The sequence below is a fragment of the Schistocerca americana genome, chromosome 4, assembly GCF_021461395.2.
Source record: "Schistocerca americana isolate TAMUIC-IGC-003095 chromosome 4, iqSchAmer2.1, whole genome shotgun sequence".
Classification (NCBI taxonomy): Eukaryota; Metazoa; Arthropoda; class Insecta; order Orthoptera; family Acrididae; genus Schistocerca; species Schistocerca americana.
This window is the reverse complement of record NC_060122.1, coordinates 184595297-184883654: the sequence shown is the minus strand read 5'-3', so window position 1 is coordinate 184883654 and position 288358 is coordinate 184595297.

The following is a 288358-nucleotide window of genomic DNA, read 5'->3' as shown; positions in this document are numbered from 1 at the left end:
CTGCTCGAGCGTTTGTGATCCCCATCAGGTCGGATTGAGGGAGGACATAGAAGCAATTCAGAGGCGGGCTGCTAGATTTGTTACTGGTAGGTTTGATCATCACGCGAGTGTTACGGAAATGCTTCAGGAACTCAGGTAGGAGTATCTAAAGGAAAGGATGCGTTCTTTTCGTGAATCGCTACTGAGGAAATTTAGAGAACCAGCATTTGAGGCTGACTGCAGTACAATTTTACTGCCGCCAACTTACATTTCGCGGAAAGACCACAAAGATAAGATAAGAGAGATTAGGGCTCGTACAGAGGCATATAGGCGGTCATTTTTCCCTCGTTCTGTTTGGGAGTGGAACAGGGAGAGGGGATGCTAGTTGTGGTACGAGATACCCTCCGCCATGCGCCGAATGGTGGATTGCGGAGTATGTATGTAGATGTAGACAAAACAAACCAGCGAGAAACCAACGACACCGAGAGGAAACACAACAATATTGGAATAATAAAATTTCATAAATGTTCTTTTGCTTGAAGAACTATTGCAGGAAAAAGTTACAGCAAAGGGAACCCTCAGACGAAACAAAGAAATTCCACCAGAAATGGTGGCTTCCACATCCAGAGAAGTTTTATCATGGTCAAAAGGTTTTTGAGACAATTTGTTAACCGTAGTTACGTGCCAAAAAAGATCTAAAGTGTCAAACTGCTCAGTTCTGTGGACCACAGTGTCTTTGGTGCCCTCAGCCCATCGTAGAGGGAAGACGATCTGGACGCCACACGGTACGTCTCCAAAACAGCCTCCATTACTATTCGAACGCAGACTGCCGTTTCCGAAATACGAAAAGCGTGAAGAGACCAAATGGTTTGCTATAATTTTATACACTATTAGGCTAACTTGCTCCAGCCATGTATAAACATATGGCCATAGCGCGTCAGATATAAACGACTGAGATTGTGAGAGACACCGGGAAGGATGGATTCCGTTGATTTAACTTCAGGCAAATGCAGGTCTTATTCCTTAAACAAGTTTACGGATGACCACCTGTAGTGTCCTTGTTTAACATATTGTATACGCTCCAAACAAAAAAAAAACAGTAAAATAAAATAAAAGAGAAAGAAAGAAAGAAAGATAACCATCGCAACACGAAAGGAATTATCTGAATAGGACATAAATCGGTAGAGGTGATGTACATGTACAGACAAACAAACGATTGTAGTTTCAGAAAAACTGAGCGATTTATTCAACAGCTAGACCTACACAATTGCTGAAGTCTATTACGTTTTCATCCACCTCTGGCCATTATGCAAGCAATTATTCGGCTTGGCATTGATGACAGAGTTGTTGGGTGTCCTGACGAGTATCTTGCCAAATTCTGCTCAACTGGAGCGTTATTTCGTCAGAATCCCGAACTGGTTGAGACCCTGCCCATAATGATCCACACGTTCTCAATTCTGGAGAGATCCACCTTGGTGGCCAAGCAGCGGTTTGGAAAGCACGACGACGAGTTGCAGAGAGTCTCGCAGTAATAGGATGGACGTTATTTTGCTGAAATGTAAGTGTGGATGCTTCCCAATGAAGAGCAACAACGTGGGCCTTGAATATCGACAACGGACCGCTGTGCTGCAGCGCATGACAACTACAGGGATCCTTCTATGAAATGAAATGGCATCCCAGAGCACCACTCCTGGGTGTCGGGCCGTATGGTGGGCGACTGTCAGGCTGATGCGATTCCAGGCCGAATATGCCCGACATCATTGCATACAAATTTGTTGGTGTACAGAGATCAATAGCAGTCAGCGCCACAGGCATTGTAAACTCAGCCCTGTTTATATCGGCACCCTAGCAACCCTTGCTTGATAGGTATGGTCCCTTTACACCCCAATGCCCCGTTAAATTAAAAGAAACAGTTTCAACTTAGACGTAGGATTCTCGTCTTCCAGGTATGGATTATTATTTTTATTATAAACGGGCAAAATATTTAAGGTTTTACTACAGCGTTTACAACAATAATTTTGATTCTTTGCATTGGGGTCGGGCAACACCTCAAGTATAGAAAATGTGATTTTCAATGTTATGTTTCAACTTTATTACGATAGTGAAAAATCTGGGATAAACGCTTTCTCAACCAACTTTTTATGTATCCATTGTTGTAACAAGTTCGCAGAAAATACAAACACGTGCACTCCTGCAATAAATGCACAAACAGAATTTGTGTTTTGTTGAAGTACGAGGTGATATATTTGACTCATATTGGATGATGATTGAGAAGGGCTAAGAGCTCAAAGAGTCTTTAGTAGGTATATATAAGAGTAACAGTGATGATAAATCAGTTTTGGGAAATGCGGGTTTGAGTGATGCTGATGAAGATATGACAGACAACGATATACAGCTGGAAGTCTACGTGTATGTGAATTAATATGAAGAATATGATAATGGTACAATATTCAGGTAACTATTGCGCCTACTCTTGCATGTAGAAGTGGACTGGTAATATTATACAGTATCACCTGCTATGCCTAAACAAACTTCCAGGAATATAATATCTGAAAATTCAAATATTCCATGTCACCTCAGACCACAATTCAGAGTAGTGAAAATTGTCGCAGACCGTTTATTACCAATCACATGCAGAGTTTAGTAATAACACACCTAAATAATAATGCAGAAGACAGTGAAATTCGACAGCCATATCTCAAATGGGAGGGGGGGGGGGGGGTTGAATTTACATACGAACAGGAATCCTTTGATCTACTAATAACAGCTAGTTTACACAAGGCACGTGGAGAATCTTTGAGCCAATTTTGGTGCGATTATTGGGACTTACACTTTTTTCGAGCCACAATGAGCTTTGCAAGATGTGACCTCGGAGTCTTTCCCTGTAGCATGCTTCTACAAAATCTACTCGGTTTACTAGCCGCGTCATTTCGAATAAGAAACTCGAGTTTCCTAGGACATCGTCATCAGGAGTTGAAATCAATGACTGCCTGTGTAGGCACGTTGTTCTACTTATATAGATGTAACGGTAGCATGTGGAGCCTTCCAGAGAGGGCTGGAGTGGTCAATGCGCTGGAGGCAAACTGGACAGTTACTGGAGGTTATGTCCACCCACGGAGCCGAGTGACGTCACATGGAGCGAGCGGCCGGCGCTATGTTTGAAACTGCCACTCCCTGTCGACACATTCGTCAATCCTACGTCTTTCCTAATACCACCCTTACGTGCTCATTCCATTTCATATCGGTCTGCAATGTTATGCCCGGATAGTCTGTCGACGTTACTGTGCCAAGTAGGATACTACCAACACTGTATTCGAATATTATGGATTTCTTTTTCCTACTGATCTGCATTAACTGAGATTTTTCTTCATTGAAACCTACTAACCGTTCACCATGTCAACTAGAAATTTTATCTAACTCATATTGTATCCTCGCACAGTCACTCAACGACGCCACCTTTCCTTACATCACAGCATCATCAGAAACCAGTCGGAGACTGTGCTTACTCTCTCCACCAGATCACTTAGGTATATCGAAAACAAGAGCTGGGCTATCACAATTCCAGGAAACATCTGACGGAGCCCTTGGATCTGATGAATACTTGCCATCGAGGACAACGTGCTGGGTTCGGTTACTTTGTGATCTGGGAGACACTTACATACCTGGAAAAGTAAACTGTATGCTTGTACCGCCCTTAAAAATCTGCCGTGGGGCATTGTGTCAAATATTTTTCAGATATCTAGGAATATGGAATCTGAGTGTTGCTCATCATCCATGGTTAGAAAGGTGTCATATGAGAAAAGGTCAAGCTGAGTTTCGCACGAGCGATCATTTCTAAAACAATATGATTCGTTGACAGAAGCCCTTCGTTCTCAACGGAATTTCCTGTATTAGAAGTGAGAATAAGTTCAAGAATTCTGTAATTAGGATATTGGTCTGTAATTTTGTTGTTCGGTTCTTTTGCGTTTCAGAAACGACTTTTTTCTGTTCCTTGACCCTGCACTCGGCAGAGCTTCGCGATAAATGAAAGCTGACTGAGGGCAATCCCAAAGACCACTGTTTCTAATACCAAATCGGTATTCCATCCGGACAGGGCTAACTAAATACTTTCAGTTGTTTCACCTGCTTGTCTACGACAGGGATGCATATCACTATGTCCTCCATACGTGAGTCTGTGCTGTGGTCGAACTACGGGATGTTTGCACGATTCTTGCGCGTGAAGGGTGTCTTAAATGCGAAATGTAAAATTTGACTTTCCCTTTGCTATCTTTTGTTGTCACACTAGACTGGTGAACGAGAGACTGGATAGAAGCATAAGACACACATAGCGATTTTGGGTTTGTCGATAATTTTCTCGTCGTGTGGTAGCGTTCTCGCTTCCCACGCCCGGGTTCCCGGGTTCGATTCCCGGCGGGGTCAGGGATTTTCTCTGCCTCGTGATGGCTGGGTGTTGTGTGATGTCCTTAGGTTAGTTAGGTTTAAGTAGTTCTAAGTTCTAGGGGACTGATGACCATAGATGTTAAGTCCCATAGTGCTGAGAGCCCATAATTTTCTCGGGTTATTGTCAAGATCTTTCGCTAAGGTGTGATGATGATAGTTGTATGCTTCGGTGTGGACATTTTTAAGCCACTCGAACTTCTATTAACTTTCGTCTCTCTGTTCTGTACGAGTGTAAATTTATATATTTCCTGTAGCACGTTAGTTCAATAATTTCTTTGTTCACTTCCAAATCCTTTTAATCCATATACACATACCCTTTAATGACGCGAGGTCTTTCTATAGCACATTATTTAAAGACCAACGTCACAGCATCCATGTATAATTGTATTTAGGTTCTTACATGTTTTACCTTTCTAAACAACAGTGAATACAAAATGCCCGCATAACATCTCCGATAAAACACTGCGGAACGCTCTGTGTAATTCACGGCGTTTCTGTTTAGTGACGATCCCTGGGAACGTTCGCAACAATGCATGGTCGGTGGAGAAGGGCCTGAGTCGTTGCCTAGCATCATTGCGATTTCTGCCGAGGCTATCGTAGTGTCGTTACGAAATCGTGCGCTTACTTAAACCGAGAAAAGACTATTGATTTTCTTTTTTGAAGTGGTAGAGCTTTTCTTTCAGCACAACAGCCGCTGTTAAAAGCTCATTCCGAGCTTGTGAGCTTCGCAAGAAGTCTTAGCTCCAGCTTTGGGGGCACGGGACGCATCAGTGATTACAGGTATGATCCAGCGGCTTTCTGTCAATCCTTATTCCTCTTGTAGCAGGAGACATACGATTACAATCAGTGTAACGTAAATTATTTTGTCTCACTATCTGTATACAATATAGAACTGGCGTATTAAACTTTGTTTTCGGATTCTGAAGCGTGTTGCGGACACCTGATTTGGTACTGGATTCCCTATGATAGATAAGACTCTGATCAGGTGTTTACATTGAACCACTTCTTGGTAACTTCCACACAGCTGAAATCTTTGTTGCTTTAATTTTTGTGATAATCTCCCTGAATATGTGACGCTATACATGCAATGACCTTGAATATCCACAAAGTGAGTGAGGCGTTTAATAGTGTAAAGTGGGGATTGTAATTTTATAGACCAGCGCTGAAATGAGCAATTCGACTGTGTGTTACACTAGGTAATGAGCGCTAAATCACATTTCTGGCAATATTTTGAGCTATTAATAAAGAGGAAGTTTACGCGCATTACACACTCAGGTGACCAAAACCAAGGGATTCCTCCTAATATCGTATGTGACAATGTTTTGGCATGGGGTACAGCAACAACTCGATGTGGATGTTCCCTGCTTGCCTCTACAGGCGTCCATATTTGCGAAAGTGTTACTGAATTAGGATTTTGTGCGTGAACTGACCTCTCGATTATGCCCCATAAATGTTCGATGGAATACATGTTGGGTGATCTTGGTGGACAAATCGAGCACTCGAACTATCCAGAATTTTCTGCAAACCAATCGTTAACAATTGAAGCCCGGTGGCAAGGCGCAGTGTCATCCATAGAAATGAAATCTATGAATGGCTGCAGATGGTCTCCAGGTAGACGAGCACGACCATTTCCAGTAAATGATCAGTTGAGATTGGCCAGAAGACCAAGTCTATTCCATGCAAACACAGCCCACACCATTACGGAGGCAGAATAAACTTGCTCAGTGTCTTGTGGAAACTTAGGTCCATGGCTTCGTGGGTTCTCCGTCACACTCGAAGCCTACAGTAAGCTCTTACCCAGTGAAATCGCGACTCATGTGAACATGCTATGTATAGGGTTCAATAAATATGTCGCGAACCCAGGAAAGGCGCTGGTCGTGTGCTGCCATAGCCTATTAACGTCAAATTTCGGAGCAAGCTCGTGATGGATTCGTTCGTCGTAAGTCCCACAATGATATCTGCAATTACTTCACACAATGTTGCTGGTCTTTAAGCACTGCCAACCCAATGCAAACGCAGCTGCCTTCGGTCGTTAAGTGAAGGGCGTCGGCCAACGTAATGTCCGTGATAGGAAGTAATGCCCACAATTTGGTATTCTAGAGCCGCTCACGACCCTATGGGCCTTGAAATATTGAATTTCCTCTTGATTTCCGAAGTAGAATGGCCTATACTCCTAGCTCCATCTGACATTCCGCGTTCAGAGTTTGTTAATTCCTGTCATGGAACCATTATCACGCCCGTAACCACTTCACATGAATCACCTGATAATGAAGGACAGCTCTGTCAAACGACTGCGCTTTTTTATATTTTGTATGCGACAACACAGCCTGCTGAGTATGTTCGTATCGGTATCCAATGTCCTTTGACACCACTGTATATTATGTCGTGTAAGATAATACTAGTTAAGAATAAGATACTCAGTCGTAGATTATTTACATGACAGAGAGAGACACAAAAAACGAATCGGTATCTCAAAGAAAGCTTTACAGCAGTTCCATTTTTTATTTCTACTACAAAGTAGTATTGTTCCAGAGTCGCTTCAAAGGTTGAAATATAATTTATCCCGGAACCATCAAAAATATGAAATCGAACAATGGCGTAGAGCAAATAAGTTCGAAATGTACTACAGTAGGTGATGTCACACTAAGGCATTACCATTTCGTCACTGGTCACAGCTGCCTATATAGTAGTATCGCACATTCCTCTTCAGCTGTTTCGCTTCGCTACATTGCTACGAGACATTCTCCCGAGTTGATGGCGTGAAGATAATCTTCGTGACCACTCTTGGATCGTGATACTGCCAATTCCGCCATCTGTGAAGTGGTAGCTGTTTCAGCTGTTTAGAGCCGTGTGGAGTTCAACCGAAGTGTTCTCATCTTGTCGAATAGGTGGCCAGAATTTCTGCTGCACAGTTATCTGGTCTCCACTGAAGTGCTTGGCATGGAACTCAGTGGATCTTCTTCCCATTAATGGGCATGTTTCCATTGCGAAAAGTGATTATTGTGTTGCATGTGAAAATCTTCTGCCTACATGGTGGTGAGCAAATAACATTGAATGATGATCGAAATTATGTTCTTTTTGAATATTGTGACAGAAAGTAGTTTGGGGTGAAGCTAGTCGTTGGTGTGCTGACCGAGCCTCACGGATCGCCACATGCAGTGTTACGAGTGCTCGAGTCTTTAGAGGCTCCCTACATGTTTGTGACTCAACCCGTAGCAGCGTAATTTGCCAACCAGTGATTTCATGACCCACGAGCACACTGACACCTCCACTTAACAGGCGTCACAGCGATATGTGTTACCAGCGCTTTAATGTGGGGAAGCAAATTAACACACGTCACTAGAGACATTAGACGCCTGTGGTGTTGTGATAAAGGTTGCAGTACTTTCTCAAGCGCATACAACCAACGTTGTAGAACACCTCGCTTTCCAAATTAAGGAAATCGGCAGTCCTCAAATAGTACTGAGACTGTATACATTAAAAAGTGTTGACAAGGAATATGTGCAATTTGTTTATGATAAGGAAAGTATGATGAGTAGGTGACCGAGGGCATCCTTGTCTAAATCCCTGTATTATTTCAACTTTCATCAGTGCACAGTAATTTTAATACATGTTTTGCCATACACTCTATCGTTCTAACTGACTCTGTGGAAGTCCTTTGCTTAAAACGACTTGAAGTAATTTCTTTGCAGTTACCTAATCAAATCCTTTTTCGTTAGCGATATGAGCAGCGATAGCACCATTTTTCATTCCTATATGGACAATGGAGAAATTTAGAATTCATATCACCAAATTCTGATGCCTTCTTCCTTCTTTATAAGCTTTACTGAGTTCATCTGCTGTTATTGTATCTACAGTTTCTTTTAATTCTACTGTATTATCTATTCCTGAGGAGTTTCGTAGTCATTTAATCCATAAAGTAGGACAGATTACTACTACAATATGTGTATAAATGCTAAATACGACTCTTAGGAACACTCCTACAGAGTGATGAGGTACATGATGAACAAAATCCAACAACCATTCAGGCAAAATGAGATCTAACTAGCATGAAATACGTCTCAAATGTCCACCCAGTAATAATACAAGGTGGCAAGGCGTGTTTATGACCGTGTCAAGCGACACACAGTTGATAAAAGTGAGTCTACTACTAATTTCTTCATTGCAATTGAGCTCTGTATCTACAGTCAGATGTATGTTTCAGCTTTTCTCGGAGACTCAAATGATTAAGGCTGGGAGTAGGGACAGCGGAACATGTGAAATTTTCTAAATGACTTAACCGTAAATAAAATTGAGTACCTAATCGGAGGACCGACTCAGGAAGATAACATACTAGACATCCTGGTCAGCAACAGGCGAGAACTTTTCGACTCAGTAGTAAAGGGAACCTGTGGCGATAAAGCCGTTATAGAACAATTGACGAGGGTTCTAAATTTCAACAGCGAGAAACGTAGGAATATATCTGAGGTTAGCAAGAGTGACAAGAGGCAGATTTGGGATTAGCTAATCGTTCAACGACAAAATTACATATCCAGCACTGACAATGTTGTCATCAATGTACAAAGTTCAAGAGAATTGTACAATACGCTTTTACAGCAGATACACGTCGAACAAAGTTGTGAAGGATGGAAAAGTTGCTCGACAATCATTATAGAAAGCTGCAACGATAGCAAAGAGAGCCCCATTGCAAATTTAAACGTAGGCGGAGCCTCGGAGACAAACAAAACAGGAACGAAGCCAAAAGCAGCTTAAAGAGAGGCACTCTTGAAGCGCCCAACAAACTCGAAAAAAACATTCAATATACCGACTAGACACAAAACCTTAAAATGTTTTTGTCTTGCGTTATATAGATCGAAGTCAACAGTCCAGATACTCCCCGGTCATAGTGATATCGAAACGGAGGATGACACAGGGGAAACCATGTTACCAAAGGTCTTTTTGTCAGAACTGTTTCACTGAGGAAAACTGTACTGTAGTTCCTCCTTTGAGTCTCAAACGAGTGTCAAAACGACACATATTCACAATAAGTGACCGTGGGATAGAAAAGCATCTGAAATCACTCAACAGAGGAAAAAACACTAGTCATGGTGGGATACTGCAGACACCGCCTCCCAACTTGATGCCGTGTTCCATGACTTCCATAAAAGTGTTCAATAGAGTTCCACATGGCCAAGTAATGAATAAATAACGAGCCTATAGAATATCAGACTCATTGTGTGAGTAGACTGACGACTTTGTATCGAACATAAATATTTGTGTACCCCCTGGCTGTGTTACCAGGCCTGAATTTTCATAGAATGTAAACTGGTGTGTAAAACTTATGGACTTAATTTATGCACTACGACTCACTGCCCACTATCATTTCTCTCTGACACTTGGATCGCACGTAGAAAGAACAACTACACCTACAGTACATAAGTTAACAACAAGAAACTCTCAGTGAGAGGAATATAAATGCCACTTATAGTCAAGGCAATAACTACACTCAGGTGACCATGAATGTTGACTGTGCCATGGACGTTATAAAAGGCTGGATGTGGCTCTTAGCAGGGTGTGTGATCGCCACGGACGGTAACGCATTTTCAGCAACGTGTTGCCGTTCTAGAAATGTTGCGTTTATATCGATTGAGATACGGAGTCCTAAACATGAAGCGGCGGTCGAATTCTCTCCAAAAGTACTCACATGGGGAAGGAGTACAGTGTCACAATGACGTTGGCCGGAGGCTATACTATGTTCAAAGCTTTCCAGGTTATTTCGCCTCTGCGATATTATGCCTCACCACACAACAAAATCTGGACTTCCAAAACGTTCACGTCCGACAATGTGCTGGGTGGATTACGTATTCTCACCTCTCGCCAGATGAGGGAACGTCCAGAATCACTGGCTCTGCCCTCATCCGAGAAGAGTAAGCGAGCTTATTCGTCGCTGGTGCAATCCCCGCACACCTGGCGGCATCGCAGATCTTTGAACACAATTCATTCGAAGGTCAACCTCACTGTGACAGCGTACTCCTTCCCCATGTCCGTCTTTCCAATGACCATTTGGTCCTGACCCCATTTTTGTCGATGACAACGGCCGACCACTTCGAAGAGTGCACGTGGAGGAGTTCTTGGAACGAGAGAATATCCGGCGAATAGACCGGTTTAGTCAGCCATTCCCACTACTGTAATCTCATCGAGCACGTGTCAGATGCGTTGGGGTATGTGTTGCAGTACGGCCACATGAACCAGAGACCATGCAGCAGTTGTGATCGGCGCTGGTGGAGGAATGAAACACCCTGCCACAAAAACTCCTGACAAACTTTGTGCCCAACATGGGAGCACGTTGCAGAGCATGCACTGTCGTCCGACCTGATTAAACGCCCTGTTAGGTACCATGTCCCTCTTTTTGTAACGTCCAGGGGACCACCATACAGCACGGTGACTTCGCTGTATTTATAGTCTTTCAATATAGGTGTAATCTTTTTTCGTCTCATTTCGAATACTTTTAGTTATCTTTTGTAGTGAGCTGTACGTATTCCTTCATGGGCAGTTAAAGTTTCATTGAGACATGTCGGTTGGCAGTGCCTCATGTCGCGGAATCTACTTTCTTTCTTATGTCTGGCCCTTCTCCTTATAAATGACATAGCGGAAGGCGTCGGAAGATGCATGCGCCTTTTCGCTTACTGTGCTCGTAGAATAAAAGTGCGAAGGTGGAAAACTGTGTATAGATGCAGGAAGACAAGCAGAAAATCTACAATTGGTGCAGGGAGTTTTAAAGGACCTTCATCACAAACAGACGTAACTTTTTGTGCATAAACAGACAGAAAAATCCATTATTGTATCCTCTTGCATAACAAACGCTGGAAGGAGTGAGATCCATAAATGTCCAGAAGTGCGGGTACGGAGCGATTTTCGTGGAAAGACCTCGTTCTATCAATCGACAGAAGAGCCTCGTGTTTCCCCACGGGTTCACAAAATGAGTGCGAAAACCTTCCGGAGATACTCAGGCAAATCCCGTCGCACACGGTGCAAAGAAAGCATTCAGCAAAACGGTTGCTTTACTGTTAAAGTTAAAAGAGAGTACGTTCCTAAATTTATCAGCCAACAACATATAACGGTCGCCTACGTGACCTCGCGAAAAGGCCATGAAGGCATAATTAGGGCGACTCGAGTACACTCAGAGAGTATTACTACCTATCGTTCTTCCCACGAACCATTTGCGACTGGAACAGAACGAGGAAATAACAGTGGTACACAATATACGCTCGGCCACACGCCATATGGTGGATTGCGGGATATAGATGTAGATGTATCAGGAAGCTATAAGTAAAACATTAATAGTTTAGTTCCTGCCCGGCAAGCTGCTTAACGATGCGTGACAGAGGGTAGTACTTCCCTGTTCCACTTGCGAATGGCACGAGGGAAAATGGCTGTCGCTAAGCCTCTGCATTAATTTTAATTCATCGAATTTTCTAGTCGAGGTCATTTCATCATTTGTATAATAATCAGGAACTCATGATGTCCACCTCTTCTCAGAAAGTGCTCTCTCGAAAATTCAGTACTAAACCTCTCCTTATATACGAACATCCAGCATGCTGAAATAACCAGGATCAGCAACTTCTGTTACTCACTAGAAAGAGAAACCAGTCCAGGTTGCAAATATTTCATTTTTCATTCGATGACTAGTTTCGGGCTGAGACTCATTTTGAAATCTATATAACAAAGTTGGAAAATGACTTTTCCAAAGATGTAAAAAAACATCTAATGTATATTTACAGTTATCTGTATGCACAATAAATGTGCATTACAGATTTGATGACGTGTTCGGAAATGCTATTTTCGACTTTGTTATGTTGATATGAAAATGGGTTTCGGCCCCAAACTAGTCATCCAATGAAATATAAAACACTTGCAGCTTGGACTGGTTTTTCGTTCTATTGAATCCTCTCCATGACGCATAACGCCTGTCTTGCAAAAACGTCGTTTCTTGAGCATCTCTGTAACGTTCTTGCGTCGAGAAAACGAACCCGCGACAAAGCCTTCCGCTGTTCCTTGGATCTTGCCTATCTCTTCTATCAATCCTACCTGGTAAGGATCCCACATTGATGAATATTACTCATGACTCTGTCCAAGAAGTGTCTTGGAAGCCAGTTCCGTTCTGGATACGTTACATTTCGTGAAGGATTCTGCAGCGGATTTCTTTTCCTCCTTATGCGCAGTATGTTACATTTATTTACGTTTTCTCATTTCGAAAATCGATACGGTGTTCTGGCATTGTTACTTTAAAAGCTATCAGTCTTAAGTTTACTTTCTTACCGACAACCGCCTCATATGCGAGCAGTCTGAAGAACTTTCTATGTATTCTCTTAGATAATGTATTTATATCATCTTTTTCTGAGTAATCATTCTTCTGACTGGATTGATGCGGCCCGCCACGAAGTCCTCTCCTGTGCCATCTCAGAGAAGTACCACTTTCAACCAACGTCCTCAATTATTTGCTGGACATTTTCCAATCTCACTCTGTGCCCTAATTTTTTGGACTCTAAAGCTCAGTCTAGTTTCACGGAAGTTATTCCATGATGTCTTAAAAGATGTCCTGTCATCCTCTTCCTTCTCCTTGTCAGTGTTTTCCACATATTCCTTTCCTCCCCGATTCTGCGCAGAACCTCCTCTTCCCTTACCTCATCAGTCCACTTAATTTTCAACATTCATCTGCAGCACCACATCTCAAATGCTTCGGTTCCCTTCTGCTACAGTTTCCTACAGTCTGTGTTTCCCACTCACGCAATTCTCTGTTCCAAATGTCTGTCCTCAGAAATTTCGTCCTCAGACGAGGACTTATTTTGATACGAGTAGACTTCGTTTGACGGAAAATGCTCGTTTTGCCAGTACTAGTCTCCAGTTGATGTCCTCGTTGCTCCGTCCTTCATTAGTTGTTTAGCTGCCTAAATTAACTTCCACCTACTTTGTGACCATCGATCGTGACGGTAGTTTCTCGCTCTTCTCATTTCTGCTACTTCTCATTACTTTCATCTTTCTTCGATTTACTCTCATCCCATATTCTGTACTCAATCTTAGCACTGATTATTGATATTCTGTCACCTTGAATTTCTATTCTACTCTTCAACCTTTCTTTTATTTCCATCATTGCTTCTTCGATGTACAGACGAACAGAAGGGGCAAAAGACTACGCCCCTTTTTAATCGGAATACTTCGTTCATGGCCGTCAATTCTAACTATTCCTTCTTGGCTCTTGTATATATTGTATATTACCCGTCCCGTGTCTCCCTATAACTTACACCTATTTTTCTCAGAATTTAACCTAGTATGTCGTACCATTTTACATTGTGCAGTGCTCTTTCTAGGTGGACAAATCCTATGAATCTGCCTTGATTTTTCTTTAGTTTTGCATCGAGTATCAAAAAGGTCAGAACTGCCGTTTTATTTCCAGCTACTCCCATGACTTTAGAAATTCTGGGGAAATATTATCTATCCCTTCTGCCTTATTCGAGCTTGAGTCGTCCGAATCTTTAAAAAATTCTGATTCTATTAGAGGATAACCAATCTCTTTTAAACCGACTCTTGTTTCTTCTTTAACCACCTCAGACAAATCTTCGCCCCATACAGACTTTCAATGTATTCTTTCCACATATCCAATCTCTCCTCTGTATTTACCAGTGAAGTCCCGTTACACTCTTAACGTTACCATCCTTCCTTTTCAAATGGTTCAAATGGCTCTGAGCACTATGGGACTTAACATCTGAGGTCATCATTCTCCTAGAACGTAGAACTACTTAAACCGAACTAACCTAAGGACATCACACACATCCACGCCCGAGGCTGGATTCGAACCTGCGACCGTAGCGGTCGCGCGGTTGCAGACTGAAGCGCCTAGTACCGCTCGGCCGCAACGGCCGGCCCACCCTTGCTTTTAATTTCACCGAAGGTTAATTTGTCTTTCCATTATGCTGGGTCAGTCTTCCCAACAATCATTTCTTTTTCTGTTTATTCATATTTTTTAAGCAGCCATTCCTCAGCGACTTGTATTTCTGTGTTCTTGATATTCCCTGAACGTTTTTGTACTTCCTTCTTTCGTCGATAAACTAAAGTGCTTCTTCTGTTACCCGTGGCGCTGTTACTCGTGTCTTATTCGCAGTTACTTTCTTTATACCTTTGTTTTTGTTTCCAACATCTGTGAATGACCTTTTTAGAGATGTCCTTTTCTGTTCAACTGTACTACCCACTGAGATATAGCCTTAGAAAATTTCAAGCATGCATCGTCATTTCTTAGTGCTTTCGATCCCAATTCTTTCCTATTGATTTTTCCTGACTAATCTCTCAAATTTTAGCCCACTCTTCATCACTACTACACTGTGATCTGAGTGTATGTCTGTTGGATACGCCTTTGAATCCAGTATGGATTTAACAATCTCTGTCTGGGCTAGATGCAATCGAAGTGAAATCTTCCAGTATCACCCGGCATTTTCCATGTATACATCCCTCAGTTGTGATTCTTGAACGGAGTATTGGCTATTACAAGCTGAAATTTATTAGAAAAATGAATTTGTCTCTCTCCTCTGTCATTCCTTGTCCCTAGCCATATTCTCCTGTATCCTTTTCACCCTACTCCTTCTCCTACATCTGCATTCCAGTCCAACTTGACTATCAGGCTTTCATACCGGTTTACTTACTGTATTACCCTTTCAGTATCCCCATATACTTTCTCTATCTCTTCATCTTCAGCTTGCGACGTCGGCATGTATGCCTGAACCATCGTTACGGAATCTCTTGCCAATGGAGAGGTCACATGTCCTGTGGATGGACGTGAAGTGTCTTCAATGCACTGGTTCTCATTGCCTTCTGCATGTTTATGCTGATACGTCTTTAGAGGCAGTTTCCCACCCGAAGAACCAGAGAGTGCCCTGAACCTCTGTCGGCTTCTCCACCCTCTTTGATGACGCCGTTGGCTAAATGGGGGTGACTTCCTATGCCGGAAGTCTTAGGCATAAATTATATACACTGTAAACAATAACGGTCGGACCACTGTGCCATGGGATAACACGAAAACTACCTTTAAAGCAGTAGATATAGTTCCGTCAAGTGTGACGTGTTGGGTTCCGTCTGCAAGGAAGTCTTGAATTCAGTCGTTTTACCCAAGATCAGTAATAAGTTATTTTAAATAAAGGTGTATTTATTTCGGGTCAATCAAGCTTAAATTACCTACGGAAGCCTGCGGAATGGAACGTTTGCGCAGCAGAACTACAGTAACCCCAGTGAATCCGTTTCTAGGGCCACTGGAGATCCATTGTAGCTAACAGACTTAAATCTCGCTACCGAATTCTAGCTCAAAACCTTCTGCCAATTGTTCAAGAATGAGTACAAATTAAACGGTATATTTAATCGATCCATATACTTGTGAGATTTCTGCTGTTACCATGTTAAATTTCTGAACAGTGTCTTGCTATACGATCGCACAATAAAATTTAATTCTGATGACTGAAATGACATCCTTCATGAACTTAATGCTGGAGGCACGTTAAACAGATTTACACGAATGGTTCAAAATACCAAAGAAAAAAGGTTGCGTGTATGTACGTGCTGAAACGTTGCCGGCTGGGGTGTGCAACCTACTGTAGGTGTTCATATTAACAATGGGAGCGCAACTGGTTGCCACAATTGACGTTCTTAAAAGCACAGAACGGAAATGTGGAAGCATAATCTCTTCGTCGCCGAAATCGCGTCCCGCCTGGCCGCTTGCAGAAACTGATTCTAAGCAATGACAAAATCAACTTTCTCATGGTAACCAAGCTGGCAACAGCTGAATACGAATTGTATTTGTCTGAAAGAAAAACACCTATTACTTGGTGCACTTTAGATTGTTATTTAAGTTGTTTCCCCTTGTTTTTAGTGCATCTTCAGTTGGTGTCCTTGAAATGTTATACAAACGCCTTTGCCCGCATCTCGTGGTCGTGCGGTAGCGTTCTCGCTTCCCACGCCCGGGTTCCCGGGTTCGATTCCCGGCGGGGTCAGGGATTTTCTCTGCCTCGTGATGGCTGGGTGTTGTGTGCTGTCCTTAGGTTAGTTAGGTTTAATCAGTTCTAAGTTCTAGGTGACTGATGACCTCAGCAGTTGAGTCGCATAGTGCTCAGAGCCATTTGAACCATTTTGAACAAACGCCTTTTCTGTTTGCACATTTAGATTCTCGTTTGAACAAACTGGTTACGTATAGATTTTAAAAAGTTCATCAAATGTTTATACTAAAACGGAAAGGTACTCACAGAGGACTGTCGAATCCTTTGTTTGTAACCCAAACAACTTTCTCTCATGTGGCAAAGTGGTTGAAAGTCTTGCGGTTTTCCTAGTGGTTACTCCGTTTCGAAACGCTGCTCCATAACTGCCAGTTTAGGTGTCGGAGTGTCTCTGTTTTCTGTTAAGTGTTACCAAATTTCTCAATTTCCATACTTCCGTGTTCTAATACGATCTCGTTTCTGGTGGATATTTGCGTCGTTTGGTATTTGAAGAATGTATTGAACTGTATATTTTGAAAGTTATTCTTATTTCGTGTCTTTTGAAAGTGTTTGTTATTCTTGTGACAGTTTATATCAGTATGTCACTGTGTATCATCTTGGATCTTCTTCCTTGTTTTCATGTATGCTTTGTGTCGTTATTGTGTCTGCTTGTTTGTGTTTGTTTTGTTGTGCTGTTGTCTGTAGCTCTATACGTATCGCTTTTAATGGATGTCTTTGTTGTTCAATTTCGTGACTAGATTACTGTTGCTACCACTGTTTGTTGCTATTTGTGTGGTGATGTCTAGTTCTTCCTGATAGATGTCTCTGTTGAGCGGTACGAAACCTGTATATGAGTGCTGGTTACTTTTGAGAGTATGTATGATTTGAAGTCAGATTTATAATTTTGTGAGTCTTTTGTAGGTTCACAACAATCCTGAGATTTTTGTGTTATGAAGTAAAAAGTTTATTTCATTGTCATACTCTCTTCTAGTGTAAACTTTATCTTTTTGTATACTGTGCTTACATCTTCATTCAGCTGGTCAATTTCTGCTGGAGCCTCATCTATTAAACAGAGGATATCATTCATGTATCTGATCCAGAAAAATATGTTGTAATTCCTAATGACAAAATCATATCTTTACGTGCAATATTTTGAAAGTGGTGAAAGGTATAATGGATAATGTAAAAAGAATACCTAGGAACAGGTTAAAAGCGTATATTAATATTCCAGGCAGAAGTTACGGGACATGTTTCCATGGACTGCATTCCATTGTCGGAGTACTTGCCCACCATTTTATGTTCCACGTGAAGAAGGAGGTAGGGTAGGTATATTCACTCAGTTCGAAGCTGGAAAAATGTTACCGTCTGCAATGGAAAGGACTAAAAATTTCGTGTTACTCATATATAAGTGTCTTATTCATACCTTAAGTCTTCTTTCGTACGTATGCCTCTAGTGGAAAATACATCAAATCATGCTGAACCAAAGTATTTTACTCTGAAATTCACTACGAAACGCCTTGTCAGTGGTGACGCCTTTGTAATTTTACGGCGAGTCTGTCTTTGTCTACACAACCGTAGTAAAGATTCAATAATTCACGCAAACCACAAAAATGTATTTCTGGGAAACAGTCACAATTTGCCCCTAGATACTCGTTCGAAATCACTGACTTTCCTTCTTTTGCTACCCTTATATTCATATGCAATCCTAAACAACTAGTTCCGGTAGGATACAAAATTTTAGTATTGTGATTGTCAGTGTTCAGTCTAATTACGTATGTTTCAAGTAACGGACTTTACACATGGTCCACATGTTTGCCTGACTGTGGTGAGCTGCTACTACTACACAGTTCCTCGTTTCAGACTCACATGAAACACACGTTAATAATTAGAAAATAAAAGTGAATATAGTGGTATCGCAATTAATGTGTGTCAAATCAAGTCGCACTGCATTAGCCAACATTAGTATTCATGATCAAGAATGCTTGACAATAATAATTTATATGGATATAATAAATGCATTTGCTAACGATGATGTTCCATTTATTGTAATTACTACCCAATTTTCCTCTGAAGAATTATTTTAACTATGTCGTTACAAGATTTTCCAATTTTTTCTTGTCTGTCTCGTATTTTCTCTTCCCAAAGTCACTTCATTCTTTGATTGTGTTTCTGTTTCCTTTATGCTGTCCATATTTTCCCTTTTTCTTTCTTTATTTTCCTTAAAATTATCAGTTCATAATTCAGTTCTGAATTGGACAATTTCATTTATCCTTTCCTCCATTGATTTCTGATAGCTTTAGGTATTCTTTTCTTTGTTGAATGCAATTGCGTTTGGCGATTGAGGTGTCACAGCATAAAAAATTCTCTTTGTAAGGATGTTGCTACTGATTCTATGTATGTGTCCGTATAATGTCAGAAGCCGTTTTACGATAGTTTCTGTACGTCTGTCTACATGTTCTTATAATTTATTGGTCTGATTCTTCGTCAATACATAGTGTATTACTCCAAAAATATTTCTGGGAATTTTGTGTTCTGCCTCTCAGTCTCTCTGATCAGACAGTGAACGTTTCTAATGTTAGCGTGTCTCTGGCATCTATGTTATAGTTCCCGAGTTTGGCTTCTGTTAAAACCTTACTTTTAATTTTGTACGTGCATGTGAGTTTGTGCGCTTTCTGAAATGTTTGTGTTTCATCTACGTTGGATGGCTTGTTTGATCTTCTTATTTGTACATATTCCCCTAGATATCAGAATTTTTCCAGTCTGCTAACCTTAACGCGTTTTGTGTGCATTATTTGTGTGTTGCTTTTTCTTCCATGTATTGCGTTTACTCATACATTATGTGAAACCTGTTAAGGCGTATAGTTTCTGCAAGTATTTCAGAGTTCCTTGTGCTTCGTGCCTATTGTAGCTGTGTCTGTCGTGTAATCTCTAAATTCCAGTATTTTTTTTGTACGTGTTCTTCCTAACTTAACCCCTTCGACTTTTGTTTCCATTGTTTGATAATCTTATGCAAAACCAAGTAGAATAAAATATGGGCCATCTTTGCATGGGCTGTATTTCAGCATCGAAATATTTGCCTTTTATTTTACGTTCCGTATGAAGCAGTAGATCTGTCAGAATGGTCGATTATCTGGAAATTGGAGAAATCTTACTCTTTTCAATGCAAAGCACTACAAGTCTATAATTACACACGTATTTCATCAGGAACGGTACACTGTCCGTAGTTGTACCGGAAAACAATTAATAACGTTTACATTATAATTAGCTTGTACGCATAGGCATGTTTAATATAAAAAACTGCTCTTACGGGAAGGAAGAAGACAAGGTTTAAGTCAACGTTTTATTGCAAACGCAAGAAAACGCTCACTGGTCCTCTATTAAGAAAATTTGTTGACTTAGGGTGTATGCTACCTACAAGGTAAACGACATCATCGGCTATAAATAACTTAAACGTGTATCGAGAAGTATACAATTATTTGAATATAACTTGTTTCAATATATAATTAAAATAGTCGTTTTGAAGTGTCCTCTAAGTGAATGTACTAATGGAACTGCAATGGCGTAAATAATGGGTAGCTGCTTGGTGCGAATGCACCACTTCCTCCACTCTGAATCCACTGCAGCTTTTTCGCCAACCGACATTTAGTGGCAGAGCTGTTTCTGTTGCTGTGCACAATACAGATAAAAGGGTACATCTTCTTGTCCATCCACTGTAGTTATCTCTAATGGTCCTAAGGTGTCTTTCACAAATTATATTCTGCATGTGGTACCTTGAGAGTGTATTGTACAGGTGCCCTAATCTCGCTGTCTTTTATACAAGTCTGTCAAAGAAAGTCTGCTTCTCTATGGAGTCGTTGGCTTTTTTGAGGCCCACAAATGTGATCACAGTGTTACTCGTGTTCCCGACTTTTGGAAGTGTTCAGATAGTCAACATCTTTTTTAATACGTGGTCTTACTTTTATGATGTCTCCTTGGTAACCACCTAACTCTAGCATCAACTTGTGGTTCCAGTCGGTTGAGTAAGGTCATGATCAGAGTTTCGTATAGAAACGATTATAATTAGGTGCGTTTGTAACTATTGGAGTCTTTCTTGACGGACGCTTTGTGAATCAACACGCCTTTACATTCCAGTAGGATTTTATCTGTAATCCATATTCATGAGAGAATTTTAGGAACGTTCTTATCGATGATTTGCTCTTTGAGTTTCCACATTTCGTTGATAGTGCCATCTTCTCCTGGGGCTATGTTGCTTTCCAGATCTATTATAATATTCTCCTGTGCTCTCGCTCTGTGATGTTCGGAATCTAGATTTGGTACTGTTTTCGTGAAGTTTAATTTTTCTTTAGGCTTCTCGGCATTGAAGATTTTTTCAAAGAATACTTTTTTGAGAACTTTTCTTCAGTATTTATTCCCAGAGGTCTGTCTGTTCCCTTGAACTATATATTTGGAGGGTGATAACCCTTTAAATTTTCATAAATATTCAGTAGAAATTTACCACGTTCTTCATTTTTTTCTGAAATCACCTACGATTTCACTTAGTATACTCTACGTGTACCTTTTTTAATCTTCCAGTATCATTAAAAGATTATTTTTGGACTTTTTTGAAAATCATGGCTTTTTCTGTTGTTCTGTTAGAGCTAACGTTATTCCACGGCAGAATTCTTCGTTTAGTGGTCTCGTATGAAGTTGCGTTCCACCATTTATGCTTGTGTTTCCTGGGATGATGACCCCATCCTACTGATGGTGAACTTTCTTCCCGAGGTCTTTCGATTTTTCGGTTGTCTTTTGATTAAATTCTTCAATGTATTTATCTTTGTTTAACTACACGTATTTTGCATCCAGTATTATAATTATGTTCTGTATTATATTTCTGTTTTTGGGGATTAAAATTGTGTTCCGGACCGAGGGCCGAACTCGAGACCTTTGTCTTTCGTGGCACCTCAGTCACTATCCCTGACCCATTCTCACAGCTTCACATCTGCCGGTACCTCGTCTCCTACCATCCCAACTTTACAGAAGTTTTCGTTGCGAAACGTGCAGGACTAGCACTCCTGGAAGTAGGGATACTGCGGAGACATGGCTTATCTGCAGCCTGCGGGATGTTTACGGAATAAAATTTTCATTCCAAAGCGGTGTGGGCGTAGATTTTGCATTGACATAATTTTTATGTTAAAATTTTGATAATAATACATTAGATGACATTAATTTTCTTGTTTGTGTTCTACGTAAGGGTCAGTGTACTTTCCCCTTCACCTAGTTGTACCTTGAAGTCTCCAAATACAGCTTTAATATGCGTTTGTGATATTTTGTTATCCTTCCGCAGCCCCATAAAAGTCTTGGACTTATTGCTATTTCTTTATGTTGTGATCATTCACCGACGCATGTGCGTTAATGGTGGCATATCTTCCGTTTCCTGATTTGAAGGCGATGGTGAAGAAACGTTCTGATATTGAAATGAACTACAGGATGCTGTTTTTGACTGATTTGTTTACTGGAAATCCTGTGCCAAATATTGTTACTGTTTCCCGTCTGACATCATGTTTAGCTTCGTATTGTGCGTGCTGGACGTTCAGAGTGGAAGACCAATTTTATTCGCGGTTTAACTCTCGCAATACCAAGCGAGGAGGGGGGAGAGAAGGGAGTACTTGATACCTACCTCTGGAAATATTGCAGTTAACTCAGCTGCGTTACATTTTAATTCGAGAAACGACATTTATTGTTTTATTGCATTCTTCTGTCTGATTCCATGTATATTTTAAATTATTGTGTTAAACTTAATCAAAAATTTAGGTCACTGTAGGAGATCTCTCGTTAACCAGTGAATATTGTGTCCAATATTACAGAGTTTGTGGCCTTAGTTAAATATCACTCCTTTTTTGGAAAATATCTTGAGAGTGAAAGTCAACGACAATGAACTATATTTACAATTTTAGTTCAAATGGTTCAAATGGCTCTGAGCACTATGGGACTTAACATCTATGGTCATCAGTCCCCTAGAACTTAGAACTACGTATACCTAACTAACCTAAGGACAGCACACAACACCCAGCCATCACGAGGCAGAGAAAATCCCTGACCCCGCCGGGAATCGAACCCGGGAACCCGGACAATTTTAGTTGTCTTGTGTATTGGTCACGAATTCGGTAGTACACTTTACTGAAACAGAGATGAATTGCTAAGAGAGTGTCAGAAAAGTGTTTCCAGTTCTTGACCCTACTTACACATCAGTAGCTCTTTGTAAAGTATGCTGTTAACGAAAATCAAAAATAGTTAATGTATTTTGCGTTTTTTAAATTTTCGGTTGGGCGTAAAGTACCACCTTACCCCCATTTGTAAGCCGCGTTGTGGAACATGTCTGGTATTGCAAACGTGAAAAATTTTTAAATTTAATTTTTCAACTATTACTCATCGCACAATGTAGAAAGTTTTTCTGCAGAACTGTGGTTGAGCTTTGGCCGGCGGCATTGCACGCGGCGTATTGTGCCGTTTTCACTGCTGTGAGTTGCCTGTAAAAGATGGAACATGCACTGTGTTCACTGATGTGTTTCCCAAGCTAAAGCGCCATTTTATTGGATTTCGTATGTGTTGTTGTGTGTTACGAGAAGATGAAGTTTATTTGATGCACAACCATGAAAGACTACATGAAACCGCATTGCTTATGTACTATGTGAGGAGGAAACGTGACTGTAACTGTGACTTCGTTGCATTAAACTCTTAATTTTGTAATCCGTCTGCTAGGCGGCGCGTGAGTCTGGTTCTATAATGTGAATGGTAGGCCGAATGTAGGAAGCTAGGAAGAGCAGGCGAGGTAGAACTCTCGGTACTGCAGTGTGAATTTAAATCACCTTTACTTCAGCAAGAAGATGAATACATAACTTTGCACTGAGGAGCACGTAGGTGCGAAGCCGGATGTCTCACGCTCACAGAAGTTACACAGGCCAAATCTGTATTGGCTCGCCCACGATGAAATAGAAACGATGTTGCTTGATCGTCTACTCGGAATCAAAAGGGCTGAATCCGGAGCGGCGCTGCACAGCGCCGGCTAGAGGGCGCTGTCGTCGGTGTCGGTGTCATAGTGCCAACTTAGTAGAACGCACCTATGTTGTGGCGTCGAAGCTATCGATACCACACTCACCATTATTTTCAGTCAAAAATCCGTAATGATCATGATGTAATTGTGGTAAAAGGATTTCTTTACTGTGAAAGAAGCAAAGTAATAATAAAAGTAAAGAAAATTTGTAATAACCAGCAGCCTGAAATTAGCAGTGTAATTGTTCCTGAAAATGTAATGTCACCAGCTGTAATGTTTATCCGTGTGGAGTGCCTGGGCTACATCTCACCCGGTGTCTCCTCTGCACAGATGTTTTCTCGTGTGAGGGAGTGGTTCTGCTGTCGATCAGCAGCGCCAGGGGAGGCGGAGGAGACGCGCGTGGGGGACGACGTCTCTCCAGCAGAAGACGCCTTGCAGGTGAGTCTCGTCGTGCTACAGTGCTTCCGAGAGCAAAACTTGAATTGTAAGGGATGACGATTGATCATTCGTTTTTCTTTCGACTCAGTTAGACTCTGCCGGGATGCACACAGTTCAATGTTACTCAAAGAACTGACTTGTCCATAAGAGCTCAACAACAAGTTACTTATGGCTTTAGCTGCGACTAACAAGACCGACACGAAGGATGCTGATTACAGGGAACGTCAGGGTAGAGCAGCAGGTAGTGATGTCGCACCGTTTCGTGACAGGGGAGCCTTGTGTACAAGACCTGGAGATGGAAGGCGCCAGTGCACTTGCTCTGGTGATGTATAGAAAGAGACTTCCAGGCGTTGAGGATGCACTGAATGTCCTTGTATTGTGAAGCGCCTTTCTTATGAGGAGCGGAGGCAATGTGATGAGTCTTCGCACTAGTTTGATGCGACCACAAAGAATAAAAGAACACTGTGCCCACTTCTTCGTCTCAGAATATCTTTTACAATCATCGTCCTGAATTATTTGCTGAACGCGTTACAAAATGTGCTTTCTTCAGAAGATTTGACTCTACGGCGCTGTGTGGTTAAATGGAATTCATTCCTTGACATCGTGATAAATTTCAATTCATGAAGTTCGTGATTGTAGGCCGTGGTTTTTAATATGTATTTTTTTCTCAACGGAGGAACTTATTATTTCTTATCTTACCAGTCTTCCGAATTTTGAATTAAGTCTCTAACAGCACTTACCGAACGCTACTAATCTTTGTTTGACGTTAGCAGGCTGCTTTTTACGGAGGATCGCTGTGTTCATCTCTTCTAGTCTACTACTTGTAGCTTTCTTGTTTGACCATCCTGTGTTATTTAGCTTCCAAAGTAGAAGTATTCCTCCCCCCTCCACCTGATTGGTTACTTATTAATTGCATCCCTCAGAAAGACTATTGTCTGCTCATTACGCTGCTCAGTTCACTCTCTTTGTTTCGTAAACCTTTCTACCATTCACAGAGGATTGCACACTCAGAGAATTTTACCACTCATATTCTTTCGCTCCGCATTTTAATTGCACTGATGACCCTTCCTCTTATTTTCTTCAATGATTCTTTGATGTACAGCAATGACAGTAGGGAAAGAAGACTGCATCCCGGTTTTACTACGTTTTTAATCAGAACACTTTTCTCTTAGTTTTCCATTCTAAAACTTTCCTCTTGGTTGTTGTAAATACTGTGTATTGTCAGTCTTTTACTAGAGTTTCCATGTAATTCCACATGCAAACAAGACTCGACAGCGTCAACTTAAAACGTCGGACTGACCAACGATGACGCGATAACTCCAATTGGCGAATGTATCTATTTTAATCAGACAACATAGATGTAGACATTTATTGCGGCTCTAGAATATGTGATGACTGTTACAGCACCGAATAGTAAACGCACGTTGAATTTTACAGCGTCTCAATATCTGAACTAAATGTTCGCCGTCTACACTCGTACTTTCTTCTCCAACAGGTGCGAGCTTTGACACTGGACGAGTTCTTTGATGTGTTGATGGAAAGCCGCCTGCATGAAGAGGAAGAGCGTGGAGCTGGAGTGGTGAGTACCACAGATTCCGTACTCTTCTTTAATAGGAGTGGTCTGGAGCCAATTACTAGAAATTTCCTCCAGTCATTACATATTAGCAGTGCATACGAGGATATTTTTTTTCCTGGCCCATTTATTTTGCACAGATGACGCAATGCAACCCTTGTCACTTATGTTAAGTGTCTGAGAAAAATATGTATTCATATATAAACATATATATTCGTATAATTCGTAACACATAACTTTCAATGCGAAGGCAGCAACTTTAGCTTACCGCCAATGCTTATATCCTTACCAAACACATCAGTCCAGCACACTATTACTAGGTGGCGCTATTTCAAGCTTTTTAACTTTTTTCTCCAGGACAATGGTGGCTCCTGGTCTGCCTGCTGGACTAGTGTGGACACCGAGCCGTCCCGCTCTTCAGAGACACCACACCACGCGTCGCGCCTGTGGCGTTGGCGCCCTCAACCCACGGGAGGGGGAAGACGATCTGGACGTCACACGGTAGGTTCCCAAAACAGTCGCCATTAGTATTCGAACACAGAGTGCAGTTGCAGTAAAGATATAGATTGACAGGATGGCATGTTTTCAATTCTTAGTTGGTACGATGAAGTAAAAAACAGTAGCAATGGCATTGTAGGGCGGAAGATGTGTAGGGGTTCTTAAGTCTACCGAATCGATGACCTAGAATACTGGGTTTTCATTTCATAAGGTAACTGCTGTCTGCTAGTAACGTAGCTGCATTATCTGGAACTTCAACGTTTATTTGTAATACTGAAGTTCCACACACTTTGACACACAGTCTGGTGTTTTTCAGCAAAGATGACACAGCTCGTAATTCTTTCATGATCTGCACTGTATAGCATCAGCAGAATGTCTTGAATTGCATTGCATTTCGCTTGCTCTGGCCACTGTCTCACACGCTGTTGTGTTTATGCAGATCTTCCAACGCATCAGGAACCTATGCTGCCTGGGCGCCGGATACCAGGAGATGGAGGAGGACGTGGAAGAGGAGGAGCAGAGCCGAGCTGCGGTCCCAGACACTCTGCAGGTGAGGTCTCTCGTGTAATGTAGCTAACGACAGGGCAAACGGAACAGTGGGAACTACGGGCAACCTGGTTGCATTTTACACATCCACTAGTTACTAAACTCTATCGCGTTTCCCTGGATCTCCAATAAAACTTTGGTAAATTGATTTTTCCGCTCGGTTTCACAAATAATGAGACTGTAGTGAATCCTCTCCTCTAAAGTGTTCTTATCGCACCATTTTGTATTCACATATGTAATGTTGGGTGTAAGTATCGTTCAGCTAACTCAACTCTCCAATTTGCGTTTGTGTCCTGAGACACTTCATTCTTACTTTGTGTGTGACGGAGAGGTTTTCTCGTACCACTGTCGCTTCACCCACTTCTGCGCTGCTTTGCGAATGAATCAGCTATATGTTCTCTGACTTTTTCGCCGTTCTCATTTCGTCCGGCATGAGCAGCAGGAAATCAGGGAGGAAGTACTCAATATGTCAAACAGCCGGCAGCAAAATTATGTCGTACACTCCTATTCAGATACAGGACCCCTAAATTTAAGCAACAAAGCTTCAGGAGAAGTGCGTAGTCTTTCGTCCAAAGAGTCCCATTAAAGTTAGGCGTGCATCTCTGTTTCTTTTCATATGGGCTAAACCTACCTCTTCCCATCGTAGGAGTACGCTTCTGAATTCGTTCTGTGCGAACAGTCCTTCTTACTTAACTAAAACTCCTTTGACGCAAAAAGAATATCCCAGAATTGTTATATCGAATGCCTTTCATGAAATTTTCCTTATAAACGTAGTGTATTTTCCCAGTACCGTTCCAAGAAGGCTCTGACTTCCATTTTCGTCTGTTAATACTGATTTAAGTATTTGTCCCACTCTGTATTGGTTCTTATAATTACCTCTTAATTCTTATTTGAGGAGACTTGTCTAGTCGGACAGAATGAGGGGCACTTCTCTTGTTTATAGAAATTATCTATTTACGTTCATTTAGAGAGTTCTGCCATTAATACACCTAGTGGAAATTTCTTGTAATTCTCATCACATTTCTGTAATTTCGTCATATGGCGATAGTTTCTTGTAGACATCTGATACTGCTGATAGCAGTAGATAATTAGATGAAGTATACTGACAACATTACAGGTGCTATTACGTCTGCTTGTTGGATAACCGATGTCAGTTTCGTTTCCGCGCAACATTCTCCACTCAGTATAAAGTGCCAGATTATAGTAGTGAACTATTTAGCGAGTGAAAGACGTGTTTGTAAAACACTCCGTATGACCGTCTTGATAGTCGACCATGTAGAGCAGTGTCTTTAACAGCCACGAGCACCAGTGAACCGACCGCACAAATGTCTGTGAACTGCGAATCCGACCAACTTGTGCTTTCGATTATTTGAAAATCGGAACAGCATGGTTACGACACTCACGTTAACTGACAGCACTTGGAATTAACGCAATTTTCTTCCATTTACTTTGAAATAATGCATTGCTGTACGCAGACTAGTGTTTGGTGGCGAAATTCTCAAGCTTCTCTATTCCGCCTACAGGACGCTGGAGAGCCCCTACTATCCACCGCTGCGGTTCTCCCCATCGAAGCGTCCAGCACTTCTGAGCCGCCGACAGGCCCGACACATCTGCGAGGGCGTCGACGTTCTCGTCGTCAGCGGCGCTTCGTACGGAAGCGAACTGGACACGTGGCGGCTCGGCTGAGAAGTCGCCGCCATTACTGCCTGTTTTTGCGACTTCTGTTCTAAAAACTATTCAGACTGTTGTTGAAGGGGAAGAAGCATGAGGGGGTGAGGGGAATACTGCCTTACTATTTAATAAAGTGTGATGCAGATTTAATACCGTCTCCTACACATTATTTATTTACTCAGTTATTTATGCAAGCATCAAGTGTTTAACGCATCTGCTGGATGTTGGTATTGATGCGTGAGACCACCAATGGATATGGTTGGATGTTGTGCATGAAGAACGAAGTGCCACAACGGGCTCGTGTTCATTGTTGTAGAAAAGCTTCAAAAAATTCGATCCAGGAAATGCAGCTCGGTAAACATCCTCTTAAGAGCTAATGCTGCTTGATATATTATAATTGTTTAGCACGAACCATTGATTAAATCTGGAAAAACAACCGCCTATCTCTCAATAGTCATCATAACATAATGTCAGCTGCCACGCAGCACATCTAGGAAATCATTATGTGACACACAAATACATAGAACCTAATGTCTGACGACCACACCCATTTGCACGCACGATATTGCAATTTTACACAAACAAAACGAGATGCGGAACTGAAATACGATTCTAACACCAGAAACTGGCTTTGTAAGTACCAAATTGTATGTTCTATAGCTTGACAGCGTTAATTACGTGGTTTTAAAACAATTTTGTGACAATAGCTCTCAGTGTGTGCCTGTAATAAGTTTGCAGCAAAAATTGCAACAACCCACGCTACCGCAAAAACTGTTGGAACCTATGTTACAGCAAAAACTGCATCAACCTATGTCACAGCAAACGAACTGCCTGTTGATAATCCAAAATTTTAACACTAGATACATTTGACTCATGTACTCCTTAGCAGAAAGGTGTTATAATGAGTAACAATTTTCCTGCGTCTCTGCTTTAGAATGAAACTATTTTCCTGTGTAAAAGTTGTTAGGGTAATTATTTCGCAGCATAAACATCTTCCTGTGTAAATATTTTCCAGTGATAGGTTAATGGGCAATGGCGGCCGACGACCGACGCAAGTGCCTTCGCTAACAGCACGACATCCTCTGCAGCGCCACCTCTGAGCTCGTGACCATATCGGTTGGATCCTAGACGACTGGAAAACCGTGGCCTGGTCAGATGAGACTCAGTTTCCGTCGGTAAAGGCTCATGGTAGGGTTAGTGTAGCGCAGACCCCACGAATCCTTGGCCTCAAGTTGTCGACAAGGCACTGTGCAAGCCGGCGGTGGCTCCATAATGATGAGGGCTGTGTTTACATTGGGTTCTCTGGTCCAATTGAACCGATAGTTGATTGGAAATGGTTATGTTCAACTACTTGGAGACCATTTGCTGTCATTCGTCGACTTCATTCTCCAAAACAACGCTGAAATGGACAGCAATGCGCCATGACACTGGGCCACAGTTATTCGCAATTGGTTTAAAGAACAGTCTGGACAATCCGAGTGAATGATTTGACCACCAGATCGCCTGACTTGAATACCATTGAACATATATGAGACATAATCGAGAGGTCGATTCGTGCACAAAATCTTGCACCTTTAACACCTTCCGTAATCACGGACGGCTATAGAGGTAACATGGCTCAACATTTCTGTAGAGGACTTCCAACGACTTGTTAACTCAATGTCACTTCGTGCTTCTGAATTACGACGGGCAAAAGAAGGTCCGGCACCATTTTAGGAGGTATCCCACGACTTCTGTTGCATCAGTGTATGTATGTGTAAATTTAGTGTAGTGGTAGGCCGTGCACAATAAATCCTACTACTGCGGAAGACATCTTCGGAGAGAGAAGGGCATCTCTGTCGAGGGCTGGAAGGGTCCCCAAATGTATAGCCCTGAATAGAGGTCACCAACATTGGGTATGTGAAGCCGAATGCGTGACTGTCGGCACGAAAAATAGCAGCTGCATAAGAAATATAGTAGGTTGGTTCTTACAAAAGAGACTTTAGCGGAACATGTTTCCGAAACGGAAGTCACGAAATAAATTTCAGCGAGACGGGCGTTGTAACAAAGACAACGCATTAACATGCGATTGGATATGGCGAGGCCATAGAGGTTGAAGAACACTAGAAGACGTTTAGCAGAACTTCTAATCAAGAACAACAACAGTAGCCGAAGATGATCTCGCAAATGGCGTCATAAGACGAATGGTGGTGCCCTCTATAGCGATGTGTAAATTCGGTGGCACCTCACGACCGGGATGTAGTTCGGTAGACGGAGAATAGAGTATATATCGACCACGGCGACCACAACTTTTATTTATCCGTACGCAAAGCACATTTCCTGCTGAACCATTGCAGATACAGAGTTCAATTTTGCTATAGTATACTTACATGATACAACACAACTTTCGGTGGTTCAAATGGTTTAAAAGTGAGTTACTGTCAGACATAATTGAAGTTTAGTCGAATGAAAATTTCTATGTATTTAGGTATCATACACAAGAATTTTAAAAAACTGTGCGGGAGTTTTTAGTCGGATATTAAAAAACAGTTGCACGTGTTAGTTCGTCTAGTAACTAAGAATAATCCGCCCCATTTTTAAACTGGTGGGTATAGTAATTTTGACAAAATGTGTCTGGTCTTTTATCAAATGTTCTAAAGGTATGCAGCAACGTCCCGATCAAATTATTCGGCAAAACATTGAATAAATACAGATTATAGCAAATAACCTAATACCAACATGGGCAAAATTTGATTCAATTATCTCTCAGAGAGAAAAAAGGTGCATTATGCTTACATGTATACCTATATTTTGTCATACATCGCCGCTTCAGTCGCCTACTTCTTCAAGGAGGCATAGATGAGGAAAAAAAAAAGAGGACGATGAAGAAGAAATAAAAAGCACAACCCTCTGTAACACCGGAAAGCAGGGAAACGGGATGAAAGAATAAAAAATTTCAACCCTCTGTAACACTGGAACAGAGGAAAATGGGAAGAAAGAAGAGTTAATAGTCCATAGAAACAGAGGCAGGAAGATAAAGGGGACAGAAAACGTACAACCCTCTGTGAGACCGGTACACAGGAAAATGGGAATAAAGAAGAGTCAATAGTCCGTAGAAACAGTGATAGGAAGATGGAGGAGAAAGGAAATGTAAAACTCGCTGAACACTAGTACACAGGAAAACAGGAAAGAAGATGAGTTAATAGTCCGCACAAACAGAGACAGAGAACGTTATCAGACAGAACCAGGATGGGGAAGTGAACAGCCATATTCCCTATCGAAGTAATCCCAGCATTTATCACAGGCATTTCAGGGAAAACTCGGAAAATGTAAGCCTGAGTACTCGAAAACCCGGCAACTCGCGAAGGCGAGTTCAGTGTACTATCCACCAAAGCCCAACACCCGGTGCTGGGGACAGCAGTGCAGCATCCGCCGGCTTAGGTTTCTTGACTTTACTGTCCTTCTACATCTACATCTACATCCATACTCCGCAAGCCACCTGACGGTGTGTGGCGGAGGGTACCTTGAGTACCACTATCGGTTCTCCCTTCTATTCCAGTCTCGTATTGTTCGTGGAAAGAAGGATTGTCGGTATGCCTCTGTGTGGGCTCTAATCTCTCTCATTTTATCCTCGTGGTCTCTTCGCGAGATATACACAGGAGGGAGCAATATAATGCTTGACTCCTCGGTGAAGGTATGTTCTCGAAACTTCAACAAAAGCCCGTACCGAGCTACTGAGCGTCTCTCCTGCAGAGTCTTCCACTGGAGTTTATCTATCATCTCCGTAACGCTTTCGCGATTACTAAATGATCCTGTAATGAAACGCGCTGCGCTCTGTTTGATCTTCTATCAAACCTATCTGGTACGGATCCCACACTGCTGCGCAGTATTCTAGCGGTGGGCGAACAAGCGTGCTGTAACCTACTTCCTTTGTTTTCGGATTGCAATTCCTTTGGATTCTTCCAATGAATCTCAGTCTGGCATCTGCTTTAACGACGATCAGCTTTATATGATCATTCCATTTTAAATCACTCCTAATGCATACTCCCAGATAATTTATGGAATTAACTGTTTCCAGTTGCTGGCCTGCTATATTGCAGCTAAATGATAAGCAATCTTTCTTTCTATGTATTCGCAGCATATTACACTTGTCTACATCGAGATTCAATTGCCATTCCCTGCACCATGAGTCAATTCGCTGCAGATCCTCCTGAATTTCAGTACAATTTTCCATTGTTACAACCTCTCGATATACCACAGCATCATCCGCAAAAAGCCTCAGTGAACTTCCGATGTCATCCACAAGGTCATTTATGTATATTGTGAATAGCAACTGTCCTACGATACTCCACTGCGGCGCACCTGAAATCACTCTTACTTCGGAAGACTTCTCTCCATTGAGAATGGCATGCTGGGTTCAGTTATCTAGGAACTCTTCAATCCAATCACACAATTGGTCTGATAGTCCATATGCTCTTACTTTGTTCATTAAACGACTGTGGGGAACTGTATCGAACGCCTTGCGGATGTCAAGAAACACGACATCTACCTGGGAACCTGTGTCTAAGGCCCTCTGAGTCTCGTGGACGATCAGCGCGAGCTGGGTTTCACACGATCGTCTTTTTCGAAACCCATGCTGATTCCTACAGAGTAGATTTCTAGACTCCAGAAAAGTCATTATACTCGAACATAATACGTGTTCCAAAATTCTACAACCGATCGACGTTAGAGATATAGGCCTATAGTTCTGCACATCTTTTCGACGTCCCTTCTTGAAAACGAGGATGACCTGTGCCCTTTTCCAATCCTTTGGAACGCTACGCTCTTCTAGAGACCTACGGTACACCGCTGCAAGAAGGGGGGCAAGTTCCTTCGCGTACTCTGTGTAAAATCGAACTGGTATCCCATCACGTCCAGCGGGCTTTCCTCTTTTGAGAGATTTTAATTGTTTCTCTCTCACTCTGTCGTCTGTTTCGATATCTACCATTTTGTCATCAGTGCGACAATCTAGAGAAGGAGCTACAGTGCAATCTTCCTCTGTGAAACAGCTTTGGAAAAAGACATTTAGTATTTCGGCCTTTAGTCTGTCATCCTCTGTTTCAGTACCATTTTGGTCACAGAGTGCCTGGACATTTTGCTTTGATCCACCTACCGCTTTGACATAAGGCCAAAATTTTTTAGGATTTTCTGCCAAGTCAGTATATAGAACTTTACTTTCGAATTCATTGAACGCCTCTCGCATAGCCCTCCTCACACTACATTTCGCATCGCGTAATTTTTGTTTGTCAGCATGGCTTTGGCTATGTTTATGATTGCTGTGAAGTTGCCTTTGCTTCCGCAGCAGTTTTCTAACTCGGTTGTTGTACCACGGTGGCTCTTTCCACCTCTTACGATCTTGCTTGGCACATACTCATCTAACGCATATTGTACGATGGTTTTGAACTGACGTGGTTAATCGGAATATTAATAAACCATTATCCTACCTCACGGTATGATCTATGAATAGTTTAGTGTAATGATATTTATTTTTTATTTATAGTACTTATTTACATCGAAAGTAAAAGAGCTACAGTTACAATGCTTGTAGAAAGTGTCTTGCATCATCGTCCATTGTATTTTCCGTGATCATGCCGTTTGTTAATTGAACACTGTTACTTATTGAATAATGATATAAGACGTAGGCATGGGAAGTCATTGTTACAGTTTTAGTTCAGTTCACGAATGTTTAACTCACCGTTTTACAGAGATCGGAAATAAAATATAAAATGTTCTGTGATACACTCACCAAACATATGTTTAGCCTCTACACTTGCCTACACAGGACCCAGATTTCTTCAAATGGCTCCAGACATATAACACATTTTCCAGTCTCTTCTGTCGATACATTATTTTATGTAAATTCCAGTTTTCTTCACCGTTTGGGAAAAATAAGCTAATAAGCTTTCCACATGCTTTGCCTGTCTAATATTTTTTTTTCTTTGTTTTTTTTGTTGCAGCACCCTACTTTAGCTCAGCTTTCTTCATCTTCTTACAGACTTCTTGTTTTTTGATTTTAATCTCTTCTCTTCGGTGGCGATCATTTTATTTCTGCCTGTTGAAGACCATTCAGCTGCCTCCCTTCTGTCCTTTCAGTAGACTTTACCCAACTCAGACATTTCCATGCACTCTTCATTCCATTGCCCTCTTACATTTTTCTTTTTTCTCATTTTCCGCCATTTGAGTCAGAGAAGAAGTAAGAAGAAGAAACTGTAATTTAAAAACTTAAATTACCTCTGGCCGATACTGAAAGACAATCGGTGACAGGTTCTGCACAACAAACACGTCGTAGGGTCGAGTCATACTGTACCCTCTTGTATGGAAATTATCATGAAATGTTTGTTTGATGTTATTCCTTACATAACACAGATAACTTAAATACAGCAAAAAAATTAATCCCTTCATTATAAACGGGTACCACAAGCCTGAAGTTATTCTCCTGGCGATAAGAGCTACAGTAGTACCATCAAGCACCCACAATAGACAATACACTGAAGAGAGCAAGAAAATAAGCCGATTATAGAGCACATTGACATACAAGCTTGCAGCTGCTTGATGTACACTTCTGCCATTTGATGGCGGAAAGGGAAATCACCGTAATGGCTGATATTGTAAACCGGCCAATACTGCACGACTCTTCCCTACACAATGAGTCATCCCAACATTCTACGTCAATAGAGAAGTTAGGTTCGACGGACAACTGGGCCACCACTTAGATGAGCGCTCTGGTCGCTCTGGAGTGCTGCAGATGGTGCAGATCACAATGGACACAATGGTGCGGACTTACTTCATGGCGGTGAAATGGTGTGACTGTGTCAGCTCTGTCAATTGGTTGTATGGTATCAGTGCAGTGAAGTTGAACGGCGTGAAGAAGTAGCAGTTGTACAAAATGAAGCTATCTTATGGACGTGCCTATGAGCACAACGTGTACCGTACAGCTCGCCTACAGGGTGTAAAATACCACTGGAAATCAAGTAATGTGGCACGGTAACAGGTAACGATTTCTCGGAAATTTATGCGTGATCGCGAAGGAGCCTGTCTGCAACACCTGAAGTCGGGTACAGGCGCCCCTATTGGCTGCCCATCTTCAGTGGCCAATCTGCCAGGCAAAACAAGAAACGGACAGTATCTGAATACCAACATGTGCTAAAATCCGCGAACGATGATACTGATTCTTTTCAAATGGTTCAAATGGCTCTGAGCACTATGGGACTCAACTGCTGTGGTCATTAGTCCCCTAGAACTTAGAACTACTTAAACCTAACTAACCTAAGGACAGCACACAACACCCAGCCATCACGAGGCAGAGAAAATCCCTGACCCCCCCCCGGGGAATCGAACCCAGGAACCCGGGCGTGGGAAGCGAGAACGCTACCGCACGACCACGAGATGCGGGCTCTTTTCAAATGACACAATGCGGTTGCACCAGCACACTAATGACGCTGAACTGGAGTTTGTCGTGACTGTATTCCATGACAGAGGAGGTACTGTGATGGTTTGAGGATTTTTTTCATACCGAGACCAGGACGCAATCTGGTTACCGTGAACATGAACCTGGACGTTAATTTCAATGTTATCGACGACTACATTTGGCCTTTCTTCTACATCTTCATGACAGGTACACCTGAGAGACTTTCATACACCTCTACTTGGAAGGACAACAAGGAAAGCCTGGGAAAATTGGGAATGAGCATCATTAGTTAATGCGGACTTGAACTTTTTTTTTGAGTCATCAGTCTTCTGACTTATTTCACTCGGCCCGCCATAGATTCCTCGCCTGTGCCAAACTCTCCATCTTAGAGCATTACTTTAAACCTACGTCCTCAATTATATGATGCCTGTATTACAATCTCTGTCTTCCTCTACGGTTAATGCCCTCTACAGCTCCCTCTTTTACCGTGGAAGTCAATGCCTGATGTCTTAACAGATGTTTCATCATTCTGTCCCTTCTTCTTGTCAATGTTTTCCACATAATCTTTTCATCTCAGAATCTGCGCTGAAACTCTTCATTTACTACCTTATCAGTACTACTTCTTTATAACACTCTTTAGTAGTACCACATCTCAATTGCTTCGATCCTCTAATGTTACGGTTTTCCCTCAGTCCATGTTTCACAACCATACATTACCGTGCTCCAAAGTACATTCTCAGAAATTTCGGCCTCAAATTAAGGCCTATGTTTTATACCAGCAGGCTTCTCTTGGCCTGTGTTAGTTTGATTTTTACGTGCTCCCTGCTCCATCCGTCATAGTTTATTTTGCTAACTAGGTAGTGGAATTCCTTAACTTCATCTGTTTCATGACCAACGACCCTGAACAGAAACTTCCGTCGGTTCTTGGTAGAACAACATTATAATAAATGAAAAGCACCAGTTTGCTTTTGTTCTACAATGTTACTTTTATTGTTAACCCGTTTTAGGCTTACAAGGCCATCTTCAGACATTTAATGTAGAACAAAAGCGAACTGGTGCTTTTAATTTATTATAACAATCGTGAAATTTCTCACTGTTCTCATTTCTGATACGACTCATTCCTTTATTCGGTTTACTCTCAATCCATGAATGTACTTATTATACTGTTCATTCCATTGAACAGATGATGTAATTCTTCTTTACTTTCACTCAGGATAGCAACATTATCAGCGAATCGTACATTGAAAACCTTTCTCCTCCAATTTTAGTTCCACTCCTGAATATTTTTTCCATATCCCCTACTGCTTCTTCGATGTGTAGAATAAACAATACGGGGGGAAGACTACTTTTTAATCCAAGCACTTTGTTGTTGGTCTTCAACTCTTATTATTCCCTCTTGGCCCTTGCACATGTTGTATAGTTGATCGTATTTCTCTGAGAATTTCGAACATCTTGCATCATTTGACTATGTCCAACGATTTTCCCGGATCGACAAATTACACCGACGTTCTTAGCCTTGCTTCCATTACCAACCGGAACGCCAGAATTGTCTCTCTGGTGCCATTACATTTCCTAAAGCCAAACTGATTGTCATCTAACACACACACAACTTCTTTTTTCCCATTTTTCTGTATACCATTCCTGTCAACAACTTGGATGCACGAACTGTTAAGCTCACTGTGCGATAATTTTCAGACATGTCAGCTCTTATAGTCTTCGGAATTGTGTGTCTGACATTTTTTTCGAAAGTGAGATGAAATGTCGCCAGGCTCACAGATTCTACACACCAACGTGAATAGTCGTTTTGTTACCAATCCCCTCAATGATGTTAAAATTCTGATACAATGTTATCCATACCTTCTATCTTATTTGATCTTAAAGCTCTTTTAAATTCTGATTCTAATAGTGTATCATATCTCTTCCAGTCCCTTCTTCTGTCACATCAGAAAATTTTCACCCTCCTTGTGGTCTTCAGTGTACTCTTTCCACCAATCTCCTCTCTTCTCTGCATGTAACAGTGGAGTTCCCGTAACACTCTCAGTGTTACCACACATGTTACTAATTTCACCGGAGTTTGTTTTGACTTTCCTATATGCTGAGTCGTTTCTTCCGTAAGTCATTTCTTTTGCGATATCTTCACATTGTTCACGCAACATTTTGTCTTAACTTCCCTACACTTACTATTCTTTTCATTCCTCAGCGGCTTCTATTTCTGTATTCCTGAATCTCCCTCCTCATTTTTGTGCTTGCTTCTTTCATCAGTCAAGAAATATTTCTTCTATTAGCTATCGTTTCTACTCAGTTACCTTCTTTGTGCCTGTCTTTCTCTTTCCAGCTGTGATTTTCTTTTTTAGAGACGTCCATTCGTCTTCAACTGTACTGCCTATTCAGCTATTCCTTACTGCAATATCTATAACAGAAGAGAGCTTTAAGCGTATCTCTTCTTCCTTACTAATCTCGTAAACTTCAGTCTGATCTTCATCCCCACTACATTGCGATCTGCATCTGTATCTACTCAAGGGTACGTCATGCAATCCTGCGTCTGATTTGGGAATCTGCCTCTGAAGTCTTCCCATAACTCCATGCCTTTTCCTAGTATACCTCCTCCTGTTGTGATTCTCGAACAGAGTGTCCGCTATCACTAGCTGACATTTGTTACAGAACTCAATTAGTCTCCCTTCTCTCATTTAAACTACAATTTATTAAAATTAGAATATTCTACAGAATTCGCTAAATTATCGAATTTTAAAGGATGTCCCCCAGATGAAAGGGCGTAGTTACTAATTTCCAAGTTGGAAGCTCAGCAAACCAAAAACTTCGATACCGTGAAATCTGGGAGATATACTTTTCCCCATCCAGTAATTACATAATTATATCGGTGTAGACCTTTAAGGGGAGGTTTACTGTCTTTGGTCCGAAAAAAGCATCTCATTTGAGACCTTTTTTCTCGGGATGTGTTATAGATATAAATGTCAAATTTAGTCAAAATCTTTATTGATATTTTCTCTACAAACTGGAATTTTTTCGACCGGAAATGTCGAAGACAAAAGGTGGAAGTGCCGTCGGAACGAAACAAATTTTCGCTATAGACCTCCACGCGCGGTATGTCAAAGTTCAGGCGTCTTTTCTGAAATCAAAATTGAGTTGACGTTAGCGAATAGGAGTTTTACCTCGCTTGAGTTATTTGGTCTATAGGGTACAAAACGGCGGCCATTTCAAGAATATAGAGTTTTTTTCATCGATTTTCCGACTTCGTCGGCCAAGTAAAAATATTTATAGTTGATGGATAGGAATAAAAGTGGTAGGACTCCTAGACGATTTAGTTAGCTTCGTCGGAAACAAAGAAACATGCCAAACGGTTCAGTAGATTTGAATGACCCGCGATAAAAAGAAACGTCATTTCGAGAAAATCGCGTTTGAAGTTTTGACTACATATAAATGCGATATTCTACAACTTACGTTCAACCTGCTATTGCGGGTCCATAAATTAGTCCTTCCTCTTCCTCATAGAGGGCGTTCTCCTCGATCTGGGCGATCCTGCCCTGCTCCAGAGCCACTCGTATGGCCGGTGACGAGCGGTTTTTGGCCACTTGAATCCGGTGGCCGTCTGAATGCTTGGCGAACTGCGTCGAATAGAGTCCCAGGGTGACGTCCATCGTTGTCACGGTCTTCAGAATTGCTGAATACCCTTCGTTGAAGCAGCTCACTTCCATGAATGTCGCAATCTCCACGGTCTTCGCACCAGAATATAAATGCTGTGGGCTAACTTCCAAACACACGCTTCCAAGCCATCATTTGAGTTTTGCTAGTTTCCTCCCAAGCACCGTTACAATAGCCCGTCCTCCGAAAGAAAAAGACTGGTGCGTGAAAAAGACTGATTTCAGGCAGGTGCATTTTTTTGTTCAGCCGCGAATAACAAACATTTCCGTTCGATATTCGGAAAAACCGTTTAAGGAGTGGACTCCAAACACTTTCATGGATCCAAAATTGCAAAAAAAAAAAAAAAAAATACGATATTTGAACCAAGACAGTAACCCCCCCCCCTTAAATAAAATCATCTAAAACCTTTTAGCAGTACGTCTAATAATTTACATAAGCTTACAGAAACACTCAGCTGAACCTGAACTGCCAGAATCCAGTGACATTTAAATCAATTTAAAGAATGTTTTAGGAAAAGATATGTACAACAACTGTTATAATAAATTTAAAGGAGAGAAATTACAAAATAGTCGGAGCAGTCTCCTGGCGTGCAAGCGATTGGCAGCGGGCGTTAGAAGCCGCAACAATTCACAACAACACCGCCAAATAGCCCATATTAACTGGTTCTAAGACATACGTAAGGCTATTACTAAAAACGCAATAGCATTAACACACGCAGTACAGTGCAGCAACAAATATCTGGATCTTACACTGTGAGGATTAGGTTTAAAGTTTAGCTACTCGCCTGACTTCAATACCAGTCAGTTTTACACTGTGAAAAGGGACAAGTAAAAATCCCTTATACCATGTAATACAAAAGAAAACTACAATGAGTTAACATAGTTTTGCTGCATTTGCAACAAGTAGAACATTTTTGGTCGCAAAAACCGTAGTATGGGATTCAATAAAACTACCTCATTAATGGCTTATGAAACCCAGGCTGAGCCAGATCCATAAGGAGCACCCGCAAAGACCTTAGTGGAGCGTCAAAAGTCACACCGAAACTTTACGCTGTCCACAGTGGCAAAATTCACTGAATGGAAGGTCGTATGTCCTTATTCAGTTTCCTCAACCAAGGACCAACACATTAAACAGCAAGCATGTAATTAGAAGGAAGTTTTACCACGGGAGGCTGCACCTTTTTGAACATATCAAGTGATTGAATATTGTGATGGCAACAAGCGGATATCGGATTCTCACAGAGGCTTGTCCAGTTAACGAGCATTACCCACGTAACTGCACTGCAGCGCACTCGGCTGATATAACGCGTCGCAATGGCAAGTAACAACACTGCTTCACTGCTAAAAGTAAGCAAATTCAAATGCTTCTCACCGGGTGTTTACGGCGGGACTTTGAAACTTCCCCTTAGAAAAACTATATACGTGACTGGGCTTAAACCGACACACAATGTTTTTAGCGCAACGCAATCTGACTTTCAAAAATCCCTACAAAAAGTGGCCCTGACTAACATTAACCTATACCTTTCACAAATCACTTACCTCACCAAAAATCTTCGTTACTCGAACTACTGCAATACAGCGAGCGCCACTACTGCCAGCTAAATAAAAGATTCTAACTACCGAAGGCACTAACTTCTAATAGGCATACTTAGCAAATGAAAGATTTTGATAGAGAACAAATAATGCATTTACCTCAATAGTGTTCCAAAAGTCATAATGTATATAGCAGTTCATGACATCCAGTCTTACAAATTTCGAAACTCCGCCATCTCTCTCCCCAAATCCACCACTGCTGGCGGCTCACCTCCAACTGCCGAACACTATGCGCTGTTAACATCCAGCTGCCCAACACTGCAAAGACAGACAACAATGCAAACTAGCCACAGACTGCACACAGCACAGCCAGTGATTTTCATACAGAGCGCTACGTGGCGTTCCCAATAAGAAAACCTAAACAGCCTACTTACATAGCCCCCACGCTCCCCACAAAAAATTTTACAAATTTTTTTGGGCACTGGCCAATAGATATTTGTTAAAATTTTTTTTCAAAATTACAATAACAAAGAAATCAAATGCACACACTTATTGATACAATGTTGGTCAAAAGCTAAAATTTTCTCACCGTCCATAAAGACAGTCCTGATCGTCCATCACAGTAAAATTGCAGTGTTTTTCTTTCTCAAAGTCTGAGCAGTAAAAGAAAATGCACAAGGAAGTAGTGGGTTTCCATGCAATCTTGAAGAAGTAGTGTTGTCCTTCCAACGGAAAGACAGTGCTGACTCTTGACATGCAGACAGGTATTGGTCCACAATAGAGCAAACCCACACAGAGTCAGTCGAAATTTTGAAGAGTATTGGTAGGTAGGTCATCACAGAACAGATCCACTGTAGTCCTGGTAGAGATTATGGTATTGGTGGGCTACCAGAGGTGCAGACTCACTGCAGTCCTTGTAGAAATAATGGTATTGGTGGATGATCAAAGATGCAGACCCACTGTAGTCCTTGTAGAGACAGCCAGCAACCATCTGTTGCGACTGTGCAGGTGCACAATCACCATCGAAGGGTCTTGCAGACAATATAGCAAGTACATAAACTACCACTTGTGGACTCACAATTTTTTTTTAAAATGTCCTTAGAACCAGCTATGCTGTTATCCAGTCCCTAGCTGAATTATTAACACACGTGCAAACGCTATGAGTCCCTACTTCTCACATATTGTCCATATACTATGACCAACAGAAACGTGTGCAGTGAAATGAAACTTACAAGTTACTTAATTTGATGAACTGGTATCAATTACAATTTTATAACATAAGAATACAATGACAAAGGTACAAAATACATCATTAAAACATAATAATACAGATAACATTTGTAGTAATAGGGGCTTTACAAAAGAATAGAAATAAACATATACATCAGTGTTACAGGAATTATGACATAAGTAAATACATAAAAGATCAGAATAACTATTGAAACATCAACTTCACACATGAGCATTAAAACAGAACAGAATTAATAATGTCTAACATCTTTACAAAGTAAATAACGTATGATTACTGCAAATTATATTTGAGGATAACAGTATTCCTCATCATAGTTCATGTAGCTGAGTATTAGAAAAATTCTAGTTGGGAAGGTAGGAGACGAGGTACTGGCAGAAGTGAAGCTGTGAGGACGGGGCGTGAGTCGTGCTTGGGTAGCTCAGTTGGTAGAGCACTTGCTCGCGGAAGGCAAAGGGTCCCGAGTTCGAGTCTCGGTCCGGCACACAGTTTTAATAATCCTTCCTCTTCCACATAGAGGGCGTTCTGCTCGATCTGGGCCATCCTGCGCTGCTCCAAGGCCGGGCTGCGACAAGCGGTTTTCGGCCACCTGAACCCGGGGATCGTCCGAATGATTGGCGAACTGCGTCGAATAGAGTCCCAGGGTGACGGCCATCGTTGTCATGATCTTCAGAATAGCTGAATACCCTTCGTTGAAGCTGCCCACTGCCAGTAAAGTCAAAATCTCCACAGTCTTCGCACCAGAATGCAAATGCTTGGGGGCTAACTTCCAAACACATGCTTTCTAACTCTCATTTGAATATTATGTGTTTCCTACCAATCACCGGTACAATAACTCGCCCTGCGAAAGATAAAAACTGGTGCGTGAAAAAGGCCGATTTCAAGCAATCGCAGTTTTCTGTTCAACCACGAATAACAAACATTTTCGTTCCGTATTCGAGAAAACCGTTTCAGGGGTGTATTCTAAGCACTTTTATGGATCCAAAAATGAAATTTTTAAAAAAATCGATGTTTTGAACCAAAAGATAGTAAACCTCTCCTTTATTGACGTATCTTAAAGAGCTGTTGGCAGTTTGTTACCCATGGCGAACTCTAGTTTCAGAGCATCCCTTTTGTGGTAGATTTCGATTATTATTTATATGTTTCAAATTTGTGTGAATTCCTAATGGACCAAAATTCTAAGGTCATCGGTCCCTAGACTTATACACTCCTTAAACTGACTTACACTAAGGACAACACACACACCCATGCTCGAGGAAGGACTCGAACCTCCGGGCCGGCATGGGTGGCAAGCGGTTCTAGGCGCTACAGTCTGGAAACGCGCAACCGCTACGGTCACAGGTTCGAATCCTGCCTCGGGCATGGACGTTTGTGATGTCCTTAGGTTAGTTAGGTTTAAGTAGTTCCAGGGGACTGATGACCTTAGAAGTTAAGTGCCATAGTGTTCAGAGCCTTTTGAACCATTTTTCGAACCTCCGGTGGGAGGGACCGCGCGATTCGTTACATGGAGCCTCTAACCACGCGGCCACTCCACGTTGCTTTATGCGTTTCCACACATTTATGGGAGAGTAGAGGTTATCATTGTCCACGTAAGGAAGCTGCGTGATAGACACTACGAGAGATAGCGCAAATAGCACGTAATTTGTAAACACTGGCTGGCTACATCCCGCACAAGTCAACACGTTGTGACCAGTCGCTGTGACAGCCGAGGCAGAACTGTGGTACTTAGCAAGTAGTTGATTCCCCAGACTGTTTAGTTTTGACGCAGTCATAAATTTGTTCTGCGTCATGTATGCGTCTTTCATTATCGGGAACGTGTTCTGAGATGAGGGCGTGAGACAAATTGAAGAAAGTTTACTGTGATAATATAAACTGAAAACATTAATTAAAATTTGTTCCATAACTGGGGCTTGACTCCATGTCTACATCTTACTAGGCGGATGTGTTAGCCATTAGACCAGCGTACCTAACACAGCTGCACGGAATACCGTCGTCCATTGCCCTCCCTAATGCAAAGTTCATTTCATGAGTGGACTAGTTTACTCCGTGCAGCTGCGTTAGCAACGTCGCTACGGTGGTGTAATGCTTAGCACATCCACCTAGGTAGTAGGAGACTTATGTTCAAGTCATGGCCATAGCACAAATTACAATTCATTTCTTCAGCTTACGTCACTATTAAAGGTAAAGTTGAGACTCAAATGTCTCAAGGAAAATTTTATTCCATCATATCTCCGAAGAAAGTTTGGGGTGTGGTTGGGGAAACATCGAACATTTATGATCCGTGCTTTTAAACTTTAAAATTTCCTGTTCGTATCTGTGTCTACGTTATTCAAATCGTATTTTTTTGTGACCTGGTGGTGGTCAAGGGAAGGCAGGATTCGGTTACGATTGTGGACGGGGCTGTAATCAGTTACTATTGGTTGCCTTTTACAGTTACACACATTTATCTTTAAAACAGTAATTCCAGACTAAAAAATAAATAACGAAATACCACACGTTTTTAATGAAGGAATAAACGAATGTGTAAATAATAGTGTTTTCAGTGCGTTACAATTTAGTAAATCACCATAAATACAGATGCAGATAATGGAAAAAAAGCCACTGTGATCAAGGCTGAAGGCGTTACACACCAAGAACGGCAATAAACTAAGAATGTTTAAGAACTCGCTGCAATTACAACTAACAGATATTGAAATATTAAAAAGTAACTGGCCACAAACACATCAGAAGGTATCAGACTCCAGGAATGGCAGTAAATAAGGTTTAAAGGCTTACTGCTAAAATACAAATATCGAATTATTTTTTCAAAGCAAATGACCACAATCACGGCTGAAGGCCTTACACGCCAGGAACGGCAATTATATAAAGAATTTGGAAACCTGCTCTAAAACAGCAAATACACGCAAAAGGTTAATCAAAAGCAACAAGCAACTGACCACCAAACGGGAGAAATAAGTTGATGGTAACCTTGTAACACAACCCTTACACTGTTAGATTTATTCCAGAAAGCGACCGGAACTATCAACTAGACATACACAATCTTTAATGTAGGCATTAGAACGTACGGTAATAAATAATACAATAATAAAACACAAGGACCAGTCAGAGACAAATGGTTCAAATGGCTCTGAGCACCATGGGACTTAACATCTGGGGTCATCAGTCCCCTACAACTTCGAACTACTTAAACCTAACTAACCTAAGGACATCACACACATCCATGCACGAGACAGGATTCGAACCTGCGACCGTAGCGGTCACGCGGTTCCAGACTGAAGCGCCTAGAACCACACGGTCACACCGGCCGGCAGTCAGAGACAGTGCTCCAGGAATCGACCTCTGAGTAGGTCGTGCAACAAACACTTTCGCGAGCGATGAGACAGGCAGCCAAGAGTTGCATTCACTTCACAAGATGGTAACTCAGGCTACTGGCAGTCCAACGAATGACTAATGATAACTTGTTGAAGCTACCTACCGTCCGATAAAACCAAATACAACGATGGAACAATACGCCAAAGCCGGAAACGGTGGTCTGCACTACGCCCCAAGTATACAGTGCTTAGAGTGCCCGGAACGAGAAAGGAATCGCTACCACCATAGCAGAAGAATCACAAACTGCCTACAATCAAGAAAGCTGTCAAAACTACACGCCTTACCGGACAGCAGCGGCAAGGTGAGGAAACGTACACTGACGCTACAAACATTAACCGCCAGGGCAGGTAACTGGGGCGTTAGCGACCACCAGGCAGGAAAAATACGGCTGGTTGAACTTAACAAATTGGAACAAGCTGAACGCAGTAAATAGTAGTAAGAAGCCGAGGAAAGCTAATCAGATCCGCTTTCCCCAAGCACTCCACTCGCCGCCTTTCGCCTCGGCGGCACTGCGAGCAACAACACGAACCCAGGTCATTGGAGAATCGCGAGATGTCACAATAGTGGAGGTTTCTCTACTTGAGTTGAAATGCACTCGTCTTAAATCCTGCAGGATCTGGTTTACGACGAGGTCGTGCACCCTCGTGCCCACAGCCCTTCCATCCGGCAGTCCATGCGCGCCTCCACTGGTCTCGGCGTGTTCTCGCACTACACGGACCTGGCCCCATCTGAGTCCCCAACCGAACTGCCACACACACGACCCGGAAAAACAACGACGTCGCCCCAAAAATAGGGCAACAGTTACTACATATCGATAACCGCCGCTGCTGACACTAGCGGACAGGCAACGCTTGCGATGCCGAATGGCGCCAGTCAACACGAGAAGAAGGCAAACAACCGAAACCATGCCAACTAAACGATACCGTCTGGCCTGCAACAGAGGGCGGAAACCTACAAACAGCACCAATGCGAGTCACAGCAAGGCTCTTTTTTATTTCATGAAATAAACATTGTTTAGATCATTTCCACGTTTACGAGTAACCCTATAATGCTGTACAGTTGTGAAGGTTTGAAATTGGTAACTGTGACAGAAATGTTGCCTGTTTGGATTTACCTTGACTCAGTATTGGCTTAACGATGTTTTGCAATAGAAATTTTTTAAAAAAAATATTGGCAATTTAGAAAGAGTCGGCACCTCGTTAATAACATTTGTGTAATGGTAAACGAAGCTGACAATTTTCTTTTCTTTCGTTCAAACTCGTTATTAAAGAACATGGCTTTTTCATTGTAGGCGTATTGCGTATCCTTGGCGCAACTGAGACAGAAATGCATGGAGATAAAGTACTTCTACTGTTGACATCTTGGATATTCGGGAATCCGGCCGGATATTCGCGTCGATCTCACACGATATTTCAACAGCGTGCCTCGCTGTCTTCTTCAGGTGCTACCTGAGACAGGTCCTTGAGTCGATCGAGTCCAGTATTTATGCCTGGAAGGAGCTGGGCATTCCGTCATCGGTCCGCGCCGTGTCGTGTGTTCCGTCTGCGGACCGCGCCCGCCAAACGCGGCTACATTGTCCCTCTCTGGTCGCCGGTGTTCCGACCGCCGTCCGCGCCCGGCCTGGCCATTTTCTGAAGTCGAATTCATGATCTGGGGTGTGTCAAATCTGGTCTCTAATGTCCGACACCTTGTCTCACGGCTGTGCTCTCGGTCTCCGCTTCTATTTCTTGTAGAATCCCAGAGTGTCCTGCGTTGAGTTTTCACAAGTTCAGGTGATGGATTCCAGGCAGTGCTGATTTGGTATCCCGAGTCACGCTTGATTAGATTACCTGTGACCTTAATCTCAATGGCTTCTTTAATGACACTGTCCCAAAATCTTGAGGTCCGTGTCACAATCTTGGTGTCATTGTAATCCATTGAGTGACCAAGTTCCAGACAATGCTCTGCTATGACTGATTTAGTTGCCTGTCTGAGTCTGCTGTGCCTTTGGTGTTCTTTACACCTGATGTCCACAGTTACGGTGGTCTGGCCAATGTATGACATCCCACACTGGCATGGTGTGATGTAAATACCTGGCTTGCGTAGCCCCAGGTCAACTTTTACGTTCCCCAGCATAGCCCAAATTTTGGTGGGTGGGCAAAATTAGCTCTTGATGTCATATTTCTGGAGTATCCTGCTGATTTTGGCAGAGATAGGTCGGGCGTATGGCAGGTATGCCATCTTCTTTGCCTCCTCTGGTTCTTCTTCTGGATCCTTTGGCTGATTTGCAGGTTGAAGTACCTTCTGGATATCTCTAGAGGAGTACCCATTCCTGCTGAACACTGATCGTAAGTGTTCTATTTCTGTGGCCAAACGATCAGAATCTGACAGAGTTTGTGCTCTGTGGACCAGTGTTTTGAGCACTCCATTCTTCTGTGCCGGTTGGTGGCAACTGCTGGCTTATAGGTATAAGTCAGTGTGCGTAGGTTTGTGGTACACACTGTGTCCAAATGTGCCATCTACCTTTCTCTTCACTAGAAAATCCAAGAACGGAAGTAGTCCATCGTGCGAGAACGACGCTAATATCCGGCTGGATTCCCGAATATCCAAGATGTCAACAGATCGCCGGGAAAGCATGAAGAATTACTTCTACTGTATTTTGAGTATTGAGTCTGAAATGAAGACACCTAATCATGCTACTCCCATGACAATTCACGCTCCAAGCTGCTCTCACCAGAACTTCGCGTGATAACCTTTCACCCTGCATTGTAACAATAATACGAAATATTTTACGAAATAAATTATAAGAAATAAAATGTTACTGAACTGATAAAGGACCGAAAAGCGAGATGTAATATAGCCTTATTAATGTTTATGATGGGAAAGATAACTAGACAGCAGATATCACCAGGAGAATTGGCCCCAGCTGCTACCTGGAAGTCATTCGGGAAATTTGGTTACATTGTCCGCAGTATGGGTACCCCTAAAAATTCGGAGATGAAGGTTAATGGCACATGTATGCTGCCAGTAACAATCAACGGGCTCGAATCAATGACTCCGGCACTGACGCCGGATCTGTCAAAGGGCATTTGAGAGAGTAGTGCTTGGAGTGAGTGTGGGGGACAGGATGAACAAGAAAGAGATAAGTAGAGAAGATCGGGCGTCTGTGACGTTTTGGGTTGGTTAGCAGGACTGCATTGGTGGTGGGCAGGAACGCTGCCAGGGTCAATTTGAAATAGGCCATAACACGGATGCAATGGCGTCCGAGAGGCACAGAAAGAAGTGTAGAAGGTCGAAGGTCTTCTGACGATGTGGAGACACGATATCGAATGACATGCGGGAAAAAGCTGGATCCAGATCGTTCAGAGGCCTATGTCCTGGAGTGGATATCAGGCCGATGGGGAAGGCATCTTCCTTAAGTACCATGGAAGTTATTCCTCGATTTCTTAACAAGTGATGTCTTAACGAATCCTGTCCGTTCTTCGCTTTAGTATTTTCGGCGTGTTCCTCTCCTTGCGATTTTGCAGCGAACCTCTTCATTTCTTTTCGTATCAAGCCACCTAATTTTCTACACTCTTCTGTAGTTACCATTTTCTTCTTTTACGATTTTCCCACAGTCCGTGATTCACATCCATACAATGCTGTGCTCTGAACGAACATTCGGAGAAATTTTATCCTCAAATTTAGGTTGATGTTTGATACTGGAAAACTTCTTGTGGCCGTGAATGTTCTCTTTGTCTGCACTAGGCTGCTTGTGTTCTCTTCCGAATTTCGCCCGTCATGTGTTGTTTCGCTTCTAAGGTAGATGAATTCCTTAGCTTAGTACTCTTCGTGAGCAACAATTTATGTTAAGTTTCTCACTGATCTCGATTCTGTTACTTCGTCTACTGCCGGCCGAGGTGGCCCTGCGGTTAAAGGCGCTGCAGTCTGGAACCGCAAGACCGCTACGGTCGCTGGTTCGAATCCTGCCTCGGGCATGGATGTTTGTGATGTCGTTAGGTTAGTTAGGTTTAACTAGTTCTAAGTTCTAAGGGACTACTGACCTCAGCAGTTGAGTCCCATAGTGCTCAGAACCAGAATTCGGGTATACAGTACCATGAAAATTCCACCTGAACCAATAACAAGTAGTTCAACTGTCACTCAAAGAAAGTATGGAACAATTTCATCTCGCAAAGAACTCTAGAGGATGTTGCATATTGTACTAATATAGAAGGAAGGTGCATTGCTAGTAACAAGAACAAAGTGGTGGAGAATCGTGTCGGAGGAAACAATTGAATTTTTGGGAGCCTGTCTACTGAAGACGAAGTAGATCGTGATTGTGAAGTTATCTGGACACGTTTAACAGGGCTATGGGAAATAAAGCTAATTGTTGGGTGTTATTACTGGCGACCAGGTTCCACCGTGGCAGTTCTAGAACCATTCAAAGGGAGTCTACACTCTGTATCGCAGAAGTACCCGAATCATGCTATATTAGTTGGATGCGACTTCAACCTACCTAGTAGAGACTGGGATGTCTATGGATTCATTACAGGTGGTACAGACAAGCCGTCGTGTGAATTACTTTTGAACACATTATCCGGAAAATGTCTTGAGCAGCTAAATCGACAGCCAACGCGTAATGGAAATATTTTACATCTGGTAGCCACGAACAGACCAGACCTCATCGACGGTGTCAATGTTGAGACAGGGATTAGTGACCATGATGTTGTCATTACGACTATGGTTACGAAAGTAAAAAGTCGGTCAAGAAGGCTAGGAGAGTATTCTTACTGGAAAGAGCAGACAAGCTGTTGTTAGCATCCCACTTAGTAAATGAATCGACTTCATTTACTTCCGGTACGATGGACGTGGAAGAATTATGGGCAAATTTTAAACACATTGTAAATCACGCATTGGACAATCACGTGCCGAAAAAGTGGGTTACGGACGGAAAAGACCCACCGTGGTTTAACAGCGCAATTCGGAGAATGCTCAGGAAGCAAAAGCAGTTGCACTCGCGCTACAAGAAAGATCGGGAGAATGAGGACGGGCAAAAGTTAGTAGAGATTCGTGCTGCTGTAAAAAGAGCGATGCGCGAAGCATTCAACCACTACCGCCCGTCATACCTTAGCAAAAGATCTTGCTGAAAACCCAAGGAAATTCTGGTCTTACGTAAAATCGGTAAGCGGGTCGAAGGCTTCCATCCAGTCACTCACTGATCAGTCTGGCCTTGCAACGGAAGACAGCAAAACGAAAGCGGAAATTTTAAATTTAGCATTTGAGAAATCTTTCGCGCAGGAGGATCTTACAAACATACCGCCGTGTGAGTCTCGTACAGATTCCGTATGGAGGACATAGTGATAAGACATTCCTAGGGTTGTGAAGCAGCTGAATGGGTTGAAAATAAATAAATCGCGAGGTCTTGATGGGACTCCAATTCGGTTTTACAGAGAGTATTCTACTGCATTGGCTCCTTACTTAGCTTGGATTTATCGCGAATGTCTTGCTCAACGTAAAGTCCCGAACGAGTGGAAAAAAGCGCAGGTATTCCTGCATATATGAAGGGTAGAAGGACGGATCCTTAAAATTACAGACCAATATCCTTAACATCGGTTTGTTGCAGGATTCTCGAACATATTCTCAGGTCGAATATAATGAATTTCCTTGAAACAGAGAAGTTGCTGTCCATGCATCAGCACGGCTTTACAAAGCGTCGCTCCTGCGAAACGCAACTCGCCCTTTTTTCACATGATATATTGCGAACCATGGATGAAGGGTATCAGACGAATGCCATATTCCTTGACTTCCGGCAAGCGTTTGTCTCGGTGCCCCACTGCAGACTCCTAACTAAGGTACGAGCATATGGGATTGGTTCCCAAGTATGTGAGTGGCTCGAAGACTTCTTAAGTAATAGATCCCAGTACGGTGTCCTCCATGGTGAGTGTTCATCGGAGGCGAGGGTATCATCTGGAGTGCCCCAGGGAAGTGTGGTAGAACCGCTGTTGTTTTCCATCCACATAAATGATCTTTTGGATAGGGTGGATAGCAATGTGCGGCTGTTTGCTGATGATGCTGTGGTGTACGGAAAGGTGTCGTCGTTGAGTGACTATAAGAGGATACAAGATGACTTGGATAGGATTTGTCATTGGTGTAAAGAATGGCAGCTAACTATAAATATAGATGAATGTAAATCAATGCAGATGAATAGGAAAAAGAATCCTGTAATGTTTGAATACTACATTAGTAGTGTAGCGCTTGACACAGTCACGTCGATTAAATATTTGGGCGTAACATTGCAGAGCGATATGAAATGGGACAAGCATGTAATGGCTGTTGTGGGGAAGGCGGATAGTCGTCTCCCGTTCATTGGTAGAATTTTGGGAAGATGTGGTTCATCTGCAAAGGAGACCGCTTATAAAACATTAATACGACCTATTCTTGAGTACTGACCGAGCGTTAGGGATCCCTATCAGGTCGGATTGAGGGAGGACATAGAAGCAATTCAGAGGCGGGCTGCTAGATTTGTTACTGGTAGGTTTGATCATCACGCGAGTGTTACGGAAATGCTACAGGAACTCAGGTGGGAGTATGTAAAGGAAAGGATGCGTTCTTTTCGTGAATCGCTACTGAGGAAATTTAGAGAACCAGCATTTGAGGCTGACTGCAGTACAATTTTACTGCCGCCAACTTACATTTTGCGGAAAGACCACAGAGATAAGAGAGATTAGGGCTCGTACAGAGGCATATAAGCGGTCATTTTTCCCTCGTTCTGTTTGGGATTGGAACAGGGAGAGGAGATGCTAGTTGTGGTACGAGATACCCTCCGCCTTGCGCCGAATGGTTGATTGCGGAGTATGTATGTAGATGTAGACAAAACAAACCAGCGACAAACCAACGACACCGAGAGGAAACACAGCAATATTGGAATAATAATATTTCATAAATGTTCTTTTGCTTGAAGAACTATTGCAGGAAAATGTTACAGCAAAGGGAACTCTCAGACGAAACAAAGAAATTCCACCAGAAATGGTGGCTTCCACATCCAGAGAAATTTTATCATGGTCAAACGGTTTTTGAGACAATTTGTTAACCGTAGTTACGTGCCAAAAAAGATCTAACGTGTCAAACTGCTCAGTTTTGTGGACCACAGTGTCTCTGGCGCCCTCAGCCCATCGTAGAGGGAAGACGATCTGGACGCCACACGGTACGTCCCCAAAACAGCCTCCATTACTATTCGAACCCAGACTGCCGTTCCCGAAACACGAAAAGCGAGAAGAGACCAAATGGTTTGCTATAATTTTATACACTATTAGGCTAACTTGTTCCAGCTATGTATAAACATATGGCCATAGCTCGTCAGGTATAAACGACTGAGGTTTTGAGAGACACCGGGAAGGATGGATTCCGTTGATTTAACTTCAGGCAAATGCAGGTCTTATTCCTTAAACAAGTTTACGGATGACCACCTGTAGTGTCCTTGTTTAACATATTGTATACGCTCCAAAAAAAAAAAAAAAAAAAAAAAAACAAAAAAAAAACAGTAAAATAAAATAAAAGAGAAAGAAAGAAAACCATCGCATCACGAAAGGAATTATCTGAATAGGACGGAAATCGGTAGAGGTGATGTACATGTACAGAAAAACAAACGATTATAGTTTCAGAAAAACTGAGTGATTTATTCAACAGCTAGACCTACACAATTGCTGAAGTCTATTACGTTTTCATCCACCTCTGGCCATTATGCAAGCAGTTATTCGGCTTGGCATTGATGACAGAGTTGTTGGGTGTCCTGAGGAGTATCTTGCCAAATTCTGACCAACTGGAGCGTTATTTCGTCAGAATCCCGAACTGGTTGAGACCCTGCCCATAATGATCCACACGTTCTCAATTCTGGAGAGACCCACCTTGGTGGCCAAGCAGTGGTTTGGAAAGCACGACGACAAGTAGCAGAGAGTCTTGCAGTAATAGGATGGACGTTATTTTGCTGAAATGTAAGTCTGGATGCTTCCCAATGAAGAGCAACAGCGTGGGACTTGAATATCGACAACGGGCCGCTGTGCTGCCGCGCATGACAACTACAGGGATCCTTCTATGAAATGAAATGGCATCCCAGAGCACCACTCCTGGGTGTCGGGCCGTATGGTGGGCGACTGTCAGGTTGATGCGATTCCAGGCCGAATATGCCCGACATCATTGCACACAAATTTGTTGGTGTACAGAGATCAATGGCAGTCAGCGCCACAGGCATTGTAAACTCAACCCTGTTTATATCGGCACCCTAGCAACCCTTACTTCATAGGTATGGTCCCTTTACACCCCAATGCCCTGTTAAATTAATAGAAACAGTTTCAACTTAGACGTAGGATTCTCGTCTTTCAGGTATGGATTATTATTTTTATTATAAATGGGCAAAATATTTAAGGTTTTACTACGGCGTTTACAACACTAATTTTGATTCTTTGCATTGGGGTCGGGCAACACCTCAAGTATAGAAAATGTGATTTTCAATGTTATGTTTCAACTTTATTACGATAGTAAAAAATCTGGGATAAACGCTTTCTCAACCAACTTTTTATGTATCCATTGTTGTAACAAGTTCGCAGAAAATACAAACACGTGCATTCCTGCAATAAATGCACAAACAGAATTTGTGTTTTGTTGAAGTACGAGGTGATATATTTGACTCATATTGGATGGTGATTGAGAATGGCTAAGAGCTCAAAGAGTCTTTAGTAGGTATATATAAGAGTAATAGTGATGATAAATCAGTTTTGGGAAATGCGGGTTTGAGTGATGCTGATGAAGATATGACAGACAATGATATACAGCTGGAAGTCTAGGTGTATGTGAATTAATATGAAGAAGATGATAATGGTACAATATTCAGGTAACTATTGCGCCTACTCTTGCATGTAGAAGTGGACTGGTAATATTATACAGTATCACCTGCTATGCCTAAACAAACTTCCAGGAATATAATATCTGAAAATTCAAATATTCCATGACACCTCAGACCACAATTCAGAGTAGTGAAAATTGTCGCAGACCGTTTATTACCAATCACATGCAGAGTGTAATAGTAACACACATAAATAATAATGCAGAAGACAGTGAAATTGGACAGCCATATCTCAAATAGGGGGGGGGGGTTGAATTTACATATCAACAGGAATCCATTGATCTACTAATAACAGCTAGTTTACACAAGGCACGTGGAGAATCTTTGAGCCAATTTTGGTGCGATTATTGGGACTTACACTTTTTTCGAGCCACAATGAGCTTTGCAAGATGTGACCTCGGAGTCTTTCCCTGTAGCATGCTTCTACAAAATCTACTCGGTTTACTAGCCGCGTCATTTCGAATAAGACACTCGAGTTTCCTAGGACATCGTCATCAGGAGGTGAAATCAATGACTGCCTGTGTAGGCACGCTGTTCTACTTATATAGATGTAACGGTAGCATGTGGAGCCTTCCAGAGAGGGCTGGAGTGGTGCATGCGCTGGAGGCAAAATGGACAGTTACTGGAGGTTACGTCCACCCACGGAACCGAGTGACGTCACATGGAGCGGGCGGCCTGCGCTATGTTTGAAACTGCCACTCCCTGTCGACACATCCGTCAATCCTACGTCTTTCCTAATACCACCCTTACGTGCTTATTCCATTTCATATCGGTCTGCAATGTTATGCCCGGATAATCTGTCGACGTTACTATGCCAAGTAGTATACTACCAACACTGTATTCGAATATTATGGATTTGTTTTTGCTACTGATCTGCAATAACTGAAATTTTTCTTTATTGAAACCTACTAACCGTTCACCATGTCAACTAGAAATTTTATCTAACTCATATTGTATCCTCGCACAGTCACTCAACGACGCCACCTTTCCTTACATCACAGCATCATCAGAAACCAGTCGGAGACTGTGCTTACTCTCTCCACCAGATCACTTAGGTGTATCGAAAACAAGAGCTGGGCTATCACAATTCTAGGAAACATCTGACGGAGCCCTTGGATCTAATGAATACTTGCTATCGAGGACAACGTACTGGGTTCTGTTACTTTAGGATCTGCGAGACACTTACATACCTGGAAAAGTAAACTGTATGATTGTACTGCCCTTAAAAATCTGCCGTGGGGCATTGTGTCAAATATTTTTCAAATATCTAGGAATATGGAATCTCAGTGTTGCTCATCATCCATGGTTAGAAAGGTGTCATATGAGAAAAGGTCAAGCTGAGTTTCGCACGAGCGATCATTTCTGAAACAATATGATTCGTTGACAGAAGCCTTACGTTCTCAACGGAATTTCCTGTATTAGAAGTGAGAATAAGTTCAAGAATTCTGTAATTAGGATATTGGTCTGTAATTTTGTTGTTCGGTTCTTTTGCGTTTCAGAAACGACTTTTTTCCGTTCCTTGACCCTGCACTCGGCAGAGCTTCGCGATAAATGAAAGCTGACTGAGGGCAATCCCAAAGACCACTGTTTGTAATACCAAATCGGTATTCCATCAAGACATGGCGAACTAATTACATTCAGTTGTTTCACCTGCTTGTCATCGACAGGGATGCATATCACTATGTCCTCCATACGTGAGTCTGTGCTGTGGTCGAACTACGGGATGTTTGCACGATTCTCGCGCGTGAAGGGTATCTTAAATGCGAAATATAAAATTTGACTTTCCCTTTGCTATCTTTTGTTGTCACACTAGACTGGTAACGGGAGACTGGATAGAAGCATCAGACACACATAGCGATTTTGGGTTTGTCCATAACTTTCTCGTCGTGCGGTAGCGATCTCGCTTCCCACGGCCGGGTTCCCGGGTTCGATTCCGGCGGGGTCAGGGATTTTCTCTGCCTCGTGATGGCTGGGTGTTGTGTGATGTAATTAGGTTAGTTAGGTTTAAGTAGTTCTAAGTTCTTAGGCGCTGCAGTCATGGACTGTGCGGCTGATCCCGTCGGAGGTTCGAGTCCTCCCTCGGGCATGGGTGTGTGTGTTTGTCCTTAGTAGTGTATAAGCTTAGGGACTGATGACCTTAGCAGTTAAGTCCCATAAGGTTTCACATACACACAGTTCTAAGTTCTAGGGGACTGATGACCATAGATGTTAAGTCCGATAGTGCTGAGAGCCCATAATTTTCTCGGGTTATTGTCGAGATCTTTCGCTAAGGTGTGATGATGATAGTTGTATGCTTCGCTGTGGACATTTTTAAGCCACTCGAACTTCTATTAACTTTCGTCTCTCTGTTCTGTACGAGAGTAAATTTGTATATTTCCTGTAGCACGTTAGTTCAATAATTTCTTTATTCGCTTTCAACTCCTTTTAATCCATATACACATACCCTTTAATGACGCGAGGTCTTTCTATAGCACATTATTTAAGGACCAACGTCACAGCATCCGTGCATAATTGTATTTAGGTTCTTATATGTTTTACCTTTCTAAACAACAGTGAATACAAAATGCCCGCATAACATCTCCGATAAAACACTGCGGAATGCTCTGTGTAATTCACGGCGTTTCTGTTTAGTGACGATCCCTGAGAACGTTCGCAACAATGCATGGTCGGTGGGGAAGGGCCTGAGTCGTTGCCTAGCATCATTGCGATTTCTGCCGAGGCTATCGTAGTGTCGTTACGAAATCGTGCGCTTACTTAAACCGAGAAAAAACTATCGATATTCTTTTTTGAAGTGGTAGAGCTTTTCTTTCAGCACAACAGCCGCTGTTAAAAGCTCATTCCGAGCTTGTGAGCTTCGCAAGAAGTCTTAGCTCCAGCTTTGGGGGCACGGGACGCATCAGTGATTACAGGTATGATCCAGCGGCTTGCTGTCAATCCTTATTCCTCTTGTAGCAGGAGACATACGATTACAATCAGTGTAACGTAAATTATTTTGGCTCACTATCTGTATACAATATTAGTACTGGCGTATTAAACTTTGCTTTCGGATTCTGAAGCGTGTTGCGGACACCTGATTTGGTACTGGATTACCTATGATAGATAACACTCTGATCAGGTGTTTACATTGTACCACTTCTTGGTAACTTCCACACAGCTGAAAACTTTGTTGCTTTAATTTTTGTGATAATCTCACTGAATATGTGACGCTATAAATGCAATGACCTTGAATATCCACAAAGTGAGTAAGACGTTTAATAGTTTAAAGTGGGGATTGTAATTTTATAGACCAGCGCTGAAATGAGCAATTCGACTGTGTGTTACACTAGGTAATGAACGCTAAATCACATTTCTGGCAATATTTTGTGCTATCAATGAAGAGGAAGTTTTCATTACGCGCATTACACACTCAGGTGACTAAAACCAAGGGATTCCTCCTAATATCGTATCTGACAATGTTTTGGCACTGGGTACAGCAACAACTCGATGTGGACTCGGCTCATCAAGTGGTTGGATGTTCCCTGCTTGCCTCTACAGGCGTCCATATTTGCGAAACTGTTACTGAATTAGGATTTTGTGCGTGAACTGACCTCTCGATTATGCCCCATAAATGTTCGATGGAATACGTGTCGGGTGATCTAGGTGGCCAAATCGAGCACTCGAACTATTCAGAATTTTCTGCAAACCAATCGTTAATAACTGAAGCCCGGTGGCAAGGCGCAGTGTCATCCATAGAAATGAAATCTATGAATGGCTGCAGATGGTCTCCAGGTAGACGAGCACGACCATTTCCAGTCAATGATCAGTTGAGATTGACCAGAAGACCAAGTCTATTCTATGCAACCACCGCCCACACCATTACGGAGGCAGAATAAGCTTGCTCAGTGTCTTGTGGAAACTTAGGTCCATGGCTTCGGGGGTTCTCCGTCACACTCGAAGCCTACAGTAAGCTCTTACCCAGTGAAATCGCGACTCATGTGAACATGCTATGTATAGGGTTCAATAAATATGGTCGCGAACCCAGGAAAGGCGCTGGTCGTGTGCTGCCGTAGCCTATTAACGTTAAATTTCGGAGCAAGCTCGTGATGGATACTTTCGTCGTAAGTCCCACAATGATATCTGCAATTACTTCACACAATGTTGCTGGTCTTTAAGCACTACCAACCTAATGCAAACGCAGCTGCCTTCGGTCGTTAAGTGAAGGGCCTATACTCCTAGCTCCATCTGACATTCCGCGTTCAGAGTTTGTTAATTCCTGTCATGGAGCCATTATCACGCCCGTAACCACTTCACATGAATCACCTGATAATGAAGGACAGCTCTGTCAAACGACTGCGTTTTTTTATATTTTGTAGGCGACAACACAGCCTGCTGATTATGTTCGTATCGGTATCCAATGTACTTTGACACCACTGTATATTATGTCGTGTAAGATAATACCAGTTACGAATAACATACTCAGTCGTAGATTAATTATATGACAGAGAGAGACACAAAAAACGAATCGGTACCTCAAAGAAAGCTTTACAGTGGCTCCATTTTTTATTTCTACTACAAAATAGTATTGTTCCAGAGCCGCTTCAAAGGTTGAAATATAATTTATCCCGGAACCATCAAGAATATGAAATCGAACAATGGCGTAGAGCAAATAAGTTCGAAATGTACTACAATAGGTGATGTCACACTAAGGCATTACCATTTCGTCACTGGTCAAAGCTGCCTGTATAGTAGTATCGCACATTCCTCTTCAGCTGTTTCGCTTCGCTACATTGCTACGAGACATTCTCCCGAGTTGATGGCGTAAAGTTAATCTTCGTGACCACTCTTGGATCGTGATACTGCCAATTCCGCCATCTGAGAAGTGGTAGCTGTTTCAGCTGTTTAGAGCCGTGTGGAGTTCAACCGAAGTGTTCTCATCTTGTCGAATAGGTGGCCAGAATTTCTGCTGCACAGTTATCTGGTCTCCACTGAAGTGCTTAGCATGGAACTCAGTGTATCTTCTTCCCATTAATGGGCGTGATTTCATTGCGAAAAGTGATTATTGTGTTGCATGTGAAAATCTTCTGCGTACATGGTGGTGAGCGAATAACATTGAATGAAGATCGAAATTATGTTCTTTTTGAATATTGTGACAGAAAGTAGCTTGGGGTGAAGCTAGCCTCACGGATCGTCACATACAGTGCTACGAGTGCTCGAGTCTTTAGAGGCTCCCTACATGTTTGTGACTCAACCCGTAGCAGCGTAATTTGCCAACCAGTGATTTCATGACCCAAGAGCACACTGACACCTGCACTCAACAGGTGACACAGCGATATGTGTTACTAGCGCTTTAATGTGGGGAAGCAAATTAACACACGTCACTAGAGACATTAGACGCCTGTGGCGTTGTGATAAAGGTTGCAGTACTTTCTCAAGCGCATACAACCAACGTTGTAGAACCCCTCGCTTTCCAAATTAAGGAAATCGGCAGTCCTCAAATAGTACTGAGACTGTATACATTAAAAAGTGTTGACAAGGAATATGTGCAATTTGTTTATTATAAGGAAAGTATAATGAGTAGGTGACCGAGGGCATCCTTGTCTAAATCCCTGTGTTATTTCAACTTTCATCAGTGCACAGTAATTTTAATACATGTTTTGCCATACACTCTATCGTTCTAACTAACTCTGTGGAAGGCCTTTGCTTAAAACGACTTGAAGTAATTTCTTTGCAGTTACCTAATCAAATCCTTTTTCGTTAGCGATAAGAGCAGCGATAGCACAATTTTTCATTCTTATATGGACAATGGAAAAAATTTTGAATTCATATCAGCACATTCTGATGCCTCCTTCCTTCTTTATAAGCTTTACTGAGTTCATCTGCTGTTATTGTATCTACAGTTTCTTTTAATTCTACTGTATTATCTATTCCTGAGGAGTTTCGTAGTCATTTAATCCATAAAGTAGGACAGAATACTACTACAATCTGTGTATAAATGCTAAATACGACTCTTAGGAACACTCCTACGGAGTGATGAGGTACATAATGAACAAGATCCAACAACCATTCAGGCAAAATGAGATCTAACTAGCATGAAATAAATCTCAAATGTCCACCTAGTAATAATATAAGATGGCAAGGCGTGTTTATGACCGTGTCAAGCGATACACAATTGATAAAAGTGAGTCTACTACTAATTTCTTCATTGCAATTGAGCTCTGTATCTACAGTCAGATGTATGTTTCAGCTTTTTTCGGAGACTCAAATGATTAAGGCTGGGAGTAGGGACAGGGGAACATGTGAAATTTTCTAAATGACTTAACCGTAAATAAAATTGAGTACTTAATCGGAGGACCGACTCAGGAAGATAACATCTTAGACATCCTGGTCAGCAACAGGGGAGAACTTTCGACTCAGTAGCAAAGGGAACCTGTGGCGATAAGGCCGTTATTGCACAGTTGAATAGGGTTCTAAATTGCAATAGCGGGAAGCGTAGGAATATATCTCCGCTTAGCAAGAGCGACAAGAGACAGAGTTCGGATTAGCTAATCGTTCAACGACAAAATTACATGTCCAGCACTGACAATGTTGACATCAATGTACAAAGTTCAAGAGAATTGTACAATACGCTTTTACAGCAGATACACGTCGAACAAAGTTGTGAAGGATGGAAAAGACTCGTCGTTGCTCGACAATCATTATAGAAAGCTGCAACGATAGCAAAGAGAGCCCCATTTCAAATTTAAACGTAGGCGGAGCCTCGGAGACAAACAAAACATGAACGAAGCCAAAAGCAGCTTAAAGGGAGGCACTCTTGAAGCGCCCAGCAAACTCGAAAATAATATTCAATATACCGACTAGACACAGAACCTTAAAATGTTTTTGTCTTGCGTTATATAGACAAATGGATCGAAGTCACCAGTCCAGATACTCCCCGGTCATAGTGATATCGAAACGGAGGATGACACAGGGGAAACCATGTTACCAAAGGTCTTTTTGTCAGAACTGTTTCAGTGAGGAAGACTGCACTGTAGTTCCTCCTTCGAGTCTCACACGAGTGTCAAAATGACACATATTCACAATAAGCGACCGTGGGATAGAAAAGCATCTGAAATCACTCAACAGAGGAAAAGACACTAGTCATAGTGGGATAGTGCAGACACCGCCTCCCAACTTGATGTCGTGTTCCATGACTTCCAGAAAAGTGTTCAATAGAGTTCCACATGGCCGAGTAATGAATAAATAACGAGCCTATAGAATATCAGACTCATTGTGTGATTAGACTGACGACTTTGTATCGAACAGAAATATTTGTGTACCCCCTGGCTGTGTTACTGGGCCTGAATTTTCATAGAATGTAAATTGGTGTGTAAAACTTATGGACTTAACTTATGCACTACGAGTCACTGCCTACTATCATTTCTCTGTGACACTTGGATCGCACGTAGAGAGGACAGCTACACCTACAGTACATATGCTAACAACAAGAAACTCTCAGTGAGAGGAATATAAATGCCACTTATAGTCAAAGGCAATAACTACACTCAGGTGACCATGAATGTTGATTGTGCCATGGACGTTATATAAGGCTGGATGTGGCTCTTAGCAGGGTGTGTGATCGCCACGGACGGTAACGCATTTTCAGCAACGTGTTGCCGTTCTAGAAATGTTGCGTTTATATCGATTGAGATCGGAGTCCTAAACATGAAGCGACGGTCGATTTCTCTCCAAAAATACTCACATGAGGAAGGAGTACAGTGTCACAATGACGTTGGCCGGAGGCTGTACTATGTTCAAAGCTTTCCAGGTTATTTCGCCTTTGCGTTATTATGCCTCACCACACAACAAAATCTAAACTTCCATAACGTTCACGTCCGACAATGTGCTTGGGTGGATTACGTATTCTCGCCTCTCGCCAGATGAGGAAACGTCCAGAATCACTGGCTCTGCCCTCATCCGAGAAGAGTAAGCGAGCTTATTCGTCGCTGGTGCAATCCCCGCACACCTGGCGGCATCGCAGATCTTTGAACACAATTCATTCGAAGGTCAACCTTACTGTGACAGCGTACTCCTTCCCCATGTCCGTCTTTCCAATGACCATTTGGTCCTGACCCCATTTTTGTCAATGACAATGGCAGACCACGTCAAAGAGTGCACGTGGAGGAGTTCTTGGAACGAGAGGATATCCGGCGAATAGACCGGTTTAGTCAGCCATTCCCACTACTGAAATCTCATCGAGCACGTGTCAGGTGCGTTGGGGTATGTATTGCAGTACGGCCACATGAACCAGAGACCATGCAGCAGTTGTGATCCGCGCTGGTGGAGGAATGAAACACCCTGCCTCAAAAACTCCTGACAAACTTTGTGCCCAACATGGGAGCATGTCGCAGAGCATGCACTGTCGTCCGTCCTGATTAAACGCCCTGTTAGGTACCATGTCCCTCTTCTTGTAACGTCCAGGGGACCACCATACAGCACGGTGACTTCGCTGTATATATAGTCTTTCAATATAGGTGTAATCTTTTTTCGTCTCATTTCGAATACTTTTAGTTATCTTTTGTAGTGTGCTGTACGTATTCCTTTATGGGCAGTTAAAGTTTCATTGAGACATGTCGGTTGGCAGTGCCTCATGTCGCGGAAGCTACTTTCTTTCTTATGTCTGGCCCTTCTCCCTATAAATGACATAGCGGAAGGCGTCGGAAGATGCATGCGCCTTTTCGCTTACGGTGCTCGTACAAGAAAAGTGCGAAGGTAGAAAACTGTATAGATGCAGGAAGACATGCAGAAAATCTACAATTGTTGCAGGGAGTTTTAAAGGACCTTCATCACAAACAGATGTAACTTTTTGTGCATAAACAGGCAGAAAAATCCATTATGGTATCCTCTTGCAGAACAAACGCTGGAAGGAGTAAAATCCATAAATGCCCAGAAGTGCGGGTACGGAGCGATTTTCGTGGAAAGACCTCATAAAACTGACTGCATGTTAAACAGATGGCATACTGAAGTTAACTGCAAGAACAGTCAGGAAATTTAACTCATCAACAAAGGAAGTAGCCTACAAAACACTCGTTCGATCAATCGACAGAAGAGCCTCGTGTTTCCGCACGGGTTCACAAAATGAGCGCGAAAACCTTCCGGAGATACTCAGGCAAATCCCGTCGCACACGGTGCAAAGAAAGCATTCAGCAAAACGGTTGCTTTACTGTTAAAGTTAAAAGAGAGTACGTTCTTAAATTCATCAGCCAACAACATATAACGGTCGCTTACATGACCTCGCGAAAAGGCCATCAAGGCATAATTAGGGCGACTCGAGTACACTCAGAGAGTATTACTACCTATCGTTCTTCCCACGAACCATTTGCGACTGGAACAGAACGAGGAAATAACAGTGGTACACAATATACGCTCGGCCACACGCCATATGGTGGATTGCGGGATATAGATGTAGATGTATCAGGAAGCTATAAGTAAAACATTAATAGTTTAGTTCCTGCCCGGCAAGCTGCTTAACGATGCGTGACAGAGGGTAGTACTTCCCTGTTCCACTTGCGAATGGCACGAGGGAAAATGGCTGTCGCTAAGCCTCTGTATTAATTTTAATTCATCGAATTTTCTAGTCGAGGTCATTTCGTCATTTGTATAATAATCAGGAACTCATGTTGTCCACCTCTTCTCAGAAAGTGCTCCCTCGAAAATTCAGTACTAAACCTCTCCTTATATACGAACATCCAGCATGCTGAAGTAACCAGGATCAGCAACTTCTGTTACTCACTAGAAAGAGAAACCAGTCCAGGTTGCAAATATTTCATTTTTCATTCGATGACTAGTTTCGGGCTGAGACTCATTTTGAAATCTATATAACAAAGTTGGAAAATGACTTTTCCAAAGATGTAAAAAAACATCTAATGTATATTTACAGTTATCTGTATGCACAATAATTGTGCATTACACATTTGTTGACATGTTCGGAAATGCTATTTTCGACTTCGTTATGTTGATATGAAAATGGGTTTCGGTCGCAAACTAGTCATCCAATGAAAAATAAAACATTTGCAGCTTGGACTGGTTTTTCGTTCTATTGAATCCTCTCCATGACGCATAACGCCTGTCTTGCAAAAACGTCGTTTCTTGAGCATCTCTGTAACGTTCTTGCGTCGAGAAAACGAACCCGCGACAAAGCCTTCCGCTGTTCCTTGGATCTTGCCTATCACTTCTATCAATCCTACCTGGTAAGGATCCCACATTGATGAATAATACTCATGACTCTGTCCAAGAAGTGTCTTGGAAGCCCGTTCCGTTCTGGATGCGTTACATTTCGTGAAGGATTCTGCAGCGGATTTCTTTTCCTCCTTATGCGCAGTATGTTACATTTATTTACGTTTTCTCATTTCGAAAATCGATAAGGTGTTCTGGCATTGTTACTTTAAAACCTATCATTTGCGAACAGTCTTAAGTTTACTTTCTTACCGACAACCGCCTCATATGCGAGCAGTCTGAAGAACTTTCTATGTTTTCTATTAGATAATTTATTTATTTCATCTTTTTCTGAGTAATCATTCTACTGACTGGATTGATGCGGCCCGCCACGAAGTCCTCTCCTGTGCCATCTCAGAGAAGTACCACTTTCAACCTACGTCCTCAATTATTTGCTGGACATTTTCCAATCTTATTCTCTGCCCTAATTTTTTGGACTCTAAAGCTCAGTCTAGTTTCACGGAAATTATTCCATGATGTCTTAAAAGATGTCCTGTCATCCTCTTCCTTCTCCTTGTCAGTGTTTTCCACATATTCCTTTCCTTCCCGATTCTGCGCAGAACCTCCTCTTCCCTTACCTCATCAGTCCACTTAATTTTCAACATTCATCTGCAGCACCACATCTCAAATGCTTCGGTTCTCTTCTGCTATAGTTTCCTACAGCCTGTGTTTCCCAATCATGCAATTCTTTGTTCCAAACGTATGTCCTCAGAAATTTCGTCCTCAAACGGAGACTTATTTTGATACGACTAGACTTCGTTTGACGGGAAATGCTCGTTTTGCCAGTACTAGTCTCCAGTTGATGTCCTCGTTGCTCCGTCCTTCATTAGTTGTTTAGCTGCCTAAATTAACTTGCACCTACTTTGTGACCATCGATCGTGACGGTAGTTTCTCGCTCTTCTCATTTCTGCTACTTCTCATTACTTTCATCTTTCTTCGATTTACTCTCATCCCATATTCTGTACTCAATCTTAGCACTGGTATATTGATATTCTGTCACCTTGAATTTCTATTCCACTCTTCAACCTTTCTTTTATTTCCATCATTGCTTCATCGATGCACAGACGAACAGAAGGGGCAAAAGACTACGCCCCTTTTTAATCGGAATACTTCGTTCATGGCCGTCAATTCTAACTATTCCCTCTTGGCTCTTGTATATATTGTATATTACCCGTCCCGTGTCTCCCTATATCTTATACCTATTTTTCTCAGAATTTAACCTAGTATGTCGTACCATTTTACATTGTGCAGTGCTTTTTCTAGGTGGACAAATCCTATGAACGTGCCTTGATTTTTCTTTAGTTTTGCATCAATTATCAACAAGGTCAGAACTGCCTCCCTGGTGGCTTTGCCTTTCCTATAACCAGACTGATCGTCATGATACACATCCCCAGTTTTATTTTTCATTCTTCTGTGTTTTATTCCTGTCAGGAACTTGTACACATGAGCTGTTAAGTTGATGGTACGATAATTCTCACACTTGTCAGCTCTTGCAGCGTTCGGAATTGTGTGGATGACATTTTTCCGTATCTCTGGTAATATGTCGCCAAACTCATACATTCTACAGACGAACGTGAATAGCCGTTTTATTTCCCGTTACTCCCATGATTTTAGAAATTCTGGTGAAATAGTATCTATCCCTTCTGCCTTATTCGAGCTTGAGTCGTCCGAATCTCTCAAAAATTCTGATTCTAGTAGAGGATAACCAATCTCTTTTAAACCGACTCTTGTTTCTTCTTTAACCACCTCAGACAAATCTTCGCCCTATACAGACTTTCAATGTATTCTTTCCACATATCCAATCTCTCCTCTGTATTTACCAGTGAAGTCCCGTCACACGCTTAACGTTACCATCCTTCCTTTTCAAATGGTTTAAATGGCTCTGAGCACTATGGGGCTTAACATCTGAGGTCATCATTCCCCTAGAGCGTAGAACTACTTAAACCGAACTAACCTAAGGACATCACACACATCCATGCCCGAGGCAGGATTCGAACCTGCGACCGTAGCGGTCGCGCGGTTGCAGACTGAAGCGCCTAGTACCGCTCGGCCGCAACGGCCGGCCCACCCTTGCTTTTAATTTCACCGAAGGTTAATTTGACTTTCCAATATGCTGGGTCAGTCTTCCCAACAATCATTTCTTTTTCTGTTTATTCATATTTTTTAAGCAGCCATTCCTCAGCGACTTGTATTTCTGTGTTCTTGATATTCCCTGAACGTTTTTGTACTTCCTTCTTTCGTCGATAAACTAAAGTGCTTCTCCTGTTACCCGTGGCGCTGTTACTCGTGTCTTATTCGCAGTTACTTTCTTTATACTTTTGTTTTTGTTTCCAACATCTGTGAATGACCTTTTTAGAGATGTCCTTTTCTGTTGAACTGTACTACCCACTGAGATATAGCCTTAGAAAATTTCAAGCACGCATCGTCATTTCTTAGTGCTTTCGATCCCACTTCTTTCCTACTGATTTTTCCTGACTAATCTCTCAAATTTCAGCCTACTCTTCATCCATACTACACTGTGATCTGAGTGTATGTCTGTTGGATACGCCTTAGAATCCAGTATGGATTTAACAATCTCTGTCTGGGCTAGATGCAATCGAAGTGAAATCTTCCAGTATCACCCGGCATTTTCCATGTATAAATTCCCCAGTTGTGATTCTTGAACGGAGTATTCGCTATTACAAGCTGAAATTTATTGGAAAATGAATTTGTCCCTCTCGTCTGTCATTCCTTGTCCCTAGCCATATTCTCCTGTATCCTTTCCACCTACTCCTTCCCCTACATCTGCGTTCCAGTCCAACTTGACTATCAGGCTTTCATATCGGTTTACTTACTGTATTACCCTTTCAGTATCCCCATATACTTTCTCTATCTCTTCATCTTCAGCTTGCGACGTCGACATGTATGTCTGAACTATCGTTACGGAATCTCTTGCCAATGGAGAGGTCATCATGACACTTTTTCGATTACAAGCCACATGTCCTGTGGATAGACGTGAAGTGTCTTCAATGCACTGGTTCTCATTGCCTTCTGCATGTTTATGCTGATACGTCTTTAGAGGCAGTTTCCCACCCCTGCCCGCATCTCGTGGTCGTGCGGTAGCGTTCTCGCTTCCCACGCCCGGGTTCCCGGGTTCGATTCCCGGCGGGGTCAGGGATTTTCTCTGCCTCGTGATGGCTGGGTGTTGTGTGCTGTCCTTAGGTTAGTTAGGTTTAAGTAGTTCTAAGTTCTAGGGGACTGATGACCATAGATGTTAAGTCCCATAGTGCTCAGAGCCATTTGAACCGTTTTTTCCCACCCCAAGAACCAGAGAGTGCCCTGAACCTCTGTCGGCTTCTCCACCCTCTTTGATGACGCCGTTGGCTAAATGGGGGTGACTTCCTATGCCGGAAGTCTTAGGCATAAATTATATACACTGTAAACAACAACGGTCGGACCACTGTGCCATGGGATAACACGAAAACTACCTTTAAAGCAGTAGATATAGTTCCGTCAAGTGTGACGTGTTGGGTTCCGTCTGCAAGGAAGTCTTGAATTCAGTCGTTGTACCGAAGATCAGTAATAAGTTATTTTTAATAGAGGTGTATTTATTGCGGGTCAATCAAGCTTAAATTACCTACGGAAGCCTGCGGAATGGAACGTTTGCGCAGCAGAACTACAATAACCCCATTGAATCCGTTTCTAGGGCCACTGGAGATCCATTGTAGCTAACAGACTTAAAGCTCGCTACCGAATTCTAGCTCAAAACCTTCTGCCAATTGTTCAAGAATGAGTACATATTAAACGGTATATTTAATCGATCCATATACTTGTGAGATTTCTGCTGTTATCATGTTAAATTTCTGAACAGTGTCTTGCTATAGGATCGCACAATAAAATTGAATTCTGATGACTGAAATGACATCCTTCATGAACTTAATGCTGGAGGCACGTTAAATAGATTTACACGAATGGTTCAAAATACCGAAGAAAAAAGGTTGCGTGCATGTACGTGCTGAAACGTTGCCGGCTGGGGTGTACAACCTACTGCAGGTGTTCATATTAACAATGGGAGCGCAACTGGTTGCCACAATTAAAGTTCTTAAAAGCACGGAACGGAAATGTGGAACCATAATCTCTTCGTCGCCGAAATCGCGTACCGCCTGGCCGCTTGCAGAGACTGATTCTAAGCAATGACAAAATCAACTTTCTCATGGTAACCAAACTGGCAACAGCTAAATACGAATTGTAGGTGTCTGAAAGAAAAACACCTATTACTTGGTGCACTTTAGATTGTTATTTAAGTTGTTTCCCCTTGGTTTTAGTGCATCTTTAGTTGGTGTCCTTGAAATGTTATACAAACGCCTTTTCTGTTTGCACATTTAGATTCTCGTTTGAACAAACTGGTTACGTATAGATTTAAAAAAGTTCATCAAATGTTTATACTAAAACGGAAAGGTACTCACAGAGGACTGTCTAATCCTTTGTTTGTAACCCAAACAACTTTCTCTCATGTGGCAAAGTGGTTGAAAGTCATGCGGTTTTCCTAGTGGTTACTCCGTTTCGAAATGCGGCTCCATAACTGCCAGTTTAGGTGTCAGAGTGTCTCTGTTTTCTGTTAAGTGTTACCAAATTTCTTAATTTCCATACTTCCGTGTTCTAATACGATCTCGTTTCTGGTGGATATTTGCGTCGTTTGGTATTTGAAGAATGTATTGAACTGTATATTTTGAAAGTTATTCTTATTTCGTGTCTTTTGAAAGTGTTTGTTATTCTTGTGACAGTTTGTATCTGTACGTCACTGTGTATCATCTTGAATCTTCTTCCTTGTTTTCATGTATGCTTTGTGTCGTTATTGTGTCTGCTTGTTTGTGTTTGTTTTGTTGTGCTGTTGTCTGTAGCTCTATACGTATCGTTTTTAATGGCTGTCTTTGTTGTTCAATTTTGTGACTAGATTACTGTTGCTACAACTGTTTGTTGCTGTTTGTGTGGTGATGTCTAGTTCTTCCTGATAGATGTCTCTGTTGAGCGGTACGAAACCTGTGTATGAGTGCTGGTTACTTTTGAGAGTATGTATGATCTGAAGTCGGATTTATAATTTTGTGAGTCTTTTGTAGGTTCACAACAATCCTGAGATTTTTGTGTTATGAACTAAAAAGTTTATTTCATTATCATACGCTCTTCTAGTGTAAACTTTATCTTTTTGTGTACTGTGCTTACATCTTCATTCAGCTGGTCAATTTCTGCTGGAGCCTCATCTATTAAACAAAGGATATCATTCATGTATCTGATCCAGAAAAATATGTTGTAATTCCTAATGACAAAATCATATCATTACATGCAATATTTTGAAAGTGGTGAAAGGTATAATGGATAATGTAAAAAGAATACCTAGGAACAGGTTAAAAGCGTATATTAATATTCCAGGCAGAAGTTACGGGACATGTTTCCATGGACTGCATTCCATTGTCGGAGTACTTGCCCACCATTTTATGTTCCACGTGAAGAAGGAGGTAGGGTAGGTATTTTCACTCAGTTCGAAGCTGGAAAAATGTTACCGTCTGCAATGGAAAGGACTAAAAATTTCATGTTACTCATATATAAGTGTCTTATTCATACCTTAAGTCTCCTTTTGTACGTATGCCTCTAGTGGAAAATACATCAAATCATGCTGACCCAAAGTATTTTACTCTGAAATTCACTACGAAACGCCTTGTCAGTGGTGGCATCTTTGTAATTTTACAGCGAGTATGTCTTTGTCTACACAACCGTAGTAAAGATTCAATAATTCACGCAAACCACAGAAATATATTTCTGGGAAACAGTCACAATTTGCCCCTAGATACTCGTTCGAAATCACTGACTTTCTTTCTTTTGCTACCCTTATATTCATATGCAATCCTAAACAACTAGTTCCGGTAGGATACAAAATTTTAGTGTTGTTATTGTCAGTGTTCAGTCTAATTACGTATGTTTCAAGTAACGGACTTTACACATGGTCAACATGTTTGCCTGACTGTGATGAGCTGCTACTACTACACAGTTTCTCGTTTCAGACTCGCATGAAACACACGTTAATAATTAGAAAATAAAAGTGAATATAGTGGTATCGCAATTAATGTGTGTCAAATCAAGTCGCACTGCATTAGCCAACATTAGTATTCATGATCAAGAATGCTTCACAATAATAATTTATATGGATATAATAAATGCATTTGCTAACAATAATGTTGCATTTATTGTAATTACTACCAAATTTTCATTTGAAGAATGATTTTAACTATGTCGTTACAAGATTTTCCAATTTTTTCTTGTCTGTCTCGTATTTTCTCTTCCCAAAGTCTCTTCATTCTTTGATTGTGTTTCTGTTTCCTTTATGCTGTCCATATTTTCCCTTTTTCTTCCTTTATTTTCCTTAAAATTATGAGTTCATAATTCAGTTCTGAATTGGACAATTTCATTTATCCTTTCCTCCATTGGTTTCTGATAGCTTTAGGTATTCTTTTCTTTGTTGAATGCAATTGCGTTTGGCGATTGAGATGTCACAGCGTAAAAAATTCTCTTTGTAAGGATGTTGCTGCTGATTCTATGTATGTGTCCGTATAATGTCAGAAGCCGTTTTACGATAGTTTATGTACGTCTGTCTACATGTTCTTACAATTTATTAGTCGGATTCTTCGTCAATACATCGTGTATTACTCCAAAAATATTTCTGAGAATTTTGTGTTCTGTCTCTCAGTCTCTCTGATCAGACAGTGAACGTTTCTAATGTTAGCGTGCTTCTGGCAACTGCGTTATAGTTCCCGAGTTTGGCTTCTGTTGAAACGTTTCTTTTAATTTTGTACGTCCATGTGAGTTTGTGCGCTTTCTGAAATGTTTGTGTTTCATCTGCGTTGGATGGCTTGTTTCATCTTCTTATTTGTATATATTCCCCTAGATATCAGAATTTTTCCAGTCTGCTAACCTTAACGCGTTTTGTGTGCATTATTTGTGAGTTGCTTTTTCTTCCATGTATTGCGTTTACTCATACATTATGTGAAACCTGTTAGGGCGTATAGTTTCTGCAAGTATTTCAGAGTCCCTTGTGCTTCGTGCCTATTGTAGCTGTGTCTGCCGTGTAATCTGTAAATTCCAGTAATTTTTTTGTACGTGTTTTTCCTAACTTAACCCCTTCGACTTTTGTTTCCATTGTTTGATAATCTTGCGCAAAACCAAATAAAATTAAATATGGGCCATCTTTGCATTGGGCTGCATTTCAGCATCGAAATATTTTCCTTTTATTTTATGTTCCGTATGAAGCAGTAGATCCGTCAGGATGGTCGATTATCTGGAAATTGGAGAAATCTTACTCTTTTCAATGTAAAGCACTACAAGTCTATAATCACACACGTATTTCATCAGGAACGGTACACTGTCCGTAGTTGTTCCGGAAAAGAATTAATAACGCTTACATTATAATTAGCTTGTACGCATAGGCATGTTTAATATAAAAAACTGTTCTTAAGGGAAGGAAGAAGACAAGGTTTAAGTCAACGTTTTATTGCAAACGCAAGAAAACGCTCACTGGTCCTCTATTAAGAAAATTTGTTGACTTAGGCTGTATGCTACCTACAAGGTAAACGACATCATCGGCTATAAATAACTTAAACGTGTATCGAGAAGTATACAATTATTTGAATATAACTTGTATCAATATATAATTAAAGTAGTCGTTTTGAAGTGTCCTCTAAGTGAATGTAATAATGGAATTGCAATGGCGGAAATAATGGGTAGTTGTTTGGTGAGAATGCACCACTTCCTCCACTCTGAATCCACTGCAGCTTTTTCGCCAACCGACATTTAGTGGCAGAGCTGTTTCTGTTGCAGTGCACAATACAGATAAAAGGGTACGTCTTCTTGTCCATCCACTGTAGTGATCTCGAATGGTACTGAGGTGTCTTTCACAAATTATATTCTGCATGTGGCACCCTTGAGAGTGTATTGTACAGGTGCCCTAATCTCTCTGTCTTTTATACGGGTCTGTCAAAGAAAGTCTGCTTCTCTATGGAGTCGTTGGCTTTTTTAAGGCCCACAAATGTCATCACAGTGTTACAAGTGTTTCCGACTTTTGGAAGTGTTCAGATAGTCAACATCTTTTGTAATACGTAATCTTACTTTTCTGATGTCTGCTTGGTAATCACCTAACTGTAGCATCAACTTGTGGTTCCAGTCGGTTGAGTAAGGTCATGATCAGAGTTTCGTATAGAAACGATTATAATTAGGTGCGTTTGTAACTATTGGAGTCTTTCTTGACGGACGCTTTGTGAATCAACACGCCTCTGCATTCCAGTAGGATTTCATCTGTAATCTATATTCATGAGAGAATTTTACGAATGTTCTTATCGATGATTTGCTCTTTGAGTTTCCACATTTCGTTGATAGTGCCATCTACTCCTGGGGCTATGTTGCTTTTTAGATCTATTATAATATTCTCCTGTGCTCTCGCTCTGTGATGTTCGGAATCTAGATTTGGTACTGTTTTCGTGAAGTTTAATTTTTCTTTAGGCTTCTCGGCATTGAAGATTTTTTCAAAGAATAGTTTTTTGAGAACTTTTCTTCAGTATTTATTCCCAGAGGTCTGTCTGTTCCCTTGAACTATATATTTGGAGGGTGATAACCCTTTAAATTTTTGTAAATATTCAGTAGAAATTTACCACCTTCTTCATTTTTTTCTGAAATCGCCTACGATTTCACTTAGTATTCTCTACGTGTACCTTTTTTAATCTTCCAGTATCATTCGAAGATTATTTTTGGACTTTTTTGAAAATCATGGCTTTTTCTGTTGTTCTGTTAGAGCTAACGTTATTCCACGGCAGAATTCTTCGTTTAGTGGTCTAGTAAGAAGTTGCGTTCCACCATTTATGCTTGTGTTTCCTGGGATGATGACCCCATCCTACTGATAGTGAACTTTCTTCCCGAGGTCTTTCGATTTTTCGGTTGCCTTTTGATTAAATTCTTCAATGTATTTATCTTTGTTTAACTACACGTATTTTGCATCCAGTATCATAATTATGTTGTGTATTATATTTCTGTTTTTGGGACTGGCCCAATTTTTGCTTGTGGCAAGTGATGATCGGACTCGGAGAATGTTTAACTTGAAACTTCCTCGGGGATTAAAATTGTTTTCCGGACTGAGGGTCGAACTCGAGACCTTCGTCTTTCGTGGCACCTCACTCACTATCGCTGACCCATTGTCACAGCTTCACATCTGCCGGTACCTCGTCTCCTACCATCCCAACTTTACAGAAGTTTTCGTTGCGAAACGTGCAGGACTAGCACTCCTGGAAGTAGGGACACTGCGGAGACATGGCTTATCTGCAGCCTGCGGGATGTTTACGGAATAAAATTTTCATTCCACAGCGGTGTGGGCGTAGATTTTGCATTGACATAATTTTTATGTTAAAATTTTGATAATAATACATTAGATGACATTAATTTTCTTGTTTGTGTTCTACGGAAGAGTCATTGTACTTTTCCCTTCACCTAGTCGAGACTTGAAGTCTCCAAATACAGCATCAATATGTATTTGTGATATTTTGTTATCCTTCCGTAGCTCCATAAAAGTCTTGGACTTGTTGCTGTTTCTTTATGTTGTGATCATTCACCGACGCATGTGGGTTGATGGTGGCATATCTTCCGTTTCCTGATTTGAAGTCGATGGTGAAGAAACGTTCTGATATAGAAATGAACTACAGGATGTTGTTTTTGACTGATTTGTTTACTGGAAATCCTGTGCCAAATATTGTTACTGTTTCCCGTCTGACATCATGTTTAGCTTCGTATTGTGCGTGCTGGACGTTCAGAGTGGAAGACCAATTTTATTCGCGGTTTAACTCTCGCAATACCAAGCGAGGAGGGGGGAGAGAAGGGAGTACTTGATACCTACCTCTGGAAATATTGCAGTTCACTCAGCTGCGTTACATTTTAATTCGAGAAGCGACATTTATTGTTTTATTGCATTCTTCTATCTGATTCCATGTATATTTTAAATTATAGTGTTAAACTTAACCAATAATTTATGTCACTGTAGGAGATCGTTGACCAGTGAATATTGTGTCCAATATTAGAGGGTTTGTGGCCTTAGTTACATATCACTCCTTCTTTGGAAAATATTTTGAGAGTGAAAGTCAACGACAATGAAGTATATTTACAATTTTAGTTGTTTTGTGTACTGGTCACGAATTCGGTAGTACACTTTACTGAAACAGAGATGAATTGCTAAGAGAGTGCCAGAAAAGTGTTTCCAGTTCTTGACCCTACTTACACATCAGTAGCTCTTTGTAAAGTATGCTGTTAACGTAAATCAAAAATAGTTAATGTATTTTGCAGTTTTTAAAATTTTCGGTTGTGCATAAAGTACCACCTTACCCCCATTTGTAAGCCGCGTTGTGGAACATGTCTGGTATTGCAATCGTGAAAAATTTTTAAATTTAATTTTTCAACTATTACTCATCGCACAATGTAGAAAGCTTTTCCGCAGAACTGTGGTTGAGCTTTGGCCGGCGGGATCGCACGCGGCGTATTGTGCCGTTTTCACTGCTGTGAGTGGCCTGTAAAAGATGGAACATGCACTGTGTTCACTGATGTGTTTCCCAAGCTAAAGCGCCATTTTATTGGATTTCGTATTTGTTGTTGTGTGTTACGAGAAGATGAAGTTTCTTTGATGCGCAACCATGAAAGACTACATGAAACCTCAGTGTTTATGTACTATGTGAGGAGGAAACGTGACTTTAACTGTGACTTAGTTGCGTTAAACTCTTAATTTTGTATTCCGTCTGGTAGGCGGCGCGTGAGTCTGGTTCTATAATGTGAATGGTAGGCCGAATGTAGGAAGCTAGGAAGAGCAGGCGAGGTAGAACTCTCGGTACTGCAGTGTGAATTTAAATCACCTTTACTTCAGCAAGAAGATGAATACATAACTTTGCACTGAGGAGCACGTAGGTGCGAAGCCGGATGTCTCACGCTCACAGAAGTTACACAGGCCAAATCTGTATTGGCTCGCCCACGATGAAATAGAAGCGATGTTGCTTGATCGTCTACTCGGAATCAAAAGGGCTGAATCCGGAGCGGCGCTGCACAGCGCCGGCTAGAGGGCGCTGTCGTCGGTGTCGGTGTCATAGTGCCAACCTAGTAGAGCGCACCTATGTTGTGGCGTCGAAGCTATCGATACGACACTCACTTTTATTTTCAGTCAAAAAGCCTTAAAGATCATGACGGAATTGTGGTAAAAGGATTTCTTTACTGTGAAAGAAGCAAAGTAATAATAAAAGTAAAGAAAATTTGTAATAACTAGCAGCTTGAAATTAGCAGTGTAATTGTTCCTGTAAACGTAATATCACCAGCTGTGATGTTTATCCCTGTGGAGTGCCTGGACTACATCTCACGCGGTGTCTCCTCTGCACAGATGTTTTCTCGTGTGAGGGAGTGGTTCTGCTGGCGGTCAGCAGCACCAGGGGAGGCGGAGGAGACGCGCGTAGGGGACGACGTCTCTCCAGCAGAAGACGCCTTGCAGGTGAGTCTCGTCGTGCTACATTGCTTCCGAGAGCAAAACTTAAATTGTAAGGGATGACGATTGTTCATTCGTTTTTCTTTCGACTCAGACTCTGACGGGATCCAAACAGTTTAATGTTACTGAGAGAACTGAAGTGTCCAAAAGAGCTCAGCAACAAGTTGCTTATGCCTTTAGCTGCGAGTAACAAGACCGACACGAAGGATGCTGATTACAGGGAACGTCAGTGTAGACATGCAGGTAGTGATGTCGCACCGTTTCGCGAGAGTGGAGCCTTGTGCACAAGACCTGGCGATGGAAGGCGCCAGTGCAGCTCGTGTGCTCGATTAACGGCATATCACTTGCTCTGGTGATGTATAGAAAAAGTCTTCCAGGCGTTGAGGATGCACTGAATGTCCTTGTGTTGTGAAGGGCCTTTCTTATGAGGAGCGGAGGCAATGTGATGAGTCTTTGCACTAGTTTGATGCGACCACAAAGAATAAAAGAACACTGTGCCCACTTCTTCGTCTCAGAATATCTTTTACAATCATCGTCCTGAATTATTTGCTGAACGCGTTACAAAATGTGCTTTCTTCAGAAGATTTGACTCTCTACGGCGCGATGTGGCTAAGTGGAATTTATTCCTTGACATCGTGATAAATTTCAATTCATGAAGTTCGTGATTGTAGGCCGTGGTTTTTAATATATATTTTTTTCTGAACGGAGGAACTTATTATCTCTTATCTTATCAGTTTTCCGAATTTTGAATTAAGTCTCTAACAGCACTTACCGAACGCTACTAATCTTTGTTTGACGTAAGCAGGCTGTTTTTTACGGAGGATCGCTGTGTTCATCTCTTCTAGTCTACTACTTGTAGCTTTCTTGTTTGACCATCCTGTGTTATTTAGCTTCCAAAGTAGAAGTATTCCTCCCCCCTCCACCTGATTGGTTACTTATTAATTGCATCCCTCAGAAAGACTATTATCTGCTCATTACGCTGCTCAGTTCACTCTCTTTGTTTCGTAAACCTTTCTACCATTCACAGAGGATTGCACTCTCAGTGAGTTTTACCACTCATAATCTTTCGCTCCGCATTTTAATTGCACTGATGATCCTTCCTCTCATTTTCTTCAATGATTCTTTAATGTACAGCAATGATAGTAGGGAAAGAAGACTGCATCCCGGTTTTACTACGTTTTTAATCAGAACACGTTTCTCTTAGTTTTCCATTCTAAGTCTTTCCTCTTGGTTGTTGTAAATACTGTGTATTGTCAGTCTTTTACTAGAGTTTCCATGTAACTCCACATGTAAACAAGACTCGACAGCGTCAACTTAAAACGTCGGACTGATCTACGATGAGGCGATAACTCCAATTGGTGAATGTTTCTATTTTAATCAGACAACATAGATGTGGACATTTATCGCGGCTCTAGAATATCTGATGACTGTTACAGCACCGAATAGTAAACGCTCGTTGAATTCTACAGCGTCCCAATATCTGAACTAAATGTTCGCCGTCTACACTCGTACTTTCTTCTCCAACAGGTGCGAGCTTTGACACTGGACGAGTTCTTTGATGTGTTGATGGAAAGCCGCCTGCATGAAGAGGAAGAGCGTGGAGCTGGAGTGGTGAGTACCACAGGTTTCGTACTCTTCCTTAATAGGAGTGGTCTGGAGCCAATTACTAGAAACTTCCTCCAGTCATTACATGTTAGCAGTACATACGAGGATATTTTTTCCTGGCCCATTTATTTTGCACAGATGACGCAATGCAACCCTTGTCACTTATTTTAAGTGTCTGAGAAAAATATGTATTCATATATAAACATATATATTCGTATAATTCGTAACACATAACTTTTAATGCGAAGGCAGCAACTTTAGCTTACCGCTAATGCTTATATCCTTACCAAACACATCAGTCCAGCACACTATTACTAGGTGGCGCTATTTCAAGCTTTTTAACTTTTTTCTCCAGGACAATGGTGGCTCCTGGTCTGCCTGCTGGACTAGTGTGGACACCGAGCCGTCCCGCTCTTCAGAGACACCACACCACGCGTCGCGCCTGTGGCGTTGGCGCCCTCAACCCACGGAAGGGGGAAGACGATCTGGACGCCACACGGTACGTCCCCAAAACATTCTCCATTAGTATTCGAACACAGAGTGCAGTTTCAGTAAAGATATTGTCTGACAGGATGGCATGTTTTCAATTCTTAGTTGGTACGATGAAGTAAAAAACAGTCGCAATGGCATTCTAAGGCGGAAGATGTGTAGGGGTTCTTAAGTCTACCGAATCGATGACCTAGAATACTGGGTTTCCATTCCATAAGGTAACTGCTGTCTGCTAGTAACGTAGCTGCATTATCTGGAACTTCAACGTTTATTTGTAATACTTAAGATCCACACACTTTGACACACTAGTCAGGTGGTTTTCTGCAAAGAGGACATAGCTCGTAATTCTTTCATGATCTGCACTGTATAGCATCAGCAGAATGTCTTAAATTGCATTGCATTTCGCTTGCTCTGGCCACTGTCTCACACGTTGTTGTGTTTATGCAGATCTTCCAACGCATCAGGAACCTATGCTGCCTGGGCGCCGGATACCAGGAGATGGAGGAGGACGTGGAAGAGGAGGAGCAGAGCCGAGCTGCGGTCCCAGACACTCTGCAGGTGAGGCATCCCTTGTTACGGCACTAATGACAGGGCAAACGGAACAGTGGGAACTGGGGGCAACCTGATTGCATTTAACACATTCACTAGTTACTAAACTCTATCGCGTTTCCCTGGATCTCCGATAAAACTTTGCTAAATTAATTTTTCCGCTCGGTTTCACAAATAATAGGACTGTAGTGAATCCTCTCCTCTAAAGTGTTCTTATCGCACCATTTTGTATTCACATATGTAATGTTGGGTGTAAGTATCGTTCAGCTAACTCAACTCTCCAATTTGCGTTTGTGTCCTGAGACACTTCATTCTTACTTTGTGTGTGACGGAGAGGTTTTCTCGTACCACTGTCGCTTCACCCACTTCTGCGCTGCTTTGCGAATGAATCAGCTATATGTTCTCTGACTTTTTCGCCGTTCTCATTTCGTCCGGCATGAGCAGCAGGAAATCAGGGAGGAAGTACTCAATATGTCAAACAGCCGGCAGCAATATTATGTCGTACACTCCTATTCAGATACAGGACGCCTAAATTTAAGCAACAAAGTTTCAGGAGAAGTGCGTAGTCTTTCGTCCAAAGAGTCCCATTAAAGTTAGGCGTGCATCTCTGTTTCTTTTCATATGGGCTAAACCTACCTCTTCCCATCGTAGGAGTACGCTTCTGAATTCGTTCTGTGCGAACAGTCCTTCTTACTTAACTAAAACTCCTTTAACGCAAAAACGATATCCCAGAATTGTTATATCGAATGCCTTTCATGAAATTTTCCTTATAGACGCAGTGTATTTTCCCAGTACCGTTCCAAGAAGGCTCTGACTTCCGTTTTCGTTTGTTAATACTGATTTAAGTATTTGTCCGACTCTGTATTGGTTCTTATAATTACCTCTTAATTCTTATTTGAGGAGACTTGTCTAGTCGGACAGAATGAGGGGCACTTCTCTTGTTTATAGAAATTATCTATTTACGTTCATTTAGAGAGTTCTGCCATTAATACACCTAGTGGAAATTTCTTGTAATTCTCATCACATTTCTGTAATTTCGTCATATGGCGACAGTTTCTTGTAGACATCTGATACTGCTGATAGCAGGAGATAATTAGATTAAGTATACTGACAACATTACAGGTGCCATTACGTCTGCTTGTTGGATAACCGATGTCAGTTTCGTTTCCGCGCAACATTCTCCACTCAGTATAAAGTGCCAGATTATAGTAGTGAACTATTTAGCGAGTGAAAGACGTGTTTGTCAAACACTCCGTATGACCGCCTTGATAGTCGACCATGTAGAGCAGTGTCTTTAACAGCCACGAGCACCAGTGAACTGACCACACAAATGTCTGTGAACTGCGAATCCGACCAACCTGTGCTTTCGATTATTTGAAAATCGGAACAGCATGGTTACGACACTCACGTTAACTGACAGCACTTGGAATTAACGCAATTTTCTTCCATTTACTTTGAAATAATGCATTGTAGTACGCAGACTAGTGTTTGGTGGCGAAATTCTCAAGCTTCTCTATTCCGCCTACAGGACGCTGGAGAGCCCCTACTATCCACCGCTGCGGTTCTCCCCATCGAAGCGTCCGGCACTTCTGAGCCGCCGACAGGCCCGACACATCTGCGAGGGCGTCGACGTTCTCGTCGTCAGCGGCGCTTCGTACGGAAGCGAACTGGACACGTGGCGGCTCGGCTGAGAAGTCGCCGCCATTACTGCCTGTTTTTGCGACTTCTGTTCTAAAAACTATTCAGACTGTTGTTGAAGGGGAAGAAGCATGAGGGGGTGAGGGGAATACTGCCTTACTATTTAATAAAGTGTGATGCAGATTTAATACCATCTCCTACACATTATTTATTTACTCAGTTATTTATGCAAGCATCAAGTGTTTAACGCATCTGCTGGATGTTGGTATTGATGCGTGAGACCACCAATGGATATGGTTGGATGTTGTGCATGAAGAACGAAGTGCCACAACGGGCTCGTGTTCATTGTTGTAGAAAAGCTTCAAAAAATTCGATCCAGGAAATGCAGCTCGGTAAACATCCTCTTAAGAGCTAATGCTGCTTGATATATTATAATTGTTTAGCACGAACCATTGATTAAATCTGGAAAAACAACCGCCTATCTCTCATTAGTCATCATAACATAATGTCAGCTGCCGCGCAGCACATCTAGGAAATCATTATGTGACACACAAATACATAGAACCTAATGTCTGACGACCACACCCATTTGCACGCACGATATTGCAATTTTACACAAACAAAACGAGATGCGGAACTGAAATACGATTCTAACGCCATAAACTGGCATTGTAAGTACCAAAATGTATGTTCTATAGCTTGACAGCGTTAATTACGTGGTTTTAAAACAATTTTGTGACAATAGCTGTCAGTGTGTGCCTGTAATAAGTTTGCAGCAAAAATTGCAACAACCCACGCTACTGCAAAAACTGTTGGAACCTATGTTGCAGCAAAAACTGCATCAACCTATGTCACAGCAAACGAACTGCCTGTTGATAATCCAAAATTTTAACACTACATACATTTGACTCATATACTCCTTAGCAGAAAGGTGTTTAATGAGTAACAATTTTCCTGCGTCTCTGCTTTAGAATGAAACTATTTTCCTGTGTAAAAGTTGTTAGGGTAATTATTTCGCAGTATAAACATCTTCCTGTGTAAATGTTTTCCAGTGATAGGTTAATGGGCAATGGCGGCCGACGACCGGCGCAAGTGCCTTCGCTGACAGCACGACATCCTCTGCAGCGCCACCTCTGAGCTCGTGACCATATCGGTTGGATCCTAGACGACTGGAAAACCGTGGCCTGGTCAGATGAGACTCAGTTTCCGTCGGTAAAGGCTCATGGTAGGGTTAGTGTAGCGCAGACCCCACGAATCCTTGGCCTCAAGTTGTCGACAAGGCACTGTGCAAGCCGGCGGTGGCTCCATAATGATGAGGGCTGTGTTTACATTGGGTTCTCTGGTCCAATCGAACCGATAGTTGATTGGAAATGGTTATGTTCAGCTACTTGGAGACCATTTGCTGTCATTCATCGACTTCATTCTCCAAAACAACGATGAAATGGACAACAATGCGCCATGACAGTGGGCCACAGTTATTCGCAATTGGTTTAAAGAACAGTCTGGACAATCCGAGTGAATGATTTGACCACCAGATCGCCCGACGTGAATACCATGGAACATATATGAGACATAATCGAGAGGTCGATTCGTGCACAAAATCTTGCACCTTTAACACCTTCCGTAATCACGGACGGCTATAGAGGTAACATGGCTCAACATTTCTGTAGAGGACTTCCAACGACTTGTTAACTCAATGTCACTTCGAGCTTCTGAATTACGACGGGCAAAAGAAGGTCCGGCACCAGAAGGTCCGGCACCATTTTAGGAGGTATCCCACGACTTTTGTTGCATCAGTGTATGTATGTGTAAATTTAGTGTAGTGGTAGGCCGTGCACAATAAATCCTACTACTGCGGAAGACATCTTCAGAGAGAGAAGGGCATCTCTGTCGAGGGCCGGAAGGACCCCCAAATGTATAGCCCTGTATAGAGGTCACCAACATTGGGTATGTGAAGCCGAATGCGTGACTGTCGACACGAAAAATAGCTGCTGCATAAGAAATATAGTAGGCTGGTTCTTACAAAAGGGACTTTAGCGGAACATGTTTCCGAAACGGAAGTCACGAAATAAATTTCAGCGAGACGGGCGTTGTAACAAAGACAACGCATTAACATGTGACTGGATATGGCGAGGCCATAGAGGTTGAAGAACACTAGAAGACGTTTAGCAGAACTTCTAATCAAGAACGACAACAGTAGCCAAAGATGATCTCGCATAAGGCGTCGCAAGACGAATGGTGGTGCCCTCTATAGCGATGTGTAAATTCGGTGGCACCTCACGACCGGAATGTAGTTCGGTCGACGGAGAATAGAGTATATATCGACCACGGCGACCACAACCTTTATTTATCCGTACGCAAAGCACATTTCCTGCTGAACCATTGCAGATACAAAGTTGAATTTTGCTATAGTCTACTTACATGCTACAACACAACTTTCGGTGGTTCAAAAGGTTTAAAAGTGAGTTATTGTCAGACACAATTAAAGTTTAGTCGAATAAAAATTTCTATGTATTTAGGTATCATACACAAAAATTTTAAAAAACTGTGCGGGAGTTCTTAGTCGGATATTAAAAAACAGTTGCACGTACTAGTTCGTCTAGTAACTAAGAAAAATCCGCCCCATTTTTAAACTGGTGGGTATAGTAATTTTGACAAAATGCGTCTGGCCTTTTATCAAATGTTCTAAAGGTATGCAGCAATGTCCCGATCAAATTATTCGGCAAAAAATTGAATAAATACAGATTATAGCAAATAACCTAATACCAACATGGGCAAAATTTGATTCAATTATCTCTCAGAGAGAAAAAAGGTGCATTAGGCTTACATGTACACCTATATTTTGTCATACATCGCCGCTTCAGTCGCCTACTTCTTCAAGAAGGCATAGATGAGGGAAAAAAAAAAGAGGACGATGAAGAAGAAATAAAAAGCACAACCCTCTGTAACACCGGAAAACAGGGAAACGGGACAAAAGAATAAAAAATTTCAACCCTCTGTAACACTGGAACAGAGGAAAACGGAAAGAAAGAAGAGTTAATAGTCCATAGAAACAGAGACAGGAAGATGAAGGGGAAAGAAAAAGTACAACCCTCTGTGACACCGGTACACAGGATAATGGGAATAAAGAAGAGTCAATAGTCCGTACAAACAGTGATAGGAAGATGGAGGAGAAAGGAAATGTAAAACTCTCTGAACACTAGTACACAGAAAAACAGGAAGGGAGATGAGTTAATAGTTCACACAAACAGAGACAGAGAACGTTATCAGACAGAACCAGGATGGGGAAGTGAACAACCATATTCCCTATAGAAGTAATCCCAGCATTTATCACAGGCATTTCAGGGAAAACTCGGAAAATGTAAGCCTGAATACTCGAAAACCCGGCAACTCCCGAAGGCGAATTCAGCGTACTATCCACCAAAGCCTAACACCCGGTGCTGGGGACACCAGTGCAGTATCGGCCGGCTTAAGTTTTTTGACTTTACTGTCCTTCTACATCTACATCTACATCCATACTCAGCAAGCCACCTGACGGTGTGTGGCGGATGGTACCTTGAGTACCACTATCGGTTCTCCCTTCTATTCCAGTCTCGTATTGTTCGTGGAAAGAAGGACTGTCGGTATGCCTCTGTGTGGGCTTAATCTCTCTGATTTTATCCTCATGGTCTGTTCGCGAGATATACGCAGGAGGGAGCAATATAATGCTTGACTCCTCGGTGAAGGTATGTTCTCGAAACTTCAACAAAAGCCCGTACCGAGCTACTGAGCGTCTCTCCTGCAGAGTCTTCCACTGGAGTTTATCTATCATCTCCGTCACGCTTTCGCGATTACTAAATGATCCTGTAACGAAACGCGCTGCGCTCCGCTGGATCTTCTATCAACCCTATCTGGTACGCATCCCACACTGCTGCGCAGTAAAATGGTTCAAATGGTTCTGAGCACCATGGGACATAACTGCTGTGGTCATCAGTCCCCTAGAACTTAGAACTACTTAAACCTAACTAACCTAAGGATATCACACACATCCATGCCCGAGGCAGGATTCGAACCTGCGACAGTAGCCGGACACGCGGTTACAGACTGTAGCGCCTAGAACCGCACGGCCACTCCGGCCGGCTGCTGCGCAGTATTCTAGCAGTGGGCGAACAAGCGTACTGTAACCTACTTCCTTCGTTTCCGGATTGCAATTCCTTTGGATCCTTCCAATGAATCTCAGTCTGGCATCTGCTTTACCGACGATCAACTTTATATGATCATTCCATTTTAAATCACTCCTAATGCATACTCCCAGATAATTTATAGAATTAACTGTTTCCAGTTGCTGGCCTGCTATATTGCAGCTAAATGATAAGCGATCTTTCTTTCTACGTATTCGCAGCATATTACACTTGTCTACATCGAGATTCAATTGCCATTCCCTGCACCATGAGTCAATTCGCTGCAGATCCTCCTGCATTTCAGTACAATTTTCCATTGTTACAACCTCTTGATATACCACAGCATCATCCGCAAAAAGCCTCAGTGAACTTCCGATGTCATCCACAAGGTCATTTATGTATATTGTGAATAGCAACTGTTCTACAATACTCCACTGCGGCGCACCTGAAATCACTCTTACTTCGGAAGACTTCTCTCCATTGAGAATGACATGCTGGGTTCAGTTATCTAGGAACTCTTCAATCCAATCACACAATTGGTCTGATAGTCCATATGCTCTTACTTTGTTCAGTAAACGACTGTGGGGAACTGTATCGAACGCCTTGCGGAAGTCAAGAAACACGACATCTACCTGGGAATCCGTGTCTATGGCCCTCTGAGTCCCGTGGACGAATAGTACGAGCTGGGTTTCACACGATCGTCTTTTTCGAAACCCATGCTGATTCCTACAGAGTAGATTTCTAGTCTCCAGAAAAGTCATTATACTCGAACATAATACGTGTTCCAAAATTCTACAACTAATCGACGTTAGAGATACAGGTCTATAGTTCTGCACATCTGTTCGACGTCCCTTCTTAAAAACGGGGATGGCCTGTTCCCTTTTCCAATCCTTTGGAACGCTACGCTCTTCTAGAGACCTACGGTACGCCGCTGCAAGAAGGGGGGCAAGTTCCTTCCCGTACTCTGTGTAAAATCGAACTGGTATCCCATCAGGTCCAGCGGGCTTTCCTCTTTTGAGCGATTTTAATTGTTTCTCTCTCACTCTGTCGTCTATTTCGATATCTACCATTTTGTCATTAGTGCGACAATCTAGAGAAGGAACTACAGTGCAATCTTCCTCTGTGAAACAGCTTTGGAAAAAGACATTTAGTATTTCGGCCTTTTGTCTGTCATCCTCTGTTTCAGTACCATTTTGGTCACAGAGTGCCTGGACATTTTGTTTTGATCCACCTACCGCTTTGACACAAGGCCAAAATTTCTTAGGATTTTCTGCCAAGTCAGTACATAGAACTTTACTTTCGAATTCATTGAACGCCTCTCGCATAGCCCTCCTCACACTACATTTCGTTTCGCGTAATTTTTGTTTTTCAGCATGGCTTTGGCTATGTTTATGATTGCTGTGAAGTTGCCTTTGCTTCCGCAGCAGTTTTCTAACTCGGTTGTTCTACCACGGTGGCTCTTTCCACCTCTTACGATCTTGCTTGGAACATACTCATCTAACGTATATTGTACGATGGTTTTGAACTGACGTGGTTAATCGGAATATTAATAAACCATTATCCTACCTCACGGTATGATCTATGAATAGTAAAGTGTAATGGTATTTATTTTTTATTTATAGTACTTATTCACATCGAAAGTAAAAGAGCTACAATTACAATGCTTGTAGAAAGTGTCTTGCATCATCGTCCATTGTATTTTCCGTGATCATGCCGTTTGTTAATTGAACACTGCTACTTACTGAATAATGATATAAGACGTAGGCATGGGAAGTTAAAGTTACAGTTTCAGTTCAGTTCACGAATGTTTAACTCACCGTTTTACAGAGATCGGAAATAAAATATAAAATGTTCTGTGATACACTCACCATACATATGCTTATCCTCTACACTTGCCTACACGGGACCCAGATTTCTTCAAATGACTCCAGACATATAACACATTTTCCAGTCTCTTCTGTCGATACATTATTTTATGTAAATTCCAGTTTCCTTCACCGTTTGGGATAAATAAGCTTTCCACATGCTTTGCCTGCGTAATATTTTTTTTTTTTTTTTTTTTTTTTTTTTTTTTTTTTTTTTTTTTTTTTTTTTTTGTGACACCCTACTTTAGCTCAGCTTTCTTCATCTTCTTATAGACTTCATGTTTTCTGATTTTAATCTCTTCTCTTCGGTGGCGATCTTTTTATTTCTGCCTGTTGAAGACCATTCAGCTGCCTCCCTTCTGTCCTTTCATTAGACGTTACCCAGCTCACAGTCATTTCCATGCACTCTTCATTCCATTGCCCTCTTACTTTTTTCTTTTTTCTCATTTTCCGCCATTTGAGTCAGAGAAGAGGTAAGAAGAAGAAACTGTAATTTAAAACTTAAATTACCTCTGGCCGATACTGAAACACAATCGGTGAGAGGTTCTGCACAACAAAAACGTCGTAGGGTCGAGTCATACTGTACCCTCTTGTATGGAAATTATCATGAAATGTTTGTTTGATGTTATTCCTTACATAACACAGATAACTTAAATACAGCAAAAAAAATAATCCCTTTCTTATAAACGGGTACCACAGGCCTCAAGACATACTCCTGGCGATAAGAGCTACAGGAGTACCATCAAGCACCCACAATAGACAATACACTGAAGAGAGCAAGAGAATAAGCCGATTCTAGAGCAGATTGACATACAAGCTTGCAGCTGCTTGATGTACACTTCTGCCATTTGATGGCGGAAAGGGAAATCACCGTAATGGCTGATACTGTAAACCGGCCAATACCGCACGACTCTTCCCTACACAATGAGTCATCCCAACATTCTACGTCAATAGAGAAGTTAAGTTCGACGGACAACAGGGCCACCACTTAAATGAGCGCTCTGGTCGCTTTGGAGTGCTGCAGATGGTGCAGAGCACAGTGGACACAATGGTGCGAACTTGCTTCATGGCGGTGAGGTGGTGTGACTGTGTCAGCTCTGTCAGTTGGTTGTATGGTATCAGTGCAGTGAAGTTGAACGGCGTGAAGAAGTAGCAGTTGTACAAAATGGAGCTATCTTATGGACGTGTCTATGAACACAACGTGTACCGTACAGCTCGCCTACAGGGTGTAAAATATCACTCATTTGTTACATAGTTTAATTCTTAATTTCTTTGCGTGTTTTTGGTACTTGCATTGTTTAATTCATAAATTTCGAGCGTATTATAGTATTTGAGAGTTGTAGCATCGCGTTTTAGTACCTGAATAGTGTAAATTCGCGTAGTCGTTTGTCTACTGTTTTGTTTTGAACGGCCAGTGTCGGTTGGTCGCAGTCAGTGTGCCCCCTGCCGCCGTTGGATAAGCAGCTGAGCAGCAAGTCGTATACTCCTAGCTCACTCATTTGTTACATAGTTTAATTCTTAATTTCTTTGCGTGTTTTTGGTACTTGCATTGTTTAATTCATAAATTTCGAGCGTATTATAGTATTTGAGAGTTGTAGCATCGCGTTTTAGTACCTGAATAGTGTAAATTCGCGTAGTCGTTTGTCTACTGTTTTGTTTTGAACGGCCAGTGTCGGTTGGTCGCAGTCAGTGTGCCCCCTGCCGCCGTTGGATAAGCAGCTGAGCAGCAAGTCGTATACTCCTAGCTCACTCATTTGTTACATAGTTTAATTCTTAATTTCTTTGCGTGTTTTTGGTACTTGCATTGTTTAATTCATAAATTTCGAGCGTATTATAGTATTTGAGAGTTGTAGCATCGCGTTTTAGTACCTGAATAGTGTAATTTCGCTTAGTGTCCTTCCGCCGCCGAGCAGTGTCAGCAGTGCGCAAGTAGCAGCATTACTGCATTTACTAGGCAATCTTGTATTTTAATAACCGTTTAAATTTTGTCGATTTGTTTGCGCTCTCTGTAGATTAGTTCAGACGTTCTTTGGAAAACCGTTTTTAGCATGGATAGGGACTGCAACTGCTGTGTTCGGATGCAGGCTGAGTTGGCATCCCTTCGCTCCCAGCTTCAGGCAGTGTTGGCTTCGGTCACACAGCTTGAGGCTGTTGCCAATGGGCATCACTGTGGGGGTCGGGATGGGGGTTTGTCTGGGACGGCCAGCTCGTCCCACGCATCCCCTGATCGGACTACGACTGTGGTTGCCCGGGATACTGCCCGCATTGAGGCTGATCCCTCACCTGTGGTAGAGTGGGAGGTCGTTTCAAGGTGTGGCAGGGGGCGAAAGACATTCCGGAGGGCTGAACGGAAAGCCTCTCCAGTTTGTCTGACGAACCGGTTTCAGGCTCTGTCTCAGGCTGATACTGATCTTCGGCCTGACATGGCTGCTTGTCCTGTTCCAGAGGTTGCCCCTCAGTCTGCAATATCCGGGCAGTCGCAGAGGGTGGGCTTACTGGTAGTTGGGAGCTCCAACGTCAGGCGCGTAATGGGGCCCCTTAGGGAAATGGCAGCAAGAGAGGGGAAGAAAACCAATGTGCACTCCGTGTGCATACCGGGGGGAGTCATTCCAGATGTGGAAAGGGTCCTTCCGGATGCCATGAAGGGTACAGGGTGCACCCATCTGCAGGTGGTCGCTCATGTCGGCACCAATGATGTGTGTCGCTATGGATCGGAGGAAATCCTCTCTGGCTTCCGGCGGCTATCTGATTTGGTGAAGACTGCCAGTCTCGCTAGCGGGATGAAAGCAGAGCTCACCGTCTGCAGCATCGTCGACAGGACTGACTGCGGACCTTTGGTACAGAGCCGAGTGGAGGGTCTGAATCAGAGGCTGAGACGGTTCAGCGACCGTGTGGGCTGCAGATTCCTCGACTTGCGCCATACGGTGGTGGGGTTTCGGGTTCCGCTGGATAGGTCAGGAGTCCACTACACGCAACAAGCGGCTACACGGGTAGCAGGGGTTGTGTGGCGTGGGCTGGGCGGTTTTTTAGGTTAGATGGCCTTGGGCAGGTACAGAAAGGGCAACAGCCTCAACGGGTGCGGGGCAAAGTCAGGACATGCGGGGACCAAGCAGCAATCGGTATTGTAATTGTCAACTGTCGAAGCTGCGTTGGTAAAGTACCGGAACTTCAAGCGCTGATAGAAAGCACCGAAGCTGAAATCGTTATAGGTACAGAAAGCTGGCTTAAGCCAGAGATAAATTCTGCCGAAATTTTTACAAAGGTACAGACGGTGTTTAGAAAGGATAGATTGCATGCAACCGGTGGTGGAGTGTTCATCGCTGTTAGTAGTAGTTTATCCTGTAGTGAAGTAGAAGTGGATAGTTCCTGTGAATTATTATGGGTGGAGGTTACACTAAACAACCGAACTAGGTTAATAATTGGCTCCTTTTACCGACCTCCCGACTCAGCAGCATTAGTGGCAGAACAACTGAGAGAAAATTTGGAATACATTTCACATAAATTTTCTCAGCATGTTATAGTCTTAGGTGGAGATTTCAATTTACCAGATATAGACTGGGACACTCAGATGTTTAGGACGGGTGGTAGGGACAGAGCATCGAGTGACATTATACTGAGTGCACTATCCGAAAATTACCTCGAGCAATTAAACAGAGAACCGACTCGTGGAGATAACATATTGGACCTACTGATAACAAACAGACCCGAACTTTTCGAATCTGTATGTACAGAACAGGGAATCAGTGATCATAAGGCCGTTGCAGCATCCCTGAATATGGAAGTTAATAGGAATATAAAAAAAGGGAGGAAGGTTTATCTGTTTAGCAAGAGTAATAGAAGGCAGATTTCAGACTACCTAACAGATCAAAACGAAAATTTCTGTTCCGACACTGACAATGTTGAGTGTTTATGGAAAAAGTTCAAGGCAATCGTAAAATGCGTTTTAGACAGGTACGTGCCGAGTAAAACTGTGAGGGACGGGAAAAACCCACCGTGGTACAGCAACAAAGTTAGGAAACTACTGCGAAGGCAAAGAGAGCTCCACTCCAAGTTTAAACGCAGCCAAAACCTCTCAGACAAACAGAAGCTAAACGATGTCAAAGTTAGCGTAAGGAGGGCTATGCGTGAAGCGTTCATTGAATTCGAAAGTAAAATTCTATGTACCGACTTGACAGAAAATCCTAGGAAGTTCTGGTCTTACGTTAAATCAGTAAGTGGCTCGAAACAGCATATCCAGACACTACGGGATGATGATGGCATTGAAACAGAGGATGACACGCGTAAAGCTGAAATACTAAACACCTTTTTCCAAAGCTGTTTCACAGAGGAAGACCGCACTGCAGTTCCTTCTCTAAATCCTCGCACAAACGAAAAAATGGCTGACATCGAAATAAGTGTCCAAGGAATAGAAAAGCAACTGGAATCACTCAATAGAGGAAAGTCCACTGGACCTGACGGGATACCAATTCGATTCTACACAGAGTACGCGAAAGAACTTGCCCCCCTTCTAACAGCCGTGTACCGCAAGTCTCTAGAGGAACGGAGGGTTCCAAATGATTGGAAAAGAGCACAGATAGTCCCAGTCTTCAAGAAGGGTCGTCGAGCAGATGCGCAAAACTATAGACCTATATCTCTTACGTCGATCTCTTGTAGAATTTTAGAACATGTTTTTTGCTCGCGTATCATGTCATTTCTGGAAACCCAGAATCTACTATGTAGGAATCAACATGGATTCCGGAAACAGCGATCGTGTGAGACCCAACTCGCCTTATTTGTTCATGAGACCCAGAAAATATTAGATACAGGCTCCCAGGTAGATGCTATTTTTCTTGACTTCCGGAAGGCGTTCGATACAGTTCCGCACTGTCGCCTGATAAGCAAAGTAAGAGCCTACGGAATATCAGACCAGCTGTGTGGCTGGATTGAGGAGTTTTTGGCAAACAGAACACAGCATGTTGTTATCAATGGAGAGACGTCTACAGACGTTAAAGTAACCTCTGGCGTGCCACAGGGGAGTGTTATGGGACCATTGCTTTTCACAATATATATAAATGACTTAGTAGATAGTGTCGGAAGTTCCATGCGGCTTTTCGCGGATGATGCTGTAGTATACAGAGAAGTTGCTGCATTAGAAAATTGTAGCGAAATACAGGAAGATCTGCAGCGGATAGGCACTTGGTGCAGGGAGTGGCAACTGACCCTTAACATAGACAAATGTAATGTATTGCGAATACATAGAAAGAAGGATCCTTTATTGTATGATTATATGATAGCGGAACAAACACTGGTAGCAGTTACTTCTGTAAAATATCTGGGAGTATGCGTACGGAACGATTTGAAGTGGAATGATCATATAAAACTAATTGTTGGTAAGGCGGGTACCAGGTTGAGATTCATTGGGAGAGTGCTTAGAAAATGTAGTCCATCAACAAAGGAGGTGGCTTACAAAACACTCGTTCGACCTATACTTGAGTATTGCTCATCAGTGTGGGATCCGTACCAGATCGGTCTGACGGAGGAGATAGAGAAGATCCAAAGAAGAGCGGCGCGTTTCGTCACTGGGTTATTTGGTAACCGTGATAGCGTTACGGAGATGTTTAATAAACTCAAGTGGCAGACTCTACAAGAGAGGCGCTCTGCATCGCGGTGTAGCTTGCTCGCCAGGTTTCGAGAGGGTGCGTTTCTGGATGAGGTATCGAATATATTGCTTCCCCCTACTTATACTTCCCGAGGAGATCACGAATGTAAAATTAGAGAGATTAGAGCGCGCACGGAGGCTTTCAGACAGTCGTTCTTCCCGCGAACCATACGCGACTGGAACAGGAAAGGGAGGTAATGACAGTGGCACGTAAAGTGCCCTCCGCCACACACCGTTGGGTGGCTTGCGGAGTATCAATGTAGTAGATGTAGTAGTAGATGTAATGTGGCACGGTAACAGGTAACGGTTTCTCGGAAATTTATGCGTGATGTCAACTGGTTCCCGAGCGAATATCGCGAAGGAGCCTGTCTGCAACACCTGAAGTCGGGTACAGGCGCCCACATAGGCTGCCCATCTTCAGTGGCCAATCGGCCAGGCAACACAAGAAACGGACAGTATCTGAATACCAACATGTGGTGTAATCCGACGAACGGTGATACTGATTCTTTTCAAATGACACAAAGCGGTTGCACCAGCACACTAATGACGCTGAACTGGAGTTCGTCGTGACTGTATTCCATGACAGAGGAGGTGCTGTGATGTTTTGAGGATTTTTTTCATACCGAGACCAGGACGAAATCTGGTTACCGTGAACATGAACCTGGACGTTAATTTCAATGTTATCGACGACTACATTTGTCCTTTCTTCAACATCTTCATGACAGGTACACCTGAGAGACTTTCATACGCCTCTACTTGGAAGGACAGCAAGGAAAGCCTGGGAAAATTGGGAATGAGCATCATTAGTTAATGCGGACGTGAACTTTTTTTTGAGTCATCACTCTTCTGACTTATTTCACTCGGCCTGCCATAGATTCCTCACCTGTGCCACACTCTCCATCTCAGAGTATTACTTTAAACCTACGTATTCAATTATTTGATGCATGTATTCCAATCTCTGTCTTCCTCTACGATTAATGCCCTCTACAGCTCCCTCTTTTGCCGTGGAAGTCAATGCCTGATGTCTTAACAGATGTTTCATCATTCTGTCCCTTCTTCTTGTCAATGTTTTCCACATAATATTTTCATCTCAGAATCTGCGCTGAAACTCTTCGTTTACTACCTTATCAGTACTACTTCTTTATAACACTCGTTAGTAGTACCACATCTCAATTGCTTCGATCCTCTAATGTTAAGGTTTTCCCACAGTCCATGTTTCACAACCATACATTACCGTGCTCCAAAGTACATTCTCAGAAATTTCGGCCTCAAATTAAGGCCTATGTTTTATACCAGCAGGGTTCTCTTGGCCTGCGTTAGTTTGATTTTTACGTGCTCCCTGCTCCATCCGTCATAGTTTATTTTGCTACCTAGGTAGTGGAATTCCTTAACTTCATTTGTTTCATGACCAACGACCCTGAAGAGAAACTTCCGTCGGTTCTTGGTAGAACAACATTATAATAAATGAAAAGCACCAGTTTGCTTTTGTTCTACAATATTACTTTTATTTTTAACCCGTTTTCAGCTTACAAGGCCATCTTCAGACATTAAATGTAGAACAATAGCAAACTGGTGCTTTCCATTTATTATAACAATCCTGAAATTTCTCACTGTTCTCATTTCTGATACGACTCATTCCTTTATTCGATTTACTCTCAATCCATGAATGTACTTATGATACTGTTCATTCCATTGAACAGATGATGTAATTCTTCTTTACTTTCACTCAGGATAGCAACATTATCAGCGAATCGTACATTGAAATCCTTTCTCCTCCAACTTTAGTTCCACTCCTGAACCATTTTTTCATATCCCCTACTGCTTCTTCGATGTGTAAAATAAACAATACGGGGAGAAGACTACTTTTTAATCCAAGCGCTTTGTTGTTGGTCTTCAACTTTTATTATTCCCTCTTGGCTCTTGCACATGTTGTATAGTTGCTCGTATTTTTCTCAGAATTTCGAACATCTTGCATCATTTGACTATGTCCAACGATTTTCCCAGATCGACAAATGACACCGACGTTCTTAGCCTTGCTTCCATTACCAACCGGAACGCCAGAATTGTCTCTCTGGTGCCATTACATTTCCTAAAGCCAAACTGATTGTCATCTAACACACACACAACTTCTTTTTTCCCATTTTTCTGTATACCATTCCTGTCAACAACTTGGATGCATGAACTGTTAAGCTCACTGTGCGATAATTTTCAGACATGTCAGCTCTTATAGTCTTCGGAATTGTGTGTATGACATTTTTTTCGAAAGTGAGATGAATTGTCGCCACGCTCACAGGTTCTACACACCAACGTGAATAGTCGTTTTGTTACCAATCCCCTCAATGATGTTAAAATTCTGATACAATGTTATCCATACCTTCTGTCTTATTTGATCTTAAAGCTCGTTTAAATTCTGATTCTAATAGTGTATCTCATATCTCTTCCAGTCCTTTCTTCTGTCACATCAGAAAATTTTCACCCTCCTTGTGGTCTTCAGTGTACTCTTTCCACCAATCTCCTCTCTTCTCTGCATGTAACAGTGGAGTTCCCGTAACACTCTGTGTTACCACACATGTTACTAATTTCACCGGAGGTTGTTTTGACTTTCCTGTATGCTGAGTCGTTTCTTCCGTAAGTCATTTCTTTTGCGATTTCTTCACATTGTTCACGCAACATTCTGTCTTAACTTCCCTACACTTACTATTTATTTCATTCCTCAGCGGCTTCTATTTCTGTATTCCTGAATCTCCCTCCTCATTTTTGTGCTTGCTTCTTTCATCAGTCAAGAAGTATTTCTTCTGTTAGCTATGGTTTCTTCTCAATTACCTACCTTGTACCTGTCTTTCTCTTTCCAGCTGTGATTTTCTCTTTTAGAGACGTCCATTGGTCTTCTACTGTACTGCCTATTCAGCTATTCCTTACTGCAATATCTATAACAGAAGAGAGCTTTAAGCGTATCTCTTCTTCCTTACTAATCTCGTAAACTTCAGTCTGATCTTCATCCCCACTACATTGCGATCTGCATCTGTATCTACTCAAGGGTACGTCATGCAATCCTGCGTCTGATTTGGGAATCTGCCTCTGAAGTCTTCCCATATCTCTGTGCCTTTTCCTAGTATACCTCCTCCTGTTGTGATTCTCGAACAGAGTGTCCGCTATCACTAGCTGACATTTGTTACAGAACTCAATTAGTCTCCCTTCTCTCATTTAAACTACAATTTATTAAAATTAGTATATTCTACACAATTCGCTAAATTATCGAATTTTAAAGGATGTCCCCCAGATGAAAGGGCGTAGTTACTAATTTCCAAATTGAAAGCTCAGCAAACCAAAAACTTCGATACCGTGAATTCTGGGAGATATACTTTTCGCCATCCAGTAATTACATAATTATATCGGTGTAGACCTTTAAGGGGAGGTTTACTGTCTTCGGTCCGAAAAAAGCATCTCATTTGAGACCTTTTTTCTCGGGATGTGTTATAAATATCAATGTCAAATTTGGTCAAAATCTTTATTGATATTTTCTCTACAAACTGGAATTTTTTCGACCGGAAATGTCGAAGACAAAAGGCGGAAGTGCCGTCGGAACGAAACTAAATTTCGATCTAGACCTCCACGCGCGATACGTCAAAGGTCAGCCGTTTTTTCTGAAATCAAATTTGAGTTGACGTTCGAGAATTATGTAATATTCTCTAGGAGTTTTACCTCGCTTGAATTATTTGGTCAATAGGTTACAAAATGGCGGCCATTTCAAGAAAATAGAGTTTTTTACATCGATTTTCCGACTTCGTCGGCCAAGTAAAAACATTTTTAGTTGATGGATCGGAATAAAGGTGGTAGGACTCCTAAACAATTTAGTTAGCTTCGTCGGAAACAAAGAAACATGCCAAACGGTTCAGTAGATTTGAATAACCCGCGATAAAAAGAAACGTCATTTCGAGAAAATCGCGTTTGAAGTTTTGACTACATATAAATGCAATATTCTACAACTTACGTTCAATCTGCTATTGCGGGTCCATAAACTAGTCCTTCCTCTTCCTCAAAGAGGGCGTTCTCCTCGATCTGGGCCATCCTGCCCTGCTCCAGAGCCACAGAGCCACTCGTATGGCCGGTGACGAGCGGTTTTTATCCGCTTGAATCCGGTGGCCGTCTGAATGCTTGACGAACTGCGTCGAATAGCGTCCCAGGGTGACGTCCGTCGTTGTCACGGTCTTCAGAATTGCTGAATACCCTTCGTTGAAGCAGCTCACTTCCATGAAAGTCGCAATCTCCATGGTCATCGCACCAGAATATAAATGCTTGTGGGCTAACTTCCAAACACACGCTTCCAAGCCATCATTTGAGTTATGTTTGTTTCCTCCCAAGCACCGTTACAATAACCCGTCCTCCGAAAGAAAAAAACTGGTGCGTGAAACAGGCTGATTTCAGGCAGGTGCATTTTTTTGTTCAGCCGCGAATAACAAACATTTCCCTTCGATATTTGGGAAAACCGTTTTAGGGGTGGACTCTAAACATTTTCATGGATCCAAAAATGCAATTTAAAAAAGTACGATATTTGAACCAAAAGACAGTAACCCCCCCCCCCCCCCTTAAATAAAATCACCTAAAACCCTTTAGCAGTACGTCTAATAATTTACATAAGCTCACAGAAACACTCAGCTGAACCTGAACTGCCAGAATCCAGTGACATTTAAATCAATTTAAAGAATGTTTTAGGAAAAGTTATGTACAACAACTGTTATAATAAATTTGAAGGAGAGAATTTACAAAATAGTCGGAGCAGTCTCCTGGCGTGCAAGCGATTGGCAGCGGGCGTTAGAAGCCGCAACAATTCACAACACCGCCAAATAGCCCATATTAACTGGTTCTAAGACATACGTAAGGCTATTACTAAAAACGCAACAGAATTAACACACGCAGTACAGTGCAGCAACAAATATCTGAATCTTACACTGTGAGGATTAGGTTTAAAGTTTAGCTACTCGCCTGACTTCAATACCAGTCAGTTTTACACTGTGAAAAGGGACAAGTAAAAATTCCTTATACCATGTAATACAAAAGAAAACTACAATAAGTTAACATAGTTTTGCTGCATTTGCAACAAGTAGAACATTTTTGGTCGCAAAAACCGTAGTATGGGATTTAATAAAACTACCTCATTAATGGCTTATGAAACCCAGGCTGGGCCAGATCCATAAGGAGCACCCGCAAAGACCTTAGTGGAGCGTCAAAAGTCACACCGAAACTTTACGCTGTCCACAGTGGCAAAATTCACTGAATGGAAGGTCGTATGTCCTTATTCAGTTTCCTCAACCAAGGACCAACACATTAAACAGCAAGCATGTAATCAGAAGGAAGCTTTACCACGGGAGGCTGCACCTTTTTGAACATATCAAGTGATTGAATATTGTGATGACAACAAGCGGATATCGGATTCTCACAGAGGCTTGTCCAGTTAACGAGCATTACCCACGTAACTGCACTGCAGCGCACTCGGCTGATATAACGCGTCGCAATGGCAAGTAACAACACAGCTGCACTGCTAAAAGTAAGCAAATTCAAATGCTTCTCACCGGGTGTTTACGGCGGGACTTTGAAACGTCCCCTTAGAAAAACTATATACGTGACTGGGCTTAAACTGACACACAATGTTTTTAGCGCAACGCAATCTGACTTTCAAAAATCCCTACAAAAAGTGGCCCTGACTAACATTAACCTATACCTTTCACAAATCACTTACCTCACCAAAAATCTTCGTTACTCGAACTACTGCAATACAGCGAGCGCCACTACTGCCAGCTAAATAAAAGATTCTAACTACCGAAGGCACTAACTTCTAATAGGCATAATTAGCAAATGAAAGATTTTGATAGAGAACAAACAATGTATTTACCTCAATAGTATTCAAAAGTCATAATGTATATAGCAGTTCATGACATCCAGTCTTACAAATTTCAAAACTCCCCCATCTCTCTCCCCACATCCACCACTGCTGGCGGCTCACCTCCAACTGCCGAACACTATGCGCTGTTAACATCCAGCTGCCCAACACTGCAAAAACAGACAACAATGCAAACTAGCCACAGACTGCACACAGCACAGCCAGTGATTTTCATACAGAGCGCTACGTGGCGTTACCAATAAGAAAACCTAAACAGCCTACTTGCATAGCCCCCACGCTCCCCACAAAAAATTTTACAAATTTTTTTGGGCACTGGCCAATACATATTTGTTAAAATTTTTTTTCAAAATTACAATAACAATGAAATCAAATGCACACACTTATTGATACAATGTTGGTCAAAAGCTAAAATTTTCTCACCGTCCATAAAGACAGTCCTGATCGTCCATCACAGTAAAATTGCAGTGTTTTTTTTCTCAAAGTCTGAGCAGTAAAAGAAAATGCACACGGAAGTAGTGGGTTTCCTTGCAATCTTGAAGAAGTAGTGTTGTCCTTCCAACGGAAAGACAGTGCTGACTCTTGACATGCAGACAGGTATTGGTCCACAATAGAGCAAACCCACACAGAGTCAGTCGAAATTTTGAAGAGTATTAGTAGGTAGGTCATCACAGAGCAGACCCACTGTAGTCCTGGTAGAGATTATGGTATTGGTGGGCTACCAGAGGTGCAGACCCACTGCAATCCTTGTAGAAATAATGGTATTGGTGGATTATCAAAGATTCAGACCCACTGTAGTCCTTGTAGAGACAGCCAGCAACCATCTGTTGCGACTGTACAGGTGCACAATCACGATCGAAGAGTCTTGCAGACAGTATAGCAAGTACATAAACTACCACTTGTGTACTCACAATTTTTTTTTTAAAATTGTCCTTAGAACCAGCTATGCTGTTATCCAGTCCCTTGCTGAATTATTAACACACGTGCAAACGCTATGAGTCCCTACTTCTCACATATTGTCCATATACTATGACCAACAGAAACGTGTGCAGTGAAATGTAACTTACAAGTTACTTAATTTGATGAACTAGTATCAATTACAATTTTATAACATAAGAATACAATAACAAAGGCACAAAATACATCATTAAAACGTAACAATACAGATAACATTTGTAGTAATAGGGGCTTTACAAAAGAATAGAAATAAACATATACATCAGTGTTACAGGAATTGTGACATAAGTAAATACATAAAAGATCAGAATAATTATTGAAACATCAACTTCACACATGAGCATTAAAACAGAACAGAATTAATAATGTCTAACATCTTTACAAAGTAAATAACATATGATTACTGCAAATTATATTTGAGGATAACAGTATCCCTCATCGTAGTTCATGTAGCTGAGTATTAGAAAAATTCTTGTTGGGAAGGTAGGAGACGAGGTACTGGCAGAAGTGAAGCTGTGAGGACGGGGCGTGAGTCGTGCATGGGTAGCTCAGTTGGTAGAGCACTTGCCCGCGGAAGGCAAAGGGTCCCGAGTTCGAGTCTCGGTCCGGCACGCAGTTTTAATAATCCTTCCTCTTCCACATAGAGGGCGTTCTGCTCGATCTGGGCCATCCTGCGCTGCTCCAAGGCCGGGCTGCGACAAGCGGTTTTCGGCCACCTGAACCCGGGGGTCGTCCGAATGATTGGCGAACTGCGTCGAATAGAGTCCCAGGGTGACGTCCATCGTTGTCATGATCTTCAGAATTGTTGAATACCCTTCGTTGAAGCTGCTCACTGCCAGTAAAGTCAAAATCTCCACAGTCTTCGCACCAGAATGCAAATGCTTGGGGGCTAACTTCCAAACACATGCTTTCTAACTTTCATTTGAATATTATGTGTTTCCTACCAATCACCGGTACAATAACTCGTCCTCCGAAAGACAAAAACTGGTGCGTGAAAAAGGCCGATTTCAGGCAATCGCAGTTTTTTGTTCAACCACGAATAACAAACATTTTCGTTCCGTATTCGAGAAAACCGTTTCAGGGGTGTATTCTAAACACTTTTATGGATCCAAAAATGAAATTTTTTTAAAAATCGATGTTTTGAACCAAAAGATAGTAAACCTCTCCTTTATTGACGTATCTTAATTTCAAGAGCTGTTGGCAGTTTGTTACCCATGGCGAACTCTAGTTTCAGAGCATCCCTTTTGTGGTAGATTTCGATTATTATTTATACGTTTCAAATTTGTGTGAATTCCTAATGGACCAAAATTCTGAGGTCATCGGTCCCTAGACTTAAACACTGCTTAAACTGACTTACACTAAGGACAACACACACACCCATGCCCGAGGAAGGACTCGAACCTCCGGGCCGGCACGGGTGGCAAGCGGTTCTAGGCGCTACAGTCTGGAACCGCGCAACCGCTACGGTCACAGGTTCGAATCCTGCCTCGGGCATGGACGTTCGTGATGTCCTTAGGTTAGTTAGGTTTAAGTAGTTCCAGGGGACTGATGACCTTAGAAGTTAAGTGCCATAGTGTTCAGAGCCTTTTGAACCATTTTTCGAACCTCCGGTGGGAGGGACCGCGCGATTCGTTACATGGAGCCTCTAACCACGCGGCCACTCCACGTTGCTTTATGCGTTTCCACACATTTATGGGAGAGTAGAGGTTATCACTGTCCACGTAAGGAAGCTGCGTGACAGACACTACGAGAGATAGCGCAAATAGCACGTAATTTGTAAACACTGGCTGGCTACAGCCCGCACAAGTCAACACGTTGTGACCAGTCGCTATGACAGCCGAGGCAGAACTGTGGTACTTAGCAAGTAGTTGATTCCCCAGGCTGTTTAGTTTTGACGTAGTCATTAATTTGTTCTGCGTCATGTATGCGTCTTTCATTATCGGGAACGTGTTCTGAGATGACGTGAGACAAATTGAAGAAAGTTTACTGTGATAATATAAACTGAAAACATTAATTAAAATTGGTTCCATCACTAGGGCTTGACTCCATGTCTAGATCTTACTAGGCGCATGTGTTAGCCATTAGACCAGCGTACCGAACTCAGCTGCACGGATTACCGTCGTCCATTGCCCTCCCTAATGCAAAGTTCACTTCACGAGTGGACTAGTTTACTCCGTGCAGCTGCGTTAGCAACGTTGCTACGGTCGTGTAATGTTTCACCTAGGTAGCTGGAGACTTGTGTTCAAATCATGGCCATAGCACAAATTACAATTCATTTCTTCAGCTTACGTAACTATTAAAGGTAAAGTTGAGACTCAAATGTCTCAAGGAAAATTTTATTCCATCAGATCAACGAAGAAAGTTTGGGGTGTGGTTGGGGAAACATCGAACATTTATGATCCGTGCTTTTAAACTTTAAAATTTCCTGTTCGTATCTGTGTCTACGTTATTCAAATCGAATTTTTTTGTGACCTGGTGGTAGTCTAGGGAAGGCAGGACTCGGTTACGATTGTGGACGGGGCTGTAATCAGTTACTATTGGTTGCCTTTTACAGTTACACACATTTATTTTTAAAACAGTAATTCCAGACTTAAAAATAAATAACGAAATACCACACGTTTTTAATGAAGGAATAAACGACTGTGTAAATATTAGTTTTTTCTGTGCGTTACAATTTAGCAAATCACCATAAATACAGATGCAGATAATGGAAAACAAGCCACTGTGATCACGGCTGAAGGCCTTACACGCCAGGAACGGCAATTATATAAAGAATTTGGAAACCTGCTCTAAAACAGCAAATACACGCAAAAGGTTAATCAAAAGAAACAAGAAACTGACCACTAAACGGGTGAAAAAAGTTGATGGTAACCTTGTAACACAACCCTTACACTGTTAGATTTATTCCAGAAAGCGACCGGAACTATCAACTAGACATACACAATCTTTAATGTAGGCATTAGAACGTATGGTAATAAATAATACAATAATAAAACACAAGGACCAGTCAGAGACAAATGGTTCAAATGGCTCAGAGCACTATGGGACTTAACATCTGTGGTCATCAGTCCCCTACAACTTTGAACTACTTAAACCTAACTAACCTAAGGACATCACACACATCCATGCCCGAGACAGGATTCGAACCTGCGACCGTAGCGGTCACGCGGTTCCAGACTAAAGCGCCTAGAACCACACGGCCACACCGGCCGGCAGTCAGAGACAGTGCTCCAGGAATCGACCTCTGAGAAGGTCGTGCAACAAACACTTTCGCGTGCGATGAGACAGGCAGCCAAGAGTTGCATTCACTTCACAAGATGGTAACTCAGGCTACTGGCAGTCCAACGAATGACTAATGATAACTTGTTGAAGCTACCTACCGTCCGATAAAACCAAATACAACGATGGAACAATACGCCAAAGCCGGAAACGGTGGTCTGCACTACGCCCCCTGAATACAGTGCTTAGAGTGCCCGGAACGAGAAAGGAATCACTACCACCATAGCAGAAGAATCACAAAAGGCCTACAATCAAGAAAGCTGTCAAAACTACACGCCTAACCGGACAGCAGCGGCAAGGTGAGGAAACGTACACTGACGCTACAAACATTAACCGCCAGGGCAGGTAACTGGGGCGTTAGCGACCACCAGGCAGGAAAAATACGGCTGGTTGAACTTACCAAATTGGAACAAGCTGAACGCAGTAAATAGTAGTAAGAAGCCGAGGAAAGCTAATCAGATCCGCTTTCCCCAAGCACTCCACTTGCCGCTTTTCGCCTCGGCGGCACTACGAGCAGCAACACGAAGCCAGGTCATTGGAGAATCGCGAGATGTCACAATGGTGGACGTTTCTCTACTTGAGTTGAAATGCACTCGTCTTAAATCCTGCAGGATCTGGTTTACGACGAGGTTGTGCACCCTCGTGCCCACAGCCCTTCCATCCGGCAGTCCATGCGCGCCTCCACTGGTCTCGGCGTGTTCTCGCACTACACGGACCTGGCCCCATCTGAGTCCCCAACCGAACTGCCACACACACGACCCGGAAAAACAACGACGTCGCCCCAAAAATAGGGCAACAGTTACTACATATCGATAACCGCCGCTGCTGACACTAGCGGACAGGCAACGCTTGCGATGCCGAATGGCGCCAGTCAACACGAGAAGAAGGCAAACAACCGAAACCATGCCAACTAAACGATACCGTCTGGCCTGCAACAGAGGGCGGAAACCTACAAACAGCACCAATGCGAGTCACAGCAAGGCTCTTTTTTATTTCATGAAATAAACATTGTTTAGATCATTTCCACGTTTACGACTAACCCTATAATGCTGTACAGTTGTGAAGGTTTGAAATTGGTTACTGTGACAGAAATGTTGCCTGTTTGGATTTACCTTGACTCAGTATTGGCTTAACGATGTTTTGCAATAGAAATTTTTTAAAAAAAATATTGGCAATTTAGAAAGAGTCGGCACCTCGTTAATAACATTTGTGTAATGGTAAACGAAGCTGACAATTTTCTTTTCTTTCGTTCAAACTCGTTATTAAAGAACATGGCTTTTTCATTGTAGGTGTATTGCGTATCCTTGGCGCAACTGAGACAGAAATGCATGGAGATAAAGTACTTCTACTGTTGACATCTTGGATATTCGGGAATCCGGCCGGATATTCGCGTCGTTCTCACACGATATTTCAACAGCGTGCCTCGCTGTCTTCTTCAGGTGCTACCTGAGACAGGTCCTTGAGTCGATCGAGTCCAGTATTTATGCCTGGAAGGAGCTGGGCATTCCGTCATCGGTCCGCGCCGTGTCGTGTGTTCCGTCTGCGGACCGCGCCCGCCAAACGGGGCTACATTGTCCCTCTCTGGTCGCCGGTGTTCCGACCGCCGTCCGTGCCCGGCCTGGCCATTTTCTGAAGTCGAATTCATGATCTGGGGTGTGTCAAATCTGGTCTCTAATGTCCGACACCTTGTCTCACGGCTGTGCTCTCGGTCTCCGCTTCTATTTCTTGTAGAATCCCAGAGTGTCTTGCGTTGAGTTTTCACAAGTTCAGGTGATGGATTCCAGGCAGTGCTGATTTGGTATCCCGAGTCACGGTTGATTAGATTACCTGTGACCTTAATCTCAATGGCTTCTTTAATGACACTGTCCCAAAATCTTGAGGTCCGTGTCACAATCTTGGTGTCATTGTAATCCATTGAGTGACCAAGTTCCAGACAATGCTCTGCTATGACTGATTTAGTTGCCTGTCTGAGTCTGCTGTGCCTTTGGTGTTCTTTACACCCGATGTCCACAGTTACGGTGGTCTGGCCAATGTATGACATCCCACACTGGCATGGTGTGATGTAAATACCTGGCTTGCGTAGCTCCAGGTCAACTTTTACGTTCCCCAGCATAGCCCAAATTTTGGTGGGTGGGCAAAATAAGCTCTTGATGTCATATTTCTGGAGTATCCTGCTGATTTTGGCAGAGATAGGTCGGGCGTATGGCAGGTATGCCATCTTCTTTGCCTCCTCTGGTTCTTCTTCTGGATCCTTTGGCCGATTTGCAGGTTGAAGTACCTTCTGGATATCTCTAGAGGAGTACCCATTCCTGCTGAACACTGATCGTAAGTGTTCTATTTCTGTGGCCAGACGATCAGAATCTGACAGAGTTTGTGCTCTGTGGACCAGTGTTTTGAGCACTCCATTCTTCTGTGCCGGATGGTGGCAACTGCTGGCTTATAGGTATAAGTCAGTGTGCGTAGGTTTGTGGTACACACTGTGTCCAAATGTGCCATCTACCTTTCTCTTCACTAGAAAATCCAAGAACGGAAGTAGTCCATCGTGCGAGAACGACGCTAATATCCGGCTGGATTCCCGAATATCCAAGATGTCATCAGATCGCCGGGAAAGCATGAAGAATTACTTCTACTGTATTTTGAGTATTGAGTCTGAAATGAAGACACCTAATCATGCTACTCCCATGACAACCCACGCTCCAAGCTGCTCTGACCAGAACTTCGCGTGATAACGTTTCACCCTGCATTGTAACAATAATACGAAATATTTTACGAAATAAATTATAAGAAATAAAATGTTACTGAACTGATAAAGGACCGAAAAGCGATTTGTAATATAGCCTTATTAATGTTTATGATGGGAAAGATAACTAGACAGCAGATATCACCAGGAGAATTGGCCCCAGCTGCTACCTGGAAGTCATTCGGGAAATTTGGTTACATTGTCCGCAGTATGGTTACCCCTAAAAATTCGGAGATGAAGGTTAATGGCACATGTATGCTGCCAGTAACAAAGAACGGGCTCGAAACAATGACTCCGGCACTGACTCCGGATCTGTCAAAGGGCATTTGAGAGAGTAGTGCTTGGAGTGAGTGTGGGGGACAGGATGAACAAGAAAGAGATAAGTAGAGAAGATCGGGCGTCTGTGACGTTTTGGGTTGGTTAGCAGGACTGCAGTGGTGGTGGGCAGGAACGCTGCCAGGGTCAATTTGAAATAGACCATAACACGGATGCAATGGCGTCCGAGAGGCACAGAAAGAAGTGTCGAAGGTCGAAGGTCTTCTGACGATGTGGAGACACGATATCGAACGACATGCGGGAAAAAGCTGGATCCAGATCGTTCAGAGGCCTATGTCCTGGAGTGGATATCAGGCCGATGGGGAAGGCATCTTCCTTAAGTACCATGGAAGTTATTCCTCGATTTCTTAACAAGTGACGTCTTAACGAATCCTGTCCGTTCTTCGCTTTAGTATTTTCGGCGTGTTCCTCTCCTTGCGATTTTGCAGCGAACCTCTTCATTTCTTTTCGTATCAAGCCACCTAATTTTCTACACTCTTCTGTAGTTACCATTTTCTTCTGTTACGATTTTCCCACAGTCAGTGATTCACATCCATACAATGCTGTGCTCTGAACGAACATTCGGAGAAATTTTATCCTCAAATTTAGGTTGATGTTTGATACCGGAAGACTTCTTGTGGCCGTGAATGTTCTCTTTGTCTGCACTAGGCTGCTTGTGTTCTCTTCCGAATTTCGCATGTCATGTGTTGTTTCGCTTCTAAGGTAGAAGAATTCCTTAGCTTAGTACTCTTCGTGAGCAACAATTTATGTTAAGTTTCTCACTGATCTCGATTCTGTTACTTCGTCTACTGCCGGCTGAAGTGGCCGTGCGGTTAAAGGCGCTGCAGTCTGGAACCGCAAGACCGCTACGGTCGCTGGTTCTAATCCTGCCTCGGGCGTGGATGTTTGTGGTGTCGTTAGGTTAGTTAGGTTTGACTAGTTCTAAGTTCTAGGGGACTACTGACCTCAGCAGTTGAGTCCCATAGTGCTCAGAACCATTTCAACCACTTCGTCTACTTTACGACCATAAATTTCGATGTTGTGATCGATTATCTAATTTCTGCTATTCCTCGTTAGTTTCGTCGTTCTTCGTTTTACTCTGCATTCGTATTATGTGCTCACTAGAACGTTTCCTCAACTGAGTCGGTTCTAAGTTTTTCCTTCCCTTTACTGAGGATACCAAGGTCATTAGCGAATGTTATCACTGATATCCTTTCACCCTGAATTTTAAACCCACTCCAGAACCTTTTTTTTATTTCCGCCATTGCTTCTTCAATGTATAGATTGAATATTGGAGGCGGAAGACTGTATTCCTGTGTCTCACCCATCCCAGACAGAGTACTTCATACTTGGTCTTCAGTTCTTATTTTTCTCCCTTATACTGCTTAACAGGATTATTTTCTCACAAACATTGTGAACAACAGTGTAAGCATACGCTTGTGACTAGCTAGAAGTGCTTAATAACGCACTCGCTCAGACTGACAGCCTGGTGAATGCGACCTCGATCCTCAACCCTCGGATGTATAACAGGGTTCTTCTTGCTTCGGCAACCTTCCATGTTATAAATAAATTGTCTTAAACACTGTCTCAAATTTATTGTTTTAGTTTATTGCCTGTAATACAACATCTGTTAGAAAAAGAATGCCATACCGCTAACTTTCTTTAGGTATAACGTTATCTCAAGCAAGTCTAATAAATTATTTTCCTTTATTGACTCTGTAATTCTATATGTGTAATGCATGGCAGGAATCATTTAGACCCATTAGATGAACAAGCCAAGTTTCTAATAATTTATCTTTGATCTGAATGACACGTTATGTTTGTATGATTATTGGCACATTTCAAATGGTTTAAATGGCTCTGAGCACAATTGGACTTAACTTCTGAGGTCATCAGTCCCCTAGAATTTAGAACTACTTAAACCTAACATACCTAAGGACATCACACACATCCATGCCCGAGGCAGGATTCGAACCTGCGACCGTAGCGGTCGCGCGGCTCCAGACTGTAGCGCCTGGCGCAGTGCATCACACCTAAAATCATTGGTAAAATATCTTAAGTATTGCAAAAGCTACAACTGATTAGTGTTTTGGATGGTAATTGTATTTCTTTGTCAGAGTTGTTTCAGGTGACCGTAAGTCTAGTTTCATAAACAGAATAATTATGCAAGGCACTTTTATCCTTTATTTACAGGACAAATTCAATATTATGTGGCAGAAGTAAAATAACATCATCATAAATACATAAGATTAGAATCTGAATCATGAGCTCCTGAAAGGCTTGAACATAAAGTTCTTTTGGATCAGGAAGGTGACAGCGATTCTCACATGGACGGTCCCAAGAAAAATGAATCCACGTTTTCTAATGCTCCAAGTAAAGACAGGCTACAGAAATGCTGGTTTATTTAATGGTCCTGATGGAACTCAGTGGAGTAAAACACTGCCATCATCCGGCAGAATTCGGGTATACAGTACCATGAAAATTCCACCTGAACCAATAACAAGTAGTTCAACTGTCTCTCAAAGAAGGTATGGAACAATTTCATCTCGCAAAGAACTCTGGAGGATGTTGCATATTGTACTAATATAGAAGGAAGGTGCATTGCTAGTAACAAGAACAAAGTGGTGGAGAATCGGGTCGGAGGAAACAATTGAATTTTTGGAAGCCTGTCTACTGAAGTCGAAGTAGAGCGTGATTGTGAAGTTATCTGGACGCGTTTAACAGGGCTATGGGAAATAAAGCTAACTGTTGGGTGTTATTACTGGCGACCAGGTTCCACCGTGGCAGTTCTAGAATCATTCAAAGGGAGTCTACACTCTGTATCGCAGAAGTACCCGAATCATGCTATATTAGTTGGATGCGACTTCAACCTACCTAGTAGAGACTGGAATGTCTATGGATTCATTACAGGTGGTACAGACAAGCCGTCGTGTGAATTACTTTTGAACACATTATCCGAAAAATGTCTTGAGCAGCTAAATCGACAGCCAACGCGTAATGGAAATATTTTAGATCTGGTAGCCACGAACAGACCAGACCTCATCGACGGTGTCAGTGTTGAGACAGGGATTAGTGACCATGATGTTGTCATTACGACTATGGTTACGAAAGTAAAAAGTCGGTCAAGAAGGCAAGGAGAGTATTCTTACTGGAAAGAGCAGATAAGCTGTTGTTAGCATCCCACTTAGTAAATGAATCGACTTCATTTACTTCCGGTACGATGGACGTGGAAGAATTATGGCAAATTTTAAACACATTGTAAATCACGCATTGGACAATCATGTGCCGAAAAAGTGGGTTACGGACGGAAAAGACCCACCGTGGTTTAACAGCGAAATTCGGAGAATGCTCAGGAAGCAAAGGCAGTTACACTCGCGCTACAAGAAAGATCGGGAGAATGGGGACGGGCAAAAGTTAGTAGAGATTCGTGCTGCTGTAAAAAGAGTGATGCGCGAAGGATTCAACCACTACCACCGTCATACCTTAGCAAAAGATCTTGCTGAAAACCCAAGGAAATTCAGGTCTTACGTAAAATCGGTAAGCGGGTCGAAGGCTTCCATCCAGTCACTCACTGATCAGTCTGGCCTTGCAACGGAAGACAGCAAAACGAAAGCGGAAATTTTAAATTTAGCATTTGAGAAACCTTTCACGCAGGAGGATCTTACAAACATACCGCCGTGTGAGTCTCGTACAGATTCCCGCATGGAGGACGTAGTGATAGACATCCCTGGGGTTGTGAAGCAGCTGAATGGGTTGAAAATAAATAAATCGCGAGGTCTTGATGGGACTCCAATTCGGTTTTACAGAGAGTATTCTACTGCATTGGCTCCTTACTTAGCTTGCATTTATCGCGAATCTCTTGCCCAACGTAAAGCCCCGAACGACTGGAAAAAAGCGCAGGTATTCCTGTATATAAGAAGGGTAGAAGGACGGATCCTCAAAATTACAGACCAATATCCTTAATATCGGTTTGTTGCAGGATTCTCGAACATATTCTCAGGTCGAATATAATGAATTTCCTTGAGACAGAGAAGTTGCTGTCCGTGCATCAGCACGGCTTTAGAAAGCATCGCTCCTGCGAAACGCAACTCGCCCTTTTTTCACATGATATCTTGCGAACCATGGATTAAGGGTATCAGACGAATGCCATATTCCTTGACTTCCGGCAAGCGTTTGACTCGGTGCCCCACTGCAGACTCCTAACTAAGGTACGAGCATATGGGGTTGGTTCCCAAGTATGAGAGTGGCTCGAAGACTTCTTAAGTAATAGAACCCAGTACGGTGTCCTCCATGGTGAGTGTTCATCGGAGGCGAGGTTATCATCTGCAGTGCCCCAGGGAAGTGTGGTAGGAGCGCTGTTGTTTTCTATCTACATAAATGATCTTTTGAATAGGGTGGATAGCAATGTGCGGCTGTTTGCTGATGATGCTGTGGTGTACGGAAAGGTGTCGTCGTTGAGTGACTGTAGGAGGACACAAGATGACTTTGACAGGATTTGTGATTAGTGTAAAGAATGGCAGCTAACTCTAAATATAGATAAATGTAAATTAATGCAGATGAATAGGAAAAAGAATCCTGTAATGTTTGAATACTCCATTAGTAGTGTAGCGCTTGACACAGTCACGTCGATTAAATATTTGGGCGTAACACTGCAGAGCGATATGAAGTGGGACAAGCATGTAATGGCAGTTGTGGGGACGGCGGATAGTCGTCTCCCGTTCATTGGTAGAATTTTGGGAAGATGTGGTTCATCTGCAAACGACACCGCTTATAAAACACTAATACGACCTATTCTTGAGTACTGCTCGAGCGTTTGGGATCCCTATCAGGTCGGATTGAGGGAGGACATAGAAGCAATTCAGAGGCGGGCTGCTAGATTTGTTACTGATAGGTTTGATCATCACGCGTGTGTTACGGAAATGGTTCAGGAACTCAGGTAGGAGTATCTAAAGGAAAGGATGCGTTCTTTTCGTGAATCGCTACTGAGGAAATTTAGAGAACCAGCATTTGAGGCTGACTGCAGTACAATTTTTCTGCCGCCAACTTACATTTCGCGGAAAGACCACAAAGATGAGATATGAGAGATTAGGGCTCGTACAGAGGCATGTAGGCGGGCATTTTTCCCTCGTTCTGTTTGGGAGTGGAACAGGGAGAGGAGATGCTAGTTGTGGTACGAGATACCCTCTGCCATGCGCCGAATGGTTGATTGCGGAGTATGTATGTAGATGTAGACAAAACAAACCAGCGAGAAACCAACGACACCGAGAGGAAACACAACAATATTGGAATAATAAAATTTCATAAATGTTCTTTTGCTTGAAGAACTATTGCAGGAAAAAGTTACAGCAAAGGGAACTCTCAGACGAAACAAAGAAATTCCAGCAGAAATGGTGGCTTCCACATCCAGAGAAGTTTTATCATGGTCAAAAGGTTTTTGAGAAAATTTGTTAACCGTAGTTACGTGCCAAAAAAGATCTAAAATGTCAAACTGCTCAGTTCTGTTGACCACAGTGTCTTTGGTGCCCTCAGCCCATCGTAGAGGGAAGACGATCTGGACGCCAGACGGTACGTCTCCAAAACAGCCTCCATTACTATTCGAATGCAGACTGCCGTTTCCGAAATACGAAAAGCGTGAAGAGACCAAATGGTTTGCTATAATTTTATACACTATTAGGCTAACTTGCTCCAGCTATGTATAAACATATGGCCATAGCTCTTCTGGTATAAACGACTGAGATTGTGAGAGACACCGGGAAGGATGGATTCCGTTGATTTAACTTCAGGCAAATGCAGGTCTTATTCCTTAAACAAATTTACGGATGACCACCTGTAGTGTCCTTGTTTAACATATTGTATACGCTCCAAACAAAAAAAAAAACAAAAAAAACAGTAAAATAAAATAAAAGAGAAAGGAAGAAACAAAGATAACCATCGCAACACGAAAGGAATTAACTGAATAGGACGTAAATCGGTAGAGGTGATGTACATGTACAGACAAACAAACGATTATAGTTTCAGAAAAACTGAGCGATTTATTAAACAGCTAGACCTACACAATTGATGAAGTCTATTACGTTTTCATCCACCTCTGGCCATTATGCAAGCAATTATTCGGCTTGGCATTGATGACAGAGTTGTTGGGTGTCCTGACGAGTATCTTGTCAAATTCTGACCAACTGGAGCGTTATTTCGTCAGAATCCCGAACTGGTTGAGACCCTGCCCATAATGATCCACACGTTCTCAATTCTGGAGAGATCCACCTTGGTGGCCAAGCAGTGGTTTGGAAAGCACGACGACAAGTAGCAGAGAGTCTCGCAGTAATAGGATGGACGTTATTTTGCTGAAATGTAAGTCTGGATGCTTCCCAATGAAGAGCAACAACGTGGGCCTTGAATATCGACAACGGACCGCTGTGCTGCCGCGCATGACAACTACAGGGATCCTTCTATGAAATGAAATGGCATCCCAGAGCACCACTCCAGGGTGTCGGGCCGTATGGTGGGCGACTGTCAGGCTGATGCGATTCCAGGCCGAATATGCCCGACATCATTGCATACAAATTTGTTGGTGTACAGAGATCAATAGCAGTCAGCGCCACAGGCATTGTAAACTCAGCCCTGTTTATATCGGCACCCTAGCAACCCTTGCTTGATAGGTATGGTCCCTTTACACCCCAATGCCCCGTTAAATTAAAAGAAACAGTTTCAACTTAGACGTAGGATTCTCGTCTTCCAGGTATGGATTATTATTTTTATTATAAACGGGCAAAATATTTAAGGTTTTACTACGGCGTTTACAACAATAATTTTGATTCTTTGCATTGGGGTCGGGCAACACCTCAAGTATAGAAAATGTGATTTTCAATGTTATGTTTCAACTTTATTACGATAGTGAAAAATCTGGGATAAACGCTTTCTCAACCAACTTTTTATGTATCCATTGTTGTAACAAGTTCGCAGAAAATACAAACACGTGCACTCCTGCAATAAATGCACAAACAGAATTTGTGTTTTGTTGAAGTACGAGGTGATATATTTGACTCATATTGGATGATGGTTGAGAAGGGCTAAGAGCTCAAAGAGTCTTTAGTAGGTATATATAAGAGTAACAGTGATGATAAATCAGTTTTGGGAAATGCGGGTTTGAGTGATGCTGATGAAGATATGACAGACAACGATATACAGCTGGAAGTCTAGGTGTATGTGAATTAATATGAAGAATATGATAATGGTACAATATTCAGGTAACTATTGCGCCTACTCTTGCATGTAGAAGTGGACTGGTAATATTATACAGTATCACCTGCTATGCCTAAACAAACTTCCAGGAATATAATATCTGAAAATTCAAATATTCCATGTCACCTCAGACCACAATTCAGAGTAGTGAAAATTGTCGCAAACCGTTTATTACCAATCACATGCAGAGTGTAATAGTAACACACATAAATAATAATGCAGAAGACAGTGAAATTCGACAGCCATATCTCAAATAGGGGGGGGGGGTTGAATTTACATATCAACAGGAATCCTTTGATCTACTAATAACAGCTAGTTTACACAAGGCACGTGGAGAATCTTTGAGCCAATTTTGGTGCGATTATTGGGACTTACACTTTTTTCGAGCCACAATGAGCTTTGCAAGATGTGACCTCGGAGTCTTTCCCTGTAGCATGCTTCTACAAAATCTACTCGGTTTACTAGCCGCGTCATTTCGAATAAGACACTCGAGTTTCCTAGGACATCGTCATCAGGAGTTGAAATCAATGACTGCCTGTGTAGGCACGTTGTTCTACTTATATAGATGTAACGGTAGCATGTAGAGCCTTCCAGAGAGGGCTGGAGTGGTGAATGCGCTGGAGGCAAACTGGACAGTTACTGGAGGTTATGTCCACCCACGGAACCGAGTGACGTCACATGGGGCGAGCGGCCGGCGCTATGTTTGAAACTGCCACTCCCTGTCGACACATTCGTCAATCCTACGTCTTTCCTAATACCACCCTTACGTGCTCATTCCATTTCATATCGGTCTGCAATGTTATGCCCGGATAATCTGTCGACGTTACTATGCCAAGTAGTATACTACCAACACTGTATTCGAATATTATGGATTTGTTTTTGCTACTGATCTGCAATAACTGAAATTTTTCTTTATTGAAACCTACTAACCGTTCACTATGTCAACTAGAAATTTTATCTAACTCATATTGTATCCTCGCACAGTCACTCAACGACGCCACCTTTCCTTACATCACAGCATCATCAGAAACCAGTCGGAGACTTTGCTTACTCTCTCCACCAGATCACTTAGGTGTATCGAAAGCAAGAGCTGAGCTATCACAATTCCAGGAAACATCTGACGGAGCCCTTGGATCTGATGAATACTTGCCATCGAGGACAACGTACTGGGTTCTGTTACTTTAGGATCTGCGAGACACTTACATACCTGGAAAAGCAAACTGTATGCTTGTACCGCCCTTAAAAATCTGCCGTGGGGCATTGTGTCAAATATTTTTCAGATATCTAGGAATATGGAATCTGAGTGTTGCTCATCATCCATGGTTCGAAAGGTGTCATATGAGAAAAGGTCAAGCTGAGTTTCGCACGAGCGATCATTTCTAAAACGATATGATTCGTTGACAGAAGCCTTTCGTTCTCAACGGAATTTCCTGTATTAGAAGTGAGAATAAGTTCAAGAATTCTGTAATTAGGATATTGATCTGTAATTTTGTTGTTCGGTTCTTTTGCGTTTCAGAAACGACTTTTTTTCCGTTCCTTGACCCTGCACTCGGCAGAGCTTCGCGATAAATGAAAGCTGACTGAGGGCAATCCCAAAGACCACTGTTTCTAATACCAAATCGGTATTCCGTCCGGACATGGCGAACTAATTACTTTCAGTTGTTTCACCTGCTTGTCAACGACAGGGATGCATATTACTATGTCCTCCATACGTGAGTCTGTGCTGTGGTCGAACTACGGGATGTTTGCACGATTCTCGCGCGTGAAGGGTATCTTAAATGCGAAATATAAAATTTGACTTTCCCTTTGCTATCTTTTGTTGTCACACTAGAGTGGTGAACGAGAGACTGGACAGAAGCATAAGACACACATAGCGATTTTGGGTTTGTCCATAATTTTCTCGTCGTGCGGTAGCGTTCTCGCTTCCCACGCCCGGGTTCCCGGGTTCGATTCCCGGCGGGGTCACGGATTTTCTCTGCCCCGTGATGGCTTAGTGTTGTGTGATATTCTTAGGTTAGTTGCGTTTAAGTAGTTCTAAGTTCTAGGGGACTGATGACCATAGATATTAAGTCCCATAGTGCTGAGAGCCCACAATTTTCTCGGGTTATTGTCAAGATCTTTCGCTAAGGTGTGATGATGATAGTTGTATGCTTCGGTGTGGACATTTTTAAGCCACTCGAACTTCTATTAACTTTCGTCTCTCTGTTCTGTACGAGAGTAAATTTATATATTTCCTGTAGCACGTTAGTTCAATAATTTCTTTATTCACTTTCAACTCCTTTTAATACATATACACATACCCTTTAATGACGCGAGGTCTTTCTATAGCACATTATTTAAGGACCAAAGTCACAGCATCCATGCATAATTGTATTTAGGTTCTTATATGTTTTACCTTTCTAAACAACAGTGAATACAAAATGCCCACATAACATCTCCGATAAAACACTGCGGAATGCTCTGTGTAATTCACGGCGTTTCTGTTTAGTGACGATCCCTGGGAACGTTCGCAACAATGCATGGTCGGTGGAGAAGGGCCTGAGTCGTTGCCTAGCATCATTGCGATTTCTGCCGAGGCTATCGTAGTGTCGTTACGAAATCGTGCGCTTACTTAAACCGAGAAAAAAGTACCGATATTCTTTTTTGAAGTGGTAGAGCTTTTCTTTCAGCACAACAGCCCCTGTTAAAAGCTCATTCCGAGCTTGTGAGCTTCGCAAGAAGTCTTAGCTCCAGCTTTGGGGGCACGGGACGCATCAGTGATTACAGGTATGATCCAGTGGCTTGCTGTCAATCCTTATTCCTCTTGTAGCAGGAGACATACGATTACAATCAGTGTAACGTAAATTAATTTGTCTCACTATCTGTATACAATATTAGTACTGGCGTATTAAACTTTGTTTTCGGATTCTGAAGCGTGTTGCGGACACCTGATTGGGTTCTGGATTCCCTATGATAGATAACACTCTGATCAGGTGTTTACATTGAACCACTTCTTGGTAACTTCCACACAGCTGAAATCTTTGTTGCTTTAATTTTTGTGATAATCTCACTGAATATGTGACGCTATATATATGCAATGACCTTGAATATCCACAAAGTGAGTAAGACGTTTAATAGTTTAAAGTGGGGATTGTAATTTTATAGACCAGCGCTGAAATGAGCAATTCGACTGTGTGTTACACTAGGTACTGTACGCTAAATCACATTTCTGGCAATATTTTGAGCTATTAATGAAGAGGAAGTTTTCATTACTCGCATTACACACTCAAGTGACTAAAACCAAGGGTCTCCTCCTAATATCGTATGTGACAATGTTTTGGCATGGGGTACAGCAACAACTCGATGTGGACTCGGCTCTTCAATTCGTTGAATGTTCCCTGCTTGCCTCTACAGGAGTCCATATTTGCGAAAGTGTTACTAAAGTAGGATTTTGTGCATGTACTGACCTATCGATTATGCCCCATAAATGTTCCATGGAATACATGTCGGGTGATCTAGGTGGCAAATTCGAACACTCGAAGTATCCAGAATTTTCTGCAAACCAATCGTTAATAACTGAAGCCCTGTGGCAAGGCGCAGTGTCATCCATAGAAATGAAATCTATGAATGGCTGCAGATGGTCTCCAGGTAGACGAGCACGACCATTTCCAGTAAATGATCAGTTGAGATTGACCAGAAGACCAAGTCTATTCTATGCAACCACAGCCCACACCATTACGGAGGCAGAATAACCCTGCTCAGTGTCTTGTGGAAACTTAGGTCCATGGCTTCGTGGGTTCTCCGTCACACTCGAAGCCTACAGTAAGCTCTTACCCAGTGAAATCGCGACTCATGTGAACATGCTATGTATAGGGTTCAATAAATATGGTCGCGAACCCAGGAAAGGCGCTGGTCGTGTGCTGCCATAGCCTATTAACGTCAAATTTCGGAGCAACCTCGTGATGGATACGTTCGTCGTAAGTCCCACAATGATATCTGCAATTACTTCACACAATGTTGCAGGTCTTTAAGCACTGCCAACCTAATGCAAACGCAGCTGCCTTCGGTCGTTAAGTGAAGGGCGTCGGCCAACGTAATGACCGTGATAGGAAGTAATGCCCAAAATTTGGTATTCTAGACCCACTCACGACCCTATGGGCCTCGAAATATTGAATTTCCATTTGATTTCCGAAATAGAATGGCCTATACTCCTAGTTCCATCTGACATTACGCGTTTAGAGTTTGTTAATTCCTGTCATGGAGCCATTATCACGCCCGTGACCACTTCACATGAATCACCTGATAATGAAGGACAGCTCTGTCAAACGACTGCGCTTTTTTATATTTTGTACGCGATAACACAGCCTGCTGAGTATGTTCGTATCGGTATCCAATGTCCTTGGACACCACTGTGTTATATGTCGTGTAAGATAATACCAGTTACGAATAAGATACTCAGTCGTAGATTAATTATATGACAGAGAGAGAGAGAGAAAAAACGAATCGGTATCTCAAAGAAAGCTTTACAGCGGTTCCATTTTTTATTTCTACTACAAAATAGTATTGTTCCAGAGTCGCTTCAAAGGTTGAAATATAATTTATCCCGGAACCATCAAATATATGAAATCGAACAATGGCGTAGAGCAAGTAAGTTCGAAATGTACTACAATAGGTGATTTCACACTAAGGCATTACCATTTCGTCACTGGTCAAAGCTGCCTATTTAGTAGTATCGCAAATTCCTCTTCAGCTGTTTCGCTTCGCTTCATTGCTACGAGACTTTCTCCCGAGTTGATGGCGTAAAGATAATCTTCGTGGTCACTCTTGGATCGTGATACTGCCAATTCCGCCATCTGTGAAGTGGTAGCTGTTTCAGCTGTTTAGAGCCGTGTGGAGTTCAACCGAAGTGTTCTCATCTTGTCGAATAGGTGGCCACAATTTCTGTTGCACAGTTATCTGGTTCAAATGGCTCAAATGGCTCTGAGCACGATGGGATCTAACTGCTGAGGTCATCAGTCCCCTAGAACTTAGAACTACTTAAACCTAACTAACCTAAGGACATCACACGCATCCATGCCCGAGGCAGGATTCGAACCTGCGACCGTAGCAGTCGCGCGGTTCCGGACTGCGCGCCTAGAACCGCGAGACCACCGCGGCCGGCACAGTTATCTGGTCTCCACTGAAGTGCTTAGCATGGAACTCAGTGGATCTTCTTCCCATTAATGGGCATATTTTCATTGCGAAAAGTGATTGTTGTGTTGCATGTGAAAATCTTCTGCCTACATGGTGGTGAGCAATTAACATTAAATGAAGATCGAAATTACGTTCTTGTTGAATATTGTGACAGAAAGTAGCTTTGGGGTGAAGCTAGTCGTTGGTGTGCTGACCCAGGCTCACGGATCGCCACATGCAGTGCCACGAGTTCTCGAGTCTTTAGAATCTCCCTAGACGTTTGTGACTCAACCCGTAGCAACATAATTTCCCAACCAGTCATTTCATGACCCACGAGCACACTGACGCCTGCACTTAACAGGCGACACAGCGCTATGTGTTACCAGCGCTTTAATGTGGGGAAGCAAATTAACACACGTCTCTAGAGACATTAGACGCCTGTGGTGTTATGATAAAGGTTGCAGTACTTTCTCAAGCGCATACAACCATCGTTGTAGAACCCCTCGCTTTCCAAATTAAGGAAATCGGCAGTCCTCAAATAGTACTGAGACTGTATACATTAAAAAGTGTTGACAAGGAATATGTGCAATTTGTTTATGATATGGAAAGTATAATGAGTAGGTGACCGAGGGCATCCTTGTCTAAATCCCTGTATTATTTCAACTTTCATCAGTGCACAGTAATTTTAATACATGTTTTGCCATACACTCTATCGTTCTAACTAACTCTGTGGAAGGCCTTTGCTTAAAACGACTTGAAGTAATTTCTTTGCAGTTACCTAATCAAATCCTTTTTCGTTAGCGATAAGAGCAACGATAGCACAATATTTCATTCTTATATGGACAATGGGGAAAATTTAGAATTCATATCACCACATTCTGATGCCTTCCTCCTTCATTAAAAGCTTTTTTGAGTTCATCTGCTGTTATTTTATCTACAGTTTCTTTTGATTCAACTGTATTATCTATTCCTGAGGAGTTTCGTAGTCATTTAATCCATATCTGTATATAAATGCTAAATACGACTCTTAGGAACACTCCCACGGAGAGATGAGGTACATAATGAACAAGATCCAACAACCATTCAGGCAAAATGAGATCTAACTAGCATGAAATAAATCTCAAATGTCCACCTAATAATAATACAAGATGGCAAGGCGTTTTTATGACCGTGTCAAGCGATACACAATTGATAAAAGTGAGTCTGCTACTAATTTCTTCATTGCAATTGAGCTCTGTATCTACAGTCAGATGTATGTTTCAGCTTTTCTCGGAGACTCAAATGATTAAGGCTGGGAGTAGGGACAGGGGAACATGTGAAATTTTCTAAATGACTTAACCGTAAATAAAATTGAGTACTTAATCGGAGGACCGACTCAGGAAGATAACATACTAGACATCCTGGTCAGCAACAGGGGAGAACTTTCGACTCAGTAGCAAAGGGAACCTGTGGCGATAAAGCCGTTATTGCACAGTTGAATAGGGTTCTAAATTGCAATAGCGGGAAGCGTAGGAATATATCTCCGCTTAGCAATTGCGACAAGAGACAGAGTTCGGATTAGCTAATCGTTCAACGACAAAATTACACATCCCGCACTGACAATGTTGACATCAATGTACAAAGTTCAAGAGAATTGTACAATACGCTTTTACAGCAGATACACGTCGAACAAAGTTGTGAAGGATGGAAAAGTTGCTCGACAATCATCATAGAAAGCTGCAACGATAGCAAAGAGAGAACCATTGCAAATTTAAACGTAGGCGGAGCCTCGGAGACAAACAAAACATGAACGAAGCCAAAAGCAGCTTAAAGAGAGGCACTCTTGAAGCGCCCAACAAACTCGAAAATAATATTCAATATACCGTCTACACACAAAACCTTAAAATGTTTTTGTCTTGCGTTATATAGACAAATGGATCGAAGTCACCAGTCCAGATACTCCCCGGTCATAGTGATATCGAAACGGAGGATGACACAGAGGAAACCATGTTACCAAAGGTCTTTTTGTCAGAACTGTTTCACTGAGGAAGACTGTACTGTAGTTCCTCCTTTGAGTCTCAAACGAGTGACAAAATGACACATATTCACAATAGGTGACCGTGGGATAGAAAAGCATCTGAAATCACTCAACAGAGGAAAAGACACTAGTCGAAGTGGGATACTGCAGACACCACCTCCCAACTTGATGCCGTGTTCCATGACTTCCAGAAAAGTGTTCAATAGAGTTCCACATGGCCGAGTAATGAATAAATAACGAGCCTATAGAATATCAGACTCATTGTGTGATTAGACTGACGACTTTGTATCGAACAGAAATATTTGTGTACCCCCTGGCTGTGTTACTGGGCCTGAATTTTCATAGAATGTAAACTGGTGTGTAAATCTTATGGACTTAACTTACGCACTACGAGTCGCTGCCTACTATCATTTCTCTGTGACACTTGGATCGCACGTAGAAAGAACAGCTACACCTACAGTACATAAGCTAACAACAAGAAACTCTCAGTGAGAGGAATATAAATGCCACTTATACTCAAAGGCAATAACTACACTCAGGTGACCATGAATGTTGAATGTGCCATGGACGTTATAAAAGGCTGGATGTGGCTCTTAGCAGGGTGTGTGATCGCCACGGATGGTAACGCATTTTCAGCAACGGGTTGCCGTTCTAGAAATGTTGCGTTTATGTAGATTGAGATACGGAGTCATAAACATGAAGCGACGGTCGAATTCTCTCCAAAAATACTCACATGGGGAAGGAGTACAGTGTCACAATGACGTTGGCCGGAGGCTGTACTATGTTCAAAGCTTTCGAGGTTATTTCGCCTCTGCGATATTATGCCTCACCACACAACAAAATCTGGACTTCCAAAACGTTCACGTCCGACAATGTGCTTGGGTGGATTACGTATTCTCACCTCTCGCCAGATGAGGGAACGTCCAGAATCACTGGCTCTGCCCTCATCCGAGAAGAGTAAGCGAGCTTATTCGTCGCTGGTGCAATCCCCGACACCTGGCGGCATCGCAGATCTTTGAACACAATTCATTCGAAGGTCAACCTTGCTGTGACAGCGTACTCCTTCCCCATGTCCGTCTTTCCAATGACCATTTGGTCCTGACCCATGACAATGGCCGACCACGTCGAAGAGTGCACGTGGAGGAGTTCTTGGAACGAGAGGATATCCGGCGAATAGACCGGTTTAGTCAGCCATTCCCACTACTGTAATCTCATCGAGCACGTGTCAGATGCTTTGGGGTAGGTATTGCAGTACGGCCACATGAACCAGAGACCATGCAGCAGTTGTGATCCGCGCTGGTGGAGGAATGAAACACCCTGCCACAAAAACTCCTGACAAACTTTGTGCCCAACATGGGAGCATGTCGCAGAACATGCACTGTCGTCCGTCCTGATTACACTCCCTGTTAGGTACCATGTCCCTCTTTTTGTAACGTCCAGGGGACCACCATACAGCACGGTGACTTCGCTGTATTTATAGTCTTTCAATATAGGTGTAATCTTTTTTCGTCTCATTTCGAATACTTTTTAGTTATCTTTTGTAGTGTGCTGTACGTATTCCTTTATGGGCAGTTAAAGTTTCATTGAGACATGTCGGTAGGCAGTGCCTCATGCCGCGGAAGCTGCTTTCTTTCTTATGTCTGGCCCTTCTCCTTATAAATGACATAGCGGAAGGCGTCGGAAGATGCATGCGCCTTTTCGCTTACGGTGCTTGTACAAGAAAAGTGCGAAGGTATATATTGTATATTACCCGTCCCGTGTCTCCCTATATCTTATACTTATTTTTCTCAGAATTTAACCTAGTATGTCGTACCATTTTACATTGTGCAGTGCTTTTTGTAGGTGGACAAATCCTAAGAACGTGCCTTGATTTTTCTTTAGTTTTGCATCAATTATCAAAAAGGTCAGAACTGCCTCCCTGGTGGCTTTGCCTTTCCTAAAACCAGACTGATCGTTATGATACACATCCCCAGTTTTACTTTTCATTCTTCTGTGTTTTATTCCTGTCAGGAACTTGTACACATTAGCTGTTAAGTTGATGGTGCGATAATTCTCACACTTGTCAGCTCTTGCAGAGTTCGGAATTGTGTGGATGACATTTTTCCGTATCTCTGATAATATGTCGCCAAACTCATACATTCTACAGACGAACGTGAATAGCCGTTTTATTTCCAGTTACTCCCATGATTTTAGAAATTCTGGTGAAATATTATCTATCCCTTCTGTCTTCTTCGAGCATGAGTCGTTCGAATCTCTCAAAAATTCTGATTCTAGTAGAGGATAACCAATCTCTTTTAAACCGACTCTTGTTTCTTCTTTAACCACCTCAGACAAATCTTCGCCCCACACAGACTTTCGATGTATTCTTTCCGCATATCCAATCTCTCCTCTGTATTTACCAGTGAAGTCCCGTTACACTCTTAACGTTACCATCCTTCCTTTTCCAATGGTTTAAATGGCTCTGAGCACTATGGGACTTAACATCTGAGGTCATCGTTCCCCTAGAACGTAGAACTACTTAAACCGAACTAACCTAAGGACATCACACACATCCATGCCCGAGGCAGGATTCGAACCTGCGACCGTAGCGGTCGCGCGGTTGCAGACTGAAGCGCCTAGTACCGCTCGGCCGCAACGCCCGGCCCACCCTTGCTTTTAATTTCACCGAAGGTTAATTTGACTTTCCATTATGCTGGGTCAGTCTTCCCAACAATCATTTCTTTTTCTGTTTATTCATATTTTTTAAGCAGCCATTCCTCAGCGACTTGTATTTCTGTGTTCTTGATATTCCCTGAACGTTTTTGTACTTCCTTCTTTCGTCGATAAACTAAAGTGCTTCTTCTGTTACCCGTGGCGCTGTTACTCGTGTCTTATTAGCACTTGCTTTCTTTATACCTTTGTTTTTGTTTCCAACATCTGTGAATGACCTTTATAGAGATGTCCTTTTCTGTTCAACTGTACTACCCACTGAGATATAGCCTTAGAAAATTTCAAGCATGCATCGTCATTTCTTAGTGCTTTCGATCCCACTTCTTTCCTATTGATTTTTCCTGACTAATCTCTCAAATTTCAGCCTACTCTTCATCACTACTACACTGTGATCTGAGTGTATGTCTGTTGGATACGCCTTAGAATCCAGTATGGTTTCAACAATCTCTGTCTGGGCTAGATGCAATCGAAGTGAAATCTTCCAGTATCACCCGGCATTTTCCATGTATACATTCCCCAGTTGTGATTCTTGAACGGAGTATTCGCTATTACAAGCTGAAATTTATTAGAAAAATGAATTTGTCTCTCTCCTCTGTCATTCCTTGTCCCTAGCCATATTCTCCTGTATCCTTTCCACCTACTTCTTCCCCTACATCTGCATTCCAGTCCAACTTGACTATCAGTCTTTCATATCGGTTTCCTTACTGTATTACCCTTTCAGTATCCCCATATACTTTCTCTATCTCTTCATCTTCAGCTTGCGACGTCGGCATGTATGCCTGAACTATCGTTACGGAATCTCTTGCCAATGGAGAGGTCATCATGACACTTTTTCGATTACAAGCCGCATGTCCTGTGGATAGACGTGAAGTGTCTTCAATGCACTGGTTCTCATTGCCTTCTGCATGTTTATGCCGATACGTCTTTAGAGGCAGTTCCCACCCCTGCCCGCATCTCGTGGTTCAGTCGTGCTCAGGCACTCGGCCAGTGCACATCGCGCGGTGACGGGCGGTAGCGCGGGCCAGTGTTTACGTCGCGAGCAGTGCTGAGGTGGAGAGCTGAACAGCGTGTGCGAGCGCTGTTAACGTTTGTTTCTGTACCGCTGTTGTAAGTAAGATGTCGACAATTAACAGAGCGATCAGCGTTCATTGTGTTTTCGATCGTGCTACCTTGCGACCGACGGCTTTCGAAATCCATGAGTGGATTTTTGAGGATCTGAAATTGCCGAAAGATATAGTCGACACGTTCCAGTTGGACTTTGTGCAGTACTCGTTATTTATCAAATTTATTTCGAGTGACACTTATGAGAAATTCGTTGAGGAGCATGCTGGTGTGAGACCATTTCGTCATAATGATGGCAGTATTAGCAATGTCCAAATCGTGCCTTCGGGATACGGAGTGAGAACCGTCAGGGTATTTAATGTGCCACCTGGGTGCCCTAATGACCTGATAGCACGTTCTCTGTCACTGTACGGCGTTGTTTTTTCAGTTACCAATGAAAAATGGTCGAGTGCATATCGCTACCAAGTTAACAGCGGGGTGCGAAGTGTACGTGTGGACTTAAAAAAGCATATACCATCGTATGTTGCCATTGGCGGCTGTCGTGCACAGGTAACTTACATTGGACAACCCCCTACCTGTTCGATCTGCCATTCAATAGAACATCTGCGGATGAACTGTACACGTCGACGTCCATTTCAACTTCCACGGGAACGTCCTGCAGACGGTAGTGAAAAGCTTGTTCCGCTATTGAGTGAGGTAGTCGCGGGGACGGTACCACCACCTCGGCAGCCGGAACGTGTTAGCGAGGCGGAGATGCCAGTTCAGGTGGAATGCAGTGCCCAAGACATTTGCGGTAGGACGGACGTCGATCCGGCACCGTCATCCTCACCAGGGCAGTTACCGCTGGATAACAACGATGCGCCAGCCACCTCTGAAACTAAGCCGTGTGAGATACAGGAGCGGGTGCAGATCAGTTTACCTGAACCGCCCCTATCGGTAGAGACTGCAGCAGAAACGAAGAAAGGCTGCCGAAGGAGAAGCAAAGGGACTAGTAGCAAAGAGGAAAAGTTGGATGATTTGAGACCCGTACACATGTCAGAAAGTGGCAGCGAGACTTAACCTCAATCTTCTTGCTCCGTGCGCTGCGAGGACACCGCGAGGCAAGAACGCATTCGTGAACAGACCAAACACCTGAAGGCACTACTGAGCCCTGAGAGGGAACAGAGCACCGTAACGGCTAAGAGGAAGAGCGAGCAGAGCAGCGAGCAGCTGCAGCAGCGCTCCCGCAGGAACTCGCTGACGTCAGTCGCAGCCCCGCGTGGTGGTCAGGCGGATGCGACCACGTTGACAGACTCAGCCGGCGGTGGCGGGCAAGGCGGCGCGCGCACCGCGAAGCACCCCGACAGCAATGAGCCGTGGTGGCAGCAGGACGAGGAGATGCAGCAGTAGCTGCTCTCGCGCATGACCATCGCGCTGCAACATTTCCACTCTCTGAGTACTCCAGACGTTCCCAACGAGTTTGATTCAAAGATGTCGAGAAGGACGATCCAACACAGAGCTCATTGTCCTCTGAATCATCATGTGCGATAGCCAAACCTACAACGTTACCACACTTAACGTCAATAGAATTCAAAGTGCGGTGAAACTCTGTTCGCTAACTGATATCTTGTATGGTACCAGCGTTGACATTGCCCTCCTACAGGAGGTAGTCGCAGTCTTAGAAGTGCCCGGTTACGTTCTCATTGATAACATCAATCTCCAGGATGCTGTAGGCACTGCCATACTTCTGCGTGACGGTATACCATTTACGGATGTGCAGCGGCTGCCTAGTGGTCGTGGCATTTCTCTTAGAGTGAATGGTGTGCAGATTGTTAACGTGTACGCTCCCTCAGGTAGCACTCATAAGAGAGATCGCTCAACATTTTACAAAAACGAGGTTCCCATTCTTCTTAGCGCTTATCGTGCACATCTCATCCTCGGTGGTGACTTCTATTGTGTGCTTAACGACAGAGACCAAACTCCTAACACGAACAGATGTATCGAACTTGAACATTTAATTCATGGCATGCGTCTTCACGATACATGGCAACAACTGCACGGTGAACGGGTAGCGTACACCTTCGTAACCAGTCATTCTGCCAGTCGGCTGGATAGGATCTATGTGTCCGAGGCCCTCCAGCGACACGCTGTGAACTGTGACATAGCTCCTGTCAACATCTCCGACCATTGTGCGTATCAGTGTTACCTTAACCTACACCACCAGCAAATATACCGCGGGAAAGGCTACTGGCAATTGAATGTCAGCCTTCTGCAGGATGCCCAACTTGAAGAGGAGGTGAACATAACGTGGCAACAGCTCCAGCGGCAACGACGAGGTTACGATAGTGCTCTCCAGTGGTGGACTCAGTGTGCTAAGCCTAAATTACGCGTCACCCTCATGAGTTACACCCGACGAAAAAGATTTTGGCAGAAACAGACTATTGAGTTTTATTATCGCTGTTTGAGAGAACTGTACAGTCGCGCTAATAATCCTTCTCGCGATATCGACATAAAGATCAAACGATATAAAGCGAAAATCACGGCGATACAACGTCAACGAATGCAAGGCATCATCGTGCGAGCCCACCCCAAGGACATTGCTGCCGAAGAACGGGCCTCTCTGTACCACATCCTGAGAACGACGAAACGGTGTAAAGCCATGTTGATTGAAGCCGTCGTTGATGACGCTGAGAATGCCATCACGAAGCAACGTGACATCATCTCGCACGTCTACGACTATTATAGTCAACTTTACAAGAAGCAAGCCGTTGATGAACGCTCGTGCGACGATTTTCTTAGGACCTTGAGCTGTCGCTTGTCACAACAGGATACTGCAAATCTGGAATCTCTTTTCACAGAGGACGAAATCCGACTGGCGGTCCACAGTGCAAAGAAAGGGAAGTCACCAGGACCCGAAGGTCTCAGCGCTGAGTTTTACCATCGTTACTGGAACCTCCTCGGTCCGACACTCCTCGAGATAGCGAATGAACTCTGGCCCCTGGAAGTTATACTCAAGGCATTTACTGAAAGTATCATCCTGCCCTTACCGAAAAAAGGGAACAGCAGGAAGGTCGAAAACATGCGACCCATCACTCTCCTGAATGCCGATTTCAAAATCATCACCAGATCGATTAAGCTAAGGATGCAAACCGTTATGTACAAGGTTTTGGGCAGTTACCAGTACAGTGCAGTGCAAGGCCGAAGTGCAATCTCAGCAGCCTGCGATTTGAGGGACATCATCTGTTCGTATGCTGAAACCAAAGGACAGGGCGCTCTGATCTTTCTAGATTTTGAGAAGGCTTATGACCGTGTACGTCATGACTTCATCTTTAAAAGCATGAAGAAACTAGGTTTTGGACTTCCTCTCATAGAATTAATTCACAAACTTACTACAAACGCCTCCTCACGGATTCTCATTAATGGCCATTTTACAAAAGAAGTTTCCATTGAGCAATCCGTCCGCCAAGGATGTCCTCTGTCAATGATTTTGTACGCCATTGCAGTGGAGCCGCTACTGAACAACTTGGCGCATAGCGGGATCGGACTTAGCATCGAGTCTGTCACTATCCCATGCATTGCGTATGCTGACGATGTATGCGTAACTGTGTCATCATCGCAACAACTTCTGTCAGCGGAAACTCTTTTACAAACATTCACGTTTCTTTCAGGAGCAATACTCAATAGAACTAAAACCACAGCTTTGCAGATCGGTGGCGGTATCGGAGACATATCCCATGTTACCTGGTGCAAGGTCAAGGATTCTCACACAACCCTCGGTGTTACTTTTGAGGCCAAACCAGACAAATTCCTGACGAAGAACTGGTCACACATGCTTAATAAATTACGTGCTGCTTTGATACTTCACTCCGACCGTGACTTGAACATACTACAGAAAGTTAAGACCATCGAGATCGCCGTTACGAGCAAGATGACTTATTTGGCGCAAATTCTTCCAATCTCCGACCATCTAGCCAAGAGTATACAACAAGCGTTATGTTGGTTTCTTTTTAGGGGGCACATTTTCAAAGTTCAATTCGATACCTTAACATTACCTTCGTTCAAAGGTGGCCTTAACCTCATTAAAGTACACAAAAAATGTGTCACCCTGCTCCTAAATCGCATCAGGAAGGAGTTCCGTACCCGGAGGACCAGTATCATCACAAACCTCATTCAGCGGTGGAAGCCTCATAGCCTTGACCCACCCGTTAATATCGCCGGCATTCCCTTTCTTACCGACATGTGCGACTGTACTACATGGAAATGAGCTACATTCGACACAACATCGTCGATAACGGAAGCCTGACGAACAGGAAGCTTTATGGCCTTCTCACGACAACAAACCACAGGAATCGTCTCGAAGAAAAACATCCACATACACATTGGAGTATAGTATGGCGGAATGTGCACAGCGACGTGTTACCGTCACGCTTCATAGCCGACTGGTATCTAACAGTCAACGATAAAGTAGCAACGAATGAAAAGCTACATAAAATTGGCCTTCATCCAACTCCCAACTGTGACGCATGCGGAAGGGTCGATACGCTTCTTCATAGGTTCACGTGCGGACATGCAGAAGAAATTACTACATTTCTTCGCCAACGATTGTCGGTGATAGACCGTACGACGCCCTGTGGTGTAGATCTTTTAGAGATCATTCAGCCACAAAAACTGAGATATCCACGAGCAAAAAACAACGCTGCAACGTGGATCATGGGCCACACAGCATCGTTTATTATGCAGAATAGGCATGCTACTTTCCTCGACTATTATTCTTACATAGAAATTGAACACTTTAAAATGAGACAACACTGTGACTACAGGAGGATATTTGGAAACATGCTGAACGTCATAATCAACGGTTAAATGCTTCAAATAGAATATTTCGGATCGCAGAGGTTGCCAGTGACCTGTGTGTATGAATCCCATTTGCTTCCTGGGACATTAGTACTTGTCGGAATTTTTCGATACTGTTCAGATGCTCACCAATGCAGAAGGCATTTTTTCTTTCCCATTTTCGCTTTCACATTTCCCTTCTCTCGCAGAGCGGCGGAGCAACCTCCCTTCAATTATGAAGTGATAGTCCTTTGTGCACCATAAAAATTTCTGTTTACTACTTGGCCCAAAAAAAAACTAAAAAAAAAAAAAAACTCAAGAAGACATTTCATTTCTTATATTGTGCTACGGCAGCCTAGCAATGATATACACTTTGATCATTCTATTCTTATTACAAATTGGCGCAAATGTAAAAAACAAAAGAAAAAAAATCCTCAAGAAGACATTTCATTTCTTATATTGCGCTACGGCAGCCTAGCAATGATATACACTTTGTTCATTCTATTCTTATTAAAAATAAAAATAAAAATGGTAGCGTGAGCAGCTGCAGAACGGGAGGTCCTTGGTTCAAGTCTTCTCTCGACTGATAATTTTACTTTCTTTATTTTTGCATAGTTATTATCTGTCCAAAAAAAAAAAAAAAAAAAAAAAGTGGTCGTGCGGTAGCGTTCTCGCCTCCCACGCCCGGGTTCCCGGGTTCGATTCCCGGCGGGGTCAGGGATTTTGTCTGCCTCGTGATGGCTGGGTGTTGTGTGCTGTCCTTAGGTTAGTTAGGTTTAAGTAGTTCTAATTTCTAGGGGACTGATGACCATAGATGTTAAGTCCCATAGTGCTCAGAGCCATTTGAACCATTTTTTCCCACCCCAAGAACTACAGTGACCCCAGTGAATCCGTTTCTAGGGCCACTGGAGATCCATTGTAGCTAACAGACTTAAATCTCGCTACCGAATTGTAGCTCAAAACCTTCTGCCAATTGTTCAAGAATGAGTATAAATTAATCGGTATATTTAATCGATCCATATAATTGTGAGATTTCTGCTGTTACCATGTTAAATTTCTGAACAGTGTCTTGCTATAGGATCGCACAATTAAAATTGAATTCTGATGACTGAAATGACATCCTTCATGAACTTAATTCTGGAGGCACGTTCAATAGATTTACACGAATGGTTCAAAATACCAAAGAAAAAAGGTTGCGTGTATGTACGTGCTGAAACGTTGCCGGCTGGGGTGTACAACCTACTGTAGGTGTTCATATTAACAATGGGAGCGCAACTGGTTGCCACAATTAAAGTTCTTAAAAGCACGGAACGGAAATGTGGAAGCATAATCTCTTCGTCGCCGAAATCGCGTCCCGCCTGGCCGCTTGCAGAGACTGATTCTAAGCAATGACAAAATCAACTTTCTCATGGTAACCAAACTGGCAACAGCTGAATACGAATTGTAGGTGTCTGAAAGAAAAACAACAATTACTTGGTGCACTTTAGATTAAAATTTAAGTTGTTTCCCCTTGTTTTTAGTGCATCTTCAGTTGGTGTCCTTGATATGTTATACAAACCACCTTTTCTGTTTGCACATTTAGATTCTCGTTTGAACAAACTGGTTACGTATAGATTTAAAAAAGTTCATCAAATGTTTATACTAAAACGGAAAGGTACTCGCAGAGGACTGTCTAATCCTTTGTAACCCAAACGGCTTTCTCTCATGTGGCAAAGTGGTTGAAAGTCTTGCGGTTTTCCTAGTGGTTACTCCGTTTCGAAATGCAGCTCCATAACTGCCAGTTTAGGTGTCGGAGTGTCTCTGTTTTCTGTTAAGTGTTACCAAATTTCTCAATTTCCATACTTCCGTGTTCTAATACGATCTCGTTTCTGGTGGATATTTGCGTCGTTTGGTATTTGAAGAATGTATTGAACTGTATATTTTGAAAGTTATTCTTATTTCGTGTCTTTTGAAAGTGTTTGTTATTCTTGTGACAGTTTGTATCTGTATGTCACTGTGTATCATCTTGGATCTTCTTCCTTGTTTTCATGTATGCTTTGTGTCGTTATTGTGTCTGCTTGAATGTGTTTGTTTTGTTGTGCTGTTGTCTGTAGCTCTATACGTATCGTTTTTAATGGCTGTCTTTGTTGTTCAATTTTGTGACTAGATTACTGTTGCTACCACTGTTCGTTGCTATTTGTGTGGTGATGTCTAGTTCTTCCTGATAGGTGTCTCTGTTGAGCGGTACGATACCTGTGTATGAGTGCTGGTTACTTTTGAGAGTATGTATGATCTGAAGTCGGATTTATAATTTTGTGAGTCTTTTGTAGGTTCACAACAATCCTGAGATTTTTGTGTTATGAACTAAAAAGTTTATTTCATTATCATACGCTCTTCTAGTGTAAACTTTATCTTTTTGTGTACTGTGCTTACATCTTCATTCAGCTGGTCAATTTCTGCTGGAGCCTCATCTATTAAACAAAGGATATCATTCATGTATCTGATCCAGTAAAATATGTTGTAATTCCTAATGACAAAATCATATTATTACATGCAATATTTTGAAAGTGGTGAAAGGTATAATGGATAATGTAAAAAGAATACCTAGGAACAGGTTAAAAGCGTATATTAATATTCCAGGCAGAAGTTACGGGATATGTTTCCATGGACTGCAGCATTCCATTGTCGGAGTACTTGCCCACCATTTTATGTTCCACGTGAAGAAGGAGGTAGGGTAGGTATACTCACTCAGTTCGAAGCTGGAAAAATGTTACCGTCTGCAATGGAAAGGACTAAAAATTTCGTGTTACTCATATATAAGTGTCTTATTCATACCTTAAGTCTTCTTTTGTACGTATGCCTCTAGTGGAAAATACATCAAATCATGCTGACCCAAAGTATTTTACTCTGAAATTCACTACGAAGCGCCTTGTCAGTGGTGACGTCTTTGTAATTTTACGGCGAGTCTGTCTTTGTCTACACAACCGTAGTAAAGATTCAATAATTCACGCAAACCACGGAAATATATTTCTGGGAAACAGTCACAATTTGCCCCTAGATACTCATTCGAAATCACTGACTTTCTTTCTTTTGCTACCCTTATATTCATATGCAATCCTAAACAACTAGATCCGGTAGGATACAAAATTTTAGTGTTGTGATTGTCGGTGTTCAGTCTAATTACGTACGTTTCAAGTAACGGACTTTACACATGGTCCACATGTTTGCCTGACTGTGATGAGCTGCTACTACTACACAGTTTCTCGTTTCAGACTCACATGAAACACACGTTAATAATTAGAAAATAAAAGTGAATATAGTTGTATCGCAATTAATGTGTGTCAAATCAAGTCGCACTGCATTAGCCAACATTAGTATTCATGATCAAGAATGCTTCACAATAATAATTTATATGGATATAATAAATGCATTTGCTAACAATAATGTTGCATTTATTGTAATTACTACCAAATTTTCATCTGAAGAATGATTTTAACTATGTCGTTACAAGATTTTCCAATTTTTTCTTGTCTGTCTCGTATTTTCTCTTCCCAAAGTCTCTTCATTCTTTGATTGTGTTTCTGTTTCCTTTATGCTGTCCATATTTTCCCTTTTTCTTCCTTTATTTTCCTTAAAATTATGAGTTCATAATTCAGTTCTGAATTGGACAATTTCATTTATCCTTTCCTCCATTGATTTCTGATAGCTTTAGGTATTCTTTTCTTTGTTGAATGCAATTGCGTTTGGCGATTGAGATGTCACAGCGTAAAAATTCTCTTTGTAAGGATGTTGCTACTGATTCTATGTATGTGTCCGTATAATGTCAGAAGCCGTTTTACGATAGTTTCTGTACGTCCGTCTACACATTCTTACAATTTATTGGTCGGATTCTTCGTCAATACATCGTGTATAACTCCAAAAATATTTCTGAGAATTTTGTGTTCTGTCTCTCAGTCTCTCTGATCAGACAGTGAACGTTTCTAGTGTCAGCGTGCTTCTGGCAACAGCGTTATAGTTCCCGAGTTTGGCTTCTGTTGAAACGTTTCTTTTAATTTTGTGCGTCCATGTGAGTTTGTGCGCTTTCTGAAATGTTTGTGTTTCATCTGCGTTGGATGGCTTGTTTCATCTCCTTATTTGTATATATTCCCCTATATATCAGAATTTTTCCAGTCTGCTAACCTTAACGCGTTTTGTGTGCATTATTTGTGTGTTGCTTTTTCTTCCATGTATTGCGTTTACTCATACATTATGTGAAACCGGTTAAGGCGTATAGTTTCTGCAAGTATTTCAGAGTTCCTTGTGCTCCGTGCCTATTGTAGCTGTGTCTGCCGTGTAATCTGTAAATTCCAGTAATTTTTTTGTACGTGTTCTTCCCGACTTAACCCCTTCGACTTTTGTTTCCATTGTTTGATAATCTTGTGCAAAACCAAGTAGAATAAAATATGGGCCATCTTTGCATGGGCTTCAATTCAGCATCGAAATATTTGCCTTTTATTTTATGTTCCGTATGAAGCAGTAGATATGTCAGAATGGTCGATTATCTGGAAATTGGAGAAATCTTACTCTTTTCAATGTAAAGCACTACAAGTCTATAATCACACACGTATTTCATCAGGAACGGTACACTGTCCGTAGTTGTTCCGGAAAACAATTAATAACGCTTACATTATAATTAGCTTGTACGCATAGGCATGTTTAATATAAAAAACTGTTCTTACGGGAAGGAAGAAGACAAGGTTTAAGTCAACGTTTTATTGCAAACGCAAGAAAACGCTCACTGGTCCTCTATTAAGACAATTTGTTGACTTAGGCTGTATGCTACCTACAAGGTAAACGACATCATCGGCTATAAATAACTTAAACGTGTATCGAGAAGTATAAATTTATTTGAATATAACTTGTTTCAATATATAATTAAAATAGTCGTTTTGAAGTGTCCTCTAAGTGAATGTAATAATCGAACTGCAATGGCGTAAATAATGGGTAGCTGTTTGGTGCGAATGCACCACTTCCTCCACTGTGAATCCACTGCAGCTTTTTCGCCAACCGACATTTAGTGACAGAGCTGTTTCTGTTGCTGTGCACAATGCAGATAAAAGGGTACATCTTCTTGTCCATCCACTATAGTTATCTCTAATGGTCCTAAGGTGCCTTTCACAAATTATATTCTGCATGTGATACCCTTGAGAGTGTATTGTACAGGTGCCCCAATCTCTCTGTCTTTTATACAAGTCTGTCAAAGAAAGTCTGCTTCTCTATGGAGTCGTTGGCTTTTTTAAGGCCCACAAATGTGATCACAGTGTTACCCGTGCTCCCGACTTTTGGAAGTGTTCAGATAGTCAACATCTTTTTTAATACGTGATCTTACTTTTCTGATGTCTGCTTGGTAACCACCTAACTGTAACATCAACTTGTGGTTCAAGTCGGTTGAGTAAGGTCATGATCAGAGTTTCGTATAGAAACGATTATAATTAGGTGCGTTTGTAACTATTGAAGTCTTTCTTGACGGACGCTTTGTGAATCAACACGCCTTTGCATTCCAGTAGGATTTCATCTGTAATCCATATTCATGAGAGAATTTTACGAATGTTTTTATCAATGACTTGCTCTTTGAGTTTCCACATTTCGTTGATAGTGCCATCTTCTCCTGGGGCTATGTTGCTTTTTAGATCTATTATAATATTCTCCTGTGCTCTCGCTCTGTGATGTTCGGAATCCAGATTTGGTACTGTTTTCGTGAAGTTTAATTTTTCTTTAGGCTTCTCGGCATTGAAGATTTTTTCAAAGAATAGTTGTTAGAGAACTTTCCTTCAGTATTTATTCCCAGAGGTCTGTCTGTTCCCTTGAACTATATATTTGGAGGGTGATAACCCTTTAAATTTTCGTAAATATTCAGTAGAAATTTACCACCTTCTTCATTTTTTTCTGAAATCGCCTACGATTTCACTTAGTATACTCGACGTGTACATTTTTTAATCTTCCAGTATCATTCGAGGATTATTTTTGGACTTTTTTGAAAATCATGGCTTTTTCTGTTGTTCTGTTAGAGCTAACGTTATTCCACGGCAGAATTCTTCGTTTAGTGGTCTCGTAAGAAGTTGCGTTCCACCGTTTATGCTTTCCTGGGATGATGTCCCCATCCTCCTGATGGTGAACTTTCTTCCCGAGGTCTTTCGATTTTTCGGTTGTCTTTTGATTAAATTCTTCAATGTATTTATCTTTGTTTAACTACACGTATTTTGCATCCAGTATTATAATTATGTTGTGTATTATATTTCTGTTTTTGGGACTGGCCCAATTTTTGCTTGTGGCAAGTGATGATCGGACTCGAAGAATGTTTAACTTGAAACTTCCTCGGGGATTAAAAGTGTGTTCCGGACCGAGGGTCGAACTCGAGACCTTTGCCTTTCGTGGCACCTCAGTCACTGTCCCTGACCCATTCTCACAGCTTCACATCTGCCGGTACCTCGTCTCCTACCATTCCAAATTTACAGAAGTTTTCGTTGCGAAACGTGCAGGACTAGCACTCCTGGAAGTAGGGATACAGCGGAGACATGGCCTATCTGCAGCCTGCGGGATGTTTACTGAATAAAATTTTCATTCCACAGCGGTGTGGGCGTTGATTTTGCATTGACATAATTTTTATGTTAAAATTTTGATAATAATACATTAGAAGATATTAATTTTCTTGTTTGTGTTCTACGTAAGGGTCAGTGTACTTTTCCCTTCACCTAGTCGAGACTTGAAGTCTCCAAATACAGCATCAATATGTTTTTGTGATATTTTGTTATCCTTCCGTAGCTCCACAAAAGTCTTGGACTTGTTGCTGTCTCTTTATGTTGTGATCATTCACCGACGCATGTGCGTTGATGGTGGCATATCTTCCGTTTCCTAATTTGAAGGCGATGGTGAAGAAACGTTCTGATATTGAAATGAACTACAGGATGTTGTCTTTGACTGACTTGTTTACTGGAAATCCTGTGCCAAATATTGTTACTGTTTCCCGTCTGACATCATGTTTAGCTTCCTTTTGTGCGTGCTGGACGTTCAGTGTGGAAGACCAATTTTATTCGTGGTTTAACTCTCGCAATACCAAGCGAGGAGGGGGGAGAGAAGGGAGTACTTGATACCTACCTCTGGAAATATTGCAGTTTACTCAGCTGCGTTACATTTCAATTCGAGAAACGACATTTATTGCTTTATTGCATTCTTCTATCTGATTCCATGTATATTTTAAATTATTGTGTTAAACTTAACTAAAGATTTATGTCACTGTAGGAGATCTCTCGTTAACCAGTGAATATTGTGTCCAATATTACAGAGTTTGTGGCCTTAGTTAAATATCACTCCTTCTTTGGAAAATATCTTGAGAGTGAAAGTCAACGACAATGAACTATATTTACAATTTTAGTTCAAATGGTTCAAATGGCTCTGAGCACTATGGAACTTAACATCTATGGTCATCAGTCCCCTAGAACTTAGAACTACGTAAACCTAACTAACCTAAGGACAGCACACAACACCCAGCCATCACGAGGCAGAGAAAATCCCTGACCCCGCCGGGAATCGAACCCGGGAACCCGGACAATTTTAGTTGTCTTGTGTTTTCACTGCTGTGAGTTGCCTGTAAAAGATGGAACATGCACTGTGTTCACTGATGTGTTTCCCAAGCTAAAGCGCCATTTTATTGGATTTCGTATGTGTTGTTGTGTGTTACGAGAAGATGAAGTTTATTTGATGCACAACCATGAAAGACTACATGAAACCGCATTGTTTATGTACTATGTGAGGAGGAAACGTGACTGTAACTGTGACTTCGTTGCATTAAACTCTTAATTTTGTAATCCGTCTGCTAGGCGGCGCGTGAGTCTGGTTCTATAATGTGAATGGTAGGCCGAATGTAGGAAGCTAGGAAGAGCAGGCGAGGTAGAACTCTCGGTACTGCAGTGTGAATTTAAATCACCTTTACTTCAGCAAGAAGATGAATACATAACTTTGCACTGAGGAGCACGTAGGTGCGAAGCCGGATGTCTCACGCTCACAGAAGTTACACAGGCCAAATCTGTATTGGCTCGCCCACGATGAAATAGAAACGATGTTGCTTGATCGTCTACTCGGAATCAAAAGGGCTGAATCCGGATCGGCGCTGCACAGCGCCGGCTAGAGGGCGCTGTCGTCGGTGTCGGTGTCATAGTGCCAACCTAGTAGAGCGCACCTATGTTGTGGCGTCGAAGCTATCGATACCACACTCACCTTTATTTTCAGTCAAAAATCCTTAATGATCATGACGTAATTGTGGTAAAAGGATTTCTTTACTGTGAAAGAAGCAAAGTAATAATAAAAGTAAAGAAAATTTGTAATAACCAGCAGCCTGAAATTAGCAGTGTAATTGTTCCTGAAAACGTAATGTCACCAGCTGTAATGTTTATCCCTGTGGAGTGCCTGGACTACGTCTCACGCGGTATCTCCTCTGCACAGATGTTTTCTCGTGTGAGGGAGTGGTTCTGCTGTCGGTCAGCAGCGCCAGGGGAGGCGGAGGAGACGCGCGTGGGGGACGACGTCTCTCCAGCAGAAGACGCCTTGCAGGTGAGTCTCGTCGTGCTACAGTGCTTCCTAGAGCAAAACTTGAATTGTAAGGGATGACGATTGTTCATTCGTTTTTCTTTCGACTCAGTTAGACTCTGCCGGGATGCACACAGTTCAATGTTACTCAAAGAACTGACTTGTCCAAAAGAGCTCAACATTAAGCTACTTATGGCTTTAGCTGCGACTAACAAGACCGACACGAAGGATGCTGATTACAGGGAACGTCAGGGTAGAGCAGCAGGTAGTGATGTCGCAACGTTTCGTGACAGGGGAGCCTTGTGTACAAGACCTGGAGATGGAAGGCGCCAGTGCAGCTCGTCTGCTCGATTAACGGCATATCACTTGCTCTGGTGATGTATAGAAAGAGTCTTCCAGGCGTTGAGGATGCACTGAATGTCCTTGTGTTGTGAAGCGCCTTTCTTATGAGGAGCGGAGGCAATGTGATGTGTCTTCGCACTAGTTTGATGCGACCACAAAGAATAAAAGAACACTGTGCCCACTTCTTCGTCTCAGAATATCTTTTACAATCATCGTCCTGAATTATTTGCTGAACGCGTTACAAAATGTGCTTTCTTCAGAAAATTTGACTCTACGGCGCGGTGTGGTTAAATGGAATTTACTCCTTGACATCGTGATAAATTTGAATTCATGAAGTTCGTGATTGTAGGCCGTGGTTTTAAGTATGTAATATTTTCTCAACGGAGGAACTTATTATTTCTTATCTTACCAGTCTTCCGAAATTTGAATTCAGTTTCTAACAGCACTTACCGAAAGCTACTAATCTTTGTTTGACGTTAGCAGGCTGTTTTTTACGGAGGATCGCTGTGTTCATCTCTTCTAGTCTACTACTTGTAGCTTTCTTGTTTGACCATCCTGTGTTATTTAGCTTCCAAAGTAGAAGTATTCCTCCCCCCTCCACCTGATTGGTTACTTATTAATTGCATCCCTCAGAAAGACTATTATCTGCTCATTACGCTGCTCAGTTCACTCTCTTTGTTTCGTAAACCTTTCTACCATTCACAGAGGATTGCACTCTCAGTGAGTTTTACCACTCATATTCTTTCGCTCCGCATTTTAATTGCACTGATGATCCTTCCTCTTATTTTCTTCAATGATTCTTTGATGTACAGCAATGACAGTAGGGAAAGAGGACTGCATCCCGGTTTTTACTACGTTTTTAATCAGAACACGTTTCTCTTAGTTTTCCATTCTAAATCTTGCCTCTTGGTTGTTGTAAATACTGTGTATTGTTAGTCTTTTGCTAGTTTACATGTAATACCACATGCAAACAAGACTTGACAGCGTCAACTTAAAACGTCGGACTGACCAACGATGACGCGATAACTCCAGTTGGCGAATGTTCTATTTTAATCAGACAACATAGATGTAGACATTTATCGCGGCTCTAGAATAACTGATGACTGTTACAGCACCGAATAGTAAACGCACGTTGAATATTACAGCGTCCCAATATCTGAACTAAATGTTCGCCGTCTACACTCGTACTTTCTTCTCCAACAGGTGCGAGCTTTGACACTGGACGAGTTCTTTGATGTGTTGATGGAAAGCCGCCTGCATGAAGAGGAAGAGCGTAGAGCTGGAGTGGTGAGTACCACAGATTCCGTACTCTTCCTTAATAGGAGTGGTCTGGAGCCAATTACTAGAAACTTCCTCCAGTCATTACATGTTAGCAGTGCATACGAGGATATTTTTTCCTGGCCCATTTGTTTTGCACAGATGACACAATGCAACCCTTGTCACTTACGTTAAGTGTCTGAGAAAAATATGTATTCAAATATAAACATATATATTCGTATAATTCGTAACACATAACTTTCAATGCGAGGGCAGCAACTTTAGCTTACCGCTAATGCTTATATCCTTACCAAACACATCAGTCCAGCACACTATTACTAGGTGGCACTATTTCAAGCTTTTTAACTTTTTTCTCCAGGACAATGGTGGCTCCTGGTCTGCCTGCTGGAGTAGTGTGGACACCGAGCCATCCCGCTCTTCAGAGACACCACACCACGCGTCGCGCCTGTGGCGTTGGCGCCCTCAACCCGCCGGAGGGAGAAGACGATCTGGACGCCACACGGTACGTCCCCAAAACAGTCGCCATTAGTATTCGATCACAGAGTGCAGTTGCAGTAAAGATATAGACTGACAGGATGGCATGTTTTCAATTCTTAGATGGTACGATGAAGTAAAAAACAGTAGCAATGGCACTGTAGGGCGGAAGATGTGTAGGGGTTCTTAAGTCTGCCGAATCGATGACCTAGAATACTGGATTTTCATTCCATAAGGTAACTGCTGTCTGCTAGTAACGTAGCTGCATTATCTGGAACTTCAACGTGTATTTGTAATACTGAAGATCCACACACTTTGACACACAGTCAGTTGTTTTTCAGCAAAGAGGACATAGCTCGTAATTCTTTCATGATCGGCACTGTAAAGCATCAGCAGAATGTCTTAAATTGCATTGCATTTCGCTTGCTCTGGCCACTGTCTCACACCTTGTTTTGTGTATGCAGATCTTCCAACGCATCAGGAACCTATGCTGCCTGGGCGCCGGATACCAGGAGATGGAGGAGGACGTGGAAGAGGAGGAGCAGAGCCGAGCTGCGGTCCCAGACACTCTGCAGGTGAGGCATCCCTTGTTACCTGTGCTTTCGATTATTTGAAAATCGGAACAGCATGGTTACGACACTCACGCTAACTGACAGCACTTGGAATTAACCCAATTTTCTTCCATTTACTTTGAAATAATGCATTGCAGTACGCAGACTAGTGTTTGGTGGCGAAATTCTCAAGCTTCTCCATTCCGCCTACAGGACGCTGGAGAGCCCCTGCCACCCACCGCTGCGGTTCTTCCCATCGAAGCGTCCGGCACTTCTGAGCCGCCGACAGGCCCGACACATCTGCGAGGGCGTCGACGTTCTCGTCGTCAGCGGCGCTTCGTACGGAAGCGAACTGGACACGTGGCGGCTCGGCTGAGAAGTCGCCGCCATTACTGCCTATTTTTGCGACTTCTGTTCTAACAACTATTCAGACTGTTGTTGAAGGGGAAGAAGCATGAGGGGGTGAGGGGAATACTGCCTTACTATTTAATAAAGTGTGATGCAGATTTAATACCGTCTCCTACACATTATTTATTTACTCAGTTATTTATGCATGCATCAAGTGTTTAACGCATCTGCTGGATGTTGGTATTGATGCGTGAAACCACTATTGGATATGGTTGGATGTTTTGCATGAAGAACGAAGTGCCACAACGGGCTCGTGTTCATTGTTCTAGAAAAGCTTCAAAAAATTCGATCCAGGAAATGCAGCTCGGTAAACATCCTCTTAAGAGCTAATGGTGCTTGATATAATTGTTTAGCACGAACCGCTGATTAAATCTGGAAAAACAACCGCCTATCTCTCATTAGTCATCATTACATAATGTCAGCTGCCACGCAGCACATCTAGGAAATCATTATGTCACACACAAATACATAGAATCTAATGTCTGACGACCACACCCATTTGCACGCACGATATTGCAATTTTACACAAACAAAACGAGATGCGGAACTGAAATACGATTCTAACACCAGAAACTGGCATTGTAAGTACCAAAATGTATGTTCTATAGCTTGACAGCGTTAATTACGTGGTTTTAAAACAATTTTGTGACAATAGCTGTCAGTGTGTGCCTGTAATAAGTTTGCAGCAAAAATTGCAACAACCCATGCTACCGCAAAAACTGTTGGAACCTATGTTACAGCAAAAATTGCATCAACCTATGTCACAGCAAACGAACTGCCTGTTGATAATCCAAAATTTTAACACTACATACATTTGACTCATATACGCCTTAGCAGAAAGGTGTTATAATGAGTAACAATTTTCCTGCGTCTCTGCTTTAGAATGAAACTATTTTCCTGTGTAAAAGTTGTTAGGGTAATTATTTCGCAGTATAAACATCTTCCTGTGTAAATGTTTTCCAGTGATAGGTTAATGGGCAATGGCGGCCGACGACCGACGCAAGTGCCTTCGCTAACAGCACGACATCCTCTGCAGCGCCACCTCTGAGCTCGTGACCATATCGGTTGGATCCTAGACGACTGGAAAACCGTGGCCTGGTCAGATGAGACTCAGTTTCCGTCGGTAAAGGCTCATGGTAGGGTTAGTGTAGCGCAGACCCCACGAATCCTTGGCCTCAAGTTGTCGACAAGGCACTGTGCAAGCCGGCGGTGGCTCCATAATGATGAGGGCTGTGTTTACATTGGGTTCTCTGGTCCAATTGAACCGATGGTTGATTGGAAATGGTTATGTTCAGCTACTTGAAGACCATTTGCTGTCATTCGTCGACTTCATTCTCCAAAACAACGATGAAATTGACAGCAATGCGCCATGACACTGGGCCACAGTTATTCGCAATTGGTTTAAAGAACAGTCTGAACAATCCGAGTGAATGATTTGACCACCAGATCGCCCGACGTGAATACCATGGAACATATATGAGGCATAATCGAGAGGTCGATTCGTGCACAAAATCTTGCACCATTAACACCTTCCGTAATCACGGACGGCTATAGAGCTAACATGGCTCAACATTTCTGTAGAGGACTTCCAACGACTTGTTAACTCAATGTCACTTCGAGCTTCTGAATTACGACGGGCAAAAGAAGGTCCGGCACCATTTTAGGAGGTATCCCACGACTTTTGTTGCATCAGTGTATGTATGTGTAAATTTAGTGTAGTGGTAGTCCGTGCTAAATAAATCCTACTACTGCGGAAGACATCTTCGGAGAGAGAAGGGCATCTCTGTCGAGGGCTGGAAGGATCCCCAAATGTATAGCCCTGTATAGAGGTCACCAACATTGGGTATGTGAAGCCGAATGCGTGACTGTCGACACGAAAAATAGCTGCTGCATAAGAAATATAGGAGGTTGGTTCTTACAAAAGAGACTTTAGCGGAACATGTTTCCGAAACGGAAGTCACGAAATAAAAAATGGTTCAAGTGGCTCTGAGCACTATGGGACTTAACATCAATGGTCATCAATCCCCTAGAACTGAGAACTACTTAAACCTAACTAACCTAAGAACATCACACAACACCCAGCCATCACGAGGCAGAGAAAATTGCTGACCCCGCCGGGAATCGAACCCGGGAACCCGGGCGTGGGAAGCGAGAACGCTACCGCACGACCACGAGATGCGTCCACGAAATAAATTTCAGCGAGACGGGCGTTGTTCCAAAGACAACGCATTAAAATGCGAGTGGATATGGCGAGGCCATAGAGGTTGAAGAACACTAGAAGACGTTTAGCAGAACTTCTAATCAAGAATGACAACAGTAGCCAAAGATGATCTCGCATATGTCGTCACAAGACGAATGGTGGTGCCCTCTATAGCGATGTGTATATTCGGTGGCACCTCACGACCGGGATGTAGTTCGGTAGACGGAGAATAGAGTATATATCGACCACGGCGACCACAACTTTTATTTATCCGTACGCAAAGCATATTTCCTGCTGAACCATTGCAGATACAAAGTTCAATTTTGCTATAGTCTACTTACATGCTACAACACAACTTTCGGTGGTTCAAAAGGTTTAAAAGTGAGTTACTGTCAGACACAATTGAAGTTCAGTCGAACGAAAATTTCTATGTATTTAGGTATCATACACAAAAACTTTAAAAAACTGTGCGGGAGTTCTTAGTCGGATATTAAAAAACAGTTGCACGTATTAATTCGTCTAGTAACTAAGAATAATCCGCCCCATTTTTAAACTGGTGGGTATAGTAATTTTGACAAAATGTGTCTGGTCTTTTATCAAATGTTCTAAAGGTATGCAGCAACGTCCCGATCAAATTATTCGGCAAAAAATTGAATAAATACAGATTATAGCAAATAACCTAATACCAACATGGGCAAAATTTGATTCAATTATCTCTCAGAGAGAAAAAAGGTGCATTTGGCTTACATGTACACCTATATTTTGTCATACATCGCCACTTCAGTCGCCTACTTCTTCAAGAAGGCATAGATGAGGGGAAAAAAAAGAGGAAGATGAAGAAGAAATAAAAAGCACAACCCTCTGTAACACCGGAAAACAGGGAAACGGGATGAAAGAATAAAAAATTTCAACCCTCTGTAACACTGGAACAGAGGAAAACTGGAAGAAAGAAGAGTTACTAGTCCATAGAGAAGAAGACAGGAGGTTGAAGGGGAAAGAAAAAGTGCAACCCTCTGTGACACCGTTAAACAGGGAAATGGGAGTCAAGAAGAGTCAATAGTCCGTTCAAACGGTGATAGGAAGATGGAGGAGAAAGGAAATGTAAAACTCTCTGAACACTAGTACACAGGAAAACAGGAAGGAAGATGAGTTAATAGTCCACACAAACAGAGACAGAGAACGTTATCAGACAGAACCAGGATGGGGAAGTGAACAGCCATATTCCCTATCGAAGTAATCCCAGCATTTATCACAGGCATTTCAGGGAAAACTCGGAAAATGTAAGCCTGAATACTCGAAAACCCGGCAACTCCCGAAGGCGAGTTCAGTGTACTATCCACCAAAGCCCAACACCCGGTGCTGGGGACAGCAGTGCAGTATCGGCCGGCTTAAGTTTTTTAACTTTACTGTCCTTCTACATCTACATCTACATCCATACTCCGCAAGCCACCTGACGGTGTGTGGCGGAGGGTACCTTGAGTACCACTATCGGTTCTCCCTTCTATTCCAGTCTCGTATTATTCGTGGAAGGAAGGACTGTCGGTATGCCTCTGTGTGGGCTCCAATCTCTCTGATTTTATCCTCATGGTCTGTTCGTGAGATATACGCAGGAGGGAGCAATATAATGCTTGACTCCTCGGTGAAGGTATGTGCTCGAAACTTCAACAAAAGTCCGTACTGAGCTACTGAGCGTCTCTCTTGCAGAGTCTTCCACTGGAGTTTATCTATCATCGCCGTAACGCTTTCGCGATTACTACATGATCCTGTAACGAAACGCGCTGCGCTCCGTTGGATCTTCTATCAACCCTATCTGGTACGGATCCCACACTGCTGTGCAGTATTCTAGCAGTGGGCGAACAAGCGTACTGTAACCTACTTCCTTTGTTTTCGGATTGCAATTCCTTTGTGCATTAAACGACTGTGGTGAACTGTATCGAACGCCTTGTGGATGTCAAGAAACACGCCATCTACCTGGGAACCTGTGTCTATGGCCCTCTGAGTCTCGTGGACGATCAGCGCGAGCTGGGTTTCACACGATCGTCTTTTTCGAAACCCATGCTGATTCCTACAGAGTAGATTTCTAGTCTCCAGAAAAGTCATTATACTCGAACATAACACGTGTTCCAAAATTCTACAACTGATCGACGTTAGAGATATAGGTCTATAGTTCTGCACATCTGTTCAACGTCCTTTCTTGAAAACGAGGATGACCTGTGCCCTTTTCCAATCCTTTGGAACGCTACGCTCTTCTAGAGACCTACGGTACACCGCTGCAAGAATGGGGGCAAGTTCCTTCGCGTACTCTGTGTAAAATCGAACTGGTATCCCATCAGGTCCAGCGGGCTTTCCTCTTTTGAGCGATTTTAATTGTTTCTCTCTGACTCTGTCATCTGCTTCGATGTCTACCATTTTGTCGGCAGTGCGACAATCTAGAGAAGGAACTACAGTGCAATCTTCCTCTGTGAAACAGCTTTGGAAAAAGAGATTTAGTATTTCGGCCTTTAGTCTGTCATCCTCTGTTTCAGCACCATCTTGGTCACAGAGTGCCTGGACATTTTGTTTTGATCCACCTACCGCCTTGACATAAGGCCAAAATTTCTTAGGATTTTCTGCCACGTCAGTACATAGAACTTTACTTTCGAATTACTTGAACGCCTCTCGCATAGCCCCCCTCACACTACATTTCGCTTCGCGTAATTTTTGTTTGCCATCAAGGCTTTGGCTATGTTTATGATTGCTGTGAAGCTGCCTTTGCTTCCGCAGCAGTTTTCTAACTCGGTTGTAGTACCACGGTGGCTCTTTCCACCTCTTACGATCTTGCTTGGCACATACTCATCGAACGCATATTGTACGGTGGTTTTGAACTGACGTGGTTAATCGAAATATTAATAAACCATTATCCTACCTCACGGTATGATCTATGAATAGTACAGTGTAATGGTATTTATTTTTTATTTATAGTACTTAATTACATCGAAAGTAAAAGAGCTACAATTACAATGCTCGTAGAAAGTGTCTTGCATCATCGTCCATTGTATTTTCCGTGATCATGCCGTTTGTTAATTGAACACTGCTACTTACTGAATAATGATATAAGACGTAGGCACGGGAAGTTATTGTTACAGTTTCAGTTCAGTTCACGAATGTTTAACTCACCGTTTTACAGAGATCGGAAATAAAATATAAAATGTTCTGTGATACACTCACCAAACATATGCTTAGCCTCTACACTTGCCTACACAGGACTCAGATTTCTTCAAATGACTCCAGACATATAACACATTTTCCAGCCTCTTCTGTCGATACAATATTTTATGTAAATTCCAGATTTCTTCACCGTTTGGGAAAAATAAGCTTTCCACATGCTTTGCGTGTTTTTTTTTTTTTTTTTTTTTTTTTTTTTTTTTTTTTTTTTTTTTGCAGTACCCTACCCTACCTTAGCTCAGCTTTCTTCATCTTCTTACAGACTTCATGTTTTCTGCTTTTAATCTCTTCTCCTCGGTGGCGATCTTTTTATTTCTGCCTGTTGAAGACCATTCAGCTGCCTCCCTTCTGTCCTTTCATTAGACGTTACCCTGCTCACAGTCATTTCCATGCACTCTTCATTCCATTGCCCTCTTACTTTTTTCTTTTTTCTCATTTTCTGCCATTTGAGTCAGAGAAGAAGTAAGAAGAAGAAACTGTAATTTAAAAACTTAAATTACCTCTGGCCGATACTGAAAGACAATCGGTGACAGGTTCTGCACAACAAACACGTCGTAAGGTCGAGTAATACTGTACCCTCTCGTATGGAAATTATCATGAAATGTTTGTTTGATGTTATTCCTTACATAACACAGATAACTTAAATACAGCAAAAAAAATTAATCCCTTCCTTATAAACGGGTACCACAGGTCTCAAGACATACTCCTGGCGATAAGAGCTACAGGAGTACCATCAAGCACCCACAATAGACAATACACTGAAGAGAGCAAGAAAATAAGCCAATTCTAGAGCACATTGGCATACAAGCTTGCAGCTGCTTGATGTACACTTCTGCCATTTGATGGCGGAAAGGGAAATCACCGTAATGGCTGATATTGTAAACCGGCCAATACTACACGACTCTTCCCTACACAATGAGTCATCCCAACATTCAACGTCAATAGAGAAGTTAAGTTCGACGGACAACAGGGCCACCACTTAAATGAGCGCTCTGGTCGCTTTGGAGTGCTGCAGATGGTGCAGAGCACAATGGACACAATGGTGCGGACTTACTTCATGGCGGTGAAGTGGTGTGACTGTGTCAGCTCTGTCAATTGGTTGTATGGTATCAGTGCAGTGAAGTTGAACGGCGTGAAGAAGTAGCAGTTGTACAAAATGGAGCTACTGTATCTTATGGACGTGCCTATGAACACAACGTGTACCGTACAGCTCGCCTACAGGGTGTAAAATACCACTGGAAATCAAGTAATGTGGCACGGTAACAGGTAACGGTTTCTTGGAAATTTATGCGTGATGTCAACTGGTTACCGAGCGAATATCGCGAAGGAGCCTGTCTGCAACACCTGAAGTCGGGTACAGGCGCCCATATAGGCTGCCCATCTTCAGTGGCCAATCGGCCAGGCAAATCAAGAAACGGACAGTATCTGAATACCAACATGTGGTGAAATCCAACGAACGGTGATACTGATTCTTTTGAAATGACACAATGCGGTTGCACCAGCACACTAATGACGCTGAACTGGAGTTTGTCGTGACTGTATTCCATGACAGAGGAGGTACTGTGATGTTTTGAGGATTTTTTTCATACCGAGACCAGGACGCAATCTGGTTACCGTGAACATGAACCTGGACGTTAATTTCAATGTTATCGACGACTACATTTGTCCTTTCTTCTACATCTTCATGACAGGTACAACTGAGAGACTTTCATACGCCTCTACTTGGAAGGACAACAAGGAAAGCCTGGGATAATTGGGAATGAGCATCATTAGTTAATGCGGACTTGAACTTTTTTTTTGAGTCATCACTCTTCTGACTTATTTCACTCGGCCCGCCATAGATTCCTCACCTGTGCCAAACTCTCCATCTCAGAGCATTACTTTAAACCTACGTCCTCAATTATTTGATGCGTGTATTCCAATCTCTGTCTTCCTCTACGGTTAATGCCCTCTACAGCTCCCTCTTTTACCGTGGAAGTCAATGCCTGATGTCTTAACAGATGTTTCATCATTGTGTCCCTTCTTCTTGTCAATGTTTTCCACATAATCTTTTCATATCAGAATCTCCGCTGAAACTCTTCGTTTACTACCTTATCAGTACTACTTCTTTATAAGACTCGTTAGTAGTACCACATCTCAATTGCTTCGATCCTCTAATGTTAAGGTTTTCCCACAGTCCATGTTTCACAAATTACCGTGCTCCAAAGTACATTCTCAGAAATTTCGGGTTGAAATTAAGGCCTATGTTTTATACCAGCAGGCTTCTCTTGGCCTGTGTTAGTTTGATTTTTACGTGCTCCCTGCTCCATCCGTCATAGTTTATTTTGCTACTTAGGTAGTGGACTTCCTTAACTTCATCTGTTTCATGACCAACGACCCTGAACAGAAACTTCCGTCGGTTCTTGGTAGAACAACATTATAATAAATGAAAAGCACCAGTTTGCTTTTGTTCTACAATATTACTTTTATTGTTAACCCGTTTTAGGCTTACAAGGCCATCTTCAGACATGTAATGTAGAACAAAAGCAAACTGGTGCTTTTCATTTATTATAACAATCCTGAAATTTCTCACTGTTCTCATTTCTGATACGACTCATTCCTTTATTCGATTTACTCTCAATCCATGAACGTACTTATTATACTGTTCATTCCATTGAACAGATGATGTAATTCTTCTTTACTTTCACTCAGGATAGCAACATTATTAGCGAATCGTACATTTAAATCCTTTCTCCTCCAATTTTAGTTCCACTCCTGAACCATTTTTTCATATCCCTTACTGCTTCTTCGATGTGTAGAATAAACAATACGGGGGGAAGACTACTTTTTAATCCAAGCACTTTGTTGTTGTTCTTCAACTCTTATTATTCCCTCTTGGCTCTTGCACATGTTGTATAGTTGCTCGTATTTTTCTCAGAATTTCGAACATCTTGCATCATTTGACTATGTCCAACGATTTTCCCAGATCGACAAATGACACCGACGTTCTCAGTCTTGCTTCCATTACCAACCAGAACGCCAGAATTGTCTCTCTGGTGCCATTACATTTACTAAAGCCAAACTGATTGTCATCTAACACACACACAACTTCTTTTTTCCCATTTTTCTGTATACCATTCCTGTCAACAACTTGGATGCATGAACTGTTAAGCTCACTGTGCGATAATTTTCAGACATGTCACAATTCTTCGGAATTGTGTGTATGACATTTTTTTCGAAAGTGAGATGAAATGTCGCCAGGCTCACAGATTCTACACACCAACGTGAATAGTCGTTTTGTTACCAATCCCCTCAATGATGTTAAAATTCTGATACAATGTTATCCATACCTTCTGTCTTATTTGATCTTAAAGCTCTTTTAAATTCTGATTCTAATAGTGTATCTCATAACTCTTCCAGTCCCTTCTTCTGTCACATCAGAAAATTTTCACACTCCTTGTGGTCTTCAGTGTACTCTTTCCACCAATCTCCTCTCTTCTCTGCATGTAACAGTGGAGTTCCCGTAACACTCTGTGTTACCACACATGTTACTAATTTCACCGGAGGTTGTTTTGGCTTTCCTGTATGCTGAGTCGTTTCTTCCGTAAGTCATTTCTTTTGCAATTTCTTCACATTGTTCACGCAACATTTTGTCTTAACTTCCCTACATTTACTATTTATTTCATTCCTCAGCGGCTTCTATTTCTGTATTCTCGAATCTCCCTCCTCATTTTCGTGCTTGCTTCTTTCATCAGTCAAGAAGGATTTCTTCTGTTAGCTATGGTTTCTTCTCAGTTACTTTCTTTGTACCTGTCTTTCTCTTTCCAGCTGTGATTTTCTTTTTTAGAGACGTCCATTCGACTCCAACCGTACTGCCTATTCAGCTATTCCTTACTGCAATATCTATAACAGAAGAGAGCTTTAAGCGTATCTCTTCTTTCTTACTAATCTCATAAACTTCAGTCTGATCTTCATCCCCACTACATTGCGATCTGCATCTGTATCTACTCAAGGGTACGTCATGCAATCCTGCGTCTGATTTGGGAATCTGCCTCTGAAGTCTTCCCATAACTCCATGCCTTTTCCTAGTATACCTCCTCCTGTTGCGATTCTCGAACAGTGTGTCCGCTATCACTAGCTGACATTTGTTACAGAACTCAATTAGTCTCCCTTCTCTCATTTAAACTACAATTTATTAAAATTAGAATATTCTACATAATTCGCTAAATTATCGAATTTTAAAGGATGTCCCCCAGATGAAAGGGCGTAGTTACTAATTTCCAAATTGAAAGCTCAGCAAACCAAAAACTTCGATACCGTGAATTCTGGGAGATATACTTTTCCCCATCCAGTAATTACATAATTATATCGGTGTAGACCTTTAAGGGGAGGTTTACTGTCTTTGGTCCGAAAAAAGCATCTCATTTGAGACCTTTTTTCTCGGGATGTGTTATAAATATCAATGTTAAATTTGGTCAAAATCTTTATTGATATTTTCTCTACAAACTGGAATTTTTTCGACCGGAAATGTCGAAGACAAAAGGCGGAAGTGCCGTCGGAACGAAACTAAATTTCGATCTAGACCTCCACGCGCGGTATGTCAAAGGTCAGCCGTTTTTTCTGAAATCAAAATTGAGTTGACGTTAGCGAATTATATAATATTCTCTAGGAGTTTTACCTCGCTTGAGTTATTTGGTCAATAGGTTACAAAATGGCGGCCATTTAAAGAAAATAGAGTTTTTTTCATCGATTTTCCGACTTCGTCGCCCAAGTAAAAATATTTATAGTTGATGGATCGGAATAAAAGTGGTGAGAATCCTAGACAATTTAGTTAGCTTCGTCGGAAACAAAGAAGCATGCCAAACGGTTCAGTAGATTTGAATAACCCGCGATAAAATGATACGTCATTTCGAGAAAATCGCGTTTGATGTTTTGACTACATATAAATGCAATATTCTACAACTTACGTTCAATCTGCTATTGCGGATCCATAAATTAGTCCTTCCTCTTCCTCATAGAGGGCGTTCTCCTCGATCTGAGCCATCCTGTCCTGCTCCAGAGCCACTCGTATGGCCGGTGACGAGCGGTTTTTGGCCGCTTGAATCCGGTGGCCGTCTGAATGCTTGGCGAAATGCGTCGAATAGAGTCCCAGGGTGACGTCCATCGTTGTCACGGTCTTCAGAATTGCTGAATACCCTTCGTTGAAGCAGCTCACTTCCATGAAAGTCGCAATCTCCGTGGTCATCGCACCAGAATATAAATGCTTGTGGGCTAACTTCCAAACACACGCTTCCAAGCCATCATTTGAGTTTTGTTTGTTTCCTCCCAAGCACCGTTACAATAACCCGTCCTCCGAAAGAAAAAAACTGGTGCGTGAAACAGGCTGATTTCAGGCAGGTGCATTTTTTTGTTCAGCCGCGAATAACAAACATTTCCCTTCGATATTCGGGAAAACCGTTTCAGGGGTGGACTCTAAACACTTTCATGGATCCAAAAATGCAATTTAAAAAAATACGATATTTGAACCAAAAGACAGTAACCCCCCCCCCCCCTTAAATAAAATCACCTAAAACCCTTTAGCAGTACGTCTAATAATTTACATAAGCTCACAGAAACACTCAGCTGAACCTGAACTGCCAGAATCCAGTGACATTTAAATCAATTTAAAGAATGTTTTAGGAAAACATATGTACAACCACTGTTATAATAAATTTGAAGGAGAGAATTTACAAAATAGTCGGAGCAGTCTCCTGGCGTGCAAGCGATTGGCAGCGGGCGTTAGAAGCCGCAACAATTCACAACAACACCGCCAAATAGCCCATATTAACTGGTTCTAAGACATACGTAAGGCTATTACTAAAAACGCAATAGCATTAACACACGCAGTACAGTGCAGCAACAAATATCTGGATCTTACACTGTGAGGATTAGGTTTAAAGTTTAGCTACTCGCCTGCCTTCAATACCAGTCAGTTTTACACTGTGAAAAGGGACAAGTAAAAATTCCTTATACCATGTAATACAAAAGAAAACTACAATAAGTTAACATAGTTTTGCTGCATTTGCAACAAGTAGAACATTTTTGGTCGCAAAAACCGTAATATGGGATTTAATAAAACTACCTCATTAATGGCTTATGAAACCCAGGCTGGGCCAGATCCATAAGGAGCACCCGCAAAGACCTTAGTGGAGCGTCAAAAGTCACACCGAAACTTTACGCTGTCCACAGTGGCAAAATTCACTGAATGGAAGGTCGTATGTCCTTATTCAGTTTCCTAAACCAAGGACCAACACATTAAACAGCAAGCATGTAATCAGAAGGAAGCTTTACCACGGGAGGCTGCACCTTTTTGAACATATCAAGTGATTGAATATTGTGATGACAACAAGCGGATATCGGATTCTCACAGAGGCTTGTCCAGTTAACGAGCATTACCCACGTAACTGCACTGCAGCGCACTCGGCTGATACAACGCGTCGCAATGGCAAGTAACAACACAGCTGCACTGCTAAAAGTAAGCAAATTCAAATGCTTCTCACCGGGTGTTTACGGCGGGACTTTGAAACGTCCCCTTAGAAAAACTATATACGTGACTGGGCGTAAACTGACACACAATTAGCGCAACGCAATCTGACTTTCAAAAATCCCTACAAAAAATGGCCCTGACTAGCATTAACCTATACCTTTCACAAATCACTTACCTCACCAAAAATCTTCGTTACTCGAACTACTGCAATACAGCGAGCGCCACTACTGCCAGCTAAATAAAAGATTCTAACTACCGAAGGCACTAACTTCTAATAGGCATAATTAGCAAATGAAAGATTTTGATAGAGAACAAACAATGTATTTACCTCAATAGTATTCAAAAGTCATAATGTATATAGCAGTTCATGACATCCAGTTTACAAATTTCAAAACTCCCCCAACTCTCTCCCCACATCCACCACTGCTGGCGGCTCACCTCCAACTGCCGAACACTATGCGCTGTTAACATCCAGCTGCCCAACACTGCAAAAACAGACAACAATGCAAACTAGCCACAGATTGCACACAGCACAGCCAGTGATTTTCATACAGAGCGCTACGTGGCGTTACCAATAAGAAAACCTAAACAGCCTACTTGCATAGCCCCCACGCTCCCCACAAAAAATTTTACAAATTTTTTTGGGCACTGGCTAATACATATTTGTTAAAATTTTTTTTCAAAATTACTATAACAAAGAAATCAAATGCACACACTTATTGATACAATGTTGGTCAAAAGCTAAAATTTTCTCACCGTCCATAAAGACAGTCCTGATCGTCCATCACAGTAAAATTGCAGTGTTTTTTTTTTTCTCAAAGTCTGAGCAGTAAAAGAAAATGCACACGGAAGTAGTGGGTTTCCTTGCAATCTTGAAGAAGTAGTGTTGTCCTTCCAACGGAAAGACAGTGCTGACTCTTGACATGCAGACAGGTATTGCTCCACAGTAGAGCAAACCCACACAGAGTCAGTCGAAATTTTGAAGAGTATTGGTAGGTAGGTCATCACAGAGCAGACCCACTGTAGTCCTGGTAGAGATTATGGTATTGGTGGGCTACCAGAGGTGCAGACCCACTGCAATCCTTGTAGAAATAATGGTATTGGTGGATCATCAAAGATGCAGGCCCACTGTAGTCCTTGTAGAGACAGCCAGCAACCATCTGTTGCGACTGTACAGGTGCACAATCACCACCGAAGAGTCTTGCAGACAGTATAGCAAGTACATAAACTACCACTTGTGCACTAACAATTTTTTTTTAATTGTCCTTAGAACCAGCTATGCTGTTATCCAGTCCCTTGCTGAATTATTAACACACGTGCAAACGCTATGAGTCCCTACTTCTCACATATTGTCCATATACTATGACCAACAGAAACGTGTTCAGTGAAATGTAACTTACAAGTTACTTAATTTGATGAACTGGTATCAATTACAATTTTACACTCCCGGAAATGGAAAAAAGAACACATTGACACCGGTGTGTCAGACCCACCATACTTGCTCCGGACACTGCGAGAGGGCTGTACAAGCAATGATCACACGCACGGCACAGCGGACACACCAGGAACCGCGGTGTTGGCCGTCGAATGGCGCTAGCTGCGCAGCATTTGTGCACCGCCGCCGTCAGTGTCAGCCAGTTTGCCGTGGCATACGGAGCTCCATCGCAGTCTTTAACACTGGTAGCATGCCGCGACAGCGTGGACGTGAACCGTATGTGCAGTTGACGGACTTTGAGCTAGGGCGTATAGTGGGCATGCGGGAGGCCGGGTGGACGTACCGCCGAATTGCTCAACACGTGGGGCGTGAGGTCTCCACAGTACATCGATGTTGTCGCCAGTGGTCGGCGGAAGGTGCACGTGCCCGTCGACCTGGGACCGGACCGCAGCGACGCACGGATGCACGCCAAGACCGTAGGATCCTACGCAGTGCCGTAGGGGACCGCACCGCCACTTCCCAGCAAATTAGGGACACTGTTGCTCCTGGGGTATCGGCGAGGACCATTCGCAACCGTCTCCATGAAGCTGGGCTACGGTCCCGCACACCGTTAGGCCGTCTTCCGCTCACGCCCCAACATCGTGCAGCCCGCCTCCAGTGGTGTCGCGACAGGCGTGAATGGAGGGACGAATGGAGACGTGTCGTCTTCAGCGATGAGAGTCGCTTCTGCCTTGGTGCCAATGATGGTCGTATGCGTGTTTAGCGCCGTGCAGGTGAGCGCCACAATCAGGACTGCATACGACCGAGGCACACAGGGCCAACACCCGGCATCATGGTGTGGGGAGCGATCTCCTACACTGGCCGTACACCACTGGTGATCGTCGAGGGACACTGAATAGTGCACGGTACATCCAAACCGTCATCGAACCCATCGTTCTACCATTCCTAGACCGGCAAGGGAACTTGCTGTTCCAACAGGACAATGCACGTCCGCATGTATCCCGTGCCACCCAACGTGCTCTAGAAGGCGTAAGTCAACTACCCTGGCCAGCAAGATCTCCGGATCTGTCCCCCATTGAGCATGTTTGGGACTGGATGAAGCGTCGTCTCACGCGGTCTGCACGTCCAGCACGAACGCTGGTCCAACTGAGGCGCCAGGTGGAAATGGCATGGCAAGCCGTTCCACAGGACTACATCCAGCATGTCTACGATCGTCTCCATGGGAGAATAGCAGCCTGCATTGCTGCGAAAGGTGGATATACACTGTACTAGTGCCGACATTGTGCATGCTCTGTTGCCTGTGTCTATGTGCCTGTGGTTCTGTCAGTGTGATCATGTGATGTATCTGACCCCAGGAATGTGTCAATAAAGTTTCCCCTTCCTGGGACAATGAATTCACGGTGTTCTTATTTCAATTTCCAGGAGTGTATAACATAAGAATACAATAACAAAGGCACAAAATACATCATTAAAACATAATAATACAGATAACATTTGTAGTAATAGGGGCTTTACAAAAGAATAGAAATAAACATATACATCAGTGTTACAGGAATTATGACATAAGTAAATACATAAAAGATCAGAATAATTATTGAAACATCAACTTCACACATGAGCATTGAAACAGAACAGAATTAATAATGTCTAACATCTTTACAAAGTAAATAACACATGATTACTACAAATTATATTTGAGGATAACAGTATTCCTCATCATAGTTCAAGTAGCTGAGTATTAGAAAAATTCTAGTTGGGAAGGTAGGAGACGAGGTACTGGCAGAAGTGAAGCTGTGAGGACGGGGCGTGAGTCGTGCTTGGGTAGCTCAGTTGGTAGAGCACTTGCCCGCGGAAGGCAAAGGGTCCCGAGTTCGAGTCTCGGTCCGGCACACAGTTTTAATAATCCTTCCTCTTCCACATAGAGGGCGTTCTGCTCGATCTGGGCCATCCTGCGCTGCTCCAAGGCCGGGCTGCGACAAGCGGTTTTCGGCCACCTGAACCCGGGGGTCGTCCGAATGATTGGCAAACTGCGTCGAATAGAGTCCCAGGGTGACGTCCATCGTTGTCATGATCTTCAGAATTGCTGAATACCCTTCGTTGAAGCTGCTCACTGCCAGTAAAGTCAAAATCTCCACAGTCTTCGCACCAGAATGCAAATGCTTGGGGGCTAACTTCCAAACACATGCTTTCTAACTTTCATTTGAATATTATGTGTTTCCTACCAATCACCGGTACAATAACTCGTCCTCCGAAAGACAAAAACTGGTGCGTGAAAAAGGCCGATTTCAGGCAATCGCAGTTTTTTGTTCAACCACGAATAACAAACATTTTCGTTCCGTATTCGAGAAAACCGTTTCAGGGGTGTATTCTAATCACTTTTATGGATCCAAAAATGACATTTTTAAAAAAATCGATGTTTTGAACCAAAAGATAGTAAACCTCTCCTTTATTGACGTATCTTAATTTCAAGAGCTGTTCGCAGTTTGTTACCCATGGCGAACTCTAGTTTCAGAGCATCCCTTTTGTGGTAGATTTCGATTATTATTTATACTTTTCAAATTTGTGTGAATTCCTAATGGACCAAAATTCTGAGGTCATTGGTCCCTAGACTTAAACACTGCTTAAACTGACTTACACTAAGGACAACACACACACCCATGCCCGAGGAAGGACTCGAACCTCCGGGCCGGCATGGGTGGCAAGAGGTTCTAGGCGCTACAGTCTGGAACCGCGCAACCGCTACGGTCACAGGTTCGAATCCTGCCTCGGGCATGGACGTTTGTGATGTCCTTAGGTTAGTTAGGTTTAAGTAGTTCCAGGGGACTGATGACCTTAGAAGTTATGTGCCATAGTGTTCAGAGCCTTTTGAACCATTTTTCGAACCTCCGGTGGGAGGGACCGCGCGATTCGTTACATGGAGCCTCTAACCACGCGGCCACTCCACGTTGCTTTATGCGTTTCCACACATTTATGGGAGAGTAGAAGTTATCACTGTCCACGTAAGGAAGCTGCGTGATAGACACTACGAGAGATAGCGCAAATAGCACGTAACTTGTAAAAACTGGCTGGCTACATCCCGCACAAGTCAACACGTTGTGACCAGTCGCTATGACAGCCGAGGCAGAACTGTGGTACTTAGCAAGTAGTTGATTCCCCAGGCTGTTTAGTTTTGACGCAGTCATTAATTTGTTCTGCGTCATGTATGCGTCTTTCATTATCGGGAACGTGTTCTGAGATGAGGGCGTGAGACAAATTGAAGAAAGTTTACTGTGATAATATAAACTGAAAACATTAATTAAAATTGGTTTCATAACTGGGGCTTGACTCCATGTCTAGATCTTACTAGGCGCATGTGTTAGCCATTAGACCAGCGTACCTAACTCAGCTGCACGGATTACCGTCGTCCATTGCCCTCCCTAATGCAAAGTTCACTTCACGAGTGGACTAGTTTACTCCGTGCAGCTGCGTTAGCAACGTTGCTACGGTCGTGTAATGTTTCACCTAGGTAGCAGGAGACTTGTGTTCAAATCATGGCCATAGCACAAATTACAATTCATTTCTTCAGCTTACGTCACTATTAAAGGTAAAGTTGAGACTCAAATGTCTCAAGGAAAATTTTATTCCATCAGATCAACGAAGAAAGTTTGGGGTGTGGTTGGGGAAACATCGAACATTTATGATCCGTGCTTTTAAACTTTAAAATTTCCTGTTCGTATCTGTGTCTACGTTACTCAAATCGAATTTTTTTGTGACCTGGTGGTAGTCAAGGGAAGGCAGGATTCGGTTACGATTGTGGACGGGGCTGTAATCAGTTACTATTGGTTGCCTTTTACAGTTACACACATTTATTTTTAAAACAGTAATTCCAGACTTAAAAATAAATAACGAAATACCACACGTTTTTAATGAAGGAATAAACGACTGTGTAAATAATAGTGTTTTCAGTGCGTTACAATTTAGCAAATCACCATAAATACAGATGCAGATAATGGAAAAAAAAGCCACTGTGATCAAGGCTGAAGGCGTTACACACCAAGAACGGCAATAAACTAAGAATGTTTAAGAACTCGCTGCAATTACAACTAACAGATATTGAAATATTAAAAAGTAACTGGCCACAAACACATCAGAAAGTATCAGACTTCAGGAATGGCAGTAAATAAGGTTTAAAGGCTTACTGCTAAAATACAAATATCGAATTATTTTTTCAAAGCAAATGACCACAATCACGGCTGAAGGCCTTACACGCCAGGAAAGGCAATTATATGAAGAATTTGGAAACCTGCTCAAAAACAGCAAATACACGCAAAAGGTTAATCAAAAGAAACAAGAAACTGACCACTAAACGGGTGAAAAAAGTTGATGGTAACCTTGTAACACAACCCTTACACTGTTAGATTTATTCCAGAAAGCGACCGGAACTATCAACTAGACATACACAATCTTTAATGTAGGCATTAGAACGTATGGTAATAAATAATACAATAATAAAACACAAGGACCAGTCAGAGACAAATGGTTCAAATGGCTCAGAGCACTATGGGACTTAACATCTGTGGTCATCAGTCCCCTACAACTTTGAACTACTTAAACCTAACTAACCTAAGGACATCACACACATCCATGCCCGAGACAGGATTCGAACCTGCGACCGTAGCGGTCACGCGGTTCCTGACTGAAGCGCCTAGAACCACACGGCCACACCGGCCGACGGTCAGAGACAGTGCTCCAAGAATCGACCTCTGAGAAGGTCCTGCAACAAACAGTTTCGCGAGCGATGAGACAGGCAGCCAAGAGTTGCATTCACTTCACAAGATGGTAACTCAGGCTACTGGCAGTCCAACGAATGACTAATGATAACTTGTTGAAGCTACCTACCGTCCGATAAAACCAAATACAACGATGGAACAATACGCCAAAGCCGGAAACGGTGGTCTGCACTACGCCCCCAGAATACAGTGCTTAGAGTGCCCGGAACGAGAAAGGAATCGCTACCAGCATAGCAGAAGAATCACAAAAGGCCTACAATCAAGAAAGCTGTCAACACTACACGCCTTACCGGACAGCAGCGGCAAGGTGAGGAAACGTACACTGACGCTACAAACATTAACCGCCAGGGCAGGTAACTGGGGCGTTAGCGACCACCAGGCAGGAAAAATACGGCTGGTTGAACTTAACAAATTGGAACAAGCTGAACGCAGTAAATAGTAGTAAGAAGCCGAGGAAAGCTAATCAGATCCATTTTCCCCAAGCACCCCAATCGCCGCTTTTCGCCTCGGCGGCACTACGAGCAGCAACACGAATCCAGGTCATTGGAGAATCGCGAGATGTCACAATGGTGGGGGTTTCTCTACTTGAGTTGAAATTCACTCGTCTTAAATCCTGCAGGATCTGGTTTACGACGAGGTCGTGCACCCTCGTGGCCACAGCCCTTCCATCCGGCAGTCCATGCACGCCTCCACTGGTCTCGGCGTGTTCTCGCACTACACGGACCTGGCCCCATCTGAGTCCCCAACCGAACTGCCACACACACGACCCGGAAAAAAAAACGACGTCGCCCCAAAGATAGGGCAACAGTTACTACATATCGATAACCGCCGCTGCTGCCACTAGCGGACAGGCAACGCTTGCGATGCCGAATGGCGCCAGTCAACACGAGAAGAAGGCAAACAACCGAAACCATGCCAACTAAACGATACCGTCTGGCCTGCAACAGAGGGCGGAAACCTACAAACAGCACCAATGCGAGTCACAGCACGGCTCTTTTTTATTTCATGAAATAAACAATGTTTAGATCATTTCCACGTTTACGACTAACTCTATAATGCTGTACAGTTGTGAAGTTTTGAAATTGGTTACTGTGACAGAAATTGTTGCCTGTTGGGATTTACCTTGACTCAGTATTGGCTTAACGATGATTTGCAATAGAAATTTTTAAAAAAATATTGGCAAGTTAGAAAGAGTCTGCACCTCATTAATAACATTTGTGTAATGGTAAACGAAGCTGACAATTTCCTTTTCTTTCGTTCAAACTCGTTATTAAAGAACATGGCTTTTTCATTGTAGGCATATTGCGTATCCTTGGCGCAACTGAGACAGAAATGCATGGAGATAAAGTACTTCTACTGTTGACATCTCGGCTATTCGGGAATCCAGCCGGATATTCGCGTCGTTCTCACACGATATTTCAACAGCGTGCCTCGCTGTCCTCTTCAGGTGCTACCTGAGACTGGTCCCTGAGTTGATCGAGTCCAGTATTTATGCCTGGAAGGAGCTGGGCATTCCGTCATCGGTCCGCGCCGTGTCGTGTGTTCCGTCTGCGGACGGCGCCCGCCAAACGCGGCTACATTGTCCCTCTCAGGTCGCCGGTGTTCCGACCGCCGTCCGCGCCCGGCCTGGCCATTTTCTGAAGTCGAATTCATGATCTGGGGATGTGTCAAATCTGGTCTCTAATGTCCGACACCTTGTCTCACGGCTGTGCTCTCGGTCTCCGCTTCTATTTCTTGTAGAATCCCGGAGTGTCCTGCGTTGAGTTTTCACAAGTTCAAGTGATGGATTCCAGGCAGTGCTGATTTGGTATCCCGAGCCACGGTTCATTACATTATCTGTGACCTTAATCTCAATGGCTTCTTTAATGACACTGTCCCAAAATCTTGAGGTCCGTGTCACAATCTTGGTGTCATTGTAATCCATTGAGTGACCAAGTTCCAGACAATGCTCTGCTATGACTGATTTAGTTGCCTGTCTGAGTCTGGTGTGCCTTTGGTGCTCTTTACACCTGATGTCCACAGTTACGGTGGTCTGGTCAATGTAAGACATCCCACACTGGCATGGTATGATGTAATTAACTGGCTTGCGTAGCCCCAGGCCAACTTTTACATTCCCCAGCATAGCCCAAATTTTGGTGTGTGGGCAAAATAAGCTCTTGATGTCATATTTCTGGAGAATCCTGCTGATGTTGGCAGAGATAGGTCGGGCGTATGGCAGGTATGCCATATTCTTTGCCTCTTCTGGTTCTTCTTCTGGATCCTTTGGCTGATTTGCAGGTTGAAGTACCTTCTGGATATCTCTAGAGGAGTACCCATTCCTGCTGAACATTGATCGTAAGTGTTCTATTTCTGTGGCCAAACGATCAGAATCTGACAGAGTTTGTGCTCTGTGGACCAGTGTTTTGAGCACTCCATTCTTCCGTGCATGATGGTGGCAACTGCTGGCTTATAGGTATAAGTCAGTGTGCGTAGGTTTGTGGTACACACTGTGTCCAAATGTGCCATCTACCTTTCTCTTCACTAGAAAATCCAAGAACGGAAGTAGTCCATCGTGCGAGAACGACGCTAATATCCGGCTGGATTCCCGAATATCCAAGATGTCAACAGATCGCCGGGAAAGCATGAAGAATTACTTGTACTGTATTTTGAGTATTGAGTCTGAAATGAAGACACCTAATCATGCTACTCCCATGACAACTCACGCTCCAAGCTGCTCTCACCAGAACTTCGCGTGATAACCTTTCAGCCTGCATTGTGACAATAATACGAAATATTTTACGAAATAAATTATAAGAAATAAAATATAACTGAACTGATAAAGGACCGAAAAGCGATTTGTAATAGCCTTATTAAAGTTTATGATGGGAAAGATAACTAGACAGCACAAATCACCAGGAGAATTGGCCCCAGCTGCTACCTGGAAGTCATTCTGGACATTTGGTTACATTGTCCGCAGTATGGTTACCCCTAAAAATTCGGAGATGAAGGTTAATGGCACATGTATGCTGCCAGTAACAAAGAACGGGCACTGTCAAAGGGCATTTGAGGGAGTAGTGCTTGGAGTGAGTGTGGGGGACAGGATGAACAAGAAAGAGAATAGTAGAGAAGATCGGGCGTCTGTGACGTTTTGGGTTGGTTAGCAGGACTGCAGTGGTGGTGGGCAGGAACGCTGCCAGGGTCAATTTGTAATAGGCCATAACACGGATGCAATGGCGTCCGAGAGGCACAAAAAGAAGTGTCGAAGGTCGAAGGTCTTCTGACGATGTGGAGACACGATATCGAACGACATGCGGGAAAAAGCTGGATCCAGATCGTTCAGAGGCCTATGTCCTGGAGTGGATATCAGGCCGATGGGGAAGGCATCTTCCATAAGTACCATGGAAGTTATTCCTCGATTTCTTAACAAGTGACGTCTTAACGAATCCTGTCCGTTCTTCGCTTTAGTATTTTCGGCGTGTTCCTCTCCTTGCGATTTTGCAGCGAACCTCTTCATTTCTTTTCGCATCAAGCCACCTAATTTTCTACACTCTTCTTTAGTTACCATTTTCTTCTTTTACGATTTTCCCACAGTCCGTGATTCACATCCATACAATGCTGTGCTCTGAACGAACATTCGGAGAAATTTTATCCTCAAATTTAGGTTGATGTTTGATACCGGAAGACTTCTTTGGCCGTGAATGTTCTCTTTGTCTGCACTAGGCTGCTTGTGTTCTCTTCCGAATTTCGTCCGTCACGTGTTGTTTCGCTTCTAAGGTAGAAGAATTCCTTAGCTTAGTACCCTTCCTGAGCAACAATTTATGTTAAGTTTCTCACTGATCTCGATTCTGTTACTTCGTCTACTTTGCGACCATAAATTTCGATGTTGTGATCGATTATCTAATTTCTGCTATTCCTCGTTAGTAGCGTCGTTCTTCGTTTTACTCTGCATTCGTATTATGTGCTCACTAGAACGTTTCCTCTACTGAGTCGGTTCTAAGTTCTTCCTTCACTTTACTGAGGATACCAAGGTCATTAATGAATGTTATCACTGATATCCTTTCACCCTGAAATTTAATCCCACTCCAGAACCTGTTTTTTATTTCCGCCATTGCTTCTTCAATCTATAGATTGAATATTGGAGGCGAAAGACTATATTCCTGTGTCTCACCCATCCCAGACAGAGTACTTCATACTTGGTCTTCAGTTCTTATTTTTCTCCCTTACACTGCTTAACAGAATTATTTTCTCACAAACATTGTGAACAACAGTGTAAGCATACGCTTGTGACTTGCTAGAAGCGCTTAATAACGTACTCGCTCAGACTGACAGCCTGGTGATTGCGACCTCGATCCTCAACCCTCGGATGTATAACAGGGTTCTTCTTGATTCGGCAACTTTCTATGTTATAAATAAGTTGTCTTAAACACTGTCTCAAATTTATTGATTTAGGTTATTGCCTGTAATACAACATCTGTTAGAATGAGAATGCCATACCGCTGATTCTTTAGGTATAACGTTATCTCAAGCAAGTCTAATAAATTATTTTCCTTTATTGACTCTGTAATTCTATATGTGTAATACATGGCAGGAATCATTTAGACCCATTAGGTGAACAAGCCAAGTTTCTAATAATTTATCTTTGATCTGAATGACACGTTATGTTTGTAAGATTATGGGCACAGTTCAAATGGTTTAAATGGCTCTGAGCACAATTGGACATAACTTCTGAGGTCATCAGTCCCCTAGAACGTAGAACTACATAAACCTAACATACCTAAGGACATCACACACATCCATGCCCGGGGCGGGATTCGAACCTGCGACCGTAGCGGTCGCGCGGCTCCAGACTGTAGCGACTAGCACAGTGCAGCACACCTAAAATCATTGGTAAAATATCTTAAGTATTGCAAAAGCTACAACTGATTAGTGTTTTGGATAGTAATTGTATTTCTTTATGTCAGAGTTGTTTCAGGTGACCGTAAGTCTAGTTTCGTGAACAGAATAATTATGCAAGGCACTTTTATTCTTTATTTACAGCACAAATTCAATATTGCGTGGCAGAAGCAAAATAACATCATCATAAATACATAAGATTAGAATCTGAATCACGAGCTCCTGAAAGGCTTGAACATAAAGTTCTTTTAAATCAGGAAGGTGACAGCGATTCTCACATGGACGGTCCCAAGAAAAATGAATCCACGTTTTCTACTGCTCCAACTAAAGACAGGCTACAGAAATGCTGGTTTATTTAATGGTCTTGATGGAACTCAGCGGAGTAAATCACTGCCATCATCCGGCAGAATTCGGGTATACAGTACCATGAAAATTCCACCTGAACCAATAACAAGTAGTTCAACTGTCACTCAAAGAAGTTATGGAACAATTTCATCTCGCAAAGAACTCTGGAGGATGTTGCGTGTTGTACTAATATAGAAGGAAGGTGCATTGCTAGTAACAAGAACAAAGTGGTGGAGAATCGTGTCGGAGGAAGCAATTGAACTTTTGGAAGCCTGTCTACTGAAGTCGAAGTAGAGTGTGATTGTTAAGTTATCTGGACACGTTTGACAGGGCTATGAGAAATAAAGCTAATTGTTGGGTGTTATTACTGGCGACCAGGTTCCACCGTGGCAGTTCTAGAATCATTCAAAGGGAGTCTACACTCTGTATCGCAGAAGTACCCGGATCATGCTATATTAGTTGGATGCGACTTCAACCTATCTAGTATAGACTGGGATGTCTATGGATTCATTACAGGTGGTACAGACAAGCCGTCGTGTGAATTACTTTTGAACACATTATCCGAAAACTGTCTCGAGCAGCTAAATCAACAGCCAACGCGTAATGGAAATATTTTAGATCTGGTAGCCACGAACAGACCAGACCTCATCGACGGTGTCAGTGTTGAGACAGGGGTTAGTGACCATGATGTTGTCATTACGACTATGGTTACGAAAGTAAAAAGTCGGTCAACAAGGCTAGGAGAGTATTCTTACTGGAAAGAGGAGATAAGCTGTTGTTAGCATCACACTTAGTAAATGAATCGACTTCATTTACTTGCCGGCCGAAGTGGCCGAGCGGTTAAAGGCGCTGCAGTCTGGAACCGCAAGACCGCTACGGTCGCAGGTTCGAATCCTGCCTCGGGCATGGATGTTTGTGATGTCCTTAGGGTAGTTAGGTTTAACTAGTTCTAAGTTCTAGGGGACTAATGACCTCAGCAGTTGAGTCCCATAGTGCTCAGAGCCATTTGACTTCATTTACTTCCGGTACGATGGACGTGGAAGAATTATGGGCAAATTTTAAACACATTGTAAAGCACGCATCGGACAAGCATGTGCCGAAAAAGTGGGTTACGGACGGAAAAGACCCACCGTGGTTTAACAGCGCAATTTGGAGAATGCTCAGGAAGCAAAGGCAGTTGCACTCGTGCTACAGGAAAGATCGGGAGAATGAGGACGGGCAAAAGTTAGTAGAGATTGGTGCTGCTGTAAAAAGAGCGATGCGCGAAGCATTCAACCACTACCACCGTCATACCTTAGCAAAACATCTAGCTGAAAACCCAAGGAAATTCTGGTCTTACGTAAAATCGGTAAGCGGGTCGAAGGCTTCCATCCAGTCACTCACTAATCAGTCTGGCCTTGCAACGGAAGACAGCAAAACGAAAGCGGAAATTTTAAATTTAGCATTCGAGAAATCTTTCACGCAGGAGGATCTTCCAAACATACGGCCGTGTGAGTCTCGTACAGATTCCGTATGGAGGACATAGTGATAGACATTCCTGGGGTTGTGAAGCAGCTGAATGGGTTGAAAATAAATAAATCGCGAGGTCTTGATGGGACTCCAATTCGGTTTGACAGAGAGTATTCTACTGCATTGGCTCCTTACTTAGCTTGCATTTATCGCGAATCTCTTGCTCAACGTAAAGTCCCGAACGACTGGAAAAAAGCGCAGGTATTCCTGTATATAAGAAGGGTAGAAGGACGAATCCTCAAAATTACAGACCAATATCCTTAACATCGGTTTGTTGCAGGATTCTCGAACATATTCTCAGGTCGAATATAATGAATTTCCTTGAGACAGAGAAGTTGCTGTCCATGCATCAGCACGGCTTTAGAAAGCGTCGCTCCTGCGAAACGCAATTCGCTCTTTTTTCACATGATATATTGCGAACCATGGATGAAGGGTGTCAGACGAATGCCACATTCCTTGACTTCCGGCAAGCGTTTGTCTCGGTGCCCCACTGCAGACTCCTAACTAAGGTACGAGCATATGGGATTGGTTCCCAAGTATGTGAGTGGCTCGAAGACTTCTTAAGTAATAGATCCCAGTACGGTGTCCTCCATGGTAAGTGTTCATCGGAGGCGAGGGTATCATCTGGAGTGCCCCAGGCAAGTGTGGTAGAACCACTGTTGTTTTCCATTCACATAAATGATCTTTTGGATAGGGTGGATAGCAATGTGCGGCAGTTTGCTGATAATGCTGTGGTGTACGGAAAGGTGTCGTCGTTGAGTGACTGTAGGAGGATACAAGATGACTTGGACAGGATTTGTGATTGGTGTAAAGAATGGCAGCTAATTCTAAATATAGATAAATGTAAATTAATGCAGATGAATAGGAAAAAGAATCCTGTAATGTTTGAATACTACATTAGTAGTGTAGCGCTTGACACAGTCACGTCGATTAAATACTTGGGCGTAACATTGCAGAGCGATATGAAGTGGGACAAGCATGTAATGGCAGTTGTGGGGAAGGCGGATAATCGTCTCCGGTTCATTGGTAGAATTTTGGGAAGATGTGGTTCATCTGCAAAGGAGACCGCTTATAAAACACTAATACTACCTATTCTTGAGTACTGCCCGAGCGTTTGGGATCCCTATCAGGTCGGATTGAGGGAGGACATAGAAGCAATTTAGAGGTGGGCTGCTAGATTTGTTACTGGTAGGTTTGATCATCACGCGAGTGTTACGGAAATGCTTCAGGAACTCAGGTGGGAGTATCTAAAGGAAAGGATGCGTTCTTTTCGTGAATCGCTACTGAGGAAATTTAGAGAACGAGCATTTGAGTCTGACTGCAGTACAATTTTACTGCCGCCAACTTACATTTCGCGGAAAGACCACAAAGATAAGATAAGAGAGATTAGGGCTCGTACAGAGGCGTATAGGCGGTCATTTTTCCCTCGTTCTGTTTAAGAGTGGAACAGGTAGAGGAGATGCTAGTTGTGGTACGAGATACCCTCCGCCATGCGCCGAATGGTGGATTGCGGAGTATGTATGTAGATGTAGACAAAACAAACCAACGACACCGAGAGGAAACACAACAATATTGGAATAATAATATTTCATAAATGTTCTTTTGCTTGAAGAACTATTGCAGGAAAAAGTTACAGCAAAGGGAACTCTCAGATGAAACAAAGAAATTCCACCAGAAATGGTGGCTTCCACATCCAGAGAAATTTTATCATGGTCAAACGGTTTTTGAGACAATTTGTTGACCGTAGTTACGTGCCACAAAAGATCTAAAGTGTCAAACTGCTCCGTTTTGTGGTCCACAGTGTCTTTGGCACCCTCAGCCCATCGTAGAGGGAAGACGATCTGGACGCCACACGGTACGTCCCCAAAACAGCCTCCATTACTATTCGAACGCAGACTGCCGTTTCCGAAATACGAAAAGCGTGAAGAGACCAAATGGTTTGCTATAATTTTATACACTATTAGGCTAACTTGTTCCAGCTATGTATAAACATATGGCCACAGCTCGTCAGGTATAAATGACTGAGGTTGTGAGAGACACCGGGAAGGATGGATTCCGTTGATTTAACTTCAGGCAAATGCAGGTCTTATTCCTTAAACAAGTTTACGGATGACCACTTGTAGTGTCCTTGTTTAACATATTGTATACGCTCCAAACCAAGAAAAAAACAAAAAAACAGTAAAATAAAATAAAAGAGAAAGAAAGAAAACCATCGCATCACGAAAGGAATTATCTGAATAGGACGGAAATCGGTAGAGGTGATGTACATGTACAGAAAAACAAACGATTATAGTTTCAGAAAAACTGAGTGATTTATTCAACAGCTAGACCTACACAATTGCTGAAGTCTATTACGTTTTCATCCACCTCTGGCCATTATGCAAGCAATTATTCGGCTTGGCATTGATGACAGAGTTGTTGGGTGTCCTGAGGAGTATCTTGCCAAATTCTGACCAACTGGAGCGTTATTTCGTCAGAATCCCGAACTGGTTGAGACCCTGCTCATAATGATCCACACGTTCTCAATTCTGGAAAGATCCACCTTGGTGGCCAAGCAGTGATTTGGAAAGCACGACGACAAGTAGCAGAGAGTCTCGCAGTAATAGGATGGACGTTATTTTGCTGAAATGTAAGTCTGGATGCTTCCCAATGAAGAGCAACAACGTGGGGCTTGACTATCGACAACGGGCCGCTGTGCTGCCGCGCATGACAACTACAGGGATCCTTCTATGAAATGAAATGGCATTCCAGAGCACCACTTCTGGGTGTCAGGCCGTATGGTGGGCGACTGTCAGGTTGATGCGATTCCAGGCCGAATATGCCCGACATCATTGCATACAAATTTGTTGGTGTACAGAGATCATTGGCAGTCATCGCCACAGGCATTGTAAACTCAGCCCTGTTTATATCGGCACCCTAGTAACCCTTGCTTGATAGGTATGGTCCCTTTACACCCCAATGCAATGTTAAATTAAAAGAAATAGTTTCAACTTAGACGTAGGATTCTCGTCTTTCAGGTATGGATTATTATTTTTATTATAAATGGGAAAAATATTTAAGGTTTTACTACGGCGTTTACAACACTAATTTTGATTCTTTGCATTGGGGTCGGGCAACACCTCAAGTATAGAAAATGTGATTTTCAATGTTATGTTTCAGCTTTATTACGATAGTGAAAAATCTGGGATAAACGCTTTCTCAACCAACTTTTTATGTATCCATTGTTGTAACAAGCTCGCAGAAAATACGAGTACAAAGACGTGCATTTCTGCAATAAATGCACAAACAGAATTTGTGTTTTGTTGAAGTACGAGGTGATATATTTGACTCATATTGGATGATGATTGAGAAGGGCTTAGAGCTCAAAGAGTCTTTAGTAGGTATATATGAGAGTAACAGTGATGGTAAATCAGTTTTGGGAAATGCGGGTTTGAGTGATGCTGATGAAGATATGACAGACAATGATATACAGCTGAAAGTCTACGTGTATGTGAATTAATATGAAGAAGATGATAATGGTACAATATTCAGGTAACTATTGCGCCTACTCTTGCATGTAGAAGTGGACTGGTAATATTATACAGTATCACCTGCTATGCCTAAACAAAATTCCAGGAATATAATATCTGAAAATTCAAATATTCCATGTCACCTCAGACCACAACAATTCAGAGTAGTGAAAATTGTCGCAGACCGTTTATTACCAATCACATGCAGAGTGTAATAGTAACACACATAAATAATAATGCAGAAGACAGTGAAATTCGACAGCCATATCTAGAAGGGGCGGGGGGGGGGGGGGGTTGGATTTATATATCAACAGGAATCCTTCGATTTACTAATAACAGCTAGTTTACACAAGGCACGTGGAGAATCTTTGAGCCAATTTTGGAGCGATTATTGTGACTTACACTTTTTTCGAGCCACAACGAGCTTTGCAAGATGTGACCTCGGAGTCTTTCTCTGAAGCATGCTTCTACAAAATCTACTCGGTTTACAAGCCGCGTCATTTCGAATAAGACACTCGAGTTTCCTAGGACATCGTCATCAGGAGTTGAAATCAATGCCTTTGTGTAGGCACGCTGTTCTGCTTATATAGATGTAAAGGTAGCATGTGGAGCCTTCCAGAGAGGGCTGGAGTGGTGCATGCGCTGGAGGCAAACTGGACAGTTACAGGAGACTACGTCCACTCACGGAGCCGAGTGACGTCACATGGAGCTAGCGGCCGGCGCTATGTTTGAAACTGCCACTATCTGTCGACACATCCGTCAATCCTACGTCTTTCCTAATACCACCCTTACGTGCTCATTCCATTTCATATCGGTCTGCAATGTTATGCCCGGATAGTCTGTCGACGTTACTGTGCCAAGTAGTATACTACCAACACTGTATTCGAATATCATGGATTTGTTTTTCCTGCTGATCTGCATTAACTGAGATTTTTCTTCATTAAAACCTACTAACCGTTCACCATGTCAACTAGAAATTTTATCTAACTCATATTGTATCCTCGCACAGTCACTCAACGACGCCACCTTTCCTTACATCACAGCATCATCAGAAACCAGTTGGAGACTGTGCTTACTCTCTCCACCAGATCACTTAGGTGTATCGAAAACAAGAGCTGGGCTATCACAATTCCAGGAAACATTTGACGGAGCCCTTGGATCTGATGAATACTTGCCACCGAGGACAACGTACTGGGTTCTGTTACTTTAGGATCTGCGAGACACTTACATACCTGGAAAAGTAAACTGTATGATTGTACTGCCCTTAAAAATCTGCCGTGGGGCATTGTGTCAAATATTTTTCAGATATCTAGGAATATGGAATGTGAGTGTTGCTCATCATCCATGGTACGAAAGGTGTCATATGAGAAAAGGTCAAGCTGAGTTTCGCACGAGCGATCATTTCTAAAACAAAATGATTCGTTGACAGAAGCCTTTCGTTCTCAACGGAATTTCCTGTATTAGAAGTGAGAATAAGTTCAAGAATTCTGTAATTAGGATATTGGTCTGTAATTTTGTTGTTCGGTTCTTTTGCGTTTCAGAAACGACCTTTTTCCGTTCCTTGACCCTGCAATCGGCAGAGCTTCGCGATAAATGAAAGCTGACTGAGGGCAATCCCAAAGACCACTGTTTGTAATACCAAATCGGTATTCCATCAAGACATGGCGAACTAATTACTTTCAGTTGTTTCACCTGCTTGTCAACGACAGGGATGCATATCACTATGTCCTCCATACGTGAGTCTGTGCTGTGGTCGAACTACGGGATGTTTGCATGATTCTCGCGGGTGAAGGGTATCTTAAGTGCGAAATACACTCCTGGAAATTGAAATAAGAACACCGTGAATTCATTGTCCCAGGAAGGGGAAACTTTATTGACACATTCCTGGGGTCAGATACATCACATGATCACACTGACAGAACCACAGGCACATAGACACAGGCAACAGAGCATGCACAATGTCGGCACTAGTACAGTGTATATCCACTTTTCGCAGCCATGCAGGCTGCTATTCTCCCATGGAGACGATCGTAGAGATGCTGGATGTAGTCCTGTGGAACGGCTTGCCATGCCATTTCCACCTGGCGCCTCAGTTGGACCAGCGTTCGTGCTGGACGTGCAGACCGCGTTGGACGACGCTTCACCCAGTCCCAAACATGCTCAATGGGGGACAGATCCGGAGATCTTGCTGGCCAGGGTAGTTGACTTACACCTTCTAGAGCACGTTGGGTGGCACGGGATACATGCGGACGTGCATTGTCCTGTTGGAACAGCAAGTTTCCTTGCCGGTCTAGGAATGGTAGAACGATGGGTTCGATGACGGTTTGGATGTACCGTGCACTATTCAGTGTCCCCTCGACGATCACCAGTGGTGTACGGCCAGTGTAGGAGATCGCTCCCCACACCATGATGCCGGGTGTTGGCCCTGTGTGCCTCGGTCGTATGCAGTCCTGATTGTGGCGCTCACCTGCAAGGCGCCAAACACGCATACGACCATCATTGGCACCAAGGCAGAAGCGACTCTCATCGCTGAAGACGACACGTCTCCATTCGTCCCTCCATTCACGCCTGTCGCGACACCACTGGAGGCGGGCTGCACGATGTTGGGGCGTGAGCGGAAGACGGCCTAACGGTGTGCGGGACCGTAGCCCAGCTTCATGGAGACGGTTGCGAATGGTCCTCGCCGATACCCCAGGAGCAACAGTGTCCCTAATTTGCTGGGAAGTGGCGGTGCGGTCCCCTACGGCACTGCGTAGGATCCTACGGTCTTGGCGTGCATCCGTGTGTCGCTGCGGTCCGGTCCCAGGTCGACGGGCACGTGCACCTTCCGCCGACCACTGGCGACAACATCGATGTACTGTGGAGACCTCACGCCCCACGTGTTGAGCAATTCGGCGGTACGTCCACCCGGTCTCCCGCATGCCCACTATACGCCCTCGCTCAAAGTCCGTCAACTGCACATACGGTTCACGTCCACGCTGTCGCGGCATGCTACCAGTGTTAAAGACTGCGATGGAGCTCCGTATGCCACGGCAAACTGGCTGACACTGACGGCGGCGGTGCACAAATGCTGCGCAGCTAGCGCCATTCGACGGCCAACACCGCGGTTCCTGGTGTGTCCGCTGTGCCGTGCGTGTGATCATTGCTTGTACAGCCCTCTCGCAGTGTCCGGAGCAAGTATGGTGGGTCTGACACACTGGTGTCAATGTGTTCTTTTTTCCATTTCCAGGAGTGTATAAAATTTGACTTTCCCTTTGTGATCTTTTGTTGTCACACTAGACTGGTAACGGGAGACTGGATAGAAGCATCAGACACACATAGCGATTTTGGGTTTGTCCATAATTTTCTCGTCGTGCGGTAGCGTTGTCGCTTCCCACGCCCGGGTTCCCGGGTTCGATTCCGGCGGGGTCAGGGTTTTTCTCTGCCTCATGATGGCTGGGTGTTGTGTGATGTCCTTAGGTTAGTTAGGTTTAAGTAGTTCTAAGTTCTAGGGGACTGATGACCATAGATGTTAAGTCCGATAGTGCTGAGAGCCCATAATTTTCTCGGGTTATTGTCGAGATCTTTCGCTAAGGTGTGATGATGATAGTTGTATGCTTCGCTGTGGACATTTTTAAGCCACTCGAACTTCTATTAACTTTCGTCTCTCTGTTCTGTACGAGAGTAAATTTGTATATTTCCTGTAGCACGTTAGTTCAATAGTTTCTTTATTCGCTTTCAACTCCTTTTAATCCATATACACATACCCTTTAATGACGCGAAGTCTTTCTATAGCACATTATTTAAGGACCAACGTCACAGCATCCGTGCATAATTGTATTTAGGTTCTTATATGTTTTACCTTTCTAAACAACAGTGAATACAAAATGCCCGCATAACATCTCCGATAAAACACTGCGGAATGCTCTGTGTAATTCACGGCGTTTCTGTTTAGTGACGATCCCTGAGAACGTTCGCAACAATGCATGTTCGGTGGGGAAGGGCCTGAGTCGTTGCCTAGCATCATTGCGATTTCTGCCGAGGAAATCGTAGTGTCGTTACGAAATCGTGCGCTTACTTAAACCGAGAAAAAACTATCGATATTCTTTTTTGAAGTGGTAGAGCTTTTCTTTCAGCACAACAGCCGCTGTTAAAAGCTCATTCCGAGCTTGTGAGCTTCGCAAGAAGTCTTAGCTCCAGCTTTGGGGGCACGGGACGCATCAGTGATTACAGGTATGATCCAGCGGCTTGCTGTCAATCCTTATTCCTCTTGTAGCAGGAGACATACGATTACAATCAGTGTAACGTAAATTATTTTGTCTCACTATCTGTATACAATATTAGTACTGGCGTATTAAACTTTGCTTTCGGGTTCTGAAGCGTGTTGCGGACACCTGATTTGGTACTGGATTACCTATGATAGATAACACTCTGATCAGGTGTTTACATTGTACCACTTCTTGGTAACTTCCACACAGCTGAAATCTTTGTTGCTTTAATTTTTGTGATAATCTCACTGAATATGTGACGCTATATATATGCAATGACCTTGAATATCCACAAAGTGAGTAAGACGTTTAATAGTTTAAAGTGGGGATTGAAATTTTATAGACCAGCGCTGAAATGAGCAATTCGACTGTGTGTTACACTAGGTAATGAACGCTAAATCACATTTCTGGCAATATTTTGAGCTATTAATGAAGAGGAAGTTTTCATTACGCGCTTTACACACTCAGGTGACTAAAACCAAGGGATTCCTCCTAATATCGTATCTGACAATGTTTTGGCACTGGGTACAGCAACAACTCGATGTGGACTCGGCTCATCAAGTGGTTGGATGTTCCCTGCTTGCCTCTACAGGCGTCCATATTTGCGAAACTGTTACTGAATTAGGATTATGTGCGTGAACTAACCTCTCGATTATGCCCCATAAATGTTCGATGGAATACGTGTCGGGTGATCTAGGTGGCCAAATCGAGCACTCGAACTATTAAGAATTTTCTGCAAAGCAATCGTTAATAACTGAAGCCCGGTGGCAAGGCGCAGTGTCATCCATAGAAATGAAAACTATGAATGGCTGCAGATGGTCTCCAGGTAGACGAGCACGACCATTTCCAGTCAATGATCAGTTGAGATTGACCAGAAGACCAAGTCTATTCTATGCAACCACAGCCCACACCTTTACGGAGGCAGAGTAAGCTTGCTCAGTGTCTTGTGGAAACTTAGGTCCATGGCTTCGGGGGTTCTCCGTCACACTCGAAGCCTACAGTAAGCTCTTACCCAGTGAAATCGCGACTCATGTGAACATGCCATGTATAGGGTTCAATAAATATGGTCGCGAACCCAGGAAAGGCGCTGGTCGTGTGCTGCCATAGCCTATTAACGTTAAATTTCGGAGCAAGCTCGTGATGGATACTTTCGTCGTAAGTCCCACAATGATATCTGCAATTACTTCACACAATGTTGCTGGTCTTTAAGCACTGCCAACCTAATGCAAACGCAGCTGCCTTCGGTCGTTAAGTGAAGGGCATCGGCCAACGTAATGTCCGTGATAGGAAGTAATGCCCAAAATTTGGTATTCTAGACCCGCTCACGACCCTATGAGCCCTGAAATATTGAATTTCCTCTTGATTTCCGAAATAGAATGGCCTATACTCCTAGCTCCATCTGACATTCCGCGTTCAGAGTTTGTTAATTCCAGTCATGGAGCCATTAACACGCCCGTAACCACTTCACATTAATCACCTGATAATGAAGGACAGCTCTGTCAAACGACTGCGCTTTTTTATATTTTGTAGGCGACAACACAGCCTGCTGATTATGTTCGTATCGGTATCCAATGTACTTTGACACCACTGTATATTATGTCGTGTAAGATAATACCAGTTACGAATAACATACTCAGTCGTAGATTAATTATATGACAGAGAGAGACACAAAAAACGAATCGGTACCTCAAGGAAAGCTTTACAGCGGTTCCATTTTTTATTTCTACTACAAAATAGTATTGTTCCAGAGTCGCTTCAAAGGTTGAAATATAATTTATTCCGGAACCATCAAAAATATGAAATCGAACAATGGCGTAGAGCAAATAAGTTCGAAATGTACTACAATAGGTGATGTCACACTAAGGCATTACCATTTCGTCTCTGGTCAAAGCTGCCTGTATAGTAGTATCGCACATTCCTCTTCAGCTGTTTCGCTTCGCTACATTGCTACGAGACATTCTCCCGAGTTGATGGCGTAAAGATAATCTTCGTGACCACTCTTGGATCGTGATACTGCCAATTCCGCCATCTGAGAAGTGGTAGCTGTTTCAGCTGTTTAGAGCCGTGTGGAGTTCAACCGAAGTGTTCTCATCTTGTCGAATAGGTGGCCACAATTTCTGCTGCACAGTTATCTGGTCTCCACTGAAGTGCTTAGCATGGAACTCAGTGGATCTTCTTCTTATTAATGGGCGTGTTTTCATTGCGAAAAGTGATTATTGTGTTGCATGTGAAAATCTTCTGCCTACATGGTGGTGAGCGAATAACATTGAATGAAGATCGAAATTATGTTCTTTTTGAATATTGTGACAGAAAGTAGCTTGGGGTGAAGCTAGTCGTTGGTGTGCTGACCCAGGCTCACGGATCGCCACATGCAGTGCTACGAGTGCTCGAGTCTTTAGAGGCTCCCTACACGTTTGTGACTCAACCCGTAGCAGCGTAATTTGCCAACCAGTGATTTCATGACCCAAGAGCACACTGACACCTGCACTTAACAGGTGACACAGCGATATGTGTTACCAGCGCTTTACTGTGGGGAAGCAAATTAACACACGTCACTAGAGACATTAGACGCCTGTGGTGTTATGATAAAGGTTGCAGTACTTTCTCAAGCGCATACAACCAACGTTGTAGAACCCCTCGCTTTCCAAATTAAGGAAATCGGCAGTCCTCAAATAGTACTGAGACTGTATACATTAAAAAGTGTTGACAAGGAATATGTGCAATTTGTTTATGATAAGGAAATTATAATGAGTAGGTGACCGAGGGCATCCTTGTCTAAATCCCTGTATTATTTCAACTTTCATCAGTGCACAGTAATTTTAATACATGTTTTACCATACACTCTATCGTTCTAACTAACTCTGTGGAAGGCCTTTGCTTAAAACGACTTGAAGTAATTACTTTGCAGTTACCTCATCAAATCCTTTTTCGTTAGCGATAAGAGCAGCGATAGCACAATTATTCATTCTTATATGGACAATGGAAAAAATTTAGAATTCATGTCACCACATTCTGATGCCTTCTTCCTTCTTTATAAGCTTTACTGAGTTCATATGCTGTTATTTTATCTACAATTTCTTTTAATTCTACTGTATTATCTATTCCTGAGGAGTTTCGTAGTCATTTAATCCATAAAGTAGGACAGAATACTACTACAATCTGTGTTTAAATGCTAAATACGACTCTTAGGAACACTCCTACGGAATGATGAGGTACATAATGAACAAGATCCAACAACCATTCAGGCAAAATGAGATCTAACTAGCATGAAATAAATCTCAAATGTCCACCTAGTAATAATATAAGATGGCAAGGCGTGTTTATGACCGTGTCAAGCGATACTCAATTGATAAAAGTGAGTCTACTATTAATTTCTTCATTGCAATTGAGCTCTGTATCTACAGTCAGATGTATGTTTCAGCTTTTCTCGGAGACTCAAATGATTAAGGCTGGGAGTAGGGACAGGGGAACATGTGAAATTTTCTAAATGACTTAACCGTAAATAAAATTGAGTACTTAATCGGAGGACCGACTCAGGAAGATAACATCTTAGACATCCTGGTCAGCAACAGGGGAGAACTTTCGACTCAGTAGCAAAGGGAACCTGTGGCGATAAAGCCGTTATTGCACAGTTGAATAGGGTTCTAAATTGCAATAGCGGGAAGCGTAGGAATATATCTCCGCTTAGCAAGAGCGACAAGAGACAGAGTTCGGATTAGCTAATCGTTCAACGACAAAATTACATGTCCAGCACTGACAATGTTGACATCAATGTACAAAGTTCAAGAGAATTGTACAATACGCTTTTACAGCAGATACATGTCGAACAAAGTTGTGAAGCATGGAAAAGACTCGTCGTTGCTCGACAATCATTATAGAAAGCTGCAACGATAGCAAAGAGAGCCCCATTGCAAATTTAAACGTAGGCGGAGCCTCGGAGACAAACAAAACATGAACGAAGCCAAAAGCAGCTTAAAGGGAGGCACTCTTGAAGCGCCCAACAAACTCGAAAATAATATTCAATATACCGACTAGACACACAACCTTAAAATGTTTTTGTCTTGCGTTATATAGACAAATGGATCGAAGTCACCAGTCCAGACACTCCCTGGTCATAGTGATATCGAAACGGAGGATGACACAGGGGGAACCATGTTACCAAAGGTCTTTTTGTCAGAACTCTTTCACTGAGGAAGACTGTACTGTAGTTCCTCCTTTGAGTCTCAAACGAGTGTCAAAATGACACATATTCACAATAAGCGACCGTGGGATAGAAAAGCATCTGAAATCACTCAACAGAGCAAAAGACACTAGTCATAGTGGGATACTGCAGACACCGCCATCCAACTTGATGCCGTGTTCCATGACTTCCAGAAAAGTGTTCAGTAGAGTTCCACATGGCCGAGTAATGAATAAATAACGAGCCTATAGAATATCAGACTCATTGTGTGATTAGACTGACGACTTTGTATCGAACAGAAATATTTGTGTACCCCCTGGCTGTGTTACTGGGCCTGAATTTTCATAGAATGTAAACTGGTGTGTAAAACTTGTGGACTTAACTTATGCACTACGAGTCACTGCTTACTATCATTTCTCTGTGACACTTGGATCGCACGTAGAAAGAACAGCTACACCTGCAGTATATAAGCTAACAACAAGAAACTCTCAGTGAGAGGAATATAAATGCCACTTATAGTCAAAGGCAATAACTACACTCAGGTGAACATGAATGTTGAATGTGCCATTACGTTATAAAAGCCTGGATGTGGCTCTTAGCAGGGTGTGTGATCGCCACGGATGGTAACGCATTTTCAGCAACGTGTTGCCGTTCTAGAAATGTTGCGTTTATGTAGATTGAGATACGGAGTCCTAAACATGAAGCGACGGTCGAATTCTCTCCAAAAATACTCCAATGGGGAAGGAGTACAGTGTCACAATGACGTTGGCCGGAGGCTGTACTATATTCAAAGCTTTCCAGGTTATTTCCCCTCTGCGATATTATGCCTCACCACACAACAAAATCTGGACTTCCGAAACGTTCACGTCCGACAATGTGCTTGGGTGGGTTACGTATTCTCACCTCTCGCCAGATGAGGGAACGTCCAGAATCACTGGCTCTGCCCTCATCCGAGGAGAGTAAGCGAGCTTATTCGTCGCTGGTGCAACCCCCGCACACCTGGCGGCATCGCAGATCTTTGAACGCAATTCATTCGAAGGTCAACCTTACTGTGACAACGTACTCCTTCCCCATGTCCGTCTTTCCAATGACCATTTGGTCCTGACCCCATTTTTGTCGATGGCAATGGCCGACCACGTCGAAGAGTGCACGTGGAGGAGTTCTTGGAACGAGAGGATATCCGGCGAATAGACCGGTTTAGTCAGCCATTCCCACTACTGTAATCTCATCGAGCACGTGTCAGATGCGTTGGGGTAGGTATTGCAGTACGGCCACATGAACCAGAGACCATGCAGAAGTTGTGATCCGCCCTGGTGGAGGAATGAAACACCCTGCCACAAAAACTCCTGACAAACTTTGTGCCCAACATGGGAGCATGTCGCAGAGCATGCATTGTCGTCCGTCCTGATTAAACGCCCTGTTAGGTACCAAGTCCCTCTTTTTGTAACGTCCAGGGGACCACCATACAGCACGGTGACTTCGCTGTATTTATAGTCTTTCAATATAGGTGTAATGTTTTTTCGTCTCATTTCGAATACTTTTGGTTATCTTTTGTAGTGTGCTGTACGTATTCCTTTATGGGCAGTTAAAGTTTCATTGAGACATGTCGGTTGGCAGTGCCTCATGTCGCGGAAGCTACTTTCTTTCTTATGTCTGGCCCTTCTCCCTATAAATGACATAGCGGATAGCGTCGGAAGATGCATGCGCCTTTTCGCTTACGGTGCTCGAACAAGAAAAGTGCGCAGGTGGAAAACTGTGTATAGATGCAGGAAGACATGCAGAAAATCTACAATTGGTGCAGGGAGTTTTAAAGGACCTTCATCACAAACAGATGTAACTTTTTGTGCATAAACAGGCAGAAAAATCCATTATTGAATTCTCTTGCAGAACAAACGCTGGAAGGAGTGAAATCCATAAATGTCCAGAAGTGCGGGTACGGAGCGATTTTCGTGGAAAGACCTCATCAAACTGACTGCAGGTTAAACAGATGGCATACTAAAGTTAACTGCAAGAACAGTCAGGAAATTTAACTCATCAACAAAGGTAGTAGCCTACAAAACACTCGTTCGATCAATCGACAGAAGAGACTCGCGTTTCCCCACGGGTTCACACAATGAGCGAGAAAACCTTCCGGAGATACTCAGGCAAATCCCGTCGCACACGGTGCAAAGAAAGCATTCAGCAAAATGGTTGCTTTACTGTTAAAGTTAAAAGAGAGTACGTTCCTAAATTTATCAGCCAACAACATACAACGGTCGCCTACGTGACCTCGCGAAAAGGCCATGAAGGCATAATTAGGGCGACTCGAGTACACTCAGAGAGTATTACTACCTATCGTTCTTCCCACGAACCATTTGCGACTAGAACAGAACGAGGAAATAACAGTGGTACACAATATACGCTCGGCCACACGCCATATGGTGGATTGCGGGATATAGATGTAGATGTATCAGGAAGCTATAAGTAAAACATTAATAGTTTAGTTCCTGCCCGGCAAGCTGCTTAACGATGTGTGACAGAGGGTAGTACTTCCCTGTTCCACTTGCGAATGGCACAAGGGAAAATGGCTGTCGCTAAGCCTCTGTATTAATTTTAATTCATCGAATTTTCTAGTTGAGGTCATTTCGTCATTTGTATAATAATCAGGAACTCATGTTGTCCACCTCTTCTCAGAAAGTGCTCTCTCGAAAATTCAGAACTAAACCTTTCCTTATATACGAACATCCAGCATGCTGAAGTAACCAGCATCAGCAACTTCTGTTACTCACTAGAAAGAGAAACCAGTCCAGGTTGCAAATATTTCATTTTTCATTCGATGACTAGTTTCGGGCTGAGACTCATTTTGAAATCTATATAACGAAGTTGGAAAATGACTTTTTCAAAGATGTAAAAAAACATCTGATGGATATTTACAGTTATCTGTATGCACGATAAATGTGCATTACATATTATTTGTTGACATGTTCGGAAATGCTATTTTCGACTTTGTTATGTTGATATGAAAATGGGTTTCGGCCCCAAACTAGTCATCCAATGAATAATAAAACATTTGCAGTTTGGACTGGCTTTTCGTTCTATTGAATCCTCTCCATGACGCATAACGCCTGTCTTGCAAAAACGTCGTTTCTTGAGCATCTCTGTAACGTTCTTGCGTCGAGAAAACGAACCCGCGACAAAGCCTTCCGCTGTTCCTTGGATCTTGCCTATCTCTTCTATCAATCCTACCTGGTAAGGATCCCACATTGATGAATAATACTTATGACTCTGTCCAAGAAGTGTCTTGGAAGCCCTTTCCGTTCTGGATGCGTTACATTTCGTGAAGGATTCTGCAGCGGATTTCTTTTCCTCCTTATGTGCAGTATGTTACATTTATTTACGTTTTCTTATTTCGAAAATCGATACGGTGTTCTGGCATTGTTACTTTAAAACCTATCATTTGCGAACAGTCTTAAGTTTACTTTCTTACCGACAACCGCCTCATATGCGAGCAGTCTGAAGAACTTTCTATGTTTTCTATTAGATAATTTATTTATTTCATCTTTTTCTGAGTAATCATTCTTCTGACTGGATTGATGCGGCCCGCCACGAAGTCCTCTCCTGTGCCATCTCAGAGAAGTACCACTTTCAACCTACGTCCTCAGTTATTTGCTGGACATTTTCCAATCTCACTCCCTGCCCTAAATTTTTGGACTCTAAAGCTCAGTCTAGTTTCACGGAAGTTATTCCATGATGTCTTAAGAGATGTCCTGTCATCCTCTTCCTTCTCCTTGTCAGTGTTTTCCACATATTCCTTTCCTCCCCGATTCTGCGCAGAACCTCCTCTTCCCTTACCTCATCAGTCCACTTAATTTTCAACATTCATCAGCAGCACCACATCTCAAATGCTTCGGTTCTCTTCTGCTACAGTTTCCTACAGTCTGTGTTTCCCAATCATGCAATTCTTTGTTCCTGACGTATGTCCTAAGAAATTTCGTCCTCAAACGAAGACTTATTTTGATACGAGTAGGCTTCGTTTGAGGGGAAATGCTCGCTTTGCCAGTACTAGTCTCCAGTTGATGTCCTCGTTGCTCCGTCCCTCATTAGTTGTTTAGCTGCCTAAATTAACTTCCACCTACTTTGTGACCATCGATCGTGACGGTAGTTTCTCGCTCTTCTCATTTCTGCTATTTCTCATTACTTTCATCTTTCTTCGATGTACTCTCATCCCATATTCTGTACTCAATCTTAGCACTGATATATTGATATTCTGTCACCTTGAATTTCTATTCCACTCTTCAACCTTTCTTTTATTTCCATCATTGCTTCTTCGATGTAGAGACGAACAGAAGGGGCAAAAGACTACGCCCCTTTTTAATCGGAATACTTCGTTCATGGCCGTCAATTTTAAGTATTCCTTCTTGGCTCATGCATATTTTGTATATTACCCGTCCCGTGTCTCCCTATATCTTATACCTATTTTTCTCAGAATTTAACCTAGTATGTCGTACCATTTTACATTGTTCAGTGCTTTTTCTAGGTGGACAAATCCTATGAACGTGCCTTGATTTTTCTTTAGTTTTGCATCAATTATCAGCTAGTTCAGAACTGCCTCCCTGGTGGCTTTGCCTTTCCTAAAACCAGACTGATCGTCATGATACACATCCCCAGTTTTATTTTTCATTCTTCTGTGTTTTATTCCTGTCAGGAACTTGTACACATGAGCTGTCAAGTTGATGGTGCTATAATTCTCACACTTGTCAGCTCTTGCAGAGTTCGGATTTGTGTGGATGACATTTTTCCGTATCTCTGATAATATATCTCCAAACTCATACATTCTACAGACGAACGTGAATAGCCGTTTTATTTCCAGTTACTCCCATGATTTTAGAAATCCTGGTGAAATATTATCTATCCCTTCTGCCTTATTCGAGTCGGAATCTCAAAAATTCTGATTCTAGTAGAGGATAACCAATCTCTTTTAAACCGACTCTTGTTTCTTCTTTAACCACCTCAGACAAATCTTCGCCCCATAAAGACCTTCAATGTATTCTTTCCACATATCCAATCTCTCCTCTGTATTTACCAGTGAAGTCTCGTTACACTCTTAACGTTACCATCCTCCCTTTTCAAATGGTTCAAATGGCTCTGAGCACTATGGGACTTAACATCTGAGGTCATCATTCCCCTAGAACGTAGAACTACTTAAACCGAACCAACCTAAGGACATCACACACATCCATGCCCGAGGCAGGATTCGCACCTGCGACCGTAGCGGTCGCGCGGTTGCAGACTGAAGTGCCTAGTACCGCTCGGCCGCAACGGTCGGCCCACCCTTGCTTTTAATTTCACGTAAGGTTAATTTGACTTTCCATTATGCTGGGTCAGTCTTCCCAACAATCATTTCTTTTTCTGTTTATTCATATTTTTTAAGCAGCCATTGCTCAGCGACTTGTATTTCCGTGTTCTTGATATTCCCTGAACGTTTTTCTACTTCCTTCTTTCGTCGATAAACTAAAGTGCTTCTTCTGTTACCCGTGGCTCTGTTACTCGTGTCTTATTCGCAGTTACTTTCTTTGTACCTTTGTTTTTGTTTCCAACATCTGTGAATGACCTTTTTAGAGATGTCCTTTTCTGTTCAACTGTACTACCCACTGAGGTATAGCCCTAGAACATTTCAAGCATGCATCGTCATTTCTTAGTGCTTTCGATACCACTTCTTTCCTATTGATTTTTCCTGACTAATCTTTTAAATTTCAGCCTACTCTTCATCACTACTACACTGTGATCTGAGTGTATGTCTGTTGGATACGCCTTAGAATCCAGTATGGATTTAACAATCTCTGTCTGGGCTAGATGCAATCGAAGTGAAATCTTCCAGTATCACCCGGCATTTTCCATGTATACATCCCCCAGCTGTGATTCTTGAACGGAGTATTCGCTGTTACAAGCTGAAATTTATTACAAAACTGGATTAGTCTCTCTCCTCTGTCATTCCTTGTAACTAGCCATAATCTCCTGTATCCTTTTCACCTACTCCTTCCCCTACATCTACATTCCAGTACAACTTGATTATCAGGCTTTCATATCGGTTCACGTACTGTATTACTCTTTCAGTATACTTTTATCTCTTCATCTTCAGCTTGCGACGTCGGCATGTATGCCTGAACCATCGTTACGGAATCTCTTGCCAATGGAGAGGTCATCATGACACTTTTTCGATTACAAACCACATGTCCTGTGGATAGACGTGAAGTGTCTTCAATGCACTGGTTCTCATTGCCTTCTGCATGTTTATGCTGATACGTCTTTAGAGGCAGTTTCCCACCCCAAGAACCAGAGAGTGCCCTGAACCTCTGTCGGCTTCTCCACCCTCTTTGATGAGGCCGTTGGCTAAATGGGGGTGACTTCCTATGCCGGAAGTCTTAGGCAAAAATTATATACACTGCAAACAATAACGGTCGGACCACTGTGCCACGGGATAACCCGAAAATTACCTTTAAAGCAGTAGATATAGTTCCGTCAAGTGTGGCGTGTTGGGTTCCGTCTGCAAGGAAGTCTTGAATTCAGACGTTGTACCGAAGATTAGTAATAAGTTATTTTAAATAAAGCTGTACTTATTTCGGGTCAATCAAGCTTAAATTACCTACGGAAGTCTGCGGAATGGAACGTTTGCACATCAGAACTGCAGTAACCCCAGTGAATCCGTTTCTAGGGCCACTGGAGATCCATTGTAGCTAACAGACTTAAATCTCGCCACCGAATTCTAGCTCAAAACCTTCTGCCAATTGTTCAAGAATGAGTGCAAATTAAACGGTATATTTAATCGATCCATATACTTGTGAGATTTCTGCTGTTACCATGTTAAATTTCTGAACAGTGTCTTGCTTTACTATCGCACAATAAAATTGAATTCTGATGACTGAAATGACATCCTTCATGAACTTAATGCTGAAGGCACGTTAAATAGATTTACACGAATGGTTCAAAATACCAAAGAAAAAAGGTTGAGTGTTTGTACGTGCTGAAACGTTGCCAGCTGGGGTTTACAACCTACTGTAGGTGTTCATATTAACAATGGGAGCGCAACTGGTTGCCACAATTAAAGTTCTTAAAAGCACGGAACGGAAATGTGAAAGCATAATCTCTTCGTCGCCGAAATCGCGTCCCGCCTGGCTGCTTGCAGAGACTGATTCTAAGCAATGACAAAATCAACTTTCTCATGGTAACCAAACTGGCAACAGCTGAATACGAATTGTAGGTGTCTGAAAGAAAAACACCTATTACTTGGTGCACTTTAGATTGTTATTTAAGTTGTTTCCCCTTGTTTTTAGTGCATCTTCAGTTGGTGTCCTTGAAATGTTATACAAACGCCTTTTCTGTTTGCACATTTAGATTCTCGTGTGAACAAACTGGTTACGTATAGATTTAAAAAAGTTCATCAAATGTTTATACTAAAACGGAAAGGTACTCACAGAGGACTGTCTAATCCTTTGTTTGTAACCCAAACAACTTTCTCTCATGTGGCAAAGTGGTTGAAAGTCTTGCGGTTTTCCTAGTGGTTACTCCGTTTCGAAATGCAGCTCCATAACTGCCAGTTTAGGTGTCGGAGTGTCTATGTTTTCTGTTAAGTGTTACCAAATTTCTCAATTTCCATTCTTCCGTGTTCTAATACGATCTCGTTTCTGGTGGATATTTGCGTCGTTTGGTATTTGAAGAATGTATTGAACTCTAAATTTTGAATGTTAGGCTTAGGTCTTGTCTTTTGTAAATGTTTGTTTTTCTCTGTGAGAGTTTGTACCTGTATGTCACTGTGTATCATCTTGGATCTTCTTCCTTGTTTTCATGTATGGTTTGTGTCGTTATTGTGTCTGCTTGTTTGTGTTTGTTTTGTTGTGCTGTTGTCTGTAGCTCTATACGTATCGTTTTTAATGGCTATCTTTGTTGTTCAATTTTGTGACTAGATTACTGTTGCTACCACTGTTTGTTGCTATTTGTGTGGTGATGTCTAGTTCACCTGACAGATGTCACTGTTGAGCGGTACGAAACCTGTATATAAGTGCTGGTTACTTTTGAGAGTATGTATGTTCTGTAGTCGGATTTATAATTTTGTGAGTCTTTTGTAGGTTCACAACAATCCAGAGATTTTTGTGTTATGAACTAAAAAGTTTATTTCATTGTCATACTCTCTTGTAGTGTAAACTTTATCTTTTTGTGTACTGTGCTTACATCTTTATTCAGCTGATCAATTTCTGCTGGAGCCTCATCTATTAAACAAAGGATATCATTCATGTATCTGATCCAGTAAAATATGTTGTAATTCCTAATGACAAAATCATATCATTACATGCAATATTTTGAAAGTGGTGATAGGTATAATGGATATTGTAAAAAGAATACCTAGGGACAGGTTAAAAGCGTATTTTAATATTCCAGGCAGAAGTTACGGGACATGTTTCCATGGACTGCATTCCATTGTCGGAGTACTTGCCCACCATTTTATGTTCCACGTGAAGAAGGAGGTAGGGTAGGTATATTCACTCAGTTCGAAGCTGGAAAAATGTCGCCGTGTGCAATGGAAAAGACTAAAAATTTCGTGTTACTCATATATAAGTGACTTATTCATACCTTAAGTCTTCTTTTGTACGTTTGCCTCTAGTGGAAAATACATCAAATCATGGTGACCCAAAGTATTTTACTCTGAAATTCACTACGAAACGCCTTGTCAGTGGAGACGTCTTTGTAATTTTACGGCGAGTCTGTCTTTGTCTACACAACCATAGTAAAGATTCAATAATTCACGCAAACCACAGAAATATATTTCTGGGAAACAGTCACAATTTGCCCCTAGATACTCGTTCGAAATCACTGACTTTCTTTCTTTTGCTACCCTTAAATTCGTATGCAATCCTAAACAACTAGTTCCGGTAGGATACAAAGTTTTAGTGTTGTGATTGTCAGTGTTCAGTCTAATTACGTATGTTTTAAGCAACGGACTTTACACATGGTCCACGTGTTTGCCTGACTGTGATGAGCTGCTACTACTACACGGTTTCTCGTTTCAGATTCACATGAAACACACGTTAATAATTAGAAAATAAAAGTGAATATAGTGGTATCGCGATTAATGTGTGTCAAATCAAGTCGCACTGCATTAGCCAACATTAGTATTCATGATCAAGAATGCTTCACAATAATAATTTATATGGATATAATAAATGCATTTGCTAACAATAATGTTCCATTTATTGTAATTACTACCAAATTTTCCTCTGAAGAATGATTTTAACTATGTCGTTACAAGATTTTCCAATTTTTTCTTGTCTGTCTCGTATTTTCTCTTCCCAAAGTCTCTTCATTCTTTGATTGTGTTTCTGTTTCCTTTATGCTGTCCATATTTTCCCTTTTTCTTCCTTTATTTTCCTTAAAATTATGAATTCATAATTCAGTTCTGAATTGGACAATTTCATTTATCCTTTCCTCCATTGATTTCTGATAGCTTTAGGTATTCTTTTCTTTGTTGAATGCAATTGCGTTTGGCGATTGAGATGTCACAGCATAAAAAATTCTCTTTGTAGGGATGTTGCTGCTGATTCTATGTATGTGTCCGTATAATGTCAGAAGCCGTTTCACGATAGTTTCTGTACGTCTGTCTACATGTTCTTATAATTTATTGGTCTGATTCTTCGTCAATACATCGTGTATTACTCCAAAAATATTTCAGAGAATTTTATGTTCTGTCTCCCAGTCTCTCTGATCAGGCAGTGAACGTTTCTAATGTTAGCGTGCTTCTGGCAACTGTGTTATAGTTCCAGAGTTTGGCTTCTGTTGAAACGTTTCTTTTAATTTGGTGCGCCCATGTGAGTTTGTGCGCTTTCTGAAATGTGTGTGTTTCATCTGCGTTGGATGGCTTGTTTGATCTTCTTATTTGTATATATTCCCCTAGATATCAGAATTTTTCCAGTCTGCTAACCTTAACGCGTTTTGTGTGCATTATTTGTGAGTTGCTTTTTCTTCCATGTATTGCGTTTACTCATACATTATGTGGAACCTGATAAGGCGTATAGTTTCTGCAAGTATTTCAGAGTTCCTTGTGCTTCGTGCCTATTGTAGCTGTGTCTGCCGTGTAATCTGTGAATTCCAGTATTTTTTTTTGTACGTGTTCTTCCTAACTTAACCCCTTCGACTTTTGTTTCCATTGTTTGATAATCTTGTGCAAAACCAAGTAGAATAAAATATGGGCCATCTTTGCATGGGCTGCATTTCAGCATCGAAATATTTGCCTTTTATTTTATGTTCCGTATGAAGCAGTAGACCTGTCAGAATGGTCGATTATCTGGAAATTGGAGAAATCTTACTCTTTTCAATGTAAAGCACTAAAAGTCTATAATCACACACGTATTTCATCAGGAACGGTACACTGTCCGTAGTTGTTCCGGAAAACAATCAATAACGCTTACATTATGATTAGCTTGTACGCATAGGCATGTTTAATATAAAAAACTGTTCTTACGGGAAGGAAGAAGACAAGGTTTAAGTCAACGTTTTATTGCAAACGCAAGAAAACGCTCACTGGTCCTCTATTAAGAAAATTTGTTGACTTAGGCTGTATGCTACCTACAAGGTAAACGACATCATCGGCTATAAATAACTTAAACGTGTATCGAGAAGTATACAATTATTTGAATATAACTTGTTTCAATATATAATTAAAATAGTCGTTTTGAAGTGTCCTCTAAGTGAATGTAATAATGGAACTGCAATGGCGTAAATAATGGGTAGCTGTTTGGTGCGAATGCACCACTTCCTCCACTCTGAATCCACTGCAGCTTTTTCGCCAACCGACATTTAGTGGCAGAGCTGTTTCTGTTGCTGTGCACGATACAGATAAAAGGGTACATCTTCTTGTCCATCCACTGTAGTTATCTCTAATGGTCCTAAGGTGTCTTTCACAAATTATATTCTGCATGTGGTACCCTTGAGAGTGTATTGTACAGGTGCCCTAATCTCTCTGTGTTTTATACAAGTCTGTCAAAGAAAGTCTGCTTCTCTATGGAGTCGTTGGCTTTTTCAAGGCCCACAAATGCAATCACAGTGTGACTCGTGTTCCCGACTTTTAAAAGTGTTCAGATAGTCAACATCTTTTTTAATACGTGATCTTACTTTTCTGATGTCTAATTGGTAACCACCTAACTGTAGCATCAACTTGTGGTTCCAGTCGGTTGAGTAAGGTCATGATCAGAGTTTCGTATAGAAACGATTATAATTAGGTGCGTTTGTAACTATTGGAGTCTTTCTTGACGGACGCTTTGTGAATCAACACGCCTTTGCATTCCAGTAGGATTTCATCTGTAATCCATATTCATGAGAGAATTTTACGAATGTTCTTATCGATGATTTGCTCTTTGAGTTTCCACATTTCGTTGATAGTGCCATCTTCTTCTATGGCTATGTTGTTGCTTTTTAGATCTATTATAATATTCTCCTGTGCTCTCGCTCTGTGATGTTCGGAATCTAGATTTGGTACTGTTTTCGTGAAATTTAATTTTTCTTTAGGCTTCTCGGCATTGAAGATTTTTTCAAAGAATAGTTTTTTGAGAACTTTTCTTCAGTATTTATCTCCAGAGGTCTGGCTGTTCCCTTGAAATATATATTTGGAGGGTGATAACCCTTTAAATTTTCGTAAATATTCAGTAGAAATTTACCACGTTCTTCATTTGTTTTCTGAAATCGCCTACGATTTCACTTAGTATACTCGACGTGTACCTTTTTTAATCTTCCAGTATCATTCGAAGATTATTTTTGGACTTTTTTGAAAATCATGGCTTTTTCTGTTGTTCTGTTAGAGCTAACGTTATTCCACGGCAGAATTCTTCGTTTAGTGGTCTCGTAAGAAGTTGCGTTCCACCATTTATGCTTGTGTTTCCTGGGATGATGACCCCATCCTACTGATGGTGAACTTTCTTCCCGAGGTCTTTCGATTTTTCGGTTGTCTTTTGATTAAATTCTTCAATGTATTTATCTTTGTTTAACTACACGTATTTTGCATCCAGTATTATAATTATGTTCTGTATTGTATTTCTGTTTTTGGGACTGGCCCAATTTTTGCTTGTGGCAAGTGATGATCGGACTCGAAGAATGTTTAACTTCAAACTTCCTCGGGGATTAAAATTATGTTCCGGACCGAGGGTCGAACTCGAGACCTTTGCCTTTCGTGGCACCTCAGTCACTATCCCTGACCCATTCTCACAGCTTCACATCTGCCAGTACCTTGTCTCCTAGCATCCCAACTTTACAGAAGTTTTCGTTGCGAAACGTGCAGGACTAGCACTCCTGGAAGTAGGGATACTGCGGAGACATGGCTGTTCTGCAGCCTGCGGGGTGTTTACGGAATAAAGTTTTCGTTCCACAGCGGTGTGGGCGTAGATTTTTCCTTGACATAATTTTTATGTTAAAATGTTGATAATAATACATTAGATGATATTAATTTTCTTGTTTGTGTTCTACGTAAGGGTCAGTGTACTTTTCCCTTCACCTAGTCGAGACTTGAAGTCTCCAAATACAGCTTTAATATGTATTTGCGATATTTTGTTATCCTTCCGTAGCTCCATAAAAGTCTTGGACTTGTTACTGTTTCTTTATGTTGTGATCATTCACCGACGCATGTGCGTTGATGGTGGCATATCTTCCGTTTCCTGATTTGAGGTTGATGGTGAAGAAACGTTCTGATATTAAAATGAACTACAGGATGTTGTTTTTGACTGAATTGTTTACTGGAAATCCTGTGCCAAATATTGTTACTGTTTCCCTTCTGACATCATGTTTAGCTTCGTACTGTGCGTGCTGGACGTTCAGAGTGGAAGACCAATTTTATTCGCGGTTTAACTCTCGCAATACCAAGCGAGGAGGGGGGAGAGAAGGGAGTACTTGATACCTACCTCTGGAAATATTGCAGTTTACTCAGCTGCGTTACATTTTAATTCGAGAAACGACATTTATTGTTTTATTGCATTCTTCTATCTGATTCCATGTATATTTTAAATTATTGAGTTAAACATAACCAAAAATTTATGTCACTGTAGGAGATCTCTCGTTAACCAGTGAATAATGTGTCCAATATTACAGGGTTTGTGGCCTTAGTTACATATCACTCCTTCTTTGGAAAATATATTGAGAGTGAAAGTCAACGACAATAAACTATATTTACAATTTTAGTTGTTTTGTGTATTGGTCACGAACTCGGTAGTACACTTTACTGAAACAGAGATGAATTGCTAAGAGAGTGCCAGAAAAGTGTTTCCAGTTCTTGACCCTACTTACACATCAGTAGCTCTTTGTAAAGTATGCTGTTAACGTAAATCAACAACAGTTAATGTATTTTGCAGTTTTTTAAATTTTCGGTTGGGCGTAAAGTACCACCTTACCCCCATTTGTAAGGCGCGTTGTGGAACATGTCTGGTATTGCAATGGTGAAAAATTTTTAAATTTAATTTTTCAACTATTACTCATCGCACAATGTAGAAAGTTTTTCCGCAGAACTGTGGTTGAGCTTTGGCCGGCGGGATCGCACGCGGCCTATTGTGCCGTTTTCACTGCTGTGAGTAGCCTGTAAAAGATGGAACATCCACTGTGTTCACTTATGTGTTTCCCAAGCTAAAGCGCCATTTTATTGGATTTCGTATTTGTTGTTGTGTGTTACGAGAAGATGAAGTTTATTTGATGCACAACCATGAAAGACTACATGAAACCGCATTGTTTATGTACTATGTGAGGAGGAAACGTGACTGTAACTGTGACTTCGTTGCATTGAACTCTTAATTTTGTATTCCGTCTGGTAGGCGGCGCGTGAGTCTGGTTCTATAATGTGAATGGTAGGCCGAATGTAGGAAGCTAGGAAGAGCAGGCGAGGTAGAACTCTCGGTACTGCAGTGTGAATTTAAATCACCTTTACTTCAGCAAGAAGATGAATACATAACTTTGCACTGAGGAGCACGTAGGTGCGAAGCCGGATGTCTCACGCTCACAGAAGTTACACAGGCCAAATCTGTATTGGCTCGCCCACGATGAAATAGAAGCGATGTTGCTTGATCGTCTACTCGGAATCAAAAGGGCTGAATCCGGAGCGGCGCTGCACAGCGCCGGCTAGAGGGCGCTGTCGTCGGTGTCGGTGTCATAGTGCCAACCTAGTAGAGCGCACCTATGTTGTGGCGTCGAAGCTATCGATACGACACTCACTTTTATTTTCAGTCAAAAAGCCTTAAAGATCATGACGTAATTGTGATAAAAGGATTTTTTTACTGTGAAAGAAGCAAAGTAATAATAAAACTAAAGAAAATTTGTAATAACCAGCAGCCTGAAATTAGTAGTGTAATTGTTCCTGAAAACGTAATGTCACCAGCTGTAATGTTTATCCCTGTGGAGTGCCTGGACTACGTCTCACGCGGTATCTCCTCTGCACAGATGTTTTCTCGTGTGAGGGAGTGGTTCTGCTGCCTGTCAGCAGCGCCAGGGGAGGCGGAGGAGACGCGCGTGGGGGACGACGTCTCTCCAGCAGAAGACGCCTTGCAGGTGAGTCTCGTCGTGCTACAGTGCTTCCTAGAGCAAAACTTAAATTGTAAGGGATTACCATTGTTCATTCGTTTTTCTTTCGACTCAGTTAGACTCTGCCGTGATGCAAACAGTTTAATGTTACTGAAAGAACTGAAGTGTCCAAAAGAGCTCAGCAACAAGCTACTTACGGCTTTAGCTGCGAGTAACTAGACCGACACGAAGCATGCTGATTACAGGGAACGTCAGTGTAGACATGCGGGTAGTGATGTCGCGCTGTTTCGTGACAGGGGTGCCTTGTGTACAACACCTGGCGATGGAAGACGCCAGTGCAGCTCGTCTGCTTGATTAACGGCATATCACTTGCTCTGGTGATGTATAGAAAAAGTCTTCCAGGCGTTGAGGATGCACTGAATGTCCTTGTGTTGTGAAGGGTCTTTCTTATGAGGAGCGGAGGCAATGTGATGAGTCTTTGCACTAGTTTGATGCGACCACAAAGAATAAAAGAACACTGTGCCCACTTCTTCGTCTCAGAATATCTTTTACAATCATCGTCCTGAATTATTTGCTGAACGCGTTACAAAATGTGCTTTCTTCAGAAGATTTGACACTCTATGGCGCGATGTGGTTAAATGGAATTTATTCCTTGACATCGTGATAAATTTCAATTCATGATGTTCGTGATTCTAGGCCGTGGTTTTTAATATATATTTTTTTCTCAACGGAGGAACTTATTATTTCTTATCTTACCAGTTTTCCGAATTTTGAATTAAGTCTCTAACAGCACTTACCGAACGCTAATAATCTTTGTTTGACGTTAGCAGGCTGCTTTTTACGGAGGATCGCTGTGTTCATCTCTTCTAGTCTACTACTTGTAGCTTTCTTGGTTGTCCATCCTGTGTTATTTAGCTTCCACCTGATTGGTTACTTATTAATTGCATCCCTCAGAAAGACTACTGTCTGCTCATTACGCTTCTCAGTTCACTCTCTTTGTTTCGTAAACCTTTCTACCATTCACAGAGGATTGCACTCTCAGTGCATTTTACCACTCATAATCTTTCGCTCCGCATTTTCATTGCACTGATGATCCTCCCTCTCATTTTCTTCAATGATTCTTTAATGTACAGCAATGACAGTAGGGAAAGAAGACTGCATCCCGGTTTTACTACGTTTTTAATCAGAACACGTTTCTCTTAGTTTTCCATTCTAAATCTTTCCTCTTGGTTGTTGTAAATACTGTGTATTGTCAGTCTTTTACTAGAGTTTCCATGTAATTCCACATGCAAACAAGACTCGACAGCGTCAACTTAAAACGTCGGACTGATCTACGATGAGGCGATAACTCCAATTGGTGAATGTTTCTATTTTAATCAGACAACATAGATCTAGACATTTATCGCGGCTCTAGAATATCTGATGACTGTTACAGCACCGAATAGTAAACGCTCGTTGAATTCTACAGCGTCCCAATATCTGAACTAAATGTTCGCCGTCTACACTCGTACTTTCTTCTCCAACAGGTGCGAGCTTTGACACTGGACGAGTTCTTTGATGTGTTGATGGAAAGCCGCCTGCATGAAGAGGAAGAGCGTGGAGCTGGAGTAGTGAGTACCACAGGTTTCGTACTCTTCCTTAATAGGAGTGGTCTGGAGCCAATTACTAGAAACTTCCTCCAGTCATTACATGTTAGCTGTACATACGAGGATATTTTTTCCTGGCCCATTTATTTTGCACAGATGACGCAATGCAACCCTTGTCACTTATTTTAAGTGTTTGAGAAAAATATGTATTCATATATAAACATATATATTCGTATAATTCGTAACACGTAACTTTTAATGCGAAGGCAGCAACTTTAGCTTACCGCTAATGCTTATATCCTTACCAAACACATCAGTCCAGCACACTATTACCAGGTGGCGCTATTTCAAGCTTTTTAACTTTTTTCTCCAGGACAATGGTGGCTCCTGGTCTGCCTGCTGGACTAGTGTGGACACCGAGCCGTCCCGCTCTTCAGAGACACCACACCACGCGTCGCGCCTGTGGCGTTGGCGCCCTCAACCCGCCGGAGGGGGAAGACGATCTGGACGCCACACGGTACGTCCCCAAAACAGTCTCCATTAGTATTCGAACACAGAGTGCAGTTTCAGTAAAGATATAGTCTGACAGGATGGCATGTTTTCAATTCTTAGTTGGTACGATGAAGTAAAAAACAGTAGCAATGGCATTCTAGGGCGGAAGATGTGTAGGGGTTCTTAAGTCTACCGCATCGATGACCTAGAATACTGGGTTTCCATTCCATAAGGTAACTGCTGTCTGATAGTAACGTAGCTGCATTATCTGGAACTTCAACGTTTATTTGTAATACTGGAGATCCACACACTTTGACACACAGTCAGGTGGTTTTCAGCAAAGAGGACATAGCTCGTAATTCTTTCATGACCTGCACTGTATAGCATCAGCAGAATGTCTTAAATTGCATTGCATTTCGCTTGCTCTGGCCACTGTCTCACACGTTGTTGTGTTTATGCAGATCTTCCAACGCATCAGGAACCTATGCTGCCTGGGCGCCGGATACCAGGAGATGGAGGAGGACGTGGAAGAGGAGGAGCAGAGCCGAGCTGCGGTCCCAGACACTCTGCAGGTGAGGTCTCTCGTGTTATGTAGCTAATGACAGGGCAAACGGAACAGTGGGAACTACGGGCAACCTGGTTGCATTTAACACATCCACTAGTTACTGAACTCTATCGCGTTTCCCTGGATCTCCAATAAAACTTTGCTAAATTGATTTTTCCGCTCGGTTTCACAAATAATAGGACTGTAGTGAATCCTCTCCTCTAAAGTGTTCTTATCGCACCATTTTGTATTCACATATGTAATGTTGGCTGTAAGAATCGTTCAGCTAACTCAACTCTCCAATTTGCGTTTGTGTCCTGAGACACTTCATTCTTACTTTGTGTGTGACGGAGAGGTCTTCTCGTACCACTGTCGCTTCACCCACTTCTGCGCTGCTTTGCGAATGTAGTGTGGGTGGCGTGAATGTCTGTTGTTTAACTCTGAATCAGCTATATGTTCTCTGACTTTTTCGCCGTTCTCGTTTCGTCCGGCATGAGCAGCAGGAAATGAGGGAGGAAGTACTCAATATGTCAAACAGTCGGCAGCAGTATTATGTCGTACACTCGTATTCAGATACAGGACCCCTAAATTTAAGCAACAAAGTTTCAGGAGAAGTGCGTAGTCTTTCGTACAAAGAGTCCCATTAAAGTTAGGTGTGCATCTCTGTTTCTTTTCATTTGGGCTAAACCTACCTCTTCCCATCGTAGGCGCACAATTCTGAATTCGTTCTGTGCGAACAGTCCTTCTTACTTAACTAAAACTCCTTTAACGCAAAAACAATATCCCATTATTGTTATATCGAATGCCTTTCATGAAATTTTCCTTGTATACGCAGTGTATTTTCCCAGTACCGTTCCAAGAAGGCTCTGACTTCCATTTTCGTTTGTTAATACTGATTTAGGTATTTGTCGCACTCTGTATTGGTTCTTATAATTACCTCTAAATTCTTATTTGAGGAGACTTGTCTAGTCGGACAGAATGAGGGGTACTTCTCTTGTTTATAGAAATGATCTATTTACGTTCATTTAGAGAGTTCTGCCATTAATACACTTAGTGGAAATTTCTTGTAATTCTCATCACATTTTGCGTAATTTCATCATATGGTGACAGTTTCTTGTAGGCATCTGATACTGCTGATAGCAAGAGATAATTCGTGAAAGACTCGTATGCAAAACACTCCGTATGACCGTCTTAATACTCCACTACGTAGAACAGTGTCTAACAGCCACGAGCACAAGTGAACTGACCACACGAAAGTCCGTGAACTGCGAAGCCGACCCAACTGTGCTTTCGATTATTTGAAAATCAGAACCGCATGATTACGACACTCACGTTAACTGACAGCACTTGGAATTAACGCAATTTTCTTCCATTTACTTTGAAATAATGCATTGCAGTACGCAGACTAGTGTTTGGTGGCGAAATTCTCAAGCTTCTCTATTCCGCTTACAGGACGCTGGAGAGCCCCTGCCACCCACCGCTGCGGTTCTCCCCATCGACGCGTCCGGCACTTCTGAGCCGCCGACAGGCCCGACACATCTGCGAGGGCGTCGACGTTCTCGTCGTCAACGGCGAACTGGACACGTGGCGGCTCGGCTGAGAAGTCACCGCCATTGCCAACTGTTTTTGCGACTTCTGTTCTAATTACTATACAGACTGTTGTTCAAGGGGAATAAGCATGAGGGGGTGAGGGGATTACTGCCTTACAATGTAATAAAGTGTGATGCAGATTTAATAGCGTCTCCTACACATTATTTATTTACTCAGTTATTTATGCAAGCATCAAGTGCTTAACGCATCTGCTGGATGTTGGTATTGATGCGTGAGACCACTATTGGATATGGTTGGATGTTGTGCATGAAGAACGAAGTGCCACAACGGGCTCGTGTTCATTGTTGTAGAAAAGCTTCAAAAAATTCGATCCAGGAAATGCAGCTCGGTAAACATCCCCTTAAGAGCTAATGGTGCTTCATATATTATAATTGTTTAGCACGAACCATTGATTAAATCTGGAAAAACAACCGCCTATCTCTCATTAGTCATCATAACATAATGTCAGCTGCCACGCAGCACATCTAGGAAATCATTATGTGACACACAAATACATAGAACCTAATGTCTGACGACCACACCCATTTGCACGCACGATATTGCAATTTTACACAAACAAAACGAGATGCGGAACTGAAATACGATTCTAACACCAGAAACTGGCATTGTAAGTACCAAAATGTATGTTCTATAGCTTGACAGCGTTAATTACATGGTTTTAAAACAATTTTGTGACAATAGCTGTCAGTGTGTGCCTGTAATAAGTTTGCAGCAAAAATTGCAACAACCCATGCTACCGCAAAAACTGTTGGAACCTATGTTACAGCAAAATTTGCATCAACCTATGTCACAGCAAACGAACTGCCTGTTGATAATCCAAAATTTTAACACTACATACTCATATACGCCTTAGCAGAAAGGTGTTATAATGAGTAACAATTTTCCTGCGTCTCTGCTTTAGAATGAAACTATTTTCCTGTGTAAAAGTTGTTAGGGTAATTATTTCGCAGCATAAACATCTTTCTGTGTAAATGTTTTCCAGTGATAGGTTAATGGGCAATGGCGGCCGACGACCGACGCAAGTGCCTTCGCTAACAGCACGACATCCTCTGCAGCGCCACATCTGAGCTCGTGACCATATCGGTTGGATCCTAGACGACTGGAAAACCGTAGCCTGGTCAGATGAGACTCTGTTTCCGTCGGTAAAGGCTCATGGTAGGGTTAGTGCAGCGCAAACCCCACGAATCCTTGGCCTCAAGTTGTCGACAAGGCACTGTGCAAGCCGGCGGTGGCTCCATAATGATGAGGGCTGTGTTTACATTGGGTTCTCTGGTCCAATTGAACCGATAGTTGATTGGAAATGGTTATGTTCAGCTACTTGGAGGCCATTTGCTGTCATTCGTCGACTTCATTCTCCAAAACAACGATGAAATGGACAACAATGCGCCATGACACTGGGCCACAGTTATTCGCAGTTGGTTGAAATAACAGTCTGGACAATCCGAGTGAATGATTTGACCACCAGATCGCCCGACGTGAATACCATGGAACATATATGAGACATAATCGATAGGTCGATTCGTGCACAAAATCTTGCACCTTTAACACCTTCCGTAATCACGGACGGCTATAGAGGTAACATGGCTCAACATTTCTGTAGAGGACTTCCAACGACTTGTTAACTCAATGTCACTTCGAGCTTCTGAATTACGACGGGCAAAAGAAGGTCCGGCACCATTTTAGGAGGTATCCCACGACTTTTGTTGCATCAATGTATGTATGTGTAAATTTAGTGTAGAGGTAGGCCGTGCTCAATAAATCCTACTACTGCGGAAGACATCTTCGGAGAGAGAAGGGCATCTCTGTCGAGGGCTGGATGGAACCCCAAATGTATAGCCCTGTATAGAGGTCACCAACATTGGGTATGTGAAGCCGAATGCGTGACTGTCGTCACGAAAAATAGCTGCTGCATAAGAAATATAGTAGGTTGGTTCTTACAAAAGAGACTTTAGCGGAACATGTTTCCGAAACGGAAGTCACGAAATAAATTTCAGCGAGACGGGCGTTGTAACAAAGACAACGCATTAACATGCGAGTGGATATGGCGAGGCCATAGAGGTTGAAGAACACTAGAAGACGTTTAGCAGAACTTCTAATCAAGAACGACAACAGTAGCCAAAGATGATCTCGCATAAGGCGTCACAAGACGAATAGTGGTGCCCTCTATAGCGATGTGTAAATTCGGTGGCACCTCACGACCGGGATGTAGTTCGGTAGACGGAGAATAGAGCATATATCGACCACGGCGACCACAACTTTTATTTATCCGTACTCAAAGCACATTTCCTGCTGAACCATTGCAGATACAAAGTTGAATTTTGCTATAGGCTACTTACATGCTACAACACAACTTTCGGTGGTTCAAAAGGTTTAAAAGTGAGTTACTGTCAGACATAATTGAAGTTTAGTCGAATAAAAATTTCTATGTATTTAGCTATCATACACAAAAATTTTAAAAAACTGTGCGGGAGTTCTTAGTCGGATATTAAAAAACAGTTGCACGTATTAGTTCGTCTAGTAACTAAGAATAATCCGCCCCATTTTTTAACTGGTGGGTATAGTAATTTTGACAAAATGTGTCTGGTCTTTTATCAAATGTTCTAAAGGTATGCAGCAACGTCCCGATCAAATTATTCGGCAAAAAATTGAATAAATACAGATTATAGCAAATAAGCTAATACCAACATGGGCAAAATTTGACTCAATTATCTCTCAGAGAGAAAAAAGGTACATTAGGCTTACACGTACACCTATATTTTGTCATACATCGCCGCTTCAGTCGCCTACTTCTTCAAGAAGGCATAGATGAGGAAAAAAAAAGAGGAAGATGAAGAAGAAATAAAAAGCACAACCCTCTGTAACACCGGAAAACAGGGAAACGGGATGAAAGAATAAAAAATTTCAACCCTCTGTAACACTGGAACAGAGGAAAACCGGAAGAAAGAAGAGTTAATAGTCCATAGAGAAAGAGACAGGAAGATGAAGGGGAAAGAAAAAGTACAACCCTCTGTGACACCCTTACACAGGAAAATGGGAATAAAGAAGAGTCAATAGTCCGTACAAACAGTGATAGGATGATGGAGGAGAAAGGAAATGTAAAACTCTCTGAACACTAGTACACAGGAAAACAGGAAGGAAGATGAGTTAATAGTCCACACAAACAGAGACAGAGAACGTTATCAGACAGAACCAGGATGGGGAAGTGAACAGCCATATTCCCTATCGAAGTAATCCCAGCATTTATCACAGGCATTTCAGGGAAAACTCGGAAAATGTAAGCCTGAATACTCGAAAACCCGGCAACTCCCGAAGGCGAGTTCAGTGTACTATCCACCAAAGCCCAACACCCGGTGCTGGGGACAGCAGTGCAGTATCGGCCGGCTTAAGTTTTTTGACTTTACTGTCCTTCTACATCTACATCTACATCCATACTCCGCAAGCCACCTGACGGTGTGTGGCGGAGGGTACCTTGAGTACCACTATCGGTTCTCCCTTCTATTCCAGTCTCGTATTGTTCGTGGAAAGCAGGACTGTCGGTATGCCTCTGTGTGGGCTCTAATCTCTCTGATTTTATCCTCATGGTCTGTTCGCGAGATATACGCAGGAGGGAGCAATACAATGCTTGACTCCTCGGTGAAGGTATGTTCTCGAAACTTCAACAAAGACCCGTACCGAGCTACTGAGCGTCTCTCCTCCAGAGTCTTCCACTGGAGTTTATCTATCATCGCCGTAACGCTTTCGCGATTACTATATGATCCTGTAACGAAACGCGCTGCGCTCCGTTGGATCTTCTATCAACCCTATCTGGTACGGATCCCACACTGCTGCGCAGTATTCTAGCAGTGAGCGAACAAGCGTACTGTAACCTACTTCCTTTGTTTTCGGATTGCAATTCCTTTGGATTCTTCCAATGAATCTCAGTCTGGCATCTGCTTTACCGACGATAAACTTTATATGATCATTCCATTTTAAATCACTCCTAATGCATACTCCCAGATAATTTATGGAATTAACTGTTTCCAGTTGCTGGCTGCTATATTGCAGCTAAATGATAAGCGATCTTTCTTTCTATGTATTCGCAGCATATTACACTTGTCTACATCGAGATTCAATTGCCATTCCCTGCACCATGAGTCAATTCGCTGCAGATCCTCCTGCATTTCAGTACAATTTTCCATTGTTACAACCTGTCGATATACCACAGCATCATCCGCAAAAAGACTCAGTGAACTTCCGATGTTATCCACAAGGTCATTTATGTATATTGTGAATAGCAACTGTCCTACGATACTCCACTGCGGCGCACCTGAAATCACTCTTACTTCGGAAGACTTCTCTCCATTGAGAATGACATGCTGGGTTCAGTTATCTAGGAACTCTTCAATCCAATCACACAATTGGTCTGATAGTCCATATGCTCTTACTTTGTTTATTAAACGACTGTGGGGAACTGTATCGAACGCCTTGTGGATGTCAAGAAACACCACATCTACCTGGGAACCTGTGTCTATGGCCCTCTGTGTCTCGTGGACGAACAGCGCGAGCTGGGTTTCACACGACCGTCTTTTTCGAAACCCATGCTGATTCCTACAGAGTAGATTTCTAGTCTCCAGAAAAGTCATTATACTCGAACATAACACGTGTTCCAAAATTCTACAACTGATCGACGTTAGAGATATAGGCCTATAGTTCGGCACATCTGTTCGACGTCTCTTCTTGAAAACGAGGATGACCTGTGCCCTTTTCCAATCCTTTGGAACGCTACGCTCTTCTAGAGACCTACGGTACACCGCTGCAAGAAGGGGGGCAAGTTCCTTCGTGTACTCTGTGTAAAATCGAACTGGTATCCCATCAGGTCTAGCGGGCTTTCCTCTTTTGAACGATTGCAATTGTTTTTCTCTCATTCTGTCATCTGCTTCGATGTCTACCATTTTGTCATCAGTGCGACAATCTAGAGAAGGAACTACAGTGCAATCTTCCTCTGTGAAAAAGCGTTGCAAAAAGACATTTAGTATTTCGGCCTTTAGTCTGTCATCCTCTGTTTCAGCACCATCTTGGTCACAGAGTGCCTGGACATTTTGTTTTGATCCACCTACCGCTTTGACATAAGGCCAAAATTTCTTAGGATTTTCTGCCAAGTCAGTACATAGAACTTTACTTTCGAATTACTTGAACGCCTCTCGCATAGCCCTCCTCACACTACATTTCGCTTCGCGTAATTTTTGTTTGTCATCAAGGCTTTGGCTATGTTTATGATTGCTGTGAAGTTGCCTTTGCTTCCGCAGCAGTTTTCTAACTCGGTTGTTGTACCACGGTGGCTCTTTTCACCTCTTACGATCTTGCTTGGCACATACTCATCTAACGCATATTGTACGATGGTTTTGCACTGACGTGGTTAATCGGAATATTAATAAACCATTATCCTACCTCACGGTATGATCTATGAATAGTACAGCGTAATGGTATTTTTTTTTTATAGTACTTAATTACATCGAAAGTAAAAGAGCTACAATTACAATGCTTGTAGAAAGTGTCTTGCATCATCGTCCATTGTATTTTCCGTGATCATGCCGGTTGTTAATTGAACACTGTTACTTATTGAATAATGATATAAGACGTAGGCATGGGAAGTTATTGTTACAGTTTCAGTTCAGTTCACGAATGTTTAACTCACCGTTTTACAGAGATCGGAAATAAAATATAAAATGTTCTGTGATACACTCACCAAACATATGCTTAGCCTCTACACTTGCCTACACAGGACCCAGATTTCTTCAAATGACTCCAGACATATAACACATTTTCCAGCCTCTTCTGTCGATACAATATTTTATGTAAATTCCATAATTCTTCACCGTTTGGGAAAAATAAGCTTTCCACGTGCTTTGCTTGTGTGTGTGTGCGTGTGTGTGTGTGTTTTTTTTTTTTTTTTTTTTCAGTACCCTACCCTACTTCAGCTCAGCTTTCTTCATCTTCTTACAGACTTCATGTTTTCTGATTTTAATCTCTTCTCTTCGGTGGCGATCTTTTTATTTCTGCCTGTTGAAGACCATTCAGCTGCCTCCCTTCTGTCCTTTCATTAGACGTTACCCTGCTCACAGCCATTTGCATGCACTCTTCATTCCATTGCCCTCTTACTTTTTTCTTTTTTCTCATTTTCCGCCATTTGAGTCAGAGAAGAAGTAAGAAGAAGAAACTGTAATTTAAAAACTTAACTTACCTCTGGCCGATACTGAAAGACAATCGGTGACAGGTTCTGCACAACAAACACGTCGTAGGTTCGAGTAATACTGTACCCTCTTGTATGGAAATTATCATAGATTGTTTGCTTGATGTTATTCCTTACATAACACAGATAACTTAAATACAGCAAAAAAAATTAATCCCTTCCTTATAAAAGGGTACCACAGGCCTCAAGACATACTCATGGCGATAAGAGCTACAGGAGTACCATCTAGCACCCACAATAGACAATACACCGAAGAGAGCAAGAAAATAAGCCGATTCTAGAGCACATAGACATACAAGCTTGCAGCTGCTTGATGTACACTTCTGCCATTTGATGGCGGAAAGGGAAATCACCGTAATGGCTGATATTGTAAACCAGCCAATGCTGCACGACTCTTCCCTACACAATGAGTCATCCCAACATTCTACGTCAATAGAGAAGTTCGACGGACAACAGGGCCACCATTTAATTGAGCGCTCTGGTCGGTTTGGAGTGCTGCAGATGGTGCAGAGCACAATGGACACAATGGTGCGGACTTGCTTCATGGCGGTGAAGTGGTGTGACTGTGTCAGCTCTGTCAGTTGGTTGTATGGTATCAGTGCAGTGAAGTTGAACGGCGTGAAGAAGTAGCAGTTGTACAAAATGGAGCTATCTTATGGACGTGCCTATGAACACAACGTGTACCGTACAGCTCGCCTACAGGGTGTAAAATACCACTGGAAATTAAGTAATGTGGCACGGTAACAGGTAACGGTTTCTCGGAAATTTATGCGTGATGTCAACTGGTTACCGAGCGAATATCGCGAAGGAGCCAGGCAACACAAGAAACGGACAGTATCTGAATAGCAACATGTGGTGAAATCCGACGAACGGTGATACTGATTCTTTTCAAATGACACAATGCGGTTGCACCAGCACACTAATGACGCTGAACTGGAGTTTGTCGTGACTGTATTCCATGACAGAGGAGGTACTGTGATGGTTTGAGGATTTTTTTCATACCGAGACTAGGACGCAATCTGGTTACCGTGAACATGAACCTGGACGTTAATTTCAATGTTATCGACGACTACATTTGTCCTTTCATTTGCACCTTCATGACAGGTACACCTGAGATACTTTCATACGCCTCTACTTGGAAGGACAATAAGGAAACCCCGGGAAAATGGGGAATGAGCATCATTAGTTAATGCGGACTTGAACATTTTTTTTTGAGTCATCAGTCTTCTGACTTATTTCACTCGGCCCGCCATAGATTCCTCACCTGTGCCAAACTCTCCATCTTAGAGCATTACTATAAACCTACGTCCTCAATTATTTGATGCCTGTATTACAATCTCTGTCTTCCTCTACGGTTAATGCCCTCTACAGCTCCCTCTTTTACCGTGGAAGTCAATGCCTGATGTCTTAACAGATGTTTCATCATTCTGTCCCTTCTTCTTGTCAATGTATTCCACATAATCTTTTCATCTTAGAATCTGCGCTGAAACTCTTCGTTTACTACCTTATCAGTACTACTTCTTTATAACACTCTTTAGTAGTACCACATCTCAATTGCTTCGATCCTCTAATGTTAAGGTTTTCCCTCAGTCCATGTTTCACAACCATACATTGCCGTGCTCCAAAGTACATTCTCAGAAATTTCGGCCTCAAATTAAGGCTTATGTTTTATACCAGCAGGCTTCTCTTGGCCTGTGTTAGTTTGATTTTTACGTGCTCCCTGCTCCATCCGTCACAGTTTATTTTGCTAACTAGGTAGTGGAATTCCTTAACTTCATCTGTTTCATGACCAACGACCCTGAACAGAAACTTCCGTCGGTTCTTGGTAGAACAACATTATAATAAATGAAAAGCACCAGTTTGCTTTTGTTCTACAATATTACTTTTATTGTTAACCCGTTTTCGGCTTACAAGGCCATCTTCAGACATTTAATGTAGAACAAAAGCAAACTGGTGCTTTTAATTTATTATAACAATCCTGAAATTTCTCACTGTTCTCATTTCTGATACGACTCATTCCTTTATTCGGTTCACTCTCAATCCATGAATGTACTTATTATACTGTTCATTCCATTGAACAGATGATGTAATTCTTCTTTACTTTCACTCAGGATAGCAACATTATCAGCGAATCGTACATTGAAAACCTTTCTCCTCCAATTTTAGTTCCACTCCTGAATATTTTTTCCATATCCCCTACTGCTTCTTCGATGTGTAGAATGAACAATACGGGGGGGAGACTACTTTTTAATCCAAGCACTTTGTTGTTGGTCTTCAACTCATATTATTCCCTCTTGGCTCTTGCACATGTTGTATAGTTGATCGTATTTCTCTCAGAATTTCGAACATCTTGCATCATTTGACTATGTCCAACGATTTTCCCAGATCGACAAATGACACCGACGTTCTTAGCCATGATTCCATTACCAACCGGAACGCCAGAATTGTCTCTCTGGTGCCATTACATTTCCTAAAGCCAAACTGATTGTCATCTAACACACACACAACTTCTTTTTTCCCATTTTTCTGTATACCATTCCTGTCAACAACTTGGATGCATGAACTGTTAAGCTCACTGTGCGATAATTTTCAGACATGTCAGCTCTTATAGTCTTCGGAATTGCGTGTCTGACACTTTTTTCGAAAGTCAGATGAAATGTCGCCAGGCTCACAGATTCTACACACCAACGTGAATAGTCGTTTTGTTACCAATCCCCTCAATGATGTTAAAATTCTGATACAATGTTATCCATACCTTCTGTCTTATTTGATCTTAAAGCTCTTTTAAATTCTGATTCTAATAGTGTATCTCATATCTCTTCCAGTCCCTTCTTCTGTCACATCAGAAAATTTTCACCCTCCTTGTGGTCTTCAGTGTACTCTTTCCACCAATCTCCTCTCTTCTCTGCATGTAACAGTGGAGTTCCCGTAACACTCTCAGTGTTACAACACATGTTACTAATTTCACCGGAGTTTGTTTTGACTTTCCTATATGCTGAGTCGTTTCTTCCGTAAGTCATTTCTTTTTCCATTTCTTCACATTGTTCACGCAGACATTTTGTCTTAACTTCTCTAAACTTACTATTTATTTCATTCCTCAGCGGCTTCTATTGCTGTATTCCTGAATCTCCCTGATCATTTTTGTGCTTGATTCTTTCATCAGTCAAGAAGTATTTTTTCTGTTAGCTATGGTTTCTTCTCAGTTACCTTCTTTGTACCTGTCTTTCTCTTTCCAGCTGTGATTTTCTTTTTTAGAGACGTCCATTCATCTTCAACTGTACTGCCTATTCAGCTATTCCTTACTGCAATATCTATAACAGAAGAGAGCTTTAAGCGTATCTCTTCTTCCTTACTAATCTCATAAACTTCAGTCTGATCTTCATCCCCACTACATTGCGATCTGCGTCTGTATCTACTCAAGGGTACGTCATGCAATCCTGCGTCTGATTTGGGAATCTGCCTCTGAAGTCTTCCCATATCTCCATGCCTTTTCCTAGTATACCTCCTCCTGTTGTGATTCTCGAACAGTGTCCGCTATCACTAGCTGACATTTGTTACAGAACTCAATTAGTCTCCCTTCTCTCATTTAAACTACAATTTATTAAAATTAGAATATTCTACATAATTCGCTAAATTATCGAATTTTAAAGGATGTCCCCCAGATGAAAGGGCGTAATTACTAATTTCCAAATTGAAAGCTCAGCAAACCAAAAACTTCGATACCGTGAATTCTGGGAGATATACTTTTCCCCATCCAGTAATTACCTAATTATATCGTTGTAGACCTTTAAGGGGAGGTTTACTGTCTTGGGTCCGAAAAAAGCATCTCATTTGAGACCTTTTTTCTCGGGATGTGTTATAAATATCAATGTCAAATTTGGTCAAAATCTTTATTGATATTTTCTCTACAAACTGTAATTTTTTCGACCGGAAATGTCGAAAACAAAAGGCGGAAGTGCCGTCGGAACGAAACTAAATTTCGATCTAGACCTCCACGCGCGGTATGTCAAAGGTCAGCCGTTTTTTCTGAAATCAAAATTGAGTTGACGTTAGCGAATTATATTATATTCTCTAGGAGTTTTACCTCGCTTGAGTTATTTGGTCAATAGGTTACAAAATAGCGGCCATTTGAAGAAAATAGAGTTTTTTTATCGATTTTCCGACTTCGTCGGCCAAGTAAAAATATTTATAGTTGATGGATCGGAATAAAAGTGGTAGGACTCCTAGACAATTTAGTTAGCTTCGACGGAAACAAAGAAACATGCCAAACGTTTCAGTAGATTTGAATAACCCGCGATAAAAAGAAACGTCATTTCGAGAAAATCGCGTTTGAAGTTTTGACTACATATAAATGCAATATTCTACAACTCACGTTCAATCTGCTATTGCGGGTCCATAAATTAGTGCTTCCTCTTCCTCATAGAGGGCATTCTCCTCGATCTGGGCCATCCTGCCCTGTTCGAGAGCCACTCGTATGGCCGGTGACGAACGGTTTTTATCCGCTTGAATCCGGTGGCCGTCTGAATGCTTGGCAAACTGCGTCGAATAGCGTCCCAGGGTGACGTCCATCGTTGTCACGGTCTTCAGAATTGCTGAATACCCTTCGTTGACGCAGCTCACTTCCATGAAAGTCGCAATCTCCATGGTCTTCGCACCAGAATATAAATGCTTGTGGGCTAACCTCCAAACACACGCTTCCAAGCTATCATTTGAGTTTTGTTTGTTTCCTCCCAAGCACCGTTACAATAACCCGTCCTCCGAAAGAAAAAAACTGGTGCGTGAAACAGGCTGATTTCAGGCAGGTGCATTTTTTTGTTCAGCCGCGAATAACAAACATTTCCCTTCGATATTCGGAAAAACCGTTTCAGGGGTCGACTCTAAACACTTTCATGGATCCAATAATGCAATTTAAAAAAATTCGATATTTGAACCAAAAGACAGTAACCCCCCCTTAAATAAAATCACCTAAAACCATTTAGCAGTACGTCTAATAATTTACATAAGCTCACAGAAACACTCAGCTGAACCTGAACTGCCAGAATCCAGTGACATTTTAATCAATTTAAAGAATGTTTTAGGAAAAGATATGTACAACAACTGTTATAATAAATTTGAAGGAGAGAAATTACATAATAGTCGGAGCAGTCTCCTGGCGTGCAAGCGATTGGCAGCGGGCGTTAGAAGCCGCAACAATTCACAACAACACCGCCAAATAGCCCATATTAACTGGTTCTAAGACATACGTAAGGCTATTACTAAAAACGCAACAGCATTAACACACGCAGTACAGTGCAGCAACAAATATCTGGATCTTACACTGTGAGGATTAGGTTTAAAGTTTAGCTACACGCCTGACTTCAATACCAGTCAGTTTTACACTGTGAAAAGGGACAAGTAAAAATTCCTTATACCATGTAATACAAAAGAAAACTACAATAAGTTAACATAGTTTTGCCGCATTTGCAACAAGTAGAACATTTTTGGTCGCAAAAACCGTAATATGGGATTTAATAAAACTACCTAATTAATGGCTTATGAAACCCAGGCTGGGCCAGATCCATAAGGAGCACCCGCAAAGACCTTAGTGGAGCTTCAAAAATCACACCGAAACTTTACGCTGTCCACAGTGGCAAAATTCACTGAATGGAAGAATGGAAGGTCGTATGTCCTTATTCAGTTTCCTCAACCAAGGACCAACACATTAAACAGCAAGCATGTAATCAGAAGGAAGCTTTACCACGGTAGGCTGCACCTTTTTGAACATATCAAGTGATTGAATATTGTGATGACAACAAGCGGATATCGGATTCTCACAGAGGCTTGTCCAGTTAACGAGCATTACCCACGTAACTGCACTGCAGCGCACTCGGCTGATATAACGCGTCGCAATGGCAAGTAATAACACTGCTTCACTGCTAAAAGTAAGCAAATTCAAATGCTTCTCACCGGGTGTTTACGGCGGGACTTTGAAACGTCCCCTTAGAAAAACTATGTACGTGACTGGGCTTAAACTGACACACAATGTTTTTAGCGCAACGCAATCTGACTTTCAAAAATCCCTACAAAAAATGGCCCTGACTAACATTAACCTATACCTTTCACAAATCACTTACCTCACCAAAAATCTTCGTTACTCGAACTACTGCAATACAGCGAGCGCCACTACTGCCAGCTAAATAAAAGATTCTAACTACCGAAGGCACTAACTTCTAATAGGCATACTTAGCAAATGAAAGATTTTGATAGAGAACAAACAATGTATTTACCTCAATAGTGTGCAAAAGTCATAATGTATATAGCAGTTCATGACATCCAGTCCTACAAATTTCAAAACTCCGCCATCTCTCTCCCCACATCCACCACTGCTGGTGGCTCACCTCCAACTGCCGAACACTATGCGCTGTTAACATCCAGCTGCCCAACACTACAATGGCAGACAACAATGCAAACTAGCCACAGACTGCACACAGCACAGCCAGTGATTTTCATACAGAGCGCTACGTGGCGTTACCAATAAGAAAACCTAAACAGCCTACTTGCATAGCCCCCACGCTCCCCACAAAATGTTTTACAAAATTTTTTGGGCACTGGCCAATACATATTTGTTAAAATTTTTTTTCAAAATTACAATAACAAAGAAATCAAATGCACACACTTATTGATACAATGTTGGTCAAAAGCTAAAATTTTCTCACCGTCCATAAAGACAGTCCTGATCGTCCATCACAGTAAAATTGCAGTGTTTTTTTTTTTCTCAAAGTCTGAGCAGTAAAAGAAAATGCACACGGAAGTAGTGGGTTTCCTTGCAATCTTGAAGAAGTAGTGTTGTCCTTCCAACGGAAAGACTGTGCTGACTCTTGACATGCAGACAGGTATTGGTCCACAATAGAGCAAACCCACACAGAGTCAGTCGAAATTTGGAAGAGTATTGGTAGGTAGGTCATCACAGAGCAGACCCACTGTAGTCCTGGTAGAGATTATGGTATTGGTGGGCTACCAGAGGTGCAGACCCACTGCAATCCTTGTACAAATAATGGTATTGGTGGATCATCAAAGATGCAGACCCACTGTAGTCCTTGTAGAGACAGCCAGCAACCATCTGTTGCGACTGTACACGTGCACAATCACCATCGAAGAGTCTTGCAGACAATATAGCAAGTACATAAACTACCACTTGTGCACTCACAATTTTTTTTTTAAATTGTCCTTAGAACCAGCTATGCTGTTATCCAGTCCCTTGCTGAATTATTAACACACGTGCAAACGCTATGAGTCCCTACTTCTCACATATTGTCCATATACTATGACCAACAGAAACGTGTGCAGTGAAATGTAACTTACAAGTTACTTAATTTGATGAACTGGTATCAGTTACAATTTTATAACATAAGAATACAATAACAAAGGTACAAAATACATCATTAAAACATAATAATATAGATAACATTTGTAGTAATAGGGGCATAACAAAAGAATAGAAATAAACATATACATCAGTGTTACAGGAATTGTGACATAAGTAAATACATAAAAGATTAGAATAATTATTGAAACATCAACTTCACACATGAGCATTAAAACAGAACAGAATTAATAATGTCTAACATCTTTACAAAGTAAATAACATATGATTACTGCAAATTATATTTGAGGATAACAGTATTCCTCATCATAGTTCATGTAGCTGAGTATTAGAAAAATTCTAGTTGGGAAGGTAGGAGACGAGGTACTGGCAGAAGTGAAGCTGTGAGGACGGGGCGTGAGTCGTGCTTGGGTAGCTCAGTTGGTAGAGCACTTGCCCGCGGAAGGCAAAAGGTCCCGAGTTCGAGTCTCGGTCCGGCACACAGTTTTAATAATCCTTCCTCTTCCACATAGAGGGCGTTCTGCTCGATCTGGGCCATCCTGCGCTGCTCCAAGGCCGGGCTGCGACAAGCGGTTTTCGGCCACCTGAACCCGGGGGTCGTCCGAATGATTGGCGAACTGCGTCGAATAGAGTCCCAGGGTGACGTCCATCGTTGTCATGATCTTCAGAATTGCTGAATACACTTCGTTGAAGCTGCTCACTGCCAGTAAAATCAAAATCTCCACAGTCTTCGCACCAGAATGAAAATGCTTGGGGGCTAACTTCCAAACACATGCTTTCTAACTTTCATTTGAATATTATGTGTTTCCTACCAATCACCGGTACAATAACTCGTCTTCCGAAAGACAAAAACTGGTGCGTGAAAAAGGCCGATTTCAGGCAATCGCAGTTTTATGTTCAACCACGAATAACAAACATTTTCGTTCCGTATTCGAGAAAACCGTTTCAGGGGTGTATTCTAAACACTTTTATGGATCCAAAAATGAAATTTAAAAAAAAATCGATGTTTTGAACCAAAAGATAGTAAACCTCTCCTTTATTGACGTATCTTAAAGAGCTGTCGGCAGTTTGTTACCCATGGCGAACTCTAGTTTCAGAGCACCCCTTTTGTGGTAGATTTCGATTATTCTTTATACGTTTCAAATTTGTGTGAATTCCTAATGGACCAAAATTCTGAGGTCATCGGTCCCTAGACTTAAACACTGCTTAAACTGACTTACACTAAGGACAACACACACACACCCATGCCCGAGGAAGGACTCGAACCTCCGGGCCGGCAAGCGGTTCTAGGCGCTACAGTCTGGAACCACGCAACCGCTACGGTCACAGGTTCGAATCCTGCCTCGGGCATGGACGTTTGTGATGTCCTTAGGTTAGTTAGGTTTAAGTAGTTCCAGGGGACAGATGACCTTAGAAGTTAAGTGCCATAGTGTTCAGAGCCTTTTGAACCATTTTTCGAACCTCCGGTGGGAGGGACCGCGCGATTCGTTACATGGAGCCTCTAACCACGCGGCCACTCCACGTTGCTTTATGCGTTTCCACACATTTATGGGAGAGTAGAGGTTATCACTGTCCACGTAAGGAAGCTGCGTGATAGACACTACGAGAGATAGCGCAAATAGCACGTAACTTGTAAACACTGGCTGGCTACATCCCGCACAAGTCAACACGTTGTGACCAGTCGCTATGACAGCCGAGGCAGAACTGTGGTACTTAGCAAGTAGTTGATTCCCCAGACTGTTTAGTTTTGACGCAGTCATTAATTTGTTCTGCGTCATGTATGCGTCTTTCATTATCGGGAACGTGTTCTGAGATGAGGGCGTGAGACAAATTGAAGAAAGTTTACTGTGATAATAGAAACTGAAAACATGAATTAAAATTTGTTCCATAACTGGGGCTTGACTCCATGTCTAGATCTTACTAGGCGGATGTGTTAGCCATTAGACCAGCGTACCTAACTCAGCTGCACGGATTACCGTCGTCCATTGCCCTCCCTAATGCAAAGTTCACTTCACGAGTGGACTAGTTTACTCCGTGCAGCTGCGTTAGCAACGTTGCTACGGTGGTGTAATGTTTAGCACATCCAACTAGGTAGCAGGAGACTTGTGTTCAAATCATGGCCATAGCACAAATTACAATTCATTTCTTCAGCTTACGTCACTATTAAAGGTAAAGTTGAGACTCAAATGTCTCAAGGAAAATTTTATTCCATCAGATCAACGAAGAAAGTTTGGGGTGTGGTTGGGGAAACATCGAACATTTATGATCCGTGCTTTTAAACTTTAAAATTTCCTGTTCGTATCTGTGTCTACGTTATTCAAATCGAATTTTTTTGTGACCTGGTGGTAGTCAAGGGAAGGCAGGATTCGGTTACGATTGTGAACGGGGCTGTAATCAGTTACTATTGGTTGCCTTTTACAGTTACACACATTTATTTTTAAAACAGTAATTCCAGACTCAAAAATAAATAACAAAATACCACACGTTTTCAATGAAGGAATAAACGACTGTGTAAATAATAGTGTTTTCAGTGCGTTACAATTTAGCAAATCACCATAAATACAGATGCAGATAATGGAAAAAAAGCCACTGTGATCAAGGCTGAAGGCGTTACACACAAAGAACGGCAATAAACTAAGAATGTTTAAGAACTCGCTGCAATTACAACTAACAGATATTGAAATATTAAAAAGTAACTGGCCACAAACACATCAGAAGGTATCAGACTCCAGGAATGGCAGTAAATAAGGTTTAAAGGCTTACTGCTAAAATACAAATATCGAATAATTTTTTCAAAGCAAATGACCACAATCACGGCAGAAGGCCTTACACGCCAGGAACGGCAATTATATAAAGAATTTGGAAACCTGTTCTAAAACAGCAAATACACGCAAAAGGTTAATCAAAAGAAACAAGCAGCTGACCACTAAACGGGTGAAAAAAGTTGATGGTAACCTTGTAACACAACCCTTACACTGTTAGATTTATTCCAGAAAGCGACGGGAACTATCAACTAGACATACACAATCTTTAATGTAGGCATTAGAACGTATGGTAATAAATAATACAATAATAAAACACAAGGACCAGTCAGAGACAAATGGTTCAAATGGCTCTGAGCACTATGGGACTTAACATCTGTGGTCATCAGTCCCCTACAACTTTGAACTACTTAAACCTAACTAACCTACGAACATCACACACATACATGCCCGAGACAGGATTCGAACCTGCGACCGTAGCGGTCACGCGGTTCCAGACTGAAGCGCCTAGTACCGCACGGCCACACCGGCCGGCAGTCAGAGACAGTGCTCCAGGAATCGACATCTGAGAAGGTCGTGCAACAAACACTTTCGCGAGCGATGAGACAGGCAGCCAAGAGTTGCATTCACTTCACAAGATGGTAACTCAGGCTACTGGCAGTCCAACGAATGACTAATGATAACTTGTTGAAGCTACCTACCGTCCGATAAAACCAAATACAACGATGGAACAATACGCCAAAGCCGGAAACGGTGGTCTGCACTACGCCCCAAGTATACAGTGCTTAGAGTGCCCGGAACGAGAAAGGAATCGCTACCACCATAACAGAAGAATCACAAACTGCCTACAATCAAGAAAGCTGTCAAAACTACACGCCTTACCGGACAGCAGCGGCAAGGTGAGGAAACGTACACTGACGCTACAAATATTAACGGCCAGGGCAGGTAACTGGGGCTTTAGCGACCACCAGGCAGGAAAAATACGGCTGGTTGAACTTACCAAATTGGAACAAATTGAACGCAGTAAATATTAGTGAGAAAGCTAATCAGATCCGCTTTCCCCAAGCACTCCACTTGCCGCTTTTCGCCTCGGCGGCACTACGAGCAGCAACACGAACCCAGGTCAATGGAGAATCACGAGATGTCACAATGGTGGAGGTTTCTCTACTTGAGTTGAAATGCACTCGTCTTAAATCCTGCAGGATCTGGTTTACGACGAGGTCGTGCACCCTCGTGGCCACAGCCCATCCATCCGGCAGTCCATGCGCGCCTCCACTGGTCTCGGCGTGTTCTCGCACTACACGGACCTGGCCCCATCTGAGTCCCCAACCGAACTGCCTCACACACGACCCGGAAAAACAACGACGTCGCCCCAAAGATAGGGCAACAGTTACTACATATCGATAACCGCCGCTGCTGCCACTAGCGGACAGGCAACGCTTGCGATGCCGAATGGCGCCAGTCAACACGAGAAGAAGGCAAACAACCGAAACCATGCCAACTAAACGATACCGTCTGGCCTGCAACAGAGGGCGGAAACCTGCAAACAGCACCAATGCGAGTCACAGCAAGGCTCTTTTTTATTTCATGAAATAAACATTGTTTAGATCATTTCCACGTTTACGACTAACCCTATAATGCTGTACAGTTGTGAAGGTTTGACATTGGTTACTCTGACAGAAATGTTGCCTGTTTGGATTTACCTTGACTCAGTATTGGCTTAACGATGTTTTGCAATAGAATTTTTTTTAAAAAAATATTGGCAATTTAGAAAGAGTCGGCACCTCGTTAATAACATTTGTGTAATGGTAAACGAAGCTGACAATTTTCTTTTCTTTCGTTCAAACTCGTTATTAAAGAACATGGCTTTTTCATTGTAGGCGTATTGCGTATCCTTGGCGCAACTGAGACAGAAATGCATGGAGATAAAGTACTTCTACTGTTGACATCTTGGATATTCGGGAATCCGGCCGGATATTCGCGTCGTTCTCACACGATATTTCAACAGCGTGCCTCGCTGTCTTCTTCAGGTGCTACCTGAGACAGGTCCTTGAGTCGATCGAGTCCAGTATTTATGCCTGGAAGGAGCTGGGCATTCCGTCATCGGTCCGCGCCGTGTCGTGTGTTCCGTCTGCGGACCGCGCCCGCCAAACGCGGCCACATTGTCCCTCTCTGGTCGCCGGTGTTCCGACCGCCGTCCGCGCCCGGCCTGGCCATTTTCTGAAGTCGAATTCATGATCTGGGGTGTGTCAAATCTGGTCTCTAATGTCCGACACCTTGTCTCACGGCTGTGCTCTCGGTCTCCGCTTCTATTTCTTGTAGAATCCCAGAGTGTCCTGCGTTGAGTTTTCACAAGTTCAGGTGATGGATTCCAGGCAGTGCTGATTTGGTATCCCGAGTCACGGTTGATTAGATTACCTGTGACCTTAATCTCAATGGCTTCTTTAATGACACTGTCCCAAAATCTTGAGGTCCGTGTCACAATCTTGGTGTCATTGTAATCCATTGATGGACCAAGTTCCAGACAATGCTCTGCTATGACTGATTTAGTTGCCTGTCTGAGTCTGGTGTGCCTTTGGTGTTCTTTTCACCTGATGTCCACAGCTACGGTGGTCTGGCCAATGTATGACATCCCACACTGGCATGGTATGATGTAAATACCTGGCTTGCGTAGCCCCAGGTCAACATTTACGTTCCCCAGCATAGCCCAAATTTTGGTGGGTGGGCAAAATAAGCTCTTGATGTCATATATCTGGAGTATCCTGCTGATTTTGGCAGAGATAGGTCGGGCGTATGGCAGGTATGCCATCTTCTTTGCCTCTTTTGGTTCTTCTTCTGGATCCTTTGGCTGATTTGCAGGTTGAAGTACCTTCTGGATATCTCTAGAGGAGTACCCATTCCTGCTGAACACTGATCGTAAGTGTTCTATTTCTGTGGCCAAACGATCAGAATCTGACAGAGTTTGTGCTCTGTGGACCAGTGTTTTGAGCACTCCATTCTTCTGTGCCGGATGGTGGCAACTGCTGGCTTATAGGTATAAGTCAGTGTGCGTAGGTTTGTGGTACACACTGTGTCAAAATGTGCCATCTACCTTTCTCTTCACTAGAAAATCCAAGAACGGAAGTAGTCCATCGTGCGAGAACGACGCTAATATCCGGCTGGATTCCCGAATATCCAAGATGTCAACAGATGGCCGGGAAAGCATGAAGAATTACTTCTACTGCATTTTGAGTATTGAGTTTGAAATGAAGACACCTAATCATGCTACTCCCATGACAACCCACGCTCCAAGCTGCTCTCACCAGAACTTCGCGTGATAACCTTTCACCCTGCATTGTAACAATAATACGAAATATTTCACGAAATAAATTATAAGAAATAAAATGTTACTGAACTGATAAAGGACAGAAAAGCGATTTGTAATATAGCCTTATTAATGTTTATGATGGGAAAGATAACTAGACAGCAGATATCACCAGGAGAATTGGCCCCAGCTGCTACCTGGAAGTCATTCGGGAAATTTGGTTACATTGTCCGCAGTATGGTTACCCCTAAAAATTCGGAGATGAAGGTTAATGGCACATGTATGCTGCCAGTAACAAAGAACGGGCTCGAAACAATGACTCCGGCACTGACTCCGGATCTGTCAAAGGGCATTTAAGAGATTAGTGCTTGGAGTGAGTGTGGGGGACAGGATGAACAAGAAAGAGATAAGTAGAGAAGATCGGGCGTCTGTGACGTTTTAGGTTGGTTAGCAGGACTGCGGTGGTGGTGGGCAGGAACGCTGCGAAGGTCAATTTGAAATAGGCCATAACACGGATGCAATGGCGTCCGAGAGGCACAAAAAGAAGTGTCGAAGGTCGAAGGTCTTCTGACGATGTGGAGACACGATATCGAACGACATGCGGGAAAAAGCTGGATCCAGATCGTTCAGAGGCCTATGTCCTGGAGTGGATATCAGGCCGATGGGGAAGGCATCTTCCTTAAGTACCATGGAAGTTATTCCTCGATTTCTTAACAAGTGACGTCTTAACGAATCCTGTCCGTTCTTCGCTTTAGTATTTTCGGCGTGTTCCTCTCCTTGCGATTTTGCAGCGAACCTCTTCATTTCTTTTCGTATCAAGCCACCTAATTTTCTACACTCTTCTGTAGTTACCATTTTCTTCTTTTACGATTTTCCCACAGTCCGTGATTCACATCCATACAATGCTGTGCTCTGAACGAACATTCGGAGAAATTTTATCCTCAAATTTAGGTTGATGTTTGATACCGGAAGACTTCTTGTGGCCGTGAATGTTCTCTTTGTCTGCACTAGGCTGCTTGTGTTCTCTTCCGAATTTCGCCCGTCATGTGTTGTTTCGCTTCTAAGGTAGAAGAATTCCTTAGCTTAGTACTCTTCGTGAGCAACAATTTATGTTAAGTTCCTCACTGATCTCGATTCTGTTACTTCGTATACTGCCGGCCGAAGTGGCCGTGCGGTTAAAGGCGCTGCAGTCTGGAACCGCAAGACCGCTACGGTCGCTGGTTCGAATCCTGCCTCGGGCATGGATGTTTGTGATGTTGTTAGGTTAGTTAGGTTTAACTAGTTCTAAGTTCTAGGGGACTACTGACCTCAGCAGTTGAGTCCCATAGTGCTCAGAACCATTTGAACCACTTCGTCTACTTTGCGACCATAAATTTCGATGTTGTGATCGATTATCTAATTTCTGATATTCCTCGTTAGGTTCGTCGTTCTTCGTTTTACTCTGCATTCGTATTATGTGCTCACTAGAACGTTTCCTCAACTGAGTCGGTTCTAAGTTCTTCCTTCCCTTTACTGAGGATACCAAGGTCATTAGTAAATGTTATCACTGATATCCTTTCACCCTGAATTTTAATCCCACTCCAGAACCTTTTTATTTCCGCCATTGCTTCTTCAATGTATAGATTGAATATTGGAGGCGGAAGGCTATATTCCTGTGTCTCACCCATCCCAGACAGAGTACTTCATACTTGGTCTTCAGTTCTTATTTTTCTCCCTTATACTGCTTAACAGGATTATTTTCTCACAAACATTGTGAACAACAGTGTAAGCATACGCTTGTGACTAGCTAGAAGTGCTTAATAACGCACTCGCTCAGACTGACGCCTGGTGAATGCGACCTCGATCCTCAACCCTCGGATGTATAACAAGGTTCTTCTTGATTCGGCAACCTTCCATGTTATAAATAAATTGTCTTAAACACTGTCTCAAATTTATTGTTTTAGTTTATTGCCTGTAATACAACATCTGTTAGAATGAGAATGCCATACCGCTGATTATCTTTAGGTATAACGTTATCTCAAGCAAGTCTAATAAATTATTTTCCTTTATTGACTCTGTAATTCTATATGTGTAATGCATGGCAGGAATCATTTAGACCCATTAGATGAACAAGCCAATTTTCTATTAATTTACCTTCGATCTGAATGACACGTTATGTTTGTATGATTATTGGCACAGTTCAAATGGTTTAAATGGCTCTGAGCACAATTGGACTTAACTTCTGAGGTCATCAGTCCCCTAGAATTTAGAACTACCTAAGGACATCACACACATCCATGCCCGAGGCAGGATTCGAACCTGCGACCGTAGCGGTCGCGCGGCTCCAGACTGTAGCGACTGGCACAGTGCATCACACCTAAAATCATTGGTAAAATATCTTAAGTATTGCAACAGCTACAACTGATTAGTGTTTTGGATGGTAATAGTATTTCTTTGTCAGAGTTGTTTGAGGTGACCGTAAGTCTAGTTTCATGAACAGAATAATTATGCAAGGCACTTTTATCCTTTATTTACAGCACAAATTCAATATTATGTGGCAGAAGTAAAATAACATCATCATAAATACATAAGATTAGAATCTGAATCATGAGCTCCTGAAAGGCTTGAACATAAAGTTCTTTTGGATCAGGAAGGTGACGGCGATTCTCACATGGACGGTCCCAAGAAAAATGAATCCACGTTTTCTATTGCTCCAAGTAAAGACAGGCTACAGAAATGCTGGTTTATTTAATGGTCCTGATGGAACTCAGTGGAGTAAAACACTGCCATCATCCGGCAGAATTCGGGTATACAGTACCATGAAAATTCCACCTGAACCAAAAACAAGTAGTTCAACTGTAACTCAAAGAAGGTATGGAACAATTTCATCTCGCAAAGAACTCTAGAGGATGTTGCATATTGTACTAATATAGAAGGAAGGTGCATTGCTAGTAACAAGAACAAAGAGGTGGAGAATCGTGTCGGAGGAAACAGTTGAATTTTGGGAAGCCTGTCTACTGAATTCGAAGAAGAGTGTGATTGTGAAGTTATCTGGACACGTTTAACAGGGCTATGAGAAATAAAGCTAACTGTTGGGTGTTATCACTGGCGACCAGGTTCCACCGTGGCAGTTCTAGAATCATTCAAAGGGAGTCTACACTCTGTATCGCAGAAGTACCCGGATCATGCTATATTAGTTGGATGCGACTTCAACCTACCTAGTATAGACTGGGATGTCTATGGATTCATTACAGGTGGTACAGACAAGCCGTCGTGTGAATTACTTTTGAACACATTATCCGAAAACTGTCTTGAGCGGCTAAATCGACAGCCAACGCGTAATGGAAATATTTTAGATCTGGTAGCCACGAACAGACCAGACCTCATCCACGGTGTCAGTGTTGAGACAGGAATTGGTGACCATGATGTTGTCATTACGACTATGGTCACGAAAGTAAAAAGTCGGTCAAGATGGCTAGGAGAGTATTCCTACTGGAAAGAGCAGATAAGCTGTTGTTAGCATCCCACTTAGTAAATGAATCGACTTCATTTACTTCCGGTACGATGGACGTGGAAGAATTATGGGCAAATTTTAAACACATTGTAAATCACGCATTGGACAAGCATGTGCCGAAAAAGTGGGTTACGGACGGAAAAGACCCACCGTGGTTTAACAGCGCAATTCGGAGAATGCTCAGGAAGCAAAAGCAGTTGCACTCGCTCTACAAGAAAGATCGGGAGAATGAGGACGGGCAAAAGTTAGTAGAGATTGGTGCTGCTGTAAAAAGAGCGATGCGCGAAGCATTCAACCACTACCACCGTCATACCTTAGCAAAAGATCTAGCTGAAAACCCAAGGAAATTCTGTTCTTACGTAAAATCGGTAAGCGGGTCGAAGGCTTCCATCCAGTCACTCACTGATCAGTCTGGCCTTGCAACGGAAGACAGCAAAACGAAAGCGGAAATTTTAAATTTAGCATTTGAGAAATTTTTCACGCAGGAGGATCTTACAAACATACCGCCGTGTGAGTCTCGTACAGATTCCCGTATGGAGGACATAGTGATAGACATTCCTGGGGATGTGAAGCAGCTGAATGGGTTGAAAATAAATAAATCGCGAGGTCTTGATGGGACTCCAATTCGGTTTTACAGAGAGTATTCTACTGCATTGACTCCTTACTTAGCTTGGATTTATCGCGAATCTCTTGCTCAACGTAAAGTCCCGAACGACTGGAAAAAAGCGCAGGTATTCCTGTATATAAGAAGGGTAGAAGGACGGATCCTCAAAATTACAGACCAATATCCTTACCATCGGTTTGTTGCAGGATTCTCGAACATATTCTCAGGTCGAATATAATGAATTTCCTTGAGACAGAGAAGTTGCTGTCCATGCATCAGCACGGCTTTAGAAAGCGTCGCTCCTGCGAAACGCAACTCGCCCTTTTTTCACATGATATCTTGCAAACCATGGATGAAGGGTATCAGACGGATGCCATATTCCTTGAATTCCGGCAAGCGTTTGACTCGGTGCCCCACTGCAGACTCCTAACTAAGGTACGAGCATATGGGATTGGTTCCCAAGTATGTGAGTGGCTCGAATACTTCTTAAGTAATAGATCCCAGTACGGTGTCCTCCATGGTGAGTGTTCATCGGAGGCGAGGGTATCATCTGGAGTGCCCCAGGGAAGTGTGTTAGGACCGCAGTTGTTTTCTATCCACATAAATGAACTTTTGGATAGGGTGGATAGCAATGTGCGGCTGTTTGCTGATGATGCTGTGGTGTACGGAAAGGTGTCGTCGTTGAGTGACTGTAGGAGGATACAAGATGACTTGGACAGGATTTGTGATTGGTGTAAAGAATGGCAGCTAACTCTAAATATAGATAAATGTAAATTAATGCAGATGAATAGGAAAAAGAATCCTGTAATGTTTGAATACTACATTAGTAGTGTGGCGCTTGACACAGTCACGTCGATTAAATATTTGGGCGTAACATTGCAGAGCGATATGAAGTGGGACAAGCATGTAATGGCAGTTGTGGGGAAGGCGGATAGTCGTCTCCGGTTCATTGGTAGAATTTTGGGAAGATGTGGTTCATCTGCAAAGGAGACCGCTTATAAAACACTAATACGACCTATTCTTGAGTACTGCTCGAGCGTTTAGGATCCCTATCTGGTCGGATTGAGGGAGGACATAGAAGCAAGTCAGAGACGGGCTGCTAGATTTGTTACTGGTAGGTTTGATCATCACGCGAGTGTTACGGAAATGCTACAGGAACTCAGGTGGGAGTATGTAAAGGAAAGGATGCGTTCTTTTCGTGAATCGCTACTCAGGAAATTTAGAGAACCAGCTTTTGAGGCTGACTGCAGTACAATTTTACTGCCGCCAACTTACATTTCGCGGAAAGACCACAAAGATAAGATAAGAGAGATTAGGGCTCGTACAGAGGCATATAAGCGGTCATTTTTCCCTCGTTCTGTTTGGGAGTGGAACAGGGAGAGGAGATGCTAGTTGTGGTACGAGATACCCTCTGCCATGCGCAGAATGGTGGATTGCGGAGTATGTATGTAGATGTAGACAAAACAAACCAGCGACAAACCAACGACACCGAGAGGAAACACAACAATATTGGAATAATAATATTTCATAAATGTTCTTTTGCTTGAAGAACTATTGCAGAAAAATGTTACAGCAAAGGGAACTCTCAGACGAAACAAAGAAATTCCACCAGAAATGGTGGCTTCCACATCCAGAGAAGTTTTATCATGGTCAAACGGTTTTTGAGACAATTTCTTAACCGTAGTTACATGCCAAAAAATATCTAAAGTGTCAAACTGCTCAGTTTTGTGGACCACAGTGTCTTAGACACCCTCAGCCCATCGTAGAGGGAAGACGATCTGGACGCCACACGGTACGTCCCCAAAACAGCCTCCACTACTATTCGAACGCAGACTGCCGTTTCCGAAATACGAAAAGCGTGAAGAGACCAAATGGTTTGCTATAATTTTATACACTATTAGGCTAACTTGTTCCAGCTATGTATAAACATATGGCCACAGCTCGTCAGGTATAAACGACTGAGGTTGTGAGAGACACCGGGAAGGATGGATTCCGTTGATTTAACTTCAGGCAAATGCAGGTCTTATTCCTTAAACAAGTTTACGGATGACCACCTGTGGTGTCCTTGTTTAACATATTGTATACGCTCCAAACCAAAAAAAAACAGTAAAATAAAATAAAAGAGAAAGAAAGAAAGAAAGAAAGCCATCGCATCACGAAAGGAATTATCTGAATAGGACGGAAATCGGTAGAGGTGATGTACATGTACAGAAAAACAAACGATTATAGTTTCAGAAAAACTGAGTGAATTATTCAACAGCTAGACCTACACAATTGTTGAAGTCTATTACGTTTTCATCCACCTCTGGCCATTATGCAAGCAATTATTCGGCTTGGCATTGATGAAAGAGTTGTTGGGTGTCCTGAGGAGTATCTTGCCAAATTCTGACCAACTGGGTCGTTATTTCGTCAGAATCCCGAACTGGTTGAGACCCTGCCCATAATGATCCACACGTTCTCAATTCTGGAGAGATCCACCTTGGTGGCCAAGCAGTGGTTTGGAAAGCACGACGACAAGTAGCAGAGAGTCTCGCAGTAATAGGATGGACGTTATTTTGCTGAAATGTAAGTCTGGATGCTTCCCAATGAAGAGAAACAACGTGGGGCTTGAATATCGACAACGGACCGTTGTGCTACCGCGCATGACAACTACAGGGATCCTTGTATGAAATGAAATGGCATTCCAGAGCACCACTCCTGGGTGTCGGGCCGTATGGTGGGCGACTGTCAGGTTGATGCGATTCCAGGCCGAATATGCCCGACATCATTGCATACAAATTTGTTGGTGTACAGAGATCAATGGCAGTCAGCGCCACAGGCATTGTAAACTCAGCCCTGTTTATATCGGCACCCTAGCAACCCTTGCTTCATAGGTATGGTCCCTTTACACCCCAATGCCCTGTTAAATTAAAAGAAACAGTTTCAACTTAGACGTAGGATTCTCGTCTTCCAGGTATGGATTATTATTTTTATTATAAATGGGCAAAATATTTAAGGTTTTACTACGGCGTTTACAACAATAATTTTGATTCTTTGCATTGGGGTCGGGCAACACCTCAAGTGTAGAAAATGTGATTTTCAATGTTATGTTTCAACTTTATTACTATAGTGAAAAATCTGGGATAAACGCTTTCTCAACCAATTTTTTATGTATCCATTGTTGTAACAAGTTCGCAGAAAATACAAAGACGTGCATTTCTGCAATAAATGCACAAACAGAATTTGTGTTTTGTTGAAGTACGAGGTGATATATTTGACTCATATTGCATGATGATTGAGAAGGTCTAAGAGCTCAAAGAGTCTTTAGTAGGTATATATAAGAGTAACAATGATGATAAATCAGTTTTGGGAAATGCGGGTTTGAGTGAAGCTGATGAAGATATGACAGACAATGATATACAGCTGGAAGTCTACGTGTATGTGAATTAATATGAAGAAGATGATAATGGTACAATATTCAGGTAACTATTGCGCCTACTCTTGCATGTAGAAGTGGACTGGTTATATTATACAGTATCACCTGCTATGCCTAAACAAACTTCCAGGAATATAATATCTGAAAATTCAAATATTCCATGTCACCTCAGACCACAATTCAGAGTAGTGAAAATTGTCGCAGACCGTTTATTACCAATCACATGCAGAGTGTAATAGTAACACACATAAATAATAATGCAGAAGACAGTGAAATTCGACAGCCATATCTCGAAGGGGGGGGGGGGGGGGGGGGGTTGAATTTACATATCAACAGGAATCCTTTGATCTACTAATAACAGCTAGTTTACACAAGGCATGTGGAGAATCTTTGAGCCAATTTTGGTGCGATTATTGGGACTTTCACTTTTTTCGAGCCACAATGAGCTTTACAAGATGTGACCTCGGAGTCTTTCCCTGTAGCATGCTTCTACAAAATCTACTCGGTTTACAAGCCGTGTCATATCGAATAAGACACTCGAGTTTCCTAGGACATCGTCATCAGGAGTTGAAATCAATGACTGCCTGTGTAGGCACGCTGTTCTACTTATATAGATGTAACGGTAGCATGTGGAGCCTTCCAGAGAGGGCTGGAGTGGTGCATGCGCTGGAGGCAAACTGGACAGTTACTGGAGGTTACGTCCACCCACGGAACCGAGTGACGTCACATGGAGCGAGCGGCCTGCGCTATGTTTGAAACTGCCACTCCCTGTCGACACATCCGTCAATCCTACGTCTTTCCTGATACCACCCTTACGTGCTCAATCCATTTCATATCGGTCTGCAATGTTATGCCCAGATAGTCTGTCGACGTTACTGTGCCAAGTAGTACACTACCAACACTGTATTCGAATATTATGGATTTGTTTTTCCTACTGATCTGCATTAACTAAGATTTTTCCTCATTGAAACCAACTAACCGTTCACCATGTCAACCAGAAATTTTATCTAATTCATATTGTATCCTCGCGCAGTCACTCAACGACGCCACCTTTCCTTACATCACAGCATCATCAGAAACCAGTCGGAGACTGTGCTTACTCTCTCCACCAGATCACTTAGGTGTATCGAAAACAATAGCTGGGCTATCACAATTCCAGGAAACATCTGACGGAGCCCTTGGATCTGATGAATACTTGCCATCGAGGACAACGTACTGGGTTCTGTTACTTTAGGATCTGCGAGACACTTACATACATGGAAAAGTAAACTGTATGCTTGTACCGCCCTTAAAAATCTGCCGTGGGGCATTGTGTCAAATATTTTTCAGATATCTAGGAATATGGAATCTGAGTGTTGCTCATCATCCATGGTTCGAAAGGTGTCATATGAGAAAAGGTTAAGCTGAGTTTCGCACGAGCGATCATTTCTAAAACAATATGATTCGTAGACAGTAGCCTTTCGTTCTCAACGGAATTTCCTGTATTAGAAGTGAGAATAAGTTCAAGAATTCTGTAATTAGGATACTGGTCTGTAATTTTGTTGTTCGGTTCTTCTGCGTTTCAGATACGACTTTTTTTCCGTTCCTTGACCCTGCACTCGGCAGAGCTTCGCGATAAATGAAAGCTGACTGAGGGCAATCTCAAAGACAACTGTTTCTAATACCAAATCGGTATTCCATCCGGACATGGCGAACTATTTACTTTCAGTTGCTTCACCTGCTTGTCAACGACAGGGATGCATATCACTATGTCCTCCACGCGTGAGTCTGTGCTGTGGTCGAACTACGGGATGTTTGCACGATTCTCGCGCGTGAAGGGTATCTTAAATGCGAAATACAAAATTTGACTTTCCCTTTGCTATCTTTTGTTGTCACACTAGACTGGTGAACGAGAGACTGGATAGAAGCATAAGACACACATAGCGATTTTGGGTTTGTCCATAATTTTTTCGTCGTGCGGTAGCGTTCTCGCTTCCCACGCCCGGGTTCCCAGGTTCGATTCCCGGCGGGATCAGGGATTTTCTCTGCCTCGTGATGGCTGGGTATTGTGTGATGTCCTTAGGTTAGTTAGGTTTAAGTAGTTCTAAGTTCTAGGGGACTGATGACCATAGATGTTAAGTCCCATAGTGCTGAGAGCCCATAATTTTCTCGGGTTATTGTCAAGATCTTTCGCTAAGGTGTGATGATGATAGTTGTATGCTTCGGTGCGGACATTTTTAAGCCACTCGAACTTCTATTAACTTTCGTCTCTCTGTTCTGTACGAGAGTAAATTTATGTCTTTCCTGTAGCACGTTAGTTCCATAATTTCTTTATTCACTTTCAACTCCTTTTAATCCATATACACATACCCTTTAATGACGCGAGGTCTTTCTATAGCACATTATTTAAGGACCAACGTCACAGCATCCGTGCATAATTGTATTTAGGTTCTTCTATGTTTTACCTTTCTAAACAACAGTGAATACAAAATGCCCGCATAACATCTCCGATCAAACACTGCGGGATGCTCTGTGTAATTCAAGGCGTTTCTGTTTAGTGACGATCCCTGGGAACTTTCGCAACAATGCATGGTCGGTGGAGAAGGGCCTGAGTCGTTGCCTAGCATCATTGCGATTTCTGCTGAGGCTATCGTACTGTCGTTACGAAATCGTGCGCTTACTTAAACCGAGAAAAAACTATCGATATTCTTATTTGAAGTGGTAGAGCTTTTCTTTCAGCACAACAGCCGCTGTTAAAAGCTCATTCCGAGCTTGTGAGCTTCGCAAGAAGTCTTAGCTCCAGCTTTGGGGGCACGGGACGCATCAGTGATTACAGGTATGATCCAGCGGCTTGCTGTCAATCCTTATTCCTCTTGTAGCAGGAGACATACGATTACAAACAGTGTAACGTAAATTATTTTGTCTCACTATCTGTATACAATATTAGTACTGGCGTATTAAACTTTGTTTTCGGATTCTGAAGCGTGTTGCGGACACCTGATTGGGTACTGGATTCCCTATGATAGATAACACTCTGATAAAGTGTTTATATTGTAGCACTTCTTGGTAACTTCCACACAGCTGAAATCTTTGTTGCTTTAATTTTTGTGATAATCTCACTGAATATGTGACGCTATATATGCAATAACCTTGAATATCCACAAAGTGAGTAAGACATTTAATAGTTTAAAGTGGGGATTGTAATTTTATAGACCAGCGCTGAAATGAGCAATTCGACTGTGTGTTACACTAGGTAATGAACGCTAAATCACATTTCTGGCAATATTTTGAGCTATTAATGAAGAGGAAGTTTTCATTACGCGCATTACACACTCAGGTGACTAAAACCAACGGATTCCCCCTAATATCGTATGTGACAATGTTTTGGCGTGGGGTACAGCAACAACTCGATGTGGATGTTCCCTGCTTGCCTCTACAGGCGTCCATATTTGCGAAAGTTTTACTGAATTAGGATTTTGTGCGTGAACTGACCTCTAGATTATGCCCCATAAATGTTCGATGGAATACATGTCGGGTGACCTAGGTGGCCAAATCGAGCACTCGAACTATCCAGAATTTTCTGCAAACCAATCGTTAACAATTGAAGCCCGGTGGCAAGGCGCAATGTCATCCATAGAAATGAAATCTATGAATGGCTGTAGATGGTCTCCAGGTAGACGAGCACGACCATTTCCAGTCAATGATCAGTTGAGATTGACCAGAAGACCAAGTCTATTCTATGCAACCACAGCCCACACCTTTACGGAGGCAGAATAAACTTGCTCAGTGTCTTGTGGAAACTTAGGTCCATGGCTTCGTGGGTTCTCCGTCAGACTCTAAGCCTACAGTAAGCTCTTTTCCAGTGAAATCGCGACTCATGTGAACATGCTATTTAGGGTTCAATAAATACGGTCGCGAACCCAGGAAAGGCGCTGTTCGTGTGCTGCCATAGCCTATTAACGTCAAATTTCGGAGCAACCTCGTGATGGATACGTTCGTCGAAAGTCCCACAATGATATCTGCAGTTACTTCACACAATGTTGCTGGTCTTTAAGCACAGCCAACCTAATGCAAACGCAGCTGCCTTCGGTCGTTAAGTGAAGGGCGTCGGCCAACGTAATGTCCGTGATAGGAAGTACTGCCTAAAATTTGGTATTCTAGACCCGCTCACGACCCTATGGGACTTGAAATATTGAATTTCCTCTTGATTTCCGAAATAGAATGGCCTATACTCCTAGCTCCATCTGACATTCCGCGTTCAGAGTTTGTTAATTCCTGTCATGGAGCCATTATCACGCCCGTAACCACTTCACATGAATCACCTGATAATGAAGGACAGCTCTGTCAAACGACTGCGCTTTTTTATATTTTGTATGCGACAACACAGCCTGCTGAGTATGTTCGTATCGGTATCCAATGTCCTTTGACACCACTGTATATTATGTCGTGTAAGATAATACCAGTTACGAATAACATACTCAGTCGTAGATTAATTATATGACAGAGAGAGACACAAAAAACGAATCGGTATCTCAAAGAAAGCTTTACAGCGGTTCCATTTATTTCTACTACAAAATAGTATTGTTACAGAGTCGCTTCAAAGGTTGAAATATAATTTATCCCGGAACGATCAAAAATATGAAATCGAACAATGGAATAGAGCAAATAAGTTCGAAATGTACTAGAATAGTTGATGTCACACTAAGGCATTACCATTTCGTCACTGGTCACAGCTGCCTATACAGTAGTATCGCACATTCCTCTTCAGCTGTTTCGCTTCGCTACATTGCTACGAGACATTCTCCCGAGTTGATGGCGTCAAGATAATCTTCGTGACCACTCTTGGATCGTGATACTGCCAATTCCGCCATCTGAGAAGTGGTAGCTGTTTCAGCTGTTTAGAGCCGTGTGGAGTTCAACCGAAGTGTTCTCATCTTGTCGAATAGGTGGCCACAATTTCTGCTGCACAGTTATCTGGTCTCCACTGAAGTGCTTGGCATGGAACTCAGTGGATCTTCTTCCCATTAATGGGCATGTTTCCATTGCGAAAAGTGATTATTGTGTTGCATGTGAAAATCTTCTGCCTACATGGTGGTGAGCAAATAACATTGAATGAAGATCGAAATTGTGTTCTTTTTGAATATTGTGACAGAAAGTAGCTTGGGGTGAAGCTAGTCGTTGGTGTGCTGACCCAGCCTCACGGATCGCCACATGCAGTGTTACGAGTGCTCGAGTCTTTAGAGGCTCCCTACATGTTTGTGACTCAACCCGTAGCAGCGTAATTTGCCAACCAGTGATTTCATGACCCACGAGAACACTGACACCTCCACTTAACAGGCGACACAGCGATATGTGTTACCAGCGCTTTAATGTGGGGAAGCAAATTAACACACGTCACTAGAGACATTAGACGCCTGTGGTGTTATGATAAAGGTTGCAGTACTTTCTCAAGCGCATACAACCAACGTTGTAGAACCCCTCGCTTTCCAAATTAAGGACATCGGCAGTCCTCAAATAGTACTGAGACTTAAAAAGTGTTGACAAGGAGTCTGTGCAATTTGTCATATCACCAAATTCTGATGCCTTCTTCCTTCTTTATAAGCATTACTGAGTTCATCTGCTGTTATTGTATCTACAGTTTCTTTTAATTCTGCTGTATTATCTATTCCTGAGGAGTTTCGTAATCATTTAATCCATAAAGTGGGACAGAATACTACTACAATCTGTGTATAAATGCTAAATACGACTTTTAGGAACACTCCTACAGAGTGATGAGGTACATGATGAACAAAATCCAACAACCATTCAGGCAAAATGAGATCTAACTAGCATGAAATAAGTCTCAAATGTCCACCTAGTAATAATACAAGATGGCAAGGCGTGTTTATGACCGTGTCAAGGGACACACAATTGATAAAAGTGAGTCTACTACTAATTTCTTCACTGCAATTGAGCTCTGTATCTACAGTCAGATGTATGTTTCAGCTTTTCTCGGAGACTCAAATGATTAAGGCTGGGATTAGGGACAGCGGAACATGTGAAATTTTCTAAATGACTTAACCGTAAATAAAATTGAGTACCTAATCGGAGGACCGACTCAGGAAGATAACATACTAGACATCCTGGTCAGCAACAGGCGAGAACTTTTCGACTCAGTAGTAAAGGGAAAATGTGGCGATAAAGCCGTTATAGCGCAATTGAAGAGGGTTCTAAATTTCAACAGCGAGAAACGTAGGAATATATCTGAGATTAGCAAAAGTGACAAGAGATAGAGTTCGGATTAGCTAATCGTTCAACGACAAAATTACATATCCAGCACTGACAATGTTGACATCAATGTACAAAGTTCAAGAGAATTGTACAATACGCTTTTACAGCAGATACACGTCGAACAAAGTTGTGAAGGATGGAAAAGACTCGTCGTTGCTCGACAATCATTATAGAAAGCGGCAACGATAGCAAAGAGAGCCCCACTGCAAATTTAAACGTAGGCGGAGCCTCGGAGACAAACAAAACATGAACGAAGCCAAAAGCAGCTTAAAGACAGGCACTCTTGAAGCGCCCAACAAACTCGAAAATAATATTCAATATACCGACTAGACACAAAACCTTAAAATGTTGCCGGCCGCGGTGGTCTAGCGGTTCTAGGCGCTCAGTCCGGAACCGCGCGACTGCTACGGTCGCAGGTTCGAATCCTGCCTCGGGCATGGATGTGTGTGATGTCCTTAGGTTAGTTAGGTTTAAGTAGTTCTAAGTTCTAGGGGACTGATGGCCACAGATGTTAAGTCCCATAGTGCTCAGAGCCTTTTGAACCATTTGAACCTTAAAATGTTTTTGTCTTGCGTTATATAGACAAATGGATCGAAGTCACCAGTCCAGATACTCCCCGGTCATAGTGATATCGAAACGGAGGATGACACAGGGGAAACCATGTTACCAAAGGTCTTTTTGTCAGAACTCTTTCACTGAGGAAGACTGCTCTGTTGTTCCTCCTTTGAGTCTCACACGAGTGTCAAAATGACACATATTCACAATAAGCGGCCGTGGGATAGAAAAGCATCTGAAATCACTCAACAGAGGAAAAGACACTAGTCATAGTGGGATAGTGCAGACACCGCCTCCCAACTTGATGCCGTGTTCCATGACTTCCAGAAAAGTGTTCAATAGAGTTCCACATGGCCGAGTAATGAATAAATAACGAGCCTATAGAATATCAGACTCATTGTGTGATTAGACTGACGACTTTGTATCGAACAGAAATATTTGTGTACCCCCTGGCTGTGTTACTGGGCCTGAATTTTCGTAGAATGTAAACTGGTGTGTAAAACTTATGGACTTAACTTATGCACTGCGAGTCACTGCCTACTATCATTTCTCTGTGACACTTGGAACGCACGTAGAAAGAACAGCTACACCTACAGTACATAAGCTAACAACAAGAAACTCTCAGTGAGAGGAATATAAATCCCACTCATAGCCAAAGGCAATAACTACACTCAGGTGACCATGAATGTTGAATGTGCCATTACGTTATAAAAGCCTGGATGTGGCTCTTAGCAGGGTGTGTGATCGCCACGGATGGTAACGCATTTTCAGCAACGGGTTGCCGTTCTAGAAATGTTGCGTTTATGTAGATTGAGATACGGAGTCATAAACATGAAGCGACGGTCGAATTCTCTCCAAAAATACTCACATGGGTAAGGAGTACAGTGTCACAATGACGTTGACTATGTTCAAAGCTTTCGAGGTTATTTCGCCTCTGCGATATTATGCCTCAGCACACAACAAAATCTGGACTTCCAAAACGTTCACGTCCGACAATGTGCTTGGGTGGATTACGTATTCTCACCTCTCGCCAGATGAGGGAACGTCCAGAATCACTGGCTCTGCCCTCATCCGAGAAGAGTAAGCGAGCTTATTCGTCGCTGGTGCAATCCCCGCACACCTGGCGCCATCGCAGATCTTTGAACACAATTCATTCGAAGGTCAACCTTACTGTGACAACGTACTCCTTCCCCATGTCGGTCTTTCCAATGACCATTTGGTCCTGACCCCATTTTTGTGGATGACAACGGCCGACCACGTCGAAGAGTGCACGTGGAGGAGTTCTTGGAACGAGAGAATATCCGGCGAATAGACCGGTTTAGTCAGCCATTCCCACTACTGTAATCTCATCGAGCACGTGTCAGATGCGTTGGGGTATGTGTTGCAGTACGGCCACATGAACCAGAGACCATGCAGCAGTTGTGATCGGCGCTGGTGGAGGAATGAAACACCCTGCCACAAAAACTCCTGACAAACTTTGTGCCCAACATGGGAGCATGTCGCAGAGCATGCACTGTCGTCCGTCCTGATTAAACTCCCTGTTAGGTACCATGTCCCTCTTTTTGTAACGTCCAGGGGACCACCATACAGCACGGTGACTTCGCTGTATTTATAGTCTTTCAATATAGGTGTAATGTTTTTTCGTCTCGTTTCGAATACTTTTGGTTATCTTTTGTAGTGTGCTGTACGTATTCCTTTATGGGCAGTTAAAGTTTCATTGAGACATGTCGGTTGGCAGTGCCTCATGTCGCGGAAGCTACTTTCTTTCTTATGTCTGGCCCTTCTCCCTATAAATGACATAGCGGAAGGCGTCGGAATAGGCATGCGCCTTTTCGCTTACGGTGCTCGTGCAAGAAAAGTGCGAAGGTGGAAAACTGTGTATAGATGAAGGAAGACATGCAGAAAATCTACAATTGGTGCAGGGAGTTTTAAAGGACCTTCATCACAAACAGATGTAGCTTTTTGTGCATAAACAGGCAGAAAAATCCATTATGGTATCCTCTTGCAGAACAAACGCTGGAAGGAGTGAAATCCATAAATGTCCAGAAGTGCGGGTACGGAGCGATTTTCGTGGAAAGACCTCATAAAACTGACTGCAGGTTAAACAGATGGCATACTAAAGTTAACTGCAAGAACAGTTAGGAAATTTAACTCATCAACAAAGGAAGTAGCCTACAAAACACTCTTTCGATCAATCGACAGAAGAGCCTCGTGTTTCCCCACGGGTTCACAAAATGAGCGCGAAAACCTTACGGAGATACTCAGGCAAATCAAGTCGCACACGGTGCAAAGAAAGCATTCAGCAAAACGGTTGCTTTACTGTTAATGTTAAAAGAGAGTACGTTCTTAAATTCATCAGCCAACAACATATAACGGTCGCTTACATGACCTCGCTAAAAGGCCATGAAGGCATAATTAGGGCGACTCGAGTACACTCAGAGAGTGTTACTACCTATCGTTCTTCCCACGAACCATTTGCGACTGGAACAGAACGAGGAAATAACAGTGGTACACAATATACGCTCGGCCATACGCCATATGGTGGATTATGGGATACAGATGTAGATGTAACAAGAAGCTATAAGTAAAACATTAATAGTTTAGTTCCTGCCCGGCAAGCTGCTTAACGATGCGTGACAGAGGGTAGTACTTCCCTGTTCCACTTGCGAATGGCACGATGGAAAATGGCTGTCGCTAAGCCTCTGTATTAATTTTAATTCATCGAATTTTCTAGTCGAGGTCATTTCGTCATTTGTATAATAATCAGGAACTCATGTTGTCCACCTCTTCTCAGAAAGTGCTCCTCGAAAATTCAGTACTAAACCTCTCCTTATATACGAACATCCAGCATGCTGAAGTAACCAAGATCAGCAACTTCTGTTACTCACTAGAAAGAGAAACCAGTCCAGGTTGCAAATATTTCATTTTTCATTCGATGACTAGTTTCGGGCTGAGACTCATTTTGAAATCTATATAACAAAGTTGGAAAATTACTTTTCCAAAGATGTAAAAAAACATCTAATGTATATTTACAGTTATCTGTATGCACAATAAATGTGCATTACACATTTGTTGACATGTTCGGAATTGCTATTTTCGACTTTATTATGTTGATATGAAAATGGGTTTCGGCTCCAAACTAGTCATCCAATGAAAAATAAAACATTTGCAGCTTGGACTGGTTTTTCGTTCTATTGAATCATCTCCATGACGCATAACGCCTGTCTTGCAAAAACGTCGTTTCTTGAGCATCTCTGTAACGTTCTTGCGTCGAGAAAACGAACCCGCGAAAAAGCCTTCCGCTGTTCCTTGGATCTTGCCTATCTCTTCTATCAATCCTACCTGGTAAGGATCCCACATTGATGAATAATACTCAGGACTCTGTCCAAGAAGTGTCTTGGAAGCCCGTTCCGTTCTGGATGCGTTACATTTCGTGAAGAATTCTGCAGCGGATTTCTTTTCCTCCTTATGCGCAGTATGTTACATTCATTTACGTTTTCTCAGTTCGAAAATCGATATGGTGTTCTGGCATTGTTACTTTAAAACCTATCATTTGCGAACAGTCTTAAGTTTACTTTCTTACCGACAACTGCCTCATATGCGAGCAGTCTGAAGAACTTTCTATGTTTTCTATTAGTTAATTTATTTATTTCATCTTTTTCTGAGTAATCATTCTTCTGACTGGATTGATGCGGCCCGCCTCTCCTGTGCCATCTCAGAGAAGTACCACTTTCAACCTACGCCCTCAATTATTTGCTGGACATTTTCCAATCTTACTCTCTGCCCTAATTTTTTGGACTCTAAAGCTCAGTCTAGTTTCACGGAAGTTATTCCATGATGTCTTAAAAGATGTCCTGTCATCCTCTTCCTTCTCCTTGTCAGTGTTTTCCACATATTCCTTTCCTCCCCGATTCTGCGCAGAACCTTCTCTTCCCTTACCTCATCAGTCCACTTAATTTTCAATATTCATCTGCAGCACCACATCTCAAATGCTTCGGTTCCCTTCTGCTACAGTTACCTACAGTCTGTGTTTCCCAATCATGCAATTCTTTGTTCCAAACGTCTGTCCTCAGAAGTTTCGTCCTCAAACGAAGACTTATTTTGATACGAGTAGACTTCGTTTGACGGGAAATGCTCGTTTTGCCAGTACTAGTCTCCAGTTGATGTCCTCGTTGCTCCGTCCTTCATTAGTCGTTTAGCTGCCTAAATTAACTTCCACCTACTTTGCGACCATCGATCGTGACGGTAGTTTCTCGCTCTTCTCATTTCTCCTACTTCTCATTACTTTCATCTTTCTTCGATTTACTCTCATCCCATATTCTGTACTCAATCTTAGCACTGATGTATTGATATTCTGTCACCTTGAATTTCTATTCCACTCTTCAACCAGTGAAGTCCCGTTACACTCTTAACGTTACCATCCTTCCTTTTCAAATGGTTCAAATGGCTCTGAACACTATGGGACTTAACATCTGAGGTCATCATTCTCCTAGAACGTAGAACTACTTAAACCGAACTAACCTAAGGACATCACACACATCCATGCCCGAGGCAGGATTCGAACCTGCGACCGTAGCGGTCCCGCGGTTGCAGACTGAAGCGCCTAGTACCGCTCGGCCGCAACGGCCTTGCTTTTAATTTCACCGAAGGTTAATTTGACTTTCCATTATGCTGGGTCAGTCTTCCCAACAATCATTTCTTTTTCTGTTTATTCATATTTTTTAAGCAGCCATTCCTCAGCGACTTGTATTTCTGTGTTCTTGATAGTCCATGAACGTTTTTGTACTTCCTTCTTTCGTCGATAATCTAAAGTGCTTCTTCTGTTACCCGTGGCGCTGTTACTCGTGTCTTATTCGCAGTTACTTTCTTTATACCTTTGTTTTTGTTTCCAACATCTATGAATGACCTTTTTAGAGATGTCCTTTTCTGTTCAACTGTACTACCCACTGAGATATAGCCTTAGAAAATTTCAAGCATGCATCGTCATTTCTTAGTGCTTTCGATCACAATTCTTTCCTATTGATTTTTCCTGACTAATCTCTCAAATTTTAGCCTACTCTTCATCACTACTACACTGCGATCTGAGTGTATGTCTGTTGGATACGCCTTTGAATCCAGTATGGATTTAACAATCTCTGTCTGGGCTAGATGCAATCGAAGTGAAATCTTCCAGTATCACCCGGCATTTTCCATGTATACATCCCCCAGTTGTGTTTCTTGAACGGAGTATTGGCTATTACAAGCTGAAATTTATTAGAAAAATGAATTTGTCTCTCTCCTCTGTCATTCCTTGTCCCTAGCCATATTCTCCTGTATCCTTTCCACCTACTCCTTCCCCTTCATCTGCATTCCAGTCCAACTTGACTATCAGGCTTTCATATCGGTTTACTTACTGTATTACCCTATCAGTATCCCCATATACTTTTATCTCTTCATCTTCAGCTTGAGACGTCGGCATGTATGCCTGAACCATCGTTACGGAATCTCTTGCCATTGGAGAGGTCATCATGACACTTTTTCGATTACAAGCCACATGCCCTGTGGATAGACGTGAAGTGTCTTCAGTGCACTGGTTCTCATTGCCTTCTGCATATTTATGCTGATATGTCTTTAGAGGCAGTTTCCCACCCCAAGAACCAGAGAGTGCCCTGAACCTCTGTCGGCTTCTCCACCCTCTTTGATGAGGCCGTTGGCTAAATGGGGGTGACTTCCTATGCCGGAAGTCTTAGGCATAAATTATATACACTGTAAACAATAACGGTCGGACCACTGTGCCATGGGATAACACGAAAACTACCTTTAAAGCAGTAGATATAGTTCCGTCAAGTGTGACGTGTTGGGTTCCGTCTGCAAGGAAGTCTTGAATTCAGTCGTTGTACCCAAGATCGGTAATAAGTTATTTTAAATAATGGTGTATTTATTTCGGGTCAATCAAGCTTAAATGACCTACGGAAGCCTGCGGAATGGAACGTTTGCGCAGCAGAACTACAATAACCCCAGTGAATCCGTTTCTAGGGCCACTGGAGATCCATTGTAGCTAACAGACTTAAATCTCGCTACCGAATTCTAGCTCAAAACCTTCTGCCAATTGTTCAAGAATGAGTACAAATTAAACGGTATATTTAATCGATCCATATACTTGAGAGATTTCTGCTGTTACCATGTTATATTTCTGAACAGTGTCTTGCTATACGATCGCACAATAAAATTGAATTCTGATGACTGAAATGACATCCTTCACGAACTTAATGCTGGAGGCACGTTAAATAGATTTACACGAATGGTTCAAAATACCAAAGAAAAAAGGTTGCGTGTATGTACGTGCTGAAATGTTGCCGGCTGGGGTGTACAACCTACTGTAGGTGTTCATATTAACAATGGGAGCGCAACTGGTTGCCACAATTAAAGTTCTTAAAAGCACAGAACGGAAATGTGGAAGCATAATCTCTTCGTCGCCGAAATCGCGTCCCGCCTGGCCGCTTGCAGAAACTGATTCTAAGCAATGACAAAATCAACTTTCTCATGGTAACCAAACTGGCAACAGCTGAATACGAATTGTAGGTGTCTGAAAGAAAAACACCTATTACTTGGTGCACTTTAGATTGTTATTTAAGTTGCTTCCCCTTGTTTTTAGTGCATCTTCAGTTGGTGTCCTTGAAATGTTATACAAACGCCTTTTCTGTTTGCACATTTAGATTCCCGTTTGAACAAACTGGCTACGTATAGATTTAAAAAAGTTCATCAAATGTTTATACTAAAACGGAAAGGTACTCACAGAGGACTGTCGAATCCTTTGTTTGTAACCCAAACAACTTTCTCTCATGTGGCAAAGTGGTTGAAAGTCTTGCTGTTTTCCAAGTGGTTACTCCGTTTCGAAACGCAGCTCCATAACTGCCAGTTTAGGTGTCGGAGTGTCTCTGTTTTCTATTAAGTGTTACCAAATTTCTCAATTTCCATACTTCCGTGTTCTAATACGATCTCGTTTCTGGTGGATATTTGCGTCGTTTTGTATTTGAAGAATGTATCGAACTGTATATTTTGAAAGTTATTCTTATTTCGTGTCTTTTGAAAGTGTTTGTTATTCTTGTGACAGTTTGTATCTGTATGTCACTGTGTATCATCTTGGATCTTCTTCCTTGTTTTCATGTATGCTTTGTGTCGTTATTGTGTCTGCTTGTTTGTGTTTGTTTTGTTGTGCTGTTGTCTGTAGCTCTATACGTATCGTTTTTAATGGCTGTCTTTGTTGTTCCATTTTGTGACTAGTTTACTGTTGCTACCACTGTTTGTTGCTATTTGTGTGGTGATGTCTAGTTCTTCCTGATAGATGTCTCTGTTGAGCGGTACGAAACCTGTATATGAGTGCTGGTTACTTTCGAGAGTATGTATGATCTGAAGTCGGATTTATAATTTTGTGAGTCTTTTGTAGGTTCACAACAATCCTGAGATTTTTGTGTTATGAACTAAAAAGTTTATTTCATTGTCATACTCTCTTCTAGTGTAAACTTTATCTTTTTCTGTACTGTGCTTACATCTTCATTCAGCTGGTCAATTTCTGCTGGAGCCTCATCTATTAAACAGAGGATATCATTCATGTATCTGATCCAGAAAAATATGTTGCAATTCCTAATGACAAAATCATATCATTACATGCAATATTTTGAAAGTGATGAAAGGTATAATGGATAATGTAAAAAGAAGACCTAGGAACAGGTTAAAAGCGTATATTAATATTCCAGGCAGAAGTTACGGGACATGTTTCCATGGACTGCATTCCATTGTCGGAGTACTTGCCCACCATTTTATGTTCCACGTGAAGAAGGAGGTAGGGTAGGTATATTCACTCAGTTCGAAGCTGGAGAAATATTACCGTCTGCAATGGAAAGGACTAAAAATTTCGTGTTACTCATATATAAGTGTCTTATTCATACCTTAAGTCTTCTTTTGTACGTATGCCTCTAGTGGAAAATGCATCAAATCGTGCTGACCCAAAGTATTTTACTCTGAAATTCACTACGAAACGCCTTGTCAGTGGTGACACCTTTGTAATTATACGGCGAGTCTGTCTTTGTCTACACAACCGTAGTAAAGATTCAATAATTCACGCAAACCACAAAAATATATTTCTGGGAAACAGTCACAATTTGCCCCTAGATACTCGTTCGAAATCACTGACTTTCTTTCTTTTGCTACCCTTATATTCATATGCAATCCTAAACAACTAGTTCTGGTAGGATACAAAATTTTAGTGTTGTGATTGTCAGTGTTCAGTCTAATTACGTATGTTTCAAGTAACGGAACTTACACATGGTCCACATGTTTGCCTGACTGTGATGAGCTGCTACTACTACACAGTTTCTCGTTTCAGACTCACATGGAACACACGTTAATAATTAGAAAATAAAAGTGAATATAGTGGTATCGCAATTAATGTGTGTCAAATCAAGTCGCACTGCATTAGCCAACATTAGTATTCATGATCAAGAATGCTTCACAATAATAATTTATATGGATATAATAAATGCATTTGCTAACAATAATGTTCCATTTATTGTAATTACTACCAAATTTTCCTCTGAAGAATGATTTTAACTATGTCGTTACAAGATTTTCCAATTTTTTCTTGTCTGTCTCGTATTTTCTCTTCCCAAAGTCTCTTCATTCTTTGATTGTGTTTCTGTTTCCTTTATGCTGTCCATATTTTCCCTTTTTCTTCCTTTATTTTCCGTAAAATTATGAGTTCATAATTCAGTTCTGAATTGGACAATTTCATTTATCCTTTCCTCCATTGATTTCTGATAGCTTTAGGTATTCTTTTCTTTGTTGAATGCAATTGCGTTTGGCGATTGAGATGTCACAACATAAAAAATTCTCTTTGTAAGGATGTTGCTGCTGATTCTATGTATGTGTCCGTATAATGTCAGAAGCCGTTTTACGATAGTTTCTGTACGTCTGTCTACATGTTCTTATAATTTATTGGTATGATTCTTCGTCAATACATCGTGTATTACTCCAAAAATATTTCTGAGAATTTTGTGTTCTGTCTCTAAGTCTCTCTGATCAGACAGTGAACGTTTCTAGTGTTAGCGTGTTTCTGGCATCTATGTTATAGTTCCCGAGTTTGGCTTCTGTTGAAACGTTTCTTTTAATTATGTACGTCCATGTGAGTTTGTGCGCTTTCTGAAATGTTTGTGTTTCATCTGCGTTGGATGGCTTGTTTGATCTTCTTATTTGTACATATTCCCCTAGATATCAGAATTTTTCCAGTCTGCTAACCTTAACGCGTTTTATGTGCATTATTTGTGTGTTGCTTTTTCTTCCATGTATTGCGTTTACTCATACATTATGTGAAACCTGTTAAGGCGTATAGTTTCTGCAAGTATTTCAGAGTTCCTTGTGCTTCGTGCCTATTGTAGCTGTGTCTGCCGTGTAATCTGTAAATTCCAGTATTTTTTTTGTACGTGTTCTTCCTAACTTAACCCCTTCGACTTTTGTTTCCATTGTTTGATAATCTTGTGCAAAACCAAGTAGAATAAAATATGGGCCATCTTTGCATGGGCTGTATTTCAGCATCGAAATATTTGCCTTTTATTTTATGTTCCGTATGAAGCAGTAGATCTGTCAGAATGGTCGATTATCTGGAAATTGGAGAAATCTTACTCTTTTCAATGTAAAGCACTACAAGTCTATAATTACACACGTATTTCATCAGGAACGGTACACTGTCCGTAGTTGTACCGCAAAACAATTAATAACGCTTACATTATAATTAGCTTGTACGCATAGGCATGTTTAATACAAAAAACTGTTCTTACGGGAAGGAAGAAGACAAGGTTTAAGTCAACGTTTTATTGCAAACGCAAGAAAACCCTCACTGGTCCTCTATTAAGAAAATTTGTTGACTTAGGCTGTATGCTATCTACAAGGTAAACGACATCATCGGCTATAAATAACTTAAACGTGTATCGAGAAGTATATAATTAGTTGAATATAACTTGTTTCAATATATAATTAAAATAGTCGTTTTGAAGTGTCCTCTAAGTGAATGTCCTAATGGAACTGCAATGGCGTAAATAATGGGTAGCTGCTTGGTGCGAATGCACCACTTCCTCCACTGTGAATCCACTGCAGCTTTTTCGCCAACCGACGTTTAGTGGCAGAGCTGTTTCTGTTGCTGTGCACAATACAGATAAAAGGGTACATCTTCTTGTCCATCCACTGTAGTTATCTCTAATGGTCCTAAGGTGTCTTTCACAAATTATATTCTGCATGTGGTACCCTTGAGAGTGTATTGTACAGGTGCCCTAATCCCTCTGTCTTTTATACAACTCTGTCAAAGAAAGTCTGCTTCTCTATGGAGTCGTTGGCTTTTTTAAGGCCCACAAATGTGATCACAGTGTTACTCGTGTTCCCGACTTTTGGAAGTGTTCAGATAGTCAACATCTTTCTTAATACGTGGTCTTACTTTTCTGATGTCTGCTTGGTAACCACCTAACTCTAGCATCAACTTGTGGTTCCAGTCGGTTGAGTAAGGTCATGATCAGAGTTTCGTATAGAAACGATTATAATTAGGTGCGTTTGTAACTATTGGAGTCTTTCTTGACGGACGCTTTGTGAATCAACACGCCTCTGCATTCCAGTAGGATTTCACCTGTAATCCATATTCATGAGAGAATTTTACGAATGTTTTTATCGATGATTTGCTCTTTGAGTTTCCACGTTTCGTTGATAGTGCCATCTTCTCCTGGGGCTGTGTTGCTTTTTAGATCTATTATAATATTCTCCTGTGCTCTCGCTCTGTGATGTTCGGAATCTAGATTTGGTACTGTTTTCGTGAAGTTTAATTCTTCTTTAGGCTTCTCGGCATTGAAGATTTTTTCAAAGAATAGTTGTTTGAGAACTTTCCTTCAGTATTTATGCCCAGAGGTCTGTCTGTTCCCTTGAACTATATATTTGGAGGGTGATAACCCTTTATATATTTGTAAATATTCAGTAGAAATTTACCACGTTCTTCATTTTTTTCTGAAATCGCCTACGATTTCACTTCGTATACTCTACGTGTACCTTTTTTAATCTTCCAGTATCATTCGAGGATTATTTTTGGACTTTTTTGAAAATCATGGCTTTTTCTGTTGTTCTGTTAGAGCTAACGTTATTCCACGGCAGAAGTCTTCGTAAGAAGTTGCGTTCCACCATTTATGCTTGTGTTTCCTGGGATTATGACCCCATCCTACTGATGGTGAACTTTCTTCCCCAGGTCTTCCGATTTTTCGGTTGTCTTTTGATTAAATTGTTCAATGTATTTATCTTTGTTTAACTACACGTATTTTGCATCCAGTATTATAATTATGTTCTGTATTATATTTCTGTTTTTGGGACTGGCCCAAATTTTGCTTGTGGCAAGTGATGATCGGACTCGAAGAATGTTTAACTTGAAACTTCCTCGGGGATTAAAATTGTGTTCCGGACCGAGGGTGGAACTCGAGACCTTCGTCTTTCGTGGCACCTCAGTCACTATCCCTGACCCATTCTCACAGCTTCACATCTGCCGGTACCTCGTCTCCTACCTTCCCAATTTTACAGAAGTTTGCGTTTGCGAAACGTGCAGGACTAGCACTCCTGGAAGTAGGGATACTGCGGAGACATGGCTTATCTGTAGCCTGCGAGACGTTTATGGAATAAAATTTTCATTCCACAGCGGTGTGGGCGTAGATTTTGCATTGACATGATTTTTATGTTAAAATTTTGATAATAATACATTAGATGATATTAATTTTCTTGTTTGTGTTCTACGTAAGGGTCAGTGTACTTTTCCCTTCACCTGGTCGAGACTTGAAGTCTCCAAATACAGCTTTAATATGTATTTGTGATATTCTGTTATCCTTCCGTAGCTCCATAAAAGTCTTGGACTTCTTGCTGTTTCTTTATGTTGTGATCATTCACCGACGCATGTGCGTTGATGGTGGCATATTTTCCGTTTCCTGATTTGAAGGCGATGGTGAAGAAACGTTCTGATATAGAAATGAACTACAGGATGTTGTTTTTGACTGATTTGTTTACTGGATATCCTGTGCCAAATATTGTTACTGTTTCCCGTCTGAAATCATGTTTAGCTTCGTATTGTGCGTGTTGGACGTTCATAGTGGAAGACCAATTTTATTCGTGGTTTAACTCTCGCAATACCAATCGGGGAGGGGAGAGAGAAGGGAGTACTTGATACCTACCTCTGGAAATATTGCAGTTTACTCAGCTGCGTTACATTTTAATTCGAGAAACGGCATATAATGTTTTATTGCATTCTTCTATCTGATTCCATGTATATTTTAAATTATTGTGTTAAACTTAACCAAAAATTTAGGTCACTGTAGGAGATCTCTCGTTAACCAGTGAATATTGTGTCCAATATTACAGGGTTTGTGGCCTTAGTTACATATCACTCCTTCTTTGGAAAATATCTTGAGAGTGAAAGTCAACGACAATGAACTATATTTACAATTTTAGTTGTTTTGTGTACTGGTCACGAATTAGGTAGTACATTTTACTGAAACAGCGATGAATTGCTATAGTTCAATTCTTTTATCTTGGCGGCTCGCGCATGCCCGCCCAGACGCGGGAGATTGCTGCGTTGCCAGTTGCACACGACGCACGCGCCAATAGAAGCAGCGCCATAGTATAGCATAGTTCGCAAGCTTACGTTTAGGGGGGAGCGCGCAGTTCATGAAGTAATGCCACCACGGCCGCATTAACCCTTTCGCTGCTACAAACACGTGCTCCCTGCATTCCGCGCTGTGCGCGATTTTGTCACTGCACTGCTCGCCTGTGCAGACACATCGTGTTCCGACTGCTTTGACACTCTTATCATTCGATTCCACAAAAATTATTAGGCCCAAAAATTAGATTTTTACACATCTTTTTGACTGATACCTTTCCCCCATAAATGAATTAATTTTGTTTCGATGTTCAACGCAGTTATTATGCAGCATTAAATATAGTAAACCATTGCACGAAATTTTGAGGAGTTTGCAGAGGTAAAAGTCCATAGAGTATACTTTCCGTATGGTCGATTTTAGTTGCCACAATGTTGAGAATGAAATGTGGACGAGATACCTAAATTTCATATAAAATTTACTGTATAACAATCCCTCATTTAAGTACCACAAAGGTGTCGTATGTAATATTGAGAAATATTCCGTTTTTCGCGACTGTAACAAAAGTTTTATTTACACTGAGCACGTTTGGCTTTATTTTAAAGCACTTCAATCAATCAAACGGAAGTAGACAAAATACATTAAACAAAACTGTGGACTTACAAAAACATTAGGACTTGAATATACTGTGTATCAGTGAAGTGCTCTGAGCTATGTCAAATACAATTTTTGCGTGTGGCACACACAAACAGCATTTATTTGCTAAAACACTGAACAGCCGACACAAACGATGAATATTGTGTTACCGCAGCACAAAACTACGATAGGTGATATGGCAATTGAGGAGACAAAATACTGTCCACTGAAGATGCTTCAAAAGAGAAAAACGCGTCTGGTCTAAATAAGATGCGTATTACAGTTGCAGAGGAGGAATATATTTCAGTACCATTGGTAAAACTGCGACTGTGGAACAAAAACAAGAAAGAGAACATGAGTACCATTGTGTATGTGCCATACCTTTTTCATTGATTGAAGTGCTTTAAAATAAAGCCAAACGCGTCCGGTGTAAATAAAACTTTTATTACAGTCGCGAAAGACGGAATATTTCTCAATATTACATACGACACCTATGTGGTACTTAAATTAAATGAGATATTGTTATACAGTAAATTTTATATGAAATTTAGGTATCTTGTCCACATTTCATTCTCAACATTGTGGCAACTAAAATCGACCATACGGAAAGTATACGTTATGGACTTCTACCTCTGCAAACTCTTCAAAATTTCGTGCAATGGTTTACTACATTTAACGCTGCATAATAACTGCGTTGAACATCGAAACAAAATTAAGTCATTTATGGGGGGAAGGTATCAGTCAAGAAGCCGTGTACAAATCAAAGTTTTGGGCCAAATAGTTTTTGTGAAATCGAATGATAAGCGTGTCAAAGCAGTGGGAACACCATGTGTCTGCACAGGCGAGCAGTGCAGTGATGACAAAATCGCCCACAGCGCGGAATGCGGGGAGCACGTGTCTGCAGCAGCGAAAGGGTTAATGAAGAGACAAAGCACTAGAAATTTCAAAAAATTGCATTCAAACGAATATAATTCGTGAAGTGAGGCACTTCGATATTGTTTTTAAATAATGAAAATATTAAGCACCTCACAAGGTTTGAACTCATAACCGTATACGTAGAAACCCAACACCTTAGCCGTTACGCTATCGTGGCTCGTCCACTTACATGATGCCATGAGGGTTATAACATTTCACGCAAAATACTGACAAACACTGTTGGTATAACTATGAATTACTCACGCTTCGTCGAAGTACAATAGGAAATAAACAATTACCACTGTTCTTTATTGCGAAAAAGCAGTATAAAAGAAAGTCTGCTATCAAGACATTGCTTTTGTTCTATTACTTTATTTATGACTGAACGTTTCTAAAACTGAAGACACTCGTCCATGCTCTGCACTGCAGTCGAGATCTGGCAACGTCGTTCTCTGTTCATTGGCTGACTGTGTTTTGTGACGTCAGATGCGCAGAACGAACCTAAACTCGGCCGCCAACATAAATGACGCGCACTTTAAGAGAGTGCCACAAAAGTGTTTCCAGTTCTTGACCCTACTTACACATCAATAGCTCTTTGTGAAGTATGCTGTTAACGTAAATCAAAAATAGTTGAAGTATTTTGCAGTTTTTAAAATTTTCTGTTGGGCGTAAAGTACCACCTTACCCCCATTTGTAAGGCGCGTTGTGGAACATGTCTGGTATCGCAATCGTGAAAAATTTTTAACTTTAATTTTTCAACTGTTACTCATCGCACAATGTAGAAAGTTTTTCCGCAGAACTGTGGTTGAGCTTTGGTCGGCGGGATCGCACGCGGCATATTGTGCCGTTTTCACTGCTGTGAGTAGCCTGTAAAAGATGGAACATGCACTGTGTTCACTGATGTGTTTCCCAAGCTAAAGCGCCATTTTATTGGATTTCGTATTTGTTGTTGTGTGTTACGAGAAGATGAAGTTTATTTGATGCACAACCATGAAAGACTACATGAAACCGCATTGTTTATGTACTATGTGAGGAGGAAACGTGACTGTAACTGTGACTTCGTTGCATTAAATTCTTAATTTTGTATTCCGTCTGGTAGGCGGCGCGTGAGTCTGGTTCTGTAATGTGAATGGTAGGCCGAATGTAGGAAGCTAGGAAGAGCAGGTGAGGTAGAAATCTCGGTACTGCAGTGTAAATTTAAATCACCTTTTCTTTAGCAAGAAGATGAATACATAACTTTGCACTGAGGAGCACGTAGGTGCGAAGCCGGATGTCTCACGCTCACAGAAGTTACACAGGCCAAATCTGTATTGGCTCGCCCACGATGAAATAGAAACGATGTTGCTTGATCGTCTACTCGGAATCAAAAGGGCTGAATCCGGAGCGGCGCTGCACAGCGCCGTCTAGACGGCGCTGTCGTCGGTGTCGGTGTCATAGTGCCAACCTAGTAGAGAGCACGTATGTTGTGGCGTCGAAGCTATCGATACCACACTCACCTTTATTTTCAGTCAAAAATCCTTAATGATCAAGACGTAATTGTGGTAAAAGGATTTTTTTACTGTGAAAGAAGCAGAGTAATAATAAAAGTAAAGAAAATTTGTAATAACCAGCAGCCTGAAATTAGCAGTGTAATTGTTCCTGAAAACGTAATGTCACCAGCTGTAATGTTTATCCCTGTGGAGTGCCTGGACTACGTCTCACGCGGTGTCTCCTCTGCACAGATGTTTTCTCGTGTGAGGGAGTGGTTCTGCTGTCGGTCAGCAGCACCAGGGGAGGCGGAGGAGACGCGCGTGGGGGACGACGTCTCTCCAGCAGAAGACACCTTGCAGGTGAGTCTCGTCGTGCTACAGTGCTTCCTAGAGCAAAACTTGAATTGTAAGGGATTACGATTGTTCATTCGTTTTTCTTTCGACTCAGTTAGACTCTGCCGGGATGCACACAGTTCAATGTTACTCAAAGAACTGACTTGTCCAAAAGAGCTCAACAACAAGTTACTTATGGCTTTAGCTGCGACTAACAAGACCGACACGAAGGATGCTGATTACAGGGAACGTCAGGGTAGAGCAGAAGGTAGTGATGTCGCACCGCTTCGTGTCAGGGGAGCCTTGTGTACAAGACCTCGCGATGGAAGGCGCCAGTGCAGCTCGTCTGCTTGATTAACGGCATATCACTCGCTCTGGTGATGTATAGAAAGAGTCTTCCAGGCGATGACGATGCACTGAATGTCCTTGTGTTGTGAAGCGCCTTTCTTACGAGGAGCGGAGGCAATGTGATGAGTCTTCGCACTAGTTTGATGCGACCACAAAGAATAAAAGAACACTGTGCCCACTTCTTCGTCTCAGAATATCTTTTACAATCATCGTCCTGAATTATTTGCTGAACGCGTTACAAAATGTGCTTTCTTCAGAAGATTTGACTCTACGGCGCGGTGTGGTTAAATGGAATTTATTCCTTGACATCGTGATAAATTTCAATTCATGAAGTTCGTGATTGTAGGCCGTGGTTTTTAATATGTATTTTTTTCTCAACGGAGGAACGTATTATTTCTTATCTTACCAGTCTTCCGAATTTTGAATTAAGTCTCTAACAGCACTTACCGAACGCTACTAATCTTTGTTTGACGTTAGCAGGCTGCTTTTTACGGAGGATCGCTCTGTTCATCTCATCTAGTCTACTACTTGTAGCTTTCTTGTTTGACCATCCTGTGTTATTTAGCTTCCAAAGTAGGAGTATTCCTCCCCCCTCCACCTGATTGGTTACTTATTAATTGCATCCCTCAGAAAGACTATTGTCTGCTCATTACGCTGCTCAGTTCACTCTCTTTGTTTCGTAAACCTTTCTACCACTCACAGATTATTGCACTCTCAGTGAATTTTACCACTCATATTCTTTCGCTCCGCATTTTAATTGCACTGATGACCCTTCCTCTTATTTTCTTCAATGATTCTTTGATGTACAGCAATGACAGTAGGGAAAGAAGACTGCAGCCCGGTTTTACTACGTTTTTAATCAGAACACGTTTCTCTTAGTTTTCCATTCTAAATCTTTCCTCTTGGTTGTTCTAAATACTGTGTATTGTCAGTCTTTTACTAGAGTTTCCATGTAATTCCACATGCAAACAAGACTCGACAGCGTCAACTTAAAACGTCGGACTGACCAACGATGACGCGATAACTCCAATTGGCGAATGTTTCTATTTTAATCAGACAACTTAGATGTACACATTTATTGCGGCTCTACAATATGTGATGACTGTTACAGCACCGAATAGTAAACGCACGTTGAATATTACAGCGTCCCAATATCTGAACTAAATGTTCGCCGTCTACACTCGTACTTTCTTCTCCAACAGGTGCGAGCTTTGACACTGGACGAGTTCTTTGATGTGTTGATGGAAAGCCGCCTGCATGAAGAGGAAGAGCGTGGAGCTGGAGTGGTGAGTACAACAGGTTCCATACTCTTCCTTAATAGGAGTGGTCTGGAGCCAATTACTAGAAACTTCCTCCAGTCATTATATGTTTGCACTGCATACGAGGATATTTTTTCCTGGCCCATTTATTTTGCACAGATCACGCAATGCAACCCTTGTCACTTATTTTAAGTGTCTGAGAAAAATATGTATTCATATATAAACATATATATTCGTATAATTCGTAACACATAACTTTCAATGCGAAGGCAGCCACTTTAGCTTACCGCTAATGCTTATATCCTTACTAAACACATCAGTCCAGCACACTATTACTAGGTGGCGCTATTTCAAGCTTTTTAACTTTTTTCTCCAGGACAATGGTGGCTCCTGGTCTGCCTGCTGGACTAGTGTGGACACCGAGCCGTCCCGCTCTTCAGAGACACCACACCGCTCGTCGCGCCTGTGGCGTTGGCGCCCTCGACCCACGGGAGGGGGAAGACGATCTGGACGCCACACGGTACGTCCCCAAAACAGTCGCCATTAGTATTCGATCACAGAGTGCAGTTGCAGTAAAGATATAGACTGACAGGATGGCATGTTTTCAATTCTTAGTAGGTACGATGAAGTAAAAAACAGTAGCAATGACATTGTAGGGCGGAAGATGTGCAGGGGTTCTTAAGTCTACCGAATCGATGACCTAGAATACTGGGTTTTCATTCCATAAGGTAACTGCTATCTACTAGTAACGTAGTTGCATTATCTGGAACTTCAACGTTTATTTGTAATGCTGAAGATCCACACACTTTGACACACAGTCAGGTGTTTTTCAGCAAAGAGGACATAGCTCGTAATTCTTTCATGATCTGCACTGTATAGCATCAGCAGAATGCCTTAAATTGCATTGCATTTCGCTTGCTCTGGCCACTGTCTCACACGTTGTTGTGTTTATGCAGATCTTCCAACGCATCAGGAACCTATGCTGCCTGGGCGCCGGATACCAGGAGATGGAGGAGGACGTGGAAGAGGAGGAGCAGAGCCGAGCTGCGGTCCCAGACACTCTGCAGGTGAGGTCTCTCGTGTTAAGTAGCTAATGACAGGGCAAACGGAACAGTGGGAACTACGGGCAACCTGGTTGCATTTAACACATCAAAAAAATGGCTCTGAGCACTATGGGACTAAACATCTATGGTCATCAGTCCCCTAGAACTTAGAACTACTTAAACCTAACTAACCTAAGGACATCACACAACACCCAGCCATCACGAGGCAGAGAAAATCCCTGACCCCGCCGCATTTAACACATCCACTAGTTACTAAACTCTATCGCGTTTCCCTGGATCTAAAATAAAACTTTGCTAAATTGATTTTTCCGCTCGGTTTCACAAATAATAGGACTGTAGTGAATCCACTCCTCTAAAGTGTTCTTATCGCACCATTTTGTATTCACATATGTAATGTTGGGTGTAAGTATCGTTCAGCTAATTCAACTCTCCAATTTGCGTTTGTGTCCTGAGACACTTCATTCTTACTTTGTGTGTGACGGAGAGGTCTTCTCGTACCACTGTCGCTTCACCCACTTCTGTGCTGCTTTGCGAATGTAGTGTGGGTGGAGTGAATGTCTGCTGTTTATCTCTGAATCAGCTATATGTTCTCTGACTTTGTCGCCGTTCTCATTTCGTCCGGCATGAGCAGCAGGAAATCGGGGAGGAAGAACTCACTATGTCAAACAGTCGGCAGCAGTATTATGTCGTACACTCCTATTCAGATACAGGACGCCTAAATTTAAGCAACAAAGTTTCAGGAGAAGTGCGTAGTCTTTCGTCCAAAGAGTCCCATTAAAGTTAGGCGTGCATCTGTGTTTCTTTTCATATGGGCTAAACCTACCTCTTCCCATCGTAGGAGTACGCTTCTGAATTCGTTCTGTGCGATCAGTCCTTCTTACTTAACTAAAACTCCTTTAACGCAAAAACGATATCCCAGAATTGTTATATCGAATGCCTTTCATGAAATTTTCCTTATAGACGCAGTGTATTTTCCCAGTACCGTTCCAAGAAGGCTCTGACTTCCATTTTCGTTTGTTAATACTGATTTAAGTATTTGTCCTACTCTGTATTGGTTCTTATAATTACCTCTTAAATCTTATTTGAGGAGACTTGTCTAGTCGGACAGAATGAGGGGCACTTCTCTTGTTTATAGAAATGATCTATTTACGTTCATTTAGAGAGTTCTGCCATTAATACACCTAGTGGAAATTTCTTGTAAATCTCATCACATTTCTGTAATTTCGTCATATGGCGACAGTTTCTTGTAGACATCTGATATTGCTGATAGCAGGAGATAATTAGATTAAGTATACTGACAACATTACAGGTGCCATTACGTCTGCTTGTTGGATAACCGATGTCAGTTTCGTTTCCGCGCAACATTCTCCACTCAGTATAAAGTGCCAGATTATAGTAGTGAACTATTTAGCGAGTGAAAGACGTGTTTGTAAAACACTCCGTATGACCGTCTTGATAGTCGACCATGTAGAGCAGTGTCTTTAACAGCCACGAGCACCAGTGAACTGACCACACAAATGTCTGTGAACTGCGAATCCGACCAACCTGTGCATTCGATTATTTGAAAATCGGAACAGCATGGTTACGACACTCACGTTAACTGACAGCACTTGGAATTAACGCAATTTTCTGCCATTTACTTTGAAATAATACATTGCAGTACGCAGACTAGTGTTTGGTGGCGAAATTCTCAAGCTTCTCTATTCCGCCTACAGGGCGCTGGAGAGCCCCTACCACACACCGCTGTGGTTCTCCCCATCGAAGCGTCCGGCACTTCTGAGCCGCCGACAGGCCCGACACATCTGCGAGGGCGTCGACGTTCTCGTCGTCAGCGGCGCTTCGTACGGAAGCGAACTGGACACGTGGCGGCTCGGCTGAGAAGTCGCCGCCATTACTGCCTGTTTTGGCGACTTCTGTTCTAAGAACTATTCAGACTGTTGTTGAAGGGGAAAAAGCATGAGGGGCTGAGGGGAATACTGCCTTACTATTTAATAAAGTGTGATGCAGATTTAATACCGTCTCCTACACATTATTTATTTACTCAGTTATTTATGCAAGCATCAAGTGTTTAACGCATCTGCTGGATGTTGGTATTGTTGCGTGAGACCACTATTGGATATGGTTGGATGTTGTGCATGAAGAACGAAGTGCCACAACGGGCTCGTGTTCATTGTTGTAGAAAAGCTTCAAAAAATTCGATCCAGGAAATGCAGCTCGGTAAACATCCTCTTAAGAGCTAATGGTGCTTGATATAATTGTTTAGCACGAACCATTGATTAAATCTGAAAAAACAACCGCCTATCTCTCATTAGTCATCATAACATAATGACAGCTACCACGCAGCACATCTAGGAAATCATTATGTGACACACAAATACATAGAACCTAATGTCTGACGACCACACCCATTTTCACGCACTATATTGCAATTTTACACAAACAAAACGAGATGTGGAACTGAAATACGATTCTAACACCAGAAACTGGCATTGTAAGTACCAAAATGTATGTTCTATAGCTTGACAGCGTTAATTACGTCGTTTTAAAACAATTTTGTGACAATAGTTGTCAGTGTGTGCCTGTAATAAGTTTGCAGCAAAAATTGCAACAACCCATGCTACCGCAAAAATTGTTGGAACCTATGTTACAGCTAAAATTGCATCAACCTATGTCACAGCAAACGAACTGCCTGTTGATAATCCAAAATTTTAACACTACATACTCATATACGCCTTAGCAGAAAGGTGTTACAATGAGTAACAATTTTCCTGCGTCTCTGCTTTAGAATGAAACTATTTTCCTGTGTAAAAGTTGTTAGGGTAATTATTTCGCAGTATAAACATCTTCCTGTGTAAATGTTTTCCAGTGATAGGTTAATGGGCAATGGCGGCCGACGACCGACGCAAGTGCCTTCGCTAACAGCACGACATCCTCTGCAGCGCCACCTCTGAGCTCGTGACCATATCGGTTGGATCCTAGACGACTGGAAAACCGTAGCCTGGTCAGATGAGACTCAGTTTCCGTCGGTAAAGGCTCATGGTAATGTTAGTGTAGCGCAGACCCCACGAATCCTTGGCCTCAAGTTGTCGACAAGGCACTGTGCAAGCCGGCGGTGGCTCCATAATGATGCGGGCTGTGTTTACATTGGGTTCTCTGGTCCAATTGAACCGATAGTTGATTGGAAATGGTTATGTTCAGCTACTTGGAGACCATTTGCTGTCATTCGTCGACTTCATTCTCCAAAACAACGATGAAATGGACAGCAATGCGCAATGACACTGGGCCACAGTTATTCGCAATTGGTTTAAAGAACAGTCTGGAAAATCCGAGTGAATGATTTGACCACCAGATCGCCCGACTTGGATACCATGGAACATATATGAGACATAATCGAGAGGTCGATTCGTGCACAAAATCTTGCACCTTTAACACCTTCCGTAATCACGGACGGCTATAGAGGTAACATGGCTCAACATTTCTGTAGAGGACTTCCAACGACTTGTTAACTCAATGTCACTTCGAGCTTCTGAATTACGACGGGAAAAAGAAGGTCCGGCACCATTTTAGGAGGTATCCCACGACTTGTTGCATCAGTGTATGTATGGGTAAATTTAGTGTAGTGGTAGGCCGTGCTAAATAAATCCTACTACTGCGGAAGACATCTTCGGAGAGAGAAGGGCATCTCTGTCGAGGTCTGGAAGGATCCCCAAATGTATAGCCCTGAATAGAGGTCACCAACATTGGGTATGTGAAGCCGAATGCGTGACTGTCGGCACGAAAAATAGCAGCTGCATAAGAAATATAGTAGGTTGGTTCTTACAAAAGAGACTTTAGCGGAACATGTTTCCGAAACGGAAGTCACGAAATAAATTTCAGCGAGACGGGCGTTGTAACAAAGACAACGCATTAACATGCGAGTGGATATGGCGAGGCCATAGAGGTTGAAGAACACTAGAAGACGTTTAGCAGAACTTCTAATCAAGAACAACAACAGTAGCCAAAGATGATCTCGCATATGGCGTCACAAGACGAATGGTGGTGCCCTCTATAGCGATGTGTAAATTCGGTGGCACCTCACGACCGGGATGTAGTTCGGTAGACGGAGAATAGAGTATATATCCACCACGGTGACCATATTCCCTAACGAAGTAATCCCAGCATTTATCACAGGCATTTCTGGGAAAACTCGGAAAGTGTAAGCCTGAGTACTCGAAAACCCGGCAACTCCCGAAGGCGAGTTCAGCGTGCTAACCACCAAAGCCCAACACCCGGTGCTGGGGACAGCAGTGCAGCATCCGCCGGCTTAGGTTTCTTGGCTTTACTGTCCTTCTACATCTACATCTACATCCATACTCCGCAAGCCACCTGACGGTGTGTGGCGGAGGGTACCTTGAGTACCACTATCGGTTCTCCCTTCTATTCCTGTCTCGTATTGTTCGTGGAAAGAAGGAGTGTCGGTATTCCTCTGTGTGGGCTCTAATCTCTCTCATTTTATCCTCATGGTCTCTTCGCGAGATATACACAGGAGGGAGCAATATAATACTTGACTCCTCGGTGAAGGTATGTTCTCGAAACTTCAACAAAAGCCCGTACCGAGCTACTGAGCGTCTCTCCTGCCGAGTCTTCCACTGGAGTTTATCTATCATCTCCGTAACGCTTTCGCGATTACTAAATGATCCTGTAACGAAACGCGCTGTGCTCTGTTTGACCTTCTATCAAACCTATCTGGTACGGATCCCACACTGCTGCGCAGTATTCTAGCGGTGGGCGAACAAGCGTGCTGTAACCTACTTCGTTTGTTTTCGGATTGCAATTCCTTTGGATTCTTCCAATGAATCTCAGTCTGGCATCTGCTTTAACGACGATCAACTTTATATGATCATTCCATTTTAAATCACTCCTAATGCATACTCCCAGATAATGTATGGAATTAACTGTTTCCAGTTGCTGGCCTGCTATATTGCAGCTAAATGATAAGCGATCTTTCTTTCTATGTATTCGCAGCATATTACACTTGTCTACATCGAGATTCAATTGCCATTCCCTGCACCACGAGTCAATTCGCTGCAGATCCTCCTGCATTTCAGTACAATTTTCCATTGTTACAACCTCTCGATATACCACAGCATCATCCGCAAAAAGCCTCAGTGAACTTCCGATGTCATCCACAAGGTCATTTATGTATATTGTGAATAGCAACTGTCCTACGATACTCCACTGCGGCGCACCTGAAATCACTCTTACTACGGAAGACTTCTCTCCATTGAGAATGGCATGCTGGGTTCAGTTATCTAGGAACTCTTCAATCCAATCACACAATTGGTCTGATAGTCCATATGCTCTTACTTTGTTCATTAAACGACTGTGGGGCACTGTATCGAACGCCTTGCGGATGTCAAGAAACACGACAACTACCTGGGAACCTGTGTCTAAGGCCCTCTGAGTCTCGTGGACGAACAGCGCGAGCTGGGTTTCACACGATCGTCTTTTTCGAAACCCATGCTGATTCCTACAGAGGAGATTTCTAGTCTCCAGAAAAGTCATTATACTCGAACATAATACGTGTTCCAAAATTCTACAACCGATCGACGTTAGAGATATAGGCCTATAGTTCTGCACGTCTTTTCGACGTCCCTTCTTGAAAACGAGGATGACCTGTACCCTTTTCCAATCCTTTGGAACGCTACGCTCTTCTAGAGACCTACGGTACACCGCTGCAAGAAGGGGGGCAAGTTCCTTCGCGTACTCGGTGTAAAATCGAACTGGTATCCCATCACGTCCAGCGGGCTTTCCTCTTTTGAGAGATTTTAATTGTTTCTCTCTCACTCTGTCGTCTGTTTCGATATCTACCATTTTGTCATCAGTGCGACAATCTAGAGAAGGAGCTACAGTGCAATCTTCCTCTGTGAAACAGCTTTGGAAAAAGACATTTAGTATTTCGGCCTTTAGTCTGTCATCCTCTGTTTCAGTACCATTTTGGTCACAGAGTGCCTGGACATTTTGTTTTGATCCACCTACCGCTTTGACATCAGGCCAAAATTTCTTAGGATTTCCTGCCAAGTCAGTACATAGAACTTTACTTTCGAATTCATTGAACGCCTCTCGCATAGCCCTCCTCACACTACATTTCGCTTCGCGTAATTTTTGTTTGTCAGCATGGATTTGGCTATGTTTATGATTGCTGTGAAGTTGCCTTTGCTTCCGCAGCAGTTTTCTAACTCGGTTGTTGTACCACGGTGGCTCTTTCCACCTCTTACGATCTTGCTTGGCACATACTCATCTAACGCATATTGTACGATGGTTTTGAACTGACGTGGTTAATCGGAATATTAATAAACCATTATCCTACCTCACGGTATGATCTATGAATAGTTTAGTGTAATGATATTTATTTTTTATTTATAGTACTTATTTACATCGAAAGTAAAAGAGCTACAATTACAATGCTTGTAGAAAGTGTCTTGCATCATCGTCCATTGTATTTTCCGTGATCATGCCGTTTGTTATTGAACAATGTTACTTATTGAATAATGATATAAGACGTAGGCATGGGAAGTCATTGTTACAGTTTTAGTTCAGTTCACGAATGTTTAACTCACCGTTTTACAGAGATCGGAAATAAAATATAAAATGTTCTGGGATACACTCACCAAACATATGTTTAGCCTCTACACTTGCCTACACAGGACCCAGATTTCTTCAAATGACTCCAGACATATAACACATTTTCCAGTCTCTTCTGTCGATACATTATTTTATGTAAATTCCAGTTTTCTTCACCGTTTGGGAAAAATAAGCTAATGAGCTTTCCACATGCTTTGCCTGTCTAATAATTTTTTTTTTATTTTTATTTTTATTTTTCTTTTGTTGCAACACCCTACTTTAGCTCAGCTTTCTTCATCTTCTTACAGACTTCTTGTTTTCTGATTTTAATCTCTTCTCTTCGGTGGCGATCTTTTTATTTCTGCCTGTTGAAGACCATTCAGCTGCCTCCCTTCTGTCCTTTCATTAGACTTTACCCAACTCAGTCATTTCCATGCACTCTTCATTCCATTGCCCTCTTACATTTTTCTTTTTTCTCATTTTCCGCCATTTGAGTCAGAGAAGAAGTAAGAAGAAGAAACTGTAATTTAAAAACTTAACTTACCTCTGGCCGATACTGAAAGACAATCGGTGACAGGTTCTGCACAACAAACACGTCGTAGGTTCGAGTAATACTGTACCCTCTTGTATGGAAATTATCATGAAATGTTTGCTTGATGTTATTCCTTACATAACACAGATAACTTAAATACAGCAAAAAAAATTAATCCCTTCCTTATATACGGGTACCACAGGCCTCAAGACATACTCCTGGCGATAAGAGCTACAGGAGTACCATCTAGCACCCACAATAGACAATACACCGAAGAGAGCAAGAAAATAAGCCGATTCTAGAGCACATTGACATACAAGCTTGCAGCTGCTTGATGTACACTTCTGCCATTTGATGGCGGAAAGGGAAATCACCGTAATGGCTGATATTGTAAACCGGCCAATACTGCACGACTCTTCCCTTCACAATGAGTCATCCCAACATTCTACGTCAATAGAGAAGTTCGACGGACAAAAGGGCCACCATTTAAATGAGCGCTCTGGTTGGTTTGGAGTGCTGCAGATGGTGCAGAGCACAATGGACACAATGGTGCGGACGTGCTTCATGGCGGTGAAGTGGTGTGACTGTGTCAGCTCTGTCAGTTGGTTGTATGGTATCAGTGCAGTGAAGTTGAACGGCGTGAAGAAGTAGCAGTTGTACAAAATGGAGCTATCTTATGGACGTGCCTATGAACACAACGTGTACCGTACAGCTCGCCTACAGGGTGTAAAATACCACTGGAAATCAAGTAATGTGGCACGGTAACAGGTAACGGTTTCTCGGAAATTTATGCGTGATGTCAACTGGTTACCGAGCGAATATCGCGAAGGAGCCTGTCTGCAACACCTGAAGTCGGGTACAGGCGCCCCTATAGGCTGCCCATCTTCAGTGGCCAATCGGCCAGGCAACACAAGAAACGGACAGTATCTGAATACCAACATGTGGTAAAATCCGACGAACGGTGATACTGATTCTTTTCAAATGGTTCAAATGGCTCTGAGCACTATGGGACTCAACTGTTGTGGTCATTAGTCCCCTAGAACTTAGAACTACTTAAACCTAACTAACCTAAGGACAGCACACAACACCCAGCCATCACGAGGCAGAGAAAATCCCTGACCCCCCCCCCCCCCCCAGGAATCGAACCCGGGCGTGGGAAGCGAGAACGCTACCGCACGACCACGAGATGCGGGCTCTTTTCAAATGACACAATGCGGTTGCACCAGCACACTAATGACGCTGAACTGGAGTTTGTCGTGACTGTATTCCATGACAGAGGAGGTACTGTGATGGTTTGAGGATTTTTTTCATACCGAGACCAGGACGCAATCTGGTTACCGTGAACATGAACCTGGACGTTAATTTCAATGTTATCGACGACTACATTTGTCCTTTCTTCTACATCTTCATGACAGGTACACCTGAGAGACTTTCATACGCCTCTACTTGGAAGGACAACAAGGAAAGCCTGGGAAAATTGGGAATGAGCATCATTAGTTAATGCGGACTTGAACTTTTTTTTTGAGTCATCAGTCTTCTGACTTACTTCACTCGGCCCGCCATAGATTCCTCACCTGTGCCAAACTCTCCATCTTAGAGCATTACTTTAAACCTACGTCCTCAATTATTTGATGCCTGTATTACAATCTCTGTCTTCCTCTACAGTTAATGCCCTCTAGAGCTCCCTCTTTTACCGTGGAAGTCAATGCCTGATGTCTTAACAGATGTTTCATCATTCTGTCCCTTCTTCTTGTCAATGTTTTCCACATAATCTTTTCATCTCAGAATCTGCGCTGAAACTCTTCGTTTACTACCTTATCAGTACTACTTCTTTATAACACTCTTTAGTAGTACCACATCTCAATTGATTCGATCCTCTAATGTTAAGGTTTTCCCTCAGTCCATGTTTCACAACCATACATTACCGTGCTCCAAAGTACATTCTCAGAAATTTCTGCCTCAAATTAAGGCCTATGTTTGATACCAGCAGGCTTCTCTTGGCCTGTGTTAGTTTGATTTTTACGTGCTCCCTGCTCCATCCGTCATAGTTTATTTTGCTAACTAGATAGTGGAATTCCTTAACTTCATCTGTTTCATGACCAACGACCCTAAACAGAAACTTCCGTCGGTTCTTGGTAGAACAACATTATAATAAATGAAAAGCACCAGTTTGCTTTTGTTCTACAATATTACTTTTATTGTTAACCCGTTTTCGGCTTACAAGGCCATCTTCAGACATTTAATGTAGAACAAAAGCAAACTGGTGCTTTTAATTTATTATAACAATCGTGAAATTTCTCACTGTTCTCATTTCTGATACGACTCATTCCTTTATTCGGTTTACTCTCAATCCATGAATGTACTTATTATACTGTTCATTCCATTGAACAGATGATGTAATTCTTCTTTACTTTCACTCAGGATAGCAACATTATCAGCGAATCGTACATTGAAAACCTTTCTCCTCCAATTTTAGTTCCACTCCTGAATATTTTTTCCATATCCCCTACTGCTTCTTCGATGTGTAGAATAAACAATACGGGGGAAGACTACTTTTTAATCCAAGCACTTTGTTGTTGGTCTTCAACTCTTATTATTCCCTCTTGGCTCTTGCACATGTTGTATAGTTGATCGTATTTCTCTCAGAATTTCGAACATCTTGCATCATTTGACTATGTCCAACGATTTTCCCAGATCGACAAATGACACCGACGTTCTTAGCCTTGCTTCCTTTACCAACCGGAACGCCATAATTGTCTCTCTGGTGCCATTACATTTCCTAAAGCCAAACTGATTGTCATCTAACACACACACAACTTCTTTTTCCCATTTTTCTGTATACCATTCCTGTCAACAACTTGGATGCATGAACTGTTAAGCTCACTGTGCGATAATTTTCAGACATGTCAGCTCTTATAGTCTTCGGAATTGTGTGTCTGACATTTTTTTCGAAAGTCAGATTAAATGTCGCCAGGCTCACAGATTCTACACACCAACGTGAATAGTCGTTTTGTTACCAATCCCCTCAATGATGTTAAAATTCTGATACAATGTTATCCATACCTTCTGTCTTATTTGATCTTACAGCTCTTTTAAATTCTGATTCTAATAGTGTATCATATCTCTTCCAGTCCCTTCTTCTGTCACATCAGAAAATTTTCACCCTCCTTGTGGTCTTCAGTGTACTCTTTCCACCAATCTCCTCTCTTCTCTGCATGTAACAGTGGAGTTCCCGTAACACTCTCAGTGTTACCACACATGTTACTAATTTCACCGGAGTTTGTTTTGACTTTCCTATATGCTGAGTCGTTTCTTCCGTAAGTCATTTCTTTTGCGATATCTTCACATTGTTCACGTAATATTTTGTCTTAACTTCCCTACACTTACTATTCATTTCATTCCTCAGCGGCTTCTATTTCTGTATTCCTGAATCTCCCTCCTAATTGTTGTGCTTGCTTCTTTCATCAGTCAAGAAATATTTCTTCTGTTAGCTATGGTTTCTTCTCAGTTACCTTCTTTGTGCCTGTCTTTCTCTTTCCAGCTGTGATTTCCTTTTTTAGAGACGTCGATTCGTCTTCAGCTGTACTGCCTATTCAGCTATTCCTTCCTGCAATATCTATAACAGAAGAGAGCTTTAAGCGTATCTCTTCTTCCTTACTAATCTCATAAACTTCAGTCTGATCTTCATCCCCACTACACTGGGGACTAATGACCTCGGCAGTTGAGTCCCAAAGTGCTCAGTGCCATTTTTTGAACCAACTACATTGCGATCTGCATCTGTATCTACTCAAGGGTACGTCATGCAATCCTGCGTCTGATTTGGGAATCTGCCTCTGAAGTCTTCCCATATCCCCATGCCTTTTCCTAGTATACCTCCTCCTGTTGTGATTCTCGAACAGAGTGTCCGCTATCACTAGCTGACATTTGTTACAGAACTCAATTAGTCTCCCTTCTCTCATTTAAACTACAATTTATTAAAATTAGAATATTCTACATAATTCGCTAAATTATCGAATTTTAAAGGATGTCCCCCAGATGAAAGGGCGTAGTTACTAATTTCCAAATTGAAAGCTCAGCAAACCAAAAACTTCGATACCGTGAATTCTGGGAGATATACTTTTCCCCATCCAGTAATTACCTAATTATATCGGTGTAGACCTTTAAGGGGAGGTTTACTGTCTTTGGTCCGAAAAAAGCATCTAATTTGAGACCTTTTTTCTCGGGATGTGTTATAAATATCAATGTCAAATTTGGTCAAAATCTTTATTGATATTTTCTCTACAAACTGTAATTTTTTCGACCGGAAATGTCGAAAACAAAAGGCGGAAGTGCCGTCGGAACGAAACTAAATTTCGATCTAGACCTCCACGCGCGGTATGTCAAAGGTCAGCCGTTTTTTCTGAAATCAAAATTGAGTTGACGTTAGCGAATTATATTATATTCTCTAGGAGTTTTACCTCGCTTGAGTTATTTGGTCAATAGGTTACAAAATGGCGGCCATTTGAAGAAAATAGAGTTTTTTTCATCGATTTTCCGACTTCGTCGGCCAAGGAAAAATATTTATAGTTGATGGATCGGAATAAAAGTGGTAGGACTCCTAGACAATTTAGTTAGCTTCGTCGCAAACAAAGAAACATGCCAAACGGTTCAGTAGATTTGAATAACCCGCGATAAAAAGAAACGTCATTTCGAGAAAATCGCGTTTGAAGTTTTGACTACATATAAATGCAATATTCTACAACTTACGTTCAATCTGCTATTGCGGGTCCATAAATTAGTCCTTCCTCTTCCTCATAGAGGGCATTCTCCTCGATCTGGGCCATCCTCCCCTGCTCCAGAGTCACTCGTATGGCCGGTGACGAGCGGTTTTTATCCGCTTGAATCCGGTGGCCGTCTGAATGCTTGGCAAACTGCGTCGAATAGCGTCCCAGGGAGACGTCCATCGTTGTCACGGTCTTCAGAATTGCTGAATACCCTTCGTTGAAGCAGCTCACTTCCATGAAAGTCGCAATCTCCATGGTCTTCGCACCAGAATATAAATGCTTGTGGGCTAACTTCCAAACACACGCTTCCAAGCCATCATTTGAGTTTTGTTTGTTTCCTCCCAAGCACCGTTACAATAACCCGTCCTCCGAAAGAAAAAAACTGGTGCGTGAAACAGGCTGATTTCAGGCAGGTGCATTTTTTTGTTCAGCCGCGAATAACAAACATTTCCCTTCGATATTCGGAAAAACCGTTTCAGGGGTGGACTCCAAACACTTTCATGGATCCAAAAATGCAATTTTAAAAAAAACGATATTTGAACCAAAAGACAGTAACCCCCCCCCCCTTAAATAAAATCACCTAAAACCCTTTAGCGGTACGTCTAATAATTTACATAAGCTCACAGAAACACTCAGCTGAACCTGAACTGCCAGAATCCAGTGACATTTTCATCAATTTAAAGAATGTTTTAGGAAAAGATATGTACAACAACTGTTATAATAAATTTGAAGGAGAGAAATTACAAAATCGTCGGAGCAGTCTCCTGGCGTGCAAGCGATTGGCAGCGGGCGTTAGAAGCCGCAACAATTCACAACAACACCGCCAAATAGCCCATATTAACTGGTTCTAAGACATACGTAAGGCTATTACTAAAAACGCAATAGCATTAACTCACGCAGTACAGTGCAGCAACAAATATCTGGATCTCACACTGCGAGGATTAGGTTTAAAGTTTAGCTACTCGCCTGACTTCAATACCAGTCAGTTTTACACTGTGAAAAGGGACAAGTAAAAATTCCTTATACCATGTAATACAAAAGAAAACTACAATAAGTTAACATAGTTTTGCTGCATTTGCAACAAGTAGAACATTTTTGGTCGCAAAAACCGTAGTATGGGATTTAATAAAACTACCTCATTAATGGCTTATGAAACCCAGGCTGCGCCAGATCCATAAGGAGCACCCGCAAAGACCTTAGTGGAGCGTCAAAAGTCACACCGAAACTTTACGCTGTCCACAGTGGCAAAATTCACTGAATGGAAGGTCGTATGTCCTTATTCAGTTTCCTCAACCAAGGACCAACACATTAAACAGCAAGCATGTAATTAGAAGGAAGCTTTACCACGGGAGGCTGCACCTTTTTGAACATATCAAGTGATTGAATATTGTGATGACAACAAGCGGATATCGGATTCTCACAGAGGCTTGTACAGTTAACGAGCATTACCCACGTAACTGCACTGCAGCGCACTCGGCTGATATAACGCGTCGCAATGGCAAGTAACAACACTGCTTCACTGCTAAAAGTAAGCAAATTCAAATGCTTCTCACCGGGTGTTTACGGCGGGACTTTGAAACGTCCCCTTAGAAAAACTATATACGTGACTGGGCTTAAACTGACACACAATGTTTTTAGCGCAACGCAATCTGACTTTCAAAAATCCCTACAAAAGAATGGCCCTGACTAACATTAACCTATACCTTTCACAAATCACTTACCTCACCAAAAATCTTCGTTACTCGAACTACTGCAATACAGCGAGCGCCACTACTGCCAGCTAAATAAAAGATTCTAACTACCGAAGGCACTAACTGCTAATAGGCATACGTAGCAAATGAAAGATTTTGATAGAGACCAAGAATGTATTTACCTCAATAGTGTTCAAAAGTCATAATGCAAATGCTTGGGGGCTAACTTCCAAACACATGCTTTCTAACTTTCATTTGAATATTATGTGTTTCCTACAAATCACCGGTACAATAACTCGTCCTCCGAAAGACAAAAACTGGTGCGTGAAAAAGGCCGATTTCAGGCAATCGCAGTTTTTTGTTCAACCACGAATAACAAACATTTTCGTTCCGTATTCGAGAAAACCGTTTCAGGGGTGTATTCTAAACACTTTTATGGATCCAAAAATGAAATTTTTAAAAAAATCGATGTTTTGAACCAAAAGATAGTAAACCTCTCCTTTATTGACGTATCTTAAAGAGCTGTTGGCAGTTTGTTACCCATGGCGAACTATAGTTTCAGAGCATCCCTTTTGTGGTAGATTTCGATTATTATTTATACGTTTCAAATTTGTGTGAATTCCTAATGGACCAAAATTCTGAGGTCATCGGTCCCTAGACTTAAACGCTCCTTAAACTGACTTACACTAAGGACAACACACACACCCATGCCCGAGGAAGGACTCGAACCTTCGGGCCGGCATGGGTGGCAAGCGGTTCTAAGCGCTACAATCTGGAACCGCGCAACCGCTACGGTCACAGGTTTGAATCCTGCCTCGATCATGGACGTTTGTGATGTCCTTAGGTTAGTTAGGTTTAAGTAGTTTCAGGGGACTGATGACCTTAGAAGTTAAGTGCGATAGTGTTCAGAGCCTTTTGAACCATTTTTCGAACCTCCGGTGGGAGGGACCGCGCGATTCGTTACATGGAGCCTCTAACCACGCGGCCACTCCACGTTGCCTTATGCGTTTCCACACATTTATGGGAGAGTAGAGGTTATCACTGTCCACGTAAGGAAGCTGCGTGATAGACACTACGAGAGATAGCGCAAATAGCACGTAATTTGTAAACACTGGCTGGCTACGTCCCGCACAAGTCAACACGTTGTGAAAAGTCGCTATGACAGCCGAGGCAGAACTGTGGTACTTAGCAAGTAGTTGATTCCCCAGACTGTTTAGTTTTGACGCAGTCATTAATTTGTTCAGCGTCATGTATGCGTCTTTCATTATCTGGAACGTGTTCTGAGATGAGGGCGTGAGACAAATTGAAGAAAGTTTACTGTGATAATATAAACTGAAAACATTAATTAAAATTTGTTCCATAACTGGGGCTTGACTCCATGTCTAGATCTTACTAGGCGGATGTGTTAGCCATTAGACCAGCTTACCTAACTCAGCTGCACGGATTACCGTCGTCCATTGCCCTCCCTAATGCAAAGTTCACTTCACGAGTGGACTAGTTTACTCCGTGCAGCTGCGTTAGCAACGTTGCTACGGTGGTGTAATGTTTAGCACATCCACCTAGGTAGCAGGAGTCTTATGTTCAAATCATGTCCATAGCAAAAATTACAATTCATTTCTTCAGCTTACGTCACTATTAAAGGTAAAGTTGAGACTCAAATGTCTCAAGGATAATTTTCTTCCATCAGATCAAAGAAGAAAGTTTGGGGTGTGGTTGGGGAGACATCGAACATTTATGATCCGTGCTTTTAAACTTTAAAATTTCCTGTTCGTATCTGTGTCTACGTTATTCAAATCGAATTTTTTTGTGACCTGGTGGTAGTCAAGGGAAGGCAGGATTCGGTTACGATTGTGGACGGGGCTGTAATCAGTTACTATTGGTTGCCTTCTACAGTTACACACAATTATTTTTAAAACAGTAATTCCAGACTCAACAATAAATAACAAAATACCACACGTTTTTAATGAAGGAATAAACGACTGTGTAAATAATAGTGTTTTCAGTGCGTTACAATTTAGCAAATCACCATAAATACAGATGCAGATAATGAAAAAAAAAAACACTGTGATCAAGGCTGAAGGTGTTACACGCCAAGAACGGCAATAAACTAAGAATGTTTAAGAACTCGCTGCAATTACAACTAACAGATATTGAAATATTAAAAAGTAACTGGCCACAAACACATCAGAAGGTATCAGACTCCAGGAATGGCAGTAAATAAGGTTTAAAGGCTTACTGCTAAAATACAAATATCGAATTATTTTTTCAAAGCAAATGACCACAATCACGGCTGAAGGCCTTACACGCCAGGAACGGCAATTATATAAAGAATTTGGAAACCTGCTTTAAAACAGCAAATACACGCAAAAGGTTAATCAAAAGAAACAAGCAACTGACCACCAAACGGGTGAAAAAAGTTGATGGTAACCTTGTAACACAACCCTTACACTGTTAGATTTATTCCAGAAAGCGACCGGAACTATCAACTAGACATACACAATCTTTAATGTAGGCATTAGAACGCATGGTAATAAATAATGCAATAATAAAACACAAGAACCAGTCAGAGACAAATGGTTCAAATGGCTCTGAGCACTATGGGACTTGACATCTGTGGTCATCAGTCCCCTACAACTTAGAACTACTTAAACCTAACTAACCTAAGGACATCACACACGTCCATGCCCGAGGCAGGATTCGAACCTGCGACCGTAGCGGTCACGCGGTTCCAGACTGAAGCGCCTAGAACCGCACTGCCACACCGGCCGGCAGTCAGAGACAGTGCTCCAAGAATCGACCTCTGAGAAGGTCGTGCAACAAACACTTTCGCGAGCGATGAGACAGGCTGCCAAGAGTTGCATTCACTTCACAAGATGGTAACTCAGGCTACTGGCAGTCCAACGAATGACTAATGATAACTTGTTGAAGTTACCTACCGACCGATAAAACCAAATACAACGATGGAACAATACGCCAAAGCCGGAACGGTGGTCTGCACTACGCCCCCAGAATACAGTGCTTATAGTGCCCGGAACGAGAAAGGAATGGCTACAACCATAGCAGAAGAATCACAAACGGCCTACAATCAAGAAAGCTGTCAAAACTACACGCCTTACCGGACAGCAGCGGCAAGGTGAGGAAACGTACACTGACGCTAGAAACATTAACCGCCAGGGCAGGTAACTGGGGCGTTAGCGACCACCAGGCAGGAAAAATACGGCTGGTTGAACTTAACAAATTGGAACAAGCTGAACGCAGTAAATAGTAGTAAGAAGCCGAGGAAAGCTAATCAGATCCGCTTTCCCCAAGCACTCCACTCGCCGCTTTTCGCCTCGGCGGCACTACGAGCAGCAACACGAACCCAGGTCATTGGAGAATCACGAGATGCCACAATGGTAGAGGTTTCTCTACTTGAGTTGAAATACACTCATCTTAAATCCTGCAGGATCTGGTTAACGACGAGGTCGTGCACCCTCGTGGCCACAGCTCTTCCATCCGGCAGTCCATGCGCGCCTCCACTGGTCTCGGCGTGTTCTCGCACTACACGGACCTGGCCCCATCTGAGTCCCCAACCGAACTGCCACACACACGACCCGGAAAAACAACGACGTCGCCCCAAAGATAGGGCAACAGTTACTACATATCGATAACCGCCGCTGCTGCCACTAGCGGACAGGCAACGCTTGCGATGCCGAATGGGGCCAGTCAACACGAGAAGAAGGCAAACAACCGAAACCGTGCCAACTAAACGATACCGTCTGGCCTGCAACAGAGGGCGGAAACCTGCAAACAGCACCAATGCGAGTCACAGCAAGGCACTTTTTTATTTCATGAAATAAACATTGTTTAGATCATTTCCACGTTTACGACTAACCCTATAATGCTGTACAGTTGTGAAGGTTTGAAATTGTTTACTGTGACAGAAATTGTTGCCTGTTTGGATTTACCTTGACTCAGTATTGGCTTAACGATGTTTTGCAATAGAAATTTTAAAAAAAAATATTGGCAATTTAGAAAGAGTCTGCACCTCATTAATAACATTTGTGTAATTGTAAACGAAGCTGACAATTTCCTTTTCTTTCGTTCAAACTCGTTATTAAAGAACATGGCTTTTTCATTGTAGGCGTATTGCGTATCCTTGGCGCAACTGAGACAGAAATGCATGGAGATAAAGTACTTCTACTGTTGACATCTTGGATATTCGGGAATCCAGCCGGATATTCGCGTCGTTCTCACACGATATTTCAACAGCGTGCTTCGCTGTCTTCTTCAGGTGATACCTGAGACTGGTCCCTGAGTCGATCGAGTCCAGTATTTATGCCTGGAAGGAGCTGGGCATTCCGTCATCGGTCCGCGCCGTGTCGTGTGTTCCGTCTGCGGACCGCGCCCGCCAAACGCGGCTACATTGTCCCTGTCTGGTCGCCGGTGTTCCGACCGCCGTCCGCGCCCGGCCTGGCCATTTTCTGAAGTCGCATTCATGATCTGGGGTGTGTCAAATCTGGTCTCTAATGTCCGACACCTTGTCTCACGGCTGTCCTCTCGGTCTCCGCTTCTATTTCTTGTAGAATCCCGGAGTGTCCTGCGTTGAGTTTTCACAAGTTCAAGTGATGGATTCCAGGCAGTGCTGATTTGGTATCCCGAGTCACGGTTCATTAGATTATCTGTGATATTAATCTCAATGGCTTCTTTAATGACACTGTCTCAAAATCTTGAGGTCCGTGTCACAATCTTGGTGTCATTGCAATCCATTGAGAGACCAAGTTCCAGACAATGCTCTGCTATGACTGATTTAGTTCCCTGTCTGAGTCTGGTGTGCCTTTGGTGTTCTTTACACCTGATGTCCACAGTTACGGTGGTCTGGCCAATGTATGACATCCCACACTGGCATGGTATGATGTAAATACCTGGCTTGCGTATCCCCAGGATAACTTTTACATTTTCCAGCATAGCCCAAATTTTGGTGGGAGGGCAAAATAAGCTCTTGATATCATATTTCTGGAGAATCCTGCTGATTTTGGCAGAGATAGGTCGGGCGTATGGCAGATATGCCATCTTCTTTGCCTCCTCTGGTTCTTCTTCTGGATCCTTTGGCTGATTTGCAGGTTGAAGTACCTTCTGGATATCTCTAGAGGAGTACCCATTCCTGCTGAACACTGATCGTAAGTGTTCTATTTCTGTGGCTAAACGATCAGAATCTGACAGAGTTTGTGCTCTGTGGACCGGCGTTTTGAGCACTCCATTCTTCTGTGCCGGATGGTGGCAACTGCTGGCTTATAGGTATAAGTCAGTGTGCGTAGGTTTGTGGTACACACTGTGTCAAAATGTGCCATCTACCTTTCTCTTCACTAGAAAATCCAAGAACGGAAGTAGTCCATCGTGCGAGAACGACGCTAATATCCGGCTGGTTTCCCGAATATCCAAGATGTCAACAGATCGCCGGGAAAGCATGAAGAATTACTTCTATTGTATTTTGAGTATTGAGTCTGAAATGAAGACACCTAATCATGCTACTCCCATGACAACTCACGCTCCAAGCTGCTCTCACCAGAACTTCGCGTGATAACCTTTCAGCCTGCATTGTAACAATAATACGAAATATTTTACGAAATAAATTGTAAGAAATAAAATGTAACTGAACTGATAAAGGACCGAAAAGCGATTTGTAATAGCCTTATTAAAGTTTATGATGGGAAAGATAACTAGACAGCAGATATCACCCGGAGAATTGGCCCCAGCTGCTACCTGGAGGTCATTCGGGAAATTTGGTTACATTGTCCGCAGTATGGTTACCCCTAAAAATTTGGAGACGAAGGTTAATGGCACATGTATGCTGCCAGTAACAAAGAACGGGCTCGAAACAATGACTCCGGCACTGACTCCGGATCTGTCAAAGGGCATTTAAGAGAGTAGTGCTTGGAGTGAGTGTGGGGGACAGGATGAACAAGAAAGAGGTAAGTAGAGAAGATCGGGCGTCTGTGACGTTTTGGGTTGGTTAGCAGGACTGCAGTGGTGGTGGGCAGGAACGCTGCGAAGGTCAATTTGAAATAGGCCATAACACGGATGCAATGGCGTCCGAGAGGCACAAAAAGAAGTGTCGAAGGTCGAAGGTCTTCTGACGATGTGGAGACACGATATCGAACGACATGCGGGAAAAAGCTGGATCCAGATCGTTCAGAGGCCTATGTCCTGGAGTGGATATCAGGCCGATGGGGAAGGCATCTTCCTTAAGCACCATGGAAGTTATTCCTCGATTTCTTAACAAGTGACGTCTTAACGAATCCTGTCCGTTCTTCGCTTTAGTATTTTCGGCGTGTTCCTCTCCTTGCGATTTTGCAGCGAACCTCTTCATTTCTTTTCGTATCAAGCCACCTAATTTTCTACACTCTTCTGTAGTTACCATTTTCTTCTTTTACGATTTTCCCACAGTCCGTGATTCACATCCATACAATGCTGTGCTCTGAACGAACATTCGGAGAAATTTTATCCTCAAACTTAGGTTGATGTTTGATACCGGAAGACTTCTTTTGGCCGTGAATGTTCTCTTTGTCTGCACTAGGCTGCTTGTGTTCTCTTCCGAATTTCGTCCGTCATGTGTTGTTTCGCTTCTAAGGTAGAAGAATTCCTTAGCTTAGTACTCTTCGTGAGCAACAATTTATGTTAAGTTTCTCACTGATCTCGATTCTGTTACTTCGTCTACTTTGCGACCATAAATTTCGATGTTGTGATCGATTATCTAATTTCTGCTATTCCTCGTTAGTTTCGTCGTTCTTCGTTTTACTCTGCATTCGTATTATGTGCTCACTAGAACGTTTCCTCTACTGAGTCGGTTCTAAGTTCTTCCATCCCTTTACTGACGATACCAAGGTCATTAGTGAATGTTATCACTGATATCCTTTCACGCTGAATTTTAATCCCACTCCAGAACCTTTTTTTTATTTCCGCCATTGCTTCTTCAATATATAGATTGAATATTGGAGGCGAAAGACTATATTCCTGTGTCTCACCCATCCCAGACAGAGTACTTCATACTTGGTCTTCAGTTCTTATTTTTCTCCCTTATACTGCTTAACAGGATTATTTTCTCACAAACATTGTGAACAACAGTGTAAGCATACGCTTGTGACTAGCTAGAAGCGCTTAATAACGTACTCGCTGAGACTGACAGCCTGGTGAATGCGACCTCGATCCTCAACCCTCGGATGTATAACAGGGTTCATCTTGATTCGGCAACCTTCCATGTTATAAATAAGTTGTCTTAAACACTGTCTCAAATTTATTGTTTTAGTTTATTGCCTGTAATACAACATCTGTTAGAATGAGAATGCCATACAGCTGATTTTCTTTAGGTATAACGTTATCTCAAGCAAGTCCAATAAATTATTTTCCTTTATTGACTCTGTAATTCTATATGTGTAATGCATGGCAGGAATCATTTAGACCCATTAGGTGAACAAGCCAAGTTTCTAATAATTTATCTTTGATCTGAATGACACGTTATGTTTGTAAGATTATTGGCACAGTTCAAATGGTTTAAATGGCTCTGAGCACAATTGGACTTAACTTCTGAGGTCATCAGTCCCCTAGAACTTAGAACTACTTAAACCTAACGTACCTAAGGACATCACACGCATACATGCCCGAGGCAGGATTCGAACCTGCGACCGTAGCGGTCGGGCGGCTCCAGACTGTAGCGACTGGCACAGTGCATCACACCTAAAATCATTGGTAAAATATCTTAAGTATTGCAAAAGCTACAACTGATTAGTGTTTTGGATGGTAATTGTATTTCTTTATGTCAGAGTTGTTTCAGGTGACCGTAAGTCTAGTTTCATGAACAGAATAATTATGCAAGGCACTTTTATCCTTTATTTACAGCACAAATTCAACATTATGTGGCAGAAGCAAAATAACATCATCATAAATACATAAGATTAGAATCTGAATCTTGAGCTCCTAAAAGGCTTGAACATAAAGTTCTTTTGGATCAGGAAGGTGACAGCGATTCTCACATGGACGGTCTCAAGAAAAATGAATCCACATTATCTATTGCTCCAAGTAAAGACAGGCTACAGAAATGCTGGTTTATTTAATGGTCCTGATGGAACTCAGTGGAGTAAAACACTGCCATCATCCGGCAGAATTCGGGTATACAGTACCATGAAAATTCCACCTGAACCAATAACAAGTAGTTCAACTATCACTCAAAGAAGATATGGAACAATTTCATCTCGCAAAGAACTCTAGAGGATGTTGCATGTTGTACTAATATAGAAGGAAGGTGCATTGCTAGTAACAAGAACAAAGTGGTGGAGAATCGGGTCGGAGGAAACAATTGGATTTTTGGAAGCCTGTCTACTGAAGTCGAAGTAGAGTGTGATTGTGAAGTTATCTGGACACGTTTAACAGGGCTATGAGAAATAAAGCTAATTGTTGGGTGTTATTACTGGCGACCAGGTTCCACCGTGGCAGTTCTAGAATCATTCAAAGGGAGTCTACACTCTGTATCGCAGAAGTACCCGGATCATGCTGTATTAGTTGGATGCGGCTTCAACCTACCTAGTATAGACTGGGATGTCTATGGATTCATTACAGGTGGTACAGGCAAGCCGTCGTGTGAATTACTTTTGAGCACATTATCCGAAAACTGTCTTGAGCAGCTAAATCGACAGCCAACGCGTAATGGAAATATTTTACATCTGGTAGCCACGAACAGACCAGACCTCATCGACGGTGTCAGTGTTGAGACAGGGATTAGTGACCATGATGTTGTCATTACGACTATGGTTACGAAAGTAAAAAGTCGGTCAAGAAGGCTAGGAGAGTATTCTTACTGGAAAGAGCAGATAAGCTGTTGTTAGCATCCCACTTAGTAAATGAATCGACTTCATTTACTTCCGGTACGATGGACGTGGAAGAATTATGGGCAAATTTTAAACACATTGTAAATCACGCATTGGACAATCATGTGCCGAAAAAGTGGGTTACGGACGGAAAACACCCACCGTGGTTTAACAGCGAAATTCGGAGAATGCTCAGGAAGCAAAGGCAGTTACACTCGCGCTACAAGAAAGATCGGGAGAATGGGGACGGGCAAAAGTTAGTAGAGATTCGTGCTGCTGTAAAAAGAGTGATGCGCGAAGGATTCAGCCACTACCACCGTCATACCTTAGCAAAAGATCTTGCTGAAAACCCAAGGAAATTCAGGTCTTACGTAAAATCGGTAAGCGGGTCGAAGGCTTCCATCCAGTCACTCACTGATCAGTCTGGCCTTGCAACGGAAGACAGCAAAACGAAGGCGGAAATTTTAAATTTAGCATTTGAGAAACCTTTCACGCAGGAGGATCTTACAAACATACCGCCGTGTGAGTCTCGTACAGATTCCCGCATGGAGGACGTAGTGATAGACATCCCTGGGGTTGTGAAGCAGCTGAATGGGTTGAAAATAAATAAATCGCGAGGTCTTGATGGGACTCCAATTCGGTTTTACAGAGAGTATTCTACTGCATTGGCTCCTTACTTAGCTTGCATTTATCGCGAATCTCTTGCCCAACGTAAAGCCCCGAACGACTGGAAAAAAGCGCAGGTATTCCTGTATATAAGAAGGGTAGAAGGACGGATCCTCAAATTTACAGACCAATATCCTTAATATCGGTTTGTTGCAGGATTCTCGAACATATTCTCAGGTCGAATATAATGAATTTCCTTGAGACAGAGAAGTTGCTGTCCGTGCATCAGCACGGCTTTAGAAAGCATCGCTCCTGCGAAACGCAACTCGCCCTTTTTTCACATGATATCTTGCGAACCATGGATAAAGGGTATCAGACGAATGCCATATTCCTTGACTTCCGGCAAGCGTTTGACTCGGTGCCCCACTGCAGACTCCTAACTAAGGTACGAGCATATGGGATTGGTTCCCAAGTATGAGAGTGGCTCAAAGACTTCTTAAGTAATAGAACCCAGTACGGTGTCCTCCATGGTGAGTGTTCATCGGAGGCGAGGGTATTATCTGCAGTGCCCCAGGAAAGTGTGGTAGGACCGCTGTTGTTTTCTATCTACATAAATGATCTTTTGGATAGGGTGGATAGCAATGTGCGGCTGTTTGCTGATGATGCTGTGGTGTACGGAAAGGTGTCGTCGTTGAGTGACTGTAGGAGGATACAAGATGACTTTGACAGGATTTGTGATTGGTGTAAAGAATGGCAGCTAACTCTAAATATAGATAAATGTAAATTAATGCAGATGAATAGGAAAAAGAATCCTGTAATGTTTCAATACTCCATTAGTAGTGTAGCGCTTGACACAGTCAAGTCGATTAAATATTTGGGCGTAACACTGCAGAGCGATATGAAGTGGGACAAGCATGTAATGGCAGTTGTGGGGACGGCGGATAGTCGTCTCCCGTTCATTGGTAGAATTTTGGGAAGATGTGGTTCATCTGGAAACGACACCGCTTATAAAACACTAATACGACCTATTCTTGAGTACTGCTCGAGCGTTTGGGATCCCTATCAGGTCAGATTGAGGGAGGACATAGAAGCAATTCAGAGGCGGGCTGCTAGATTTGTTACTGATAGGTTTGATCATCACGCGAGTGTTACGGAAATGCTTCAGGAACTCAGGTAGGAGTATCTAAAGGAAAGGATGCGTTCTTTTCGTGAATCGCTACTGAGGAAATTTAGAGAACCAGCATTTGAGGCTGACTGCAGTACAATTTTACTGCCGCCAACTTACATTTCGCGGAAAGACCACAAAGATAAGATAAGAGAGATTAGGGCTCGTACAGAGGCATGTAGGCGGTCATTTTTCCCTCGTTCTGTTTGGGAGTGGAACAGGGAGAGGAGATGCTAGTTGTGGTACGAGATACCCTCCGCCATGCGCCGAATGGTTGATTGCGGAGTATGTATGTAGATGTAGACAAAACAAACCAGCGAGAAACCAACGACACCGAGAGGAAACACAACAATATTGGAATAATAAAATTTCATAAATGTTCTTTTGCTTGAAGAACTATTGCAGGAAAAAGTTACAGCAAAGGGAACTCTCAGACGAAACAAAGAAATTCCACCAGAAATGGTGGCTTCCACATCCAGAGAAGTTTTATCATGGTCAAAAGGTTTTTGAGACAATTTGTTAACCGTAGTTAGGTGCCAAAAAAGATCTAAAGTGTCAAACTGCTCAGTTCTGTGGACCACAGTGTCTTTGGTGCCCTCAGCCCATCGTAGAGGGAAGACGATCTGGACGCCACACGGTACGTCTCCAAAACAGCCTCCATTACTATTCGAACGCAGACTGCCGTTTCCGAAATACGAAAAGCGTGAAGAGACCAAATGGTTTGCTATAATTTTATACACTATTAGGCTAACTTGCTCCAGCTATGTATAAACATATGGCCATAGCTCGTCAGGTATAAACGACTGAGGTTGTGAGAGACACCGGGAAGGATGGATTCCGTTGATTTAACTTCAGGCAAATGCAGGTCTTATTCCTTAAACAAGTTTACGGATGGCCACCTGTAGTGTCCTTGTTTAACATATTGTATACGCTCAAATAAAAAAAAATAAAAGAAAAAAAAAAAAAAACAGTAAAATAAAATAAAAGAGAAAGGAAGAAAGAAAGATAACCATCGCAACACGAAAGGAATTATCTGAATAGGACGTAAATCGGTAGAGGTGATGTACATGTACAGACAAACAAACGATTATAGTTTCAGAAAAACTGAGTGATTTATTCAACAGCTAGACCTACACTATTGCTGAAGTCTATTACGTTTTCAACCACCTCTGGCCATTATGCAAGCAATTATTCGGCTTGGCATTGATGACAGAGTTGTTGGGTGTCCTGACGAGTATCTTGCCAAATTCTGACCAACTGGAGCGTTATTTCGTCAGAATCCCGAACTGGTTGAGACCCTGCCCATAATGATCCAAACGTTCTCAATTCTGGAGAGATCCACCTTGGTGGCCAAGCAGTGGTTTGGAAAGCACGATGACAAGTAGCAGAGAGTCTCGCAGTAATAGGATGGACGTTATTTTGCTAAAATGTAAGTCTGGATGCTTCCCAATGAAGAGCAACAACGTGGGCCTTTAATATCGACAACGGACCGCTGTGCTGCCGCGCATGACAACTACAGAGATCCTTCTATGAAATGAAATGGCATCCCAGAGCACCACTCCTGGGTGTCGGGCCGTATGGTGGGCGACTGTCAGGCTGATGCGATTCCAGGCCGAATATGCCCGACATCATTGCATACAAATTTGTTGGTGTACAGAGATCAATAGCAGTAAGCGCCACAGGCATTGTAAACTGAGCCCTGTTTATATCGGCACCCTAGCAACCCTTGCTTGATAGGTATGGTCCCTTTACACCCCAATGCCCCGTTAAATTAAAAGAAACAGTTTCAACTTAGACGTAGGATTCTCGTCTTCCAGGTATGGATTATTATTTTTATTATAAACGGGCAAAATATTTAAGGTTTTACTATGGCGTTTACAACAATAATTTTGATTCTTTGCATTGGGGTCGGGCAACACCTCAAGTATAGAAAATGTGATTTTCAATGTTATGTTTCAACTTTATTACGATAGTGAAAAATCTGGGATAAACGCTTTCTCAACCAACTTTTTATGTATCCATTGTTGTAACAAGTTCGCAGAAAATACAAACACGTGCACTCCTGCAATAAATGCACAAACAGAATTTGTGTTTTGTTGAAGTACGAGGTGATATATTTGACTCATATTGGATGATGATTGAGAAGGGCTAAGAGCTCAAAGAGTCTTTAGTAGGTATATATAAGAGTAACAGTGATGATAAATCAGTTTTGGGAAATGCGGGTTTGAGTGATGCTGATGAAGATATGACAGACAACGATATACAGCTGGAAGTCTAGGTGTATGTGAATTAATATGAAGAAGATGATAATGGTACAATATTCAGGTAACTATTGCGCCTACTCTTGCATGTAGAAGTGGACTGGTAATATTATACAGTATCACCTGCTATGCCTAAACAAACTTCCAGGAATATAATATCTGAAAATTCACATATTCCATGTCACCTCAGACCACAATTCAGAGTAGCGAAAATTGTCGCAAACCGTTTATTACCAATCACATGCAGAGTGTAATAGTAACACACATAAATAATAATGCAGAAGACAGTGAAATTCGACAGCCATATCTCAAATAAGGGGGGGGGGGGGGGGGGGGTTGAATTTACATATCAACAGGAATCCTTTGATCTACTAATAACAGCTAGTTTACACAAGGCACGTGGAGAATCTTTGAGCCAATTTTGGTGTGATTATTGGGACTTACACTTTTTTCGAGCCACAATGAGCTTTGCAAGATGTGACCTCGGAGTCTTTCCCTGTAGCATGCTTCTACAAAATCTACTCGGTTTACTAGCCGCGTCATTTCGAATAAGACACTCGAGTTTCCTAGGACATCGTCATCAGGAGTTGAAATCAATGACTGCCTGTGTAGGCACGTTGTTCTACTTATATAGATGTAACGGTAGCATGTGGAGCCTTCCAGAGAGGGCTGGAGTGGTGCATGCGCTGGAGGCAAACTGGACAGTTACTGGAGGTTATGTCCACCCACGGAACCGAGTGAACGTCACATGGAGCGAGCGGCCGGCGCTATGTTTGAAACTGCCACTCCCTGTCGACACATTCGTCAATCCTACGTCTTTCCTAATACCACCCTTACGTGCTCATTCCATTTCATATCGGTCTGCAATGTTATGCCCGGATAATCTGTCGACGTTACTATGCCAAGTAGTATACTACCAACACTGTATTCGAATATTATGGATTTGTTTTTCCTACTGATCTGCATTAACTGAGATTTTTCTTCATTGAAACCTACTAACCGTTCACCATGTCAACTAGAAATTTTATCTAACTCATATTGTATCCTCGCACAGTCACTCAACGACGCCACCTTTCCTTACATCACAGCATCATCAGAAACCAGTCGGAGACTGTGCTTACTCTCTCCAACAGATCATTTAGGTGTATCGAAAACAAGAGCTGGGCTATCACAATTCCAGGAAACATCTGACGGAGCCCTTGGATATAATGAATACTTGCTATCGAGGACAACGTACTGGGTTCTGTTACTTTAGGATCGGCGAGACACTTACATACCTGGAAAAGTAAACTGTATGCTTGTACTGCCCTTAAAAATCTGCCGTGGGGCACTGTGTCAAATATTTTTCAGATATCTAGGAATATGGAATCTGAGTGTTGCTCATCATCCATGGTTAGAAAGATGTCATATGAGAAAAGGTCAAGCTGAGTTTCGCACGAGCGATCATTTCTAAAACAATATGATTCGTTGACAGAAGCCTTTCGTTCTCAACGGAATTTCCTGTATTAGAAGTGAGAATAAGTTCAAGAATTCTGTAATTAGGATATTGGTCTGTAATTTTGTTGTTCGGTTCTTTTGCGTTTCAGAAACGACTTTTTTCCGTTCCTTGACCCTGCACTCGGCAGAGCTTCGCGATAAATGAAAGCTGACTGAGGGCAATCCCAAAGACCACTGTTTGTAATACCAAATCGGTATTCCATCCGGACATGGCGAATTAATCACTTTCAGTTGTTTCACCTGCTTGTCAACGACAGGGATGCATATCACTATGTCCTCCATACGTGCTGTGCTGTGGTCGAACTACGGGATGTTTGCACGATTCTCGCGCGTGAAGGGTATCTGAAATGCGAAATATAAAATTTGACTTTCCCTTTGCTATCTTTTGTTGTCACACTAGACTGCTAACGGGAGACTGGATAGAAGCATCAGACACACATAGCGATTTTGGGTTTGTCCATAATTTTCTCTTCGTGCGGTAGCGTTCTCGCTTCCCACGCCCGGGTTCCCGGGTTCGATTCCGGCGGGGTCAGGGATTTTCTCTGCCTCGTGATGGCTGGGTGTTGTGTGATGTCCTTAGGTTAGTTAGGTTTAAGTAGTTCTAAGTTCTAGGGGACTGATGACCATAGATGTTAAGTCCGATAGTGCTGAGAGCCCATAATTTTCTCGGGTTATTGTCGAGATCTTTCGCTAAGGTGTGATGATGATAGTTGTATGCTTCGGTGTGGACATTTTTAAGCCACTCGAACTTCTATTAACTTTCGTCTCTCTGTTCTGTACGAGAGTAAATTTGTATATTTCCTGTAGCACGTTAGTTCAATAATTTCTTTATTCGCTTTCAACTCCTTTTAATCCATATACACATACCCTTTAATGACGCGAGGTCTTTCTATAGCACATTATTTAAGGACCAACGTCACAGCATCCGTGCATAATTGTATTTAGGTTCTTATATGTTTTACCTTTCTAAACAACAGTGAATACAAAATGCCCGCATAACATCTCCGATAAAACACTGCGGAATGCTCTGTGTAATTCACGGCGTTTCTGTTTAGTGACGATCCCTGAGAACGTTCGCAACAATGCATGGTCTGTGGGGAAGGGCCTGAGTCGTTGCCTAGCATCATTGCGATTTCTGCCGAGGCTATCGTAGTGTCGTTACGAAATCGTGCGCTTACTTAAACCGAGAAAAAACTATCGATATTCTTTTTTGAAGTGGTAGAGCTTTTCTTTCAGCACAACAGCCGCTGTTAAAAGCTCATTCCGAGCTTGTGAGCTTCGCAAGAAGTCTTAGCTCCAGCTTTGGGGGCACGGGACGCATCAGTGATTACAGGTATGATCCAGCGGCTTGCTGTCAATCCTTATTCCTCTTGTAGCAGGAGACATACGATCACAATCAGTGTAACGTAAATTATTTTGTCTCACTATCTGTATACAATATTAGTACTGGCGTATTAAACTTTGCTTTCGGATTCTGAAGCGTGTTGCGGACACCTGATTTGGTACTGGATTACCTATGATAGATAACACTCTGATCAGGTGTTTACATTGTACCTCTTCTTGGTAACTTCCACACAGCTGAAATCTTTGTTGCTTTAATTTTTGTGATAATCTCCCTGAATATATGACGCTATACATGCAATGACCTTGAATATCCACAAAGTGAGTAAGACGTTTAATAGTTTAAAGTGGGGATTGTAATTTTATAGACCAGCGCTGAAATGAGCAATTCGACTGTGTGTTACACTAGGTAATGAACGCTAAATCACATTTCTGGCAATATTTTGAGCTATTAATGAAGAGGAAGTTTTCATTACGCGCATTACACACTCAGGTGACTAAAACCAAGGGATTCCCCTAATATCGTATCTGACAATGTTTTGGCACTGGGTACAGCAACAACTCGATGTGGACTCGGCTCATCAAGTGGTTGGATGTTCCCTGCTTGCCTCTACAGGCGTCCATATTTGCGAAACTGTTACTGAATTAGTATTTTGTGCGTGAACTGACCTCTCGATTATGCCCCATAAATGTTCGATGGAATACGTGTCGGGTGATCTAGGTGGCCAAATCGAGCACTCGAACTATTCAGAATTTTCTGAAAACCAATCGTTAATAACTGAAGCCCGGTGGCAAGGCGCAGTGTCATCCATAGAAATGAAATATATGAATGGCTGCAGATGGTCTCCAGGTAGACGAGCACGACCATTTCCAGTCAATGATCAGTTGAGATTGACCAGAAGACCAAGTCTATTCTATGCAACCACAGCCCACACCATTACGGAGGCAGAATAAGCTTGCCCAGTGTCTTGTGGAAACTTAGGTCCATGGCTTCGAGGGTTCTCCGTCACACTCGAAGCCTACAGTAAGCTCTTACCCAGTGAAATCGCGACTCATGTGAACATGCTATGTATAGGGTTCAATAAATATGGTCGCGAACCCAGGAAAGGCGCTGGTCGTGTGCTGCCATAGCCTATTAACGTTAAATTTCGGAGCAAGCTCGTGATGGATACTTTCGTCGTAAGTCCCACAATGATATCTGCAATTACTTCACACATTGTTGCTGGCCTTTAAGCACTGCCAACCTAATGCAAACGCAGCTGCCTTCGGTCGTTAAGTGAAGGCGTCGGCCAGCGTAATGTCCGTGATAGGAAGTAATGCCCAAAATTTGGTATTCTAGACCCGCTCACGACCCTATGGGCCTTGAAATATTGAATTTCCTCTTGATTTCCGAAGTAGAATGGCCTATACTCCTAGCTCCATCTGACATTCCGCGTTCAGAGTTTGTTAATTCCAGTCATGGAGCCATTATCACGCCCGTAACCACTTCACATGAATCACCTGATAATGAAGGACAGCTCTGTCAAACGACTGCGCTATTTTATATTTTGTATGCGACAACACAGCCTGCTGAGTATGTTCGTATCGGTATCCAATGTCCTTTGACACCACTGTATATTATGTCGTGTAAGATAATACCAGTTACGAATAAGATACTCAGTCGTAGATTAATTATATGACAGAGAGAGACACAAAAAACGAATCGGTATCTCAAAGAAAGCTTTACAGCGGTTCCATTTTTTATTTCTACTACAAAATAGTATTGTTCCAGAGTCGCTTCAAAGGTTGAAATATAATTTATCCCGGAACGATCAAAAATATGAAATCGAACAATGGCGTAGAGCAAATAAGTTCGAAATGTACTACAATAGGTGATGTCACACTAAGGCATTACCATTTCGTCACTGGTCACAGCTGCCTATATAGTAGTATCGCACATTCCTCTTCAGCTGTTTCGCTTCGCTACATTGCTACTAGACATTCTCCCGAGTTGATGGCGTCAAGATAATCTTCGTGACCACTCTTGGATCGTGATACTGCCAATTTCGCCATCAGTGAAGTGGTAGCTGTTTCAGCTGTTTAGAGCCGTGTGGAGTTCAACCGAAGTGTTCTCATCTTGTCGAATAGGTGGCCACAATTTCTGCTGCACAGTTATCTGGTCTCCACTGAAGTGCTTGGCATGGAACTCAGTGGATCTTCTTCCCATTAATGGGCATGTTTCAATTGCGAAAAGTGATTATTGTGTTGCATGTGAAAATCTTCTGCCTACATGGTGGTGAGCAAATAACATTGAATGAAGATCGAAATTATGTTCTTTTTGAATATTGTGACAGAAAGTAGCTTGGGGTGAAGCTAGTCGTTGGTGTGCTGACCCAGCCTCACGGATCGCCACATGCAGTGTTACGAGTGCTCAAGTCTTTAGAGGCTCCCTACATGTTTGTGACTCAACCCGTAGCAGCGTAATTTGCCAACCAGTGATTTCATGACCCACGAGTACACTGACACCTCCACTTAACAGGCGACACAGCGATATGTGTTACCAGCGCTTTAATGTGGGGAAGCAAATTAACACACGTCACTAGAGACATTAGACGCCTGTGGTTTTATGATAAAGGTTGCAGCACTTTCTCAAGCGCATACAATCAACGTTGCAGAACCCCTCGCTTTCCAAATTAAGGAACTCGGCAGTCCTCAAATAGTACTGAGACTGTATACATTAAAAAGTGTTGACAAGGAAATGTGCAATTTGTTTATGATAAGGAAAGTATAATGAGTAGGTGACCGAGAGCATCCTTGTCTAAATCCCTGTATTATTTCAACTTTCATCAGTGCACAGTAATTTTAATACATGTTTTGCCATACACTCTATCGTTCTAACTAACTCTGTGGAAGGCCTTTGCTTAAAACGACTTGAAGTAATTTCTTTGCAGTTACCTAATCAAATCCTTTTTCGTTAGCGATAAGAGCAGCGATAGCACAATTTTTCATTCTTATATGGACAATGGAAAAAATTTAGAATCATATCACCTTAGTCTGATGCCTTCTTCCATCTTTATAAGCTTTACTGAGTTCATATGCTGTTATTTTATCTACAGTTTCTTTTGATTCTACTGTATTATCTATTCCTGAGGAGTTTCGTAGTCATTTAATCCATATCTGTATATAAATGCTAAATACGACTCTTAGGAACACTCCCACGGAGAGATGAGGTACATAATGAACAAGATCCAACAACCATTCATGCAAAATGAGATCTAACTAGCATGAAATAAATCTCAAATGTCCACCTAGTAATAATGCAAGATGGCAAGGCGTGTTTATGACCGTGTCAAGCGATACACAATTGATAAAAGTGAGTCTGCTACTAATTTCTTCATTGCAATTGAGCTCTGTATCTACAGTCAGATGTATGTTTCAGCTTTTCTCGGACACTCAAATGATTAAGGCTGGGAGTAGGGACAGGGGAACATGTGAAATTTTCTAAATGACTTAACCGTAAATAAAATTGAGTACTTAATCGGAGGACCGACTCAGGAAGATAACATACTAGACATACTGGTCAGCAACAGGGGAGAACTTTCGACTCAGTAGAAAAGGGAACCTGTGGCGATAAAGCCGCTATAGCACAGTTGAAGAGGGTTCTAAGTTTCAATAGCGAGAAACGTAGGAATATATCTGAGGTTAGCAAGAGTGACAAGAGACAGATTTCGGATTAGCTAATCGTTCAACGACAAAATTACATATCCAGCACTGACAATGTTGACATCAATGTACAAAGTTCAAGAGAATTGTACAATACGCTTTTACAGCAGATACACGTCGAACAAAGTTGTGAAGGATGGAAAAGACTCGTCGTTGCTCGACAATCATTATAGAAAGCTGCAACGATAGCAAAGAGAGCCCCATTGCAAATTTAAACGTAGGCGGAGCCTCGGAGACAAACAAAACATGAACGAAGCCAAAAGCAGCTTAAAGAGAGGCACTCTTGAAGCGCCCAACAAACTCGAAAATAAAATTCAATATACCGACTATACTCAAAACCTTAAAATGTTTTTGTCTTGCGTTATATAGACAAATGGATCGAAGCCACCAGTCCAGATACTCCCCGGTCATAGTGATATCGAAACGTCTTTTTGTCAGAACTGTTTCACCAAGGAAGACTGCACTGTAGTTCCTCCTTTGAGTCACACACGAGTGTCAAAATGACACATATTCACAATAAGCGACCGTGGGATAGAAAAGCATCTGAAATCACTCAACAGAGGAAAAGACACTAGTCATAGTGGGATGCTGCAGACACCGCCTCCCAACTTGATGCCGTGTTCCACGACTTCCAGAAAAGTGTTCAATAGAGTTCCACATGGCCGAGTAATGAATAAATAACGAGCCTATAGAGTATCAGACTCATTGTGTGATTAGACTGACGACTTTGTATCGAACAGAAATATTTGTGTACCCCCTGGCTGTGTTACTGGGCCTGAATTTTCATAGAATGTAGACTGGTGTGTAAAACTTATGGACTTAACTTATGCACTACGAGTCACTGCCTACTATCATTTCTCTGTGACACTTGGATCGCACGTAGAAAGAACAGCTACACCTACAGTACATAAGCTAACAACACGAAACTCCCAGTTAGAGGAATATAAATGCCACTTATAGTCAAAGGCAATAACTACACTCCGGTGACCATGAATCTTGAATGTGCCATGGACGTTATAAAAGGCTGGATGTTGCTCTTAGCAGGGTGTGTGATCGCCACGGACGGTAACGCATTTTTAGCAACGTGTTGCCGTTCTAGAAATGTTGCGTTTATATCGATTGAGATACGGAGTCCTAAACATGAAGCGACGGTCGAATTCTCTCCAAAAATACTCACATGGGGAAGGCGTACAGTGTCACAATGACGTTGGCCGGAGGCTGTACTATGTTCAAAGCTTTGCAGGTTATTTCGCCTCTGCGATATTATGCCTCACCACACAACAAAATCTGGACTTCCAAAACGTTCACGTCCGACAATGTGCTTGGGTGGATTACGTATTCTCACCTCTCGCCAGATGAGGAAACGTCCAGAATCACTGGCTCTGCCCTCATCCGAGAAGAGTAAGCGAGCTTATTCGTCGCTGGTGCAATCCCCGCACACCTGGCGGCATCGCAGATCTTTGAACACAATTCATTCGAAGGTCAACCTTACTGTGACAACGCACTCCTTCCCCATGTCCGTCTTTCCAATCACCATTTGGTCCTGAACCCATTTTTGTCGATGACAACGGCCGACCACGTCGAAGAGTGCACGTGGAGGAGTTCTTGGAACGAGAGGATATCCGGCGAATAGACCGGTTTAGTCAGCCATTCCCACTACTGTAATCTCATCGTGCACGTGTCAGATGCGTTGGGGTAGGTATTGCAGTACGGCCACATGAACCAGAGACCATGCAGCAGTTGTGATCCGCGCTGGTGGAGGAATGAAACACCCTGCCACAAAAACTCCTTACAAACTTTGTGCCCAACATGGGAGCATGTCGCAGAGCATGCACTGTCATCCGTCCTGATTAAACGCCCTGTTAGGTACCATGTCCTTCTTTTTGTAACGTCCAGGGAACCACCATACAGCACGGTGACTTCGCTGTATTTATAGTCTTTCAATATAGGTGTAATATTTTTTCGTATCATTTCGAATACTCTTAGTTATCCTTTATAGTATGCTGTACGTATTCCTTTATGGGCAGTTAAAGTTTCATTGAGACATTCGGTTGGCAGTGCCTCATGTCGCGGAAGCTACTTTCTTTCTTATGTCTGGCCCTTCTCCTTATAAATGACACAGCGGAAGGCGTCGGAAGATGCATGCGCCTTTTCGCTTACGGTGCTCGTATAAGAAAAGTGCGAAGGTGGAAAACTGTTTATAGATTCCCCTACATCTGCATTCCAGTCCAACTTGACTATCAGGCTTTCATATAGGTTTACTTCATCTACATCTACATCCATACTCCGCAAGCCACCTAACGGTGTGTGGCGGAGGGTACCTTGAGTACCTCTATCGGTTCTCCCTTCTATTCCAGTCTCGTATTGTTCGTGGAAAGAAGGATTGTCGGTATGCCTCTGAGTGGGCTCTAATCTCTCTGAATTTATCCTCATGGTCTCTTCGCGAGATATACGTAGGAGGGAGCAATATACTGCTTGACTCTTCGGTGAAGGTATGTTCTCGAAACTTTGACAAAAGCCCGTACCGAGCTACTGAGCGTCTCTCCTGCAGAGTCTTCCACTGGAGTTTATCTATCATCTCCGTAACGCTTTCGCGATTACTAAATAATCCTGTAACGAAGCGCGCTGCTCTCCATTGGATCTTCTCTATACCTTCTATCAACCCTATCTGGTACGGATCCCACACTGCTGAGCAGTATTCAAGCAGTGGGCGAACAAGCGTACTGTAACCTACTTCCTTTGTTTTCGGATTGCATTTCCTTAGGATTCTTCCAATGAATCTCAGTCTGGCATCTGCTTTACCGACGATCAACATTATATGATCATTCCATTTTAAATCACTCCTAATGCGTACTCCCAGATAATTTATGGAATTAACTGCTTCCAGTTGCTGACCTGCTATTTTGTAGCTAAATGATAAAGGGTCTATCTTTCTGTGTATTCACAGCACTTTACACTTGTCTACATTGAGATTCAATTGCCATTCCCTGCACCATGCGTCAATTCGCTGCAGATCCTCCTGCATTTCAGTACAATTTTCCATTGTTACAACCTCTCGATACACCACAGCATCATCTGCAAAAAGCCTCAGTGAACTTCCGATGTCATCCACAAGGTCATTTATGTATATTGTGAACAGCAACGGTCCCATGACACTCCCCTGCGGCACACCCGAAATCACTCTTACTTCGGAAGACTTCTCTCCATTGAGAATGACATGCTGCGTCCTGTTAACTAGGAACTCCTCAATCCAATCACACAATTGGTCTGATAGTCCATATGCTCTTAATTAAACGACTGTGGGGCACTGTATCGAACGCCTTGCGGAAGTCAAGAAACGCGGCATCTACCTGTGAACCCGTGTCTATGGCCCTCTGAGTCTCGTGGACGAATAGCGCGAGCCGGGTTTCACATGACCGTCTTTTTCGAAACCCATGCTGATTCCTACAGAGGAGATTTCTAGTCTCCAGAAAAGTCATTATACTCGAACACAATACGTGTTCCAAAATTCTACAACTGATCGACGTTAGAGATATAGGTCTATAGTTCTTCACATCTGCTCGACGTCGCTTCTTGAAAACGGGGATGACCTGTGCCCTTTTCCAATCCTTTGGAACGCTACGCTCTTCTAGAGACCTACGGTACACCGCTGCAAGAAGGGGGGCAAGCTCCTTCGCGTACTCTGTGTAAAATTGAACTGGTATCCCATCAGGTCCAGAGGCCTTTCCTCTTTTGAGCGATTTTAATTGTTTCTCTATCCCTCTGTAGTCTATTTCGATATCTACCATACTGTCATCTGTGCGACAATCTAGAGAAGGAACTACAGTGCAATCTTCCTCTGTGAAACAACTTTGGGAAAAGACATTTAGTATTTCGGCCTTTAGTCTGTCATCCTCTGTTTCAGTACCATTTTGGTCACAGAGTGTCTGGACATTTTGTATTACCCTTTCAGTATCCCCATACACTTTCTCTATCTCTTCATCTTCAGCTTGCGACGTCGGCATACATGCCTGAACCATCGTTACGGAATCTCTTGCCAATGGAGAGGTCATCATGACACTTTTTCGATTACAAGCTACATGTCCTGTGGATAGACGTGAAGTGTCTTCAATGCACTGGTTCTCATTGCTTTATGCATGTTTATGCTGATACGTCTTTAGAGGCAGTTTCCCACCCCAAGAACCAAAGAGTGCCCCGAACCTCTGTCGGCTTCTCCACCCTCTTTGATGAGGCCGTTGGCTAAATGGGGGTGACTTCCTACGTCGGAAGTCTTAGGCATAAATTATATACACTGTAAACAATAACGGTCGGACCACTGTGCCATGGAATAACCCGAAAACTACCTTTAAAGCAGTAGATATAGTTCCGTCAAGTGTGACGTGTTGGGTTCCATCTGCAAGGAAGTCTTGAATTCAGTCGTACCGAAGATCAATAATAAGTTATTTTAAATAAAGGTGTATTTATTTCGGGTCAATCAAGCTTAAATTACCTACGGAAGCCTGCGGAATGGAACGTTTGCGCAGCAGAACTACAGTAACCCCAGTAATCAGTTTCTATGGCCACTGGAGATCCATTGTAGCTTACAGACTTAAATCTTGCTACCGAATTCTAGCTCAAAATCTTCTGCCAATTGTTCAAGAATGAGTACAAATTAAACGGTATATTTAATCGATCCATATACTTGTGAGATTTCTGCTGTTACCATGTTAAATTTCTGAACACTGCCTTGCTATACGATCGCACAATAAAATTGAATTCTGATGACTGAAATGACATCCTTCATGAACTTAATGCTGGAGGCACGTTAAATAGATTTACACGAATGGTTCAAAATACCAAAGAAAAAAGGTTGCGTGTATGTACGTGCTGAAACGTTGCCGGCTGGGGTGTACAACCTACTGTAGGTGTACATATTAACAATGGGAGCGCAACTGGTTGCCACAATTAAAGTTCTTAAAAGCACGGAACGGAAATGTGGAAGCATAATCTCTTCGTCGCCGAAATCGCGTCCCGCCTCGCCGCTTGCAGAGACTGATTCTAAGCTATGACAAAATCAACTTTCTCATGGTAACCAAACTGGCAACAGCTGAATACGAATTGTAGGTGTCTGAAAGAAAAACACCTATTACTTGGTGCACTTTAGATTGTTATTTAAGTTGTTTCCCCTTGTTTTTAGTGCATCTTCAGTTGGTGTCCTTGAAATGTTATACAAACGCCTTTCCTGTTTGCACATTTAGATTCTCGTTAGAACAAACTGGTTACATATAGATTTAAAAAAGTTCATCAAATGTTTATACTAAAACGGAAAGGTACTCACAGAGGACTGTCTAATCCTTAGTTTGTAACCCAAACAACTTTCTCTCATGTGGCAAAGTGGTTGAAACTATCGCGGTTTTCCTAGTGGTTACTCCGTTTCGAAATGCAGCTCCATAACTGCCAGTTTAGGTGTCGGAGTGTCTCTGTTTTCTGTTAAGTGTTACCAAATTTCTCAATTTCCATACTTCCGTGTTCTAATACGATCTCGTTTCTGGTGGATATTTGCGTCGTTTGGTATTTGAAGAATGTATTGAACTATTATTTTGAAAGTTATTCTTATTTCGTGTCTTTTGAAAGTGTTTGTTATTCATTTGACAGTTTGTATCTGTATGTCACTGTGTATCATCATGGATCTTCTTCCTTGTTTTCATGTATGCTTTGTGTCGTTATTGTGTTTGCTTGTTTGTGTTTCTTTTGTTGTGCTGTTCTCTGTAGCTCTATACGTATCGTTTTTAATGGCTGTCTTTGTTGTTCAATTTTGTGACTAGATTACTGTTGCTACCACTGTTTGTTGCTATTTGTGTGGTGATGTCTAGTTCTTCCTGATAGATGTCTCTGTTGAGCGGTACGAAACCTGTGTATGAGTGCTGGTTACTTTTGAGAGTATGTAAGATCTGAAGTCGGATTTATAATTTTGTGAGTCTTTTGTAGGTTCACAACAATCCTGAGATTTTTGTGTTATGAACTAAAAAGCTTATTTCATTATCATACTCTCTTCTAGTGTAAACTTTATCTTTTTGTGTACTGTGCTTACATCTTCATTCAGCTGGTCAATTTCTGCTGAAGCCTCATCTATTAAACAAAGGATATCATTCATATATCTGATCCAGTAAAATATGTTGTAATTCCTAATGACAAAATCATATCATTACATGCAATATTTTGAAAGTGGTGAAAGGTATAATGGATAATGTAAAAAGAATACCTAGGAACAGGTTAAAAGCGTATATTAATATTCCAGGCAGAAGTTACGGGACATGTTTCCATGGACTGCATTCCATTGTCGGAGTACTTGCCCACCATTTTATGTTCCACGTGAAGAAGGAGGTAGGGTAGGTATATTCACTCAGTTCGAAGCAGGAAAAATGTTACCGTCTGCAATGGAAAGGACTAAAAATTTCGTGTTACTCATATATAAGTGTCTTATTCATACCTTAAGTCTTCTTTTGTACGTATGCCTCTAGTGGAAAATACATCAAATCATGCTGACCCAAAGTATTTTACTCTGAAATTCACTACGAAACGCCTTGTCAGTGGTGACGCCTTTGTAATTTTACGGCGAGTCTGTCTTTGTCTACACAACCGTAGTAAAGATTCAATAATTCACGCAAACCACAGACATATGTTTCTGGGAAACAGTCACAATTTGCCCCTAGATACTCGTTGGAAATCACTGACTTTCTTTCTTTTGCTACCCTTATATTCATATGCAATCCTAAACAACTAGTTCCGGTAGGATACAAAATTTTAGTGTAGTTATTGTCAGTGTTCAGTCTAATTACGTATGTTTCGAGTAACGGGCTTTACACATGGTCCACATGTTTGCCTGACTGATGAGCTGCTACTACTACACAGTTTCTCGTTTCAGACTCACATGAAACACACGTTAATAATTAGAAAATAAAAGTGAATATAGTGGTATCGCAATTAATGTGTGTCAAATCAAGTCGCACTGCATTAGCCAACATTAGTATTCATGATCAAGAATGCTTCACAATAATAATTTATATGGATATAATAAATGCATTTGCTAACAACAATGTTCCATTTATTGTAATTACTACCCAATTTTCCTCTGAAGAATAATTTTAACTATGTCGTTACAAGATTTTCGATATTTGTCTTCTCTGTCTCGTATTTTCTCTTCCCAAAGTCTCTTCATTCTTTGATTGTGTTTCTGTTTCCTTTATGCTGTGCATATTTTCCCTTTTTCTTCCTTTATTTTCCTTAAAATTATGTGTTCATAATTCAGTTCTGAATTGGACAATTTCATTTATCCTTTCCTCCATTGATTTCTGATAGCTTTAGGTATTCTTTTCTTTGTTGAATGCAATTGCGTTTGGCGATTGAGATGTCACAGCATAAAAAATTCTCTTTGTAAGGATGTTGCTGCTGATTCTATGTATGTGTCCGTATAATGTCAG